Source organism: Parasteatoda tepidariorum, chromosome 7 (assembly GCF_982258835.1).
Source record: "Parasteatoda tepidariorum strain Cologne lab strain chromosome 7, Ptep-v5.0, whole genome shotgun sequence".
In the NCBI taxonomy this organism is placed as follows: Eukaryota; Metazoa; Arthropoda; class Arachnida; order Araneae; family Theridiidae; genus Parasteatoda; species Parasteatoda tepidariorum.
In genome coordinates, this window is record NC_141761.1 from 90,602,419 (window position 1) to 90,859,896 (window position 257,478).

Below are 257,478 nucleotides of genomic sequence, written 5' to 3' on the forward strand. Positions count from 1 at the left end.
TTTCGTTTGCGTATGAACAAGTCAAGCCTTATAAAATGAAATTAATGGAAAAAAATTATCCACGATTGAGCATTTTTGAAACAAACATATTTCGACTGGTATATTTAGTGAATAATTAATTTAAAAGTGCTGCCTTTTATAATGAGGCAAAAATTCAGAATTGAATATGTTTCTACGATTATTTAATTTTTCTCCCTCAATTCAATTGGGCGTTTTAATTTTCAACTGTAAACGAGTCTTAAAAACTCTATTCTTGCACAGATAATTAATAAATTAATTATTTAAAAGAAACAGTATTGAGTATTGAAAAAACTATACCCTTTTTGCATGTAAAAAAATATAAATACAAATTATATACTCATTATATATTAGATTAAATTTTGAATATATATATATTAAATATATATGTTAAATTATGATTTAAAAATTTCATAGAAATTTCCCTGAAAAATATTTAGGCTGCAAGAATATCCAAAAATCGAATTGTCATAAAACAAGACCTTCTTTTTAAATAATACATTGAAGAAAGGCAGTTGTGCATTTTAAACTCATCTTTTGATTCAAAGCACAGATAATCCTAACAAAGTAGCCCGGGCCCAGCATAGTGGATAGAGCATGCTCTTCGTGTCTTCAGCATCCATGGTTCGACTCCCAAGTGTGGAGGTAGGGCCTTTCTGTATTTGTGTTATTTCATTGTGTTATAAATGTATGTATATATATGTGTATAGGTTAGTGACGTTTTCGTAAAAACCGCATCGTCCGCTTCCGCAAATCGTATATGAGCGTTATCGCGCGTTAAAAAAAATGGTGTGTGTGTTGTGGGTAGCAATGAGAAGTTACCCACACATGCGCATCCATTTTTTAAAACTTTTTGGAAAAATAGAGCATTTATTTTAATAAACAATTTTAAGGGAATAAAAACTTTGAAAAAATGATTCAATGAAATGATGAAATTTTTTTTAAATGTGGGAATAAAAAAAAGTCGAGAAATTTATTTTTTCCAATTACTTTATTCACTTTATAGGGTAATTCATAACCATTCATTTTTTCAGTGTGCCTGCTTTTACAAATCAAGACAAGATAAAAGTTTCAAAGTTTGTTTGCTAAAAAAGAAATGTGAAAACTGGTTACAAAAAAAATGAAGAGTAACTTACTTATTGCTATAAAAGCAAAAATGATTTTTCCAGAAAAGTGCCCTTCTTTTATAAAAACGCGCATAAGTTTTTTTCTTCTTTCTTTCTTTTTTTTCTTCCTTTTACATGTTTTTTACATAAAAACTAAGTTTTTAAATGTATGGTTAGCTTTTTTCACAATTACGAGGTTTACAATTAAACCATGATTTTCTATGATATTTCTGGATCAATTTCTTTTTGTTTATAATTTAAATGATATATTATAATTTTATAATTTTATATTATAATTTTGTTTATTTATTTTTTATTTGAACTTATTTTACTAATTGTTTTGCATTTTTATTTATTATATTAATTTTGCAGAGCACTTTTATTAAAGATGAGATCATCTAGTGGGAGCAGAATATCAGGCTATAGTTCAAGACATTTTTGATAAAGCATGTTCTAAGCTGTGGTTTGAAAATCTGTAATATCTACTATGTTACAAGGGGATATGATGAGTTGTTTATCATATTCTATACCAGTGGATCTTAACCTTTTTAAGCCGCGACCCAAATTTGAGAAATATGTTCATGTCTCGACCCAAAAAAAAGTCAAAATTAGGCTGAGTAAGCCACAATGACTTCTTCTAGGAGGTGTTGGTATTACTTATTATTTGGCGTATTACTAACTTCTTTGGTTCAACTCAGCGCGACCCAAGAAATATACTTCGCGACCCAATTTTGGGTCGCGACCCATAGGTTAAGAACCGCTGTTCTATACAATGTCTGGAACTAACAGAAGAAACATAAAATGATTAACAACATCGCTCATTGCTTACGCATTCAATACAATACCAAGTGACAAAATAGAAAATAAATATTTAATACTTTTAAGTAGTAGGATTATAATTACTTTCTATTTGTTTGCAGCACGTAGATATATGATTAAATTTGTTTTCTTTAATGAGAAAGAACATAAGTGTTTAAGTAATCACAATGATGCAGGGTTAATCAGGATAATCACCCGGTAGTTACGTGATGGCTATTACACGGTATTTCCTATACTGATGTTTTTCTCCCAAAGATTTATTAACAGAAACTAAATGAGTTAGTAGACGTAAAGTTTGTGCTTCATTAAAAAATAATTTATTGATTAAAGAAAAGGGAGTATTATTCTTTGATATATACAGAGAGAAAATAACAATCGGGTAATGTTCCTGTTCTGGTAAGGTAATGACACTTTTAGTAGAAAAAACTAATTAATAATTCTGGTCAATAAAACAAAAATATGCAGTATTTAAAAATTTTATTCGGTAATTTTTCCACTCATATGGTTCACTTTTTTCGAAAATTCTGCAATTCAAATTACAACATATTTAGAGAAAGTTCAAGACTAAGAAGTAAATTTAACTAAATTAATGTATTTTATACCATGCTTTAATGCATCATGATAAATCATCTAATTTTACCACATTTACCAAATGTTATTACATATTTTAAAACTATATTTTATTATTTATTTTAGTCGACTCATAATCAAAGAGCTTTGCTTAAAAACTACCGAGCCAGAAACACTATAAATTTTACCATATTCTGGGAATTTTGACTCAACTTTTTTTCTCAGTGTAGAATGATGAGATATTTCTGTGGTTTATACAATTAAAAAATGTTTTTAATATAGAATGCTTAGGTGTTACGTACGATGCCTAGGTAAAGCATTTTCGTATAATAATTTCTTTTTTTTAACTTTTCTTAAGGTCCCCAGGTATTTTGTACAATGGTACACTCAAACAAATAATTGGAAAATTTATAGGAAAAAAAGCATATTTTTGACAGAAAAAGACTGTTTAAAGATAAATACAGATTTTTTTTTCTGTTTTTAATCGCTTCCCGTAGCGCTGCAAAAAATACCCGTTTCCCAACAGGCTTTCCCTGTATATTTGATGGTTTAAAGATGATTTACACGAAACAGTTTTAGTTGTTTTTCACTCTAATCATAAGCGGATTAAGATTGTCAGTTCAAATTCCAGATTTTGCGATGCAGTTTCACTTATCCTGAGATTACTTTCTAAATTATTTCACAATTATTTTCTATATTTAATCTTACTTTGCAACAATTATTTTATTATTTTGAACATCGTATAGATAAAATTGCGATTCGACTTTATTGTTTAATTAATACACCTCCTGATTATTTGTCTTTAAATAATATTTTTTTAAAAATTTACTTAGCCAGAGATTTTTATACAGGAGGGCTTCTGTTTTAAATGCTTTAACACATAAATTGATTTAATAATTAAAACTTCTAAAGCAGTTTATGATTTTTCGTCATAACCAAACACTAGTACTACCGGGCTCAAGGTGTAGAGTGCTTGCCTCCCAATTTGAGTGACCCCAGTTTGAATCCTGGCGTCGACTATCGATACAAATTTTGCTCTCGGTTCGCACCAATCATAATGCCGATATAGTTATTTAATAGAGTTTTTTTAAACTGAGGAATTTGTTAAAATAACAGAACTCGTTTGTTAAGATAGCAGTACTTATCTGCTTAAAAAACAGTCATCTGTTTTTAAATGTCGTTTTATTTTGGAACGGTAAACGGTTTTATGCAACTTGACTGTTTTTTTCCTTTTCTGAAAATTTAACAGATTGTATTGCAGAGTAGTGTTTCATATATTGCACGCAACACTTAAATTGAATTGAAACTGTAAACTATGAATAATATTTCTATATTATTAAAATATCGTATAAAATTTCAATAATTTTCTTTGGAATACGAATTGCATACTTTATAAAATAAGGCCTTTTTATAGAATCTAGATCTTCCATCATACAACTAGCCTTTTAAATTATTATCAAATATAATATAAAAGACATTTATACCTGAAGAATTATATAAAGTACAATACACTTGATATGAAAGCGTTTACGTTTTCAAGTATTAGAAATACAGTCATTTATTAAGTAGATTTGTTAGCAAATTTCAAACTCACGCTTTTCATTTGGTATCGGTTCCCAGTCGGAATTATAAGATATGGTATAACTTACGATTGAAGTTAAGGGACGATCGAAGTCAGAACTCTCTCTATTTGGAATTATGTGTGTGTTGTATAATAATTCAAACAGGAAGCTAAAGAGATTCCACGACTGGATGATTAATCACGTTTATTTGAAATAACTTATTCACGATTGTAATAATAAAACTCTTTTCCAACTGAGTCTGTATTTCTTAAAAGGTAAAATTCATTCAGCATGTCTCCAAATGCAACCAATACTATGTGCTTATTAACAATCAAACTATGTCTTTATTAACAATCAATACTATGTATTTATTAGCAATGAAAACTATGTCTTTATTAACAATCAATACTATGCATTGATTACTAAACGATCAATACTAAGTATTTATTAACAATCAATACTATGTATTTATTAGCAATGAAAACTATGTCTTTATTAACAATCAATACTATGCATTGATTACTAAACGATCAATACTATGTATTTATTAACAATCAATACTATGTATTTATTAGCAATGAAAACTATGTCTTTATTAACAATCAATAATATGTATTTATTAAAAATCAATACTATGTATTGATAACTAAGTAATCATTACTATGTATTGATAACTTAGAATTGTTGAATGATCTGTATTCACCGTCCTTAATATTCCAGATTGCTGTGTAAGGATGATTTTAGCGTTAGCAACAACCTTTATCACAAAGCCTAACAAGGTTTATAAATGATTAGCAAATAAACCATGCAAGCTTGATAAAATGTTAAATTTAACTTACCTATAACGATTACACTCGTTATGAGGTTTACATTAAGCTTGCATAAATAACCCTTTTCTATCCAGATTAAATCTGCCTTTACAAAACAAGGCTAGAAAAACTTCACAATATCGCGTAGAAAGCTTTTTCAAACCGAGGATAAATTCACCTACTCAAGGTTTATTTTATATTTTATGACCATCACTGAAACTAAGTTTATTTAACGGTTTTGCGCACAACTTTAAAAGTATAGGGTCATTTTTTGTTTCAACACAAACAAAATATTGCATTTGAAAGCCAGGACAAAGCTAGAGTTGAAAACACATTTAGTAAAAAAATACAAAACCATGCGCCATGCTCCAATGTATCATAATAAAATTACCAAACTTTACTACTTTTATCAAATTTTAACACATACTATAAAGCCGTGTTTTATCGTCATTTTACAAACACCATTCCTAAAGCGCTTTGGTAAAAATTCCGGAGTGTTTTGGTGTTTACATAAACCAAAAACACGGAAAATTTTAAATTCTGGTTGTTTTGACCTTATTTTTTCCCTTCCGTTAACAGTTAATTATTTTTCAAATCCTATTTATTGTCCATTTCGCTACGATGAACTAGTTAATAAAGTGTTCTTACATAAAAATATAATAATTATATATTTACAAACTTTATTTTCTGGAAATTGCGCAATCTGCCAGACGATTGAAATTTATATGATACAATTACATTTAATCTTTGTTATTTTAGAATCATTGTGTTATTTTTATTATTATTTTTCTTTAACTTTATTTATAAAACGTCTTTAAATATCCGACTCAATTTTAAATTTCCGAATACCATGCGTGTTCAACTGCATAGCCTTGTAATTTTGAACTCAATTCAGAAGACAAGGGATCTCCTGGATCTAGTATTTGGAGAAATCTTGCCTTCGTGAAGGACTTTTTAATGGAACCAATCCGCATTTACGTTACATTTAGAGGAAAACCACGAAAACCTCCCACAATTACCCTGACAGCAAGCGAACTCTAACCAATGATACGTTAATAATTTTTCAAATCCAATTACTGTCCGTTTCGCTACGATTAACTAGTTAATTAAGTGTTCTTACATAAAATTATAATAATTATATATTTACAAACAAAGTGCTCTTTTTTTTAGAAAAAAATATCGTCCTTTAAAGAAAAAACAAGTCACAAACAGGAAGGAGAGGATCTCGTTAGAAAATTGTTGTATATTGCGTTTCAACAAAATATATAATTTAAAAATTCTCCTATCAGATTTACCGCTCGCTTTGAACTTTTCATCTATATGAACATAAAAACCTCTGGAACGGAAGATTTCACAAGCTTGTGAATCTTTTTCTCTACACGTAAAAATAGCTCACATAAAATGCAGTTTTGAATTTTTCTTGGAAAATATATCGTTTTTCCTCATGGTTGAGTTCTCTTTCTCTCTTATCTTTAAAACACTCCTTTCTGAATCCTTTTCTTTCTTATTCGCTGCTTTTGTCTCTGCACAATGGAATGAATGTAGCATTAAACCTTCCTCCTTGAAATAATGTTAGTAATAAGTATCCTTTTACACAAAGAAGGTAGTTATTATCGGTTATTGTTGCTCGTTGATTAATGCTAACTGAAGAGTTAAGCGAAAGAAGACACTAAGTAACACATCAGCTTTAGAAATTTTGACAGTTACTTTTAAATCACCCACCTGTCCACCTTAGAAACATCGTTGTTAACAGAATTTGAAGAGAAAAATAATGGTGCATATTTATTTCAGATCAAAATATGTTTATTTAAGCATAAGATTTAACGTAGTATGTCACCTTTCTCGAAAAGGAAACTTAAAAACATATGATTTTCAAGTTTTTGATTTTTAAAGAAAATTGAATATCAGTAAATTTAAAATTCAGTTCAAATATTTCCATTGATTGCTGAAACCCATTCAACACTGCTCCTCCTCAACTGACATTAACTTGTGGGAATCATTTCATATAATGAAAAATTCTAATAATTCAGATTATGATCTGTTTACCATTCGTTTCTAATATTTGGAACTCTATTTAATTCAATTTCTGCATCATGCGTACTTAGAGGTCTCCTCCTATTCCCCTCATCCCCATACATCTGTCATTTCCCTTCCTTAGATTATCTTGTTAAAGCTTCTTCTTCTTCCTCTATTGGTTAAATTTTTTTTCCTTGTTTCGACTTGTTTGTCTCGAGTATTCTTCGGCCATTCTGTGTTTCGAGACTGAGGAAGAGTCTTGTTTATAGAACCAAAGTTATAGTATGTCTACTTTTGTGACATTATGTTAGCGTTTTTAATCTTTATTAATTAGTTTGAGTTTCAATTCCCACTTTTATATCTTATTTCGTCTCGTACTACGTGATAACAAAATTTAATTACGATGTTCGTTTATTTTTATGCATTGCTAACAGTGTATACAACAACACATAATTTTGATAATTTCATATTATAATCACGGAACGAAATATACAATAAAATAAGCCACTCCCCACAGAAAATATTTTTAAAATTACTTTTTGCTTTAGTATTTGCATTTTTATATATCTAATTTAATTCACTATAGCTTGATATAATATCTCAAGAAATACCACGGAATTTTATATTTAATAAACATCTCCAATGGAACAAAAAATATATTTTCACTAATCAAAATACATTTTTTCGGGTTAAATTTAACCTGCAAAAACAGAAAATGCTGAGCTAATGACAAAACAAAAATTTAAGGAATCTTTAATATTTTCGTTTCAGGTATTAATTAGGTGATATTTATAAAAACAACTATTCACGCATTATAATAAATACTAGTTTCTCTTAGAATTTGTCCCTATTAAAATCTGGTGTTTATAGAAAATCAAGGTATAATTCAATAAATAGTAGAAGTTGATATAATTTATTTACCTAACTTTTTTTAAAATCTTTATGCAAGAATTTATACAAGAGATTTTAAACTTAGAAAAAGAAAAAAATATACAAAATTCTCATTTTGTGGAAGAAAACTTTGGAAAGGTGTTAAGTGTATGCCTTTGATTAAATTTTTAAACGTCAAACATCATAAGATTTTTTTGGATAAACTTTGGCAGATTTTTTTGTTATAATTGATGCGTTTCACATTTTACGCAATATTACTGAATTAGAACGATTAGATGCTTTATCTTTCTAAATTTAGATGTCTACTTTTGACACACTTTTTTAATTTAAAAATTTAAACAAAAATGCACTCTTATTTGCAACATTAGGGTCATGCTTTTAAGGTTTGTATCGAAAGTAAAATAAACTTATATATATATATATATATATATATATATATATATATATATATATATATATATATATATATATATATATATATATATATATATATATATATATATATATATATATATATATATATATATATATATATATATATATATATATATATATATATATATATATATATATATATATATATATATATATACATATATATATATATATATATATATATATATATATATATATATATATATATACTGTAAAAAAATAAGCGTTTTTGTCGGAATTTTCCAATATATTTAACAGTTTAATGCTGTACTGTGGACAAAACAGGTTTCTTCAGTTTTTCATCTTAATTACAAACAGGTTAAAACTGTCAGTTGAAATTCTAGTTTCTGTATTGCAGTTTTACGTCCCTTAATATAACTTTACCTTTTCATCAATTATTTTGCGATTATTTCATAAACTTGCTTTTACTTTTTAGCAGTTACTTTATGGTTTAAACAGCGTGCAAGTGAAGCAACGATTCGACTTTATTGTTAAATTTATACAATATTGAAGCGAAATTATACAGTCGGACTTCTATTTTACGAACTTCCATTTTGCGAATTTCTCTATTTTGCGATTTTTTTTGAGGAACCAAGAACATTTTAGAAATTTCTTCGCAAAATAACTTCCAAATAGCAAAGTGAATTTTCCATTTAACGAACTTTTCTTTGAGATCCACTTTCCCGATTTCCCAAAATATTTCAGAACATTTTAAACTTGTTAACGCATTTTATGGGGGAAATGACCTTGAATTGATTTTCGAAGCCACTTAACTTTAAAAGAAAGCAGTGAAATCTTTTTCCCTTTTTGTTTGCATTTCAAGGGAAAAACTCAGTTAAAACTAACGAATTTTATCAGTAGTAATTAAACTTATGACTTTTATAATAAATGCAGCTATAATTTTAAACATAAATTTAGCTTTTTAAGTGGAAAATGTATGCAGCATGATAATGTAACACTGGATAATGTTTTGCTCTATTCTGGCTTTCCATGCAGATTCTTTTGTGGCTAAGATAGATAAAATAAATACTTGATTTTAGTTTACAAGATAAAGGTGTATCAATTGTTTTTTTAATTATATCTAGTGTTTATGAATTTAAAACCTGTTTTGTGTTGTTGAAGTATTTCAAAAGGTGATTTCCCTTTAACGAATTTTCCACACAACGAACTTATTATCGAGATTTAGCGACTTCGTTAAATAGAGGTCCGACTGTATATATATATATATATATATATATATATATATATATATATATATATATATATATATATATATATATATATATATATATATATATATATATATATATATATATATATATGCAAAATTGAACCATCACGATTTCTTCCTAATGAAGCACTTGAGCCACAAAGGCAGATCGTATGCTTTCCAATGAAATCACCTTGGTTGACTGATTGATACAAATTCTGCGATATAAAATATTCACATCTGGTACTATTACAGATTTACTTCATCACTTTCACAGAGAAAACCTGTTCCCATATGATAAAAGTATGTTGAGACTACAAATTTATTTTTGTTAAAAAAAACTTGCTTTGTTAAGGTAAACTTGCTTTGTAAAGCTTGATGGCAGATTTTCTTCATAATTTCTTTGGAAAAGACTTGTTTTTGCACGTTAAAAGTCAGTTGAGGCCAAGGATTTACTTCGTTAATTTTATGATTTTTAAAAAATGGCTTTTCGTAAATTTCATCGTTTAAATCAATCCAGCTGTCTGTTATAAACATAAATTTTACGGGATTTTTTTACAGTGCGTAAAAAATATGTCTTATTTTTGCTATTGTGATTGACGAATAAAGCTATAAAAGCTTTAATTGAAAAATAAATAAAACAAATATAATATAGTTTTGAAAAGTTTGCAAAAAACCTCGTCGAAAGGTTACCTTTACATTTAAAATGAAACTGTTTTCTAGTAAATTATGTTGAGTTAAGAAATAAGTTTTATTTCGCAATTTATGCTTTTTATTTATGATAGATACTGATAAATACAGCGAGATATATATTAGATTACTTGATCCATAAGCATAATTGAATGCAAGTGATCCATCAAAAAACTATCAGGAAAGGAGATTTTTTTTCCTTTAAAAAAAAGCATAAATAGAACTTCTTCAGCAGTGAAAGAAGAAAAATGCAAGCAATTCACATATTTTTCGATGAAAAAATATAAAAGAAAAGTGGAATGCGATAAGGCTTTTAAAATATAGTTTCACTTTCAAACTATTTTCTTGAAAATTTTTCATCCAATCTTAATGCGATTGAGAAAAATCAAAAACCTCTTACTTTGATTTCTAAAACTGATTGTGACTATAAAATGGAAATATTTACTTCAAATTTTTCCCATAATAAAAAAAAGTAACATATGATCTTATAAGTCATGGTAAATTAAGAACGAGTTTTGAGGCTGTTTTTCAAACTCTCTTTTAAGCATTCATTTGGTAATTTTTCCGTTTATAAAATAATGACTTACCGGAAATTCCAGTTTTCAAAATTCTAGATCGTATTAACACACATTTAGTAAAAAAATATCAAACTTAAAAACCAAATAAATGATTTTTATGCCATAGCTTAAGATATCCTGATAAAATTACCCAATTTTTCCAAATTTTTTCACATATTATAAAACGATATATATATATTTTTTTAACTTTACCAAAATCATTATCAAAGTGCTTCGGTAATAATTACCGAATTTTTCGGTGTTTCCCTAGAATCAGAAACACGGTTGGTCAATATTAGCTTATCTTCAGCCAGCGCCCTCTACGCTGATTTTGAAAATGGAGCAAAGCAAAACATCAATATAAAGAAAAGCCACTGTTTTGTGAAATTGAAAAGCGTTTGTATTTTAATTTTTTTTATCTTCAAAAGTTATGTTTTTCTTACGCTTCATTATCTAGGCTTATAAAAAAATTTGTGCAAAATAAAGAATTATTCAATTTTTTTGATAATTTTCATATAGGTGAAAAAATATCGCCAAATTGGCCAAATTCGTTAACGCAAGATGTTATGTATAGTTTAAAAACACAGCTTTACATCAAGTAGTGTAAGACACTTAAGTTTAGACTTTATTTTTAAGGAAGTTAAATGTAGGGAAGAAAATTTTCTCCAATAGCCGTAAATTATACTAATAAAAGTACAGCGTCAATTGGACTACTGCGAAATATAAAATATAGCTATAAACACTTATTTTTTATCCCTTGAACTCCTGATTTATCTCCTTTATTCTTCTTCTAATGATATTATTTTATTGTAAAATGATATTTCAAAATTATAAAATCAAATCTATGCGACAGTTTTTAAATGTTGTACATTAAATTAAAATATAAATTTTGTGATGGTTTGTGCCTTTTTGATGTGCTTTAGTCTAAATTAAAATATTTTCTAAGACAAATCTCCTAATTTAGATTATTTATATTCTTAAATTAAAAGTATTTTTCCTATGATCCCTGAATATAATCTCTTTAATACAACGACATAAGGGATAAATGTAGCCCAAATTATTTTTTTAAAATACATGTTACCTGCTTAAATTGTACTAAATTAACATTATTGTATTTGCAAACCAATTGTATTTTTAAATAAAAAATGTTTTTCAGAGCTATAATTAGAGTAACATTTATCTATAACATATTTACATATACATGTATAATATATTTTTCATATATTGCTTCTGAAAGAGCATTTTTAAAAGTGTTAAAAACGTTATAATAATACTAATACATATTTAACCATTATTGATAGAGATACTAATAATTTTTTTACTTCGTTTCTTTTAAATTATAGAAATATATCTAGTATTCATGTTTACAATCGTAATAGTTAGTAATAAGATATTTTTAGTTAGTTTATGACTTGGTTTCTAAAAACTGTAGGTGTTCATTTTTCATTGTTTATTTCTTCTTAAACGTCAAAACTTTCCACAAAAACACAGAATATTTGGGTTTTAAAATGTACAATTATTTTTGCTTCATTTAAGAACATTTTGTCAACATATTAATCATAACAAAATTGACAACTAGATGGATTTGCAAAATAATCATCATAATTTAAAAAAAAACGTCTAGCATTAAAAACACAGAATGTGTGACTGAATAAGAAGAATTAAACGAGAAGTATAATTTATCTAGTTAAAGATGCTTATAACAAATCAAATGGAAAATCATTCTTATCTTTCTTTTTTAATTTTTTTTTCAATTTTCAAAACTTTTACTATAATTGTTAAGATTTATATCTACCAACACGTAATCTCTATCTCTCCTGTTTTTTTCTCTTTGCTACATTTGATTGACATATACTCGAGTGCCAGTTTGTAATGAAAAAAGATATGAAGATTTCGCGAAGAAAACATACATTTTCTACAGCAATGGATAAATAGTCAATATATAAAGCAAAGAAGCAGAAAGAATACACTTGAATTTGCAATAGCTTTCGAACAAATAGGAATTTCTGAATTAATTACAATGCAATTTTTATAAGGAGTATATATTTCGTACTCTTATAATATATTTTAATTTCCATATCTTTTAATTTCTCATTTAAACTATAATACAAATTTAATAAGCTGACATTATAATATCTATATTATATAAAACGCTAATACGTATGTATGTATGTATGTATGTATGTATCAATAAAACCGATGATATTTCTTTTCTCGCGCTGGCAACAGTTTTCATTTTTAATTGATTGGATTCGGCGCGCAAGAGCACGTAGTGGGGCGATTCCACGAAAAGTGGTCCTGAGTGACTAAATTTTCAAAATTATCGTAAAATCAAAAATGACACAATTTTGGAATCTAGAAGATGTACATTTTTTAATAGTTAAGATAGTTTTTTGAATTACAAAAAATATTTATGTGAATTCTAACAAAAGGTGGAACACTATGAATTTTAATAGGAGTTCTCTTCTTTGTTATGTTATATTCCAATGGAGTTCTTAAAATATTAAAGAGCAATAAAATAGTTTTTAGTAATAAATATAACTATTTTACTCTTTTATCATTGTTTAATGTATTTTTTTAATTTGACCTAAATTTTTTTGCTTGTTTGAAAGTCGATTAATCAAGATAGTCTAATTTCCCAGTAACACACGTAACATAATTTTGCATTTTTTTCTGTAAAAACTTTAGTAAGAAAGAAAATTTAAAAATTTTTTGTTTTATAAATTAAGAAGGCAAGATATGCAACGGAAAAAATTCTTGAATTAAAACTGCCAATAGTTAAAATTTTATAATTAATTTTATTCAAGGTAACACACGTAACGAAAAGTTACGCGCGTTACTGTTACGTGTGTTAGAGGTACTTATACACTTTATTTATTTTCAATAAAAGATTTAAATAATGTTCGGACATTTTTTATAACCGCCGCACAACTTCAATGCCACAAATACGGAATTGTAAGATTGTGGTTTTTTGTAAAATCAGGTCGGTATAAGCATTAATAAAAAAACAGCATAATAAGACGATAATTTTGAAACTTTTGGAAATTGTTTTCCCAAACTTCTATTTGTTATACGTTTATGTTTAAGTAGAATATTTCGACTGCATTTGCTAGATTATTATGAAATGGATAAGCTTAAAATAGTGTCCTTATCTGGATTTAAAAGAATGAGAAGATGAAGAAAAAAAGAAAAGAGCATAAGATTCTGCACTTCAAAGGAAAGAAAATAAGGAAATAATGAAAGTTAGACTTGAACTTTCAAAACAGATTGATAATGATGTAAAAGATTCACCACTAAGTATTTCAGATGAACCTAATTATTAAATGGATTTTCTTCAAAAGTTAGATTGTTTATACTATGCTTGAATTGAAACAAGAGCTGGTTCTCTGGATTAATACGGGGAAAAACGGGCAATAAAACGAAAGAACTATCCAACAATGTTTCTAAGAGAGGCTTATACTGATTTTTGTCAGTTGCATCCTAAACATTGTTTAATTTTCCATATTTAGTGCTTTATGACTAAAAACAAATATCATGAAATTTTTATTCTTTAATTGGAAGGCTAAAATTAAGTTTATGACAATACATGGTGATGGTAGAAGTATTTATGTATATAAAGTAAAAGAAATTTTGGATCTAATTGTTGGAAGGGGGCTTCTGATACTTACAAAAATTTCTCATTGCTTGTTATAGGTTTCTAACCATCATTTATTGTAGTTTGGTAACGATGAGAAAAAGATGATAATAGCTCACAATAAAAAATATATAATGGCAAATGTGCAAGAAGAATGTTTTGAAATAACTCTTGAAAATTGGACTAACTTTCAATAATACGTAAGAGTTAAAAGAATCCGAGGTGATACTTTCCAAACAAACATATCTAGCATTAAAACCAGGGAAATTCAAGTTGACTTTGCAGAGACATATTCTTTTGAATATCAAAACGAATTTCAATCAGCATTATGCTATCCAGCCACAGTTCCGTTATTCACAGCAGCTGTTGTCTTAGACGATACTCTCCTAAAGAGTTTAAAATAGAGTCCTTTACAATATTTTCCTAAGGCAAACTCAAAGGTGAAACAATGTCTACACTTTTATTTTAAGACTGTTTAAAAACGATTCTACTTCAGAAGATGAGCTAACAGAAACCTTCTATAGTATTAAGTCAAGTTAAGAATTTAAAAATAAATATATGGTTGAATTATTTCATATTTTGTCAATCAAAATATAAAAAAAAGAAATTAATTTGGAAATATTTTACGATATCACATGCAGAAATTCCTTCTATGGGATAGGTGTGTAGTACAAAATCTTGAAAGCGAAGCAAAAAGCAAAGTTATTTCTATCATTGTGTTGTTATACAAAAAAATTTATTTGCTATTCAGTGTTGTTTGCAAAGCTAACCAATCAACTCATGCCTAATACAACAGTATTATATATTAGCCAAAAGGAAATAAAGATATTAATTGAAAAGATCAATACATGGCAACGGTAATACAAAGCATAAAATCTATGCATAAGTATCGTTAAATACTTGAATAAGATGCATAGATGCACATTGTGGCACACAAATAGTCAGTAGGTCAATTTCTGTTCCCTCCTGATCAGAAGTGCGCCTATAATTGAAATTAAAACGACATATGCTCTATCTCGGGAACATTATTGACACAAATGCACATGCTTGTAAACTTAAAATGCAATATTTGCATAAAATAATTGGAAAATATGCATATTTTTGTTTCCAAACAGAAATGATTTTGAAGGAATAGATGTGCCTAAGATTTGCTATGTTTTACTCTCTAAACCAGTATAAAGAAGGGCTACAACCATCTTTCCAGACCATTAACTATTTTATTTGCTAAAATAAATTGTTTTTCTTCCGCTAAATTAAAATAAATAAATGTTTTAGTGCAACATTTATGACTTCTAAGTTGAAATATTCACAGAGGGTAACACACGTAACGTTCAGTTAACACACGTAACGCACCAATTTCACCAAAATAAAGAAGTTTTTACTGTTGCAAGAAATTTTTAAAAATCACTAAACACAGCTTCGATATTGTATCTCTCTATAAAAGAAAATATCTTAATTTTTTGCCTTTATACTTCACAGAATTAAATGAATATATTCAAAGTTTCAAATATCTAGCATTATAAAGGGTAACACACGTAACAAAATTTCAGAATTTTTTTTTTCAACATCAAATTAATTTGCGCAGTTTAATCTTCGTTTTGTAAACTTACAACACATATAGATTTAACAACAAATTAAGAAAAACGTAAAAAATATCTTACAAGTTTATTATAATAAGTGTTAAAGTTGAAATATGTCGTGTAAAAGTAACACACGTAACGAAAGAATCGCCCAGTGAGCAACCAGATAACAATAACCAGAGTGAGCATTATCAGGTTGTTCAATTCAGATTCATGCACTAAAAACATGACAATATTTAATTTAAACTCAATTAGGAATTAATTAAATAATTAAAGTGAGAATGCTTTAAAAGGCCGCTGTTGAATTGATATTTTTCTACTGGGAGCTACCTTAACGTCTAAAAAACGTTTAAGTGTTTGTATTGAATCCATTGAATTTTTTTATATTTCGCGTTTATTTATGCATTGAATTTTCACGCTTTAAAATGCAGAATTTTAGTGAAGCAATATTTGATAATTTATTTTGCTAATATGCTTCTTATTTAGCTAATGTTTTGATTTTTTTCACCATGTACAATCTAAATAGCTAATATACTTTTTTAAAAGCCAATAAGAACATTGGTAGAATTCTTCTACATAAGTACAATGCTATATCTTTGATGATAAAATACTATGTCTTTGATGATAATATATTATGTCTTTGTGCTAGAACATTGTGTTCATTGGCGAGCGAGCGCAGCGAGCCATGGTTCACGGCGTGAACCACATAGGATTGCGTAGCAATTCTCGGGGGTTGGCGAGCGTTAGCGAAAAGGGGGCGGAGCCTCCTAGTTAAATTATAATATCAGTTTACTAAATTTTAAGTTTCATTTCAACGGTCAGTTGATCAACGAACTCGAAACTTGGTTCTCAAACAAAAAAATATATCTCAGAACGTCAATTCGTCAGCTTTCTTGCTGCATTTTTGAGATCTGTAGAGCATATTTAACAGATTATGCCATCGTAATTCGTTTACGTTTTTCTACACACCTCAGAAGTTTCAGTTTTCTAAATTTTATAGTTCTTGAGCAGCGAAGCAAAAAATGTAACGTTAAGCTAAATACCAATACAGCAGTGTTGTCTGTGGTTCTTACGATTTTTTTTTAATGTAGAGAGAAATTAAAATCGAAAGTTGTTGTTGTTGCCGTCGGCCAATAAAACAGAGGAGGTGCGATTGTTCTTGTTTTTCAGTGGCACCATCTATCGCCAAGAATTCGACTTCTGCCACATCCATACGTCACACCCGTTTATTGGGCTTATCCCTTTCATTTATCCATTCATTCATACACAAATCGTAATTTTGACCTAACCCAGAGAACGATCCATCTCCAATTCAGTAACCCCAGCTGTATTGATTTGTTATGGGACCATGGAGGACTTCATGACTCGACAGATTTATCGTGCACCAGTCACCATTTACTACACGGGGAGTCTTCGGCTGGCTGGATTCGAACTCTCACACCTCCCTGCCAACCAGGCAACCGAAAGTAGTATACTTGCATTTTAAAGGCAAGAATAACTTTATGTAACGATTTGTTAAAGAATGGAATATACTTTTTTATTACTTATAACGATACGAAAAAAATGATATCTCTAACCATTTGGTAGCATATCCTTCCCCCACTCTATAACTCTCTCGTTATACGCTTAAAATTCTAATTCAATTTTCATATTTATTTTATTGAATTAATTATGTGCTAAAAATAAACATTAATTTTTAACAGAATAAATCACATCATTATTTAATTTATAATCTTGACTCATTTATTCGTATCTGTATAAAACAATGCATAAAAATAAATTTACTCAGTAATTTACTAGATTAGCAAAATTTGTTACGAACAATATCAAGCCAGTCTCGTAATTTTGCTGGTCTCGTAAAAATTAGACTTCAATTAGCATTCTTTTATAAATTTGGAGTTCGAATAAAACAACGAGTTTATTCATCGAAAATCACATCTGATTACACATACAATGAAAAAATATCGGATCAAATTACGGTAAAAAGTATCGCCACTCAGAGTGCCGATAATTTGTACTTGAACATGTTGTGGAACTGAAAATCTGAAATACCATAATTTTTATAATAATTACCGTTAAAGCACTGAATCATTCTAACTAAATGAATATTACTGTAAAAATTACGGTTTAATATTTTCCGGTAAAAATAGATTTCATGGCGAAATGGATATTACTTTTGAAGCTCTCAAAATACCAGTACTTTGTGCAGTAACTTTATCTGAAGTTGCTTGCAGTGTAGTGTATATATATATATATATATTTTGAAATGATTACTTATTGAAAAGTAAGGGCATATCTTTTTTTAACCGTAGCTATGCAATGTATAGCAGTGAAATACTATATTTCTAATCGTATCAAATATTACGTTTTGTGGTAAAATGTTTTTTTTTTTAAATGCATGAGCAGAATTGACAAGCAAAAGCAAGATGAATATTATTTTGTTTGATTTTTATCCTGAAGTTCATAGACAGTGCACCAGAAAGAAAAACAAGAAAGAAAAAACAAGAAAAAAAACGGACCACTACCAATAACTTTTCATTAAATGATCGGATCTTCACGTTCCAAGATTCTATCTTAATGGTTCGAGTGGATGACCTCAAATATGCTAATTAATAAGAACTGACGATATTTTAGGTTACGAAATCTGACACAAAAACGTGCATTTTTTACACCTAAATATAGGGGGTTATACACGTATTTGATTAGTGCTGACATCTAGTTTAAAATAAACTATCTGCAATTACTTTAGAAATATCCCGGTACTGCCATCTGGTGTGTAAAATGAGAAATAAAATGTTTTCCGGGCAAAATAAATGAATTAGGTTCTTCTTATCGGCGCGTTACTACTGAACATTCCAGCCCGCGAGCATCACGGGAGTGAGAAATAGAGGGCGAAACCTCACCCCGTCATTTTCACGGGAGCGAGAAGGAAGGGGTTGCATCAATACGCATCAACCACTCCAACCATTACGATTGCGTCTTGGAACGAGAAGATCCGTTGTTTTAGATCAAAAATTATTCTGTTTGGTCCGTTTTTTTTCTTCCTTCGACGCATTGTACAGTAAATTTTTTAAACCTCGACTTACCCTGATTTGCAAAGGATTCTTTGTAAAATTTCGATTCCTCACGTATAAATTTTTTTTTAAAGAAAAAGCTTGAGTTTTAAAAAAACGATCTTTTCAATTTAAGAGTAGAAACAAAGCTACTGTTTTATGAAAAATCATAATACGGAAAATAAGCAAATCATACGACACTTTTTTCAGAAAAATCTTTAAACAATTCCCCGAGGATCTCCTTACATAAGCACTTGTGTCCTCCTTATATAATTAGTTCTGAAAGTTTCTTAGAATGTGAGAACTGAATTACAATTAAATTTGTAATATTTCAGGAAGTTCAAAGAAATGTTAAACAGGTTGGCGGAAAATATTGTTTGATTGTCTTAATTCTCCGCACCAATCCCCACAAAGTGATTTATTATCTGTATTTCAACCCTCACATAATTTTATTGAAAAACTAATCCAATTATAGCAATATTTCCAGATTATTAATCTTTATGAAACATCTATTAAAAGTAGACAGATAGGTTTTTAATGGAAACATTATTTTTTACGATGGCAAATATAGCTAATAATAGCTAAATCATTGCGTTTTATTATCTTAATCGAGCTAGAAATAAATTAATCGATCGAGATTATTACGTTATAGTAAATCTATTGTTATTTAGTACACCAAATTCAAATTATAATATCATACATTATATATGTTAAGCTTAAAAATGGTTAAAAAAGCTGTTTTAAACTAAGGTAATAAATTTCTTACCTGTAGGGAAAGAAATTGGTTTAATGACATATTGCGTTTCACTTTTCTTTCAGACGGATTATTTTAGGATACTATAATGAAACTAAAATTATCCTATCTCAGAAGCTTATTTTTAGGCAGCTGTTGAGCATATTTGGCAAGACAGGCGTTACTTTTATTTTCTTATATTTAAACCAATTTAATGTGAAATGAAAAAGTCAAGGATCAACTATAAATATCTAGCTTATATAATGCAGATAGATTGCTTTGATGCATTTATTATTTCTGTAAATTTTATAAATAAAATAGGATAAGCATGTGATAAAGGAATAGGTAAATAGATAAAAATAACTTTCTTATTATTTTAAAGGATTGAAATTTTGGCAATCGACTGCCTGTGACTATAAATAGTTATAGCAAGTTTTGTTTTCAAATTTATTTGCTGCAGACTAATGAAGAAAAAAAACGTCTTCGTACATCATTGTAAAACTCTTAATTGTGCATAAGTTATTTGAATAAGCCTTATCGAAAATTCAAGTAACAAAAGATTAACAACGTTCTATGATATTTAAAGCGTAAAAAGAATATACATGATTCAATATAATTAGCAATCACTTACTTTTAAACTAATTTAAGATCATTCTGCATGGAGAACGAAATTCTGAACTCTGCATGGTAAGAAAATTTCTGGTAAAGAACCCTAATTCTAGTAATAAAAATTGAAATTAACGTATTTAAACCATTCATCTGTTAATTTTTCTGTTCATGTAGTAACAATTTACCAGAAATTCTACTTTAAAAAATATAGTCCTTATTATCACACTTTTTGTCAAAAATACAAGAAATTAAAAATTTAATCAAATAAGTGGTTTTATGTCATGATATGACGTTTCATTTATTAAATTACTAAATTTTATTCATGTCCAAATTTTATCACACATTATAAAACTATATTTTACTGTTTTATCAAGATAATTAAAATACTACTGAATAAAATTCCAAGCTTTTTGGTGTTCCGATATAAAGCCAGATAAGCGGTAAATTTTACCATATTCTGATCGCTTTGTCCATACTTTATTTTAAGAGAGGAATAATAATAACCTGAATATTCCATTATGCAAACAGTGCTCTGTTTTTCTCCGAAAAATTGTTGAAGGACTTAGAGCTTAAGATATGAGTTGAGTATATTAGCTTATTACTTGCATAGAGGAACAAATAAAAAAATTTACAAAAAAGTTTGAAACCAGAACTTATAAACCAAAGCAAAAGGGCCAAATAATTAGGAGATAACTCAAATAAGGAAAATAAAATGTCGTGAATAATATCAAAAAACAAGTAGACAATATGTTGCGATAAAAATATTTGGTTTCGAACAAATTGCACACTATTTCTTGTCAACTTATATAATTATTTAAAAGTTTGTTTTAAGATGACACTGCTTTGCTACGGTCGTAAATTTATCCGAACAAATCAACGAAATAGAATATATTTAAGAAATTAAGTATATTTTATCAAACAAAAGAAATTATATTTGTTTCGAAAAGTATATAATAGCATGGTGGCGAAGCACAAATCAATTTTCTGCATTTAAAGTGAGATGCTAATACCCCAATTAGCATGCGCGTGTTTCGAAATGAGGATAAATTTTTGTCTTTATTTCTTTTCCAGTTAAAGCGTTTGAGAAACATTGCTATTTTTGGCATCGCAGGGCACGCAGCTTCAAATTAAGTCAAAGAAAAGCAGTTTATTTGACATCTTCTAATAGGGTTTTCCCTTATCTTAATTGGAAAAATGCACGGGAATTTAATCAGAGAATTTACTTGTATGCTGAAATAGAATTGATTTAAAATAATAGAAAACTCCAACTTTTCAACCTTAGTAGGAACCTATCATTCATTTTAGCTTTTTTCCCTTAAAATTCAAAACTTAAAAAGTTATTTTGTTTTCAAAATTCGTTATTAGCAGCCACATTTGGCGGACAGCTTGGCTATATTTCAAAATTATCTTGTATAATATATTAACTTTAATGGTAACCAAGTCAAGAGCTCAACTGTATTTAAATATTCTAATTCTTCCAATCATGAGCCTTGATGGCCCAGGGGTTAGAGCATTCGCTTTCCTAAGAGGTGAACCGGGTTCGAATTACAGCGATGGCTGGTCGATACGAAATCCGCATCCGACTAGCACCAACCACAGTGCTGATGGATCGCGGGTTATAGTTCCCTCACCGTCAGGCTAACCATGGGAGGTACTCGTGGTCTTCCTCTCCATGTAATACTAATGCGGGTTAGTTCCATCAAAAAAGTCCGAAGGAAAATTCCCCCCAATACTTGATCCAAGACTGCGTAGTTGAAAATTAGTAATCGTAAACCCAAAAATTGGGTTCGCTGTACAACGACAAATTTAAAATAATAAGAAATTTTTTTTTCCAAACTTCACACTTTTATTAGTTTTGAACAGTTATATTAACCAAATTTTTTTTTCTAGTTGCAGCGAGCATGTAAGTAGATTGATTTCATTATTTATAATTTATTTTCACGAATTAAATTTTCAGAAAAATTTTATTTGTTAATAATATTCCAAATATGATTTGCAAAAATTGAAATCAACATGATAATAATATTAAAAAGTTTGCAATTGAAAAAAATAAGCTAAAGATACAGTTTTAATAATGACCGTATTTTTTTATTTCAATTATATAACCGAGATTGCGAAATTGAGAAAGAAAAAAAAAGATAAAGTTGAAAATTTTAATAAAGATCATATTCTCTATATATTTACTTTTCATGCAATTAATATAGTTGCTCTTAATTTTATGAACAGACCTATTGACCTATAAACATACAATTGAACCTATAAAGAGCTTTAACAGTTGAAGGCATTTAAAAAATTATATTTATGATAAGAAAAGTGCATTATCCTCAGAAACCATTCTGTTCTAAAAATAGAAATAGATATTTCTTCGATTTTAATGGAATGATCAAAACTAAATAGGCACATTTTTGCTTCGGATAATATTTTTGTCGCATAAGTATAATGGAACTAAAATAATATTTTATTAAATATGTATTTTAATTAATATTAAAGAAAATGTATTAGTCTAAGTTTTTAATCCTTATCTTTTATTCATGTGCTGGAGACACTTATCATTTTCGACTTTTTTTTCCAAAATATGATGAAGAAGATATCTAAAGTTTCTGTGAACTTGGGGAAAGCGTGCTTTAAATCTCATTTTCTGGAATAAATGTATATGCATATTTTTCTCCTAAAGAGCTTACCTTAAATGCAAAAAGAAAAGCCATATTAAATTAGTTTAATGGTTTAAATCACCATGACACGGTAAAAAATAGCGATTTCTTTTAAATCTTGTATATTGACATTATTTTTAAATCAATAAAACATTCTGTCACTCTTTTTTTTAAATTTGCTATTTATGTTTCCTTTATTTTTTTAATTCATCTTTATGTTTATCTAATCGTTATTAACTCACTAAATTAAAAAATCTTAAGGGCCACCAGCACTTCCTGAAAATTTATCTCTCGTGCAATTTTTATTTTAAAATCTTGCGCTTGATTTTATGTTAAAAGTAATAAAAAAATGATAATAAATTAGAAAAACAAGAGAAAATTTCAAGATATGTAGTTGTTGTTATTCATGCCATTTACCAATAGCAGTGAGCCTGCTAAGGGAATCAAGAAACTTTTTCCTGCGTTTCCTGTATTTAAGTGGCACCATCTATGGCCAAGAATACGACATCAGCCACATACACGTCATAGCCCTTTTTACAGTGAGGGTCTAATTATACTCCATTCATTCATTCACAGATCGTAATTTCGACGTTAACCAGAGAGCAAAGTCTCCAATTCAGTAATCCCAAAGGTTTATATGGGAACTTGGATGACTTTGTGACCCAGAGTGGATTAACGTACACTAATCACCATTTAATACACGAGGACTCTCCGGCAGTCAGGATTCGAACTCAAGTTTTCACGAACGTGAGTCTACCAAGCAGGTTATCCCGTCCTTTGTTTCCAGATATAAATATATAAATCCGATCTAGAATATATATATATATATATATATTAAAAAGTTATTTTTATTTTAGGATAATTGTTCTTTATTTCGAAATATCACTACGTAAAGGAATGTGTCCTGAAGAGAACCATTACATTTATATATATATATATATATATATATATATATATATATATATATATATATATATATATATATATATATATATATATATATATATATATATATATATATATATATATATATATATATATATAATTCAAAACAAAAAATATATTTTTTTATTGAAGAAAAAACACTTTTAAGAAGATTAAGGGGGGGGGGAGGAGAATCGTTTATGTCTATTAAAGCTGATTCTGAGAAATAACGAATTCGCACACAGATAAGAACTGTTTTTCAACAGAATGGCCTATCCTTAACTGAAGCCCAACTTTCGGAGAGGCGGGATTACCGATTTTCCATTGATTTGCCAAAATTAAGTTATTCTCAAAAGGTTGAAAATAGCAATCCAATCGTCATTTTTGTAAGAAATGGATTAAAACCGTTCTTCCCTTTGATACTCAATGATGAATGAGAAGTAACTACGGGGGTCGGTGAGCGAAACGAACTGAGGGTGGAGCTACCAAGTTATTATAAAATTTTGTTGAATAGCTTAGGCTACATCGTTTCGAATTTTATTTTACATAATTAATTTATTAAATGTTAGAATCTTTATTTTTTTTTCTTTTAAATTCTACTCCGAATAAATTTTAACTTCTGGGTCAAGAAGCGGAACAAACTCATCATTATATGTGGCATTAGAAACAACAGCATATGTTTTGATTTTTAAGTTTATATATTTATTTTTTGTTTTCGTCAGCAAAATATTCTGCAAACTACACGTGTTAACATTTTAAAAATCGCTCATATTTCACATGAGAGTACAATAATGGCGATTTTTCTCTCTGTCCAGTGTCATGTTTTAAGTTTCATGTCTTTCCCTAACTTTTAGACATTTTTAAAATGTTGATCCTGAAGGATAATACTGGAAATTTTTTTCAAATGGATCAAGGGTATTTTCAAGTCACTGATTTTAAATCCCTTGCTACAGTTTTTTTTAACTGCATTTTTAGTCTATTTTTTGTCAAAATGTGCAAGATTAGAAAAGTTATGTACGACTAGGGGTCGCGCAAATGTTGTTATGAACTTCTAGGGGAGTTAGGTCAAAATTGAAATTTCATAGGAGCTCATACTAATATGTGTCATAAAGGGACGCTTCTTTATTATGAACTGCTTCTTCGCGTGCTTCTGAACAGATCATAATAGGAGAAGCTCCCCAAACGCATACGAAGGTATTTCTGAGCATATGTTCCCATGCAATTTCAATCCTGATAATGTGCCTCCCTAGAAGTTTGTCGCAACAATTAAGCGACTCTGTTATATATAACGCTTTTGAACTTGTACATTTCGACAAAAAATAGACTAAAAATGCTCCCTTAAAAAAATCCGTAGCTTTAAGGGAAAAACTAATTTCAGATTGAAAGTCCCTACACTCGAATTAGGCAAGATCAAGTACTTGTATAGATGCAACGAAAAACTTGTTTCTTAGTGTAATTACTATTGAAAGAAACTAAAACTGAGGAAAAAACAAGGTAAAGAAAAAAAAAGTTTCTTAATCTGGAATAGATATATTTATATATATATATATATATATATGTTTTAACATTCTACATTATTCCGATATCTTTTTATTGAACATTGAACACTTGTCAATACTCCAATAGAGACGTAGTCAAACGTAAAAAAGTAGAAATGGCTAGTTTTTGCAAACTTTTCTGGGATTCAATCTAAAATTAATGAGGTCTGAGAGTTTATTTCAATATCGGAATAGCTCTGAAGTTTTCTGTATACCTTTACAACTGATATTTGAGTCTTCCAGCAACATTTTGTTTTAAAATCAAATACTTGAAACTGTGGGGCGTAAACAATAGTTTCCAACCATCTAATTATATTATATTTTTGGGAAATAAATATATTGGGCATTTCTTAGGTTTGAAAATATATCTATGTCAAAAAATATTTGTATTTTTGCTTGTAATATCACAGTTCTAAATATAAACATATAAAATTAGTTTTTTTCCTTCTTATTAATTAAAACAGTTTGAAAATTAAAATTTCAAACTACTGCTGTTGAATAACTCAATTGCTCATTAAAAAAATTACCGAGTTTCTGGCTCTATATAGAAACACCAAAAAGCTCAATAATTTTTACCGCGAAGCGCTTTGGTAGTAATTTTGCAAAAATTAACAACTAATAAAATTTGTAAATGTAATAAAATGTAATAAAATGTAGTAAAATGTAATAAAATTTGGTAATTTTATTATGATGCCTTAGAGTATGGCACAAAACCATATATTTGTTTAATTTACTTTTTAGTTTTGCATTTCTCACTAAATCTGTGGTAATAAAAACTATAACTTTGAAAACCTGAATTTTCTTAAAATAATAGGGATATAAGGTTTGTACATAGAAATCTTGTAAAGTAGTTCACTCTTTTAAACTAAGATCTTGAAATAAAAAAAAATTAGCTTGGAACTATTTTATTAAAGTCTGATCTGAATAAAATAATCCTGCTTTAAATATCTTTATTGTATTTATGAGTATACGACGATTTATGAGTATAAAAATACGACATTCAACGTGAAGTTGAAAGAGTACAATTGTAAATAAATTACAAAACCCTATTTTGGATTTTCCAACTATAAACATATCATAAGTGATGTTTGTCAGCTTATATAAATATAATATATAAATATATATATATATATATATATATATATATATATATATATATATATATATATATATATATATATATATATATATATATATATATATATATATATATATATATATATATATATATATATATATATATATATATATATATATATATATATATATATATATATATATATATTATTTTGTCGGGAGGTGTGGTTGATGGAAGGGCCATGTGGTGAAGATCATTCGCCATCTGCTTGTGCTAGATGTTGTATATCTCCATTCAAATGAAAAACACAGATTTTTGTAGACGAATGCATTTATTCAACATTTTTGAGAGACATGTTCATTTCAGTAAGCGGCTCATCAATTCACACGAGCCTAACTGCACCACGTGCATGCTGGATACTCCCTGTGTGCTCCAGGGAGTAGATAGTAATTTAATTTAAGTCATTTGAATAATAATTGTTTTCTTGCTGAATTTACCTGATGCATCAAATAATTAGGAGATAAGGAAAAACTTATTATGGTAAATATCAATGATTAAACTCTAGAGCACACAGGGGGATAAAAAACAAAAATTATCCTGCTGCTTAAGAAAGCAACCAACTATTCGAGATCCACGGGGAATACTGGTCTATCTCCAAAAGATAGCGTCCCCTCCTTAGCGGTTGCAAGAATCTCTAAAGACGAGCTATGAGTCGAGCCCTAGAGATCCTGCAAAGGCAATGAAGAGGGCGCTCCTGTTGGAGACAGCCCAGTAGGAAAAGTAAACATTGTGGTGATCCCATGATCACACCACAAATTCCCCCTTTGAATGGGAAAAATTAATAGCCACCCCTTTAATGAAAAAAAATAAGTTTAAATTACCCCATTAAAATGTAAAAGTTAAATCCAAAAAACTTAAGCTACCGTTAACATAAAATGTGAATCATAAAGATAAAAAAAAATCATACATACATATCATGTTCAACATAAAAAATCTTGAGTAAACACATGCATTAAATAAAATGTTGAGCTACATAAGTGTCCTCAGTAAAAGACAATTCGACTGGTGCCCTGAAAACAGAGTTCAATTGTCCCGATGGCCAATTATAAAATAATTGCTTTTTTTTTCCTGAAATTGAAACCATAATTGTTGAGGTGGGATGACAAGGTGAGGTTAAACCTTTGATGAAAAGTAAAATGGCATTTACAAGTATGAGTAAATATCACATATAATAACAACCTTGACACATTAAATGCACTTTTCACTATAAAAGCATTCGCTGCACTTGGAATAACATCAAAAACTCTCATTATAAGTAATTCAATCATATTAAAGCAAATAGGAATTACCTTTAAAAACTCTCATTGGAAGTCATTCAAATATATTTCTGTCACATTATGGAATAACTTTAAAAACCTAGGAAAAATGTTAATTCCACAAAAGAAAATATTTTTTTTTTTTTTTTTTGAATGTTAATTTCGATAAAGAAATCCTAAGACGCATGACAAGAAAGTCAACTATAAAATGCTTAAGCATTAGTAATTATGACCACCATTATTAAATGTTTGTAATTATGTAGCTAAAATAAATGAGAAAAAACTTGGATAAATAAATATGACCAAAAAGGTGAATACGTGTGAGTATTCAGTGTGATAATCAAAATTCAATCGTGATGTTCAATACTCTCTTAAAAGAACCTAAAATTTTAATTTGTTTGTAAAATACAAACATTTTTCTTCATAATTGTAAAAATTACCAATTCTAAGAGAAATATCACTCGTAAAATAAGAATAACCGTATTAATTATGTACACGTACAACATTTTCATTCCTTATAAAACAAGTATAATCATTTCAATAAATGATCAACAAATCATATTAAATAAATTTAATAAATCATGGTACACATATCATTAACATATCATATGCAGTAAAAGTAAAATATGCAATTATATCAACATTTAATAGTTTTGATACATTTGTCATTTGAAAAACTTTGTAAAAATACTCAATTGTTAAATTGAGAAAAATCGACTCAGTGGAATAAATCAGTATCCAGTAATTGTAAACAAAGTAATTTACATTTTTTTTTTGAAAGTTAGAGTTAAAGTTAAATTTAATCCCTTATTAAATACAGTTAAATGAAATAGTTATATAATGTTAATTGAGTTTAATTAAGTCCAGAGTTTGATAATGTCCACACAGCCACGCCCAAGAAAGTATTGCTGTCACCCATAATAATAATTTTTTTTTTTTTGATTACATATAAACATATCATTTTCAAAATAAAATATTGTTATGTAAAGAACAGTTGCGCACCTGTTCACCATTGCCAGCAATAGAAACTAACAATATTTCACAAGAAAATAATCCTTAATTACTTATTTATTTACTTACTCAGTTACTTAACCAAAATATGGAATCTCATGTATGACAGCAATATCTATTAAAATTATATTTATCTTATCGTGCTCGAAGGTTATATCCATGAAATGGATTATCAATTGGTGGGCTCGTAGAATAATTAAGATCTAAATGAGAAAGTCGGCGGGGTGCAAGTCTTAACCTGTCACTATGTATTACAAAACCTTTATGGGAAAGTGTGTCTAAAGGTCTAATTTTAAAATTTACATCACTTTGCTTGTTTACTATAACATAAGGACCCAAAAATTTTGGTTTAAAAGTATCATTTGATCTCATGTACACAATATCGTTTGCATTAAAGTTTCGAAGTTTAGCCTTTTGCATTTGTTTTTGATTTTGTAAGATCTGCTGTTCTTTAAGTTTATTAAATGCAATATCATAAGTTATCCTTAAATCTGATATGAAATTTTGAATAAAGGAAGCCTTGTCAAGTTGTTGTGGCTCTATATTTGGATCAAAAGTATCAAACATAGTGGGAGGGCATCTACCAAAATGTAAATATACAGGTTCAAAACTAGTGCTGGGATGAACAGCATTATTGTACAAATTTTGATGCATAAGTAATGAATTCTTAAACGATACACCTGCTTCGTGCAAGGTCAAAATAGAGGATTTAATGGCACGATTCAAAGATTCAGTGGCACCATTAGCTTGTGGGTGTTTAGAAGAAGTATGGGTCAAAAATATACCTAAAGTTTTATTGATGCAATGAAATACCTCTGAATTAAACTGAGTGCCTAAATCTGTCAAAATCATGGCTGGTCTACCATGTATCGAGATATATTCAATTAGATGTTGTGATACAGTTTCGGTAGTTAAATTTCTTAAAGGGTATAAAGTCAAAAATTTGGAAAAATGATCCAAAACGGTTAATGCATAACCACAATTTTTAATGGGGCCTACTATATCAATTGAAATAAATTCTCCTGGGACTTTAGGGATGGGAACATTTTGTAAAGGTGCTTTGGGAATGTTGTAGGATTTGTTGCGTATGCATGAGTCACAAGATAAAACAAAGTTTCTTGTATCATTATACATATTTTTCCAAAAGAAATTTTTTTGAACAATTTCATATGTTTTCTTTAACCCAAAATGTGAGATATAACTAATATTTAATACCTTATTCTGTAATGATTTTGGAACAACAATTAACTTAACTAATCTTTTTTTGTTTGTAATAAACATTAATAGTTTAGTATCAGGATCAACAATAAAATTTTTAACTTTATGTGCATTAATTAAAGAAGGTGACTCAAGCAGATCAATAATTTCATTTATATTTGGATCTTTCCTTTGCTCTTCATAAAAGGTGTTGTTAGATATTTCATTTTGAGGGTCTTGTTTTTGAATAATATTTACAGCTTCCAATTCTATATCTTGGTCAACAAAAGGAAGTATTAGCTCATTATCTTGGGACTGTAAAGCAGGAGCACAATTACTAGGATTTTCTCTTCGAGAAAAGTAATCAGAAAGAAAATTAATTTTTCCAGGAATATATTTCATTTCAAAGGAATATTCGGACAGTTCTAGTAGCCAACGAGTAATTAAATTTGCAGGTGAAGTAATTTTCTTATAATGGAGTAGGGGCTTGGAGTCTGTTTAAATTGTAAATTTTCGGTTGTAAAGATAATCCTTAAAAGATGTTACAGATTTATAAATGGCATAGAGTTCTAATTTAATGGCCGGATAATTTTGTTCAGCCTTAGAAAGTGCTCTACTATAATATGAGATGGGATGAAGGACACCATCAAATTCTTGTAAAAGAACACCTGAAATTGCCTGTTTACTGACATCAGTGTTCAAGAGGAAAGGTTTATCCCATTGAGGGAAATTGACAAAAGGTTCGGAAAAAAATATTTGCTGAAGAGATTCAAAAGCATCTTTATGTTCTTTCGTCCATACAAATTTTGATTTACTAGCACTGAGTTTACATAAAATATCAGTTATCTCTGCATATTTGGGAATTAGGTGGCGGTAGAAGCCGCAGACTCCTAAAAATGATTTAACTTGGTCATGATTTTTAGGTGGTTCAAATTTCATTATTTTTGCAATGTTAGTGGAAATAGGTTTAACAGTTTTATGGGAAATATTAAATCCTAAATAATTAGTATCAGTTTTAAGGAATTCAGATTTACCAGGGGATAAAGTTAAGTTATACTTAATAAAAATATCTAACACTGCTTGAATTTTTTCCAACATATCTTCAAATGAATTAGCTCCAATAATTATATCATCCTGATACGAAAATATGCCAGTGATTCCTATATTCTTTAATTCATCTATGATAGTGTCTATCATAGCTTGAAATATACTGGCAGCTGTTTTTAAGCCATAAACCAGTCTTTTGCTACCAAAAGTTCCGAAAGGTGTGGTAAATGTGAGAATATCTTTAAGATCCTCTGAAATTTTTGATATGCATGGGGCATGTCCATGGTAGAGAAAAATTGAAATTGTGATACATCATTAATTATAGTATTAATGCGGGGTAAGGGGTAAGTTGCCGAATCTATTATAGTATTTATTAAACGCAGGTCAAGGGCTAGTCTAAATTTAGTAGGTGCATTAGGGTCTTTAGGATTAGGTCTTTTCTTAACTACAATTAAAGGGCAAGACCAAGAAGAAATATTTCGTTCTATTATGCCTGCTTCTACTAATTCCATTAAGTCTGTTCTTACTTGATCTTGTATGGCATAGGGAATTGTAAATGGTTGGCACTTCATAGGATTTTTTTGTTTAAACTTAATTTGAGGTTTGATAATATCTGAGTGCCCTAAAGTTTTAAGGGATTTTGAAAAAGCAGCATATCTTGAAGTAAACAATTGCAATAATTTTTCTTGCCTATCAGATGGTAAATGGGCAAGGTCAAAATCTTCTTTAGTTAATTCAATTTTCCTCAAATCCAAAATCTCTTGTGTAGCAGATATCAAATTACAAAATTCCATATCTTCTTCTAAATTATGAATAATTTCCTGAGAAGAATTCTCTTCAAATTCAGGATTAAAGAAAATATTGCCTAAGTTAGTGTCTTTGTTTATATGAATAGTTTGTTCGCCAATATTTTTAACAACAGTAATAAATTTAGATTTGTCACAATTATGTAAAGAGGGAAAAATTTCAATATTTGGATTTTTAAAGGTGGGTTCAAACAAGAAGGTTTTGTCTTTATCATTAAAATTTTTAATTTTTAAAGTTATTTGAGCTGATTGTTTTGGTTCAATTACTAATTTTCTATTTACAATTGCCTTAGAGTCAACAATTGAATTACAAAGTGTTTCACATTTTTCAGTTAATTTAACTTTAAAATTTTGAAAAACAGCAACATTATCATGGGGGAAAATTTTAATATCATGTTTGGAAATGAAGTCATAGCCCAGTATAGCATCGAAATTGCCATGTGCAAATTCAGAAATATAAAAAGGGTTTTTAAAATGTTGTTTATCAATTTTAAACGAAATTTCAGAGCAAAACAAAAATTTTAACTCTGAATTTACAGTTCTAATTTGAACATTGCTCGAAAGAAGTCTAGTTTTGTTATAGTTCTTTAATGCTGAGTATACATCCTTAGCCATGAGTGAAACACTTGAACCGGAATCCAATAAAAATTTAAAATATTGATTGCCAAACTTAATATCTATTATGGGTAAATTCTTACTGGTATAAACATTATTGATATAAATTAATTTAGATTCTACATTAAAACTATTGAAATAATCTCTAACTGTATCAAATTGTTCAGAATTCATCTTAGAATTTAAGTATTGATTAAGTTTTTGCTTGGGTGAACTTGTACGTGGGAGTGAGGACATTATGTCACCCTTTAATGGCCTCGTCTTAAGTTTAAATGACTCTTGTAGGTAGATTTTGGCATAGTTTGTTCAGAATTATATCTTGTTTGACTGTTAAATTGCCTTGCATTATACCTTTGTGAATTAGGATTTTGAAATCTATCATATCTATTGGGATAATTGTAATGAGGGAAACGAGGGGTCACATATCGTGGACCCTGAAACCTAGGATAATTAGTGGGACGAACAGTTGCCAAATATAGTCGACAGTGGGCCATAATGTGACCTCTTTTATTACAAAAATGACAAATTATTGGCTGCTGTGGTTTTTGATGGGTGTTATCTAAATAGTTTAAACTTTCCTGTCTGGGCATATTTGAAGCCTCTCTTGATGGTGTTATAGATAATTTAAACTCTTCACAATTGGCCAATGTATGTGGCTTTGAGCAATATTGGCAAGAGATTTCCTGTACTTTTAATGTTAGGGTTTGTATTTGGCTTTCCAGCCTCTTTAAAGTATCATTATCTGATTTATTTGCAATAGAATGTGAATTTAGTACCTGAACGGTGGCTTTCGCCATAGCTAACTTATTGGCTTTAATCACTAGAGATTCAAAATCACACGAGTCCTCTAAAATTAATGACTCCTTCAACTCATTGGGCAGGCCATTGATCAGCTGGAGGGCTTTGATCTGGTTTAGGGCTTTGTTATCATTTACTGAAGTAAATGTTTTTGCAACCAGGGACTCGATTCTATGTGCGAAACTTCGAATCGATTCACCTGGCAGCAAAAACATACTATTGAGTGATATCAGATTACTGGTAGGGTTCACGTCATTTTGGAAAAAATCCTTGAGCAACTTACACGTTGTCTCAAAATTAGCATTTACAAATTTGGGATTATTGGCTACGAAATCCTGAGCAACCCCTTGCAATTTCCCTTTCAAAAAAAGTAAGGCAACCTCCTCCGACCAGCCGAACAATGCTTTCATCTGGCAAATCTGCTCCAGAAACCAAGCAATGGATTCATCACCAGAAAAGGATTGAATATTTAGGTTAAAATTTTTAGCGTCGGCCATTGCTTGAGCTCTAGTGCGCATTAAAAATGAAATACAATTAGAAAATACAGTTATATAATTAGGTTTTGCCAAATGAAAATGCCTTAAAACAAAATAGTTACTTATATAAAATTTATAATGAGGCACATTGAATAAGGAATAAATTTTAAAAATATAAAAATTGAATACAACATATTAATTTGTTTAAAATTAATGAACTGTTTACTATATTAATTTAATTCTTATGAGACCAATTAAATAACAATACTCAAATATTATATTTAAACTTAAATGGTTGAGAAATTTTTTTTTTGTAATCAATAAAATGCAGTAAATATTAAATGCAAAAAATATATATAAATATATAAGATATAACGGTGAGCTTGACACATATAAACAAAACACCTCCGGATATCAACAAGTAAAAATTTTCAAAAACATTATATCGTTTTCTTGACTTTTTATACTCACAGGTGGAATTTTCCAAAAGCACAACGTCAATTAGCACACGCGGAGCACAACACTCACAGGTGGAATTTTCCAAAAGCACAACGTCAATTAGCACACGCGGAGCACAACACTACTAAAAATGCGGAACATATTTCTACGATCTTCATCCTTGGTTCCTTTTTCATCATAAAATTTGGAACCCCTTTCTGCATTTCGAATGGAAGACGATCTCACTAGACGATTTCACTAGAAGGCGCGCACAGAAATTTTTTTTTCCCGGTATTTCTCTAGATAAGCATCCATAACCATCAGCTGTTCTAGGATCCTGGTCATGCGGCTCCATATATTTTGTCGGGAGGTGTGGTTGATGGAAGGGCCATGTGGTGAAGATCATTCGCCATCTGCTTGTGCTAGATGTTGTATATCTCCATTCAAATGAAAAACACAGATTTTTGTAGACGAAGGCATTTATTCAACATTTTTGAGAGACATGTTCATTTCAGTAAGCGGCTCATCAATTCACACGAGCCTAACTGCACCACGTGCATGCTGGATCCTCCCTGTGTGCTCCAGGGAGTAGATAGTAATTTAATTTAAGTCATTTGAATAATAATTGTTTTCTTGCTGAATTTACCTGATGCATCAAATAATTAGGAGATAAGGAAAAACTTATTATGGTAAAAATCAATGATTAAACTCTAGAGCACACAGGGGGATAAAAAACAAAAATTATCCTGCTGCTTAAGAAAGCAACCAACTATTCGAGATCCACGGGGAATACTGGTCTATCTCCAAAAGATAGCGTCCCCTCCTTAGCGGTTGCAAGAATCTCTAAAGACGAGCTATGAGTCGAGCCCTAGAGATCCTGCAAAGGCAATGAAGAGGGCGCTCCTGTTGGAGACAGCCCAGTAGGAAAAGTAAACATTGTGGTGATCCCATGATCACACCACATATATATATATATACCTATTATTATTGGTGCTAACGATAATTAATTTTTGTAATAGGCAGTGCTGACATCACGGCAATCGGTGTAGCTTTAATAGGTGCCAAATATACTCTTATGTAGGTAGAAAGTATTTTATGAGAAAATTAGGAGCCAATTACAGCCGAACCAATATTATTTATTTTTATCATAGATGTTTTAATGCTACTCGAAGATTTATTTCAGGAGAAAGGAAGCTTGACTGTGCGAGTTGTCTCGAATCACAGCATTAAGCCAGATGTTATTGATGTTCGACTGCATTTAATCCTTATTTTGTGGAAAGAACTACTAAATACGCGTTTTGCTTAATCTTATAACGTAAAGCCACTGAGAAAAGCAGCAAATAATAATAAATAAATACATTGGAATTATTTAAGCTTTATTTTTTGTGTCAGTATTTGTCTTGAAGTTTTCTGCATGATTTTATATTCAATCAGTCAGTACTGAACAGCACTAATCGTGCTGTTCAGTACTGACTGATTAATGCTTATATTCCCCCCCCCCTCGTACGAAGAGTGGGTATTCAGCCAGTTTAGAATAATTAGAAACGGTTGATATACTTTATAATTTTACAACCGTCGTTACACAGCCGACCCAATTTTGAGTTTATGACTACTAGTGTTCGACTACGTAGCCTTGTAGTTTTGAACCCAAACCAGCAAACAGTAAGAAAACTTCTGGATCAAGTATGGGGAGAAATTTGCCTTCGTGGAAGACTTTTTGATTGAACTAACCCTCATTTGCGTTATATGGAGAGGAAAACCACGAAAACCTTTCACAGATAACCCGATGGCAAGGGGATTCTAACCCATGATCCGTTTGCCACTGAGGATATTTTATACCAGTAATGTGGTCGTTGCAAGCAGGGTGCAGAATTCGTAACCTCTAGCCATCGCTGGGATTCGAACCCGGTTCACCTCATTGGAAGGCGAATGCTCTATCCTATGAGCCACCACGGCCCCGGTTGATATATTTTCTTGATTTAACACAGCTCGAGATTATAAAGAGAAAAGCTCAAAATTGGCGAAGCAGATGCAATCAAATTTATTATGCGTGTCCGCCAAATCGAAACACAGCTTATCTTTTCATATTAATTTATTTTGCTTTTAAATACAGTGAACAACACTTTTCTTTAAAAGCAGTTTCTTGTAAGCTTAAACGTGCTTACTTATTTGATTTTCGGAAGCGTGACATGGGCATGGGTGATAATTAATGAGCATTTTATTCACCATAAAAGACTCTAAAAAAATCTGCTTTCTTCTTTAAAAAAAAGATCAAAAAGATGTGCATAGAAATATGTAAGAAAGCTTTCATAATTGATTTTCTCAGATATTGAAATAAAAAGATCTCTTAAATAATGATGCTAGTAAATGATGAAGAAAATGATGCTCTATGAGCTTCACATGTTCTGTTACTAAATTATTAAATTCTGTTTTGAGTGGAACTATTCTTCTTTTATCATTTCTTTAATGTTTTATCACTGAAAATACTTTTAGTTCCAAAAATGTATTTCATTAATTCACGAGTTACTTATAAAATAGCCATTTCTGTTAAAGCAATTAGTTTCTATTTAAACAGCGTTTTTATAGAAATTTATTCACGCAAAGCACTTTCGTAGTTGCATATGTTAATTTAAAATTAGCGATATAAATAATTAATGAATTACAGTACAATTTATTTTAATATTCTTATTCGAATTAATTATGTAAATTTTAATGTGTTGTTGGTTCTCTGTAATATGTACTAACATACCCATATTATCAGAGCATTATATCAATTTAAAAGTAGCGATACAGTCGAACCTCGCTAACTCGAACCTCGATTTCACGAATTTTTCGATATCTCGAAGGAAAAAAAAATTCCCTTCAAATTTCCTATACACTCAATGCTTAAAAAAACTTGATTTCACGAATTTTTTTTTTCTAATCCCTCAATAACCTGAATTTTTTTCTCCATAAATAGTGTAGATTTCTTTTCTAAAATTAAAAAAATATTCCAAAAAAAATTAAAGAATGGCTGACAAGGCATGGAATGATGTATCTTCCACAACTATAATGAATGCCTTCAAGAAGTCTGGATTCATTAAAGATCACAAAAGTAGTCAAACAATCAATATCGTTAATTCTGCTGTAAACTACACCGAAAATAATTGGAACAGATTGACCGGACTCATGAAGCTTGATGACATGGAATTTCATGACTTTGTAAACGTAGATGATGCAGTAACAGTGTGTGGTCAGTGGGATGACAATGATATCATTGCTCAAACGAAAGCTTCTTGTGAACTATCAGAAAAAGAGGATGAGGAAATCGAAGATTTACCGCCCAATGTTACTAACAAACAAGTACTTTCTGCAGTGGACACTGTAAGGAGATTTATTGAGAGGCAGTCGAATGTGTCAGAGGACACATTTAAAGCTATAGTCCACTTAGGAAGTGTTATAGACAAACTTTCTTACACTCTAAAGCAAACAACAATTGAATCTTTTTTTAAATGAAAGTGTAAAAAGTGTTCTTAGAATAAATATGGAATAGTAAATAAGGTATGCAAAGAGCATTTTTCTTTATTCTACCATCGATAACATGCGATTTTCGATAATTCGAATTTTCGATATCTCAAATTTTTTCTCCTCTCCCTTCAAGTTTAAGCTATCGAGGTTTGACTGTATTAATAATAAATGATTTAGAGTACGATTTACTTTAATTTTTCATTTAAATTAATCATGTAAATTTTAATATGTTGTTAGTACTGTGCAATATGCACTAATATAAACCAGTCTGCTCAAAATTAATTATAATCTTCGATTTAAAACCTAAATTTGAACTAAAAACTTAGAAGTGAGGAACATAAAAATATTTATGGCGTGATTAATTATAATAATATTCTAGATTTATAATATTTATCGAAAATATTTTTCACTAAATTGCATATAATTTCTTTTTGTTTCTATATTAACATCACTTTTCTCCAGATGATTTAATTAGATAACATAACTATCATAGAGTTTACTTAAAAGTTACTAAACATAAGAAAGTTAAATAAATTTTGACAAAAAAAAAAATCAAATGAATAAGGCAGCACTAGCATCAATATCATTTCTATCGCAAAATGGAACCATCCTGATTTAATTTATTTTGTTATACATTTATTCTTATGTATTTCTTTCAAAGCAATCTTTAGAAACTTCTGGGTAAACAACCGATAACTAAATAAAAATCCTTTATATGGTAACTTGAATGATTATTTTTGTTGACGTCTTGCCAACAATCGATGAAAAATATTTCACTGTTTAACTATATTAATATTTTATTAGATTATCTTTACTTTTTCGTCTTTTTATTCAGTATGCTATTCTTAAAGTAAAAGAAGTTGCATAAATGCGGAAAAACTCAAATTTTTGTAGAATACCAATATTGCATACGAACATTTTGCTACGTTAATAAAAACATAAATTGGATTATAATTAATAATTCCCAACCTTATTTTTAAACAATTAAAGAGAAAAACACTATAATTATTGAAATTTAATATAATAGGACTCACTTATATCGAACTCTTATTTAAAGGAATTTTATATTTAAGGAGAAAATTTTGTGCTTAGGAACTCTTATAGTGAAATATTTATTCCTTTGCGGATTTAGCGTGGATAATAATTTTTTAAGGATGAAAAATTAGCAGAAATAATGTAATGTTATGTAAACAATGTAATTTGTTCATTTTGCTATGAACACATGTACAAATATAAGGCGGAGCACATACGATGATTTTGCTCCTTATATGTAGGTAGGTACTTCATTTACGTCGCACTAGAGCTATTCAATGGGCTATTGGTAATAGTCTGGGAAACATCCCTGAGGATGATCTGAAGACATGCCACGGCAATTTTGATCCTCTGCAAAGGGGATGGCTCCCCTGCTTCAGATGAACTGCCCAAAGTCGAGCGCTTTACAGTAGAACAATTTAACGAGGATAACGCGCACCCTCGGTCCCTACGCAGGCTGATCAAAGTGGTCACCCACTCGCTTACTGACCACAGCCAGTGATGCTTGACTTCGGTGTTCTACTGGGAACCGTGTCTTAAAATCGGTCTACTGCGGAATCTCCTTATACGTAGACAAATAAAGTTAAAATATTAAAGCTATTGAAATTTAATTCAATTGGACGCACGTATAACGATCCTTTGATATAACGAATGTTCAGACTTAAGAAAAATGGATTTTTTTTGTTGGTTGGTACTAAATGTTAGAAATTCTTTTAGTGAGTAAATTTTCGAATTTTTCTCAAATTTAAGGAAGAGAAAATTTTCAGAAGCGTTATTAGAAATATCATGAAGCAATTTCAAAACAAAAAACCGACAGAACAATAATCATTCGTTTAACATAATTAAAGGTCTTTCGGTACTTATAAAATGTGTCACTTATAATTTAAAACCTGCTATACAATTATGATTCTCCCATTGTAGAGAATGTTTTGGCAATATGAAGGTACTGAAAGTGCAAGAAAAAGCGAAAGAATATCATGACAAAAAATGCCTTTTTTTATGTTTGAACTTTGAACTTATGTTGAAACTTTCTACTGATTTTAAATTCTAATTCTAATTTATTGAAAATCTGGTCTTATATGAGAATCTTTCAATTTCCAAGCCCCTCGTGACATATTGATTCCATTGTTTTATTACTCTCAAGCCCTTGAGAAACGTAATGGTTTCGTAAAAAAAAGTTCAATTTTAAAATTTTTTTTATGGAAATTTGTGTTAGTTTTTCTTCAAAGTTTTAATTAAATATTGTTTCTTATGTGTATTTATTGTATGCAATGTGAAATTCACTGGTTACAACAAAATGCCAGAGTTGTTTAATTTTGAATTTACAATAAATTATAATAAATATCGCAGATAGAAAGATTTGCGGAGGTGGTGTAAATGACAACAAAAGCTAGAGAATGAGATTTAACTTTGAACTGTACAAGATTTATAAGCAACCTGATGTTATTAGATACATAAAAATAAAAATAATGAATTGGATGACCCACTAGATTCGACTGAGTGATGACAATGCAATAAAAAAGATAATGCCTTTTAGACCCACTGGAACAAGAAATCTAGGAAGGCTGCATAGGTGGAATCTGATTTTCTTGCAATTAATGAGAGAATTAGAGATCAAAGAAAAATTAGAAGTCGTTATGGGGAAATTTTGAGAGCAAGGCATTGGCCCACATTGGGCTATCTGGAAAACTATGATGATGATAATAAATTATGATAAAACAAGAAAAATATATGCTAGAATAAAATTAATTATTAAAAAAAATCCTAGAAATAGTAGCCTTTTTATTTTCTGAAATAACAGTTTAGAAATCTTTTTTTAAAAACAAAAAGATTTTGCTATATTCTCAGAAATACATGCATGAATTTTCTTTATGTAAGTGAACCTAAGTTAAATACAGAAAAATAATTTTATGATCTTCCAAAATAAAAAAATTAAATTCATTCTAAAATAATGTCTTAAATTACGTATCAGGAAATATATTGTAGGCAACCGATTGGTCTAATAAAAACCCTCTTGATTATGACTTTCATAAAATATTGTCTTATATTGCTTATAAATAGACATTTTTTCTTTTCAAAAACTTACTATAATTTATTTTTACAACTATTTTCTGCAGTAGACATATATTTTAAACTAGGACATTTACTTATTTTGATATTTAATAAGTATGAAAACTATATGTACATCGATTTATTAGTAAATAGTTTCGAAAATAACTATTGAAGTTAAAGGAACTAAAAGTAAAAAAAGTCTATTGAGTTTATTTTTCTGCACTACTTTCTTGGAAAGTCTTACATGAAATAGTTTGGAAGTACTTTTTCTTCAGAAAAGCTCTTTCCCATCTGTGATCAACTGAGACGAAGAGAACTGCAGCAGCTGCACGTGTAGCGTCCTAAACAAAATTCCTCGAAAAGCAAAAATGTATTCCATAATTGGCACATAAGCTCCGTTTTTGGCTTAAATTGAGATTTTTTGAAGTATTTAAAACTAATTTCATGCAAGATACTTCACTGGAAAAAGTTTTACTTCTTTTTTTCAAAACTAGGAACTTAATGTTTTATGCATACTTTCATTCAATATTATTTTTTTTCTCTTTTCCAACTTCCAAATAATTAGTTTAAATATTAATTAAACATTAATATTTTAAAATATTTTTTAGATAATATGATAGTTATTAAATTTAATATTTTCATAAATCTTTAAGAATACGATGGTAATTTTTATTTCTTATGCCATTTATAAACTTTTTTTGTACTTATTTCTTTTAAATAATTTTTATTAAAGACATTTTAAGAAGGAAATATATATTAATATATTAATATTTATGTAATATACCATTGATGAATTCCAATGTATTTAATAAATAATGACTTTCAAAATAAGTAAGCAATATAATTTTTTTTCTTCGTCCAAATAATAAGTTTATGTATTAATTAAACATTAAAAATTTAAATTATTTTTTATATAATATATTAGTTATTAATTTTAATATTTTTTATAAATCTTAACTTTGAAAATAAGTAGGTAATTTTTATTTTTTATGGCATTTTAAATTTTTTTAGTACTTTTTTCTTTAATTAAATTTTATTAAAAACTTTTTTAAGCAGGACATATATATATTAATATATCTAAAAAAAAGTCAAATATAGTTATTTATATAACATTTGTGACTCTTAAATGAAACTAAACTTTATAAAGATAAATTTTATAAAGATAAACAAACAACGTGAAATAAAGTTATCAAAAGTTCTCAATAAGGATTATCTATAATAAATTCACTCAGGTTGTTTTCTCTATGTTTACATTTTCTGTAATAACCCTGAAATTAAGACGCAGTGGCTCAGGATATTGAATACTTCGCTGTTTCTTAGTGAGAAGATAAATTTTTGAATTTCAGTTATAACTGTTGGATTCGAACTTTTCTCCCACCTCGCACCACCCACTGTGCTGACGTTATTTATCCTCTGTGGTAGATGAGTCATGGGTTAGAATCCCTGTGCGGTTGGGATAACAGATGAAAGTTTTCGTGATTTTTATCACCGTTTGACAAAAATGCTGTTTCCTTTCATCAAGAAGTCCTCCAAGAAAGCTAGACCAGTCGTTTACGAAGGTCCATCGCTTGATCCAGGAGTTTTCTTGTCTTCTTAGTTGGTTGCACATCAACAAGGCTATGGATTTGAACATCGATAGTCGTATGCTAAAAATTGGGTCGACCGTTCAACAAAGGTTGTAAAATAGAATAAAATAAATCTGGATTTTTCGAGAGATCGGATTTTTTTGAAGTGAAACTTCTAATGCGACTTCCAACAAGGTTGCGTTAAACGTTTAACGCAACGATAAACAAAACAAAACCTTAATAACAAGAAAAAGTCGTTTGCTTGCCTAGAAACCAGCTAGAGTTGCAGTTATTACATCAGCAGACGATTTAAAACAATTATTCAAACTAACTGTTTATTGATGACGGAACATCTTTATTGCCACTATACACTGCAGGTTCACAAGCTCTGGCAGGCGTTACTGGTGAAGAAATTGATTATTGGGAGCGGCCTGTGATCCTTGCAGGAGATTTTAATGTGAATTTCTCGTTACCTGAAGCTGAAACATTATTAACCTTCCTTAAAGACAAATTTGGATTGGAAATGATAAATGGTAGGAATGATCCAACAGGGGGAACTACCATTGATGCAGTTTTTGCAAGAAATATTGAAAAAATAGAACTCAAACATTTCGTATCTTACTTTAGTTATCATAATCCCATTGTAGATGTTATAGATTTGGATATTTCTCCACTCGAAAATGATAATTAGAAGATGCGATCAATTGTGAATTGTAAGCAATGTTAATAAAGTTTGTCTTAAAGAAACAATATGATTTCACTAAAAATCATTTTCTACCCCTTCCTATTTTCATTTCCACATTACGAAGTTTCCCTTCTTTCGCGCGGAGGGACTCCACGCACTATTTTTTTTTTTATATCACCTGCTTTTGGCTAAATACCAGCCCTATTACACTGCGAAAAAAGCATGGTCAAAATCACCAGAAAATGACAAAATTTACAGCATTGATAGCTCTATGAGAACAACACAAAGCACGGTATTTTTTGTCGAAGTGCTTTGATAATAACCTTGATAAAATTAGCAATAAAATAAGATTTTAAAATATGTGATAAAATTTGATACTACAGGGCATGGTATAAAAACCATTCATTCGTTTAAATTTACTTTTCAGTTTTGTTGTTTTTACTAAATGTTAGATAATTAAAACGATAATTTTGAAAACCTGAATTTCTGGGAAACCGTTTCCATATGAATGAAAACATTACTATATGAATGGTATAAATACCGTATATTTTGGTTTTTATTACCAGAATTATGAGTTTTTTTCCCTTGAAATTTCATTACCATACAGAAGAGTTTACCATATTTTTTTCTCCGTATATATCAATAATGAGTAGAGATTTAAGTGTTTGACGAAGAACCAGTATCGTAACCAATCTGAGAAGTTACTCCTCTAGGAAACATGGAATATTATCTATCAGACATAAGACGTTAGTTCGTGATGGAAAATCGATGACATTCACGTATACCATAGTGTCAATTTACACAAATATGAGGAACAGGAAATGGTTAGAACGCACGATATGGTTCAAATTATTATTGTTAGTAATTGAACAGATTCATGATTGCTTTCAAACTTGGTTGGATATAATTAATGCAACTTTAAAGCATATTTAAAAGTAAACTTGATGCTTATAATTTTAAATACTTTAGTACTAAAAGTACGTGTTGTTCATTTGTGTTAGCAATGTAAATTTATTATTGATACTAGGGAGCTTCGATCACAAATACCCACGGTTGCTACGCAATCATTTTTGTTTGTTTTAGTAGATTGTTACATTCAAAATTAAAACAAAAATATTCGATCAAATTATACCAAAATTTTGTAGAGCTAATTCCATAGATTTAGTTTCCGATTCTATTGAGTAAAATTTAAACATAATAGATTTAAGAGTTCGTGTTCATTGCATGCATTCCTGTCCAAACATGTTTGGAGAGTATAGAACAGTTATTTTCTATTTTCGAATACAAATTAGGCTTGCTAAATTAAATACGGCTTACTTGAATTTGTGCAGGAAATGCTCGAAAAGCACTTAGTCATCTTAGCATTGCATTAACATAGTTTTTGACTCAGAAGAATTTATTCAATAACGAGAAGGCTTCGCTTTTGCTTGCACCGCTCTCTTACCCCCGTGGTTGCGTCCTAAATCTTATTTATATTTGTTTGTTTTTCTTTGACATAAAAACTAATTCTATTTTTAAGATATACATTTTTATAATTTATTGTAATTAACTATGTTAATTGTAACAACTAATTTTAATATTAATCATATTACTAATTAAATTATTAGCTAGTTTTACATATAACACATTTTTTTCCAATGCATACATTGGGAATGACATTTTGTCAATACAGTCACATTTGAAGGGCATATTAGTTGGCCACTCTTTCAGGGTATTAGGTGAGCCAACATTGCTTCCACAGTAAGGACAGATAGTATAGAGATTATAGAGAACATCCATGTTTTTTCCGGTATTCGAGTCCAGAACCTTTCTGATTCTAGGCTACTTCCCCGACCCCTACACAGATCAGCCGTCATATATAAGACATATATTATTAAAATTTTTGGTTATAGATTATGTTAATTGTAATAAATTTATTTAAATTTTGATAATTGTAACTGAATGAATCCGGATGAAGTACCCGGATTTGAAAAAAATCAAACGTACTTGAAAAATATTTTTTTTTCTTCCAATCAAATTTTAACTCCGTAATTGCATTTCGGCGAGCAGTAGATTGGTTAATTTGACATTTTCTTTTACTGCAAGTTTAACAGTTGATAATTTTCGAATAAATAATCTTTTTTTTTTTTTTATTCCACCGAACTCTTTGTACATTCAAATTTTAAAATTTCCAAGTTTTGTATTTTTTACTCAGGGAATCTACAATATGTAACGTTAAGCAAGAAAAGAGAAATAAATCACAAAATAAAGTACTTGAAATTGCAATCTAAATTACGTATTTCGTTTAATCTTTTAGAGCTCTCTGATTTCTGTTGATTTCTTGGAAATCATTTTGGTTTCGTTTTCTTCAAATATTGAAACCAATTACTTTAATATAAATACTTAAAATATTCTCTAGTCTGATCAAGCAAAGTCAAACGAATTCCCTTCCCTAAAGATTTCATTGCAATTTTATTGGGATCCATTATTTGATTACAAATGATCTTCGTCGATATTAAATGATATCTATAAGCAATGTTGCTCAGTCTTCGCAATAAATTTGGTATTATTTAACCAAGACGAGTTGGCGATTGGAGGAAACGGAAGAGTTCAATTTTTCAAAGGTTGGGAAACGGAAGTAAAATGCTAGCGCTTTTCTTTTGGAGAAAAGTTTCAAATGTGCAAATTATTCCGCTTCTTTGGTGTTCACAACGACAGAAAACTTTTTAAGTTAGATTTTTTATTGATTTCTTTTCTTTCAATATATAAATTTTTTTTTTACATATACATTTTTTTCTTGACATATAAACTACACAAGATCTTTCAAACCAGGGAAAACATTACGTTTTTGAGAACGAAACGTAAGCCATTAGTGTACTACTGTTTTTCAATTAAAAAAAAGCCGATGTGTTATTAAATTTTAAATGATTTTTTTACAAATATATTTTGTATTATTACTTATAATTTGCATATACATATACACCGAAGAGCCATTACATTATGACCACCCGGCTAATAGCATGTAGGACCACCTTCAGCCTTCAAAACTGCTAGAAACCGACGTGGAATTGATTCCACAAGGTGCTGATAGGTAGTTTGAGGTGTCTAGTACCAAGCGCTCACCAACTGGTCCTGCAATTCCCTCACATTGCGAGGGGGTAACGTGGCAGCACGAATTTAGTTTTCCAAGTGGGACCACAAATGCTACATTGGATTAAGGTCAGGTGAATTTGGGGGCCAAGACATGACTTGAAAGTCACTGGAATGTTCCTCGAACCAATCCATGACGATTCGACCCTTATAACACGGTGCATTATCCTGTTGGTAAGCACCATCCCCCGCAGGAAAAACTGCTGTCATGAATGGGTGAACCTGGTCTGCAACTATGTTCAAGTAGCTTACAGACGTCAGGGATTGTTCTATGAGGATTATGGGTCCTAATGTGCGCCATGAAAGCATTGTTCCTGTGCAAGAAACCATGAAAATCTGGGCGAGCCCATTGTTATAGATGGAAGGTGGTCATAATGTAATGGCTCCTCGGTGTATATGTAGTATTTCCGATAATTGTTAACAGATATTATGAAATTGATTTGACTAGTGACGCTAGTCCATATAAAAATTAATTTTGAGATAAAAAGCAATCGATGATCATGCATATCTGCATCCATATACAGGTGATTGTGTTAGGCCAGCTCAATATATATTTTAGTCTCAATATATGTTTAGGCCAATATATATTGTAATCACATAATAAGAATCGCAAATTAATATTTTAGTAAGAAGGAAACAAATAGGTCTTTGATATCTGTTAAATCTCTTGAGAGAAAGCAAGATTAAAAACATCAAAACCAGTTTGATTGCCTGATAAAACGTGGAGGTGTTTTAAGAGTGATTTATCTGCTAATAATGATCCAATCAAACAAGATTCGAGGTTTTCTGTTCCTCTTTCAGCTTTAGTAATTCCTCGAATTAAATGTCGTTTTTATTTCTTCTTTCTTAAATATCAATCTATGTCCCCTGTCTTACTTCATTTGACAAGGATTCTAAAAATATATGTTACAGTTCTCACATAGTTTTACTGATCGTTCGCTTTAATAATTCTACAGATTTTATTCTTAAAAATTTCTATAATTCATCAAATGCAATTTTTCTTAGTCGATTATAAATTTAGTCGATTATTCGCCTTAATAGGTAGCATGTGTGCTTACACTGCAAAGAAGGTAGTTTAGAAGGTAGTGGAAGAAAGACTGTCTCGTTCTGTATCATCTTACGGAGGAAAAATTACGTTCGCAACTATAAAAAATAATTCAAAAAATAAGAATTTTATAAATTTTTGCTCTTTAAAACATGATTTTTCACTAAAAATAGCAATAAAATTTCCATCCACCACATGAAAAAAAACTGTGGGTTTTTTTAACAATGAAGAGAGTGTACCTTACATAATAAAAAAAAGTTTTGAAAACAATTTCTGTTTTTTCAATTATTTTCCCGCCGTTTTAAGATTAATTTTTTATGTACTATATATTACATTTGTTTTCAAAAATTTACTATGGAAAGTTATTTTTTATTAAAAATAAATTTAATAATATATATATATATATACACTGAAGAGCCAAAAAAACTGGTATACCTGGCTAATATCGTGTAAGGCCCCCGCGAGCACGCAGAAGTGCCGCAACACGTCGTGGCATGGATTCGATCAATGTGTGAAGTAGTGCTGGAGATAATTGACACCATGAATCCTGCAGGGCTGTCCATAAACCAGTGGGAGTAAGAGGGGTGGGGAAACCTCTGCGGCACTCCTCTGAATTTAGACACTTCCACTGGCCACCGAAATCCCCGGACATGAACATTATTGAACATATTTGGTACGCCTTGCAACGTGATGTTCAGAAGATATCCCGACCCCTCTAAACTCCCACTGGTTTATGGACAGCCCTGCAGGATTCATGGTGTCAATTATCTCCAGCACTACTTCACACATTGATCGAATCCATGCCACGACGTGTTGCGGCACTTCTGCGTGCTCGCGGGGGCCTTACACGATATTAGCCAGGTATACCAGTTTTTTTGGCTCTTCAGTGTATATACATACATATATATATATATATATATATATATATATATATATATATATATATAATATATATATATATATATATATATATATATATATATATATATATATATATATATATAAATATATATATATATATATATATATATATATATATATATATATATATATATATATATATATATATATATATATATATATATATATATATGTATGTAAACTTACTAAAAATAATAACTATTTAAATTGGAATATTAAAAATAGCATTCAGGTTTTAAATACACTAAAAACTTTAAAAAATGTAGATTCAATTCACTGACTTCGAAAACCTCTATACCTCCCTTCCAACTAATAAAATTCATGATGACCTTCTTCAAATTCATAGCATGTTTAATCTCAGTGATATTATTAATGAAGATAACTGGAACTTTCTAGTACATATTAACCTTAACAACAATTATATTCTTTTCAATGACCACCTTTTTCAACAAATTAATGGTATTCCCATGGGAAATAATTTCAGTACTAACATCTGCAATATTTTTCTTTTTCTACAAGAATATAGATTTGTAAAATCACATGTTAATCTTCCAATTGATTCTCTCTTTCTCAGATTCATTGATGATCTATTAGTTATTAATTTTAATGATTTCGATATTCTAGCAAAACATATTTATCCAAATGAATTAATTCTTAATAAAACAAATAATAGTAATTCTTCAGCAAATTTTTTAGATTTGACTCTTAATATTAATACAGATAAAAATATTACATTTAAACTTTTTGACAAAAGAAATGAATTTAAATTTCCAGTTAAAAAATGCATAGATTTCAACTCTAACTTAGCCAATAAGGTTTTTTCTAATATTATTGCCAATCAAATTCATAGATTTTACAGGAATAATTCTAACTATAACGAGTTTTTATTAGATACTGATATATATAAAAACGATTTAATTAATAGCCATTTTCCTAGTTCATTTCTTAATTTCTATTTTAAAAAAATCTTAAAAAACTTGGTACATTAATTTTTAATTTTTATTTAATTTTTCTGTTTTAAGAATAAGCTCTGATTTTTTCAAGGTAGGAACTGACTATGATAAACTATTCCTAAAGCCACTGGACGGAATAGTTTGGATGTATGACATTTTATACTGGATTAGTTAAATATTTTTTAGTTACTTTTTAATATTTGTAGCCTCTTAAAATTAATTTAATTTTAATTGTCCAGTATAATAAACAGTTTATTTATTTATTTATTTAATTATTTTTTATTTTTGTATAAGTGGAATGGGCTCTGGTTCGTAAAGAACCACCCCAAATGAATGCAGGTGATACGTGTATACTTTAAAATTATGTAAGGTTGTATGAATGAAGAATAAAACCTATAAACGGTTTTCTATTCCTGTATGCAGGCTCTGATTTTTAAATAAGTCACCCTATGAAAGATGGATATGTGTATTCTGTAAAATTATGTTAGAATTTATGAATGAAGGATAAGTCTATAAACGGCTTTCTATCCTGACAGACTGACTTTTAAATTAATTTCCCTATAAATGATTATTTTTTTTAAGACTGCTAATTTATTCAATCCGTTAAACATTTTTATTATTATTTCAATTTTATTACCTTTTTACTAATTGTTTCTCATAGATGGCAGCACTACTATTTTACCTAAACATTTTTTTCTTCTTCGATCAAATGTTTTTTTTTTAATTTTATTATATTCGATTCAAGCTATAAGCAATATTTTACATCTTCGCGATTTTTGTTAACTGTTTTATTATTGTACTTTTAAACCTAAACCGCGTTTTAATTCACGCCGGTAAGTTTGATTTCCTTTTACATTTTTCTTTTATTTCATGATTTTTTACAACATAAGGTTTTTTGCGATATCGACACATATAAAGAATAATTTTTATCTTAGGATAATTATTCTTTATTCAGAAATATCGCATTATTTATGGCAATTAGATGTGTCTTGACAACGACTATTTGCTTTCACCATTCCTGTTTCTCTACCTTTTAGTTTTTTATTTTTATTTTATTCATGTTTTTCATGTTAATTTGTGTGTATATATATATATATATATATATATATATATATATATATATATATATATATATATATATATATATATATATATATATATATATATATATATATTGTTTGTCTTTATTTTTTTCACAAAAATGTCTTCGCAAAAAGTATTCTTTTAGTAAAAAAAATAGTAATATTTTAATGCTGGTTTCGCATAAACAATGTAATTTAGCTGTATGCTGTTTAAACAAATTTAATTTTTTAAAATATTAACTTATAGGCTTCTCTGCCAAAAATAGACATTTCTATAAAAATCGACTCCTATTACGTTATAAAATCTTTGTTTCAAATTAATGAAAGGGCGCAACAAGCTTTAAAAAATCAAACAACCTGCCTAATGGTATTATTTATTATTAGACTATTCATCAAATTTAAAAGATACGAAAAACGAAAAAGAAATCATGCGGCTGCATCATAAAATCATGCCAGCGTACATTATTTCAATTTCGATCATACTTATCTAGAATCGAGTTACGTCCCTTATAATTATCCACTTTTCTCTTCCAATATCGCATAATTTAGTTAGTTTTTTGTTAAAGAAATATTTGGTTTTCCATCATCTATAATATATTCATGTTTAAGGCAATAGCAGCCTAAGAATTATACAACTTTGACACTAACATCCTTTTTAATATTTCTTGTTTTGAAATGCTTGGTTTTTTCTAAAATTTCTGTACCTAAAGTTTGAGAATTACAACAAGAGCTAAAAAAATTGTCCAAAAAAGGTCTTAAAAGACGAAGAAAATGGTAACCATTATCGAACTCGGCGAAATTTCTCTTTAACTCCGTGCTTTGACTAGGTGTATGATGTTATTCATTTGCAGTTATATTTTTATTATTGTTTTAGTTCTGTTGTTAATACCTAGTAAATATTTTTACTGTTTTTTAAAAAAAATTATAAGCTAATATAATTGGATGCTTGCCGCTCGAGAAGAAGAAAAGCACTAAATTCAGCAGGTTGTGTATACATAAAAAGGCGTGTTAAAGTGACAGCTATTAGGCTCAGTTTATCATCATACTGAATCAATTTTTGGGATCGAATTTTATTGGGTACCAGCAAGCGACATCATGAGTGGGTTTCAAACCAAGTTGGCTGTTCAAAAATGCCATGATTTAAACAGCCAGTAAGATTCGATGCCAACACGTGATGTCATTTGCGGGTACACATAAACAGTATTTGTTTAAGAAGTATTTTTTGTGTCTATGGTCTCAGTATTTAACACCATTAGAGGTTTAATGTTCTTCCCATATGAGAGATATGAAATTACTTACAAGATACTCAAGTTTTATAACAGTTAGTCCAGTTCTTTAAATATTAAATAATTTTCTTCTTAGCTCATTTCTAAAGCTTTCTACAATCAATATCTTCTTAGAAAACAAATATTTTTTCTAAAAGCAGATGCTTTATCAAAAGCAAAGCACTTAATTCAAGTAATATGAAAAATTATAATTTGAACTATCACAATTTATAACAATAAATTTAATTCTAATGTTTTTTTAAAGAAGTTAAACTAATAAATAAATTTTTAAAAGTAGGGTAAATGAATTTTATAATTGTGTGCAAAAGTATTTAAATTAGCTTAAAAAGTTCCCGAGATATGGTGAAATACTCAAATAGTAAAATTAACATTAATTGGTCCAAACTTTGGACTGATATCCTGACTAAACTATTAGGACTATATTTCCCGTATTGCGGCTAACTTCCTATATTTTAAAGGTTAAAAATTCGAACCCGTTAAAAAAAAGTATTTTTATTAAGAGAAAGTTCATTTTTGTGTCTAATTTCATAACTTAAAACATCGTCTGCACTAATTTATTAGTATAATTGAAGTCACCCTTCCAAATGTTTAAGAGTAAGTTCTAAAACGTGAAGATCCAATTATTAGATCAAAAGTTATTTAGGGTGGTCTGTTTCTTATTTTGAGCACTGAACATAAATAATAAAAGATGGAGGATAAACATTGTGAAATATTGCTTTATATCGAGTATTGAAAATGTTGAGATAGAACCTAGTTCTAATCCAAAATAAGCTATTTTTACTTACTTCTTTATTTAAATTAGAGAAATTTGAAAATATCCTTGTTTTTAAATTTGCCTTGTTTGAATTCCTGAATTGTTATGCTGGTTAAGTATCTCAATGCTTACCAACTAGAGTGAAAGTTCATTATAGTGACTATTCATAACTAACTGCCGAAGGAATGGGATACTCTCGTTTCGAGAAGAAGACAGCTGATACACAGCCACCTGACCTATAGCTTCAGTGACAACTGGTTGCTTATAAACAAGATGGCATGTTAACATTACAACTGTTAGGTATGTTTTATTGTCGGCTTTTATTTGTTAATAGCGGGAAACCAATAGCTTATTTCTTTTGTTTTTTTCGGTATTTATTACATATTTCATTGATTTACAAGAGCTCATTAGTTGCGAGATTACCTCACGATACTGTAATCAATTACGAAATCGCATATTTGACGAACTAGGCTTACTCGAAGTAGAATGGAAAGAACGATTGCTAACAAAAACGAATGTCACGTTTCAACTGCCAATAAGAATCGATAAAACAGCGAGAGATCGATGCAATTAAGAAAGGATCAATACGGTAGAGTGCAAAAGCGTTTGATATCATTTATAACACTGAATATTGACAAAGCTGCCAAAATATGCTGGTTGAAAAGCGAAGTATCCATTTAAAGTGGTTAAAAATACCAGAAAAACTTTCCTTTCGTAAGGAAGAAGACAACTTGACTGGTGGTCGCCTACGCAATTTATTTTACAAAAAGGTTAAGACTGACAAAAAAAAAAAGAAAATTATGTTTGTTTTCCCCTTTTCTGCATTGATACTAAGAATATAAAAAAAGTCTTCCAGTTTGCCCGATATCGTATTATATTACTCAATGAATTTGCTGGATCTTGAATCCAAGGTCAAGAAAACTAAGATGGGCACAGTAGGCCTTGGCCCTCCATGGGCTGTCGTGCCACTGAGTTTAGATTACTCAATTAAACATAATCTATTTCTTCTCTAAAAATGTCATGACAGCGAAGGGCTAATAATTTTTAACTCCCTATAGAAACATAAATTTTGTATTTGTAATATTAAACTATTTAAAGTGAAATGGAAAAGTGATATGTCATAAGGCAGAAATTGGCCCAATAGACCTTACTCACTGCATCGACTGTATGACCAAAATAATAGTTTCGCAAGAAATCTACTTATTAGTTCAATATTCCAACAATGGGTTTAGTTTTTACGAATCTAAAGAAAAAAGAGTCATAAGAAAAAAGAGAAAACCATAAGAAAAAAAGAGTCAATTATTCAGACACCATTAATAAAACCTTAATTCAATTCGACGTACTTATTCAACCGAAATCATTTAATTATAATGGTTAACAACAATAACATCAAAACGAATCTAATACCAATACTAATTTGTCAGCAGTGTCTCTTTATTTTAGTAACTAAAGCTTCCCTAGAAGTAAACAATAACATTAATATCCATTAGGGACTCAAAACTCTCACAATAAATGTCATTATTAATATCCATGTCAAACTATTCTTTCGTAGCCTATTGCGTAATAGAATCCCTTGGCGAGGAAATCGGATTCTACTTGGCGCTCCAGCTGTTCTTCGTCGAAATAAACATCGGCCGATAACTCACACAACATTATACGTCTTGAACTTGTCGTGACGCTTTGAAATTTTCTTCCTCCACGCAGAGCTCGGCAGGGAAGCCAACATAGCTTTTCCCTCCGCGTAATGCATTTTTTTGCCAGTTTACGCCATCTGTTTTTTCGCGATTGATGTTTTTGTAGTTGTTATTTGATTTCTGATTCGGTAGTTTTAAGTAAAAAAATAGTGGCGGAGAACTGGCCTTTCTTTCGCCGGGGCCGGAGAAGGTCCCGACCGGTGCCCGTCCATGGATTTGGGTAGCCACCATTCAAGATACCATGCTCCCACCAACAATCTGGAAGAGCTGTGTCGGAAAACAAAGTTTTCTAAAAAAGAAATTCAACTTATGTATCGTAGCTTTAAGCAGGTAAGTTGTGCACACAAGAAATAAAAACACTAACGAAAAAGTAACTTAGCGTTCACGTTTGAATTTTGGGGATTTATTCTATTATTAACTACCACTTAGGTTTATTGAAAAAAATAAAATTGCATCAATTTTTAATAAAGATTTTATAATAATATTGAATAATAATTATGTGCCATGATTGAAATGAATATCTTATTTTTCCTTATAATATTAAGTTGTATACCTAATCATAATAAAAACACAAGAAATAATAAGGGTAATCTTAATAAGGATTTTACATAATAAATATGGCATGATTAAAATAATTGTCTTATTTTTCCTAACAATGTTAATTTGTATACATAATCATGATAGACGCATAACAAAAAATTACGCTAAAAGTAATTTTACGTTTACCTTTAAGGGGATATATTCTATTGTTGCTATCACTTAGGTATAATAAATAAATGAAATGGCATCAATTCTTAATAAGGATTTTATATTATAAATATGTCATGATTGAAATGAATGTCTTGTTTTTCTTAATAATGTTAATTTGGACCTCTAATTAAGATAAACACACAAGAAAAAATTAATCTGATGAAAAAGTAGCAATACAATCGCGTTTTAATTTAAATTATAAATTCTTTAGTTAACTACCACTTGAGTTTCATAAATAACATGGCATAAAACCTTAATATGGTTTTTTACATTATAAATATGCCATAATTGAAATAAATGTCTTGTTTTTCGTAATAATGTTAATTTGTATACTTATTCATGATAAAAACACAAGAAATAATAAAGATAATTTCAATAATGATTTTACATTATAAATATGGCATGATTAAAATAAATGTCTTATTTTTCTTAATAATGTTGATTTAATAATATTAATTTAAATTAATTTAATAGCATTAATTATCAATTTAATAATCATGATAGACACACAAGAAAAAATTACATTAATGAAAAAGTAGTTTTACGTTCACGTTTCAGTTATTCTATTGTTGACTGCCACTTTAGTTTAATAAACTAATAAAATAGCCTCAATTCATAATAAGGATTTTATGTTTTGAATATGCCATGATTGAAATAAATGTCTTATTTTTCCTAATAATGTTAATTTGTAATTCTTATTTTTTCTAATAATGTTAATAAATGTCTTATTTTTCCTAATAATGTTAATTTGTTTTTTCTAATAATGTTAATAAGTTTCTTATTTTTCCTAATAATGTTAATCATGATGAACATAGAAAAAATTACGCTAATGAAAAAGTAGTTATAAATGCACGTTCAAGTTAAGAAAAATACTCTGCTTTTACCTACCACTCAGGCTCCAAAAATAAATAAATAAATAAAAAAAGAATCAAATCTTAATAAGGATTTTTATATTATAAGTATGCCATGGTTAAAACACAAGTCTTATTTTTCTTAATAAAGTTAATTTGCATACATAATCATGATAAATACCCAAGAAAAAAATTGCCCAAACGAAAAAATGTAACACAGACGCGTTTCATTTAAAAATAATATATTCCCTTGTCACTTAGATTTAACAAATAAATAAATAAAATGACATCAAATCCTACTATGCATTTTTATAAGTATAAATATTTTTTTTTCAAAATTAATGAAATTCGTAATAAGAATTTTGCGTAAAACTGTTTTCCGTAAAAATGATTCATTCTTTTGCAAAACAAATGAACGTTAATCAATAAGTATTTATGAGAAATAAAGGATACGATTTTTTATGTTAAGTTTAGAGTAATTTTTTACAATATAATAGCTTGCTAAATTTTAACAGAAAGAAAGTTTAGATTAAGATAAAATAAAAATTTTATGCTTAATATCGTTATCCAAGCATATATTTTTCAACACCTGTTTTTGAATTAGAAAATTTATAAATTAAAATTACAATTTATTTTATTTAGTCACGGGTAAGTGAAAGGTATGGTATCATAAGCGTTGTTGTACAGTGTGTAAAAAATAAACGGGCCACCCTGAATATCTTTTGATCTAATGATCAGATCTTCACATTCTAAAAATCAGTCTTAATATTTTGACGGGGGGACTTCAACTTCGATAATTATTTACTGCAGACGATATTTTAAGTTACGAAATCAGACACAAAAATGTTCTTTCTTAGAACAAAAATACCTTTGTTCGACGCATTTGGATCCCCCAAAATATAGGGCGGAACCGCAAACTGAAAAATATTATCTCAATAGTTTAGTCGAAAAAGCAGTCCAAAGTTTGGATCCCTTAATTTTAACTTTTTGTTTATTTCGCCATATCTTGATCGAATTAAATTTAAGCTAATTAAAGAAAGTTTTGCACGTTATTATACAATTCGTTTAGCCAAAGGTAATTCCGTGCAAAACATAAACTTTAGTAAATATTTATTATTTTATGAAAGAATAGCCTAAAAAATTTTGAATTGTAAGATATACAATTTTTACATCATTTTTAAATACGTAATTTAACATGGTAAAATACACAATTTTAGCATAATCGATCAAATTGTTCCTGAGAATTTAAATTTTGAAAATACAACTTTCTCAACCAGAGTTATAAAAATACTATTTTTTTAAAAAAATGCAACCAGTAACGGTGGTATTATAACTCACAGCTTTCATGAAGATGCTTTCAACTCTTCGATAGTTTTAAGTACTCATATTTATGTTATCATAATATGATTTAATGCACTTTAAAAGTTTACAGTGCGGTGCGTCACACAAATAAGTGGTGAGTATATCCTTTTAACATAGAACTGTTTAAAAAAATTGTATGCCTTAAAAAAAGTAATTGATTGAAAAATTCTGCAATAAAATAAAACCTATAAGAAACTTTCTGAAAACTTTTATGTTGAGAGACTTCAAAAACACAAGTTCTTTTTCTGATGGCTTCCCACAAATGACAATAGCTATGATCACGCTGCGTTATTAGATTAAACAAAACGTTTGCTAGTAGTTAAGCACATCAAAGTGAAAATTAATTTTATTCAGTGTTGCACGGCGACCAACTCACGATAGTCCAAATTTAAAGCAATCCAGAAACTTTTTCCGATATTTATCCCATTTGACTGTAATTAACCAATGAACACAGTACTGAACTAAACTCTGTTGCACAACAGCCCATAGAGGGCCTACTGTGCCGATTTCAGTGTTCTTGACCTTGGGCTCTGGGATGCAAGAGCAATTTTACTTCGTTGGGTGATCAGCCGAAAGCGGAACCCACCAATATTTAGTCCTCAATAATGTTGGGTAGTACTAATTTTATCGACTCACTAAAAGGATTGAAAAGTTGAACCAAAAAAGTTTAAATGAAAGATTGAACCAACCCTCTCTTGCCCGAGGATCGAACCCAGGACCTGTGCCACGAGAGCGCGAAGCGTTACCACTCAGGCACCGGGCGTTATGACCACAGTATATATACGAGTATTAAGTACTAATATTAGTAGATTAGGTACTTATTAAAACAGCAAAAAATTACATTAATACTAGTAGTAATTATTAACAAAATTAATAGGACAGTTAATAATTTCTCTTTCTCATAACTACCGTTGATTATGAGATAAAATAATTAATTTTCAGAAAATAAGCTTCAAAAAATAAGTTTCAAAATCGTAACTATAAGCAAAATAAACATTTGGTTTCGGTTAACTTCGCAGAAATACAAAATTGTTAACGTAGTCCCCACATGCCACCCGCGCTGGTCACTGAGCTTATCTGACCGGACGAATAAAAAAATAATTACGGAATTAGGAACGTAGAATAATTTCCTTTGTTTAGTAAATAGAGCTTTGAGGTAGCAAATATTTTATGCCTTTTAAATATTTTTGGAATAGAATTGTCTACACTTACTGATAAAAAGCTATGATTTTTTTCCCCCATAGCGTTAATCAACAAATTTTTTTCTTCTTTAATATTACTCTAATGAATTTTTGACTACCGTAAAGCGTAGTTGGTAGACTATTTCTGTTACGAAAAACTAAATTGCAATAATTCATCTAAATCGTAAGTTAAAACTCACTCTAATACGCAAATTAGTGAAAACGAAAAACTCCTTCTAAGTAAGCGCATCTATGTAAAAAAAACTCACTCTCATACTTAACTTAATTATAAGGAAAAACTCACTCCCATACAATGAGAAAAAAAGTATGATAAAACTACCAGAATATGGTAAATTTTACCGTGTTTCTGGCTCTATAGGAACACCAATAAGCTCGGTAGTTTTCCCCGAGGTGATTTATCATCACTTTTGGTGAAATTGAAACTTAAATATAATACTACAACGTCATTTGGTAGAAAATATGGTAAAGTTTAGTGGTTTTATAATATCTTAGAGATAAGGAATAAAAACCCTTTCAGTTAAATTTTCTATTTTGTTTTGTATTTTTGATAAATGTGTTGTAATAAAAACTATAGTATTTAAAAGTCAGAAATTCAGATAAACCGCAACCATAGAAACGGAAAAATTTCCAAATAAAAAGTTTAAATACCATGTATTTTTGTTTTATTACTAAAATTATTATTTCTCTGCTGTAAATATCATTACCAAACAAGTACGGTAATATTACCTGATTTTTTTTCCTCCTAGTGCTCAAATTAATTGTAACACAGCATAATAGGCTTCCAAAATGGCTAAAATAATAGTCTATTATTTGGCTAAAATTATAGCCTGCTCATGAAGATTTAGAAAATTTTAAATCTCAAAAATAATAATTTATGTATATTTGAAGCAACTTAAAAAATAATTTTAAAACTAAGAATGAAGCATAAAATATAATTACAATTTAAATATCAGTATGAATAGATTTATGATGATAACTACGGTTCGAAGATAATTGTGAATACGTTGCGAAAAAATGAGAAAGTAATTGTAAAAGCTATTCAATAATTTAAAGAGATATATAATTGAATTTTTAAAGCGAAAAGATTTAGGTTTTATATATCAAGTAAAATCAAATATTAAAGATGTATATGAAAATAGATGAAAGTAAAGTCTCTTTAAATGGTTAAAAAAATATGTTAGAATAAAAAGTTACAATATTTTAAAATGTCAGCTTAAATTACGGTTCCATTTTCTAACCATACGTTATAATTTGTTGTATTTAATAAATTTAAACATGTAACAATGTAATATTGTGAATTATGTAGAGAATAAGGCAATATCATTATAAATGTTTATCATTTTATACAACAAATGTTTAAAGCAATTTAACCATAAATATTTTAAAACCAGCTTGTTAATTTAATTTAAAAAATCTGTTAGTATTTTTCTAAATTAATACAGTAAGAAATATGTTAGAATATAATGCTACAATATTTAAAAATTTTGGCTTAAGCATATTATAGTAGCGTGTAGAAAATGTAATAGGATTACATTTTCTATCCATAAGTTATTACAATTTTGTAGTATTTCATAACTTCAAATACGCGTTGATAGCAAAGAAATATTGTGAATTATGTGGAGAATAAGACAATATCATTATAAATGTTTAACATTTTAATTAAGTTTAAAAAAATTTAACCTTAAATATTTTAAAAACCAGCTTGTTAATTGAATTTTGCTACAAAAACTACAACTGGTTAGAATTTTTATTCTGAAACGTGTTAAAATAACCAGTAGCAGTCTGTCCATCCAAACCGTAAAGTTTACGGTAACAAACATTTCTTCCCTTTGCGGGTTTGAAACAGTTTACAATTAGTAAGGCTGAAAAACCATGAACACAAAACCTACGCAATTTTTAACCATTTACAGCTAGAATGGTTTCAAGACAAAAAAAATTAACTGGGCAAGGGTGATAGTTTAGCAGTTATATGGTGCTACTATCAATGCGTGAATGAGAATACCGTATTCGAACGGCACAGGGTCCCAATTGGAAAGTGAAGGACGCTGGAAACTCTTAACGTGTTGAAGAGATTTGATGAAATATTGTGGTGTCAAAGCTGGGACACGCGCCCCTGGTCTGTTGATCATAAGATTGACAGATTAGCCCTCTCGGCTATAAAATGCACCCAGCTGATAGGAAGTAAGTGGCTTTATTAGGTGGGTCTAGATGGTAGGATAAAATTCCAGTTGTCTAACCGTATTAGATGAAAGCAATTAATAAACGGTTTTTCTCACAGTTAACAGTTCGAATACTATATAATTATTTGACTGCTTTGATATCGTAAAAATAACAACTAAATAAATAGTTATTTAACCATTTTTTAAAGAAATTTCGAACAGTGTATTATGGCAAGTTTCATTACATTTTGTAACTTCTAGAATAGGATCAATATTCTTGAATTTTTGTTCAGCGTGATTAAAGAATCACTTTTCGTTTCAATTTTTATGCCAAAATAAGCGACCTCAAATAGCTCTATTATTATCGCAACCCTGACATTTTTTCGACAAAGGGGAATTCTTGGAAATATCACACGATATGTCTTCGTTTTTTTAATCGCTTAATATCTCCTTACCCGTCATAAATTTTCCTTAATTCGCCAATTTCTTTTTTTTTTTCGTTTGATTTTCCTCGCCAATTGGAATTGAAGAATGGTTCGCATTCTATGTTGCACGTATTTGGCCTAAAAAGATTTCCACCTTTCCTATGATGAAAAACGAATCATCATTCACGAACTTGAGGGAATCATAAATTAAGTCATTATCCATTTTTAACTCTGTTATACTTCAAAAGTGCATAAGAGAAAGAATTATTTCTGGTTATCATATTATTTTTAAAAATAGTTCTTCAATACGATAGTTTTAATGATAAGTTAATGATAGCTTTAGGGATATAATGATAGTTTCAGATAAGCTTAATGAACACTCGAAAAGGATGAAATATACTAAGAAAAAGAGTATGCTAAGAAAAACTAAGAGAACACAGCAAAATTAACGGTGTTTCGGGCTCAGAGAAAGTCTCAAGAAGATAATTTTAACATTATACCTTATAGAATTGTAGAAAAATAAATTATTCTGTAAATTTACTTATCAGTTTTACATTGTTTTCTATATATACATGGTAAAAAGGCCCTGTAAACCGTAAACCGGTAATGCAATGAATAAGTTTTTTGAATCCAGTAATAGCCAGTACTTGATAGTCATCAGTTAATCGGTACTTTAACTGTTATATATTTGAATATCTTGACTAATATCAGAGAATAATATTAAGAGATAATAAATTAAGTATCTATATATATTTCTCTTACACGGCGACAAAAAAAGCCTCATTACAACTCCCCGAATGGCAACGCTAGAAAATTGACCAATGATTGCCGCTAAAAATGTCACATGCCAAATCTAGCTGAGGTGGCTCAACATATGCGCTTTTAAAAACGGAAACGGAAATAACCAGAGAGAGCATTCTCACCAAATGTGATCTCTTCCGAATTTCACCCTATCAGCTGAGGCAATCTCATACTATTAAGCTAGGCAGAAGTGAGTAGTCCTTGTCGATAGATCTCTATTTTAGTATTTTGTCGAAAGCACTTTTTTTTCACGAATTGCGAATATTACGAATTTATTTGACGATTTTTGATTTATATCACGAATTTATTTGTTTTTTGACAGCCTTATAGTGATAGCTCCAAGTCCAGAAATTTATAATTGTGTGTTTAAGGAAGTTCTTAATCTTTAATAGTAATTATTTTTTTTGTTATTAACAAAGCCCTTAATCTTTCTCAGTCTTTGTTCGTATTCAGTATTTATTGCAAATTAATGTTTAGTTTCTGCAAGTTTTTCTTTTGTATGTCAAAGTTCTAAGACTTATACTTATGTTTTTAACAAAGTTGTGAATCGTTCACGGTTATTATTTTTTAAAAACATAATATTTTGTTTATGCAGGTTTTTCCATTGCAATTCACTTATTCCATTTTTTAATAGACAATTATAGCCAAAATTTTAACCTTTTTAAAGAGATATCAGTTTCAGAAATTTTATTTTAAGACTTTATACTATGGCACATTTTTTAATAGGTTTAACCAATTACATCTCATTTATTTGAATTCGAATTTATTTTAATGACTTAGCATTTACTAAAAAGATGTAATTTTTTTAAAAAAAAAAGTTGTTATATGGATTCGAATGATTGTTTTGAATTCTTAGAATTTTGTGCATTTGCAATGTACCTAAGTCAGTAGAGAGCGAAGCGAGCTTGGTTGAGAAGACCAGTTGATATAAGATTGCGTAGCAATTTTCGGGGGTTGGCGAGCAGGGGGCGCAGCCCACTAGTTATAGATAAACTCCTGTGCATCATTTTTTCAGTTTTTTGAAAGACATTCTGATTTTCATAAACTCATTAAAAATTATGTAAATAAAATAGTTGTTTTATTTTCATGCTTTGATAAAAAAAAATTTAATTTTTCGTATTTATAGTTTACACACAAGAATTTAAAAACATTTACCAATAATTAAAATTTCAAATGATTCAATGGAACAAAAGCAGAAAAGTTTAAACACTTACTTTGATAGAAGTTTTCGACTGTATTAAACAATAAAGTTACAGTTAAAATTAATACCTTATTGAGGTTGCAACAAATGTGAGAGATTCTGTGCTTAAAATTACCCGCGTGGTTAAACGTTGTACAGAATTTTCCTAGCCTTTTCATTGTAAAAAATTTCAGATCAAATTAGGGTAAAAAATATTGGCAGTTAGAGTGCAGCACCAAAAAGCTCGGTCGTTTTTACCACAGAGCTTTGTCGATAATTTTGATTAAAATTTTCACTTAAATATAGTGTTCTAATATGTGATAAAATTTGATCATTTTTTTCTTGATATCTGAGACCATAGCATAAAAACAATTGATTTTGTTACATTCAGTTCAGTTTTGTACTTTTTACTAAATGTGCGGTAATAAGAACTATAATTTTGAGAACCAGAATTTCTGGTAAACCTTAACCATATGAATGAAACATTACCAAATGAATAGCTTAATTACCATATTTTTTTGACCAAAATTGTAGTGATTTGTTTTTGTTTTTTCCCTCTGGTAAAATTAGCATACTGTATGGTAATGACATTTCTGGTAGAGAAATGTCATTACCATACAGTATGCCAATTTCACCAGATTTTTTTTCTCTGTGTAAAAATTACTGTTCATCAAATCCTTTGTTCCTTAAAATTTCAATGTAAAAATGGATTTTATGGTAAAAAGTATTGATATCCTGAGAGCCGTTGTTTTTTTTAACTGGTTACTACCTATATTAGCAGAAAAATTACCAAATGTATAATTTAAATACCATATATTGCTGTTTTATTTACCAGAATTATAGTTTTTTTTACTAGAAATGTCATTACCATACAGTACTCTAATTTTACCAGAACTTTTTTCTATGCGTAAAAATACGCTAAATCAAATTCTTTCTTCGGTGAAATTTTACTGTAAAAATAGATTTTACTGTAAAAAAAATAATGGCACCCTGATTACCAATATTTTTTCCGTAATTTTATCCTAAAGGTTTTACAATTAAGTTTAAAGATAAACACGTTTAAATTTCAGTAAGGTAATTCTGTATAGATTCAGTATATGTTTATTAATACATGTACTGAACATCTCCAACGTGCGCAAAGCGTGTATTTAAATATCAAATGTTTATTTTTATTTTTAAATTTCAGAATTCGCATATTCAGAAGCAAAACATTCGAACAATACGGTGAACAAGATCATTTGATTAACTCGGAAAAAACCACCTTAAAGCTTTTTTATTATTAATGGTAAAATTAAGCTTTTAACACATCTGTTGCCAAGTGAAGAAGAAGATGGTGGTTTATTTGATTAAATCGTATATGGAAGTTGGAAGTAAATTAAAAAGAGCTTTTACTAGTCATCCATAGCAACGGTTACCGTGGCAAAGGAGTACTAAAATGTAGGTCAGCCATTAGGCGAGGTATATGATAACATTTCAAGGTGTTAAGGACAAAGCGAAAATTGTTTATTTATTTATGTTTAGTGAGGAAAAAACTAAAGCTTCAGACAAGTGGGATGAAATATGAAAAGCACAATGAAATATGAAAAGCACAATGCATTTTATACCATACGCATAAATACTTTAATCCATTTACGGCATATTATCATTATTTCCATTATAAATGTAGACACTTTTCCTCACATTTTTGTATAATGGCAATTTTAATTAATGATGGCATGCATTATTTTCTACATGTTAATACTAAAAAGAAGTGATATTTAAAAGTAGAATTTGAGGTCCTAAGTAAGGTTTGGAGGTTAAAAATGACGAAGATTTCCTTCAAATATAGATATGGCAACGAGAAGTAACTTGGACAAAATTAAAGCCCAAATTACTTTATCACAATATATTATGAACTCATTCTTGAAAATGATATGGTTACTTGCACTGTAAAAAAATCAGTTAAACTTAAGGAAAAAAAAATTGACAGCAAGCATGCCAGTATAAGACCGTTTATGTCACAGAAGAATACTGTTATTTAAATACAGATGCCTGTTCTCTAAGATGACAAGTACTGTTATTTTTACAAACAAATTTTGCTATTTTAATAAGGAAAAAAACTCTATAAAGTGCCAGAATTGGAGATGCAAGCCGTGAGCAGCATTCGTACGACCAATAAACGCTGGGACTCAAACTTAAGTTAAGGTGGGCGATCATTTCTCAGAGCTGCAGCAGATCCATACTGTCTCAGCATATAGACATATCCTAAATTTTTTTTATTTGTTAGTCTTACTCATTGAAATAATATTTAAGTGCAAAAATGTTTAAAACTATAGTGCCCCCCCCCCCCCATAGAAAAATTTTTGTTATCTTAACTTGCTAAAATATTACATCGAATAAAATATAATAATCAGGCAGAGTATCAATTTGTCAATAAAGTCGAATCATCGTTTTATTTTTATGACATTAAAAATTTTAAAATAATTACTGAAAAATAAGAACATACAAGAAAAATAATCGTGAAATGATTTTTAAAAAAAGGCAGAGTTAGCGCACGGTAATAAATACTGCATGACAAAAAATAGAATGTGAACTGATGCTTTTAATCCGTTTATGATTAGGATGAAAAACAGAGAAAAGCCGTTTTGCCAATAAAACAGTTTTATACCGTCAAATATACAGAGGAAGTCTGTAAAAAGAAGGGGAATTTTTTACGATGTGACCATAAAAGTTCTTTCTAAACTTAAAAAATGCACCTTTCAACACGATTCTGCTCCCCCACACAGTAAAAAGTTCCGGTAAGAGTTCCGATACTTTTTATCGGAGCAAGTTACGGAACAAAAAATCGGATTTACACTCTGTAACAAAAAAATCGACACACCAAAAAGGAGTTATCTGACTGAAACGAAAATTGGTGGATACGAAGACAATGTACTGAATAGTAAATGATTAAAATTTCAGAACAATTGAATGATTTATTGCAGAGTTACAGTAACAAGTTCAATAAGGTGTTGACCCGCCTCTAGCCTGGATACAAGCTGCCACACGGCGTGGTTTAGACCGATAAAGTTCCCGGATGGTGTCTTGCGGTATTTCCTGCCAAATTCGATCCAATTGTCGAACGAGGTCATCAACATTCAGTGCCAGATGCAATCGCCTTCCCATCATATCCCAGACATGCTCGATGGGAGAGAGATCTGGTGATCTGCAGGCCAAGGAAGAGTTTGACAAGCTTGCAGACAGTTCATAGCAACACGTGCCGTACGTGGTCTGGCATTGTAGTGTTGAAAAACCAGCCCAGGGCGCTGCAAAAGAAACGGTAGCAAAACAGGTCTTAGGATGTCGTCGACGTACCGCTGTGCAGTAAGTGTACCTCTAATGACGACCAAAGGGGTCCGGCTGTCAAAGGAAATGGCACCCCAGACCATAATGTCTTGTTGAGGGCCGGTGTGGCGTGCAATAATGAAGGCAGGATCCCCCCTCTGCCCTGTGCGTCTCCAAACACGTCTTCGATGATCGTCAGGACACAGTTGGAAGCGGGATTCGTCGCTAAAGATTATACGTCCCTAGTCGGCATCATTCCAGCCTGATCGAGCGTCGATTTTGCACTTCTTAGTGCGTTCTTGGTGTGTCGATTTTTTTTGTTATAGAGTGTGTAATGAAATTAGGGTATAATATTTTACAGTAAAAATGAATTTAACAGTAAAAAGGAATTTTACGGATGATGCACCTGAACTGCCGGTACTTTTTACTGAAATTTTTTTCAGAGCACACGTACCTAAATACACTCAATAATCGGAGTAAAAACATTTTTTCGTCTTTTTTACTAAAAAATAAGGGTCCCCTTATAAATAAAATGAACATCTTGCAGACTAGGGTTTATGCTAAAGCTCATAAGACTGACGAATGCTAAGTCAAAATCTAAATTGGGCAAAATATCAGTCAGATGGTTGTTTTGACGAGCTACTTAATTTTTGGTTTTTAATCTTTATATTACTTTTGTGTTGTATAATTCTAAGTACTCTATCAATTTTTTGTAAAGCAACATGTTACGTTTTTACTTTGATCTTGCTAATCACCAAATTTCTTTTGTTATCTTAAACGACTTTTTTTTTTTAAAAAATACACTACTGCATTGCATAAAAATCCAAGTAATCTCCAAACAAAATTTATAATTTTTTCTCCAGTATCTACATAGTACTCAAGTGTTTCAGTTAATCAAAATTCAATAACATAAGTAATTGCTATTTTTAAATTTTTTTCGAAGTTATGGAATTTAAAAAAGAGTCTGAAAGTTTTTTTTCTGTTTTGTTACTTTCATTTGTTTTATTATAGTATCTTTCCACACGGTGTAAGACTGGACATTATTAGAATTATTTTTCATTCTCAGTGATATTTTTTTCCACTTTTAATTGGTTTTCTGCTAAATTTGTACCTGATTTGGTTGTTAGTTTTTGAAGTTATACTTCTTATGCGACTTCCAACAAGGTTGCGTTAAGCGTTTAGCGCTACATTTTTATTGGCCGGGAAATCACGTGGTAGGATCCAGTTTTCCCTCATTCATTTCCATGTTGTTTTGGTTCTCACTAGCATAAAAATAATAAAAGTCATAAAAGTATTCGCGATCGCAACGCTCGAGTACGCCGTCTAGCGGGAGCCTGTAAATATCAGACATTAATTTATCACGTTTTCATTTAGTTCCATCAAAGTCATTGACTGAATCAGACGCCATTTTTTAGCAGCAAATAAGAAACAAAATTTCCCAAAGGAAATGGCCGAAGAACTTGAAAAAAATCTCCAGAATATTAGTAAATCTTTCAGGAACAGAACACGCCAAACATTTGAAGAAAAATTCCAAATAATTTTTAATTTCTATTATCAACAAACTTGCAACTGATGACTTCCGATTTCGGATACTGTTACAGATGTGTGTATTAAGGTAAAATGCATTTCTTCTGTCTTCAATTCATTACGAATTAAAGTGAAATCAACATTGCTTTCGTCATTCCAGTGAATAAATATGAATTCAGAACATACAGAATTGTAATAGTTATAGCATATTCTTCTTCGTTATAGAATAGTATATATTTCTGTATCCATATAATTCGGAAAACAACAATAAAAAATTATCCAAGTTACTTGAAATAGTGCCATTTGTGCTGATTCTTAATTAATTTAAATCGTTTTCTTGGTAAGTATTTTTTAGTTTTGAAAGAATAAGTTCAACTAGAATTCAGCTATTCTGTTGTTAGCTACATATTCAAATTCATATCAATTATAAAATTTTGCTGTGTAGTATGTTATCTAAAAGTAATGAAGGGATAAACTATGTATCTATTATTTGAGAATAAAGTTTTCAAACAAGGAACTTATCATTTTGGAATTCTCCGGGAATTATAAATCAGGTAAGTGCAATGATTTTTGCAATAAAAAATTTGCTTGTAAATATTTTTTTTTCATTTGATGATGGTTCTCTACAGAATGGTTTTTTACGTCTGATTAAGAACTATAAGAATAATAAAAAAAGAAACAATATGAAAGTTTTTATTTCAATGTAAAGAATTCTTAAAATCGTTTTTTTTATCCTAAGAATTCTTTATTTTCCGTTTTTTAGTTTATAATTTTTTGATAAAAATTGTTCTCAAAATACTTTTTTTGAAAAATTAAATGGTATAACATTATGTGTTTATGTATACTTCTTGTATATTCCAATGTTTGAAGTAATATGATTCAGAAAAGTATGGAATAAAAATTCGGAACTTACATATTAACGCCACCGCCGCTACAGTTTTGGCGGTTTTTAATTGCCGCCAATCTGCACTTAAAATTTTTGCGACAATTCATAAAATAAAACACTTTATTTAAAATAAAAATAGTCAATCGGATTTCGGTGGAAAATGAGCCGATATAGAGTTTAGCATAGATTCAAAACAATCATATCGCCATATGAACTCTGATAAATAAGATTCCAAATGAAATAATATTTCCAAAACGTACGTTTACCAAGATAAAGTTTCATGTTGTGGGAATTGGTACATTTTCGTTTTTTCGGTAAAATATTTCCCTCCTGAAAAAATAAAATTGCATCTCGTTTTGTTTTTGGCAAATCCCAAAGACGAATTTTCGTAGCACTAAAAATGGCGACAAAAAAGAATTGTTTTTTTTTTGTTTTTGTTTCGTCAGCATTCTTTATTTTACGTTTCTTAGTTTCTAAATAATGATTTTTATTGAAACTTGAAATTTTTTGATAAAATTTGTTGTCAAAAAACTTTGTTTACAAAATTAAATTTCATAAAATTATGAGGCTTATGTATACTTTTTTGTTCATTTTAATTTTTGAAGTAATATGATTCTTAAAACTATAGAATGTAAAGTTTAAATAGGCCTTTCATGTTATATCATTAAATTTAGTAAAACTATTTCTCGGGCATTAGGTTTTATCTCTTATAAAAATATACACATTTTTTTCTGTTAATGTACAAATATTTCTCCGATGTGTTTTGGATATTCCTTCTCTAATAAAAAGAGATACCATTTTGTTTTCGTTTGCATAAGAAAGAATATCAAGCATTTTTCTTTTTTAAATTTAATTAGCCACAATAAAAAAGGAACGTTGCAATGCTACGTGCTAAATTAACGACGTCTCTAGAGTAACTGAATGACGGTTCATATAGAAATCGCAGGTAAGCGTCTCATACAACAACGCCCCCTATAGTTCGTTGCGATCGCGAATTGTTTTTCTATAAATATTTTTTTAGTTTGTTTTGATACACATAATAACACACATTTGATAACAATAACATTAACCTTAATGTTTAGTTACAAAAATATGCAAAATATATGTTTAATATGCTTTATTATCTCATGAAAGACTTATTTCAAATATTTGACTAAAATATTAGGCCAGGAGACAGAAGATACAAATGACAGAGTCAAAATGAGGCGATCGTCGTAATATTTATAGTAGAATAAATTTATGGCTTTTAAAAAGTGTCATTTTCTTTTCTTTCATAACCGTCGTTGAACAGCTTACCCAATTGTTTGTTATTACAACTACTAATATTTAACTCCGTAGCCTTGTAATTTTGAACCCAATCCAGAAGACAAGGGGTTTGCGTAACTTGGAGAGGAAAACTTCTCACTGTTAGCCTGAGAGTAAGGGGACGCTAACCGATGATGCATCTACCACTAACGATATTATACGTCCGTGGTCAATGCAAGGAGGATGCGGAATTAGTATCGATCAGCCATCGCTGGGATTCGAACCCGGTTCTCCTCATTGGAAGGCGAACGCTCTGTCTCCTGAGCCATCACGGCTCTAAAAAGTGTCATTGAAAGGATTAACCAGTTTGTTTGTTCAATTTTTTTTAAAAAAAAAGAAAACTTGCTAGAAAAATAAATTTCGTCATACTTTTTAGAGAATGGCTCGTAATTAACTCTTTCACGAAATTTTCTTGCACTATTTTATGATTACTTAAAAAAGCGTTATAAAACGTTCTTTAAATACTTTTTTTAACAATTGAAAATTTAATATTAATGTAAATGCTTAACAGATGTATATTACATTAATTTTACATACCTTTAGATAAAACTCAGAACTATCGCCTTGCGTATTTGTTGTATTTATAGAACTTAGCTAAATTAAACATCAACAATGTCTAGTTGTATTCAGAAGCACGTACAGATTTTAATAGTTAACGCATATTATGATTGTTCAGTTAGAACAGACTGCAGAAAAGCTAAGCTACTTTAGACATCATAAGTGCCTATGCAGGAGATACAATAGTCCTTAACTTCATTGAATATATTATGACATAATAGATTCGTATTTCATTTCTAAATAATTCGGACATCAACTAGACGATTTTTTATGAAAAAGTAAATTTTTTTATTGGTATATATTGTTGTTAATGAAAAATATTTCTTTTAAAATAGATATTTTGTAACTATTTTATGTTTCTCCCAACAGAGTAATCGAGTAAATTGAGGCTGCAATTATACTCAACTGAATCTGTTTTAAATCATGCATTATGCAACGTTTTCAAATGTATTAACCAAAATAAATTTTTATGAAAATGCAGATCAAACATTCACACTGAATCACTTTTGCGCACTGAATTAGTTTTGATCCAATAAGCAAATTTTCTAGTATTAAGATGTAATCTTAATGATCCCTGTACAGTGCAGAAAATATAAATGGAATAATATAATAACTTTTGATATAAGGATTGGATTATGTGTATTTATATTGTATCTTAAGGGCCTAAGATAGTAATCTTGACTATAATATTCTTTAGAGCAGGCGATGTTTAAAATTGCGAATTTAGACTCAAGAATTCGATTTCCCTGAATATAAATTCCTTTTTTTCCAAAGAATTTCTATTTTCGATCATCAAAATATGGGTCGAGGTAGATAATAAGAGAAATGTAGTAATAAGAGAAATATGGTCAGACAGTAGTAAATTAGACAGGTCAATAAATTTAAAATCTAAACTTTAGACTTTACTTTAGACAGGCTTAATGTAGACAGACTTTACTTTAGAAAACTTTAGACAGGTCAGTAAATTTAAAAATTTTTTTTGTGCACATTTTGTCATATCTCAGGAACTAGTGAGGATAATTTAAAGTTGTTGAACATAATTCAAAACTCGTTTGATCAAAGATAATTCAGAGTGAAAAAAAATTATAAATGTTTATGTCCTTATTTAAAAATAGATGAGCAATTAGAAAATTGTGAGACACACAAATATTCACATAACTTTAACTGACGAAATTCAAAATATAAACCGAATGTATCGAAAAGTTCTTCAGAATATAATTATGTTTTTTTTTGAAATTTCAAATTAGGAAATAAATTTTTTTTGTTCAGAATTTTAAAAAAAATAATGAATAGCATTTTTAAGAGACAAAAGAGAGCATATAGAAATGAACCATGACGTTCAAAATGCACTTGTGAGAAATTAACATTTCATTAATAATTAAAATGAGCATTTTCAATGCTAATGACTTTTCCTTTAAAATTTGATCTCCACTAAGATCAAATACGTTATAAATACAAAATACAAAATACCCGATAAAAAAGTTCCCGGATCTATGCATTTTATTTGAGCCTTCTCCGACATTTTATCCATAATAACCTATTAAATCTTTATAGGTAAATAGTTTTTTTTAAGTAACGCTTATTTTAGAGTAAAGTTAGTATACCCTTGTATTTTATGCATAACTATCCAAGATTACTTAAACCGCTCAACCCAAGAGCATTTATTTTTAGAGATTGTTAAATTTTTGTAAAACTTATGTCAACAGCTATACTCTGTGTTAACAACGACAACAGCACTATCGGCTCAGGTACTGAAGCATTAACAACGATTACTGTGTCTGGAGAGAATGTTTACATGCATGAAAATTTTTTAAAAACATTTATGCTAAAGACGAAGAAAATATGTTGGCCTAAGCTACAAACAATATAGGGTAACCATAGCTAGCAATAGGATATGCAAAAACTCACTAATGAGTTCATAAATATAGAAAAAAATCAAATTAAAAAATAATCAATTATGTAAAACAAATATAAAGGTACTATTTAACCACGACAAGTTAGCGGATGGCTGGAAAACTTAGCGGATAAATTTACTTTTTCATAGGTTGAAACGGTAAAGTGGTTATTAAATAACATGTTTATAACCCACTTTCTCTCTATTCTCCGTTTCTTTTTCGCTTCGAACTTTTTTTACCTCAACTTTTTTTCAGAATTGCTAAAATAATCTTCACCGGTGTGCTTGACTCTAACTTTGCACATGCCAACTGGGTCCCGCAGTGGACTGATCGTTAAGACACGGTTCCCAGCAGATCACCGAAGTCAAGCATCACTGGCTACGGTCAGTGTGCGGGTGGGTGACCACTTGGATCAGTCTGCGTAGGGACCGAGTGTGTGCGGTATTGGTCCTCGTTAAACTGTGCTACCGTAAAGTGCTCGACTTCGCGCGCAGGTCGTCGGGCTACCAAAGCGGGGGTGCCATCCCTTCCGCAGCGGATCAAAATTGTGATGGCATGTCTTCGGATCATCCTCCGGGATGTTTCCCAGACCGTCGCCAATAGCCCATTGTGCAGCTCTAGTGCGACGTAAAGTAACAACAACAACAACAACATGCCAACTGGTATAGGGAGACATATATCGTTTGAGATTATATTTAAAACTTTTCACAGGGAGATTAACTTAAATATACGTCTTTATTGGTTAAAGTTATGAAACGCATAAATTTGCCCCTTTAAGCCGCATGCTCTTAACTTGATCACGTAGGAAACAAAAACAAATTTTGTGGAAGACCATTCAAGAAACAACAATGACTTAAAAAGTAAAAATGAAAATATAATTAAAAAGTAAACCATCGAAATGGCATTTTAGTGCAACGTAAAACTAAGAGTTCAATAATTTAAGGTATGAAAAGCAAAAACTTATGAGGAAACTATCTTAAGTAAAAGGGTTATAAACTTAATTTTAAAACGTGCGGATTATTTTATTTTATAACTGTCGTTGAACAGCCGACCCAATTTTTTTGGGTTTACGAGTACTAATGTTCAACTCCGTAGCCTTGTCATTTTGAACCCAATCCAGAAGACAAGGGAACTCCTGGATCAAGCATTGGGAGAAATTTGCCTCCGTGGAAGTCTTTTTGACGGAACTATTTCGCATTTGCGTTACATGGAGTGGAAAAGCACGAAAATATCCCATTGTCAGCCCCAACATCTAGGGGACTGTAACCCATGATCCGCCCACCACTGAGTATATTTTACTTCAGCACTATGGTCAGTGCAAGCCGGATGCGGATTTCGAATCGCCCAGTCATCGCTGGGATTCGAACCCGGTTCACTTCATTGAAAGGCGAACGTTCTATCCTCTGAGCCATCACTGCTCTGTGCAGAGTATTAATACATGTGAATCAAACCACTACTTAAACAGACACATAATGGCATGAAAGATAATAAACTTAAAATATTGTTGCCAAAATAAGCACCCTAAATTCACTTGGCAACGGTTTAAATAACTCAGTTTCCAATGCAGCAACCAAATATATGAATTTCATTATATTGCTAGCATAGCATTGGATATACTCTTATCGGTCTGTTGTTGACATTCTTGAATTCCTCTTTAATATTCTGAAAACAATGCTGGAAGAAGTATGTGCATTATACCACACCAGTTGATATCTGTTCCGTGAGCTGAATATTACTTAACAAAATTTTTTACAATTCAGTGATGTCAATTTCTTTACGAAAAGCAAAAATAAAAAGAGGGTAGCAAGAAAAAATATTTCTCAATCTATTATCTATTGATCTCTATCTATTAGTCACCGAAGTTCTTTACTTTCTATGTGATCTACATATTTATATATATTTTTTTTACGTGGTACCAAAAACGCGAGTATTTTTCCACCCAAATTGGGAACACTGTAATTATTTATGATAATTTATTTTGTTAGGTTGTCTAGTGTCAAACTAGTTATATGTGAGATATTTGTTTCGATTCATTTCGTTAAGTTGTCTTAGGTGATAGTTTAAGTAATCTTGAATAGTTAGTTATATGTTAAGTATTTATTTAGATATTTTTGTGTTTTTATAGAAATAAAAATATCAGAGCAAAGTAATTATTTAGATTTATTTTTGATCATTTCTGAAATGGCTGTAGAAATTATGAATATAAATGGTGCTGGGTGTCGTATGCTGTCCTGCCAATTATTAGTGATAGAGCTTGCTTTTTTCGAGCAATAGTATATAGATATTGCGCAATATTGAACTCATTCCTCGAGAGGTGCACTAGGTCAGGGCTAAAGAGAATAGAAGGGCTGGTTCACTCCTTTGAAGTAGCTCTCGCCGCGCCAATCCTCCCATTTTCTCTAGTGACGTCATTTTGGCGCAAAGCTCGCACTTTTACTTCAAGAACGGAGCTTTCGGCCTTACTAGCTCTAACTAATATTGGAGCATTTCTTTTGGCGACAAATTCTAAGATATTTGTTATTTTCTATAATGACTTTCCTCAGTTTTTGCAGCGAATTTACAAAAATATAAAACTATTATCGAAATGCCAGTTTGCGCGATTGCAACTTGAAGAAATTTTGATAGAAAAACAAAAGGAAAAAATATAATTTTCCTCGTGTTCCCTAAAGTAAATGAACAACTACGTAAAGAATGGATTCCGAAATGACACAGTTTATATAAAACAGCAATACGTTTATTCTGTCGTTAAGAACTTTTATAAAAATTCATTATCTAAATAGAAACCGCCTCGTTACTTCAAAAAGAAAGGCAGGTGAAAAAAAATGGATAAAGTCAAAGAAAATTAAAATGTAAATAAAAAGTATAAATAAAATATATAGTATAGAGTTGGAATTCTCCTAATTTCATAACATATTTTTAAATGTAGTTATTCTTAATATTTATGATTTTTTTTTAAAAATTATACTCTCTTAAATTTAAATATCCATAAATTATACCATCGTAAATTTAAATATCTATAAACAATTGTAAAATTTCTAATGTCATTATGAACCTAAATTATTATTTTGTTTCAGTAATTATCGTTTAAGGTTGATGTTTCCTAATGATAAGGTATGAACAAATTGCTATTAACGGCATATTTTAAAATCGGGGATTCTAAATTTAACTCAACTTATTGTTATAAAAGAATATGTAAATAAAAAAGTGCCGATATATACTTTCATTTTTCTTAATAATTAAAGTTAAAACTAAAATAAAGTATTTATAGTATCATTTTCGCCAACTAGTAAAATATTTTTATAAGTTTAAAATGGTATTTTTTTAATATACTGGCCAAGAAAGTTTTTTAAAACTATGTTTATGAATGGAAATAATGTGTTAATTACGTAAAGTTTGAAAGCTAATAACCAGAAAAAGTCTAACTTATTTTTACAAAGAGAAAGATGCAAAGTTATCATAATATCTTTGCGTGCGATCTTCCGAGATCTGTGGACACAGTGACGTCATGAGGAGGGAAATCGTAGCTTCAGTTCTAAGAGCGGAGTGAACTAGCCCTTCTATTCTCTTTAGCCCTGGCACTAGGTGGTGCAATACATAATGAAGCACTGGGAGAAATTTTCTATCGTTATTTCACGATATAGACTGAAATTATTCTAATACTTCTGCTGCCAACGATGCAGAAATGTCCCAAACTCCATACTTATGGTGGTTTTGGGGGGATTTAATGGCCATCGGGCAGATTTTATATCATCACTAAAATTCAATATATAGAGAACATCGACAATATCACGTACATCTCTAGAAAATAATTGGAATTGAAATTTAAGTACTTCTGAGTGATCTACAGCTGTTATACAATAAATAATGAAGTCTTTATTTTCAAGTCTAAAGATGAAAATAGGTAAGACATTCTCGAAACCGAAATGCAAGTTTCGATGGTAATATTAAATTTCTAACAAGGAAAGTACATAAATTACCACTCGCCAATTTGGCTGAATTTTCTTCTAGTTAAAGAGTAGCCGAATTTAGTTCACACCGGAGACGAAGAGCATTGTTATCTGTAAAAGCAAAAAGTATAACTGAGTACTTTATAAAATTTTTCTCTTTAATTGAAACTTTAATGATCGCGTTTTGAATTCAACATTTAAGAGATTAAATTATAAAATGAGAATAAACACGCCCTTGGTTTAGGTGATAAATGCATAAGTTTCAATTTAACAAGTATTTTTAAATGAATAATTTATTATCTGATTTAGAAATATTAAACTTTAGAATATTAGAAATATTAAACTTTAGAATATTAGAAATATTAAACTTTAACAAGTATCTACCCTTAGCTATTAAATTTTTTTTATGGAAAATAATCATAAGTTATTTCTCATTTCGAGGTAACATACATTAACACCCTAAAAACTTTTAAGTTTCTCATAAATTTCGCATTAATCTATGAACAAAACTATAATCAAAATAAACTCCTTTACTAATAGCGATTAGTTAATTTTAATATCAGCTATTAACTATTTTAATGCTGTTATAATTTATTTAGAAAGAAAATCTTTTCAAAGTGATAGGCATTTATTGGATCAATATATCTCTTATACTTCTTGCTGTCTTAGTATTTGATATTTCATGACTCATAAAAAGAGAATAATGTTGAACCACGAAGCGGGCCAACTGTTTCACAACATTGCATAAATATTTGCTACGAACATTAAAACGGATCATTTCTTCCATGGTTCGCAAGGTGGCGCTAACGTAGGATCTTAACTAATGTTGCGAGTCGCTTCGAACAACTTATGTCAATAAAGACGCTCTGTCCTTCTAATATATTACCTTCCCTTAAGAGAACTTGCCTAAATGTGCAAAGGTAGAGCCATGATAAAACCAAAAAGTATAAAAAAAAAGACAACTCTAAGGCCCTGGTTTGTTTGTACCGGAAATTTGCTTCAATAAAATCATAGGCGAGAATCAAAGTCATTATCTTTAAATAACAGCAATTTTTCTTAATTTTAGTGTTTCTTAGCTTTTAATTACATGAAGGAAAGTAGAAAGATGAAATCATTTTTTACGACACTGCAGTTTCACTTTTATCAAAAAAGCTAAGAACATGCTGCTTTTTTTTTCCTTTTTTGCAAAAAGGTGAACTCTTTCTTTTCTTTCTTCTCTCTTTTCTTTTTATCCTTTTCATCTTTATTGTGCTGGATGTATATAAAGTTAAAAGTATCGAGAAAACATGAAAAATAATATAATATAGATTGATGAAAGGAGAAATAAAAAGAGAAATTATTTTTAAAATATTAAAAAAAACGGAAAACTAAATAATAAAACAATATAATCTCCTCATCAGCTCACACGATTATATCCGCAAAAAGGAGTGCTCTCTCTTTTTTTCTCTCCTTTCTTTTTATCTTTCTTGTCTTTCTTGTACTATATATATATATATATTTATATATATATATATATATATGTATACAGACGTGGTACAAATAGTTAAATTAAAAGTATATAAAAGAGTTTAAAAAAATTATTACTTATAATTTTATGTGAGATTAATATTTTTATTCTAATGAATAGTATTTCGGTAGTTAATATTGTACATGTTAAATATCTCTCATTTATGTTTCGTTGTTTATAGCTTAACATAGTTTTTTACTTCGGAAACGATCTTTCAGCGTCTTTACTATTTGTAAACGCTGACAACCCCCGAATAGCCTCTTTAACGTTTTGGATTCTATCTTTAATTTCCAAAACTAGATAAATTTTCCTCATTCAACTTCTTATTATTTGACAGTTGCTTTTTACATATTTAATTCTTTGATTCGTTTCTTTCTCAAATGTTGGGATACGATTTAAAATAATATTTTGTCATTGATCTTCTCAAAAATATTTTATTTATGCGACATGAATTTTGAACTTCAGAATATTTATTGCTGTTAAAATACAAGTAATAAATTGAAAACCAGCACATATCAAATTTTTAATAATTTTCACGCGAATTGCAAAGTTTCGATAAAATAAGTGATTAGGGAGAAAAAAATGATAAATCGCGAAGATTATTGCGAAATTACACGCAGCGACAAACTTGCAACTTTACATATTGTTAATCTTTCATTCGATTGTGTTAATCTTGTAAACGTATGATTAACTTAATCTAATATTGCAAACTCACCAAAAGCGGTAAGAAGTAACAATAAAATTTTTTTTTTCAATTTCTAAAGGCATCGGTTATCTTTTAGTTTTGCGCATGATTGCTGAGTTTTAATTAATTTCACTGAGGAACAAATTTTTGTTGCATTTATACAAATACTTGACCCTGCCTAATTCGGGTATGAGGATTTCAAATTTGAACGTAGTTTTGCTTCTACAGCTACAAATATTTTTCAAATGACATTTTTAGTTTATTTTAATCAAAATGTACAGGTTTAATAAAGTTATATATTATTAGGAGGTCACATAAATGTTGAGACAACTTTCTAGAGAAGAAAGACTTATCAGGATTAAAATAGTATAGGAGCTCATGCTCAGAAATGACGTCGCACGTGGCTGGGAGCGTCTTTTTTTTTTTTTTTTTTGTTAGGACTTATTTTGCGGCACACCAAAAAGCAATTTATAATTCGGAAGAGCCCCTTGCTGCTTGCGACGACATTTCAATTTTAATGCTGATAATGTGTGCTAACCCTCCTGAAGTTTGTCGCAACATTTACGTAAGCCCTTTAAAAAAACTGTAGCTTGAAGAGAGAAATTGATTGCAGGTTTTAAATCAGCGATACCAAAGATTTCTTAAAAAATCTCATGCAGCAGAAAACAAAAAATGTTCGTTACTTTTAGTTACATTTTTGAGCAACAAATATTCTGATTTAGAAATCATTTTTTATTCTCACATTTTTTTTAAAAAAATAAAAAAAACTGCAAATTGCAGAATGTATAAAAATATTTCTATTGGAAAGCGGAACTTTTGTCTTCCGTAACATAATTTTTAAAAAGATTAAAAAATTTCAATGGAAAATTTTATTGCAGAATATTAATTTGTTATGCCAATTTTTAATACTTTAAAATAACGTTAGTAAATTAGTATTAAAGAGTGTAAACTGGGATTAGGTATCTTCAAAATATTAAAAATTTAAGAAACATTTTCATGTCTATAGCAGTTGAAAAATTATTAAATCAAAATTCCTTTTTAAAAATTCCTTTTTAAAAAATCATTATAATCTTATAAATTATTCTTACAAACTATTTACTATTTTAAAAAATTGAAAATTTTCGATTAAAAATAAAGTTAAACTAATTTATTGTGTATTTAAAATAATACATTTTATGACTTTTAAAATGCGCGCAATTTTTTTTATTACCAGAAAATTATTAGTAATTTATTTGAATTTTTTTTTGACATTTTTTTAAAACTTTAATAACATTTTATTCCTTTTTTTTTAAAACTGCAGATTTAAAATTCAAAAAATTTGTCACGAATGCTTCCTTTTTATACATTTTTTTAACTATTTTTTCTCGTACATTTTACACCAAATTTTAAATGAAAAAGTACACTAAGAAAAAACATTAAATAATTTTATTGTCATAACGCCATATAAATCTTCGGGAGACATGAAAAATGATATTTTTGTTTTCGGTTGCTTGAAAAAGCGTATAAAAGCAAAGCTTTACAATTTTTTTCCACTTTCGCGTCTATCTAATGCTTACGATATCTGAAAGCAAAGGAATAAGTCATTTCCTTGCCTCAAGCTACGTATCTTTTCGGTATTTCGTTACCATGACAACATCCATTGTTCTTAGAGAGCAGGTTAAAAATCGACAATGAAATTTCTGTTCCAAAAATATTTTATCTTGAGATTTTTCTGTCTTTTAATCTTGACAATTTTTTATAGTTTCTAAGCAACAGGTTCCTTTATTCTTTCGCAAAAGGAAGTTTTTTGCTTAAATCCTTTTGACGATTTAATTCCTTTTGATCCATCTTTAGCTTAAAAAAGGGAAAACTGATTTTATGTCATTTGGGAAAAAAATAAAAATTGCAGTTTGCTTAATTCTAATTTAATTATTAAATCTCGAAGTCATTTAAAAATATATGGAATCTTAAAACAAGTTATATAAATTAACTAAGAATTATTTAAAATTTAATTCTAAGTAAAAACTGATATTGTTATTATTTTTTATAGTTTAATAATTTTTAATTTTTCACGGGATACTAATTGCATAGAGGTTTAAATAGTTTAATACTTTTTCAATACAAATCATAAGGCCACATATTTTTTTAGAAAGAGGAAAAATTATTTTTCTTTTAAAATATATTTAGAGTATTTCGCAATCTGCGTTTTTATAATCCTCATCAAAAATTAAAAAAAAGACTAACATAACGGCGTCGTAAATGAATATATAATAGTGAGGATGAAAAACAAAAACTGAATGAAATCTGACGAATGACAATGCAAGAGTATGAATGGCATAAAGAACAAAACAGGTTTGATTGCCGACGAAAACATATAGGAAGTGAAAGACGATTAGCATAGGGAGAAAAAAGTCCAAGTAAAAGTGCCGTACTATATGTTAATGACACTTATGGTAAAAAAAAAATTAATAATGATAATTCTGGATAATAAAACCAAAATATACGGTATTAAAAACCATTCATTTCGTAATTTTTTAATTCATATGGCAACGGTTTACCGGAAATTATGGTTTAAAAATTATAGTTATTACACAATTAGTAAAATATTTAATTATATAAAATATTTAAAACTGTAAGTTAAGCAACAGTAAGTAACTAAATAAATTGTTTTTATGACATGCTTTAGGTATAATGATAAAATTACCGAATTTTACCACAGTTACCAAATTTTAACACAGATTATAAAATCTTATTTTATTGTTTGTTTTACTAAAATCCTCATCACATCGCTTAGATAAAAGTTACCGAGCTTTTTAGTATTCCCATAGGGCCAGAAACACGGTAAATTTAACCATATTTTAAATAGTTTTAACCATACTTTGATTTCTTAGGGCAGAACACTGCCAAGTTAAAATGTTTTTAATATTTATTGCACCCACCTTCCAATGATGTCTTCCAGATTTTAAAAGCGTTTTTGTTTTTTTCTCGGTTAAATATTAATTTGCGAGCCTGAATGCGTTTCCTTTTTTCTTTTTTGTTTTTAACTTGCAGAATTTTACATACATAATAGGTAGGTAGATATTTTATTTACGTCGCACAATGAGCTGTTGGCGACGGTTTCGCTTTTACGGAAATGGATACAGTTCGAATTGCATAGTTACCAAAATGGAAACAGCTCGAATTGCATATTTACCAAAATGGAAACAGCTCAATTAGGACTGCACAATGGGCTATTGGCGACGGTCTGGGAAACATCCCGAGGATGATCCGAAGACATGCCATCACAATTTTAATCCTCTGCAGAGGGGATGGCTCTTCCGCTTTGGTAGCCCGATGACCTGCATGCAAAGTCGAGTACTTTACGGTAGAACAGTTTAACAAGGACCGATACCGCGCAATCTCGACACATTGCGTAGGCTAATCAAAAAGCCGCTTACTGACCGCAGTCAGTCTTCTTTGTTCGACTGGGAATCGTCTCTTTACTATCAGTACACTGCGGGACTCATTTATAATAACTTAAAATACGTATTAAGGGCAATCTTTATTTTAAAGAGAATCTTCATTTCATTAAGGCAAGCAACATGTTAAAAGGTTAAACTTTTGCTGCTCTCACAAAACTGAAAATGCATTTTTTTTAGACTCTGTTCTTGCTTTAATACTTTGTCCATGTAATACCATGCTATACTTTGCCCATGTTTTCGATCATACACCTGTTTCATATTTTAATTGAGATAGAAGTGTGATGAATTAACACCTAACAGATGGTAGATAAAGGCCGAGTTCAAACTAAGGAATTTTTCATGGGATGACTTTCTATTTAAACTGCTGTGCAGGAAAGTGAAAAATAGATGTTTGACGAATACAAAATACTTACGTCTTTACTCAGCAATTCACCGGTTTTGATGCGCCCTTATGAATTTTGCCGTTTTTTTTTTTTTTTCAATTTCTCAATATATGTCAGGATTTATTATAAGCGCAGCAAGCAATTCCTAACGCTTTCTTAATTACATAGCGGGGAGGCGGCAGGACAGGGACAAACGAAAAGAATAACACTGGCTCGAAAATGCATCAACCAATGGTTGACTATGTGCGATGGTGATTATGTTCACTGTAAAAATTTCCGGATCAAATTAAGGTAAAATTAACCGGCATCTTGATTGCATCATCTGTAAAATTAATTTTACCGCAAAATCCATTCTTAGCATAAAATTTTATACTGTGTGTATTACAGTAATAATTAATTCACTACAATGATTCAGGGAATTTGCAATAAATATTACTGTAAAAATTACAGTATATAAAACTTTTGTTTCCTAAAATTTTACTGTAAAAAATGGAATTTGCAGTAAAAAGTGCCGACTGGGTGCCTTTACATTTTACAGTAATTTGATCCGGAATATTTTTTATGTAGAAACATTAACAAACGTTTAACCTTAAAAGCGATGTGACATTAGTGTTTCATAAAAAGAATTAACCTTACTTTTTGGGGTTGCCTTCGTATTTACATAATAAACGTTTCAGTTGATTAAAAAAATATAAAATTAGTTTCTATATTTTTCAAAAAGCATAAAATATTCTTAAATTTTCACATTTAAAAAACCGATTTCCTAAATAACATATTAAAAAATAATTGATAAGCAATTATTTCAGATTTATTCAAAATCACTTATACTTTTTTCTAATTTAAATAATTATAAATGTTACACAAAATAATAGTTTTGCAATATTTTTTTTCTCCTTTTTTGATTTGAGATTCTTATTCTCATTATTGATTTTTAGTGTGGCTAGTGATTATAAAAACTATTTTTACCTTGCATACTATCTCTAAGTTATATTATTTACTCGGTTAAAACTGTCTACTCTATTTGTTTGATCAAGATAATAAATATCAATAAATATACATTTAATAAAATATTTAAAATTGTAAATTTATTCTAATAAATTTAAATTTTTTAGGAGTGTCCAAGTGGTTATGTCGAAGAAGATACGTTCCGGTTTATATTTTCACATTTTTTCCCATATGGAAGTAAGTTAAATAATTTTCATGATTAATTCATTTTCTTCCAAAACATTGTTTTATATTAATAGATTTTTTAAGTATTTCTTTAGTTCTGCTTTAATTATCTGTATGGTTTCCATATGTACAAGCACAATATGCAGATTTTGAAAGCCACCGCGATCACTCGCGTGGCTGAAACATAAATATAAATCATCATGAACATAATTATTGGTTACATCGATAGCAATAAAATTCGATTAAACCAAGATTTTTAAACTTGAGATAAAACGAACTGAAAGATAAAAAATAAAGACGTAACACGTTAATGATAAGGATTTTTTTCTAAATGACGTACGTCATGGATTACGACACGCGAGTAACGACATAATGAGTTTTAATGGAGTGTCAGGAATTTGTGGTAAGAGGAAAATCTGCTCAAGTTTAAGCGATCCTATCTTAGCATCAAGTAAAGAGCTTTCTTTATGCTAATTATTACAATTATTATTAGAACACTGGAATTTTATGTAAAAAAAATCATAATGTATTTGCTTATTTTTTTATTTTACATTTTATTTGTCGTTGAACAGCTAACCCAATTTAGGGTTTACGACTACCAATGTTCAACTCAGTAGACTTGTAATTTTGAACCCAATCCATAAAGCAAGCGGTCTCCTCGATTAAGCATTGGGAAAAATTTGCCCTAGTGGCGGACTTTTTGATGAAACTAATCCTCATTTGCGTTACATGGAGAAGAAAACCATGAAAATCTCCCACGGTTAACTCTAACCCATAATCCGTCTACCACTGAGGATATTTTACATCAGCACTGTGGTCGGTGCGAGACGGGTGCAGAATTCGAATCGACCAGCCATCGCTGGTATTCAATCCCGGTTCACATCATTAGAAAGCGAACGCTCAATCCTCTAAGTCACCCTGGATCTAGTTTTATTTATTGTTTATATCTAAGTCTTTCTCATACTATATTTAATAGAACATAAATTTCTTAAATTTTAAGTGACCAAGCCGAAAGTTATTTTCTGACCTTTTCAAGAGAACCTTTTATTAAACATGAAGTTCATATTATAAAAGATCCGCAAAGAAAAAATTATGATAAGTTGGAATAATTCGTCTTGCTAATATCAACGCTGCTAAAATTTAGTTAGCAAAAAAAAAATCAGGGCATGTAAAATGAAACTTTAAAATTCAGTAGCAACTTCTGCTAAGTTTACACAAATAAACAAGGAAAAAAAAATTTTGTTGACCAAAGTAACGAAGTATACAATATTGCTATTCATGTTTTCATGATAAAATGTTACAAACTATCTACTTTTGAAAGATCACGCCAGAAAATTGAGATTTCCCCTTATGTGTACAGTTTAACAATCTGTTGTGGAAATTCTAAAAGGCTCAGTATGGCACAATTTTCCCATTAAATCTTTGAAAAATTTTTAACCGAATAAAATTTGAAAATTGGATTCCATTACATACTGATCTCTTCTCGCCAAACATACGTCGCCAAAACAGATTCGCTGCACTTTTCTCTCCAAGATGTCAACAGACGTGAATTCTGTTTTGAATGCCTCGAATGTGGAACGACTGACTCATTTAACTGTCACCTAGTTAAAATCAGACTTGCGTTAAAGAAATCTTTCGCCCAATGCAAATAAAAATGACTTAATATCGAGTATAGTTAATGATAATATAAAAAGAACAGATGATGGAACTTTAGATGAACTTTTAACTCTTCGCATGCAATCGCCAAATAATGACAACAAAACACAATATTCCGAAGAAAATTGCTTCGATAACTCAGAATTATTGACTAAAATTGAATTACTTCAGAAACAAGTGGAATTTTTAAGCAGTCAGCATATTCGTCAACTCGCCCCTTCACCTCCTCTCTCGCAAACTGATTCCGCAAATTCCATTTCAATATTTAAAGGAGATGCTATTGATAATGCTTCTGAATGGATAAAAGAACAAGCGACTAGGGACAGGATGATTCCATAATACAAACGGACTTAGAAAATTTAGAAAGGGGAAAATGAGCTCGATATCGGGAAAACGTTGGTGGTGAGAGCTTTAGCTTAGTAAAATATCGCCTTATTTTAGCGCCAACATTGGAAGTCAAGCTTTGGCCGGATTTTCTGAAACAAAAACAAAAAAAACTTAACTATAGTTATAGTTAATTATAATTATGATGACCCTATAGGGTCATCAAAAAAGAAAGAATTGATTATTAGGCTTTGCAGAGAAGACAGTCAGATTTGATTTTTTTTTATCTTCAAAGAACGTTTTTTATGCAGAGAGGTACCTACCTCAGTACTGTTGACAATTATCGGTCGCTGTTCCAGCAATTCTGTACATGTTGGAGGAGCGTGAGGGGGGGGATCATGAAAAGAGTTCCGTGTATAAACCGGGCAGTGACACTTGACCTTAAAAAAACATCAGTGTAGGGTATGCCGGGCAAATATATACCGAGCAATGGCACTTGACCTTAAAAAAACATCAGTGTTGGGTATACCGGGCAAATGTATACCGGGCAGTGGCACTTAACTAGACCTTGTATATATTTCAGACATTTATCAAAAGTCTAGTCAACTAGACCTAGTATATGTGCCACTGCCCGGTATACCCTACACTGATGTTTTTTTAAGGTCATGTGTCATTGCCCGGTATACATTTGCCCGGTATACGCTACACTGATGTTTTGTTAAGGTCAAGTGCCATTGCCAGGTATACGCTACTCTGATGTTTTTTTAAGGTCAAGTGCCACTGCCCGGTATATATTTGCCCGGTATACCCTACACTGATGTTTTTTTAAGGTTCAGTGCCATTGTCCGGTATGTATTTGCCCGGTATACCCTACACTGATGCTTTTTAAGGTCAAGTACCATTGCCCGGTATAATTCTCACATTTCATACTTTGCCTGAAAACATCCAGTATTCTATACAATGCCGGCAACATACATATATAAAGATTTAACTAACTTTAAAGTAAAAAAAAAATTAAAAACAAAAGCAAAACAGATAACAATAATAAAAGCAATGACATAACGAAAAAATTCAACAAATAACATATTTTATACGTGTTCGAAAATGACAGCAAACGTCGCAAAAAATAAACATAAAAACAAATGCGAACGGTGACGGTAAACCTTTGAAATTTAACCAATACGCCAAGGAAGCGAACAAAAAAATCCCCAATATTCTCAGTGTAATTTCCCACTTTCCCTATTTTCACTCTTCCGACGAAACTCTAAGTATTTAACATTATGGAATCATCCTTCCCCTAGTCGCTTGTGATAAAAGAAGTAGATAGAATTGCGACACTAGCTAATTGGTCAGATGATCTTAAGTTAACTAATGCTATTTCTCGCCTCGCGGGATCTGCAAAAAATTGGCAAATGGCACGAGGTAGAAATTATTATGACTGGACTGAATGGAAAACTGCCCTCGCTGCCAGATTTAAAGGGCGTATTACAATGCAAGAATTTTTAGCTCATCAGAGCGCTCGTAAATTAAAAATTAATGAAAGTTCAGTTGATTATATTTAGGCTAAGGATGCTCTTCTTGAAAAAGCTCCGTTTACTATACCACAAGCTGATCGCATTTCTATGATAATTGGTGATATTACAGAAGAAAAATGGCAGATTGCATTAGCTACTTAGAATTCCATTACTGTCGAAGAATTAATTGACAGAGCTGAGATCAAGTCTATGGATCAAAGAAAGAAACTTTTGAAAGTTGTTCACTTACAACATCTTCGTCCATATCACATGCGAGATACGCCAGTCACCCAGGAAGAAGAGAGCTCGGAAGAAGAGGAAGAATCAGTTTCCGAATTACATCCAGTAGAAAACATCGAGGATTCTAAAAATTACCCGAACATCATATCGAGCCGCTACGATCTGCGACGCAATCGACGCCCGCCTGAAAGACTTATTATTTTATTTTATAACCGTCGTTGAACAGCCGACCCAATTTCATGGGTTTACGACTACTAACGTTCAACTCCGTAGCCTTGTAATTTTGAACCAATCCAGAAGACAAGGAAACTCCTGGATCAGTACCCCCAGAGGTATTGATTTGTTGTGGGAACATGGAGGACTTTGAGACTCGACAGATTTAACGTGCATCAGTCACCATTTACTACACGGGGAGTCTTCGGCCGGTGAGGATCGAACCCACGACCTCCTGGATATGGGTCCAGCGCCCTACCGACCAGGCTATCCCGGCCCTGAAAGACTTATTAGACAAAATCTGTCCTAGAACCTTAATGTTTACGCTTCAATGTAAATATCTACATTTAGCATTGAGCGGGGCCGAATGTAAGGTTCGCATAAGTTTAATTTTATTACAGCAGAGAATAGTTTAACTTTCATATAAAAAGGTGGCAGCATTCAGATATGTAAATAGAACGCTTCGCAAAAACATATATTTCGCTGTTATTATTTTTCATTAAATGCTTTTATAAAATATCTCTTCGCTTATTTACTGTATTGCATATTAATTAAATTCCTTGTCATTCAACTTTATCTTATACATATATATGATGGGTTTTTATTCAGACAATTTTTTACATATACTTCCTATTTGTATTCATTTTTAGCGTATTAGACTACAGTGTTAACCATTTGATAGACGAACGTAAACAAGTGCAAACCGGTCTCAGTAGCGTGAAAACTATAAAGCTGTTGAGTATCACCTAATAATTAATATTTTACGTAGAATCTTACAGTGCGTTTAAAAATTGGTCAGGGACTGTATACAAAATTACTTTAAAATTTCCATTTCCTTGTCCATGAATCTGCTCTTTGATCAATAAACAATTGTTTTTCTAGTATTTTGCTCTTACGTTACTGCTAAATTAGTGTGAATATTAATAGTTTTTCCTGTTTCTCCCAGCGTTAGTTATAATTCTCCCCTTTTTTAATTTGCAGGAACTTATTCGTTTATTTTTTTCACTTACGTTTAATAAGATGGCTTTATGTAATATGAAAAATATATACATAATATGAAATGTGTATTCTTGATTTCTAAATATGCCCTTAAGAAATTCATGTTGATTAAAATGTAATACAGAAAATTATTCCATACTTCAGTTGTTTTCTAGAAATTGTATTCTAATTAATGTTAGTCTAAAATATCCATTTTGTCATAAAAATAATGAAAATTCAACAAGAACTTGATAACCAAACATACATTATAGATGCGGAACGTTTCGTAATTAATTATAAACGAAGTTCGGTTATACAGTTTTGAAATTAAAGAAATTAATTTTCTCTAACGTGTTATTATCTATTAAATGATTATTTACATTTTTAACTGAAGAATGAACTAATAATTTGTAAATGAAGTTTCTAAAGTTTTGATGCTCAGAACTTTTATGATAAATGTACTTTTCGTGATATATTCAAATTTCATTCACGAGAAAGCTATCATTAGATATGTAATTAGCTATTCCTAAGCAGTGAAATAATTCTGAAAGCGAATGATTTTGGAGATGTCATTTTACTGCCATAGATAGATAATTAATTAATATGGATGATTCTCCCATTATCAAATTTAAGTTAGTTAAGAAATGCAAACTTTCATGAAGAAAGTTTAATTTAACTTATTGCATAAGTATTATTCAATAATTTAAATAGCAAACGTTCACATTGTAACTATTAATAGTTAATAATGTCATTTTAGTGCCACAGACAGATAATTAATAATATGAAAGATACTCCCATTGTGAAATTGAAGTTTGTTAAAAAATGCAAACTTTCATGAAGAAAGTTTTATTTAACTTATTGAATAACAAGTGTTATTTAATAATTTAAATAGTAAATGTTCATATTGTACCTATTAATAGTTAATAATGTCATTTTAATGCCATAGTTAGATAATTAATTATATGAAAGATACTCCCATTGTGAAATTGAAGTTTGTTAAAAAATGTAAACTTTCACGAGGAAAGTTTTATTTAACTTATTGAATAGCAAGTGTTAATCAATAATTTAAATAGTAAATGTTCATATTGTACCTATTAATAGTTAATAATGTCATTTTAATGCCATAGTTAGATAATTAATGGTATGGAAGATACTCCTTTTTTAAAATTGAATTTAGTTAAGAAATTACTGTATTATTAATAATTAATAATTGATAATTGATAATGTCATTTTAGTGCTATAGATAAAAAATTAATGATATGAAAGATACTCCAATTATGAAATTGAAATTAAGAAACGTAAACTTTCATGAAGAAAATTTAATTTAGCATATTTAATAACAAGTGTTATTTAATAATTTAAATAGTAAACGTTCACATTGTAACTATTAATAGTTAATAATGTCTTTTAAATGCCATAGGTAGGTAATTAATAATATGGAAGATACTCCTATTATTAAACTTAAGTTAGTTAAGAAATGTAAACTTTCATGTAGAGAGTTTAATTTAACTTATTGAATAAGTATTATTTAATAATTTAAATAGTAAACGTTCACATTGTAACTATATTGTATTGTAATGTCATTTTAAGGCCATAAATAGATAATTAATGATGTTGTAAAATTGAAGTTAGTTAAGAAATGCAAACTTTCATCAAAAAAGTTTCAATTTATTGAATAACAAGTGCTATTTAATAATTTAAATAGTAAACGTTCACATTGTAACTATTATTAGCTAATAATGTCATTTAAATGCCACAGAAAAATAATTAATAATATGGAGAATTCTCTCAATGTAAATTTTAGAGTTAGTTACGAAATGTAAACTTTCATGAAGGAAGTTTAATTCAACTTATTGAATAACAAGTTTTATTTAATAATTTAAATAGTAAATGTTCTAATTGTAGCTATTAAAAGTTAATAACCGATGAACTGATGTTTATAATTAGAGGTTATTATATATATTATTTTAATTTGATTGGTTAGCTTAATAGACATGTTTCGTATTTATCAGAAAGTTGGTGCCAGACGAAAAATCCTTTTTCCAAATTTTATTACCAAGTTTTAAAGTATAAAAAAGATAATTATAATTAAAATTTGTTAAGCAAGATCAGGAAGCCTTTATCATTTGAAATTATTACTACTTATTACTACCATTATCGGTAGTAATAAGACAAAACGATTCTATTAGAAGAAGAAAATTCTGTAAAATTATTTTACTGTGCAGTAATGATACTTCGAATTAAAAAAAACAACTTAATTCTTGCATTAAGAACCAAAACATATAGTTTTTCAAACTATTCACTTGGCAATTTTTCTGTTCATATGGTATCGGCTTAGTGGAAATTCAGAAACAAATACATAACTCAAACGCGAATATAACGCTATAGATGGTTTTTATGCCATACTCTACGGCAAAGAATATACATGTCATCCCTGTCTATATTCTTTGCTCTTCAGTATCAAGTTAAAATTACCAAATTTAATTAAATTTGCCAAATTTTAATAGATATTATAAAACTTTATTTTATTGCTCATTTTATCCGAATCTTTACCAGAGAGCTTTGGAAAAAATTACTGTGATTTTAGGTGTTCCCATGGAGCCAAAAAACAGGGTAAATTATACTCTTATTATAGCAGTTTTAATCATGCTTTTCTTTTTCTTCGTGCAAAAATTAAAAGCTGCTTTCAGGAGTTCTTTTCTACAAATTGGAAAACCAATTTCTAATTATTTCTGGTCCTATTTTTAATAATTAAATAAAAAATATATTCGTTTTCGGGATCTTCAAAAATTGTTTGGTGTTTACCTATTTATTTTTCTTTTAATTTTCAAAATACGTTTCATTATTTATTTTCCTCTACATACAAAATTTTTTAATACCCCTTAATTTTATTGCTAAAACTATCTAAAAATTGTTTAATTTTTTATTCATGCCTTTATGCACACTACGTTTTACTATTAAAATAACATATAAATCTTATTTAATTAATATTTAATTTCCTTATTCATTTTTAGATTCAAGCCTTCATGCAGATCGCGTTCTACTATTAAAATAATTTATAAATCTTATTTATTTAACACTTAAATTTTTAATTTACAGATTCAAGCTCTTACGCACATAACGTTTTACTGTTAAAATAATTTATAAATCTTATTTAATTCATACTTAATTATTTTAATCATTTTTAGATTCAAGCCTTTATGCACACTACGTCTTCAGAACTTTTGATCCGAACAAAAATGGTGCCATTACTTTCAAGGTAAGATCAATGTTTTATTGGTGTTTAAAAATTCATTGAAACTACTGATAACTCAAGAAATCCATTTTGACGTAAAAACCTGTTTCTACCGTAAATTATTATACTGTAATTTTTACAGTATTATTGATTTGATTAGAGTGATACAGTGATGTTACGGAAAGTATTACTACAAAAGTTATGGTATATTAGAATTTTTTTCCGTACCATATTTCAGTAAATATAAATTTCAAGGTGAAAAGTACCGGCACACTGAATGCCGATACTTTTTACCGTAATTTGATCCGAAAATTTTACAGTGCACCTATTATTTTGTAATTACAGTGTCGTTAAACCTTTTATTTTTCAATAGAATGTCAGTTATATTTTTATTTATATTAATTTATATTTATTGAAATTTATTCATATTATTTAATATTATTTTATATTTATTTTCTATTATTTTATTTTTTTCCCACTATTTTATATTTTGTTTTTATTATTTTATACTTTATTTCTTATTGTTTAATATTTTACTTTTTATTATTTTATATTTTATTTCCTATTATTTAATATTTTATTTTTATCATTTTATATTTTATTTTATTTTTTAATTTAATTATAATGCCAATTGTATTGTTTACAGTGCATATTTTTATAAGTTAGACTATAATAAAAATATTTTACATATAGTTAATTCAAATATGGAGATTTTTAAACATTTCTGAGGAACTGGATTAGTTTTTTTGACAACACACATTTAATGGCGATAAAATTCTCTACATTAAATGTTTGTATGCAAAAATATTCCATAAAAATTTCTTATCAAATTCATATTGAAATAACATAAATAATTCAACTTTTCAAAATGCAGCACGCCATTTATTTCTAATAATTTACACACTTTTGAGAAATTTTATTTCACTAACTAAGAAATATTTTCGTAGAAATTTGTTCTAATGGTCAGACGAACAAAATGGAAAGTACATGATGCAGCAAACAATAAACACGAAAGAACTATAATTTTTCATGGGGAAGATTTTCTTGAAAGAAAGAGCAAATTCAGCAAGTCTAGTCTTGCATGATAAAATCGTCTGAAGAGTTAGCTGATTCAGCAGGTGACAACTTAACTCTCGTCGAATAAGTTGATCAATACTCGTCTCAATAAAATTATAAATTTTGTTTATTTATTTTTTCAAATGTTACATTTTAATTGTAAGCATAAATTTATTGATGAAATAAAAGAGCATACAATTATTAATGCAAAAAACAGTAAATTTTTTTAAACAACATTTCAGAAACCGAATCGTTTTTGTACACTGAGATGAAAAGTTTTGTAAAAACTATCTGAATATGATAAACTTAACCGTATTTCTGGTTTTATGGGAACACCAAAAAACTCGATAATTTTACACCTAAGCGCTTTGATGATTATTTTGAACCATATATTCGGACCATAAGAACCATATATATGCGGTTTAAGAACCATATAAGCGGTTAAATTAACTCTATAATTTTGTATTTTTTACTAAATGCGTGGTAATAAGAACTATAGTTTTGAAAGCCAGAATTTCACGAAAACCGTTGCCATATTACGGAAAGGAAAAATTAACAAATAATGGGCTAAATACGTATATTTTGGTATTATTAACCAGAATTAGGGGTTTATTTAATTATTTCTTTTTAAACCAGAAATATCATTATTATGAAACACGATAATTTTTCCAGATTTATTCGTGCATAAACACATTTTATGATTAAAATAATTTTAAAAAATCTATCTTTATAACAGAAATACAGGATTTTTCTGAATGTATTGCAAATATTTCAAAATTTTATATAAATATAGATTAAAACTATCCAAATATAGTTCTACATCAAGAGGAGAAAGTTTTTTCATTCTAAAATGAAACATTTCTAAATAAACCTTCTTTTTTTCACGTAATCAGTATTAAATATACAGCTTGCTTTTTTTAAAAAAAGAAACAATGATTTTGATTTTTAAAAAATTGAAGAAAATTTACAGTTAAATTTCTTTACATCTAATTTATTCTAGGGTGGGTGTTCATTAGATAAAATGTTGTCCTGTTATTTGCGACTGCTTACCTGTTTTCGAATTTTCCTGATTTTTAATATACTGATTTACCAATTAGGAGCTGTTTTTTTCTATAAATCATTTAGAGACTTAAGTGTACTTGGAAAAAGAAATGTAACTGAATCAGCCCCATTTAAACATGCCCAAAAATGCATGAATCATCACCAAAGTTATGTTTTGCTCTGTGAGCCATTTTGTTGCTAATATGAATTTTAAAATTAATAAAACAATAACATAATCTCAAGATCTAATGTTAAAAAGAAGATCTAATAGTACGATCTAATGCTATAAGCAATAAAAATGTTTTGAGCATAGTTAATATAAAATCCAAGCTATTTTTCCTACCCTTATCTCGCACCCATTTCTGTTTTAAAAAGCTGACATTAATAAACTCAAAAGTATAATGAGTGCATAAGTGTAATGACCTGTCTGGGGCTATAAAAATTTAATATAATCTTCAATAAATAAATATAAATTAAAATATTTCTCACAAATTTGTAACTCTTAGTTCTTCCAAAACTATTAATATTTACTCGAAAGCTAAGTATTTTATAGAAAAGTAAAGCCTTAGTAACTTCCGCTGTACATTGTTTGAGTCGAAACCCATGAACCAAATCTTTAAATGGGAGAAAACCTAGAAAAGGTTATTGATTAGCAATACAATAGATTTTCAATGTCTCACTGAACTTGGCAACCACTACAACTGCAGAGTCGTGAAACTATTGGCGTGTGAATCTTCAAGGCAGTCACGCTCTGATTAAAAAAGTATTTTAGGTGCACCCCACACATCCTGTATTTCATTTCAATACCCGTTTTGTCAGTTTTAGTCCGTAAAAATTAGTCATTATAAATTATTGTATCATTTAAACATAACGATTTTTAAGTAGAGTCTTTTAAGGAATATATTAAATTTAGTAGCTATTGTATTACACTAAAAATAATACATTATAAATTAAATATATTTTTCCCAATACAACTCATAAGAGACGTAATAGCTCTGAGAATAGAGCGCTCCGTTCCAATGAGGTGACCCGGGTTCAAATTTTTAGTCAGATATACTATGTATACCGGGTTCTGATTTTTAGTCAGATGTACTATCTACGGATTATCAATTCACAGATATACAATATACAGATTAGACAATCTACAGAGATATACTATTAGACTCTACCGATATGTACTACTAGAATCTACAGTCAGATTTACAGTATTTCTAGGTATCACAATAAACATTAGCTTGTCTTCAAGCTAAGACAAATTTTTATGATTTTTTTTTTGTTTTTTGGTTCCAATCTTTGATTCAAACGAGAAAAAAATCAATTTTAGGTTGAATCATACATCATTGCAACATGTGGCTCACAATATTTACGCCAATTTTTCTCAAAGAATATCTACCACAAACACACCTTTCGTTTTACTCTTTTGCAACATAAATTTGTTTTCTGCCAAATCACGTTCTATTTTTTGAGGCGTAATTTACGCGCAGACTTTGAAATTTTTTTGCCGGGATAGCCTGGTCGGTAGGGCGCTGGGCCCATGTCCGAGAGTTCGTGGGTTCGAAAGCTGCCGGCCGAAGACTCCCCGTGTAGCAAAGTGACTGATGCACGTTAAATTTGTCGAGTCGCAAAAGTCCTCCATGTTCCCATAACATATCAATGCCTCTGGTGCCAATGTTAATAAAATGAAATCCAGAAAAGCAAAATGCGCACTGTTATAATTTAAGCGCTAAAATTATTGCAAAATGACCGGCATTATGTCTGTCCATCCAATAACTAAAAAGTTTACAGTAAAGAACATTTTTAATCTTTACGGTTTTGAAACCGTTTACAGCTAGTATGGTTATAAAACCATGAATACTAAACAATACGGCATGGTTTCAAAACCATAAGAGAAGAAATTTAACTGGACATTGAAGCTAAAGTTTGGAAATGGGCATTGGTGAGTGCAGGACACTGGAAACTCTTTGTGGAAGGGAATGGAAGAAAATTGTAATTTCAACACTGGTACTCGAAACCCAGTTCTGTCGATCACGAGACCGATAGATTAGCCCTCTCTGCTATGATACGTCCGTAGTTGCAAGAAACTAAGCTTCTTCATTAGGTGGATTTATTTGGTGAGATAAGATTCTGGTTGTTTAACCGTATTCGGTGAAAGCAGTTAAAAAACGGTTTTACTCTCTTATCCATCTTATAAGACCATCTTATTTATGCTTATCTGACTACTTTGTTTGAATATGGTGAAATAAAAATCGAATAAATTGTTGTTTAACCTTTTCTTCCGAGAAATTTCTGACCACGTGGGCAAAGAATAAATGGAATGTTCATTAAACACAAATGACAAGAAATGTTGAATTCTTGTTGTTTGTTAATTACAAATTAGGCACGTTTAGCAAGATTATCGAATAGAAGAATGAATGTGGGAGAACATTTTTGATCTCTTGTTCAATTTTAGCCTTTAGTTCGACATTAGATGTCTGGAAATCAGCGTACCAGGCATTTTTAAAATATCTCCATAGAAAATAGTCCGAAGGTGACGAGTTCAAACTTTGGGGAGATCCGTTGGAAATCAGGCAATATGAGCAGATAAATATTCCACAAGCAATTGCTCTTCTTTCGATGGCATTATTTCCTCGTTTTTCGGAGGATAGGTTTTATTTTGAGCATAATGCAGCATTATTACGGTTTCTTGACTTTAACTATTAAGCAAAATTAAAGGCTTAAAACTAAAATTTCTGTCATTTTTCCGTATGTTAAATAAATTGTATAATAATTTCTAACTGCACAACTTTTTGCAATATAGGTATTTAGGAAGATATTATATTAGATTTAGTAAGAAGCTAATAAATAAGATGTAAGTAAGCTATAGTTATTTTTACAGTAAATTTATGTGACATTATGATAGGTCAATGAATGCAGTAAAACAATGAATGCAAAATAAATGCTTAAAATTCTAATGCAATATTAAGAATTCAATTTTCAGACAACTGCAAAATTATCTCCTTGCAAAAAAAATTTTATAATTTATTTTACAAAAAAATTTAAACAAACATTTAAAAACCAAGTGGGTGACTAAACGATAATCAAACAAAATTAGGTTTAAATTTTATCCCTATAGAATCGAATAATAAAGTTGAACAACCTGGAACTCCTAAAGTTAGATAGATGATTTCTACTCTGAGAAAAATTTCTGGTAAAATTACCGCATTTTAGGTAAAAACATTTCCAGTAAAAAGAAAACTCAATTCCAGTAATAAAATGAAATTATACTGTATTTTAACAACGCATTTGATAATTTCTCCTCTCATATTGTAACGGTTTACCGGAAATTCTGGTTTTCGAAATTATAGTTCTTCTAAACCACACACGTAGTAAAAAATACAAAACTAAAAAGTAAAGTTAACCAAATAAATGGTTTCTATCCTATGCTGTAAGGTATCATGAAAAAGTATCGAAGTTTTAACACATTTTCTAAATTTTGTCACTTATTTTAAAACAATATTTTATTGTTTAATTTTTTTAAAATCGTTACTAAAGCTCTTCAATGAAAATTACCGTGCTCTTTGGTCTTCCCATCGAGGCAGAAGCACAGTAAATTAGGCCAAATACGAGTACTTTTTATCAAACTTTTTTTTCTTCAGCGTAGTGGAGCCAAATCTGTGTTAATGCAATAAAAATTGTGGGGTTCCATGAATGGAATAAATTTTGTTTTTGATGTTGTAATCTGTTTATCAACAAAAAAATTAATCTTTCAATCATTGTTAAACATTCGTGAGGTGGGAGTTGAGCTGAGCGAGCAGAAGATGGGGCCGTTTAGTTAAATATATTAATGCATATTAACCCAGTAACACGTAATCGTAATATTAGTTTGTAATATCAAAACTATTATTATTTCTTCAAAAAACTAATTGTTCAAACTGATTTGAAACTTGAAACAAGATTTATTAAAAAATAAATAACTAAATGCATGTAAGTATAAAATTGAAAACTAAACGCTTTATAATTCGAAGTCAATTAAAATGTGAAAACAAATGCTTTTACGTGCATAAAAGAAATTTAAAAAGCAGTTTTGTGACCATGAGTGACATTCTAAATTCTACTGAAACGTTTGATACTATTTCTGTTTTTATCGATTTGCTGTAGTGTTTTATTACATAGCTTAATAATTCCCCTCCTGAATTAATATTTAATGATTGAGACGAAAATAACTTTCACTTTGACACCATGTTAACGTGGTAATGATATATTTAATCGTTATTGATGACAAAAAAAAAAATACTCTACTTTGTAGAAAAATAAAAGTGAGGCAGGTGGATATTTCTGAATGCATTTCTATGGAAATGATAAACATCAGTTATAGGATTCCTTATCATTGTTTAAGTTAAATAACACTATGTCTTAAAAATATCGACAGTAAGTTTTAAATTTGAACACAGCTCGAATTACGCGTTTTAAGAAAATGGACATGGTTTGAAATGAGTGTTCACGAAAATGGAAGTAGCTTGAAATATGTGTTTACGAAAACGGACACAGTTCGAAATGCGTGTTTACGCAAAGGAAGGCAGATCAAAATGCGTGCTTACGAAAATGGACGTAGCTCGAAATACGTATTTAAGGAAATTGACGCATCTCAAAATACGTGTTTACAATAATGGACACAGCTAAAAATGCGTGCTTATGAAAATGGAAGTAGCTCGAATTGTATGTTTACGAAAATGGAAGTAGCTCGAAACGTGTATTTACGAAAACGGGCACAGCTCGAAATGCATGTTTAGGAAAATGGACGCAGATCAAAATGCGTGTTTACTAAAATGGAAACAGCTCGAAATGATTGTTTACGAAACAGGAAGTAGCTCGAAAATTGTGTTTATGAAAACGGACACAGCACGAAATGTGTGTTTATGAAAACGAGTACAACTCGAAATGCAGGTTTACGAAAATGGAAATGACATAAGATTTCGTTTTTCAAATCCGTCACCAATGGCGTTCCTTCACCAATAGCAAATCCGTTTTCAAGATCGTCACCAATAGCCCATTGTTCAGTCCTAATTGAGCTGTTTCCATTTTGGTAAATACGCAATTCGAGCTGTATCCACTTCCGTAAAAACGAAACTTCTGCTGTTTCCTTTTTCGTAAAGGCATATTTTGAGCTGAGTTCATTTGCTTAAAAAATAATAACTCGCACCTATCTTTTAAACGGTAGAAGTAAAGCATCAACTCTCAGAAAGGCTGCACAGCTATTTTGAAAACAACACTAAAATTCATTGAAAAAAAGAAAAAAAAAATCACAAATTATACATCACTCTACGAAGAACAAAACATAACTAAATTCAGAAGCATCCCCTTCTCCCAAGTTCTATACAACAGGAAGTGACACAGCAGATCGGAAAACATTGTCCTTCTATTTGTTTACACTTTTGACCTATAAACTATATATAGCTATATTTTCCAAACATACGGCCACTTTAAACTTGCTGAACCCATTTTCCTAAACACGCTTTTCGAGCTGCGTCTATAGTTAAAATTTTACCGACAATATATATACATTCTTATATCTTACAGAAAATATTTGTTTAAAACATAGTAAGAAACTGTGTGACTAATGTGAAAATCACAAGTACAGTATATTATATGCCTTTTTTATATAATATTATATATGAATTAGCATATCGTTAAATATGTTTTGGTCTAAATAAACTTTACCCAGATTGCTGATTTCGGCGTAGCGATGAATGCTTCCAATAGCTGGCTAACTTCAAACACCCTAATTAAGTTAATCATCATGCATTTATTACTTTTTTCTAATTTTTAATATGGAGAGGTGGTGGCTCAGGGGATAGAGCTCTCCCCTTCCAATGAGGTAAACCAGCTTCGACTCGATTCAAATTCCGCACCCGACTTGCACCGACCACAGTGCTGGAGTAAAATATCCTCGGTGGTGGACGGATCATGGGTTAGAGTTCCTTTGCTGTCTGGCTAACCATGGGATATTTTCATGGTTTCCCGGATTAGTTACACCAAAAAGTCCTCCACGAAGGCAAATTTCTCCCAATCCTTGATCCAGGAGTTCCTTTGTCTTCTGGATTGGGTTCAAAATTACAAGACTAAGGAGTTGAATATTAGCAGCCGTAAACCTAAAAAATTGGGTTTACGACTCTTAAGAGTCGTAATATACAATTGTATATTTTTATCTTGTTCAAGGACGGTTATAATATATATATATAGTGTGTGTGTGTGTAAATAAATAAATACAAGAAAACACAAAGAAAGTTAAGAAAAACAATAAGTTTCATTTATTGCGCTTAAGCTGCAAGTAAACAGCACTCATTAGATAAGTTCAAAATGAAGAAAAAAACAAAGAAAAATTATAGACATATGAAAAAAAGGGGGTGGGAAATAATAAGCAATAAATAACAAACAACAGTTTATTAAGAAAAAATGTTTTGCGGATATAATCGTGTGGGCTGAAGAAAAGATTATATCTTTTTTTTCCGGTTTTTTAATTATCATTTCATTTTTTTTGTATATATATATATATATATATATATATATATATATATATATATATATATATATATATATATATATATATATATATATATATATATATATATATATATATATATATATATATATATATATATATATATATATATATATATATATATATATATAGTTCAAAATGAAGAATAAAACAAAGAAAAATTATAGACATACGAAAGAAAAGGGGGGTGGGAAATAATAAGTAAAAAATAACAAACAACAGTTTATTAAAAAAAAAAAAAAAATGAAATGTTAATTAAAGAACCGGAAAAAAAGCCGGGAAAAGAAAGATATAATCTTTTCTTCAGCCCACACTATTATATCCGCAAAACAGATACTTATTGTTTTTCTTAACTTTCTTAGTGTTTTCTTGTATTTATTTATTATATATATATATATATATATATATATATATATATATATATATATATATATATATATATATATATATATATATATATATATATATATATATATATATATATATATATATATATATATATATATATATATATATATATATATATATATATATATATATATATATATATATATATATATATATATATATATATATATATATATATATATATATATATATATATATATATATATATATATATATATATATATATATATATATATATATATATATATATATATATATATATATACTTTTATGATTATTTTATTTGTATTCGATAACATCAAGCTCGTTATAAAATTTAAAAACCTTTTTCTCATTGCTCATTGTTTTTTATGTTATTGGAAGTTACAAGCAATGTTTCTTTAATTTTTCAGGATTTCATTACGTGCCTGTCTATAATGTGCAGAGGAACACTGCAAGAGAAGCTGGAATGGGCTTTTAAATTGTACGATATCAACGGAGATGGTAGAATTACTAAAAAAGAACTGACGGACATCGTGTGTTCAGTTTATGCTCTTATGGGACGAAAGTCTTATTCACACGTTGAAGACAAAGCCTTACGAGAACATGTCAATAAAACATTCGAGGTTCGTACTTTTATTTGTTCTCCAAAGAATAAAAGAAAACACTGGTTTTCTTTCCTTAAATAAAGTTATTTGTAAATTTTATTTTTAAATAGAGTAAAAATCAGAAGTGGTGTAAATATTTTACCGGTGCAAAAATGTTTTAATTTCTTTGATTCTTTAATCATTAAGATTAAATATTTGCACCAAATAAAATATTTTTCTCAAATTTTAAGATAACGTAATTCAAATTCAATTATTTTTTTAGCAATTAAATTATAGTTATTTCTCAAAGAATTTCTCTGACTCATGTATGCAAACATATCAAGCCTATAAACTGCGTTGAAAAGTATGATCGAAAAACTACCAGAATATTGTAACATTACTTGCTCTATGAGATCACTTAATAACTCCATAAATTTTATCGAAGCACTTTGGTTACGAGTTTGGTAAAATTAATAATAAAATATAATTTTATAATGTGTGAAAAAACTTGGTAAATGCAGTAAAATTTGGTAATACATAGAGTTTTGCTTAAGAACCAATTAATCGCTTAAATTTACTGTTCAGTTATGCATTTTTTTGTTAAATCTGTATAAAAACTACAATTTTGAAAACCAGAATTAACGGTAACCGTTAACATAAGAACGGAATGGTTAAGAACCGTACGAAAGTACCAAATGATTAGTTTAAATACCGTATATTTAGCTTTTTAATACCAGAATTATGTTGGGTTTTTTTCAGCTGAAGTGTCACTATTATGCAATATATAAATTTTATCAGAATTTTTTACCAGAGGCTGAATGCTCAAAAATATTCCCTGGTTTTACTACACCTTTTCAGTTAAGTTTTTGCATATTAATAATAAATCAAAGAAATTTTTATTTAAAAAAATATTTAGCTTTTTTTTGTGTTTATATTCTCTTATCTTTAACTTAAAATTGCAGGGAACAAAATTAAAAAAATATGAATCGTCTTTATGGTCTCATTGTAAGTTTATCACAAGGGTAAATATTATTTGCTCAAGTAGCGTAACAGTCTATTAAATCCATCTGCAACATTTTAATTTTAAAGTTATTTAACGTAAGACGTTAGAAGGTAAAAAATAAAGAACTATGTAATGTAGAATGAGCAATCATTCAATCACGGACAAAACTCTACGTATCATATATCTCATTTTGACGCATGGAATGGCACCTGAATGGCATGAATAGCATAAATGACTTTGATTAAGATCATCATTGTATAAATATATACTGAGTTACATTAATGGAAGGACACACTTTGAGTTTTCTTATATATTTGTTTTAAAATTTCTCATCAAATACTTAAACTATTATTTTATAACTTTAGCGATGCTTAGTACATGCGATATTTCATACTTCGCAACAAGTTTTAAAGCTTTCAGAGGTTTAGGAGACCGATAAAAAAATACGAAGAAACAAAAGATCTATGTAATGTATATTTGATGAATGCAATAGCACCCTTTGACTTATATGACTCTGATTAAGATTATCATTGTATAAATATACACTACGTTACAATAATGGAAGGAGATAGTTTGAGTGTTTTATATATTTTCTAAAATTTCTCATCAAATACTTAAACTATTATTTTATAACTTTAGCGATGCTTAGTACATGCGATATTTCATTCTTCGCAACAAGTTTTAAAGCTTTCAGAGGTTTAGGAGACCGATGAAAAAATACGAAGAAACAAAAGATCTATGTAATGTATATTTGATGAATGCAATAGCACCCTTTGACTTATATGACTCTGATTAAGATTATCATTGTATAAATATACACTACGTTACAATAATGGAAGGAGATAGTTTGAGTGTTTTATATATTTTCTAAAATTTCTCATCAAATACTTAAACTATTATTTTATAACTTTAGCGATGCTTAGTACATGCGATATTTCATTCTTCGCAACAAGTTTTAAAGCTTTCAGAGGTTTAGGAGACCGATGAAAAAATACGAAGAAACAAAAGATCTATGTAATGTATATTTGATGAATGCAATAGCACCCTTTGACTTATATGACTCTGATTAAGATTATCATTGTATAAATATACACTACGTTACAATAATGGAAGGAGATAGTTTGAGTGTTTTATATATTTTTTAAAATTTCTCATCAAATACTTAAACTATTATTTTATAACTTTAGCGATGCTTAGTACTTGCGATATTTCATACTTCGCAACAAGTTTTAAAGCTTTCAGAGGTTTAGGAGACCGATAAAAAAATACGAAAAAACAAGTATTTTTGAGCACCCTATGCCTAAAAATCAAGTAATAAACTTGTAATTATATTGATTACTTTAGTTGTTATTTTTTTTAAAACTGCACAAAATTAAAATTTCGTAAACCTAGTGTAAATGTTTATGGAAATATAATCATTAAAAAAAAATATATATATGCTATGCGTTGATTTTTTCCCCGCTATAACTTTATAAATAGTCAATGGAATCAAGCAAGATTTTTAATACCCTAAAGAATTAGAAACTTTCAAACTAGTGCTCCTAAAAGGATCATTCATAAAACAACGAATTAAACGGAAAGGAAATTAATTAATTAACATTTCTTTTGCAAAGTACAATATGTTTATTTTTGACGAAGCTCCTATCTTTGAATTCAATTTATTTTCTACATGAATATGAATTATTTCAAATGAGAATGATAATTAATAAAAATATTTCATTTTCAATTATTAATATTTTCATTCTTCGGTATCTTTATAAAGATATTAACATTGAAACGAATACAATAGGGCGTTAGTTACAATAGTTTATTTTCTCGTTCATAACTACCATTATTTTATTAATAATAATTCTAGGTTGTAGTTATCTAAAACTGAAATATTTAGTTGCAGCGTAACTTGAAAGTGTTTGATTGCGTGACTCTTGAATATGTAATTACAATATCATTTTGAATTAGTAATTATATAGTAAGTGGCTAAAGCAATTATAATATATAATATATATTATTATAATAGAAACTAAGCAAAAATGCTATTTTGCACTCGTTTATTAATTATATTACCGTTCACACCTAACGTATAAGGAAAAAAATTATAAGTATTCATTATAAGAGGAAAGTAACTTATAATTTCAATAATTAAATATTTGGAAACTATTACGATAACAATTTGATGATTAAAATATGATATTAGAATGAGAAAAGTTATTATTAGGATACAATCAAAAGTAATAATGATAAATTTAGAATAAATGTATACAAAACTTCTTGAAATAAAATTAGTTTGTCAATCAAACATACACGCAGCACAGATAGACTATTAATATGAATTCAAACAAAATCGAAGTTAATAGAAGTTAAATAATGTAAAATTATTTTATACAATAGACAGATTCACGTAAACCTCATGAGAATTTAAATATCTTTATTATACAACTAAATATATACACGCATTTTAATGATAATTTATATTAGCAGTTTGTGAAATCAAGCCGACAAAAAAATACAAAATAATCGATTACAATCAATATTTTTCAGCTAACAGTAAGGAAAATTGGTACTTACATAGCAGTGGCCAGTTTGTCAATTAAATCTGGCAAAAAGCACTCGTATTTCAGTAGTTATTTTGGTCGCCAAATTGTCAATATCTTGAATCTGCACAATTGTTCGTCTTTGAGCCGTGGTGGCTCAGGGGATAGAGCGTGCGCTTTCCAATGAGGTGAACCGGGTTCAAATCCCAGCAATGGCTGGTCGATACAAATGTCACACCAGGTCCTCACCTACCACAGTGTTGACGTAAAATATCATAAATGGTAGACATATTATGGGTTAGAGTCCCCTTGGGCTTATCGTGGGAGGTTTTCGCGGTTTCAATCTCCATGTAACGCAAATGCGGGTTGATTCCATGATAAAATTCTCCACAAAGGCAAATTTCACCCAATACTTGATCCAGGAGATCTCTTATGTCTTCTGGATTAGATTCAAATTTACAAGGCTACGGAGTTGAGCATTGGTAGTCGTAAACTCAAAAGTGGGTCGACTGCTCAACGACGGTTATATGTGTATGTAAAAATTATTCGCCTTTTAACTTCTAATAATGATCCAAAAGCATTTTTTATGTGCGTAAAACATGCCCTAACATCATTTTACGCAAGAGTTCATGTTTGTTGTTTATTGAGTAATATTTAGGAAAAACGTCTTATGAAGAAGTGTTGAAATTTAAATAATACAAAAACAACTCGTCTAAGAAAAAATAGGAATATTATTTATTTTTTTAACCGTACGTTGTTAATTTTTGCAGGCTTAATGCTTGTTAATTTTTACTTTTCAAAGATTTGTAGCAAGCAATTATTTAGATTAAAAAAATATTTCTTTCGGCGAATTCATGACGTATAGAAGAAAAATTCAGAGTGTCTAATTTTGGTTAAATTTTTTCACGACAGATGGCTATGTGGACAGTAAATGTATAAATCAAAAGAACATAATTAAAAATTAGACTACAACGTGTCAACTTTATTGCGATCGAGTTACAGTTCATCAAAGATATTCTAATGTGATTATCGTTCTTTAAAGGACTTTGAACATTTGCAATGTGATTTTCAATTTTTTTTTCTCTGATTTATACATTTACTTTTCCCAGCTTCTCACATATAAATTCACTACAAAAATTGTTCTTTTAACCCTAACAGTTTTCTTATTTTTTAAGTTGAAGTGAAAACTTAAGTTCGGTAATTTACCAAGCTTTTTGGTGTTCCGATAATGCTTGGTGCTTTGGTAATGATTTTTTTTCAAAATAAACAAAGAAATATGGTTTTGAAATAGGTGATAAAACTTCTTAAATGTGGTAAAATTTGGTATTTTTATCATGATACCTTAGAGTATGACATTATTTGGTGAAATTTATTTTTCAGTTCTGTATTTATTTACTAAAAGAGTGATATTAAAACTATAATTTTGATAACCAAGATTTTGGGTAAATTGTTACCATATAAACCAAAAAATTATCAAATGAATAGTTAAAATAAGAAAAAAAATGAATAAATATTTTTTACTCAAAATGTCATCAGAATGTATCCGTATGCATTTTGATGATTTTGTCAAAAAAAATTAGAAATTGTTTAATAGTTTCATTTTTGTGTTTAGTAACGAAACTTTTGTTATAATAATTTTAGCGATTTTTCAAAATTATTTCAATTATAATTTTGATGCTAAATTACAGCAATTAGTTCTAGATTTGACTATTAATAGGATAAGATTTTCACTTATTTATTCTAAATAAGACTCATTTAAAATTTTCTAACTTTCAATGATAATTACATAGGTAAATATATTTTTTCTAAATACGTTTGAATTTTTTTTTAAAAAAAGAAACATTATATTCATTTTCCAACAAATTAATTAAAACCATCTGTGAAGCATAATGCGTTCCTTAAGCGTAACTTTTAATTCCATTAAGATAAACAACGTATTGCAAAGACTAAAATGTGCAAACTGCTTGATGACAAAAAGTCTGAGTAACTTCGAAACAACTTTTGTATTAATGATCATATTTTCATACGCTTAATTTATTCGTCATGGCTTAAGAGAATGCAACATAATTAGTTACACCACTATACACGCTTTTAATGTATTACGGGTCTTTGTTTCATCAAACATGTGTATTCTAAGCCTGAAAAAATGTATAAAAGCATTTCTTGTTGTTTTTATGAACTAGATGATTCGGTTTTACTATAAACAACTACGTTTATGATCTAAATTTAATGTCTAATGTCTACTAATTTAACGCTCTGGAACTAATAGCTTAAGTTAAGAGCAATATTTTTATTTAATTTAACTATGTAATCATTAGCAAACAATTTTCTTCAAAATGAGTTACTATTTTTAGAAATAATTCCACTAATATTAATTACATAATTATCTATTATTAGGTTTGTTTTTCGGTCGATCTATTATTAGTGGTCTGTCTCAGACGCAAAGTTATAAAATGGGAATCTTTATACGGTGAAAAAAATTCTGGTGAAATTACCTTACAGTATGGTAGTGACATTTCCAATAAGAAAAATAAATAACATTTCTTAGATTAAAGACCAAAATATATGGTACTTAAGCCATTTATTTTGTAAACTTTTCGTTGATATGGTTACGGATTACTGGAAATTCTTGCTTTCAAAGTTGTAGTTCTTATAACCTCAAATTTATTAAAGAAATATAAAACTGAGAAATAAATGTTTCAGAATAAATGGTCTGTATGTCATGCTCAATGGTACCGTTATAAAAGCTTTATCGGGTTGTATCATATATTATAAAATAATATTTTATTGTTAATTTTATCAAAATCATTAATAAAGTGCATCTGTGTTAAAATTACCAATCTTTTTGATGTTCCCAAAGAGGCAGAAACACTGTAAATTTTACTATATTCTGGTAGTTCTGACCCTATTTTTTTAACTCCACGAACCAAGTGGTCCATCTATGTCCAATGCATTTTCCTTCGATAACTTTAGTAGAAAATAGTGACATCCTTTGTATTGCTAATATCTTTCTTGGATACAGTTTTTTGCAAAGCCGAAGAGGAGTATGGCATATTTTATGAGTATAGCATATTTTCTGTTGATTCTTCATTTGATCTAGCTGTTTAATTAATTTTAACAACTGGCGATCGTGATGTGACGTCAGAACTGACGTCATATAAAATAAACAGCTAGGCTTAGTCAGTTCTATTAGTAAGTTGCTATCTAGTCATAAATTTTCTTATTGATTACAATTCTGCAAATCTGTACGCAAGATGAGATTCGGCGTACTCGCTTTGTTGACTGTTTGAAATACTTGTTTCATCCGTTTTGATATTAAATTATTCGCTTAGATTACTATATTTATTCGATATTTTAATATCTTCTGGGGCAATTGACCGTTAAAAAAATTGATGAAGGGCATACAGGGTAGTGGCACTGAACCTTAGAAAAACATTAATGTAGGGCATATCAAGCAAATGCATATCTGGTAGTTGTACTTAACTAGACCTAGTATATGGTTCGGATATTTACCAAAGAGACTATGCGATTGCACTATTTTTTACTGTTTCGTAAGACATGGTTCAATTAATTAAAATTTAGCTCAATTTCTTTAATCCAGATTTAATTCAATTGTAAAAATATAATGAAAATTAATCAAAATTTGCAGAAATATAAGGGGGAAAATCTGCCCGGATGGAAAATTTTGATGAGTCCCTTATGACAATATTTTCCCTAATTGTTTTTTAAATGGTCCGTAATTTTGATTTTATACCGAATATTTATTTCGTGGATCAAGAGTTTAAATCTACAATAAATATTACATATCAAAACAACTTTGAACAATGCGTGACTCAAATCAAATTTATGCGCATTTGTAAAAAAAAAATGCTTCATAAGAAAAATAAAAGAATCCCTAAAGTATTGTTTGAATACTAATGTTGACAAATTGATAAATTTTAGTTTCAAAGATTTAAATATTTTTTCTTCTTTATAATTAAAAATAATTATTTCGCATGCTAACAACTTTAATCTAAATTGAACATTAAACAACAGAACCATTTTAAACAGTAAAATGTTAAAACGTTGCAGTATTATCAAAACAATAATTTTTTTCGATCAATCCAATTTTTACTGGAGCTGTTCAGACTCTATGTATCCTGTGTAAATATTTCGCAACTGAGGAAAGATTCAATCTATCAATTATTTTCAAAGGTTATCCCAAAGATGAGGGAAAACAAACTGTGTTGAGAATAAGGAAAACAAAGAAAGTAAGTCAAAGGGAACTTCGAATACAAAATCTCGATCTCGAGACTTGTTCCCATTTTCAATTTCAAAAGCATACATTTAAAAAAAACACCCTTGGGAAAGCTTTCATTCTAAAACTCTTTTGTTATTTTATCACAAGCATGATGATTACAAACAAATAATGAAATATTTTAAATTGAAATAGATATAATAAGAAATATGTTGCGGTATCAGTTGAGTGTTTGAAAATACTTCTCTTTTCAGTTATATTTATAACAAATTCTATCAACATATTGCATTGATAAAGAAATTATGATAAAGAAATTATGATAAAAATGACAGAAATATGGTGAAGTTTATTAAATTTCTGGCTGCATGGGAACACCAAAAAGCTCGGTAAAATGAACAATTAAACACAGTTTCTAATGTTTGATAAAAATATTAATGGTAAAATTTGTTAATTTTATCATGATACCTCAGAGCATAGCAAAAAAACCATTTTTTTGGTTAAATTTATTTTCAGTTAATTTTTTATCAGCTCTGTGGTTTCAGAATTTCCGTTAAACCGTTACAATATGAACGAAAAAATCACCAAATGAATGTTTTATACATCACATATTTTGGTTTATATGCCACATATTTTAGTTTATGTACCACGTATTTTGGTTTTCATAACCAGAATTACAGTTTTCTTAACCAGAAATACCCCTACCATACAGTACGATAATTTTAACTGAGTTATTTTCCTCCGTTTATTTGATTTCATTATGTAGCCTGAAATTGAATTTAGTATCACATAAATTTGTATTGTAAATCATTGTATTTTTTCTAAAATAAACCACACATCATCTTATTTTAAATTTTAGAACCATTTTTTACATTTATTTATCATATTTTTTAATTTATGAAATTGATTAAAAATTGTTTTTTAAACAATATTACTTATTTATTTCAAACCAAATGATTCAACTGAAGAATTTTAAGGATTTTATCTTGTAATTTCAATTGTTTGCTTAAGGAGTAGAATATTGTTCATAATTACGTAGTTAGCGTACTTTTTTTCCTCTGCTATCGTTGCACCTTTATAACTTGCTAAATTCATTTTTATACGGAGTGAAAAATTGTTGAATGTTTTCAGAAAGAATGTTTTCAATGTCCGAAACATGTTTTCTTGCGTGATTGGAATTTTAGGATCGTAATCAATTGGACGCAATATATAATCTATTATTATCAATTCAGTAGTATCTGAATTTTTCAGCAAAAAGAATAGACATTCTAAAACGAAAAAAGTGATTTCGTTATTCTCACGTAACAGGAAAAATAACCAAAGCCCTTCACCTAAAGCATTTTTTTGTAAAATGCTTGGATGCAGTCAAACCTAATTTAGAAACAATTTTTTAAATTTTGTTTCATGATTCTAAGTGATCACATAATTCAATTCTGATGAGTAAAAAAGCACAAAACCTAAATTATTTTTCTCTTTATAATTATAAGAAAAATTATCAGCTTGTATATTTTTACAGCATAATTTTACAAGTACAATAGAAAAACGGATCACCATAATAACTTTTTTTAATAATAATTATCGGATTTTGTCGCGTACTGGAATATAATTTTAACGGGAGTCGGTAGGGCATATACCAATAATGCTAAAACTGACCCTTTTCCGATGTACCTTTTCTCAGCATCTAAACAAGATATTTGTAGTGTATCTACCACTTCAAAATTAGAATTGCAATTCTCTAGTATATAAGACATGTTAACTCGATTCTCTGACCCAGTTCGACTCAAGCCTCTGCAGAGTGCTGTTGTGTTGAAACTAGCTCTGTGCTCACCATGTCTTATCAACGTTTTTCCCGAGGTGGGAAACGGCGGACCGAAAGGCCCGTGCAGCAACCCGAACCTAGTGAAAGATTTGCGATGCTGGAAACTGACGAAGAACGATTGGAGTTCTGCTCTACATTTGCTAATCAGTGCCTCACTAAAGATACCATTGATAGACAAATTGAGATCATTAATGGCATATTGAAACGGCAAATGGAAAAGGGAGATAAGCCATCTTTAATGCTCGAATTTAAAGTGAAAGCTCTCAACATCAGAAGAAATGAACTATTCCCTGAGGAGTCAGATAAGGAAATCATGCCTATGGAAACAGTCACGCTGAACCAACCAGATAAGCCGAAGGAAGCCTCAGAGATAGTTACTTCTTCCGAAACGAACTCTTCAGTACCGGAAAACAACTCGGAACTTAGTGAAGAGGCCTCGGCCTCAGAAACTGAGCCCCAGACTCATAACCAGATAGAACAGCCAGTCAAGAGGAGGAAAAGGAAGAAGAAGAAGCAAACTCATGGAACCACTACAAAGACTACTAACAACCCTTCTACTCCTGAATCCCTCCCAGTGCCTGAGCCTACTACTGACACTACTTTGGAACCCAAGGAAGAACAACCATCCAAGTCTGCAAAGATTCTCATCCGAGGGCTTCCAGTCGACTTCAAAATGGAGGATATTTCTCTAGAAATAGAGAAATCAGGCATCACTTCACATAGAATTATCCAGTTCAAGAAGAGGGTGGGTGGAGCCTATAGGCTCCTCCCCCTTTTACTCGTCATCACTCCACTGGCCAATCAGCAGAAAGCTCACTCCATCCAGAGTATCATGCAGATTCCCATCTCTACCGAGAAATTTCGTGGCAGCCACCGGTCCATACAGTGCTTTAAATGCCAAAGATACGGACATACTCAGCGCTCCTGTGCCAATCAGCCGAGATGCATGAAATGTGCAGACTTCCACTACTCATACCAATGTGAAAAAGACAGAAATTCTCCCGCCAAATGCTGTAACTGCGACGGGAACCACACCTCCAACTTCACTGGGTGCGAGGCCCGCCCCAGTGGAAAAAGCCAACAGTCCAAGGACACACCTACATCCACAGCTCAACGCCTGGTCTCACTTGTAAAAGAACTGCAGGAGCTTCTCAAGAACCATGAAGTCACAAGCCTACTTCAATCTCTACTGAATGGGGTCTCTCCATCACAATGATGATTCTCACGCCTCAACTCATGCCCATCTCCACTGATGTAGCCTCATCTTACTAATATCATCTCATCCTCATTCCAACCACAAGGAATTACCTCATCGACATCATCACAGATGAAGGGGTAAAGGGCCGTTCCGGCCTCAGGCACCCCAAACCACCTCCTAGATTAGAGATTAGACTCGATTCTATGATGGGGTACCTTTTCATAGATTAAGGCTGACAATGTCGATAACGACTCTCCCCACATTGGTGACCTTTGGACGTGATGTGAACCCGCCTACCTCGACAGAAGCTCCCACTTCGATTTGAACACGCCTACTTCGATGGATTGTCCACATTGAACAGCTGACTTGTTATTTGTGACGGCGACATTATCCACAAAATCGCTCTGTTGCTACTCCATCTCGGTCACACACAACGCATAACATATACACTCGACTGCTAAAGACAATATAGGAGCGACCACGACCGTGAATTTAATACAGCTCTCATGATCAGCACTCAAAAACTACAGATCTCCCGGCTTCTCACAAAACAGCAATGAATCAATTAGTGGTATCCGTTCATCGAATTCTATCACAGATATTATTCTGGTGGGGGAGTACTGTAGTGTATTTACCACTACAAAATTAGAATTACAATTCTCTAGTATGTTAGACATGTTAACTTGATTCTATGATGGGGTTGATATGGTCAAATTCTATTCTCCCCACAATATTGCATCAGTGTTTTTCGTAGAATATTTGCATATACATGTTTACACTGTGATAACTGTTAATACATATCTTTGGAAGAAATTTTTAAAAAAACGTATTAATTGAAAACTCTTAATTTTTTAAAATGTTTCATGAGCAAAAATCTTTCATAACTCAAACGATATTTAGTTAACGCTAAGAAATCATCACATCGTACAGCTCATATAATCACAAATATCCCCAAAAAATTTCAAAGCGATATCATAAGTAGTTCCTTGGAAAAGATGCATCGACAAAGGTCAGTTTAAGCGTTATTGATATACGCCCTACAGACTTTCCCTTAATGGTTTGAATAAATCATCCTTAACTTGCAAATTAAATTTTGGGCAGACGATTAATTTTTTCAGAAATAAGGCGCTGCCAGTAACGAAACTATTGCATTCGTAACATTTTTGTAGTTTGTAGTGAAGTGCGCTACCTTTAAAAAGAAGCAATGTAGTGTACAAGAAAAAAAAGTAGCTTGTAGAGTTTCTTGACAGCTACTTTTAGCGTTACTTTAGTAACGTTGCTTCACGAATCTGATTGGTACAAATAAACTCGAATCAGTCAGTGGTCACAATAAAAATGTAACTGTGGCCAAGCAATAATAAAAATTATAAATGAGGCCCCAGCGCAAGAAGTTTTTTCCCCTTAATCTAATAATCATTTATATAAAACTAATATTTAAACAAGCATTAGTTTTAAATAAATATATTTGTAACTTTGTCCATACTTTCAGATACAAATGTACAGTGCCCAAAATATCAAAAAATGGACCACTCTGAGTAACTCTTGATCTAAAGGTCGGATCTTCACTTTTTAGGATGCAATGGTAATGGTTCGAGAGGGTGACTTCAAATATGCTAATTGATTAATCCAGACGATATTTTAAACTATGAAATCAGACACAAATACGTACTTTCTCTGAATAAGCATACCTTTTTCTTTCGATGGATACCAATTTTTGCCCCCTGAATTATAGGGGGTAGCCACAATTTGAGAAATATAGTTCCTATAATTTCATCAGAAGAATGGTTCAAAGTTTTTACACCTAAATGATAAGTTTATTATTTGTGTATTTTGCCGTCTCTCGAGAATTTTTTTAAGCAAATTGAAAATTTTTTGTACACAATTATAAAATTCGTTTATCCAAAAATAATACCACCAAAAACAGCATTCAGTAAGTATTTATTATGTTATTTAATAATAGTTGGAAAATGTTTGGATTGTAAGGTGTATAATTTTCCGCATCATTTTAAGCTATGCCTCTTTACATGACAAAAGGCAAAATTTAAGCGAAATCGGTAGAATTGTTCCTGAAAAATCAAATTTTAAATATCCTATATTTGTCATGAAATACGTGTATCAGGGAAAGAGAGCATGTTTCCTCAGAAATTTTCGATGCGCTTTATTTCTTAGAGGAAATAAGAGAGTATTAAATACTTAAAAAAAATCGAAAATATTTGATAATTTCCTAATACTTCTGAAGCTAAATATTTGCTGCCGAGATATTGCCTTTACTTCGTACGCTCTTAGTGTGAATAAATATAAAAACCATATTGCTGTTTCCTTGGTAGCTGAAACCCTCCAGCACGTCAGTTGGCTCTGCAGATTATCATGGAATCTGCAGATTGTTTTTCGTCTCAGATTATTAGAAAAATTGCTGAAACTCCTTTTCAAAACATTCTAATGAAAACTATAAATTAAAATCTCAGGTAACCGGCACGTCAGTGGGCTCTGCAGACTGTTTCTCTTCTCAGATTATTAAAAAAGTGGAGAAAATTTGCTGAAACTCCTTTTCAAAGCATTCTAATCAAAATTATAAAGCTGAGTTACAAGAACATCGCAAAGGATCAAATCAAATTATATATTTGACTGAATTTGTATATTTCCCATATAATTTCGTTTTTTTTAAGCGAAAATTATCTTCTTTTTTTTAATCTATTTCTTCTTAAATATACAAATTAAATTAAAAGCCAGTTAAGTTTCTTCGATGCGAGTCGTTCGATTTCATTGTAAGAACTTTTAAATCATAAACTTTTACTTCTATGTGGGTGAGATGATTTAGAAGAAAGAGAATATTCTCAGTTATAAATTCTCATTAACTGGAACGTAAAAGATAAAAAGTTGAAGAACAATAAACTATATAACTTTTATCTTTTATTTATAATATGCTGTATTATAGCATTATATAACATAGTTTAAAGCTCCCGTGGCAACCTAACAAAATCAACTGTTGACTAGTTAGTTGTTAATAGTAAGACTAATGATAATAAGTTATACAAGTTAATAATGTGGTAAATCATGTTTTTCCAAGCATTAAAAGGAACAGATTACCAACTAAAACTTAAGGAATAAATTTAATTTGAACATTATTAAAATCACAAATAAATACAGCTAAAACTGAATGACATTAAAGTTATCGGAGTGCACGACTATCAACTAGTACACGAGGAACTAGTGCACGAGGAAAAATGGGAGTAGTCTGGTTGCTGGCGGAAAACTGGTTTTTAAATGCGTCACTCCAAGTTGAAGTGCAAGTGCCCTTTCGCATTAGGTAAGATGAAAATGTAGGAGCAGGGCATCGCCGCAGTACTCCCCCCCAAGTGTCCAGGAGACCGACATCAATAGCAACGAGTGTTGAAATGCACCCGGCGGCCGGAACGAGTCGTGATCCCCGGTCGAGCCAATTCTGGAGCCGGATGCTGGGTAGCTCTAGGTTCGCTCTGCTCCGGGGTTGGAGCAGTAGTCTGCAACTCCTCATCATCCAGGAATGCAGGTTTTAGGCGGTCGATGCCAATTACGGCTTGCCGACCCTTCATTTCAATGGTGAAGGTTTTTCCGCTACGCTTCAAAACCTTGAATGGACCGTCGTAAGGATGTTGCAATGCTTTCTTTACACCATCGACTCGTATGAAAACATGAGAGCATTTTGATAAAGATGGGTGTACAAAGATGGACTGTTTAGAGTGTGAAGACGTTGGTTTTGGCTTCAAAGTCTGCATTGTCTCACGCATCCTCATCAGAAATTCATGAGGCTGCACGTCAGTAGTGGAGGCCTCGAAGAATTCTCCAGGAAGGCGGCGAGGGGCACCGTAGACCAGTTCTGCACTCGTGCAGTTTAAGTCTGCTTTTAAAGCAGATCTCAACCCAAGAAGAACTAGGGGTAGAGAGTCGGTCCATTTGGTTTTATGACATCGGAGGGCCTGCTTGAGTGGACGATGGAAGTTCTCGATGAGGCCGTTGCAGGATGGGTGATATGGAGTTGTTCGTGTCATATTGGTCCCCAAAAGTTTGTTCAATGTGGAGAACAGGTGGCTCTGAAATTGTCTTCCCTGGTCGGTGGTGATGATCTTTGGGACACCAAACCTTGAAACCCAGAAGGAGACAAAAGCTCGTGCAGTGGTCTCCGCTGACATATCAGGAACAGGGATGGCCTCTGGCCATCTTGTGAAGCGGCCAATGCACGTCAACAAGTATTCGTAGCCATCGGACGGTGGGAAAGGGCCAACCAGGTCCAAGTGCACATGTTCAAACCGTTGTGAAGGTAGGTTGAAGGATTGTAGAGGACTGTGGGTGTGCCTTGTTATTTTGGACTGCTGGCACAATAAACAATTTCGAGTCCATTCCGCAATGTCCTTGGCCATAGAAGGCCACACAAATCTAGTTTGAAGAAGTTTTTTGGAGGCTCGTATGCCTGGATGAGCTAAATTGTGTAGAGATTGAAACACAGTCTTTCGAAGCTGTTGTGGCACATATGGGCGTATTAACTTGTGGTTCACATCGCAATATAGTTTCACTATTGGCGAAATAGACCATGATTGTAGCTGGAGCGAATGGTGCTCTTTTTGAAGCAAATCAGATAATTCTTTATCTGCTTTTTGGGCTTCAGATATGACAGTAAAGTCCACTGATGGAGTCTGTACTGATTGCAGGCGAGATAGAGCATCAGCGACTACATTATCGGAGCCAGAAATATGTTTGATGTTGGTGCAAAATTGTGAAATATAATCCAGTTGCCGGAGTTGTCTTGGTGAACAGGATTCTGAGTTTTTAATAAAAGCAAATGTTAATGGGCGATGATTTGTATAAATCACAAAATCCTGCCCCTCTAAATGATGTCTGAAATGTTTTACCGCTGAATAAATTGCGAGGAGTTCCCGGTCGTATGTGCTATATTTTGCCTCTGCTGCGCTCAGTTTTCTCGAAAAAAATGCTGACGGTTTTAAGTTTTTCTCCACTGTGCAATTTAAAGCTGCCCCGATAGCGATATCGGAGGCATCGACCATAAGTGAAAGTGGCTGATTGGGTATAGGGTAAGTGAGTGTTGCTGCGTTGGCCAATTCACTTTTGCATCTCTCAAATGAGGCAATTAGCGAGTCAGTCCAGGGCACCGGACGCTTGTCGTTCTTTTTTACGTCCCGGAGCAAATTGTTTAAAGGCGATTGGGTTGTTGCAGCGTGTGGGAGAAATATACTGTAAAAATTTAGCATAGCCAGAGAACGACGAAGTTGTGAAAGAGTTTCAGGTTTGGGGAAATCGTTAATCGCCGTAACCTTTTCAGGGAGGGGCTTAACACCATCTGGTGTAATTAAACAACCTAAGAATTTCACGGCGGTTTTTCCTAAGATACACTTGTTTGGATTGATTTTCAGACCATACTGCTCGAGGCGGCACGGACCTGATTCAAATGGGTTACATGCTCAACCTCATTAACGGAAGCTATGAGTAAGTCGTCGAAGCACAAATCTAAGTCGGACGCAGAAATCTAAGTCGGACATTGCCTCATTGATGTATCTTTGAAATGTTTGCCCCGCATTACGTAAGCCAAAAGGCATGTATACAAATTCAAACAACCCAAATGGCGTTGTTATTGCGGTTTTGGGAATATGAGGCGGGTGAACCGGGAGCTGGTGGTAAGCTTTGGCTAGGTCAATGGTAGAAAATACGTTTTTACCATGCAATAATTGGGTACAATCATGTATATGAGGGATTGGATAGCGGTCGGGGACTGTGGCGGAATTTAGCCGACGATAGTCTCCACATGGCCGCCATTCGCCATTAGCTTTTTTGACCATGTGAAGGGGACTCGCCCAGGGACTTTTCGAAGGACGAATAATGCCTGAGGACATGAGGTGTTCGAATTCCTGGCGAGCGGCACGCAAAGTGTCTGGGGCCAAACGTCTTGGCTTGGAAAAAACTGGGGGTCCGGTAGTTTCTATATGGTGAAAAGTATTTGCGGTAGTGTGATTGTTAAAAGTTTCCGCGGTCGAAAAAAGTTTCGGATAGTTTTTAAGAATTTGCTGGTACTGACAACTATTCAATGTTACCGAAATATTAGAGTCCTCTGGGTGAACATTGGGGATAATCGCGGCGCACGAAAGTTGTGTTTTTGCATCAACGAGTAAATTGAAATGCCTCAAAAAACCTACACCGATGATTGGTTGCCTCACGTCGGCAATGACAAAAGACCACGTGAAACTGCGGCGCAAATTAAGGTCTAAGGTAAGACTTTTCGTGCCGAATGTTTTGATAACTGTACCGTTAGCAGCATAAAGAACTAAGTCCTGGGAAGCTTCTCTATTTGTAGTATGACTTTTTGGTAAAACGGAAATGTCCGCTCCGGTATCGATTAATAAATTAAGATTTGTTTTTCGATCGGCCAGGAGAATGCGTTGAAGTTGGCGGTCGCTTTTGTGGCCGGCAGGCGATCGCCAATCTAGTTTCCCGATGATTGAAAGGAGCAGGGTTGTACGCATTTTCTTGCGTTTCTGCCGAAATTTGTATGATAAAAACAATAACCCTGTTGAGGTTCCTTGTACCGACGAAGACGGTCACGTGATTGGCTTCGGTTTCTAAATTGTCTGTGTTCACGGTTGTCACTTGCGTTCGTGTTTCCTAGTACCATGGTGGTTAAATCACGTACTTGTTTTGATAATTGCGCTATTTGCGTTTCCAATTGCGAAGTTTTTGAAGCTTCGTCAGACACTTCATGAATTGAGGGTGGGGCTACAAATTCGTGTATCTTGTCGGCCACGATAGACAATTTGCCTAGATCATCATTAAGCGCAGCTAGGATAGACTGAGAGTTGCTTGGAAGCCTGCCGAGCCATAAAGATTTTAATAAAGGCTCGCCTACAGACGTGCCAGCCAAAGCGCGCATTTGCGCGAGCAACTGAGAGGGACGCTGGTCGCCTAGCTCCAGCCCTTGCAGTAGAGTTCGAATTCGAGAGGATTCGCTTTCTGAATGAGAGTCGATTAGGCGGTTTTTTAATTGCTCATAAGGCCTATCAGTTGGAGGGTTAAGAAGGAGATCGCTGACTGAAATTAATACGTCAGCGTCGAGAGCTGCGACCACGTGGTTAAATTTTGTTGTTTCACATGTTATTTTTGCCAAAGTAAATTGAGCTTCAAGTCTAATGAACCATAATGTCGGGTTCGATTTCCAAAACGGAGGTGGTTTGACCGCCACATGGGCTATCTGCGTGTTAGTGGCCTCGGATCCGTCTAAAGGCATACTTAGTACAAATGAGTAAAATAATTAATCACAAAGAGAATTATACGAGTAAAATACGAAAAATAATTAGATAAAAATTTAATAGAATAGTATGATAAAAATACAAGTGCAACAGCATGGGGTATGCGAGTGCACGTTATAGATACGATACGATAATTTAAACAACGGAAATAATTTAGTAAGCTAACTTTATGAAACTAATACGAATGCAGCAGAAGCAAAATACTGGCGACATATAACTTAGGGAATATCATAAATAAATCTGAGTAACAGCGTGGGATAATACAAAATAACTTACTTGTAAATTGAAATAAAGGCAACGGCGACAACTCGATACATCACATTAAAATTAATTAAATCCAAGTTAACATGATGTTATCTAGAGAAAAGTCCATTGTGTTGGAGTATATTGCAGGAAATCATGCACGAAACGGAAGCAAACGTGGAAATAAATGCACAAACGGGCAGCTGCACAAGATGGCGTGGCATGAAGAACGATTTGGCCACGTTGATGATTTGAGAAAAAGTGATGATGCTTTACACTGCCGACTTCTCACGTTAAATGTACGTGGATTGAGCTGAAGAGCATGTTCAAAAGCACGTGGATGGGTCACCAGTGTGGTAAATCATGTTTTTCCAAGCATTAAAAGGAACAGATTACCAACTAAAACTTAAGGAATAAATTTAATTTGAACATTATTAAAATCACAAATAAATACAGCTAAAACTGAATGACATTAAAGTTATCGGAGTGCACGACTATCAACTAGTACACGAGGAACTAGTGCACGAGGAAAAATGGGAGTAGTCTGGTTGCTGGCGGAAAACTGGTTTTTAAATGCGTCACTCCAAGTTGAAGTGCAAGTGCCCTTTCGCATTAGGTAAGATGAAAATGTAGGAGCAGGGCATCGCCGCAATAATAAGACTAATGATAATAATTTATACAAGTTAATAATAAGACTAATTTAATAAAATATACTGAGTGATTTATGCAAATGAAACATTCAAAATAAGAATATTTATCGAATCTCAGATAAATTTTTTTGAATTTGCAAAAATACTGTAACTCAAGATCAAATCCTTCGTAGAGGTTTTATCTTTATTCCTCCATTTGTTTTAGTGCTCAATTTATCTAATTTAATAAAACTGTTTAGAGTTTACATATCAATTAGAGTTCATATTAATTGGGGTTGAATTAAAGAAGTTCAAAAATTTTAATTTAATTTTATTATAATTAAATTATAAGAATTAGAGAAGCTCACTGAACTCTTGATGCAGGAGTCTCCTTGACTTCTGGGTTAGTTTCAAAATTACAAGGTTACGGAGTTAAACATCTTTAAACTCTCTAACTCATATAATTTAATTATATTATAATTAAACTCTCTCTTCTTAACGCGGGGCCCCGAATTCTACTTCTTATAATTTATTTAGTCTCTTATAATTTAATTACTCAAACCAACTTTCGTAGAGGACTTTTCGATTTAACTAAGCCGCATTTGCGTTACATGGAGAGGAAAACCACGGAAACCTCCCACGGTTAGCCTGACAGACTTATTGGGGTAACCTGATTGGGCGACATATTCCCTGTGACACAATTCTTTGGGCTATTGTGAGTTTAATGACGTCAGGTTCCTTGAAAGCTTGGTAAAAGTCGAGATTTAAGCATTTGTGCGTAATGCAATCAATTTACGTTCCGCTAAGAACAGCTCGTAGTTTCCGCCACTTAAAGACTCGAGAATGTTGTCATCGTTTTGAGTCCTTCTCAACGTTTCTGATGAGTAAACACGTACAAGTTTAACCAGACATTTATAAATTATTTATTTAGTTCTTCTCTTTCGGTTAAGTTTTTGGTAGTACTTTAGTAATAGTACCTTATTTACGTCGCACAAGAGCTGCACAATGAGCAATTGGCAAAGATGTTTGATTTTAAATACTTCCTTAATGGTATATTGTTTCCAACTTCATATGATCCAAAGTTTTTGATCAATTTTGACGCTATTAGGTCTGGATCAAAGGCCTTGTTATTTAAAAAAAATTATCTCTTCTACAACCTCAATTAATAAGGAATGTAATAGAATCCTGGTTTAATGCTGAATGCGATACGCTCTTCAGTTTGCAAGCCCTCACCGCTCATTCCATATTTAAAGAATTTTAGTTTTGTCCCTCTGAAAAGAAACATTACAGAAATAAATATTTTGTCAGTATTCATGCAGATGTTAAAGTGAGCATTTCCTGAAAATGCATAAAAAAATGAGTTATTACTCTTTGTTTTGCATTACATTTCGAGTAAATTTGACTTTTTTCCACATACACACATTTTTTGTGCTTTTGTCTTTTATAAATTTGAATTCTAGCCTCAAAAAATGCTGCTCATTCTAACATGCATATTGTGATATTAAATAAATGAAACTTCTTAAGAATTCAGTTAAGTAGAAACTATTTTCCTTTATATAGTTATAAGAAATGCAAAAACAGAAATTCTATATAAAATAAACTAAATTAGTGTTTCTTTTTATCTTCTTGTGAAACACAAAATTTCAGTTCAATTTTTAACGCGGAAAACGAGAACAAAAAGACTCTAACTAACTCTTTCAAAGAATTGATATTTTTTAACTTGAGATAAATTCTAGGGTTTAATTTTATTTGGATTGAAAAATTACGAAATAAACTTAAAAAATTTGTAATTATTTCATGTTTTAAAAATTTGTTTTTAACTGGATGAGTAAAGTTTATTATTTTTAAGGATAACTAGATTTTTCCTAAATATCTTTTTAAAATACATTAAATTATTACTATAAAAAATTGAAAATTAGCAACTGTCCTTTAAAACTATTATAAAATTTTAAGCATAGTTTCTTTCAAAGCACTGCTATGCCCTATGTTTATGATAAAAAATTTTATTTCCTATTTTCAAATAAACTTAACGCCTGTACACAATTCTCACTATTTAACCATGAATAATACGTACAGAGTGCCTAAAAAAACGGACCACCCTAGATAATTTTTGATCTAATGATCGGATTTTCACGTTTTATGGTTTGAAGAGATGACTTCAAATATGCCAATTAATTAGTGAAAACGATATTTTAGGTTACGAAATCAGTCACAAAAACGAATTTTATCAGAATAAACATATCTTTTTTTCAACGGATTCAGATTTCTGAACCCCAAAATATAGGGGGTTGCCACAATGTGGTAAATATGGTCCCAATAGGGTGGTCAGGAGAGAGTTCCAAATTTTGGACCCCTTCATTTTAATTTTACTTTTTACGTATTTCGCGATATCTCGAGAACGTTTTAAGCAAATTGTAAAAATTTTTGTACAGAATTATAAATTTCGTTTATCCAAAAAATAAATTTTAGTAAACATTTATTATTATTTTATTTCAGTATAGTCGAAAAAATTTCGAATTGTAGGTTATACAATTTTTCTCCTCATATTTAAGTATGTAAATTTACATAGCAAAATATAAAATTTAAGCGAAATCAGTTGAATATTTCCTGATAAATCAAATTTTAAATGTACAACTTTTTTAAAATTAGATTTTTCAGGAACTATTCAACTGAATTCGTTCAAATTTTGTATTTTTTCTCATTAAATTACATACTTTAAAATGATGTAAACAATTTTGTACCCTATAATTCAAATTGTCTTGCTATTATTAAATAAAATCATAAAAAATCATAAATATTTCCTGAAATATATTTTGTGCGTAGAAATTTTTTTTAAATAAACGAATTTCATAATTGTGTGCAAAAATTTTTCAACAAGTTTACTATCTCTCCGAATTCAATTTTGATCCTTGCTTTCTTATAATAATCTCATATAATATTTGTCACATCTCTATGGCAAATTAAAAATTTCAGCAAGAAAAATATTAGTTGACTTATCTCAATTGAACTAAAAAAGTTTTAATAAAATTGAACAATAGCTTTCAATAGAAACTTTGTTTTTTGCAATTTGCGCTTATATTTTTATTTATTTTCGCACTTTCATTTTGCATGTGCATTTTTATCTGTACTTTTTGCTGGTTACTTTAACAGTTCGCAACTTTATTAGTGTTGTTTACTTCTTACTTTTCAAAAAATTTACTTTCAACTTCAAAATAATTACCTTAAAATTGAGTAATTGTATTTTTAAAAAGTTAAATTCACATACAAGCACACATTTATGATCTTTATTTTGGTATAAATTTATTTTATATTATGCATTTTATTTTTCACACTTTCATTCTATTTATGCTTTTGAAATAAACATTATTGGAAAGTAATTCATTTTGAACCGTAATGGAAGTCTAAGTTCAAGTTCAGTTTAAAGTCTGAAATTTCGTCAATATGCAAAAAATTGTAAATTTCTTTGAAAGGACCATAATTTTTTTTCCTTTTTCAGAAAATGGATATAAACAAAGATGGTGTTGTGACAATAGATGAATTTATGGAGATTTGTTCAAAAGTAAGATCTCATACCATTTCTTATGCCCATATTAACAGGTTAAAATTTATTGAGTTTTATGGGGGAAAAAAGCTTAATAGCTTATGTTCCGTTGGCGAGATTACGTCAAAACTTAACCGTTTAATGCCTAGTCTGTAAGATTTTTCAAGGTTGAACTTCAATCGTCTGTATACAGGCTGGTTCATTACCTAAATTTTATTTGTTGCAACTAGCAACATCTCAAATCTACTGATTCACCAGCATAACTAATCATTTACGTTACGTAACGCATTAAATTTCGACGATTAATTCCGGCAAGTGACGTCATCGTAGCTGATGATTAAGAAGCCAATAAGGTTTGACATGCTACGTCGCTTACAGGTAATCAATTAAATATGATTTAAATCACATGATTAGGCAAAATCACTTCACTTCCTCTCGATTTGCAAGTAACTCAATTATAAGCGTGTTCTAGTTGCCTTTTCAACAAAGAATAATTAAATTCATAAATAGGTATTTAGCTTAACTAATATTTTAACGCTGCGAAAAACATTGTTTTTACTGAATGTTTGGGAAAATTGCTTCTGAAAAAATGAAGGGTTATTTATTTTGTGCGTCTGATGTGCTAGGCCATATTAAGATTAGATATTAAGCATCTTTAACAAATTTGTAAAAGCAAACTGAATTTTGATATCATAAGCAACTGTATCGTACCTTTAAAATGATTCAATATATTACAATAAATAGTTTTAAATACATCATTGCTTGTTTCGAATTCCCCTAATGCTTGACATTTTTTCATTGATTATGTAATTATAATTAAAAATTTGAGAAACGCAAGTCGTAATCATTAATATCTCTTACTTATGAAAATATTTATAGTTTAGATTTCAAAGCTAAATTAAAAGACACTAACAATATTTATATTTAGTGTATTTTATATTTTAAAACAAATATCTCATTTCATAAACAGGCTTATTCAAATGTATGAATGACAAGGCTTAGCAGGCAGTTTTTACTATTTTTTACATAGCAGTTTTTACTATTTTTTACCCACAATAAAAAACATTGCTTTTGGAACAGTCTATCAGAGTATTAAAAGACAGCAAACACATGTAACAGTTAAGTTAATCTTGTTAATCATCTAGTTAATCTTTGTTATTCTTTAGCATACGGAGTTTTATTAGTGTTCATTTTTAGCCGAAAATGAAGAAATCAGCATTTTTTTGGCTTACATTGATCATCAAATCGGCCTAATTATTAATTAAAAATAATTTCAAACAATCTAAACTGTCCTTTATAATGTCATTTCAACACTTCAGGAACTTACGCAGTATTTTGTTTTATGCTTCTGTTTCATTCCCTGACCATTAATGACAAGCGAATTTTCGTTCTTCTTATTTGTTAGATAATTTTTATCACAAAAACATTTAAGTTCATTTTATATTTCATCCAATTTTAAAATACATTAAATTATTTATTAACCCAAACCCGGTAATTAAACCCAAATAGTGAACACAAACTCTTATTTTTGACACATGCATACGAATTTAAAAACATTTTCATCAATCAGATGGTTCAAGCTTTCATTTTCTTGAACAAATATTATTGTATTTCATGTATATATGATATAAGTTTTCATCTATGAAATCAGTGTCTAAATGGTGAGGAATTTTTTGACTATTATTCTTATAATTTACTTAAATTATTTTTGTTTGAAAAAGTCATTTTTCAGCAAAATGGAACAATATTCAAGAAATTAGACGAGAATGTGCATACACTAAACTGTATATTAATTAGTTTAAAATTTGATAAATACGTAAGTCAGAAAATTAATCTAACAATGACTGCAATATTAGAAGCTTAATAGCCATGTTTTAGTCCACTGTTCTTGCTAGTGTTAACACAGTGAACTGGAATAAATTTTAAAAAAATTTACTCATATGCTTTAATTAAAATCGGTTCAAATTTAAATCAGTATTAGTGCCGAGAATCAAAATACTAGGCAAATTAGCTGCAAACGTTATACTTAGGACGCCATGTCTATTTTGGCGTGTTTAACCATCACCTTTTTTAGTAAACTTTTCACGCTAGTGTTAACATAGTGAACTGGAATAAATGAATTAAAAAAATTTTACACCTAAGTTTAAATTGGTTCAAATTAAAATCAGTATCAGTACCTTGAGCCAAAATACTAGGCAAATTAGCTTTAAATTTATCCCTTTGATGCAAAATATTTATTAAAAATATTTTTCATACTTTTTTTGTTATTTTTTTATTCATTTAGATCAAACTAAGTGAAAAATGTAATATTTAGCATTTTAATAATTGATGGTTATGAAACACCACTTTTTGCTTCAAGGTTAAAATTTTTCAAACACGATCCGTTTCAAAACAATAATTTTTCAAATTTTCACTCATTTATATCTAAGAGAAGCAGTTATTTATTATTGAAAATTTTTTAATTTGAAAAACCAATTATTGATAAATTTTTTAATTAAATGAAAGGAAAACTTTTCAAACTACTTATTTTAGACTGAGCATTTTAGTAAAAATTATTGTAATATAACAGAAATTTTTTTAATAACTATTAGACTGTTTTTTTTAAAAATTAAAGATTACCGAAATTTATTTTTACTTATAATTAGAGCGTCAGAAAAAAATATATTAAAGGATGTGCAAAATAGTTAACCAAGTGCTAAATGGACCAATTTTCCGTTCAATCTGTATAATATAATCCATTTTAAGCAAATTTAAGTGATACGATAGTCCTTAAGTTTAAATCGGTTATAACTGAAGTTTTAAAGGTTAAGTTTGTTACAAACTTATCAACTCTATAACTGGTTCTTCATTTTATATTAAAATACAATTGAAGATTGTTTGACTTTTTCAGGATGAAACGATAGCACGATCCTTGTCGTTATTCGATACTGTAATCTGATGCTGCATCGTTTACGGAGAAGTACCTAAGAATAAGTATGAGCTTTAGATGAATTGTTTATAGTGTGCTCTTTTTGATGCAATGACTTAGTCGACAACGCTTTATGGATACTTTATGGAGAAAAAAATATCTATCATTAACTTATTACTGTAAATACATTCCAATGAATAGTCATCATTTTAAAGGAACTGTGATTTGCTTAGAGGAAAAAAGAGAGTATTTTTTCATAAGTAATATTCTAGCAAAGAAAGCATATCTAAATGCATATGTTCAAGGGTAAAATGTAAATACATATTGTAAAAGGAAATTTTTGTAACTTCTCATTGTATAGTTTATGCTAAAATTGCGTAATTGTGATTGTTAAAGCACAGGGTTTACTTATTTTAATATTTATTATTAAACTGTAGAGTGAGCCATAATTAAGTTAACGATTTAAACATCAAATAAAGTTTGGATCAATATTGATAAATTTACAATTTATGCCTTCTGCTGGTAGACTTATAATAATTTTTTTTTAATACGTAAAAATATATCTTTTATTTTTATTCCTTCCATGTGATGATTCACTGTTGCATTCAAAGCTTTAGTTCCTATGTCAGCAAGAGATTGCATACAGGAAAAAAATACATAAATAGACAGAGGCATGTAAATGTATCTTACAGATTATATAAGAAAAATAATCTATGCTTATATCTTCCTTATGTGGTATAATAAACACGGGTATTTCTCAATTAAAATTGGCAACACTATAGTTATTATTTATTTTATTAGGTTGTTTTAAGTAATTATCTAAGTAGTGTCTAAAAAATTAGTTATACTTCAAGTATTTATTTAGATTCATTTTGCATTTTTATTGAAATGAAATCTTAGTAATTATTTGGATTTATTTTTGATCCTTTCTTAAATGACTGTGGAAGCATACGTGGCACCAAAACCGCGGTTATTTCTCTATCTAAATTGGCAACACTATAGTCATTGATAACAATTTGTTCTGTAATTTCTGTCCTAAGTGATAATTTATGTGTTAAATAATTAGTTATACGTTAGGTATTTAATTAGACTTGTTTTTCACCTAGTGCTAAGTAATATTCTAAGCATTGTTGAATAGTTAGTTAAACGTTAAATATTTATTTCAATAATTTTGTATTTTAATAGAAATAAAAAATTTGTTAGGAAGCAATTTAAGATTTATTTTTCTTCCATTATAAAATGGTTTTAAGCATAAACAGTGCTATGGTGCCGCATATTATCTAATCAATTCTTAGTGACGAATAAATTTTTCAACCAATAGCATATATATTATACTATATTATATACTAAGTTATGACTCGAGAGGTGCGTGCGGAAGTAGTACAGCACAGTCCTACTTCATTTTGTACTACACAGTAGTACAGCACAGAATGGCACATTGTGATGAGTTTTCGGTCTTATCTCATGATAGAAGTTTAAATAATTTAACTGTTACGTTTTTGCGCCGTTTCGTACCTTTTCATTTGATCAATCCTTGTAATATTTGTTTTCCGCCCTATAATCGTTCACTTAATTATGGTTCCTTCTACATAGAATTATTTGTTGATAGTGCTTTTATATGTGAGCTTAACTAATAATTTTCATGGCTATACAAATTTCTTATCTGTTATCTACATGGAGACTTTTTTAATTACATTCATAATAATTAAAAGTATAACGAAAGTCATTCTACAGAAATTCTACAGAATTTTCCTTCAGAAATAATATTACATACTTCGAAAGAATAAGTGTATTTATTTAAATTACATACATACATACATATATATATATATATATATATATATATATATATATATATATATATATATATATATATATATATATATATATATATATATATATATATATATATATATATATATATATATATATATATATATATATATATATATATATATATATATATATATATATATATATATAGATATATAGATATATATATATATATATATATATATATATATATATATATATATATATATATATATATATATATATATATATATATATATATATATATATATATATATATATATATATATATATATATATATATATATATATATATATATATATATAGATATTGAATCTTTATAAAAATTAAAATAAAAAAGCATACACATTGGTGGTCACAATTTTAATATTTAAAACAGAAAAGAATATTAATATGCTATTGAAATCTGACAAGCTGTAGTAGAGGAAGGTGAATGTAACAAACAGCAGAACAGGTTTAATTAGAGATTGGAACTTCATAGAGTTTCGAATAATCATCTTTAAAATCCTTTCTGTTTCCAACCGCAATCAAATCTGTCTTGTTGTTCAATAAATTCGGTTTTTTGTTCTGAGACTTTTTGAATATCAATAACGTTTTTGCTTTTGTTCTCGATTTATCTTTGATTTGTGGCTCCCAAGGTGTATACTTTTTGTTTTAATTTTTTAAAAATGTTCAAAAAATTATTTCCTAAATATGTTCTTTACGAGAAAAAATACGTAAATGGACAGAAATAATAGATACAGAATACAGACAGAAATAATAAATATATAAATAGACACACTGTACTTTCATAACAAAAAACAATTAAACATATTTTTTCGATTATTGCTAATTTTAATTGACTATAGATGCAAGGGAATTCTTCGATATCTAAGTATTAAAAATTTGCTTAAAAATATTATTAAATATTGTTACAAAGAAAGAAAATTTGTTACAATTAAATAAAAATATTGTTGAATTTGATTGATAATATGCCAGTTTAAATCAAAAGTTAAATTTGGGCTAAAAAATACCCAAAATTTTTTATGAGTATATTATTGTTATTTTTGCCTTAACTTTTTGCCTCTAGTGAAGTTATAAGTTTTTAAGACATACTTTACGAACACAATTTTATTAAAGTACTTAGGAATTTCTCATTCACACCCATCCTTTCAGTATCAAGCTTATCGCAGTGTCATCCACTTCTGTCTATGACATTAAAATGTATTTTGTAAAATATAATTTTCTGTGTAGATAATGTATGTACTGTGAAAAAAAGTGTACTTTTATATATTTGTGCTGATTTGTTCACTTCGAAAACTGTAAAATTTAGATGCTGTTAAATTAATTTTAGGAGCAAGAGGATATAAAAATGTATTATTGTTGAAGAAAAATATATTTTACATCATAGGTAAATAATTTTATACAGAAATACTGAAACAGTTTCCTAAATAGGATGGAAGAGTATCGCTTTCTTCAAAACATATAAAAAATAGTTTTTATTACTTTCAAAAGTAATGTGGAACTTTAAATATTTAATCAACGTAAGCTTTTTTGGAGAATTATCTAGGAAAAGAAGCATTTAGTTTTAAAACCAGTCATATTTGACGGTAAAAACTTTGCGAATAAAGCATATTTTACAATTTGGTAAACATTTTCGTGGTTTTGTTTTCCTTTTTTTAGACACTTTTGTCGTCAATAAAAAATTTTCGGATGCATTTTGCTTTTTTTAAATTTGTTAATTTAGTTTTAAAAAAATTAAAACTGCCTAACTGTCAATAATTTATATCGCTAAAATGATAACAGATGGACATGTCAGTAGAAATATTTTCTAATGAAAAGTTTTTTTGATACTCTTCTATTTCGAATGTCCGATTAAATATCGACAAACTATTAATGAAGTTAGCTACACCTAATTGGTTTTGATAATACAATGTTAAAATTTTGAATCAAATTACGGTGAAAGTGTCGGTATATTTTACCGTAAAATGAGTTTTTGTTGTAAAATTTTTTGTAAAATTTTACACAAAAACGAATCTGATTTACCGTAATTTTTATTTTAGTATTTACTATAAAATCTCTGAATTATTGTAATTATATAAACTACTGAAAGGGAATTGCAGTATAAAATTTTAAAGTAAAAATGAATTTCAAGATAAAATTGATTTTGCGGATGGCGCAACCAAGGTACCAGTACTTCTTAACATAAATTAATCCGAAATTTTCTACAGTGTAGATACAGCTGTGGTGATAGGTAACTGGTATGAAGGTAATGCAGTAATAGTTTTCTAACGGGTCCCGATACAACATGGATTGTTTTTTTAAAAAAAATCAGAAAGTTCATTGTTATCGTTTAAATATTTTTGAGTATGTAAAATTTTATGAAATTAAATTACTAAAATAATTTCGGATTAAAATAAGTTTGAAATTTTTTTCCTCCAAATAAATTAAACAATTGAGAAGATATTTTTTTTAATTTTAAACTGATGAAGGGGTCAAAATTATGGACAAGGGACAGTGAAAAAATTTTAAAGGAATGCTAGTTTAAGTTATAAAAATATTATAAAAATATTAAAAATATTTAAAGTTATAAAAATATTAAAAGAAAACTAGTTAAGCTAGGTTGAGAGGAATTAGCAATTATATGCCTCAAGCATTCTGAATAAGATATTCGCATTTTTTCTAAATCCGGAGCTTAACTTTAATAACGTTAATTAAATGTTTTTATAAAGATTTAAGAGAGCATTCAAAGTACGTACTAAGTTTATTAAAATAATAGGTATTTTCGCATATTTAAGAATATAAAATTTCGCCATAGTCTACGTTAATACGCCAAAAATATGCAACGAATTTATTTATAGCTTAGAGTACCTAGAAAAAGTTTCAGAAATCTACGTGATATAGAATAACATTTTAACTTCCGAAACTCTGAGCATTTTAAAGATGAAAAAAAAAACTGTTAATGTGATAATTAGTTTATAAAATATTATTGATCTTTCATAATTTCTAGAAAATGGCGCTTAAAAATAATTATTTGATAAAAAATCATATTGGTATAGAAACATTTATAACTATATATATATATATATATATATATATATATATATATATATATATATATATATATATATATACGTTATTTATTATTTAACTGCATAGTTTTACTACCCGATAGAAATTAAAGAGCTAATTGCCTTTGTTTCACTGACTAAAATATTGATAATTTAATATCAATATTTTAATAAATCCAGCTGACATCTGCAACTGAAACAGTGAGGAGATTTACAATTTTTTGCTTACATTAGGTGTAATTTGTAAAGAAAAAAATACAAATAGGTTATTGAATTTTTTTTAAGAATTTATGTATACATAAATATTACTTTTTATTACTCTTATGAGCGTTAAATGTACAAGTTTGGCACACCAAAAAATATAAGCCATAGATAAGAAATCTGAGTTTATTCATACTATAAGTTTCACACATGGGAGATAAGTCAGGGAGATACGTTAATTTGTTAAACACAAAACGAAATCCAATAACGAGTTTTTAAAAAAAAAAGTTAAAAGAACTTAATTTGTAGTTTAAGTTTAAAGATGTATTTTTACAAGGAATTTAAATCATAGGTCAAAAATAAATGCTTGACAAAAATTTTATTAATTGTAACTTCAAATAACGTAGGTAAACATTAAAAAAATAATATAATTCCAGGTTTCCAAACATGTTACAAATTGATATTTTTATAATTTATAAAGTTCGTTTATAATAAAGATTATAATAGATAAAGATACAATACAAACAATTCAGTTTCATTCAATTTTGAAAACTGGAGATGATTGCATCTGATACATTTATCACTTGTAAAAAAAAGGATAAAAGTATTTTCCAATAAAAAAAGAGTAAGTGTACATAAATAAAATTCGCCGTTGAATGTGCATAATTGTTGTTGTATGAAAAGTTCAAATTATGACTATTTTAAGTGTCAATGTTTTTAATATTTGTTTTGAACTATTAGCCAATAAATATAATGGAGTTGAAATACTACATTGTGAAATAAATGTATTAGCATTATGTTTTGAAGTAATTTTTAATTACATACTAAAATTTAAGTAATGCATAATCAAATATGTTAAATAGTTAAATTTAATTTCTAAGTTCTTGTTCTCATAATGTCATTAATGTTGGTTCTCATGTTAATAAGTTTAATTACTTTATCTTTGACCTATGCTGCTTTTATTTCAAAAATTCTTCAGTATGGAAGAAGAGTGTTATATTTCAAACCATATGTACCTGAGAAAAATATAATTATTTTCATCATTAAAAACTGGAATATTTTATTCAATGTAAGTAATTGAAACCTCCATGGTCAAAACTACCAGAATATGGTAAAGTTGACCCTTTTTGCCACTTATGATACATCAAGAATCTCGGTAATTTTTACCAAAGATCTTTAGTAATGATTTTAGTAAATTTAGTTATGGTTTTATAATCTGAGATAAAATTTGTTAATTTTACGGCAAGTTAAATTTAATTTTATCGGTTAAATTTACTTTTCAGTTTTACATTTCTTACTAAATATGTAGTAATAAGAATTATAATTCTGGAAAACCAGAATTTCCGATAAATTGTTACCACATGAGCAAAAATATTACCATATATTTTGGATTATATTACCAGAATTGTTGCGTTTTGACAAGAAATTTCATTACCATATTCGGTAATTTTACCAGAATTGTTTTCCCGATGGAGTAAGATAAAAACTATGCTGCGTTGGTGAAAATTTGAAGTTTTGATTTGCTTCTAAAAAAATTCAATCTTAGAGAACTTGTTTGGTTCTCTACTTGTTGAACAAGTTTTCTTTTAAAATGTTTGTATTTGAAAATAAAAACCATATAAAACTTACATTTAAACAAGCCAAAAGTAGATAAGTACCAAAACGACATTCTCTTTATGATAATATGCCAAGCAGTATGCATGATTGTACTATGGACCAATCTCCTGATTGTACCTTGGATCATCCCTGCAACAGGACCAGCTAGAACAAATACAATTTCCTGTACCATTTATTACAAGTAAATATTTTTTTTCATTAGTGAAGTTATTCATTTTTAAAATATTTCACTAAAATGAATATGTTTTTGAATAATTTAGTTTGTTTTAATATATTCACGCTACTCGAAAGCTAAACTTTAACTGTTTGAATAATCCAAATTCAATTAATTAATAAATTGAGAAGAAAATAACTCAAAATGAGTAATATTCTGGGAGATATATCCCATGGTCTAAGGTACAACACATGGTACAAGTTGCAAAACCTATTTCTTTTCTGAAAGGTGTTCGATAAGAATTCGTTCACAAAAAACTATATTAATCGACAAACGTATTATGCATTATTTATTTATTTCTACTTAACCATTTATTTATTTCTACTTGAAAAAATAAAAAGTTAAAACTTTCCCAAGTTACAAAATACAACACTCTTCTCTGATATCAAAAATTTTAAATAAAAATGAATGTATTGTTGTGAAACATTTTTCCTCTGAATGGTATAAATGATCCCAATATTTGTGAAGCAAAATTTTTGACGTAATTAAAGCTACATGTTACAAAATTTGAAACTAATTCAGAGCACGTAAGCACCATTTTAATTTGTGAGAATTGCAAATAAGAAAGTTATTGTGATACCCAACAAAGTTTATGTATTTTAATGTTACGCAAAGAGCTTTGAATATTTGATATAATGTTATAGGTGTTTATAAAGCTTCTGTAGCGATCATCTAAATTTTGTTCAATTGTTGCTGAGACTCCCGCATCATTGAGTAAAGTGAGAAAATGTTTTGAAAGAATCTTAGAATTTTTGCCAAACGAGTAATGGAAGTTTCTATTATTACTATATTTAAGACATTTAAAAATGAAGAAAAATTACAGGCAAGAAATCAATATCTATTTCGACGGATTAATAGAGACGTTCCTGTTGTATGAAATTTATTGTTACTATAAATATTCGTTCTATCAATCCAACGTTTCGTTAATCATATTGACGTCTTATTGGCTATAGTTTATCAACCAAAAGATAAACTTGTGCAGTCAATTAACTTTTTTTCATAAAAATTATATGAAAAATGTGAAAAAAACATATTTATAGTGAAAGCCTATTTATTTTAAATGACACGGGAATCAAAAACAATATTCAAGTTAAAGACACCTTCTATAGCCACCACTACTCTCCGATAACCAATTTTTACAGGATTTTTTCTAAAATATTTCGTCAAACAAAATTTTTGAAAAGTTAAAGTTTAAATGTCTTATACTCAAGGCAAAGCTATAATTTTAAACTATGTGTACCATCTTGCCATAAAGATTTAGCTGGGATTTAGAAGGCAAAAACAGCATAAATGTTTTAAAAGTTATTAATGTTTCTTTTTTAAATCTCCCATTTGGGTGAAATTTTTCCTCTAAAATGAAAATCATTAAGATAAATTAATAGTTAACTTTTTTCAGGTAATGTAGCATTGAAGTAAATTATTTTTTAAAAGATTAAAAAATTAGATCGCAATCGTTTCCTTCCCCACAAAATTTTGTCTTTTCTTTACTTTAACATTCTGCACCATTTTCAGAACAAGCATAGAGGGAACAGGTAAAAATAGGTTAAAATTCACGTAACAGTTTTAAATAACTGTTACAAACTCATAATACGATGTTAAAAACTTCTGGGGAAAATGGTTAAATAACAATTTGTTTAAATGTTATTTTACATTATTCAAACATATCAGTCAAATAACTATGAATAAGATGGTATTCAAACTGTTAACTGTGAGATAAACCGTTTATAGTCTGCTTTCACCTAATATGGTTAAGCAACCAGAATTTTATCACGTTAGCCAGGCCCACCTAATGAAACCACTTAGTTCTTTGCAGATGGGTACATATTATAACTGAGAGAGCTAATCGCTTAATCTCATCGCCGACGGAGTGGAGGTTCGAGCCCCAGCGTTTACAGAGCAATACTCTCTCCATCCCCTTCAACGTATGTAGAGTTTTCAGTATCCTTCACTACCAAATTGGAGATTCTGGGCTATTAGAATACGATACTCTCATTCGCATATAGATGGCAGCACCAAGAAGCTGCTATATCATCTCCAATGTCCAGTCAAATTTCTTTTTTTATGGTTTTGAAGCCATGTTAGTTGTAAATGGTTAAAAAATATCGTATAATTTTTGTATTCATAGTTTCTTAATCATACTAGTTGTAAACAGTTTCAAAACCTTAAAGTTAAAAAATGTTCTTTATCGTAAACTTTACGGTCAATTGAATAGACACACTGTTGCCGGTAGAAAGAAACTTCTAGCAATGTAATTACATGAACATCATATTATTCTTAAGCGAGCTTCATTTTGCGTGGTGGAGGAAAAATTACAATTTTAAATACTCTTCATTTTTAAAACTGACTTAAATTCTCTGAAAAAAGTATTTATATATTACTTACTTAATTTCATCCCGATTTGCGAGTAAAGCTTTCTTGGCAAAGCTTTGAAAACTGAAAGACTGATTCACTGATTATTTAAAACCTTTTAGATTTGAAACGTCTCAAAGAATTTTGATTGATAATGAAAATACTTTGTTTTTGCCTTCATATTATCATATTTTTAAGTGAAAATAAAGGAACAAAACTGAACACTTCAATGATGCGGGCAAAGTAATTTGAATATCAAGAAAGTATCATATAATTACTCCATATTGTTATCCAAAGAAATATAATTTATACACTTGTATTCAATGTTAAAAATTATCCCATTTATATTGTATGTAAAATGTGGAAATAAAGTTTTGTGTTTGATAATTTCTTTATTTATAACTGTACATTATATTTCCCCAAATCACATTTAAAATACTGCATTTAATTATTGAAAACAGAATATGTATTAGATAAAATTTTACCAACAATTTCTTTTTGAACTTTAAATTTTACTTTTTTAAATTAAGAAATATTTTTTTTAAGAAAATATTTTTTGCTACATAGAAGAAAAAATATGGTCAAAACAGCCAAAATATGGTTAAATTTACCATGTTTCTGGCTCTATGGAAGCACTAAAATAGCTCACGAATTTGTACCACAGCTCTTTAATAATGATTTTGCTTAAATTAACCATAAAATAAATATCATTACCATACAATACGGTAATTTAGTAGATCATTTTTCTTCGTGTATAATCAAAATGGTGAAACTTTTAACTGGCAGAAATCAAAATATTAATTTCATCATAAAATAATTATCATTGTGCAAAATTTAAAACTTTAATGTTTGTAGTTAAATATTTTTAACGTAGTAAACTGTTATGAAAAATACAGAAAAGAAAAATCTGAATTCAATAAATACACTGGTTATCATAAATTAAGGAAAAATCACAAAAATAGCGATAACTCTTTCAAAAGTAAGCCAAACCGTGCAAAATTTGCATATGTTGTCCACTAAGAGTAGCTGAGTAAAATTGCAATATGCAAATTAGTGGCGCTGCACTCGGCTTACGTCATCTGCCTGGAGCATAAAAGTCCAAGTTTGAGAGAAAGCACACAAATTTTACTGTGATTGCGACATTGAAAATCTGAGATAGCCAATTCGTAATAATGACCTCTAGGCATCATTTGCCTGAAGAACTACGATGGAGAGCCATCGGGAGACTAGAGGCAGGGCAGAGTCAATCAGAAGTGGCCAGATGGCTAAATGTGAGTCCATCTGTGGTTCATAGACTTTGGAGGCAATTTCAAACCACAGATTCGGCATCTAGGAGGTTCAGTCAAGGACGGCCAACTGTTACGACCAGTGCCGATGACCGATATTTGACATTAAGTGCACGCAGGAATAGAACCGCTACTCCGACACATCTTAGATCCTCTCTTGCTGCAGCCACCGGAAGGTTGGTGTCAACGTCAACTGTGCGCAGAAGGCTCCACGAAGGTGGTCTGTATGCGAGACGACCAGCCATTTGCGTGCCGCTCACATCACGCCATAGGAGAGACCGTTTGCAGTGGGCCCGACAACATGTCCACTGGACGTCAGATCAATGGAGGCCTGTTCTCTTTACGGATGAGTCCAGGTTTAGTCTAGAAAGTGACAGTAGACGTTATTTGATATGGAGAGAACCTGGGACCCGTTATCATCCATCAAACATCCGTGAAAGAGATGCATACGGAAGAGGCAGTGTCTGTGTTTGGGGAGGCATATCCTTAGGAGGGCGCACATACCTCCATGTCTTTCCAAGGGGAACCGTGAATGCTCAGGTTTATCGAGACAACATCCTTGATGCTTATGTGAGCCCATATGCCGGGGCAATTGGTGATTGCTTCCTGTTACAGGACGATAATGCAAGACCACACAGAGCTCGCATTGTTGATGATTATCTTCAACAGGAAACAATTACTCGCATGGAGTGGCCAGCTCGATCCCCGGACTTGAATCCTATCGAGCACGTTTGGGATGCTCTAGGGAGGCGTGTATCTGCCATCAATCCGCCCCCTCAGACCCTTGCCACGCTTGCAACTGCTTTACAAGAGCAATGGCTCTCACTTCCTATTGAACTGATAGACCGCATAATTGAAAGCATCACACATCGCTGTTTGTGCTGTATTGCTTCTAGAGGCAATCATATTCCATATTAAAGGTACTTTTTCTATTGCAAACCGATACTTCCAATTTGTTTATTTTATACATGTGCTAATTTCTATACTACTATTAATGTCTGATAATTTCTTTTTATGTTGTTTAATACCTTACTATGTGTTGTATATTGTGGGTAAGTTTCATAAAATTCCATGTGTAATTTCTTGAGTTATCGCGATTTTTGTGAATTTTCCTTAATTTATGATAACCAGTGTATATTCAATACAATCAATCTTTCATTATGTACTACAAGAGATATCAGAAACTTTTATAAACTTTTTATGTAAATAACAACATTAAAAGCTGCATTGTTAATATGTATTTTTACAATATAATTAACTTTGCATACAATAATAACACATAATTAAAAAAAAGTCCCTTACACTGCAAATTTTGAAAAAATTTTTTTTAATTTTTTTAAGAACTTGATCACATAAAAGATATGAAACACAAATAACTTCAATGAAATTAAAAAAAATATATTATGTAATGAAATTAAAAAATATTTTACATTAATCAGAAATAAGTTTAAAATTTTGGTAAAATGCCATAAAAATTCATGTATTTCATAAAATTTGCATTTCAAACTTTAAATAATGTAGGACGTTACAAGTATAGCAAGTTAAAATAATGTAACATGCATAACAAGTTAAATAATGTAACATGCATATACACCGAAGAGCCATTATATTATGACCATCCTGCTAATAACATGTAGGACCACCTTCAGCCCTCAAAACTGCTAGCACCCGCAGTGGCATTGATTCCACAAGGTGCTGATAGGTATTCTGAGGTATCTGGTACCAAGTGCTCACCAACTGGTCCTGCAATTCCCTCGCATTGTGAGGGGGTAGCGTGGCAGCGCGAATTCGGTTTTTCAAGTAGGACCACAAATGCTCTATTGGATTAAGATCAGGTGAATTTGGGGGCCCAGACATGACTTGAAAGTCACTGGAATATTTCTCGACGATTCGACTCTTATGACATGGTGCATTATCCTGTTGATAAACACCATCCACAGCAGGAAAAACTGTTGCCATGAATGGGTGAACCCGGTCTGCAACTATGTTTAAGTAGCTTACAGACGTCAGGGATTGTTCTATGAGGATTATGGGTCCTAATGTGTCCCATGAAAACACTGTTCCTGGGCGAGAAACCATGAAAATCTGAGCGAGCCCATTGTTATAGATGGAGGGTGGTCATAATGTAATGGCTCTTCGGTGTGTGTACGTGACACAAAAACAACTAAGCTTCCAACAATCATAAAATAAAATTTTAGTTTTTAGATGTTAAGAATGAGTGACAATTTAAATAAAATTTTACGCATCATATAATTTATATGAATGAAGCAGAATGTTTATATGTATGTGTGTATATGTATGTACTTTATACAAACCTGCAGTTCTAAACCAATACATAGGTAGACATAGGTATAAATACATAGGTAGACACGGCAAACTTGTCTCCTTTACAACTTCTCTTTTCAACTTCCCAAAGAAAGAGTTTCTCAAAGGTATGACAAATATTTTATAATATGAGTGATTTGCTAGCTTACAGCTCTAATCAATCAAAAATTAATTTAATTACACGCTCTTATGAAATATTCATCTTAAGTTTCCTATGTTCAGTTATCATAAGTGAAATCAACATTAATAATTTTGAAAAAAAAATGGGAATAGGTTTCTTATTTTGATACTTGGGCTTTTAAAGCGTGTTTCTATAAACTTAATGACTGAAAAGTCAACAAGAACTAATGAAATAAAAACTCAAGTTATGTATTAAGCCAGTTTTTTCCAAAGTGCGGTATGCATACCCCCAGGGGTACGGGAACAGTTTAGCGGGGCTACACATTCTTATGCAAAATAACATGGAACAAAAGAAAATTTCAAAACGTTTTATTTCAAAACAAAGCTGGCCATGAAAATTTACGATAACGTATTTTTTTATTGACTATTTTTTACAGAATTAACAGTTAATATAATTATTAGTGTCAAGCCAGTTGTGATTCTTAACTTTTGTGCAATTTTTTATAGTAAAAAATACATTCATTTTTTTATTAGTGGTACACTGCGTTACGAAACATTTAGAAAGGGTACACTAAAGTTATAAGTTTGGGAAATACTGTATTAAGCCATGGAAAAATTATGATAAATTCTGATTATCATATTTTAACTAATACTGTACGCAAATCTTTCTTTTGGTGAGTAGAGCTTTTTATCTAAAATGGTTAATGTAATAGTTTAGTTTAACTAAAGTAAGAACTCCCCTAGCTATTCTTATGGACACGTGGCGGAGACTATATGGTAGCGAGGTATATCTATTTCAAGGTAGGGGTGTCGGGTCACTGTTTAGGGCAGTCTTTGGGTAGAGTCGGCGAGAGAACGGGAATCTTTTTCAACGGTCCATTGTGCCATCTCTAGAGTGAAAAGAAGCTACCCTCCCTTAAATGTGCTGTTATTGCTTTCATATCAGCAGACGGCCTCGGAGTTTGTGGAGTGGGGAGTTCTTATCGTAAACAAACTATATGAAGCTATGCCAGAATACAAAACAAATAATAAAAAAATGGCTGTGTATTAGATGACATGAATGTGTAGTAAGGTAATATTAGAGTAATTTTCTGTTTCGGAGAGTGCTAAAAAACGTTATTGCCACAGTACAGGGAGCATATACTGGCACAATAGGTTCACTATAACACGTTACTTGAAATGGCAATAATATTTAGTACCAAGTTTAATCAAGCTGACTGGCGTCAATAGAGTTGGGGGATTTTTTTTACTATCTTCAAAATAAGTACCGATAATAGTTCGTTCGCCAAAAAAAATTGCAAAATTATTAGTGCTATTACTAATTATTTTGGAGAGAGCCGTGGTGGCTCAAAGTATAAAGCGCTCGCCTTCCAATGCGGAAAAACGGGTTCGAATCCAAGCTATGGCTGGTCGATACAATTCCACGTCAGGCTCGCACAGATCACAGTGCTGACGTAAAATATCCTCAGTGGTAGAAGGATCATTGGTTAGAGATTCATAGCAGTCAGGCTAACGTGGGAGGTTTTCGTATTTTTACTCTCCATGTAGCGCAAATGCGAATTTGTTCCATCAAAAAAGTCCTCCGGGAAGGCAAATTTCCCCCAATACTTAATCCAGGAGTTCCTTTGTCTTCTGGATTGGGTTCAAAATTACAAGGCTACGGAGGTGAACATGAAGAGTCGTAAACCCAAAATTGGGTAGGCTGTTCGACGGTGTTTATAAAATAAAAATTATTTTCGAGAATTGCAATTCATTAATTTCAGTGATAAAAACGAAATGAATGAATAAAAATGTATTAAGAAGCAAATTTTATGGAGGGAAAAGAAAATTATTCTTGCATGAGAACTGTAAAAAATCGCTATATTATTAATGACGCTAATGATGCTTAATTAATTTTAGTAATAGGTACTACAGGTATTATAATAATGGATGTTTTTACTAGGTATTAAATATATACAAATATTGGTACCACGATACCTACTATAGTTACTGCGAAAATATGTTTTTATGTTGATCATGGTAAGTTTGTTTATTGTTCATCATGGTAATTTTTGAACATCAGGAATTGATCTCGAACAATAACATTATACCCGAATGATAAATATAATTAATTTTTATTTCAATAGGATAAACTTTTCTATAACCATATTTTTTCAAAATCTGATAATATAAATCAACTAGGAAGGGCAAAAATATAATAAGAAATAAAAAGAACTAAAATTGCTTATAAGAAATAAAAAAAAAATTCTTATTCGTTGAAGTTTTTCTTCTCTACCTTGTACAGCAATTTTTTTAAAAAAAATATATTTCAATAGAAATGTTGTGATTCATATCTGGTTACACGTAATCTCTCTCAAACTTTTTTTCTTGGTTCACAACAACTCGTGCGCAAGCTTTTAAAATAAACAATCTCGACAGAGATAAATAAGTTTTCTTGCATAAATAGCCAATATTAGAGTTAAAAAAAAACTGATAAATAGCCAATATTTGGAGTAAAGAAAGCTGAGAAAAATTAACGAAAAAAGCTGTTAAATTTGCAATAACTTTCGAATAAATAGGAAATTTCGATAATACTTAGTGGTAGATGGCTCAGAGATAGAGCTTTCAACTTCCAGTCAGGTGAACCAGATTCGAATCCCAGCGATGACTGGTCAATATGAATTCCGCATCCGGCTTGCACAGACCACAGTTCTGACGTAAAATATCCTCAGTGGTAGACGGATGATGGGTTAGAGTCCCCTTGCCGTCAGACTAACTGTGGGAGGTTTTCACGGTTTCCCTCTCCATGTAATGCAAGTGCTGATTCAAAAGTCCTTCATGAAGGCAAGTTTCTCTCTAGCTCAGGAGTTCTCTTGTAGTATGGATTAGGTTAAAATTACATTAGCAGAAAAAACATTAGCAGTCGTAAAACTCAAAAAATTGGATCGACTGTTCAACGACGGTTATAAAATAAAATAAAGTACTTAGTGTTAAGATCGCAAATAAAAAAAAAGGCCCTTTAGCCTGTCAAATTTCAACTTCCTAGTTTCAAATTTAGCGGGCTACAGATCGTCCAAACGTGCTATTTTAACATAGTATTTAACAGTTACAATTTCTTGAACTAATTATCGAATGCTAATTTTCTTTAATCCATCGCACTCCCTCTTTGTTTTTCCACACCCCTTCGTAATATTAAAGTCATGCGTTTTATAGTTTTCGCGCAGCAAAAGAAAATGTAACGATAAGTTGAACAAAAAAAAAAAAAACAGCTTACATTCATAGAGAGAGAGAACAGATAACGATTGATGATGATGATGATTAATATTAAACAAACTACCTATTTCAGCAAACAAACTGAATGTATTTTTACTGATCAATCACGTTAATGATCAATCACGTATCGGAAACTGACCGATCAATCACGTTAATGATCGGTCAGTTTCCTATAATTTTTCTAACCAAAATATAATTTTATGACACCTAATCTGCACTATCTTTTACGCAAGTATTTAAAAATACTTATTGCTATGAACAACATATGATATATTTCAAGCAAAATTCTGATAACTTCATATAAAATTACATAATTAGTGCTATTAGGACATATATAAATACACTGAAAAAAAAAGTATGGTCAAAACTACCAAAATACGGTACAATTTACCATATTTTTGGCTCTATGGAAACATCGAAAAGTACGATAATTTTTTCCAAAACGATTTGGTAATGATTTTAGTAAAATTAACAGTTAAATATGATTTTATGATATGTGACAAAATTTAGCAAGTGTGGTAAAATTGGGTAATTTTATCACGATATCTTAGTGCTTGGCATAAAAGCCATTTTTCGATTAAATTTACTTTTCAGTTTTGTGCTTCTTACTAAATGTGTGGTAATACGAACTATAATTTTGGAAACCAGAATTTTCAGTAAATTTTTGTCATATGAAAGGGAAAATTACCAAATAAATAGGTTTAAAAACCCAATGTTTTGTCTTTTATTTCGTTTATTTTCCAGAATTAATGATTTTTTTTTTTTACCAGAAGTGTCAATACCATACAGTACGGTGATTTTACTAGAATTTTTTTCTCTGTGTAAGATCTTCTTAACCCCTTAACGATCGGTTAATTTTCAAGAAAACGCTCATAAAAGTGCTAATTTTTTCACATATCACAAATACACGTATTTGATTAGTGCTGACATCTAGTTTAAAATAAACTAACCATCTACAATTACCTTAAAAATATCCTGGCACTGCCATCTAGTGTGTAAAATGAGAAATAAAATGTTTTCCGGGCAAAAGAAAAGATTTAGATATATTCTTATTGGCGCTTTACTACTGAACACTCCAGCCCGGAAATATCACGGGATCGAGAAATAGAGGGCGAAAACTCACCCCGTCATTTTCACGGAAGCGAGGTGAAAGGGGTTAAATTCCCTTTTTTCATTAAAAGAATATCTCATTTACGCGTAAATATTTTGTAAAGAAACATTTAAAAAAAATTCCAGATTTCTTTATTTAAAATATTCAAGTTAGAAATGTTTGAATCTGAATAGTATTTAGCAACATTAGAATAATTTTCACTATGCCCATACTTTATCAACTGCATGTATTTTTTCAAGTGGAAAGTGCCATTAAAACTCTGTTATTAATAGGTAAAAAAACGGAAGTTAGGAGTCATACTGTTTTCGTGTCATTCACGCATTTCTTATTTAATTATCATTACTGTGCATTTTTTATGAATAGAAAAACTAATAATTTTATGAAAAGGGAAATCAGTAATGGACTATGAAGGTTTTGAAGCAATTTTAGCACCCTTAATGAATATTTCGAATATTTTGAAATATGAGTCATTTAAGAAAGTAATTTGAAAAACTTATATCATATTTTATAAATATTTTCTCATAACAGAAATCAAAAGCCTACAAACAGAAATCAAAAGTTTTGATATTGAGTGCAATATTAGCAATTAAAATCAAACCAAAAGGGAAATATTTTATTTTATTACCTGTCTGTCTTGCATGTTTTTAAAATGTCACTGTATACGTAGAAATTAACCTTCCTCAGAGGATACTAAAAGTGAAAAAATAAAATTAGATAAAACAACTAGAAAATCTGAGCAATTACGAAAATATTTATATTATTTTACATTTAAAAAAACTGATTCTTATTTTATTTTTCAAACTATGTGACATTTATAGTAGCAAATAAAAGAAATTCTATAATATGTATGAAATTAAAGCATTTTATGAAACTTTAATGCATAGAAATTCATTTTTTCGCCATCATGCTTTTTAAAGTCTTTAGAATGAGTGGAAGCATACAATTAAGAAAGTGATTGCCTCGAATTATATCATTTTATTGAGACTTTGAAAACTTTTTTTCTTAAATTATACATTTTAATATTTATTATATATTATCTAACTATTTAAATTTGATTAAAAAAATTATTTGGTTCCCTGTATATTTGTCAAAAATGTTTGTTTGAATGTGATCTTAGCAACGTTCAGTGCTGGAAAAAATAAACGAAACATACTGAAAAACTTTTGATCTGATGATCGGATTAACAGATACTTTAAATCAGTCTTAAAGATTTGTGGGTGCAAACACAAATATTCTAATTAGTTAATGCAGACAATATTTTAAGTTATGAAATTAGACACAAAAACACACTTTCTATGAATTAACACAACTTATTTTCAACCGTTTAATTTCTGATCACCAAAATATAAGGGGCAGCTCCAATGAAGGAATGGGGTCCTAATAGCTTGGTTAGAAAAGCGGTTGAAAGTTTAGACTTTGGCACCCTAATGCTAATTTTACTTTTTTTTTTGTATTTCGCCAATTCCTCGAGAATTTTTTAAGCAACTTAAAAAACATTCCATGCAATTATAAAATTAGTTTATCCAAAAATAATTCCATAAAAAAAGTACTTTTTAATAATTATTTATTACTTTTTATTATTTTATTAAACAACGGCCGAAAAAATGTTAAAATCCAAGGTATATTATTTTTTTATATCTTATTAAAAAGAGTAATTTTAAATAACAGAACATAAATTTCCAGTTAAATCTGTCGAAAAATTCCAGAGAAATCAAATTTTTAAAATGTCATAAATTTAAAATTCGAATTTCTCAAGCACTATTTACCAATTTCATTCAAATTTTGTATTTTGCCATTTAAAATTACGTACAAATCATGTAAATAATTATACACTTTGAAATTAAAAATCTTTTCGACCATTGTTAAATAAAATAAAAATTATTAAATCATTACTAAAAATTATTTTTGTGTGTATTTTTACGGGATAAACATATTTAATAATTTTTATTTCACAATAAAGGGTTCTGGATATATGACGAAGTACGCAAAAAGTAGATTAGACATTTAGGGGCCTAAACTTTCGATCGATCTCCTGATCATATAAGAACATATTTCCAGAATTGTGGTTACCCGCTACATTTTGGAGGTCAGAAATCGGAATCCATCGGGAAAAAATTCTTTTTATTTGAAGTAAAAACGTTTTAGGGTCTGATTTCCTAACTTAAAATATCGTTCGTACTAATTAATTAGCATCTTTAAGGTTACATCCTCAAGTAATGATGATTGAGTACTAGAACGTAAAAACCCGATCAAAAGTCATTCACGGTGGTCTGTTCTTTTACGCTAACTGTACTTCATAACGTGTTAGTGCGGCAGCCACTAAATAAAACTTTCTAAGTCTCCCTGTACTGGACTGTACAACTAATGTGGTTAGAGTATCTTACTTTGAACACAGCGGTCCTTGGTTCGAGCCCTGCCGCCAGCGAATGAACGTCTTTCTCACACATTTCTCCCTCCACATGCAATTTACTCAAAAATGACTATACGCTGTTCTAATTTTAAATATATGGTGTTTTCAAATTCAGATTAAGTTTTTTGGGGGCTTTTTTACACATTTTTTGCTTAATTTAGATAACCACTTTTTTAGAGTGTATTTGAGTCTGATTTCATTACTTAAAATATTATCTGCACTAGTTGATTGACATGATTAAGATATTCTCTCAAACAATTAAATACTTGGCAGTCTGATCACAAGTAGCATCTACTAGATCAAAATCACGCAGAACAAAATCTATCAAGATGCACCATTATTTGTACCACGCGTGGTTAATAATCTATATATAATCTCACATATACAGAGCTTTTAGCATACAATTAAGAGCGGTTATTCTAAACTATGCAGAGTAATTATACTGTAAGTAAACATTGAAACAGATATTTTGCATTTTTTGAGGAATATTTACAACTATCTAATTTTTCTCGACCTACATTTAGATATCTATCTCTTTAGACAGATATCCTACAACTGATCTACTTTATTTTAAGTAAAGAATTTCCGTTTCATTCAAAACACTGCATTTATCTAACTGACGTCAGGTTTCATCGAAGTGAAAGTATGTCACGAGATTGCGCGAGGAAAAATATAAAGAGAGAAAGGAACAATATTTTCTTCTCTCTTCTGACTTTTCGGGAAAACTTCAGGAAGTGAGAAGATTTTCCCTCTCTCGGGAAACTCAGGAGACTTTTGCTCCACTTTCACCAAACTAATCTCATTAATGTTGCTTCTGGGTGTTTTACAGCAATCACATATTATCCCACCCCGCTTTGGATAAGAGGAAACTTTTGGATTAATTACCGCATTTCTAAATGCATTCAGAGCAAAAAAGTACATAATATTATAATTTTTAATTTTTCACATGTTTGACTGCTCATAATCTTTATTTTTATATATATATATATATATATAATAAATAAATACAAGAAAACACGAAGAAAGTTAAGAAAAACAATAAGTTTCATTTATTGCGCTTAAGCTGCAAGTAAACAGAACTCATTAGATAAGTTCAAAATGAAGAATAAAACAAAGAAAAATTATAGACATATGGAAAAAAAAGGGGGGGGGGAATAATAAGTAAAAAAATAACAAACACACACATATATATATATATATATATATATATATATATATATATATATATATATATATATATATATATATATATATATATATATATATATATATATTTTTATATATATATATATATATATATATATATATATATATATATATATATATATATATATATATATATATATATATATATATATATATATATATTTTTATATATATATATATATATATATATATATATATATATATATATATATATATATATATATATATATATATATATATATATATATATATATATATATATATATATATATATATATATATATATATATATATATATATATATATATATATATATATATTTTTATATATATATATATATATATATATATATATATATATATATATATATATATATATATATATATATATATATATATATATATATATATATATATATATATATATATATATATATATTTTTATATATATATATATATATATATATATATATATATATATATATATATATATATATATATATATATATATATATATATATATTTTTATATATATATATATATATATATATATATATATATATATATATATATATATATATATATATATATATATATATATATATTTTTATATTTATATATATATATATATATATATATATATATATATATATATATATATATATATATATATATATATATATATATATATATATATATATATATATATATATATATATATATATATATATATATATATATAAAGGGGGGGGGAGAAAAATAATTATGAAAAAAATAACAAACAACTGGGGAAGAAAGAAAAAAAGGATAAATTTTTTTTTAAAAATCCGGAAAATAAAAGATATAATCTTTTCATCAGCCCACACTATTATATCCGCGAAAAAGAGTGCTTTCTGATACTGTATCAATATAGCCAAAGCATTCATGCGATTTTTCATACTTAGAAAATAAGATTTGAAGCTTTCAGATTTTTGGAAGACCAACAATAAATTAAGAAAGAAAACAAGTATTTTTGAACACCCTATGCAAGTAAATTGACATATAACCGGGTTAGAACAGCTCATTAACATAATTCATTAATCGAGTATATGACTTCCCAAAATTCAAAACTGGAAAAAACAACTCTAAAACGGAAAAATAAAGATTTTATTCTAAAGGAAATCAATGAAATAAATTAATGCTAAATTAAATTTAAAAAATATTTATACATAAAAAAATTAAATTTCCTAGATTAATATAATTATTGCCAAGAGCAAATCCGATTCCGGGGACTTACAACACTTGCATCATTATGAAAGATTTTTTTAACGCACTTCATCTTAATAATCTATTTACCAATTCCTATAATTTAATTAATAGTAGAACTCAAACGCAATAGGGATTACTAGATTGACTGAAAAACTCAATTAAACAAGTTTTTACTGTAAACTTATTTCTTACGTTTGCGTCTTTCAAATCAATAGATATAGCACGAGCGGAGTCGTGATGGAGCGATTTCATCTTCATTTCTGGCGTCTTCCTTTGATAAAATTTATCCCATTAAAATCTCATGAGAATAGATTCGTGTTTGTTTATGTATAAGATTAATGTTCGAATCACATTTTTTCGACAATTCCACTCTTTGTTTTGGCGATCATTCCAGTGGAAGTTTGTCTTTGCTTGTTTGCCCCTTTTGCTTCCAGAAAAAGATTTCTGTTATCAAGAGAAGAAGTCAATCGGTTCCATGATTTATGCACGTGCCTTATATAAACTACTGTTTTTGTTCTGGAGATGTTTGGTGAAAAGTGGAAAAAAATTGTATTTACGTCAGCTAAATTTGTCAGACTTTCTGTGGAAAATAATATTTTTTTAACTAGTAATTTCTTAATCTAGATATTCAAAACTGAAAGCAAAAAGTAATTTTGATTGGAGACACTTAACTAAATGTGGAAACAATAACGTTATAAAGCAGCTAAGTTTCAATTCTGTTGGCATTTACATCATATGTACAAATTTTAATTAACTAACACTATAATTTCAATTAATAAACACTATGATAACACTAAATGTGGAAACAATAACGTTATGAAGCAGTTAAGTTTCAATTCTGTTGGCACTTACATCATATGTACAACTTGTAATTAACTAACACTATAATTTTAAATAATAAGCACTATGATAACACTAAATGTGGAAGCAAGAACATTATGAAGCAGCTAAGTTTCAATTCTGTTGGCATTTGCATTATATGTACAACTTTTAATTAACTAACACTACAATTTTAATTAATAAACTCTATGATAACATTTTTCATTGAATCGAATGACATTCCTTAATGATATTATCTCAATGCATTTCTGGAATAAACTGCGTAAGGTACATGATTTGAACAATCATATATTTCAAGCGTGAAACAAAATAGCATTCTGTGACAAAAATATTTCATGAAAGCAATAACAACAAATGTTTAATTACTTAAAAATTCGTTTAAGGATGGATAATATTAAAGTACTTCATTTAGAATAATAGGTGGTTCCGTACGTTGCTATTATTACAAAACACTGAGCTAATTTTTCTATAAAATCTTTCACAATCTCACACTATCATTAAGTATCCTTTTTTAATTTAATTATATTCTAAAATAAACTTAACTCAATGGCTCAACTAATTCCAATTTTCTTGACCTTGGGTTCTGAGATGCAACAGACTATCCGATTGGGTGGACAGCCGAAAGTGACACCCTAATGTTTAGACAAGACAAGCATGCTTGATACTCATTTTATGGACCCATTGAAGGAATAAAAGATTGAGTCAACCTTTCCAGGTAGAGCCGTGGTGGCTCAGGGGATAGTCTCCTTCCGAAGAGGTGAACGGGGTCGAATGCCAGCGAGGGCCGGTCGATACGAATTCCGCATACAGCTTGCGCCAACCACAGTGCATACGTAAAATATCCTCAGTAAAATATCCATAAGTTAAAGTCCCCTTGCCGTCAGACCAACCATGTGAGGTTTTCGTGGTTTTCCTCCCCATGTAACGCAAATGCGGATAGTTGCCAACAAAAAGTGCTCCACGAACGCAAATTTCTCCCAATACTTGATCCAGGAGTGCCCTTTTATTTAGGTTCAAAATTACAAGGTTACGGAGTTGAACATTAGCTGTCGTAAATCCAAAAAATTGGGTCCGCTGTTCCGCGATGGTTATAAAAAAAATAATAAACGAAAAAAACCCGTATCTGGCGAACGAGAACGCTCAGTTCTTCTCTGCTACTCAGACTTCAAGCTTCTTTAGTCGTATGCAACTAAACAGCTATTCTCATTCTGTTCTGCACAACCGAAAAAAATATTTTGGTGCGAAATTGACTCTGTTCACACCATAAATGTCCAAAATAGGCTCTTTTGGTTAGCACGAATTTAGTTAGCACGCTTTTTTTTAAGAAATTTAAAGAAAACATTTGTAATAATTTATGTTAATTCAGTTCAATGAAGAAAATTAAAATTTTACTCTGAAATTATTGCTGCGAATTAAATTGAAACTTAATGGTTGTTAGAGCTTAAAGTTTAGATATGTATTTTGCATTCAGCTTTTGAGAACACCGCAAAGGAAAGACGTGTTCTGAACTAAAAATTGTAAATATTTGATAAATTTATAAAGTATTCAGCTTGGAAAAGCATATTGGCAAATTGCGTTCGTGATTTCTCGCACATTCGAAGAAAAAGAAATCTTAAGCGCAGTTTTCTTTGTCTGTACAGAAAAATCTCGTTTCTCGAGAATATTAGCACATGAGTATTTCTTAAGGAAATCTTAGCGTGTGGCTCGCAGAAGTTATGAAATTCCATACGACATGTGCTTTGATTTTATAAGAATAAAGAAACTTAATAAGTTAACGCAAAAATAGTCTTCTGTATTAACTAACTTTATTTATGCTTTTTAAAAGAATTAAGTTACTCAGAAAATCGGGGATCTCAAAGTCCTATTTAAGTAAGAGGCATGAAAATGTTCAAAATACAACTATTTATTAATAAGGTTTTTGGCCAGAAAGATTGAAATAAAATCAAGAAAATTAGTTGGTGAAACTGAAATGCAGTCCAATAGCTTCATTTTTGTACAATAATTTTTGAAAAACTTCTCAGTTTCATCCAGCATAGGAAATTACTTTCGTAGTTTTTTGCTACCTTTGCTGTGATTGAGTTCAAAGATTTTCTTGCGGTATTTTGAAGCTACTTTTATTCTTACTGATACCGAAGTAAAATAATTTTCTCTAAATGTCAAATAATTCATTCATGTAACTACGCTAAAAATAAAATTTATGGTCAGAAATACCAGAATATGCTAAAACTTGCCGTGTTGCTGCGTCTATGGTAACACCAATAGAGCTCAGTAATATTTATCGAAAAGCTTTGGTTATGAGTTTGAAATAATTAGTGACAAAAATATGGTTTATAATATGTGATAAAGTTTTGTGAATGAAGTAAAATTTAGTAATTTCTACATGATACCGTAGAGCATGGCGCAAAAACCATTTATTCGGATGAATTTACTTTTTTAATTTTGTATTTTATTTTATTAAATGATTGGTTGTAAGAACTATAATTTCGAAAACCGGACTTTTCAGCTAACAGTTACCTTAGGAACGGTAAAATTACCAAATGCATAGTTTAAATATCGTATAATTTGGTTTTAATAACCAGAAACGTAATTATATATATATATATATATATATATATATATATATATATATATATATATATATATATATATATATATATATATATATATATATATATATATATATATATATATATATATATATATATGTAATAAACTAATGTAATAAAATTTTATATAAAATCATTGAATTAATCGTATATTTTGGTGGATATATTTATTAAACATTTTTTTGTTAATTTTTATGATTTTCCCTTGTGTAAATCCATTTCAGGTAAATCCATTGCCAAAATTATTTCTTTGTTAATTTGTATAATTTTTCCATGTGCAAATCCATTTCGGGCAAATCCGTGGTTAGAATTATTTACTAAAAATTCCTTTACTAAATAATTTTCTTTGTAAATCTATACAGTTTTTCCATGTGCAAATCCATTACGGGCAAATCCGTGGATAAAATTGTTTTTTAAAAATTTCTTTATTAATTTATACAATTTTCCATGTGCAAATCCATTTCGGGCAAATCCGTGGCTAAAATTATCTACTTAGGTTTTTTCTTTGTTAATTTTTCCATGTGCAAATCCATTTCGGGCAAATCCGTGTCAAAATTATCTATTGAAAGAATTTTTTCTTTGATAATTTAAATAATTTTTCTATGTACTAATCCATTTCGTGCAAATCCGCGGCTAAAATTATCTGCAAAACAGGCAATTTATGTTTCTCTTTTCTATTTTATACTTTTTCTTAAATAAACATCTATCTTCTAAAACTATTTATGATCAATTTTTAAAATTATCCAGTATAATAGTACCTTGCGCACATCCATTTCGGGCCCATCCTTGGTAACTAACAAATCAAAACTCAGAATAACAAATCACTTCAACAGTGCAGTAAGAACGACACTTTAAAACCCTCTTGTTACACTCGATTTGCGCTTTTGTTTTCATCTTTTGTTTTCACATTTTGTAATCTGGCAATCTTTCTGTGAAAACATTTTTAAATCATTCTTGAAAAATATTCGTCCATGTAAGTTGAACTGATTTTGCTGCTCGCTTTATAGTCTTCCCTTTTTAATGTTTTTTCTTTTTATTTTATTTTATTATCTGTTTTTTCATGTTATTTTTACTTATTTGTACTTTTTGTGATCTATTTCATTTGTTGTTATTTTTAAAAAAATTTTTTGAGTGCTCCTCACACTATTGTATTAATTTATTTAGCTTTGGCTTTATTGATACAATATCAGAAAGCACTCTGTTTTGCGGATATAATCGTGTGGGCTGAAGAAAAGATTATATCCTTTTTTCCGGTTTTTTTTCCGGTTTTTTAATTAACATTTCATGATTTTTTTTTTTTTTTTTTTTTTTTTTTAATAAACTGTTGTTTGTTATTTTTTACTTATTATTTCCCCCCCTTTTTCATTTGTCTTTTATTTTCTTTGTTTATTCTTCGTTGAACTTATATATATATATATATATATATATATATATATAATATATAATATATATATAATATATATATATATATATATATATATATATATATATATATATATATATATATATATATATATATATATATATATATATATATATATATATATATATATATATATATATATATATATATATATATATATATATATATATATATATATATATATATAACGGGATACTTCGCCTAGGGACCAGACTATTGCAGCTGTCTTGCGGAGGACGACAGAAACTTGTTATTTTTCTGTTATTATATCATTTTCAGTGCATTCCGTCTCGAGATCACTAGTTGATAGAAATTTTTACGTCTCAGAACTTTTTACTCCATTTTCTTTGCCATTTTCTACATTTATGTGTGTTGTTTTTCACATTGTACTGCCTAGATATATGGGATTACAATTCCAGTGAGTATTGTATTTGATGAAGCATTTATTTACGAATATTCTCATGTCTAGTCAATCTAATTTTTCTTTAACGTTTAAGCAGCAACCATGTTTGTTTTGAAAAGTGTCTGAGTTTGACAAAACGGGATACTTATGAGTTGGATAAAACGGGATAGAGTTTTTTTATGTTCCGTTTTATCCACTTATTTATTTGTTGGCTTAAAACTTCTACTATATTATTATTACTATATTGAAAGAAAGGTAAAAAAGGCTCGTACAAATATTGACCCCTGAATTGGCAGCAGTGAAAAAGTTGGACAGACATAAGACAGTATTCAATGCTGAACAAGAAAAAACGCATGAGCATGTATTGGCTCTAGAAGAGATTATTTGATATAACTCTAACGGATATACGAATGGTAGCATTTAAATTAGCTGAGAGAAACAATATTAAGCATAATTTTATCACAGGGAAAAAATGACTGGAAAGTGTTGGTTGTAATCATTTCTTGGCAGACATAACGAACTTAGCCTCCGAAATCCAGAACCCACGAGTATGTCCCGAGCAAAAGGGTTTAATCGCACTGCAGTTAAGCAGTTTTTGAATTCTCTATTACGTAAACATAAGATTGCTCCAAATGATATTTATAATGTTGATGAAACAGAAATTCTAACAGTGCCAAACAAGCCTTCAAACTTTCATGGCTCCACTGAGCACGCATTATGAACAAGAAGTTAGAAAGTGGCTGTTCAACTATCCAGGTAGGTGCGTTACAATTTACGAGGTTACAAAACTGTTCAACGCAGCCTACTCAAGGGCAGCCGTTGCAGAAACTATCATTAAAGGGTTTTGCAAAACTGGTGTAAGTCCTTACAATCATGATGTCTTCCCAGATCACCTGTTTGCATTGTCTGTCACCACTGATCTAACAGCAAAGAACCTCCAGGCGTTGGACACCTCACTGATGTGAGCTGACTGATGTGTGCAGTTTTAGGATTATTACTCTCTTGTTATAGACCTAAGCTACCCTTTTCCTTCCTTCCAAAGTATGTTCTACCTGTACCTCAAATAAAGGGACAGCTCCCAAAAAAAAAGGCTGAGAAGAGAAAGAAGAAAACTGAAGTAATAACAGCATTTCCATATAAAAGTGAATTATATTTAGAAGAAAAAGTAAGGATGCTAAAACTACAAGAATGAATCAAGAGAATTGAGGAAAGCACTGCTAAGAAATCCCTCTTAAGGGCACAAGACACATCTCGACAGTGAAAATTATGGAATAAGAGTTCATGTTTGAAAACTCATAAAATCTTTAAGAATATATGTAGCATCATAATTTTTGTGTACTTAATTACAAAACCACAGTCTATATAAAAATGTGAAAAACAATAAAATAACATAAATGCAATTTTTAGAAATTTTGCTTTACAGTTTTCTATCAGTCAATTATGTTTTTTCAGTTAGAAAATTAAACATTGTAAACCCTATCCCGTTTTGTCCAACCCAGGTATGCTAAAACGGGATATGTAAGAGTTTGGAAAATGATTTTTTTTCTATTTCACAGTCACTAAAATTAGTTTTAAATATGTTTTTTCTGTGCTTCAATAAGTGATGTAGCTTTAAAAAAAAGCAATGTGTGGTTCTCTTTAACAGATTTTCTGCAGTAAATAAAAACAATAATGGTATCCCGTTTTGTCCAACTTTCCCCTATATATATATATATATATATATATATATATATATATATATATATATATATATATATATATATATATATATATATATATATATATATATATATATATATATATATATATATATATATAAGAGAGAGAGAGTGCAAAAAAATGGAAAGATATATTGATAGATTTTCAGTTTTTTTGTTTTTTATTCTTTCGCAAAGCACTATCATGCTGAAAAGTTTGAAACTTTAAACATTAGAAAGAAAATTGAAAATTGAAATCTAAAATATCGAAAATAACTTTATAATCATCAATCCAGCTCATTTTCTTTGCACCTTTTCGACTATAGAAATTTATTCAGTTAAAATATTTTACTCCATTTGAATCAAAATATTTAGAATCAACATTCTGATTCAGAAAAGACTAAGACACATCAATGAAATGTTCTCTTAAGATTTATTTTTAAGATTAAAACAACAACAACAACAAAAAAACAGATAAATTATAAATCCCATTTCTGTATTTTTGAGCCTCACAAAAGACTGAAATCCTTAAAAGTAAATATTTTTAATCCTTGAAGATAAATATTTGTTTCTTTTTTTTCTTGTTTTGTCTTTTTTTTGTTTAAGCTTCGTGAGGGTAGAAATAAGTGGTGGCCTGAAAATAAATAAATATAAGCTTTTATCCCATTTTAAGGGTATGCAAATGGAAAAAAAATAAATTCTAATTCAAAATTTAAATAAGTGTTTAAATTATATATTTTACGAAAAAAACTTTTCGAACCTTCACTTGGAGGAAACGTGCTTTATTTGATACATGGCTATGTGATAATGATCCCTTATGAAACTTTAGTACAGCACGTTATTAATAATATTAAGAATATTGTTCGAGACTACTTCCTCCCTTTACTGTGTTTATTTAGTCTCATTCTTTTTTTATATAAATCTATGTTTAAAAATATGTCCACTTTAAGCGTTGGTTTCTTAAAGCAAAGGTTGAAGTATTGATCTTGCACAGAGAAGATAGTGCAGCCAAAAGTTTAACTATCTTGACATAATTTTTCAGGGAGAATTTTTCATCCTGATAAAAAAATGATATCTCTAATTTTTACGATTAATTCATATTAATTTACATAATACATTGATAAAAATAGTATTACAAAAAATATCAAAATATGGTAAAATATACTGTGTTTCTGACTCTACTGGAGCACTCGGTAATTTTTTACCGAAGCGTTTTGTTAAAGATTTTGGTAAAATTGACAATAAAATATGATTTTATGATAAGTGATAAAATTTGTTAAATGTGGTAAAATTTGGTAATTTAATCAGATACCTTAGAGCAAGGAAAGCCATTTATTCGGATAAATTTACTTTACAGTTTTGCATTTTTTAATAAATGTGTGGTAAAAAGAACAATAGTTTTGAAAACCAGAATTTCCGGTAAACCATTACCATATGAACAAAAAAATTACTAATTGAATGGTTTAAATAGCATATATTTTGATTTCATTGAGCAGAATTCTGTCTTTTTTTTCTTCGGATATGTCATTACCACACAGTATGGTAAGTTTTTTCTCCGTGTACATTTTAATTAGATTTTTAAAGTTAAGAATGGAATTTAGAGCAAACCCTATATATACATTAAGGTATTTTTAAAAGTATTCTGTGTTTTTTGGCAACAAAAGCAGAAAAGTAAAAGGTGGATAGATAGATATTCAGTTTCTTCAGTTTTTTCCTCTTTTTTTATTTTTTAAAACAAAAACTGGTAAAAAATGCAAAATTTTGACATTAAAAGGAAAACTAAGCATAAATATCAAAAATGACTTTGTAATCGTTAATCTAGCTCATTTTTATTGCATTATAACAATTTACTCACTTAAAATATTTTATTCTATTTTAATCAAAACATTTATAATAAACCTTCTAATTCAGAGTAGAACAAAAGCACATTAGTAGAATATTCTCTTTAAATTTATTTTTAAGATTAAAACTAAAAAATAGATTAGTAACATATCCTATTTCTTTATTTTAGAGCCTCACAGAAGATTGAAATCCTCAAAAGTAAATATTTTTTTAAAACTCAAAGATAAATATTTGTTCGAGATCACTGAAGTTTTCTTCTATTTTTTGTTCAACTTTATGAGGGTAGAAATAAATGGTGGCCCCAAAACAAATAAATATAAGCTTTGATCTCCTTTTAAGGGTATGTAAACAGACAAAAATTAGTTTTTATTTTAAATCTTAAAGCAAGTGGCTTTAAATTATCTATTTCAAGAAATAAATTTTTCTAACCTTCAACTGAAAGAAACGTGCTTCATATTTGAGAAAATGGCTATATAGTTAGTTTTTGTATGTTTTTGAACTTACGTTTTGCAACTTAATATCGACTGATACACCACCTGACAGTTTTTTCCCGTTAAATTTAACAGATTTTTTTTACTGTGTATACGGAATGGGAATAAAACTCAAGCACGGAAAATTCCCTTACTAAAACTTAACAGGTGGGAAACAAGAGTATAAAATTTGAAAATTAGGGCTATCACGGAATCGTATTATTGAATAAAATCTAGCTGTTCGCAATTCACGATATAATTAACAGTTGCCTGATCAAATTACTGAAGAACTTGTAATTGTCAAGTGTCTCTAAATCCGTGTTCACCTTTTGAGAATAGAAGTGAAATCTAATCATTTAACTACAACTTGCAATTGCGTAATTATTATAATTGGATTCAATCGAACTTTCTACATTCATAGTACTAAAATAAAATGTTCTTTTTCATGTTTTAAGTCCACTTCAACAAATATTATTATAACATTTTTTAACAGTTTATTTTTATTAGTATTTTTATTTTGTAATTACTTAATGTTGTCTATAAAAAATAGCAATCTTAATGAATCTTGTAAAGAAAAAGGCTTAGTTATTTCAGTTCATTTAAGTTAGTTAATTTTTTTCCTCATCATTTGTATACAAAATTAATGCTTGATTCACAAAGGGAAAATCAATATTTTTTACTCAACGCTGCATTTTTTTAATAATTTTGTTTTAAAAAATACAATCAATACTGTACAAATTACTTGAAAAACAACATAATGAATTTCATTATAATTTGGCTACTAACTGACTGAAGAAAAGAAAAAAACAATCTCTTTTGACTTTCCATTTTTAAGAGTATTTTTCTAATTTAATTTTCAAACTATTTTTACCACTTGACTGTATGCTACCACTGTACTATTTTACTGTACTGTATCTGCGACAAGTAAAAGTACATTAAAAACTATTCTGAATTTTAAGTTATATATAGAGCTAAACTTATCTTAGGGTGGGTTTACGGAGAGAGCCGACGTTAAGGTCTTGGAATCTTGTGTCCTCAGCGCAAGCGCAGAATGTAATTTTTCAAATGTATAACTGAGAGCGCTTGCGCAGAGGACTCAATAAGCAGAAACATCAATAACGACGCTAAATTGCAGAGAGTAAAATGCTTTGGACAAAATTCAACCACAGCATAACAAGCAACTATAAATAATTTTTAATTACATTTTTCATAAGTTTATGACTTATTTCACTCTTGGTTTTGCAGTTTAAAACTCAGATTCTGAAATTAATTTAAATGAGAAACACTTTCGTGAGTACAAGAATCGGTTGCCAAGAAAGCCCTTAAGTTAAATATTTTAAAAGAAATATGCTACAGAGAAAAAGAGAATTATCCATAGAGCATCACGTAAGAGCTATGTGAAGGAAATTGTAGAAATTGCATGAATTACATGTTTAAAATAAACAAAGATGCATAAATTAGATGCAAAGACTAAATTTTGCAATAATTGTAATTTATCTGGAAGTATTTTCTTTTTTTTTTTTTTGGAAAAATCTATTTTATTTTTCCATTTTTATGATTACAAGTGGTGGGATCCAACCCTACTTGCTAACGCCCGCCATCTCCCAAAGATTGCTATGCAATCATATATGACTAATTATAAGACTAATTTTCTACGCTAAACGTACAAAAAATACAGTGTACAAGTAAATACATTTTAAAATATTTGGGGGTTACGATTTTTTTGGAGGGGGATCGAACTCCAATTATAGTTGAATCCAGTTATAGAATTTCCAATTATAGTTGCGCATAATTTAAAGTTACAGTTCTATGTGGGTGTAAAGTTTATGTGAGTGCAATTCAAGTGTAATGTAGCGTTTTCATTGTAATAGAATTCATGATCAAATGTGTTAAGTGATTTTAGATAAATAGGAAGGTGGATCTAAAAAAATCGAATTGTCTTAAATCATTTTAGTGGTACAATGGAAATGTGTCGAATACAATCATTAAGAAGAAGAAACCTTTTTTACCCTACCGCTATAAATACTTTTCGATTTACCTTAACGCTTCATTCTACCAAACATTTTTTTTTCTTCTAAAATTTATCATGTAATAGTTTATAATTAAAAAAACTTACCCCCTGTTTTGCCTTAGATAATATTTGTATAGTATATATATGAACTTACAAGACTAATAAATAAAAAATAATTGCAAATTGATTTTTAAAAAATTGACTTATGCCATAATTAGATTCTTTTGGTTTATTTTCGTTTATTTTACTTTTTTTTCACAATTATTCTATTAACTGTAGTTTTTTTATAAGTTAAATAAGAAATTGGTGTTATAAAAAAAATCATTTTTTCGCCACAATGATTTTCCGAAATTATTGCAGACTGTTCCTTAAATTCATTAATACGATTAAAATTGCCTTGTTAATATATGACATGCCATGTCATTATTTTACTTCAATATATAGAAAAAATATCTATTTCTAATAACACAGTAACTATATTTTTCTACCAAATACTCACATTTTATTCAGAAAAAATATCTATTTCTAATAACACAGTAACTATATTTTTCTACCAAATACTCACATTTTATTCAGAAATAATTTTTTTCTTTGTAAAAATATTTTTTAACCCCTTATATTATTAAATTATCCAACGCTCTTACGCTTGTTAGAATTTTCATTATAAAATTATGGTATAATAACCAGCAGCAGTACTGTTTTGAAACCATTTTCAACTAGCATGGTTTTAAAACCGTAAGAAAGAGATTTACTGGATATTCAAGATAGTTTAGCAGCTTCATGGTGCTGCCATCTATGTGTGAAAGAGACTATCGTATTCTAATAGCCCAGATCCATAAATTGAGTAGTACAGGACACTGGAAACTCATAATATGTTGAAGAGAATGGTGGAAATATTGTGGTGTCAACGCTAGGACACGAACCCCAGTTTTGTCGGTCATGAGACTAACAGATTAACCCTATCGGCTATAATATGTACCCATTTGCTAAGAAGTGTCTTCATTTGGTGGGTGTAGGTGGCCTGATAAAATTCTGGTTGTTTAGCCGTATTAGGCGAAAGAAGTAATAAACGGTTTTTCTCACAGTTAAGGATTTGAATTCTATCTCATCGATAGTTATTTGAGTGCTCTGTTTGAGTATGGTATAAAAAATTTAATTATTTAAATTTTTTTCCTATAAATTTCTTTAGGCTATTTAAATTTTTATTTTCATTGCAGAAATATCGAGAAAAAAAATCTTATCTTTAAAATATCAACGATCTTGGTTATTAATATTTAATTTTTTATGTTTTTTTTTAACTCATCACTTTTCGAAGCTCTGGGAATTTATATAAATAGCTTCATCCGCCAAAAAAAAGAAGAAAAGAAAAATTACATTATTGTCTAGTCCTGTACCTGTCAAGATATTTCACTCTGAAAATTATTTTCTCATAGCTGAACAATTTACTTTATTGAATTTAAATTTCAAGCATTTTCTGAAATAAAATTGACACAAAAAATGAAATATGTTTTTATGCATATTTCCTGCTTGCAATTTTTATTGATTCTTCAAAATATATCTTGACAAAACCTTTGAAAGCGATTTAAATTGAAATATTTTTCTTTCAGATATTAAATTGTTTCCTAAAAACGAAACACACCATTTTCAAATATTTTTTAATTAAAAGCTTAAAACTCAAGTGCAATTTAACTTAAGAAAAAAGCTAAACAAAAATTTCTGGAATGAATATTTTCACTAATAAAAATTCTTGCTGCAATAGTATATTTAAGGCATTTATAAGAGACCTCGGTGTTGCCAACTTTAATAAAGGAAAACTTGCCTTTTTGGGGCTGGTGAGACAAATATAAATGTAGAGATAACTTCGATTGAACGCCTTGAAGGAATGCTAAAGAGTTTACACTTTATTCTCTCTGAACCTTAAAGTACGCGTATGGTTATTTCCGTCGAGGATTTGGCCGACGCATTTTAACTATATATTTACATGCAATACATTTACCCAGTTTCAAAAACATCTGCTGGTGTGCACCTAAATCTTGCTTTTTTTCTTCATACACAGGGACAGCGCAAAGCCTTGGGGAAACCGGTTAACATTATGACCAATAAAGCTAGCCTTCTTCCCATTTTTATATTCTTTGCTCAGACCTCCAAAAACTTGATATTTTCTTTTTAAATAACTGCCCCAGGAAAAATTTCTAAATCTTTTGACCTGTCAAAATGAGAAACAAATCCATATTTGAAAAAGCAAGCCTAACCACAAAAGAAAATGAAATCAATTAGAGAAGATGGAAATGGTTAAGGCATGTGCCTGTCAAGAGATAAAAATAGCGCATCTTTCTCATTCTAGGGTACCTGTTGGAAGGAGAAAGATAGGAGGACTGGGAATAACTTACCAAAGAAAAATGAGGAAGGAATTTAAAAGAGAAAAATTTAAAGAATTAGAGGAAGTCAAATTCCAAGCCAAAGACGGGAGGGCATGTAGAAATAAGCAGGATGCCTAATGCACTGAACGGTGTAAAGAACCTAAGAAAGAAAGTAGGCTACCTTCCTCTAAAAGAGTCGACTGTTTCTATCTGGGTCATGTTAAAATAATCAAATTTGGAACGTTTATCTCAGAATATCTTATTCTTGTAATTAAGTTCACTTAGCCAGCATATCTTAAAAAGTTTATTTTTACAAATCTTCTACTCTTTTTGAATACTTTAACATAAAAGCATAAACTGCTTTATTTATTTATTTAAAAAAAAAGAAAAGAAAGAAAGAAAGATCAACTTCAAAGCGAAAATAAAATAAATGACCGAGAAAAAAAAATCTTATGGTCAATGTGCACCATAATAACAGGACAGGAAAAAAAACAAAGGAAAAGTTTTGAAAATCAGTGAAGTGCATCACGAGAAAGTGAGCTTTGATCCAAAAAAGTAACTATTCACTCAATGGCATATAAAGTTTTGAAACAATGTGTGAAATTTAAGGACCTGATGCATGAACAGCACAGTGGGGGCCAAACGGACTGACCAGAATTGAGAACAGTTTTAAGGGGGTTCGGTACCTCCTATGTTGACAATGTTAAAATGGCATATTTCGATGTACCTTTTTAAAAAAAGTATCGTAGTTAGAGTTTTGAAATTTTTTGTGTGTATGTAATAGATATTCTAGATTATACTGAAGTCAACTTTTTTTAATTTAGTGAATTAAAAGAAATTTAAAAAAAATAAATTACACAGCATATCAGAAAAATTTAAAAGCTTCACATTTTCATCCGAAAATTTTGAATTAAAAAAAAATATTAAGTTTCTCTTAAAAAACTGCTCACTTCAGCACAAACTACAGTACTAAAGGAACTTTTTAAATCAAATATCAAAGTGTTGTGATCAATAGTTTTCAAGAAAAGGTACATCGAAGCAAAAAAAACATAGTTTTGAGTTATTTGCATTTAAAGCGTAAATATTAGACTACCAACAATATTTAAAATTTAAATTCAAAAATCAAATTGTTTCTAAGTTATAAATCTTGTACTGCTTACATTTCAAACAAATTACTCTTAAATGTTTCTTTTATTTGATTGAAAAATAGGTTTTTATACTATACTCTCCTCACTTTTCGAGCGAATAAAAAGCCCTTAAAATGATCAAACTGAATGCGATAATTATAAAATTGTATAATTCATAAATCACCCGTAAATTTTATTCATGAAAATTGAATATTCAAGTCTTTCGCAAGATGTTTTGTTTAAATTTAAATGAGTTAAAAGTATTTTTGTTAAAAAAAATAACTATATTACAAAAAAAAATCTAAGAAAATGCATATTTCAAGATAAACATTCTAAACACAGAAATAATTAATAAAGAACTGTAAGTAAGAATTTACTTCAAAATTAGAAATATTATGTAAAGAACATTTAAACAAAAAATCAAAATGATGTAACTAGAAATTAGGGAGAAAAAAAATCCGGTCCAAGGTAAATTCGAATAATGTAAACGAAATTCCTAATCTATGCCGGTAATGACAGCTTCAAAACAATCCTGGTCCATAAGTAATGTTTTTTTTGCATTTCAGTACTTTATTTTCTTCTCTTTTACGTAAGTAAACGAAAACGTAATGAAGAATAAAAAAAATTTAAAAATAATGACCTAATAACAGTATAATAAAAGAACAAAACAAAAATAGACTTAACAAATCAAACTAATGTAAATCTCAGTTTTATATTCAAAATTCTCGAAAATCGCATGGAAATAAAGAACAAACAAATAATCCAGTTAAAGTTACAATCAACTAAAGATATTGTAAAGTTGAAATTATAAAAATTTTTTTAATGACTTGGTAATAGCACATGCAAAAAATAATGGACATTATAATGTTTACGAAATCGTCTGTCAAAAGTGGGCGTGGCATGGGTGTTTTCGGTTTGTTTACATTTTTTAAATTAAGTTTAAGTGCACTTCTACGTGGATTTCAAACAAAAGCAATATATCGTTAGAAAGCTAATAGTTTCTAGTTTAATTATTGATCAAAATCTCAAATTCGATTTTTTGAAGGTTTTTAGGTACTGAACCCCCTTAAAGGAAATTTAATTTGCTCCATACCGATTATGTTCAGCTGCCTAAATATGTGTACCTTTTTATTTCTAAAAGTATTAAACATGGATATTCGCCTACAAGTGATGCAACATTGACCACTTGAGTTTTACCTCAATACTGCGTTTATAGTGATATATTATATTTTATATGGCAATATAAATAACGATATTTTATATGAATGTAAGAAAAAAGAGAGAATACAAATATATTTAAAGCATTGACACAAATGAACTTGATTTGAAATAGCACAATGAACTAAACTAATCTTTTGACTGAGCGCTATGTGATGTGATGTGATAAACGTTATGTAATGTGATATTCAGTTGATTCATGTTTTTGTTGTTATATTAAACTGACGAATTTCGTACAGGAAGTATAATTTCGATTCCTTATATATCTATATATTTATGTATTTATACTTACATATTATGTATTTTTATTTATTATTATTTATGTATTTATTTTTATATTTAAGTTTGTACAATCTTCATCATCTCTGATGAAACTTACTCGGGTAATATGCCCATTTATTAATCCTTACTTTTATTTCTCGGCTACAAGGACCAGAAGGTATACCACCTCAACGATCCTCACCTTATGATGAAGGGGTAAAGAACCACTTCGGCCTCAGGCACCCCCGCCAACCGAAACGACATATACTGCGATATTTGGAATTTCGTTCACTAATTTATTATAATTATGAGAGCTTTAATGCACAATTTTTAAAATTCTGCTGAAATTTAATAATAGCTAGTTTCGTCTTATATTGTATCATTTTATTAAAATATGAATGTTTTAAATTTCTTTTTGAAAGATACGTAAACAAATTTCGCAGTATGCCTTTTTAAGAATTTTTTAAAAAGGTTGTTTTGCTTACGCAAGCTCCATAACGAAGAGATAATTTGAAAACGCAATTAAATAATAATTTTATTAGTTGTTGCTTATAAAAGTAAGTTAAAGAAAAATGAAATTAATTTTCACTTTTAAAAAAATTTATTAATTGTGAAATTCCAATAAACATTAATTTATGTTAGTTAATATTATTTTTATTATCAACTTATATTTTGCGAAAACAATTAATGAACGGTTTTTCTCAGAGTTAACAATTTGAACACCATCTTACTTATGATTATTTGCTTGTTTTTTTTTAAATATTGTAAAATAATAATCAAATAAATTGAAAACTTTCTAACACTGAACAATTAACAAGCAAACTAACTATTCGTAGAGGAAAACGAATGTTAAAATTTGAAATTAAATTAATATATATGAAATAATATGTTTTCCAGTAGGCTCGAAGAGAGTAGATAGGCAGGCATATGAATATTAACCAAGAACCAATCACGTACCTGATAACAAAAGTTGCTGAAACCAGAAAGTGACGTCATGAAAGCGAAGAATATCATAATAACTAGAAACGGGGGTTTCAGCAAAATAGTACAACTGAAATTTGTCGCCAAATCAAGGCACCCCTCCAATTCTACACCTTAGTAAAACACTAAGCAATTTTGCACGAACTACTTTATGTTAAGAAATTATTTACGACACAAATGGAAAAAAAATTGTAACTCCAAACACAGGTGCGTTTTTTTTTAATCTTTGGACAGAAATATGTTAAACATGGATGAGCATTGCTTTTCAGTATTGAGTTAGATTAAATTGAAGTAATCTTGGAGTAAGTTGACGTTTAATAAAGCAAAATAATAAAATTTACATTTCATTGAAAATGCTCAAATCAAAAGACGAAAAGCATTTGATGAATAATACAAAAGAAAACTATTTTGCTATAATTCTTGCATTAAATTCAAGAAATTTAAACCTAATTGATTTAATTACACATTTTCATATTTCTTACAAAGTTATTGAAGAGAAAATAAAAATTTTCTTCAATAACACTCACTATCTTTATCATTTGGTATAATAAATCATATTTCGGAGAAATCAAATAAATCTCAGTGACAAGGAATTGTCATAACAAAAGCAAAAACAGAAATCCATTATGCTACCTGCTGTTATGGTGGCTTTAGATAGCAATACTGGCGCCCCGTTGTCGTATAGCAAAAAATTGCGTCTTATTCTTTGCATTCATTTATATTATTTGGCTATGACATCACCTAATTTACAAAAAGATTATCCAACACATGTTTAGAAAAAGTTCCTTGTTTTCTGTTTTTAATTATCATTAGAATAATTCAATAATTAATATCATTCAAATATAACAGGGACGTACTTAAGTCATAATAAAATGACTTAAGTACGCTTTTTGTTCTCAATTAAGAAAGCATGGGAACTTAAAAATATGTAAATATTAAAAATATGAGAAATATAAAGAAATATAAAGAAAAAAGAATCATCGTTGAACAGCCGACCCAATTTAAGGTTTACGACTACCAATGTTCAACTCCGTAGCCTTGTAATTTTAAACACGATCCAGAAGACAAGAGAACTCCTGGATCAAGTATTGGGAGAAATTTGCTTTCGTGGAGGACTTTTTGACGGAACCAACCCGCATTTGCGTTACATGGATTTGAAAACTGCGAAAACATCCCACGTTAGCCTGACTGCAATGAAAATCTAACCAATGATCCTTCTACCACTGAGGATATTTACGTCAGAACTGTGGTCAGTGCTAGCTGGTTGAGGAATTCGAATCAACCAGCCATAGTTGGGATCGAACCCAAGTCACATGGGCATTGTGAGGCCAGCACTCTATCTCCTGAGCCACCACGGCTCAGAAAAAAGTATTATCAAAAGTACCAGAATATGGTAAAATATACTAATTTTCTGGCTCTATAGAAACACCAAAAAACTCGGTAATTTTTAATGAAACGCTTTGGGCAATGATTTTGGTAAAATTAACAATAAAATAAGGTTGTATAGTGGGGGATAAAATTTAGAAAATGTGGTAAAATTTGTTACTTTTTTCATGATACCTTAGAACAGGGATGGGCAAACTTTTTTGGTCGAGGGCAAAAAATTGAAAAAAAGGGTTTGGTGGGCTAAGTAAAAACTTATAAAATAAAAAAAAACGATATACAAGTTTTAATTTAAATATTTAATGCGATGAATGAAACCACGATTTCATTTTTAAAAGTTCCTTATACTGAGGTTCCAAGTGAGATGTACTTATTTTAAGGAACGAGGCTAAATGTTCGTCTGTTAGTCTACTTCTGAAATAAGTTTTTTCTGAGATTCATAGTTGAAAACACTTATTCACCTGTATAAGATGAAGCAAACAGACTGATTTTTTGGGCATGAAATATTAAATTTGGGAAACTAGCTTCTAGTAATGATTTGTAAAACTCAAACTTTGGCATATTTAGAAACAACAGCTTCAGATGGCTCCAATCTACAACTATTCAAAAAAGAACTTCTGTTTTCAACATTTTAGCAATTGAAGCTGTCTATTTCCATCAATTTATGTTTTGCAGAAAAAAATAGAGAAAGTAAAAAAAGTCGCCAATACTTTGTTAAAAAAAAGAACGAAAATAGCTTTAAACAAAGTAGACAAGAAAATGGATGTATATTGTTTACATTCGACACGGATCAGCAAGTTAAAATTCTATCCGTGGGCCAGATAAAATCCTCCGGTAGGCCAAAATTGGTCCACGGACCGTAGTTTGCCCCTCTCCACCTTAGCACAGACCCATTTATTCGGATAAATTCACTTTTCAATTTTGTGTTTTTTACTAAATACATGATAAGAACTATAATTTTGAAAAACAGAGTTTCAGGTAAGCCTTTACCATATGAATAGAAAAATTGCTAAATGAATAGTCTAAATACCATATGGTTTTTATCCTTCAGAATTAGGGTGTTTTTTTTACCAGAAATGTCATTACCATGCATCACGGTATTTTTTTCTCCGTGTGGGTTTAAATTTTTATTTCATTATACAAAGCACTCTTTTATTTTATCGTTCCACATCCTTTACCAAATACATTTCAAGTCTTCTGCATCTATTCGTGGACAAATGCATTAATTCATTCTTGTTCTTTTATATACGTATTTCAAATCCGCAAAATCCGTTAACATATACCTTTTTAATCTGTATATTCACATACTTATACACTGTTAGATGTTCCATTCTAAAATTACGGTCAAATAAGCAGCAGCAGACTGTCCATCGAACTAACCTCAAAGTTTACAATCAAGAATGTTTTGTTTTACGGTAATGGGCATTGGAGAGTGCAGGACACTGGAAACTCTTCATGTGTAGAAGGGATCAGAAAAAATTTGTTTTGTCAACGCTGGGATTCGAACCCCAGTTCTATCTGAGCCCTCTCGGCTATAATATGCACAAAATAGCAAAGAACTCAGTTGCTTCAATTGGGGGACTCAGTTGTTGTTATAAAATTCTGATTATGTAACCGTATTAGGCGATAGCACTTAACAAAAGTTTTTCTCACAGTTAACATTTTGAATGTTCATTTTACTGTTTTGCTTTAATATCGTAAAATAGCAATTATATAAATTGTTATTTACCATTCTTCTCAAGAAATTCCCAACCGTGTATGTTCGTTGAAATGATTAGATATTTAAATAATAACGCAGATAAACTTAAAGTTAAATAGTCATTTGCTGAGCTCGAACTCTTGTCAAAAGTTTTTCTTAACTTTTTGCTAATCAGCGTTCAATTCATAATCAGCGTAACTAACGACTACAAAAAAATTTCTTTCACAGAAAAACAATATTCATTAACAAAAATAATCGTATGCTATTATCTGTCTAAATTATACCTTAACAAAGCAAGTATAAAGGGTATTGTACTTAATTGCATTAATTTTGAAACATAAAACTACAGAAAAGTCAAGTAGTATATTTCAAAAAGAAAAATAATCATCTAAAAATTGAGTGCAATTAAACTGAGATCAAATCTCAATTAAAAAGTAACGTACGCTAATTATTTATTCAGAAAATATTTATCCTTTAAAATGAAATATATTATGTTTGAAAATAACTAAGGAAGAATGAAAAAAAAAAAAGAAAATGCATCAATTACAATTTAAATTGTATGTCTCAAGGCAGACTTTTTAAATTCCGTTGTTGCATCTTTATTTTAACTGTTAAAAATTAATTGTCTATTAACGGAATATTCAATTATTTTTCTATCGCTAATTACTCTTTAGGGATATAAGTGGCTTCGGAGAATGTCTATTGAATTAATTTTTTACTGCATTAGAATGTATTATGTGTGAATTTATTGTATTAAATAAGTTACAGAGAGAAGAAAACGCCAAATATTGCCTATACCCTGACACTAAATTTAAATCTTTGAAAAAATTAAAACACAACGCTTTTAAAGTTCGGTTTCTCAGGAACTATTCGACCGATTTTAAAATTTGCCATGCAAAATTACATTCTTTAAAATGATGCAAAATTACATTCTTTAAAATGATGCAAAAAATCGTATACTTTACAATTCAAAATTTCATTATACAGAATTTTAAAAAAATAATAAATATTTATTAAAAGTTTTTTCTTGCATTAGAATTATCATTGGATAAGCAAATTTTGTAATTGTGTGCAAAAATTTTTAAATTCGATTAAAAAGTTTTCGAGAAATGGCGATATGCGTTGAAAAAAAAATTAAAGTTTCCAAACTGTTCATCGCTCTCCTGTTAAAACTATTGGACCATTTTTTCCAGATTGCTGCTACCCCCTACATTTTGGGGATCAGAAATCCAAGTCTACGGTTTTAGGCATTTTCATTTGCACTTCTCACCCCCATATAATGATGGATTTATCTATTATATCCTATGTATATAAGATATAACATCTTATTATATCTTATTACATCTTATCATATCTATTATAGCTTATGTATATATCTTATGTATGTTACATAAGGTATAATTTTTACTTAGAAATTTAACTCTACTCTTTCAAAAAATCAGTTTAACATTGAATCATAATATTAGTACTTCGGACCAAAATGTCAAACTAAACTATTTTTTAGTTCCAGCTGAATCATAATACACTGTTAGAATTTTCATTACAAGATTACGGTCAAATAGCCAGCAGCAGTCTGCCCATCCTATTAACCGGAAAGTTTATGGTAAAGAACATTTTTTACTATTACGGTTGTGAAACCGTTAACAACTAATAACGTTAGAAAACCATGTATATAAAACTATACGGTTTTTTAACTATTTACACCAAGCATGTCTTCATAATTAGTAAAACGAAGTTTAACTGGACATTCGAGATTGTTCAGCAGCTTTATGGTGCTGACCTGTATGCGTGATTAGGAGTATTCTAATAGCTCAGGTTTACAAATTGGGGAGTTCAGGGCATTGGAAACTCTTGATGTGTTGAAAGGAATGGAGGAAATACTGTGGTGTCAAAGCTGGGTCTCGAACCCCCGTTCCGCTGTAATGAAATTGACATATTAGTTCTCCCGGCTACAATATGTACCCATCTGCAAAGAAATTAGTGGATTCATTTGGTGAGCCTAGTTGGTGCGGTAAAATTATGTTTTTTTTAACCGTATTAGGTGAAAGCAATTAATTAACGGTTTTCGCACAGTAAACAGTTTGAAACCTTTTTATTTATGATTATTTGACTTGTTTTGTTTGAATATGATAAAATAAAAATTAAATAAATTGTTATTTAATCTCTAATTTCCGAGAAATTTCTAACAGTGTATCTTACAAGCAGATTAAGCAGGCATTAGTTTGTAGTAAAGAGATTCAATGGGACAGCATACTGATTACAGAAATTTTGCATGATGATATAAATGAACGCATTTTTGCGTTTCATACAATGCAGAATCTACTAATGAAAATCCCAAAAGTTAATATACATTTCCTTATTAGGAAATGTTTTTTTTTTTATAATTTGCTTTTTAAAAAAATTTTACACACTATAATGAATATAGCATGATATAAAATTGCAACCAAATAATATTTAAAGTCCAACAAAAGGAATCCAGAGAAACTATATATATAATCTTTTATAATCATAGTTTAAGCAAGTATTAATCAATCTCTATAAGACTATAATATCTTCTGATAAGAGTAGTGAAACGTATTTATTTTTACCTACAGCCTTTTGTGTTTGTATGTTTGCACTTTAATGAAAAAAAGTATCGGAAATAATGATGAATGACTTAAGTACACGAAGATAAATAATAATTTTCGCCCTTCTTACAACATATTTTCTTTCTTACATGTTAGGTAGCAGCTATATCGAAATAATGATATATGTCATTGTTTTCGTAGCAAGAAATGGCAATATAACATCTCACCATCTTTATTAAACCTTTACGTCAATGTCACGTTTAAGTAAGTCAAATTACAATTCCAAAAAAAAAATATATTTTTAGTAGTTTATATAAATAACACAAACATTCAATTTAAACCAATCTTTGTAATAAAAAAAAATAAATATACGGTATTTATATTGTGTATGAAAACAATGCTTAAACATATAATCTTAATTTGAGTTATTGATACCTACCTGCACGGAGAAAAAATTCTGTTGCAATTACCATACTGCATGGTATTAACATTTTTTTAAAAAAATTATATTTTTAATTAATAAAACCAAAATATTCGATATTTAAATCACTCATTTTGTAAATATTTCATTCATATGGTGACGGTGTATCGTAAATTCTGATTTTCATAATAGTTCTTATTAACACACATTTATTAAAAAATAGAAGATTGGAAAGTAAATTTAACCGAAAAAATGGTTTTATGCTATGCTCTAAGGTATCATGATAAAATTACCGAAATCAACAACATTTTCCAAAATTTATCACATTTTACAAAACTATATTTTGTTCCTAATTTTACTAAAATAATTATTAAAGAGCCTCGGTAAAATTTACCGTACTTTTTAGTGTTTCCACTGAACCAGAAACATGGTCAATTTTACTACACTTTTTTTCTCGGTGTAGAATTTACCTAGTTAATCATTGTTAATTTTCAAGCAAAGTTGCAAGATTTGGTATTTAAAATCTATAACAGGAAAATGGTTAAGATTTAGAAATAAACAATTCGTTTTATGAAATTTATGTGAAAAGACAATAAGTTTTTCTTTCGACTAATACAATTTGTAAACCACAAATATTTCATTAGTTGTACTTTTAAACTTAGCTGTTTTCCTGTAATAATTTTTTGAAAACTGACAGCCTAATTTAGGACTCATTGTATGTTAACCTTTACAGGACGGGCGGATCATATATCCATTCTCAGGGTGGTGACAATTAGAGTAACAAATGAAACTGATAACCAAACTATATCTTCAGTTTATTTGTAGGCGGGGTAATAATGGTTTCTTTTTTATTCATCATTACTTAAATCAGGGGTCGCCAAACTTTTTTGATCATCGACCCCCATATAATTCTTCGAAATCTCCATCGACCCCCGCAAAAGTAATTTTCTGTTAATTAAAATAAAACAATATTAGATACTGTGTTTGTACATTTACTTTATGATTTTAAACATTTATTAAATTAATAGTACATTGTGTAACAATAGTTTCATGAAAAATATATTAATATTGAAATTTAAATACCTTATTATTAAATAATAAGTAGTTATGCATAAGTAGATATAATAAGTAAAGTAACTAAAGATTTACTGCTTCTTCATCAATGAGATGGGTGTGCCTGGTGTTTTTTTGCAAGGTTCGCTATATTGGGTTCAAAATTGGTCAATTTTAATTTTCGTCAAAATTGGTCAATTTTGTAATTTTTGTAAAAAAATACAAAGTGTGCTATAGTTTTGTCGCGGGCTGTACTAATCCATATTATTAATGCTTACCTTTTTTTGTGCATTGATAATTAAAATTGATTTCTAAACCAAACGAATGGTTTTATCGAAACAATAACTAATTATCCAAAACTGTAAACGTTTTAATAATGACACTGCAAATATTCAACACAGTTTGCAAAGATAGCTGAAACTGCGTATGATATCTGCATTTGTAACGTCAATGCTCGTCACACGTGACATTTGGACAATAACGTATCGTAACTTAAGCGCTGCACATATGCATATGACTTATAAACTGCGCTGAGTTCGTGCCACTGCGCGGTGGTACGTAAATACTTGTTTCACCCCAATAAATATACGTTTATTAATTTATGTTTTATAAAGAAACTGATATTGAGTCAATTATAAAAAAAATGAAATTTCACATACTTAATTAGGTATGTGTGATTTGCGTATTGAGAACTGTTTTTTTTTTCAACCCACAATTGACCCTTCCGATTCGGATCGACCCCCATTCGCCCCCCTGTCTCAGATCGACCCCCGCTTTGGTTAAATAGACCCCTGGGGGTCTATATGGACCACTTTGGCGACCTCTGACTTAAATCAAAATAAAGCTTATGTCGTTGCACTTTGAACTATGATTGATAATATAGATTAGAATTAAAGTGAGAGCAAAAACAAGACTTACAAATAAGCCATTAGAATTTCAAACTATCAAAACTACAGCTTTTTATTTTTTCACATCTTGATTTTGAATCTGTACGACTGCATTTAAGCGATACCTTCTGGAACAGGAGTTTCCAACTGGCGGCCCGGGGGTCGCATCCGGTCAGCGTAGCCTTTTTTTGTGGCCCACAAACTAAAATATATTAGTTGTCACTTTTTTGCGAACAATTTTTGTAAACAATCTGTATTGGTTTAAAATACTTTTCTCGTTAATAAAAACCTAATTTCTTCGTTTCTGTGAACTTTAACATACCAACGGTGCAAAGAAATTTATTTTTCAGGTTTTGCATCTAAGAAAATATTTATTCAAAACAAAAATAATCGTGTATGTTGCTCTTTTTTATTTCATTTTTTTCGTATTTTGTGAATATAATTTAGCATGTGCGTATCAGAAATTTTCTCGAAGAAATTCTCCGATTTAACTTTTACAAACCACTCATTTTGTACGAAAATATTTAAACACACATTTGTAAATTTAAAATGTAAATATCTATTCTCTGGTGGTTGCAGCAGACAAACCTCAATTTTCTCATTGAACATTTTGTGTGCTACTATGTAAGTTTTAATACAATTAGATATCTGTTGCACATTAATTGTTTAATACATAGGTACTCACTTGAAAGTTATTGTAGCCCGAACTTTTATTATTTATTTAATATTTTTAAAAATATTATTAATAACAATTAAATATTTTCAAAACTCTACTTCTTATTTTAATTTGTAATTCAATACTTTTGTTTTGTACAACTTGATAAAACTCTGACAGTAATATTTAATGTTCCTTCAAACATAAAATAGTCCTACAAAAAATTTTGATAAAGTTGCGGCCGCCATTCGATTTGTGTTTTTAATTGTGGCCCCCGGCCGCATATAAGTTGGAAACCCCTGTTCTAGAAGAAAGAAGACCTCACCACGGATCAATTTAGTAGTCCGACATAACGAACAAAAACTGCGCAGTAGATGATAAGTAAGAAAGATTTCACTACGAACGGGCTACTAAACTGGGCAGGTGGTGGTTAATGCGAAAGATGTCTTTACTAAATACTAAAGGAATACTAAAGGATCAAATTTCTTGTTTATGCTAATCCGTGCTGAGACCTTCTCCTTTCTATGAGGTACTGATTCATGATAAGCCTGTCTCAAAGAGGCTATGTAAGAACATGAACATGTATTTAAACATGTTTCATTTTAGTGTTATAAAACTACATTCTCGAAAGCTTTGTAACTTTCCTTCAGAATTCCTCATGCACCGACCACAGTGCTGACGTGAAATAACCTCAGTGGTAGGATGGATCATGGGTTAGAGTCCCCTTGCCGTCAGGCTAACCGTGGAATGTTCTCATGGTTTTCCTCTCCATGTAACGCAAATGCGAGTTAGTTCCATCAAAAAGTCCTCCACGACGGCAATTTTCTCCCAATACTTGATTCAGGAGTTCCCTTGTCTTCTAGATTGGGTTCAAAATTGCACGGCTGCGGAGTTGAACATTAGTAGTCGTAAACTCAATATATTGGGACGACTGTTACACGACGGAGATGACGGTCGACGGTTACACCACCGGTGATAGAACTCAGTCCTACCCAACGACGACATAGTATCTTTACCACTGCGTCAATACAATCCTGTAAAGCACTTATTTGCCTCAGTGGCTTTCAAGACTAGTAGTTCAATAGTCCAAAAAATTAAAGAGCTGTTTTGAAATTAAAGAGTTGAAAGAGGTGTTCTGCACTGTGATGACTGGGCCTTCCCCTGACCAGAAATCATTTAAGATGAATCCACACTGATAAAAAATAGTTAGTAAAAGCTTCTCGAATATAATGCATTTTACCGTGTTTGTGGTTCAATAGGAACACAAAAAAGTTCCGTAATTTTTACTTTAAGCTCTTTGATAATGACTTTAAATACAATAAAGTATGAAATATGGTTTCACAATACGTGATAAAATTTAGTAAATGATGGTAAAATTTGGTAATTTTAGCAAGTCATTTTAGAGCTCGGCATTAAAAAAATCTATTCGTTAAATTTGCTTTACAGTATTATTTTTTTTTCAAATGTGTGGTAATAAGAACTAAAATTTCGAAAACTAAAATTTGCGATAAACCGTTACTGTATAAAAGGAAAAATTACCAAATGAAAAGTTTAAATATTATCTTTATAATAAACCACTGTTTTGGTTTTATAAACCAGAATAATTTTTTTTACCAGAAATGTCATTACCATCTGGTACTATAAAGAACCATTTTTATTTCATTCATAATAATTTCGATGCTTATATGCATGTTAAACATAACATTAAAAGATGTTGAATTATTCTCCCACGTAATTGAACGAACTTGATTTTAGGATGAGTTTCTTAAAACGTTCAGCTTTAGAAAGCTTTAGATTATTTAAATTAATTTGTAACCTTCCCATTCTTATAATAAAATCGTACTAAATTACTGTTCATTCTATGATATCTCTCCACTCATCATGTTAGCGTTTTATCGTACACAAAATTTCTTTTGCTCACATAGACTTGCGCTGACGCATGCGCACTTCACTGAGATTGCCACAAACTAACGCATGATGGATGTGCGTTATGATGCGTAAGACCGTGAATCTTCCAATTAAATGGTTGGCATCCGTATTACTTGTCCTAAAAATTACTGACTACCAATTTGAAAATGGAAGGAGATAGAAATGTACGGTTTGCTTAGTACACTTTAGTTAAGAAGTTTCATAATTATTAGGAGAGTATGTAAACACATTACGCTGATTTCTAGAAACACTATTTTCTGTGTATGTTTGATCATGACAACCGAATTATTGCAAGAGCTTCTATCGTTAGACAACGCTACGCTGTTGTTACAAAGAGAAATTATTTTGAAAACATTAACATTTTTACATGTGTTCTCTATGGACAAACTTTTTAACTTTTATAGAAACTCCTTGGAAAAAACTGTTTTTTTTTCTAAATTGACCACACAAAAAAAAATAAACTTATATAACTAATTACTTCTATTTTCGTTTTCGGATTTTTGACATCATTAGTAACATTTGGGGTGACTGATCCTAATTATACTAGTTTTAGCATTACTAGTTTTATTTTTAAAAAAACATTTGTTAATAATATAATCATGTAATAAAACCTTTGAGTTAAATAAAATATATTGAATAATAAAATTGTTAGAAAACGATTAAGGTGATAAAGTTGTATTCTGTCATTCATATTGAAATTTAAAAAAAGAAAGAACTTTCCAAGGTTATAGTTAATTTTTAAACTTATTATAAATATTTCATTTTGGGACTCATCCATCATATATTAATTTTAAATTTTACTTTTAAATTACAAAAAAATTAAACTTTACTATTAGTGAACAACCACGAAATGAATAAACACAGAATTTTGAATTTATTTCAATACTAAAAGCAGCGTTTAAATTTTCCAAATACTGAATTTACACGATGATATTTATTCCACAATTTTCATTACCAATATAGTGCTTATAACACTCAATAATAATTTCGAATCATTAAAGAAAATTAACACGATGATTTCTTTTTAACGAGATAATTAATTATATTTTATTTAATTACATTAATTTATTTTCATTCTGTTGTTTAGACATTTGCATTTCACTAACTGAAACCAACCAACTGAATTTGCTTGACATTATTTTAATCTCTAGTCTGTACTAGTTTGTAAAAATTAGTACTTATGCGTCGTAAGACGTAAAAGATTTAGCTTCAAGTAATGATTTTAAATTAAGTAAATTTAGAGTATTCAGCTCAATAGGGTATGAAAAGATTTATCACAATCTGCTTAATCGGCTTACAGTAATGATCATGTTTACAGGATAACTTGTAAAAGGATTAACTATCGGTAGCATCTAACTGAAATTTATTTCGTTTACTTGTTTCTAAGATACTTTTAAATTATTAGTCGTTGTAATAAGTAAATATGAAATTTTTAGTAGTTTGTAAACGAAAACTTGTTTCTGTTGGAAGAAAGTTTTGAGATAATTTGTTTCTACTTCCAACCATGTATTTAATTTCTATTTCTCCATACAACATGAAAAGATAATGGTCTATGACCATTTCTTATTGTTTACGCTGTATTCTTATTGGACAGAAAAATCATGTGGTGGAATCCTTAAATAAAAGAGAAGAATGTCGGAATGTCCTTGAACGTCGTCACCATAAAATAAAAATAATTAAAAATGGCAATAACAAGTGCAGCACTTTTGCAAAAGTCAATTATTGGCTAAAGGGCCATAGAGGTTAATCAGTATTGCGAACCGGACACCTTTAATTAACGATTAGTTAGATCGATCTGAAGACGGTTACTTTCATGTCGAGACGTTATGGCTGAGGGAATAGAGCACTTGCATTTCAATGAGGTCAATCCGGGTTCGAATTCCAGCGATAGCTGGCTGATACGATTTTTTGTTCGTACCAACTAAGTGCTGACATTAAATATCCTCAGTGGTAGACAGATCATGAATTACAGTTCACTTGCCTCAGGCTAACCATGGGAGATTTTCGCAAATGCTGATTAGCTCCGTCAAAAAGTTCTTTCACGAAGCTATATTTCTACAATACTTGATCCAGGAGTTCCCTTGCCTTCTTAATCGGGTTCGAAATTACAAGTCTGCAGAGTTCTTTACATTGGTAGTCGTAAACTCAAAATTCGGATGTTGTTAAACAAACAACGGTGATAAAATGGTAAATAACCTTGAAATCAGGGATAGAGCTCCCGCCCCCCAATCAATAGCTTACTAACTCCTTGGCATTACAGTCCATGTTGGACTATGGCCTCACTAACAATTTTCCTCCAAAGTCGCCTGTCTCTAGCTCTTTGTTTCCAGTTTTGGACTTTTCCACCTCGTCAAACCATCTTTTGACCGGCCTTCCTCTTTTCCTTTGGCCCTAGTCCTGCCCCTTGAATATCTTCCTAGTGCCTCTGTTTTCCTCCATTCTCTCAAGGTGTCATAGCCATTGAATTCTCTTTGCTTTCACATAATTGATTATATCTTTTTCTTTAAATAGTCTTTCAATTTCAAAATTATATTGCCTTCTCCACAGATCACTCTCTTTGACAGGTCCAAAAATAGTTCTAAGAATTTTTCTTTCCCGGGTAATCAGCATTTTTTCTTGTTTTTGGGTTGGAGTCCACGTCTCTGATCCATAGATAACGGTTGGTCTGATTATAGTTTTATAAACCTGAATCTTTGTTTTTCTCGTTATTACTTTTGATGTTAGCAATCTTTTAAGTGCAAAATAACTGCGATTTCCAACATTTAGTCTTTGCTTAATCTCTGGCATAATATCATTGTTTTCAGTGACAACTGAACCCAAGTACTTAAATTCCCTAACTCTCTCAAATTTTGTCGTTTCATTGATTTGTAGTTCTGTGTCTATATCCGTTCCCCTACAATCCATTTTCATACATTTGGTCGTATCACTATTTATTTCTAAACCAAAAAGACTAGCTTCTTTAATTAAGTCTTTAAAAAGGTCAACAAGTGCATTTTTACTTCTTGCAATCAATCGTACATCATCGGCGAAAGCATGGACTTGTTTCGTTCTGTTAAAAATAGTACCTCCTCTATTTGATGCCGTGTTACGCATCACTTTTTCAAGGCATACATTAAACAAAAAGGTCGATAGAATGTCACCCTGTCTTAATCCAGTCACAATATCAAATTCCCTGGACATTTTATTTTGTACCTTTACTTTCGCTTTAGTGGATGAAGTTGTCACAATCAATAGCTAGTCGATGCGAATTTCGCATCCGTAGTGTTGACGTAAAATATCCTCTGTTGTAGACGGATCATGTGTTAGAGTCCCCTTACCGTTAGGCTAACCGCTGGAAGTTTTTGTGCTTTTCCTCACTGCGTTATTCAAATGCGGGATTCCATCTACTTAGTCCTACATGAAATGAAGTTTCTTCCAATATCCGATCCAGAAGTTCCTTTGTCTTCTGAGCCTTGCTCATAATTACAAGGCTATGAATTTGTCTGCATTGACAGTCGTAAACTCAATATTGGGTCGGTTGTTATTCGATGGCGATGACGGTCGAAGGTTACACCACCGGTGATAGAACTCTGTCCTACCTAACGACGACATAGTATCTTTACCACTGTTCCAATACAATCCTGAAAAACAGTTATTTGCCACTCATTTAACAGATTTTTTTTTACTTTGTTTTACTTGAATTACAGAGAAGTTTTATTATACATTTGAAGCCAATCTCAACTTTCTTAACAACTACGCTTTTCTTTTTTTTCCTTTTTTTTGTATTTTTATTAAAAAGGGGAAAAAATCAATCCTGACATTATTTGCAAGTTGCAATATTATTCAAATTCAATGGATTAAAACTAAAAGTGGTTTTTCTTTATTATGTAAAAAATGAATTCTATACCATTAGCTAATTTTTCCCTACATTTAAACCAAAGCTGATTTTACTGAATAATGCTGACTTCAATTGCGAGATGCGTGAATGTTGTTCCAAAAATTAATTTTATCAAAAATATAGCTAAGAAATTTTCTAGGAATGTCACAGTTAAAAATAAATGTTATAATGCGAATAAACACAAACAATAGAATGTCTGAGCAATAAAAATAAAATTGGGTTAAGCATTATATTTCATGACATGGGTAAAAATAGTTACAATCAATAAATATTCAATAAATCGTAATAATTACATATATTTATGTAATTATTACGCAAAATCTATGCTATATTTACTTTACATTATCTTTTGTGCAGCTAAAATAACTTTAATCAAATTTCATTCCATTTTTTTACTATATGTGACTGACAACTATAAGAAAATAACATACTTTTTTGCGAGTAAGAGTTGGAGAACGTAGTTACGACACATAAAGTTTGTTTTACATCGAATCACTTTATTTATAGTCGGATAATTAAATTAGGTTCCAAAAATATCTACAATGCATTATCCATCGAAAAAGTTAATTAAAACCCACGAATAATTTCAAATACTTCGCGCTTGATTAAATAGCTAATTAGACAACAATGTTGAAAGGAGAGACGTCTGCCAATGCTCACGCAAATGTGAAAAACAAAGCTTAAGAAACAGTAGAAATTACTTTTATAAATCTTTCCTGTCAAGTCAAACGCCTAACAAGAGGAGGTTTTTTTGGAACAATCGAATTCCGATAATCAATATCTGAGAAGTTTATTTCTAACTTTTTATTTATAAAATAAAAACGTTAATAGCTATAATTGATTTAAGGAAAATTGCAGGAGCATGACAATATTGACTTATTGCACGTTCTTATAAACAAAACTTCGTAGAACTAATAGGGTCTTTGACCTGCTCGCTTCGCTCACCAGCTACAGTTATTGCTGTAAGTTTTATTTCTTAAAAATAAACAGATCGTTATATCACAATCAAATATTTTTCAGTTAATCGATGCCAATTCTTTTGGAACTTTTTGCTTAGCCAAACATAAGGAGATTAAAATATTTTTTTTTATTTCATTTAAATTTTTTTTATATTTATTTATATTTGTGTGTTTAAAAAGAGAAATAAAAGTTGGTGGAGGTCTACATTTTTTGGCGACTTTTTGCTTGAGTTCGGAAAAACGAAAAGTGTAATTTTTTTATAAGCACAAATTTATTTTCTAAACCCTTTGGATAAATTCTAAACCTAATAATTTTTTTCCACTGCATTTTAAAAAATTTATTTTTTTAATTCGTATTAAATGTCTGATTACTATAAAAATTCGTTTAAAGTATTTTTTAGAGATTATTATTATTAGATATTAGAATTAAAGAGATTATTTAGTAGTAGTGTGAAAAGTTAATTACTAATGACTAATAATGTTCAATAGTTTTTTATTCATGACTTTAATTTTATACCTTGATTTGCATACTCCACAAAAAAACTTATTATAAAAATGACTGTTTGAAAATTGTAAAACAATTATTAACTTCACAGAACATTTCAAATACGTTTATCATTAACCGTTGAATAATAAGGATTGCTTTTCAATTAATTTAAACTAACATAACAAAGATTAAATTATATATTAAAATTATATTAGATATATTAAGAGAAAACAATGTTAAATAAGTACTTTACAGGTAAAAAATTCGCTGTTGCTAACCAAAGAAATCCGGATTTTGTTTAATAAAAGGAACCGTACTATGTGATTTTTTTGGCCAATAAGAAAATGCCCCCTCTAATGCGAAACGGTTTTAGTCAATTATTATTTTATTTAATTTTCTTTTTATTTATTTATTTTTTGTTAGATAGAAATAAAAGTGTAGAAAAGCAATATAACGAATACTTATTTAAAGAGTAAAACTGGAACTTGCAAGTCACGTCACACGTGGGTCAGCCAACGAGGATCGACATACATGCGTGATGTCGCTTACAGTTATCCTATTAAATCTGATCGAAAAATTGATTTAGCATGATAATAAACCCTAGTCTTAAAGCTGTCACATTAACACGTCTTGCAGAACTTTTCAATTCTACACAACCATGTGATTAGTCGCAAATACCCAATCGGAGTATTTGAAATGTACTTGCTCATGCGTTTTAATCGTTTTTGTTATAATTATTTATTATTTGTATGATTACATTTCCGTGTGGCAACAGTTTTTTTTGTTGTCGTTTGTTTTTATAGAACGGCGAAATGTATCGCAGTATGTAATGTGTAATTTCTTTGCTTAATATATTATTTATTTAACCAAGTTGAATCGTTTGTGAATCATTCCACTAAATCATAAATAACAGGTTATGGGCTCCAGCAAGCTATTTATGCGAAGTTAAATAATGAAATAATTGAGTTTGGCGATAGTTAAGCGGAAGTGTTAGTGCTAAGTTAATTCATATTCCGAAAGTCAGCAATTGCAGTTAGTTTAAGTAATGGATCAAGGAAAAATCCAAGTGAAACCATTAAGTGGTAAAAGTGATTGGGCAATCTGGAAATACAGAATTAAGTTTGTTTTGAATTATCATGCAGATGCTCTGGAAGTTGTTGAAGGAAAGATATACAAGCCAGAACTGCCTGAGCCAACAGCTTCTGAAACTATCAAAAAGAAATATAAGGATGATCTCAGAGATTTTAATAAGGCAAATAACTGTGCAATGGTGGTGTTAACCAACTCAATGACAGAAGACACATTACAAAAGGTAATGAGATTTAATAGCGCAAGAGAAGTTTGGCTGGAACTTCAGAAAATTTTTGAAGATTCTTCTGACAACCAGCTCTATAACATTTGTCTTAAATTCTTTAAATTTAGTTGGTCGGATGATGATATGTCAGCTCATTTATCAAAGCTCAAAAATTTATGGAATGATTTGAATAGTGGTCTTCAGAGTAAAAATGAAAACCGGCTACCAGAAATGTTGCTAATTTGCAAAATTTTGGACACTCTTCCTCTGAATTATCGCCATTTCAAGTCAAGTTGGTTACTATTAAGTGATGAAAAGCGAACATTAGATGAATTAACAACGCAACTATGCACACATGAAAGAGAATTAAAGAAAGATCCAAGAGTTACAGAAATTAAGGATCAAGAAGCTCTAGCAGCCAGCTCAAATCTAAAGTACAAGTCATTTTCGGGCAAGAAAAGCAGCAGTAAGTGCAATTATTGTCATCAAAGAGGGCATTGGGTAAAATCATGCAAGAAATGGATAGCAGATGGAAGACCTCCCAAACCAAGCCATCCGAATATCAGTAAAGGTAATAATAACAATGCTGTAAACATGACACTTTTGGCTGTAGATGATGAAGTATTTTCTGCTGAAACAAGTATTGAAGACTGGTTCATTGATAATGGAGCTTCAAGACATGTAACAAATAACAAGTGCTGTTTTATTGATTTTCAAAACTTTGAAATTCCTCATAGTATTACAGTAGCAAATGGAAAAAGTTTACCAGCCATTGGTGAAGGAAGCATTAAAATAATGACAACTGTGAATGGGAAGAATCAAGTCAAAAACTTAGAAAATGTTTGGTATGTACCAGAAATTAGCAAAAACTTATTTTCTGTTCTTGCAACTCAAGATAGAAATCAGAACAGTGTATTTGAATCTACATTCAAAAATTGTTATTTAAAGATTAATGGTGAAATAGTACTACATGGTATACGAAATATTGGAGGTGGTCTCTTCAAGGCAGTCATGAAAAGTTTAGTTCCAGAAACCCAAGTTGATGTGAACATGACTGTAAGTAATGATTCAATTCTTCAACTTTATCATGAAAGATATGGCCATCAAGATAAACAACATATAAAATCAATTATTGAAAGAGAATTAAATGTCAAAGTCAAGGCTGATACAAAACTATGTGAAGCTTGTGTCTATGGCAAAGCTCATCGTTTAAAATTCGGCAGGAGGAAGAAACCTACAAAAGCAGGAGAATTGATCTCAACAGACATATGTGGTCCATTTGATGAATCATTCCGAAAATTTAGATACTTTGCTGTCTTCAAGGATGACTTTACTAAATTTAGGTACGGTTTCTTCTTGAAGCAAAAGTCAGAAATAAAAGATATTCTTGAAGATTTTATAGTACATGCTAAAAATCTAGGCCATGACATTAAAGAAATAATCAGTGATAATGGAGGGGAATTTGATAGTGAAGCAGTCAGGAAAATTTTGAAGAAATATGGGATAACTCAAAGATTATCTGCTCCATATACACCTCAACAAAATGGCAGTGCCGAACGAGAGAACCGGACCATTGTTGAGATGGCTAGAACTTTAAAATATTCAAATGAAGATGTAAAATTTCCAGCATCTTTATGGGGAGAGTTCATAAAGGCTTCAATTTACATATTGAACAGAACAGGAAAATCATCAGTACCTAATACAAGTCCTTATGAATTGTGGATGAACAAGAAACCAAGAATAAAACATATGCGCATCATAGGATCCGTCTGCTATGCTCACATCCCAGCTCAAAAGAGAAGAAAAATGGACAGGAAGGCAACAAAGGGCTACCTTGTTGGATATGATGGAGACGAGAGGTACCGCATCTATATCAAAGAAAAGAAGATAGTTATTTGTTCTAGAGATGTTGTATTTGAAGAAAAACCCTCCATGACAGAACATATAATAACATTGCCTCCTGAACAAGTTGAAGATATACCTGAACATGAAGAGAAGAAATTCGTAGATGAAAATCCACAAGATAAGGTAGAAAAGACAGAGCAGACAGGAAATAGATCTAGAAGACAAATTACAGCTCCTAAATGGACTAAAGATTATGTTATGGAAGGTTCTGAAATGTTTGAAGAAACTTCTCCAGAAATAAACAGAGTGACAAGTAAAGAAGAATCCAGTTGACAATTAAAGAATGTGTCCAAGAAAGCTCTTTAAAGTGATCCAGAAACCTTGGAAGAAGCTTTAACTAGTCCAGATGCAGAAGAATGGAAGCAAGCTATGAAAGAAGAGCTAGAAAACTTAAAAAGAAATGAAACATGGGACATAGTACCTAAGCCAAAGGGAAGAAAAATAGTAAAATGCAAATGGGTCTTCAAAAGAAAATTTGATAAAGATGGACAAGTGGAAAGATACAAAGCAAGACTAGTTGCTCGTGGATATACCCAAGTAGAAGGAATAGACTATAAAGAAACCTTTTGTCCAGTAATAAAATCAAAGTCTATTAGGACATTATTGGCATTTTCAGTTGAGCAAGATTGGCAAGTCCACCAACTAGACGTTACAGCTGCCTACTTAAATGGAAAATTGGATGAGACAATTTTCATGGAGCAGCCGCAGCTAAATCTAAATGAAAGATCATACGAAGAAGTTTGTTTGCTGAAGAAAAGTTTGTATGGTCTCCACCAGTCTGGTAGAGAGTGGAACCTATGTCTAGATGGTTTCTTGAAATCAGTCGACTTAACAAGATCAAGAGCAGATCCATGTGTTTACTTCAATAAGGAAATAGAATTGATAGTTGGGGTTTATGTGGACGATTTAATTATTGTATCTAGTAGAAATTCTACAATTCAAAAGTTTAAAGAAGACATAAAATCTGTTTTTGAAGTTAAGGACTTGGGTGAAATACACCATCTACTATCTATCAGAATAACCAGAAATGAAGATGGTTCCATGACTCTAGACCAAAATACTTATAGTAAAGAACTACTAGAGACAACTGGCATGTTAAATGCCAAGGGAGCTTCTACACCATTAGACCCAGGCACAAAATATAGACAGGCAACCGAAGACAATATGGTGAGTGCAGAAGGAGCTTTAAAATATAGGCAGGTTATTGGAGGCCTCTTGTACTTGGCAGGGGGAACAAGACCTGATTTAGCTTTTGCCACAACATATATGAGCCAATTCAATAGCTGCCCAAGTAAAGAACATTGGGCTGGTGTGCAGCATATATTGCGTTACCTGAAGCAGACGAAAGATTTGAAACTGACTTTCCAAAAGACTGGAAAGAACTTAGAGGTATTTTGTGATTCAGACTGGGCTAATGATAAGATTGACAGACGTTCATTCAGTGGCTATGTGGTATTGCTCGCAGGTGGAGCTGTTTCATGGAGCAGCAAGAAACAGAGGACAACTGCTCTGTCAACTGTTGAAGCCGAATATTTCTCAATGTGCCATGCTGCAAAGGAGGTATTGTGGTTCCAAAAATTCTTGCAAGAAATAGTGAATGAACAGTTCCTAAGCTTTCCACAGAATGTACATGTTGACAATCAGGGTGCTATTTCTTTAGCCAAGAACCATGTAACTTCTGAGCGAAATAAGCACATAGAGCTTAGACATTTTTTTCTTCGTGAAAAGGTTGAGGAAAAACTATTGGCGTTTATTTATGTACCTTCTGGGTCAAATGTTGCAGACATGTTCACCAAAAGTGTGCAAAGAAAGTCTTTCCACAACCAAAAACTTAGTATAGGACTAAGGGAAATCTAATCAAGGGGGGGTGTTATAATTATTTATTATTTGTATGATTACATTTCCGTGTGGCAACAGTTTTTTTTGTTGTCGTTTGTTTTTATAGAACGGCGAAATGTATCGCAGTATGTAATGTGTAATTTCTTTGCTTAATATATTATTTATTTAACCAAGTTGAATCGTTTGTGAATCATTCCACTAAATCATAAATAACAGTTTTTATGTTATAATTATATTTTTTGATCATCATTTGAGAAAATTAAAAAACTCATTATAATAGTTAAAACTATTATATAAATATTTTGTAAAATAAATATGAAAGATATAGCACCTCAAAGTACTTTTTGAAGTGATACTTCTTATGCGACTTCCAACAAGGTTGCGTTAAACGTTTAACGCTACATTTTTATTGGCCGGGAAATCACGTGGTAGGATCCAGTTTTCCCTCATTCATTTCCATATTGTTTTGGTTCTCACTAGCATAAAAATAATAAAACTCATAAAAGTATTGTTTTTCTACAAATATTTTAGTTTGATTAGATACACAAATAATTTTATAGGGTAGTATTTTTTATTTTCAAACTTAGTGGATAACAATTGTAAAAAAATGAGTGAAAACAACCCCACGAACAATGCGACGGATTTAAGGTTATGTCAAGGTACCTCTCTTGTGAATATCAATTGATTGTTAGGTTTTCTCTTTTCTAATTGCAATTTATATTTCCCCAAATGCAGCCATGAGGGATATTAAATTATTTATTGCAAAATCTCTATTGCCACTATCCACTGCAGGTTCACAAGCTCTGGCAGACGTTACTGATGAAGAAATTGATTATTGTGAGCGGCCTGTGATCCTTGCAGGAGATTTTAATGTGAATTTCTCGTTACCTGCAGCTGAAACATTATTAACCTTCCTTAAAGACAAATTTGGATTGGAAATGATAAATGGTAGGAATGATCCAACAGGGGGAACTACCATTGATGCAGTTTTTGCAAGAAATATTGAAAAAATAGAACTCAAACATTTCGTATCTTACCTTAGTTATCATAATCCCATTGTAAATGTTATAGATTTGGATATTTCTCTGTGGCGACAGCCACCTATCGTTAAATACTTTCACTGCGCTGAAACCGTCTACCAGTTTTCACGTTCAATCATCATCTTGCCACGCGCTTGTTTTTTTATAAAAAACATTATCGTTCTTTTTCTTGCCATATTTTTACAGATCTGTTATATTTAATAATAACACTTGTTAAGTTTGTTTGTTATTTGAATTCGTGATTATTGATAAGTTAATTCACCTTCTGATCTATACTTACCACGAGCTACACGAATTTACACTGTTGACCCGGACAGAGAATTTATACTGGTGACAACGAACTGTGAATTATGCCGAACACAAATGAAAGTGAAACTGGCACTACTGAATTGGCTCGAGTTGCCGTTAAATGTCCACAATTTTGGAAAGATAATCCTATCATCTGGTTTTCTTAAGTCGAATCGCAATTCATTACGAGTGGAATAGCACAAGACAATACAAAGTACCATATTGTCGTTGCATCAATTGAAACTGAAATCTTGGCACAAGTAAGTGATATAATTACTTCACCTCCAGTTAATAATGTGTATAAAACATTAAAAAGTAGACTAATTGAAGTATTTAGGGATTCGGAAGAGACACGACTTAAAAAACTCCTTCAAGATATCGATTTAGGCGATAAACGCCCATCTGCATTGCTTCGCCAAATGCATGATTTAGCTGGCGATAGCGTGGATGACAAATTTTTGAAATCGTTATGGCTGCAAAGACTGCCTACACAGATGCAAGCTATACTTAGTACTTCTTCTGACGAGTTAAATAAACTAGCAATGATGGCCGATAAAATTGCCGATGTGTCAAATTCAAATGAAATTCACTCTGCTACGGTAAAATCGACACTGCAGTCTGAAAACGAAATTTTTGGTTTATCTGACACTATAATTACCATGCAAACTCAAATTAATGAACTGAGTAAAAAACTAGATAAAGCATTGAGATTTCGTAGTCGTAACCAAAACAGGGATGAATACAAACGTCGTGATCGCTCTAACAGCAAAACACGGATGTGTTGGGATCACTTTCGATTTAGAGACAGGGCAAACAAATGCATTCCTCCTTGTAGTTTTAAGCCGGAAAACTAGGATGCCAGACGTCGTTGGTGGCAGGCGTTTATGGCAGAAAAAATAAATGCCGCTTAATCACTTGTGAGAAGACATTAGGTCTTAAATTTCCTGTAGATACAGGTGCAGATATATCCGTCCTACCACCATCTGTTGCAGAACGTAAAAAACAAGAGTCAATTTTAAATTTAGTAGCTGCTGATGGATCCAAAATTCCTGTTTATGGAAAACGTTCCTTAACTGTTGACATAGGTTTACGTCGTCTTTTCAAATGAACTTTTACGGTAGCTGATGTTTCCAGACCTATTTTGGGTGCAGATTTTTTGTCAAATTCCGATATACTTGTCGATTTAAAGCGAAAATGTTTGATTGACAGATTAACATCAGTTTCAACTTGAGGTAAAATAAGTGCAGACAGTTTACTTAGTATAACTACTTTAAAGTCTTCTTTTGAACTTGATAACCTCATCAAAAAATACAATACCGTATTTGATGATATTGAATATACGCCAAACCAAACCAAACTCACGATATCACTCATGTTATTGAGACTAAAGGACCTCCTGTGGCAGCTAAGGCTAGACGATTATCTGCTGACAAGCTAGAAGCAGCTAAAGCTGAATTTTCTGTTTTGGTCCAGAAGGGGATTTGCAGCCCTTCTAATAGTTGTTGGAGTAGTCCTCTACATTTAGTTAAAAAATCAGATAGATCTTGGAGACCTTGTGGGGATTTTCGGGCATTAAATGCAAAGACAGTGTCGGATAATTATCCCATACGTCACATACATGACTTTTCCTTGAATTTGTATGGAAAAACTGTCCTTTCCACTTTGGATTTAAAAAGAGCATTCCATCAAGTACCAATGCATAAAGACGATATAAAGAAAACTGCTATCATAACACCCTTCGGTTTATTTGAATTTAACTACATGACCTTTGGGTTAAGAAATGTCGCCCAGACCATGCAGAGACTCCTTGATCACATCCTTCAGGGTTTGTTTTGTATACATTGATGACATACTCATCGCTTCTTCCTCTATTGAGGAGCATTTGTTGCATCTAGATGAAGTACTCCGTAGGTTGCAGGCACATAATTTAAAGGTAAATTTATCTAAGTGCGTGTTTGCTACTCACAAAGTTAAATTTTTGGGTCACTTCATTGACCAAAAAGGTATAACTCCACTTCCTTAAAAAATTCAAATAATTGAGAATTTTCCCAAACCTTCAACTGTTAATGAACTTCGTAGATTCCTTGGCATTATTAACTTTTACAGACCATTTCTTCCTCGAGCTGCTGAAAAACAATTTGTTTTAAATGGAATGTTGGGTGTCACAAAGAAAAATGACAAGACTCGTTTAGTATGGTCAGAAGAGTCAGAAAATGCTTTTACTCAGTGCAAAGAAGAGCTAAAAAATGTAACTTTTCTTGCCCATCCTGATTCTAAAGCAACACTTGCACTTATGTGTGATGCTTCTGATAAGGCCATTGGAGCATCTATTCAGCAAGTAACCAGTGACAATAGTTGGGAGCCTCTTGGTTTTTTCTCTCGTAAACTTAGCGTGACAGAGCAAAAGTACAGCACATATGATCGAGAACTTTTAGCCATTTTTGCAGCTATTAAATATTTCCGTTACATATTAGAAAGAGTAAACTTCATTGTTTTCACTGATCATAAAGCTTTAACTCATGCCTTGAATCAAAAATATGACAAACTCTCACCTCGACAAATTAACCATCTGAATTTCATTGCTCAATTTACAAGTTACATTCGACATATTAACGGATCTCAAGATCCTGTTGCAGATGCCTTTTCAAGAATCAACAGCATTAAGTTCCCTCAATCATTGAACTTCGATGAAATCGCTCATTCTCAAAAAAATGATCCCGAATTGCAACAAATTTTATCTGATACTAGTTCTAGCATTAAACTTCAACAACTTCCAATACCCAACAGTGAAAATTTCATATTCTGTGATACGTCAACTAAATTCATTCGTCCATTTATTCCTGAAAAATTTCGTACCCAAGTATTTGACGCCGTGCATAACCTTGCTCATCCTGGTGTTAAAACTACTGTGAAGCTAATTACTGATCGTTTTATTTGGCCAAACATGAAAAGAGAAATCGCAAAACAAGCCAAATCATGCATAGCATGTCAAAAAGCAAAGATTTCTCGCCATGTTCACTCGCCGCTGCAAGAATGTATTGTTCCAAGCAAAAGATTTAGCCATATAAACATTGATTTAGTTGGACCTATGCCTTCTTCACAAGGGTTTTCATATTGTCTCACATGTATCGATAGGTACACGAGATGGACTGAGGCAATACCGTTGACAAATATACAAGCCGAGACAGTTGCTCAAGCTCTTTACACTCATTGGTTTGCTAGATATGGGATTCCTGAAGGTATAACAACTGATCGAGGATCTCAGTTCAGAAGTGAACTATTTCGTACTTTAGCAAAAAACTTTGGTATACGTCTTTCGTATACAACGTCATATCATCCTCAAGTGAACGGAATGATAGAAAGGTGGTATAGGGTTCTTAAGCAGTCCATTATGTGTCATACCTCAATCCACTGGACTTTTGCTTTACCTGCGGTGTTACTTGGATTGCGTTCTGTGTATAGAGAGGATTTGGGATGTTCTCCAGCTGAGTTGGCTTATGGAGAGAATCTGCGTCTTCCAGGACAATTTTTTATCACTTCGGAAATAGAGAAGGTCGATAATATGTTTTTGCAAAAATTGAATCGTCACCTACAAGATCTTAAGCCAGTCCCGACCTCTTCTCACGACAAAAGACATGTTTTTGTTTTCAAAGACCTGGTTGCTTGCACACATGTTTTCTTATGAGTTAATGCAGTAAAACCAACTCTTCATACACCTTACACTGGACCCTATGAAGTTTACAGTCGTAACGACAAAACTTTCACTATCAGAATAAAAGGTAAAAACTGTGTAATGTCAATTGATAGAGTAAAACCAGCTCATTTACTCTCAGATAGTTCTGATTTAGCAGAACCGCCAGATATTCCTTCCAAATTGGTACATAATAGTCCTGTTTTACCACCAACTGAAAATGATCGAATTCCTATAGCTATAAAAAAGACTCGTTTTGGACGAGTGGTACACTTCCCAAAAAAGTTAACTGAGGAATTTGAACTTTAATTATTTTTTTAACACCTCTTTAATAATGTTTACATCTCCACTCAAAAATGATAATTAAAAGATGCAATCAATTGTGAATTGTAAGCATTGTTAATAAAGTTTGTCTTAAAGAAACAATATGATTTCACTAAAAATCAATTTCTACCCCTTCCTATTTTCATTTCCACATTACGAAGTTTCACTTCTTACGCGCGGAGGGACTTCACGCATCATTTTTTTTTAGTTTGTTTTGATACGCATATAATTTAATAGAGTAGTATTTTTTATTTTCAAATTTAGTAGATAACAATTGTAAAAAATGAGTGAAAACAATCCCACGGACAATGCGACGGATTTAAGGTTGTGTCAAGGTACATCTCTTGTGAATATCAATTGATTGTTGGGTTTTCTCTTCTGAAATTACATTATGACGCATTCACATACATTATTAATACAAATACATTTTCCCGGGCGAGACGATGAGGCAACCACAAGCACTTCCACTGGTTCAAGAGGTCTACGAGGGAAAAATGCACAATATTACCGTGATAACAGAGCACGGAAGCGAGCGGAGCAGGAAAAAGAGTCGTTGAATAGAACTAGTGATCCTTCTACGACTGCTGATTCTTCTACAGTTAACGTCACAGATTGCGAAGTTTAACTTTTTCCGCGCGGAGGGACTCCACGCACTATTTTTTTTTATATTATCTTTTTGTGCTAATAAACATAAAAATAGTTACAATGAATTTTAAATAAACTTTCGTTTCTGTGTGAGACAAAATTTAATTGTAATACAGTCATTTAGTAAATAATGAAAGAATTGAATTGTAACTATACTAAATTATGAATACCAAAAAGTATTTTACTTAGTTAAAATTGCTCCCATTCGCATATTTTTAACTTTCTACTTCACAATCATGTCCATGATTCAATCATTCGTAATTATCCCTGAATTTCTTTGATAAACTAACTTTATAAATAATTCTTTGAAAAAGTTGCAAAAGCGATGAAAAATTATCGTACTATTAAAACTATATTAAACAATTTTAAAAGTAACCAGATGTAAGAGGAACTCATTGACAAACCAAATAAAATGAGTAATTTAAAAAAAACTTTGTGTGAAACACTTAAACAGAAAAAAACGAACGATTGTCACAGATTTTCACTATTTAAATATTAAAAGGTTTTCGCTGCATTTAATATTTTTAACACAATTTATTTTTAAAAATAAATTTAACTGAATAAATGTTTTTATTTGCCATGCTTTAAACTTTCAAGATGAAATCACCAAATTTTACTACGTTTATCAAATTTTATCACAAATTGTAAAACCATATTTTATGTATACATCCATTAATATTTTTTTCAGGTTCAATTAAAAAGATGTGGTTCACATTGCTAGCAGCAAAATTACTTGGACCCTCAGAATTTTCCAATTTACCCGATATTTTACAGCCACTTTACGACCAATATCGCCCCTACATAGAATTGTCAGATATACCCTATATTTTATATCCATCATTTAGCCAATATCGGTACCATGTTGACCAATGTAGGCCCTATATAGGCCATTATAGGACCAATATTAAAAATTCTAGGCATCCCAATATTGATCAATAGGTGCATGTTCTTGTAGAAACCATATTGAGTAAATTTTGAACCCAACTGGGGCCAAGGCAAAATTACTGTTATATAATTTATGCATATAATTTACACAAATGTGTATTGCTAGTCCTTAAGAGAAGGTTATTAATATGTAGGATTTTAATTTATATCGAAGCTTGCTTGATGAGTTTTCAGTTATATTGATTGAATATTTTTGGTTCCAATATTTCAAATAGTCCAAATATTTTTTTAAAAATACGAATAGGATTTTTTTTTATTGTATGTTATCAAATTTTCGGTCGTATAGTTCCGAATTAACAAAATTTTCTCTCAGAAGAAAGGAAACGTATGAGAATCTATTTTTTTAGGTTATAATGAAATAAATGGAATATTAATTTGAATTAAAAAACATTCCAAAATATTATTAAAGTAATTTTAATCAATATTATTTATATCTATTGACATCTATTTAAATACTATTTGTATTTTTTATCTTTATATTTTTCAGTTCAAGTATAACTTGATTAATACTTTTAACATCGCTAACAGTAATTTTTACTTCTGAACAGCGCTAAAAGAAGAACATTTTATATATATACATGTGTGTATTTCCTCGAAAACTTACATTGAAAAAAAAAATAATAATTTTTTTCCTTCGAATTAGTTTTGAAAAATTATGGTCCTTTTTCTTTCAAAAAGAATACTTTTAAAAGCATTTATTTTTTTTCTCTTAATTGATAGTTTTATTCTTAAAATAGCTTTGCAACGCTCAAAGAATAAATTAATTAAACCTTAGGGAAAACGAAAAAAATTCCTTAGAATTAGAAAATATATATATTAGCTTGTAAATGCTCCCTGGAGTGTTTTAGAAATGAAGTTTAGAATATCTAATTTCTCTTCTGTTAGTGACAAATAAATTATACTTTCACTTTATTTTAATGAAATAAGAATCACATTGATATTATATTTAAATAAGAGTTGTGGTTTTCTTTCTAAAGTATTGATGAAAATAAAATAGAAAATATTGTTAATTACATTAAAATATAAGTTTCTTAAGATAAACATTTTATTTTTTGCATTATAACTTGTAGTAATTTGCATCAAATTTTTACAGCCAACAAAAATTATATCTGAAAAATAAGTTTATTCTAGAAAAAAAGTTGGAATTACCCATACTGAATGTCAGGTGCTTTCATAAATGTACAGTGCGCGAAAAAACGAACCACCCTGAATAACTTTTGATCTAATGTTTGGATTTTCACGTTCTAGGACTCAATCTTAATGGCTGGAGAGGGTGATTTCAACGATGCAAAAAAAAAGTAGAGACGACATTTTAAGTTTGGAAATAAGACACAAAAGGGCTTTTTTAAATTTTCGACAGATTCGGATTTCTGAACCCCAAAATATAGGGGGGCAACCGCAATCTGAGATATATGGTCAAAATAGTTTGTTCAGGAGAGCTCCTCCAAAGTTTGGACCCCTTGATGTTAATTTGACATTTTGCGTATTCCCCTATATCTCAAGAACCTTTTAAGCGAATTGAGAAAATTTTTCACACAAATATAAATAATGAACGCAAAAAATTTAATACCCTACAATTTAAAAGTTTTTCGACCTTTCTTAAACAAAATTTTAAAAAAATAATAAATATTTACAGTGAGTTATTTTTTGCACGGAATTATCTAGATAAACAAATTTTATAATTGTGTGTAAAAAAAATTTTATTCTCTTAAAAAGTTCTCGAGATATAGGGAAAAATGAAAAAAATAAAATTAATAACTTTATATATAACTAAAGCAAAATTGAATATATATATATGTATGTACATGGATGATGCTCAGAAATGAATTTCAAAATGAAGATAAAGCAAAGGAAAATTATAGACATATGAAAAAAAGGGGGGGAATAATAATTAAAAAAATAACAAACAACTGATTAAAAAAAAAAGGATGAAATTTTTTCAAAGGAACCGGAAAAAAAAAGATATAATCTTTTTATCAGCCCACACGATTATATCCGCAAAAAAGAGTGCTTTCTGATATTGTATCAATATAAGCCAAAGCAAAATATATTAATACAATAGTGTGAGTATATATATATATATATATATATATATATATATATATATATATATATATATATATATATATATATATATATATATATATATATATATATATATATATATATATATATATATATATACGTTTCCATTTACTTTATCCTATCAGTTTATGTATCCCGCTTCCATCAGTTTCCACTGACTTATTCAGTGTTTCACAATAACTCAGCAAAATAAAGGCACTTACTTTTTAATTTGTCACTATAAATATTAAATAGTATTTCTTAACTCTTCCAGCTTTACTTTAAAAAAAATCGAAAAATATTAAGCATCAGAATCGAACATAAATATATTAATATTTATGCTTGAATCTGATGCTTAAAATTAGTTTACTATAAAAAAAAACGTGTATTCGCTGTATTTATTTTCAAAATTTTGCTGCAAAACTTCTTTACAAATTCAAGTGGACAAAATATTAAGCATTGATTATTGCGAAACAATATATTTTTAATATGTAGTTTTATTTTTATCATTATGAAAATGCAGCGTTCGCATACCCTAGAAGCAGAATATATTAAAATATTCAAAATTGTAAATTTGAAATTTATGCGAAGCTTCGCAAGTATTTTGAGCATTATAATAAGGCAGCAATACAAGTTTTATTGCGTTTTTCATATTTTGTGCAAAAATATTTATAGACTTATTTCACTAATTATACTAATGAGATGCTTTCTTCAATTTGGTTCAAACTTTGATGGAATGTTTCGGAAGGGTTGCAAATAAAGCAGATAAATACTATTTTGATGAAAATTTAAATTTCCATCAAGTAGAAAAACTAAATGTGCATATAGCAAAATTTGACGTTATAAATATTAAATAAGCATTGAATATTAAAAAAATCATTGAAGTAGTTTAATGTAGTAGTTTAATTTACACTGAAAACAAAAACAAAGAAAAGAATGTTCAATATTATCAGAAAACTTTGCAATTTACCGAATTTCTGCACAATGAGGACACCAAAATGCTACGTAATTTTTACCGAAGAGCCTTTGTTATGATTTTAGTAAAATTAGCAACTAAACAAGATTTAATAACATGGAGATAAAATTCGGTAATTTAATCATATTTCGCGTAAAAACCATACGCTTAATACGCGTAGAAACCAAGCACGGCGTAAAAACCATTTATTCAGTTAAATTTATTTTAGCATCAAAATTCCCGATAAACCATTATCATATGAATGGAAAATCACCAAATGAGAAGTTGAAATACTACACATTTTGGTTTTATTAGCCAGAATTACGATTTTTTTTTAACTATTTTAACTATTTAATTTTTTTTTAAATATTAGTAGCGTGAGAAATTAATACATCCACCACTGAATATGGAGTTATATTTCATTATAATTACTGTTCATATTTCCTAAGAAGATTCAAGACTAAACGAACTTTATTGTAACTGTTTGCATTACAAGTCGTGCAGACTTTTCGTGCAGAGGTTTTTCAAATTTAAAATAAGGAAATTTCTCAATTCCTGTTCCAGAGGGTGCTAGTTACTCTATAAAAGCAAACGATGTTAGTTTACACATCAGATGTCTTGGAAAAAAAACTCTGCAATTTTTTATTACTAAATAACAGTTGAAATCAGTAGTAATAAGATTATTTGTCTTGAAATAAAATTTTGAATTGTACACTGAGAAAACAAATAAGGTAAAAACTACCAAAAATTCCATGGGAACAACAGAAGCCAGTGTGATTTTTACCAAAATATTTTGGTAATGGTTTGGGTAAGATAAACAATAAACATATATACATATTATTATTTGAGAAATTAAATCGAAAATTTGGTTATTTTGGTACTGCTTTATTTTGAGATTTCTTAATCTGTCTCTATGATTGATTGCACAAACTGCTTTAAATATTTTGAAATTGTATAACATTACTAATATTTGTCAATAATCGCAAAGAAGTTTTCAACGGATGGAAAATTATTGTGCATATTGAAGGAAGGAAAATTATTGTGCATTGGAATATTGAAGGAAAAATATTGAGCATTGGAAATAATTTCTTTTCTTAAAACCATACTTATAAGATTGGGAGAGTGTTAACACAGTATTTCTAAACATACACAATAAAAACTACGGTAAAAAGTACCGGCATATAGAGTATCGGTTCTGTTTACCATTAAATTTATTTTTACCGGAACATGGTACGCATCAAAAAACCTGATATACCGTTATTTTTACAATGATAATTACCGTAAAATCACAGAATCACTCAAATTAATTCAATGTTACTTAAAAATTTACCGTTTAATATTTCACTATAAAAGTGGATTTTATTTTAGAATGGATTTTATGGATGATGCACCCAAAGTGTCGGTACTTTAAACAAACCGCAGTTTGATCCCGAAATTTTTTACAGTGTATTTGCATACTGAATATTGGGAAAAATTTCATTCTAAATGTATATAGCTCGTCAAAATATCTCTATTATAAACATTTGTATATTTTATCTAAACATATTTTATAAAAAAAAGGAATTAAACTGTATGCAAATTTTCCTGCTGCACATATTTCCTAAATTATTTTTTTGTTTGTTTAATTAACCAATTTAGGGCTGGTAGGACGAGAAAGAAGCGTTACTCCAGGACCGCATATGAAATGTAATTTTAGAGTACAGAATTGAGATCACGCCCGATTGATCTTCAACCATTAGAGTCTGAAAGGCTTGTTTCCTATATGATACTGTCTATAAGAATTGAAGGCCATGATAGCGCTGAACTCACATTCATGAGACGGGAGTTCGAATCCAACCGGCTGAAGACTCCCCTTATAGTAAATGGTGACTGGTGCAAGTTAAATATGTTGGGTCATGAAGTCCACCATGTTCCCATAGCATATTATACCTCTGGGGATATTGAATTGGAGACTGATCGTTCTCTGGTTCAGGTCAAAATTACGATCTGTGGATGTATGAATGGATCCGTCCTACAAAAGGGTGTGACGTATGAGTGTGGCAAAAGTCGAATTCTTACCATAGATGACGTCACTGAAAAACAAGAACAATCACATCCCTTGCCTAAAATGGTTCACGACAACAACAATAAAAGCAATAAAAAAGTAATATGTCATTGCTGTCTTAAGGAGTTAAAATATTTGGTTTTAAATCGAAATATTGATAGAGAATTCATACTGTTTGTACTTAATTATCAAAAGTTTTAAATTATAATCACTAACTGTCTTACGATCGAAAATAATATTACGGTCGTTGCCCTCAAATCACCATCCAAAACTTTCCTTCCCAATGTAGGTGAGAGCAGGATCGAGAAATGACAAAAGAACTCAGCATCGTTTATTTACTTTGAATGGTGTATTGAATGGCATACATGTCAAGAACCGTAATCACGGTAAATGCCGTGTCATGACATTAAGAGTTCTGGAATTCCATTAGAGGTCTAATAGAGCTATTCGGAAAGAGCACGGCGCTTTTAATTCTTATTGATTCTAATCAATGCAATCTCAGGAATATTGCTGAGGAATCTTTTTAGTATGACAGCGAGTATGAAAACTTTCTTCTTTACTACAAAATTACGAGAAGCATTAAAAAAATTGTGTAAAACATTTTTTAATACTTGTTTTATTTTATTTACTCCTTTTATTGAAATGAAAAATGAGAATATTGAAAAAAGACTAATTTTATTTTATTTTATTACAGTCATTGAACAGCAGACCCGATTTTTAGGTTTACGACTACTAATGTTACACTACAACTACGACTACAACTTCATAGCCTTGTAATTTTGAACCCAATCCAGAAGACAAGAGAACTCCTGGATCAAGTATTGGGAGAAATTTGCCGTCGTGGAGAACTTTTTGATGGAACTAACCCGCACTTGCTTGACATGGAGAGGAAGACCGCGAGAACGTCCCACGGTTAGCTTAACGGCAAAAGGACTCTAACCCATGATCCGTCCTACCACTGAGGATTGGTGGGTTCGTATTAACCAACCATTTCTGGGATTCAAACTCGGTTCACCTCATTGGAAGGAGAACGTTCTCTCCCCTGAGCTAACGCGGCTCAAAAAAATAAATATAAAGAAAAATTAAAGATGAGAATATAGCAAATAAATCGCTTTGTGGTGATGCATGTGCTCTCGAGGCTGCCGTGAATATTTTAACCAAAATTGCTTTAAACATAAAATTAATAAAATTTTATTAAATTCTTATCCATAGATTTACAAGATCAATTATTTAATAAAATGCGTGAACCAGTGTAGTGATTTATTTGTGAGGAGGCACATCTAGAAGTCAGGAAATTTGCTTTACGGTTCTGATTTAGCTTAAAAAATCAAAAATCCGTTTAATCAGTGCATTAAGAAAATGGTGAATTATTGAATCATTGAATTATTAAATTAATGAAATAGTAAATCAGTAAATCAATGTATCATTGGTTTAAAAAAATTGAATATTAAGAATTGATTTATTAATGAAGAGCTTAAGAGAATCATAAAATCCGTTTAATCGCTGCATTTTAGAATCGGTGAATTATTGAATCAGTGAATTAGAAAATCAGCGAAAGAGTGAATTAGTAATTCAATGAGTCGTTGATTTAAAGAAATGGCAAATGAGCGTATCATATTGTAAATTAGTAAAAAGGTTCAAAAAACTGTAATTTGTGGGCAGGCACGCCTCGAAACTCGCTGACAATATTTAAGAGCTAAACGATAGGCAACATTTTAATTCCTGAATTAGAAACATTTATCTTTTCGATTGTTTGGGCGAAGAAATTATCAGATGCATCAAAAACCGTAATTAAAAAAAACATTTTGATTCAGTTTACGATACTCTTTGTGGGACTTCATTTTTTAACAACAAAATTATTCAATAATTAACAACTGAACCAAATTTTCCAATACCTTTAATTGTTAAATCTATCTGATTTCATTTCACCACCTTATTGATGAAAATTTTAACTTTCTAGCCATAAATATAGATTATCATTTTTAAGCATCGTGCTCATTAATATTATTAATGAGTACATCAGGGTTTGAAAAATACATGGTCCGACATGCTTGGGCATTTAAATATTCTATCAATCAACCGTAAAATACAAATTTACCGTCCCATGAGTTTCGACAAAAAAGTCACCAAGATGTTGGATGTGTGTTTATGTTTATACATAACGCTGTTCTAAGTATTTAAATGAACTTTATGACAAATGTGTGTTAATAACAGATACATTTATAATTCTTAATAACAGATGTCTGTTAATATGTGTTAATTACAGATACATTTGTATGATTAGTAACAGATATATGTTAATAACAGATGTATTCATATGTTTTCATTAATATGCCATTGGAAAAAATGTTGGAGCACGTATTATGCAGATTAACGTGCTCGACAGAGCATGCAAAAATCAGGCTCGTAAAAATTTTTGAAGATTTCACACCCTGACACTCGTAATTTTGCAGAGATTCCTCCCAATTAGCGAATTCTTTCCAATTTAAGAATCATTTCCAATTAGCAAATTCAGCATGTTATTCTTTCCTATCAAATAATCAAGAAGTTAATGTAAGGTTTCGTTCTTGTTAAAATTATTACATAGTATTATTGTAACTAATCTATCTTCCGTCTGAAATTTATTGATTTTTTGTAAAGCGATGCTTTAAAAAATAAAAAATAAATCTATAGTTTAATTTTAGTTCGCTATTATTATTTTGCTTTTGAATTCAGAAAAATTATTTAAAAGCATAATATACTTTAAGTGCAAATATTTATCTAACGTAGAGTCTGTATTACATTCTTCGCCTATTTATCGTTGAATTTGTGTACTTAAACCATTTTAAGAAAAACCACTTTAAGAAATACTTGTTTGTTTTACATTTTCTCCCTCTTTAAAATTAAACAAAACGTAGTTATGAGTGGAAGTAAATATTGAAAATAAAGATGTAAAAAAGTGTAAGAAAAGATAAAAATAATGGCAAGTTTGTTTAAAGACTTCTTTAATTTTTCAAAATGTAAAAATACGTGTTTTAAGCTAACTTTACTCATATAAACAGATTTTACTTTTCAAAAGTGTTATAAAAGCATGTTTAAAATAAAAACCACTACAGAAATTAGTAATAATTGATCAAATAATTTTTTTCTAGAATAGTATCCAAGTTCCTAATTTACAAAGCCCTAGATATTTCTATAAAATAAAGAAAATTTATCGAATTTGAAGATCAAACATTCTTTTAAAATTTAGAAATCTTAAAAAATATAATTAAAAGAAAATTTATTTTTCTCTAAGTTTAAACAAACAAAATTTGCTACAGAAATGGAAAACAATTCTAATTATTTCACTCTTTGTTTAAAGAATATCATAATCTCATAAAATAAAATTATTGAAGATTTAAAAAAAAATGTTTTCTGAATTGCTTTACATGTCATAAACTGTAAAAAAAAGGTTCTTGAATATATGGAGCAGTTACTGTGCATGACCTAGATAAAATATCACTTTATTTAATAATATGATTTTTTTCTTTCTAAGTGCATATAATATAAATAAAAGGGCGAAAATTAAGGAATTGTTGTTCATATACTGTACATATATATGGCCCAACATGTAATCTTATTGTTAACCGATACAATATCTTATCTTAGTATTAAGGAAATTCTAAAGTTAGAAAAAGAACAATTTTTGAGATGATGATTCTAAAAATAACACTATTTTGGAATTTTTTCACAATTTTCTATTTTTAATATTTGCTGTTTAACACAAAATAAGGAGTATCAAGCATTTCCCTGATATCACTATACTTTTTTGAACCATGCTCAAGTTGAGAAATAATATTAAAAATTTTTTCAGGCAAATTTTTTCAACATTAACCTTTTTAAAAGGGCAAGTTTCTTAAAATTAGCGGACGAGAATAAGTTTGAACGTCCAAATAAAATTGTATGTCGATAATTTTTTGATCATTTTAAAAATAAAGCAATTTGTTGTATCTTTTGCTGTGCACACATATGCATTTATTTTTCATTACTCAAATAAATACGAAACGATAAAAAAAGACAATCAGTAATTTATCTACATTTTTCAAGAAAATAGTATGCTTAGTAAATAGTCTGCTGGTTTGCATCGAATAATTTTAAACAGCAAAACGTTTTTAATTTCTCTACAAGATTTAATTCTCAGCTAGCAAGCAATAATTTTAAGTTTTCTTTTAATAAAAACTTGACAATAATTTAAAGTGGAATTTTGCTCTAAAAGAAGACCTAAATTAAAATACTAAAAAATTTATCAGTATATTAATGAATAAATAATGTACTTGGTAGAATAGATAATAAGATTTTGAGAAATGTTAGCATTTAATTAAATAGTTGATAAAATAGTTTTGCCAAACACGCGCGGACAAATAATTAAAAAATTTATTTTAAGATTAAGACTATGTATAAGATTCTGAGAAATTTTAAAATGCTTAAAAATGGGAACTACGTATTCGTAGCAATAATTATAAAATAATGAAGAAATTGATAAATATATTATTCTAAATCTATGTATACGTATGTATATTTTTAAAATTGCATCAATTATGGAAAAAACAAACTGTAAAATAAAATTTTAAAAAAGCTGATATATAATCACATTTTATCAGAAACAAGTTTTCAAAACTCGACATTCGTTGAATAAAATGTTTTTTATTAAGTAAATGTTTTATTCAAATTTCTCCATTAAACTACGAAGAAATTTTTAGACGACTAAAAAAGAAATATCGTGTTTTATAATTTAAAGAAAAGGGATTAGCAATTGGTTATTAGCGAAAAAAATATGAATAAATTTTACGCTACGCACGTGAAGTTCCTCGTAAGTTAACCATATTTAAATATTAATCGCCCTATTTAAATATTTCTTCCTCATCACCAAATTATTTTTATTAATTAATTAATTTTTATTGTTTTCGGCTTCTAAATAAAAAACAGTTGAAACATAAGACTTTTCAATAGAAAAATATGTAAATTAATATAGCATAAAAAAATTTATACCCCATTATTCAAAGTTGTTCATCCACAATTAAATTAAACAATAAAAATATATCATAACTAATTATTAAAAATTATGTTTTGTATAAAATTATCTTTAGATTATCGAGTTTTATGAGTGGGTGCAATTTTTTTTTGTCTTCCTTTATTAGTTTTAAAAATCTGACTAAATACGCAAAAAAGTGAAATTAACATTAAAGGGTGTGAACTTCGGATCACTCTCCTGACTGACGAGATCATATTTCTCAGATTACTTGCTATATTTTGAAGGTTAGGAATCTAAATATGTAAAAAAAATGCTTATTCAGAGAAAGTACTGTTACTTAGTGGTCTGCAGGGTATCAAAAATTTTAGGAAGGTTAATTAATTAAATCAATTTACACTAACAGAAGAAGGCACATGTAATATTGTAGTGGAAGTCCATCGAGGAGAGGCGCCGCAATATCCCATCAAAAACGAAAAAGAACATAAAAAATCATACCTTCATCTCAGTCCACTGGAGAAAAGGAGACATCAAACAATTTGGCTTAGCTGCAATAATTTTAAAAAAGACACAAGGAAAAGTCCAGAGTTCAGATTTTTGTAGTTTATTAATGTGGATCACTTCTCTTCAAGAAAATCGTTGGGGGAGCAGAATCACAAGCATGTCCAGTTAGGGGTCACAAGGCATATATTTTAACAATGGCAGATAAGATTTCTGGGGATCATCTTTTCATCTCTAGTAGTAGCGTCAGTGGCGGCTGGCAGTGGTAGCAGTCGACAAATAAACATGTCGCTTCTGGAAAAGCGATCCAAAAAATTTAAGATGGTGATTGATTTTCGTTCTTGTCGAAAAACTGCATCCTTGAGGAGTCGGCGGGCAGGTACTACGCCATTAAGAAAGGATTAAAGTTCCGTGCCTCAAACAGAGAGAAAAACGGAGCAAACTAAACGCTCACTACGCGAGCGAGGTGACGGAGAAAATCAGAGTATCGAACCACCACTTAGTTCATGGCGAGGGAAAAACAAACAATCACAGCCCGCAAAAAGGCATCCACAGGTGGGTCGGAGAAATGACCGCCATGTCATTAAACAAACAAAAAAAAACTCCGTCTCTCAAAGAGAGGAGGGGGTGAAAATTAAAAATCCCTGTTAAAGGATCGTAGATTTTGAAGGGATCAAATATCGAATGCTACCCGCTCCCAAAAATGGGCGGTATTTATATATTTGGCCAGAAGTGGAAGTTAAACTCCCTAAAAAATGACACTAAAATTGCTTAAGGAGAGAACTGAAGTGAGTTGACTAACCCCTTAAATTTTAGCATAATTAAACATTAACGGCGACCGTACAGTAACTAAAAACATGTGTTGACATCAAAGGCCGCCGAAGGTCAAAGGCGTGAAGGTCGGCAGACAGTGAGGCGTCACAGTAGAGGGTTCAGGGGTGTCGGCCTAATTTCTAGGTCACAATCCCAACAGAAAAATTAAGATTTGGTGACTCAATGTCACATTTATACCCACAGCCCGCGAAAAAAATTTTGAAGAATTTTTTTTTTTTTTTTTTAAATTAAAAATTAGCAGAAAGGCCAAAAGTATTCGCAACCGAAAAGCATTAAAATTAACAATTTAACAACCTGCCATTGCAGTCCACCACATCAGCCTTAACAGACATTCAGATGTTACATAACATTAGATCTCAAAACATTTTTTGACAGTAAATTTGCCTCAAGTAGAAATGCTGTGCCCCAACATAGTTACAATAGTAATCACAACACAAAAACAGACAGTAACAGCTGTACATAGCTGATCTTGAATATTACAAAGTAAACAATCTTAATTGTTTGCTAAACAGTGAAAAACAATGTTAATTGTTCGCTAAAAATTGAAAACATAATGTTAATTGTTTTGAAAAAACAACAACAAAAACAATCTTAATTGTTTACAAAAACAACAACAACAAAAACAATCTTAATTGTTTGCTAAAAAAACTTTTGACCTACCCGATAGTCAAAACAAAGTTCACTCGACCTTAAAAAAATTCTCTCCATAGAAAATAAAATTACAGAGATAAAATGTGACTCAATGAGTATATAAGGAACTCACTCAATAAATGTGAAAAAAATTTGAGGTAATTTATTAACTTAAATGGTTCCTTATAAAAAGGAATAAAAAAAAATTTGATTTTGTTTGCTGAATTATGCTTATTAAAAAAAAATTGAGAATTGCAAACAAATGAAAACAAATCAGGCTAACATTGTAGACTAATGGTATTCCGAGTTTAAACGAATGAAAAAAAATTTGTACAACAAAGTTTTGTACAATTCAATTATTGAAAAAATTTAAAACCAATCAAATACGACTGATAATTTAGTATTCCGAGTTAAAACGACAAAAAAATTTAGTATACAACCTATAAATTACGCATGGGTTCAGAAATCAAAGTCATTAGTGAGATCAATTAGTGCACAAAAAAATTAACAAGTTAAAACTTCGAGAGATTTAAAATTAAAAAACTTAAATTAATAGAAACGCCTAGGCAAAAACATTGAACTTAACACCTGCAAAAACTAAGTTAGAAATTACACCTTAAAAAAATCACAGAAGTTTTTCTCACTAAAAAAACTGATCACATAAGTATGTTGAAACCATAGGCATCATGGCCTAAACACAACTATGTATAACAAACACACACCAAAAACAAAATTTATCTATAGACAAAATTTATAAACAATGATCAAAAACGCTGCTTACCAATACTGATAAACAATGATTACTTAAAATGTCCATAAACAATACCTATAAACGATGCTAAAAAATGAAAAATTCATAAATTCACATATTATGAACAAATATAAAAATGCTTGATGAACATAAAAATAAAAAAAATTGATGAACATAAGAATAAAACAGTTTGATGAGCATAAAAATAACAAAAAGTGCTTGCAAGCAGACATAAACAAAATTAAAATCATCAACACTACAGATACAAGAAAAATTTTGTATCTAAAACACAGAGCTGTAGCTGTTTACTACATTCTGAGAATCCAAAAGTTATGCAAATGAAAACTTTATTCATTACATAAGAAAAGAAAAAAAATATACTGTACAGGAGTAAGGATCAAAAAAATGAAAAAATTGGCATTCGAAATTTGTATCATCCTCAAAGTTAAATTACGTGTTTACTAATGTTAAAAAATGTCTAAAACATGACCTAACAATCATTAGAAAAAAGTAAAAGTTAGACAAGAACCAACCCAAAGAAACAGGCACCTAAAATGGTATAAACTTAAAAGTCACTGTAAGGAGAACCCCCCTCATCATCCACCAGTTGTAAAAACACAAATTGAAAACCTCATAAGAACAATTAATTTACACACAGTAAGTTACAACAATTATATATGAAAAAATTACTGAAACAATTATGCAAAACAACCTATTGGCATTGCATCACAACTGGCATGGGACACAATCGTTCCATGGACATGCAACGGCCAGCGTCACATACGAACGTATCACCATAACACTTATCATACGTATACCAATAAAAATTTTAAATGTTAAATTTATAACCAAAAATTATTTGTTTCTCAAATTATAAGGACAAGTCTTAGGAAAAGTGATACTTGTATCAGTTACATTATCCGAGGTATCAACGGGTTGAAACAACAAGTTTTGTCTCCTATGAGGACACAGACGTAATCTATCAATATGTACAGTTTGTTTAGGTGCATTGGGGTTATCTAAAATTTGAATCACATAATCGACATCATTAAAGTTTGAAACAATGGTAAAAGGACCGTCAAATTTGGATTTAAAAACATTAGTGTGCTTTAAATAAACAATATCACCTATATCAAGTGATCTTAACTTGGCTTTTGTAATTTCTCTAGAATTTTGTTTAACTTGAGCCCTTTCTGAATTACTATAAGCATTATCATATGCAATATTTAGTTGATTTAATGTATCTAACAAATAATGGGATTTATCTAAATGTACAGGTTCTATGCTAGACTCAAAACAATCAAAAATTAATGCCAAATTACGGCCAAAATGTAACATATTAGGGGTAAATTTTGTTGCAGAGTGAATTGTGCCATTATAAATATTTTGATGAATTACTAAACTGGTTGCAAATGATACACCCTTCTCATGCAAAGTCAAAACAGAAGATTTTATTGCTTGATTAATTCGTTCACTCATTCCATTACTTTGGGGATGAGCTGCACTACTATGTGCCAATTTAATTCCTAACTTTTTATTTATTAACTCAAACACTTCAGCCTTGAACTGAGTACCAAGATCGGTTAAAAGATATAGCATTCTACCATAATGTGAAATGTAATTAATTAAGTGTTTAGAAACTGTTTCTGAAGTTAAATTTTGTAGTTGATTTAAGATTAAGTGACGAGAAAAGTGATCAATAAATGTTAGAATGTAACCACAATTTTTAATAGGCCCAACAATGTCCATTGAGACAAATTGACCAGGTCTTTGCGGTAACCACATAGATTTTAAAGGAGCCGGCTTGCTCGAAGATAGTTTATGTTTAATACATAATTCACAGGATTTGACATAATTAAGAGTATCAGCATAACATCCTTTCCAAAAGTATCTGTTAGAGACTAAGGGCATTCGTTTTTTTTTTCATCTACTCATAGTTCACGCCGCTTTTGGTGTGTTTGTTTTTTTCTTCGTTCTTGTGAAGAATGGAATTTATTTTGAGATGGCGTCAGGGCCGACGCCATGTGGTGGAGATTCTCCTCGCAGTGAAGCTATAATCCTTTTCAATGGATTCCGAAATGCCCGGCAGAAATTTAGCGACATCATGCTCACAAAGGAGAATTCCTCAAGAACATCGCACTGCCCTACATCCCTTCCCAATTCCTTTTTTATTAGAGAATTGCTGCCTCCTAAGTAAATCCTACAATTCCTTCGATCTTGCTGTCCTTTATTTGAGATGATCAACGATAGTGCTTGGCTTACCGCTCCAGATATCCAGACCCCCTGTTGTTAGTGTGCTATGATCTGTTATGCAACAAGATGCTCAGCCGTTAAAAAATGTTGTGACATGTGTTCTTTTCGAGAATCTGCATCAAATAAAAGTGAATGATAGTGCTTCTCAATAAGACTCATTTCTTTTAACTGGTGGACTGAACTTTTCTTTTGTAGGTAAAAGCTAACTTCTGCGGATACAGCAAGAGGTATGTGTATTGTAAAACGTATTCTTCTGTATTGAAAGCTTATCATCGCTTCATTATGTTCCTTTTTATTATAATTTTTTTACATGCGCTATTGTGGCTCCCTTTGTTACCCATTTTTACATAGTAATCACGTGCCATAATTTTTAAGTTTATCCTTTTTTTTGTTTTTTTATCCTTTCTTCAAAATGTTTGTTTAAGATTTAGTTTTTTTCTTTCTTTTAAATTTTTTTTAGCCAGCAGTTACCGGTACAAGTACATTTTGTGTTCGATTTCGCAACTTAATTAACAGTTAACACTTAATAATTAGCATTTTTGAGGTCACCCAAGGAACCATAAAACATATTAATCATTAGCTGAATTAAGTAGCAAAATGGTGCATTTTTAAGCCTAGTAGTTAACTAAATAAAAAAATAAAATGATGTAATATTTAAGCCTAATAGTTAACTAAATTAGTAGCAAAATGATGTTTTAAGTAATAAGCGAATGTTTCTACACTTTTGATTTTTCATGTCAGTTTGAAAGAGCAATAACAATAGATAGAGCAATAATTCTATATTGCAATAATTTCACAATTTAACAGCTGCGTCGCATCTCGGCTGGCTCAGTGATAACATCGGTGTGATAACATCTCAGTGATAACATCTCAGTGATAATATTCGGAGAGATATAACACCACAGTTTAAACTGTGTATCAATATTTGAACCAGTAGTCAGGTTGAAAGTCTAAAAATTTTAATACATTTTGAAATAATTTTTAATCTATAAAAATAGTGCAAATTGAGTTTTCAATTTGCTTCACTAAACCATCATCAAGTCAAAAATAATATTTAAGCATGCAATAAAATAAACAATAAATTTTTTAGATAATAAATTTATAAAAAAACGAGTAAATTTGATGTTATAAGCAGAAACATTTACTGAAAATTCCTTTTTCTGAATTAACTGAAAATAACGTATCTTATTTTGATAGGGCTTAATGATATTCTTTCAACTTTAATTAATAATTCGTAATATTATCCACGCTTTTTTATTCTGTGTAAATGAAAAAAATACTAATTGAGGGTTTTGTATATTCATCATCTTGCATTCCGTATAAACATGAAGTGTGTTTACGGAATAACTTTTCGTAATTTCCTTACAGAGAAAGACTATCTAAAAATAGAATTTCTAGAAAACTACTTTTGTCGAGTAAAAAATTTCATTTAGATTAGGTTGTTTTGTAAAAGTTATTTAATAAGATTTAATTTAAACAAAAATGTCTCTTTAAAGGAATGTAATTAAAAAATGTTTTAAGAATGCTTAATTAAAACGAATATTGATTAATAATTGATGTCGTATAATTTATTTATGAATTCACATAATTTTAAACTGTTAAAGATTTATCGGAGAAAATGGTTAAATAACAATTTCTTTAATTGTTATTTTCCTATATTCAAACAAAACAATCAAATAAACCGTAAATAAGATGGTCATCAAACTTTTAATTGTGAGAAAAACCGTTTATTAACTGCTTTCACCTTATTGGGTAAAACAGCCAGAAGCTTATCGCACCAATTAGGTCCACCTAATGAAACCTTTTATTTCTGTTAATCTTTCAATTAATCTGTCTGTTAGTAAATCTAATCAGTTAGTTAATCTCATGACAAACGTGGGAGGGGTTCGAGTCAGCGTTGATACCAGGATATTTCTCCAGTCCCTTCTACCTATTTGTGACTCTGGAATATTAGAATACGATAATCTTATTCACGCTGTAAAGTCTAAAAATATTAAAAAGATAATTGGTTTGCAAAAGCATAAATTAAATAAATAAACACATAAAGAGATAAATTAAAAAAAAAAAAAAACAGACGATAAAATTAGAACACCAAAAGAAAGTTGTTGATTATTTTTAAGATTAGTTTTTATTGTGGAATTTGAGTTTTCCGTATATCCCGTTACGGGGTTTTCTAGTTGTTTATGATCTTTTCACTATCCCGTTACGGGTACTGTATATTTGTTACTGTTTGTGTTGTTTGTTAATAAAAGTTTTTTATAATAAAAAAACTGAACAGTTCTTGATATAGCTTATGATACGTTACAGCTATATTTAATTGGTGGCAGCGGTGGGATTGACTTACCATTTGATTTAAAGGAATTGTGCTTCAAATATTATTCCTTATGGCTTTCTTGGGACGAGCAAAGAAGTGTGATTTGGTAGAATTATGTAAGGAATTGGGTGAAACTATTATTGAAAATGTTACAGTATGTGAGTTGATAAATCTAATAAAAAAATCTGAAAATTACGAAGTGAATCTAGTTAAAGAAATATTAGAAGCAATTAAAGAAAATCGTATCGAAAAAGAAGAAAAAGAAGAAAGAAAACGCCAAGAAGAAAGAAAACGCCAAGAAGAAAAAGAAGAAAGAAAACGCCAAGAAGAAGAGGAAGAAAAACTACGCCAAGAACGGCAAAAACAAGAAGAACGCCAATTTGAACTCGAGAAATTAAGGCTTAGTGCCCAATTAAGTGGCCCTTCAAGTCAAAATATTGGTACAACTCTGCGGAATATGTTGGATATTCATAAGTTAATGCAGAATTTTGATCCTAAGGAAGATGAAATCAGTCTTTATTTGGTAATTTTTGAGCGTCAAGCAAAAAGAGCAGAAATACCAAAAGAAGAGTGGGTTACTCATTTATTATCTTTTCTTTCACCGGACATAACAAAATTAATAGCAAGAGAATCTGAAGAACAAACGTACAACTATGATCACGTTAAGGAAATTTTAATGAAGAGGTTTAAGCTAAGTCCAGAAAAATTTAGGATCAAATTTATTCAACACCAAAAGAAGTTCGATAATAGTTGGAAAGATTTCGTTTTTGAATTAAGGAACTATTTAAACGAATGGGTTCAAGGATTGGAAGTAAAAGATTTTGAAACCTTGCTGGATCTAATGGTTACTGATCAAACTAAACGAAGAGTTCCCAATGAAGTGCGTGATCATTTTATAGACACTTGGTCAAAAATAACTTCATCTACAAAGCTGGCAGAAATACTTGACGAGTACGAGAATGTACGTGGAAGTCGAAAACGAATTGACTTGCAGGTAAATTCTGAAAATCGGAGATTCAATTGGCGAGAAGAAAATGCCACACGGAAAAATTCACAGGAAGCTACTTCAAAGAATAGCCGAAATGAAGAAAATAAAAGAAAATATGAGTACAAGCAAGCAAATTATGATCAATTTGATAGACGTACGCCTTTAAAATGTTACGAATGTGGATCTACTAATCACTTACGACCTCAGTGCCCGAAGCTTAAGTGACAAAAGCCACCCGCTCAAGTTAATCGAATCGGAGTAGGACACGAAGAAGACAAATTACTAACTCCGTACACTCTTATGGCGAAAGTAAATGGAGTTAGGATGCCAGTTCTTCGAGATTCAGGTGCAACTATTAATATCATATGCAGAAAATATGTGACTCCAGATATGTTTACTGGCGAAACTGTGTGGGTACAACAACCATTAGATGAAGGCCCAACTTCTTTACCATTAGCAAAAGTTTCGTTATCTGGTCAGTTTGGCAACATTGTAACCAAAGCTGCTGTGGTTAGAAGTGAGTTGGATAAAGGTCGATATCTCCTTGGGAATAGAACAGCGGCTAGATTGCCAAATCTGCAAATGACGCCAATGAAAATTTCAGAGTTAAACGCAGTTAGTACCAGATCGCAAGCTCGTTTAAAAGCAGAAAATGAAGAATATGAGCAACAAAATTCGAACGATACCGAAAACTCTTCCGAACAAGATAATAAAAATCAAGAAATTATTTTAGATGAAAAAGATGACGAGCCAGTTTTAGAAACGGATGCCGTCAGTTCAGAAATGGAAGAGATATTACCAACTCTAAATGCCAACTCTGATGAACTTTCTTTAATACAGGTAGATCACGATGAATTCGTTAAAGCTCAACAGGAAAGTGCCGAGTTAAAATCAGTTTTTAAAACTGTGGAAGAAGTTATTCAGAATCAAAACAGTAAACATCGCTATCTGGTTGAAAGAAAACTTCTTTTTAAATGCCAAGAAGGACGATTAGGAGAAGAAAAAAAACTTTTAGTTATACCTGTGAAATTTAGGAGTCGAATTTTAAAGTTATGTCATGAAAGTACTTCCGGACACCTTGGCGTAACCAAATCCAAAGATAGATTGGCGCGATATTATTTTTGGCCAAAATGCTATAAAGAGATGGAAGAATTCGTACGAACCTGCAATAGTTGTCAAAAAGCGGGGAAACCAAATGATAAAAAAAGGCTCCTTTAAAAATTGTACCGGTCATACAGGAAATATTCTCAAAACTAAACGTTGATGCAGTTGGTCCTCTTCCCACCACCGCAAGTGGAAAAAGATACTTGATTACAGCCATTTGTATGTCGTCAAAATACCCAGAAGCAATCCCAGTGAATGAGATCTGTGTCGGTGACTGATGCCCTACTTAATATTTTTTGTAGAACTGGTTTCCCACGAAAAGTCCAATGCGATCAAGGAACTTCTTTTATGAGCATGCTAACAACTGAGTTTTTTGATCGATTTGGCATAAAGGTTCGGCATAGTTCCGTTCATCACCCACAGTCGAATCCCGTAGAAAGATTTCATAGAACTATCAAGCGGATCTTACGGGTACTTTGTTTGGAGTCTAGTTCTGACTGGGAGAAGTTTTTACCATTTGCCCTTTTGGCTTTGAGAACTATAACACATGAAAGTACAGGATTTTCGCCAGCAGAGTTAGTACACGGAAAAAATTTGCGTACTCCTGAAACTTTGTTGTATGAACAGTGGACCAAAAGAGAAATAGACGAATCCCCTGCGAAGGAATACGTTTTTCACCTAATAAACCGTTTAAAAAGATGCCAAGAAATTGCAGTTAACAAGATGGAAGATGCAGCGTTAAAAAGGAAATCGTATTACGATAAAAATAGTATTAGGAGAGAGTTTAGTGCCGGAGATTTGGTTCTTGTTTTGGCTACATCTAGAGCTAATAAATTGTCTGCTCAATGGATTGGTCCGGGGAAGATAGAAAGCAAAATGTCTGAAACTAATTATTTAGTGAATATTCCAGGAAAAAGAGAGAGTTCCCAGATTTATCACGTAAATATGCTTAAACCATATTATAAACGGCCTGCAATAATTAATTTTCTATCCTGTGCAGAAAACGATTCTTCATCTTTAGAACAAGATATTGACTTTCCACAAGTGTATATTTCACCAGATGAATTTGATGTATCTGAAATGATTAAAGACAGTCACCTAGATAATCGCCTTAACGGACATGACCAATTGAGGAATATTTTAAGAAGATATTCGAAAAGTTTTTCAAATAACCCAGGAAAAACTAACTTATGTGAGCAAGACATTCAACTTAGTTCAAATAAGCCAATTATTTCCAAGCCTTACCGAACTTCACCCAGACAAACCGAAATTTTAAAAACTGAAGTACAGAAAATGTTGGACTTAATTATTGATTTAGGTGAGAGTGATTATACTTCTCCTATGATCCTAGTAGAAGCACCAAATAAAGATCCAAGGCCCTGCATTGATTACCGTCGTCTCAACGAAATAACGGTAACACAATATTTCCCACTTCCGAACATAGAAGACCGAGTTGAAGAGGTAGCCAAGGCAAAATTTGTCAGTCTTTTAGATTTCGCCAAGGGATATTGGCAAATTAAGCTTAGTCCAAACGCTCAAAGATTAGCTACTTTTGTTACCAGTTTCGGAACTTATAGGCCATTACGACTCCCATTTGGGTTGAAGAATGCCCTTTATTTTTTTAGCAAATTAATGGCACGACTACTAAAGGGTTTAGAAGAATTTGCAGTGCCATACCTTGATGATATAGCAATTTTCTCAGATACCTGGGATCTTCATTTAGAACATCTTAATTGTGTATTGCAGCGTATCAAAGAAGCAGAACTTACAATGAAACCTTCAAAATGCCGTTTTGCGCAAGATCATGTTCTTTATCTAGGACATATTGTCGGACAAGGCTATAGAAAACCCTCTGATATAAAAACACGAGCAGTTGCCGAATTTCCTGTACCTAAGACCAAAACTGAGATCAGAGCATTTTTGGGACTAGCGGGCTATTACAGTCGATATATACCAATGTTCTCTGTTCTGGTTGCACCATTAACAGACACTTTAAAAGGCAAAACAAAAAAGGGAGAAATTACCTGGACGATTGAATGCGAAGAAGCCTTTAAGAAACTAAAAGAAAAATTAACGAGCCAACCTATACTCTTCTCTCCCAACTATGAAAAGGAATTTATCTTGCAAACAGATGCTTCGGAAATTGGTATGGGTGTGGTATTAACACAACTAGATAATGAAGGCCATGAACACCCCATAATATATCTGAGTAAAAAGTTTAATGAGTTCGAAAAAAAATATTGTACTACGGAAAAAGAATGCGCCAGTATAATTTTTGCCATCAAAAAATTACGACACTATTTAGATGGGCAAAAGTTTACTATTCAGACTTATCATCACCCGCTAACCTGGCTTAAAACAAATGCTAGTTCAAATGCCAGACTTATGCGTTGGGCTTTAGCATTACAACCGTTTAATTTTAAAATTGTGCATAGAGCTGGTACTAAGAACAAGAATGCAGATTGTCTCAGTAGAGTATCTTTAAGTTCTTGATTTGAATTAGACAAAAGTTAATTGATGGGGAGGAATATGTAAATAATGTTTGTTTTTCTTATTGATATTGATACAGATTAGTCTTATTTCCTTATTCATATGTATGATTTATTTATTTTAAAAAACTAACTCGTAAAGAAAGTAGTTGCTATTAAAGTTTGAATTAAAGCTCTAATTAAAGTGAAAATATAAAATAAAAATGTATTGAAGTTTTTGAAATTGAACCAGTTAAGTTTAATTTAAGAAAGTGTTTAAAAATGATTATATTGAAAATGAAACATAGGTGTTGAGCGAATTTGTTTGTAGAGAAAAGTGCTAGTGTTCTTAAATATGTTATTTTTTTATGCATATAAATATTAACAAGATTGAGTAGAATCTAATTATGTGAAGTTTAAAAATGTTAAGTATATTGTTTGGATAAAAAAAATAGTCATACCAAGATAAAAAAAAAAATAAGCACTTTGAAAAAAAATCTGGTTAGCTTCAGTTTTTAGATATTGTTGTATATATGTAAATAGTTATGTTAATGTGTATTTATTTTGTGTGAAGTTAAATTATAATATTTATTTACATTCTAATTTTATTTCGAATATTTTACTTTGATATCAAAATTGAGTTACAAGTGAATTGTCTATTAATGTTTACTGCAAGAGTCTAAAAATAATTTAGAAAATTTAAGTTTTAAAGTTAATTATTGTACATCACTTCTAATGTAAAAATTGTATCTTGCATTTAATTTGACAATTAGAAAATTTAAATTTAAAAGTTAAATGTTTTGATTATAACATAGTGCATTGGTTTCAACCTAAAGTTTTAGAGGACACAAAAAAGTTCATAATAAACTTTTCCCTTGTTTTCTATGGAAAAGTTCTTCCAAGGGGAGAGGAGTTGTAAAGTCTAAAAATATTAAAAAGATAATTGGTTTGCAAAAGCATAAATTAAATAAATAAACACATAAAGAGATAAATTTAAAAAAAAAAACAGACGATAAAATTAGAACACCAAAAGAAAGTTGTTGATTATTTTTAAGATTAGTTTTTATTGTGGAATTTGAGTTTTCCGTATATCCCGTTACGGGGTTTTCTAGTTTATGATCTTTTCACTATCCCGTTACGGGTACTGTAAATTGCAGCAAACAAATAAATTTCACGGACGCCTTTTTAATGTTATTCAAATGAACTACTAGTTCTACAGATGAATAAACAAATACAAACTAAAACTTAACAAACATTTATTAATTCTAAAGCAATCTCAATTTAGTGATATTTTCAAAACCTAACTAATTCGAACACTAAATAATCAACAGAAAACATTTCAAGAAGGTTGCCAACATAAAAACCAAAGTTAAAGAATAAAAATTAAATGAAAGCAGCAGCAGCAGTCAGAGTCACGTGACACCAACTATAAAAACATATTACAATCTCTAACATACTCCCACCTTGCAAAGTTAGGCTTATTGAACTTTGCAACCGAAAGTTGGAACTTTAAACTAACTGGAGCTAAAAATAAAAAGAATGCTCACAAGCCCAACCGAACAGGAACTTTGATGATTCTTCCCGACTTAGTTTTAGGAAAATAATTCACCTCTAAAGCTTCATTGTTTTCTACAAAATCGTCAGTCCTTCTAGCAGCTTTTAAAACCTCAATATCTGTTTTGGAAGACACTTCTAATGGGTAAAGCCTTTGAAATGGACGGATCCTTTCACCCTTACTGGTCCTCAGTCTTGCAACTCTAGGAATACCATCTTTACCAGGAAAAATTTCTAAAATAACTCCAAGTGGCCAATCGATACGACGGACATTGTCATGTCCTATTAACACAACATCACCAACGTCCAAAACGTTATTTCTTCTTACCCCTTTGTGGACTAAAAGAGCAAGGTATTCATTTCGAAATCTTTGTCTGAGGTTTTCACGTAGCTTCTGTAAATACTTTATTCGTTTTATGAGGCAAGATCGGTCTACATTATCTAGATCTGGTGTTTCGCTGTTACCGCCACCGTGAATAAACATTTCGGGTGTCAACGGTACTAATTCATTTGGATTATCTGGTATGTAAGTGAGTGGCCTTGAATTTATTACTGACTCACAGTCACACAATATCGTGTAGAGTTCCTCGTAATCGATGGTAGATTTCCCTAGAACTCGACGTAGCAGTTCTTTAAGCATTCTGACCATTCGCTCCTACCACCCACCCCACCATGCTGCGGTAGGTGGAATAAATTTCCAAGTGATTCTCTGAGCGGTTGAGTGTGCTGCTATCTTGTCCCAATCTAATGCTTTCAATGCTCTGTTGGCTCCCACAAAGTTTGTGCCGTTGTCGGAATAATGGATTGAAATCCGGCCTCGTCTGGCAATGAATCGTCTGAGGGCTTGGTTATCTGTGGTGAGTGATTGTACCAGTTCAAAATGGACCGCTCGGTAAACGGCGCACGTAAATAAAACGATCCAAGCTTTTCCTTTTGACTTCAAGTAGAGAGGACCAGCATAATCTACACCACTTACCTCGAAGACTTTTGTCAAGGTAACTCTTTCTCTAGGCAGCGGAGCGAAGGGAACTTCAACTGGTTTAGATTTGAAACGCTTGCATGTCACGCATTTAGAAATGACTTCTTTTACTAACTTTTTAGCCTTAAGGGGGTTCGGTACCTTCTATGTTGACAATGTTAAAATGGCATATTTCGATGTACCTTTTTAAAAAAAGTATCGTAGTTAGAGCTTTGAAATTTTTTTTGTGTATGTAATAGATATTCTAGATTATACTGAAGTAAACTTTTTTAAATTTAGTAAATTGAAAGAAATTTTAAAAAAATAAATTACACAGCATGTCAGAAAATTTTAAAAGCTTCACATTTTCATCCGAAAATTTTGAATTAAAAAAAAATATTAAGTTTCTCTAAAAAAACTGCTCACTTCAGCACAAACTACAGTACTAAAGGAACTTTTTAAATCAAAAATCAAAGTGTTGTGATCAATAGTTTTCAAGAAAAGGTACATCGAAGCGAAAAAAATATAATTTTTAGTTATTTGCATTTAAAGCGTAAATATTAGACTACCAACGATATTTGAAATTTAAATTCAAAAATCATATTGTTTCTAGGTTATAAATCTCGTACTGTTTACATTTCAAATAAATTACTCTTAAATGTTTCTTTTATTTGACTGAAAAATAGGTTTTTATACTATACTCTCCTCACTTTTCGAGCGAATAAAAAGCCCTTAAAATGATCAAACTGAATGCGATAATTATAAAATTGTATAATTCCTAAATCACCCATAAATTTTATTCATGAAAATTGAATATTCAAGTCTTTACCAAGATGTTTTGCTTAAATTTAAATGAGTTAAAAGTATTTTTGTTAAAAAAAATAACAATATTACAAAAAAAATCTAAGAAAATTCATATTTCAAGATAAACATTCTAGACACAGAAATAATTAACAAAGAACTGTAAATAAGAATTTACTTCAAAATTAGAAATATTATGTAAAGAACATTTAAACAAAAGATCAAAATGATGTAACTAGAAATTAGGGAGAAAAAAAAATCTTGTCCAAGGTAAATTCGAATAATGTAAGCGAAATTCCTAATCTATGCCGGTAATGACAGCTTCAAAACAATCCTGTTCCATAAGCAATGTTTTTTTTGCATTTCAGTACTTTATTTTCTTCTCTTTTACGTAAGTAAACAAAAACGTAATGAAGAATAAAAAAAAACGTAAAAATAATGACCTAATAACAGTATAATAAAAGAACAAAACAAAAATAGACTTAACAAATCAAACTAATGTAAATCTCAGTTTTATATTCAAAATTCTCGAAAATTGCATTGCTGGATTTTCTCGAAAATCCAGTTAAAGTTACAATCAACTAAAGATATTGTAAAGTTGAAATTATAAATGATTTTTTAATGGCTTGGTAATAGCACATGCAGATAATAATGGACATTATAATGTTTACGAAATCGTCTGTCAAAAGTGTGTGTTTTCGGTTTGTTTACATTTTTTAAATTCAGTTTAAGTGCACTTCTACGTGGATTTCAAACAAAAGCAATATATCGTTAGAAAGCTAATAGTTTCTTGTTTAATTATTGATCAAAATCTCAAATTCGATTTTTTGAAGGTTTTTAGGTACTGAACCCCCTTAAGAATCCAAAACTTCTCCCTAAGTCTGGCAAGTACGATAGAAGAACCAGTATGCATTGATTTCTCATGCTCTTCTCGTATTAACTTCATAGCAAAAGTATTACCAGGTAAAAGAATGGGAAATTTGAAATCTTCAGTTTCATCACTATTTACAAGTTTGGTTCTTATTCGCAGTAATCCCTTTTCATCTCTAAATGTTTGCATTTTGTTAAGAAACTTCTCATCTTGAAACACTTTTAATTGCATGGATTTGAGCACTTGAGTTTCTGCTTCTTTGAATTCTTCGTAGCTCAAGTTACCTTTTAATTTATTTTCATGTGATGTGTTATGTATGAAACGAAGAATCCATGACACCACTCTGATGTTTCTACTGTAAGAGGAAAAATGATCGCTCCATATTTCTGTAACTTCAATATTTACAATTGAAGATACGATCGTTCTTCTTTTTTTTTCTAATCACTTCTTCTTCATTGACATCTTCCTCTGAGTCGTTAGTTGGCCATTCACGGGATGGAAGGTACAACCAACAGGGACCCTCCCACCATTTTGACTGGCACAATTGCTTAGCTGAACAACCTCTACTTGGCCGATCCGCGGGATTCAAGGATCCAGGTACATGTCTCCATGCATGAACTGGTGTCAGTTTCCTAATTTCTTGAACACGGTTCTGTACGAATACACCCCACGTTTCTTCTCTTTTCAACCAAGCTAACACTGTGGTGGAGTCTGTCCAAAAATACACATTGTGGGTTTTAAACTCTTTTCGTACCTCAGTGGATAGACGAGCAGATATTGTGGCACCAAGAAGTTCTAATCTTGCAATTGTTGTCTCTTTTTTCCCACAAGGGGCAATTCTTGTTTTGCTTTGTACCAGCTGTACATAAACATTATTCATATAACAAACTCGCAGAAAGACCACTGCCGAATAGGCATACTTGCTGGCATCACAAAAAAAGTGAAGTGAAATATTTTCAACTCCCTTATCGCAGTGCAACCATCTTGCCACCCTCACATTCTTCAAATATTCAAGCTCATTTAACCATTTTAGAAATTCTTCGCTCGTTTTTATATCCACTTCAGCGTCCCAACCAATTTTAGACTTCCACAAATTTTGTAACAAAAGTTTTAGACGCATCATCACTGAACTGGTTATCCCTATGGGATCAAAAACTTTGTGTGAAGCTGATAAAATATTTCGCTTTGTGATGATCACTTCATTCTTTGTTTCATTAACATCAGGAATATTTATGGAAAGAGTATCTTTTTGTCTGTCCCATATCATTCCTAGAATGTTTGTTGACCTTACAGTGGATTCAGCGGGATTAGTGAACTCCCACCCTCTTAAATCAAATTTTCTTTCAGCCATAATTTCTGTGGCAACTTCAATAAACTGTTCTAACTCTTGCTCAGTTTCAACACTAACTAAACAATTATCCACATAAAAACTGAGTAGCAGTTGGCGGATAATGCCTTCAGGATATCTTCCATTTCCTTGTGTGGCTTCATCTAGTTTGTTTTCTAAAGGCTTGGTTTCTTAGGACAGGACGCCGTCAGCTGGAAATCAGCGCTAACCTCTGATTGGTCCATTTGTGAGTTTGATAGTATGCGTCATCGAACGCTCATCTTGAACTACAATTGCCGTCCAACTCAACTGCAGTTGGATTACAACGTGACGTTAACCACAGAAGCAATGGCGGACAACATCCAACAGCACATTGAAATCAGCCAAGATTTTGATTTCGTCATTAAACATAGCTTCTTCATTAAACATAGCACTCTTCATTTAACTCAGCTATAATGTGTTTTTTCTTGGACAAAGTCCTTATTTGTTCTCTAAAACACTAGTCGACAATAACAAAATAAATACAAATTCAAAATAAATATTTGTTTACGTTATTAACGCATGCGCAATGAGAGATAATGTCTGCGTAGGACCGACTGCTCACGCTGAGCTAACAAAAAAGTATTTTTTGGCGTCAGCTCTACGTCAAATTTCCGCTGACGCCCAGATAAGGCGCTAGTTCTAAGAAACCAGGCCTTGAGCTAACAAACCAGTATTTTGTTGGCGTCAGCGGGACGTTGACGTCCCGCTGACGCTGAGATAAGGCGCTTGTCCTAAGAAACCAGACCTTAAGTGGTATCGTATGGTTGACGCGAGCAAAAATGGACTACAAGAAACACCAAAGACAACTCTTCGATGACGGTAATGTTTGAGCTCACCTTGTTCGTCGTGCCATAGAAATCGTAGAAAATCTCTATCTGGCTTATGGAGACCTATTTGCAAAAAAGCTTTGCGTATATCTGCTGTTATGCCAAACTTATGGAGGCGAAACCTTGTCATTATGGAAGGAATTAATTCGATCAAATTTAGGCCCTTTTCAACACAGTCATTAAGACTGGGATGTCCCTTTTGTTTAGACGAAGCATTAAACACCGGCCTAATCTTTGTCGTACTGTTCTCCTTCACTACGTGACGATGCGGCATATAGTGACAAGTCAATTTCAGTTCTTCTACAGGAACCTGTTCGATGATGCCTTCTCGCTCCCATTCTTTGAAAACATTTCTATATTCCTCATACAAATTTTCTGCTTCAAGCTTCCGAGTTGTTACTTGCAATCCTTTTAGTGCTAAATTAAAATTGTCGGGCAAAGGCAAATGTACGTCAAGCCAAGGTAGACTAACAAGGAAAGGTTGATCTTCAACTTTAACAGTCTTTAAGAAATGATCTACTGAAGTGTTATAAAGTTCTTCTTTACTCTCCTGTTCTGATGGATCCTGTATTCCTATGGTATCCAATGTCCACATATCTGATATATCCATTTCTTTCACTAAAAGAGAAGTTACCAACATAGAATTGCATAAAGAGGTATCGCTTTCAGGCACTTTTCCCGACAAAGTCCATCCAAGTAAAGTTTCCATGGCGACAAGTCCACAAGCTAATACTTTACGCTGACCTGTCATAAGCTTCCCTATCACGTCAGCTCCAAGAAGTACTTGTACAGGTTGCAATTCATTACCAATATCTGATAAAGTTATCTTCATTTCCTGAAGCTCCTTGATCCACGGACCTGAAGTTACAGGTGTAATGTTATCACATATAGAAGACTGATCCAAAGCTTCCATGTTACAAGTTATGCTGTTTTTAGGATTTCTTAATCGGATTCTATAACATGTATGTTCATACTTATCAGAGTTAATACCACCAAATAAAGAATGTATAAGTGTTTCTTTTCTTACCGGAGTATATCTCATTTGTTCCACGAGACTTTTCAAAATATACGTTTTTTGGGATCCGGAATCCAATACAGCTCTCACTAGAATTTCCTTGTTATCTGAAACCAGTTTGATTTTTAATGTCTGAAGAAACACTTTGGGACCATAAGTAATGTTAGACATGTTAATCTCAGAACTTTCACATTTCTCACCACTTTCTCCTGATTCTTTACCTCGGGTATCTAGCTTCTCACACATAAGTGGCACATGTCTCTTACCGCATACAATACATTTGATAAACATTTTGCACTTACGTACTGGATGACCAGGATTCAAACACGCAAAACAACACTGGTTTTTTCTTACAATATCTTGTCTCTCGGCTAAACTCATCCTTTGAGTGGTGAAACAGTCTGAGCTGGAGTGCTTTCCAGAACAAAAAACACATAATTTCTTTACCTCTTTTGAAGCCGCAGTAAGTAAATTGGAAGCTGTAGGCACTCTACCTGAAATCAAAGGCTTTCCTTTTTTCCTAAAAGTTTGGCGATTTTCACTTGAGCCCAAACCAAACCCAGCCATGGCTAAATTTATTCTTTCCTCTCCTTCAGTTTCGGCTTTCAGGAAATTCATCAAATTGTTCAGTCGTTCTTTAGCATCAGTTGAAGCTGCGTAAGAAGGACTTCTGTTCCATGCTTTCAGGAACTCTTCTTGAAAACAAGATTCAACCATTGGATAAAGTATTGAAGCACATTTATCAGTTGTTACTCCTAGTGTCTCTAATGCTCTAAGGTACGATTCAAGTTTATCATAGAGAGAAGTCATTAAAATTTTCTCATTTTTCTGAACCGAAATTATTAATCTTAATAGTTCGCGAACATAAACTTCTACCAAAAGTTCATCTCTTCCAAACCGAGCTTTTAGACTATCAATTACCTTGGCGTAGTTAGCTCCGGTTGGCGGAAAGCTCTCTACAACTTCTCGCGCTCTAGATCCGCTTACAGTAGCTTGAATAAGGTACTGAAATTTATTTTCGGGAGCAATATCTACATCTTGATGAATCTGTTGGAATTGGCTCCAAAAAGGTAACCATTCCTTGATATCTCCACTGAATTGTCGAAACTCTAATTTGGGTAAATTAAATTTCCTCCTAGCACTAGTAATCATAGAATTTTCGGACTCACCTGCTATTGCCACTGGCGGGTTTACTTGAATTCGCGCCAACTCCAGTTCATGTAATCTTATTCTTTCCCGTTCTTCATATTCTAATTGTTTTTGATCCGCCTCCGCCAATTCTTTATGCTTCCGGTCACTAACAGTTGTTACCAAAATATCTTCAACAAACTGTGGATCTTCGGAATACTGCTTACTTTTCAAAATTGCTTCTTTTAGTTCCGATATCGTGACCTTTTGAGGTAATGTTGCACCAATTTCTTCAGCGACGAACAACAAATCTTCTTTTTTAAATCCTTTTGCTGCTTGAAACATTGTTTCGAATCGGAAAAAATGTCCTGTCGCGGACGCCAGAAAATGTAAATTGCAGCAAACAAATAAATTTCACGGACGCCTTTTTAATGTTATTCAAATGTACTACTAGTTCTACAGATGAATAAACAAATACAAACTAAAACTTAACAAACATTTATTAATTCTAAAGCAATCTCAATTTAGTGATATTTTCAAAACTAACTAATTCGAACACTAAATAATCAACAGAAAACATTTCAAGAAGGTTGCCAACATAAAAACCAAAGTTAAAGAATAAAAATTAAATGAAAGCAGCAGCAGCAGTCAGAGTCACGTGACACCAACTATAAAAACATATTACAATCTCTAACAGGTACTGTATATTCGTTACTGTTTGTGTTGTTTGTTAATAAAAGTTTTTTATAATAAAAAAACTGAACAGTTCTTGATATAGCTTATGATACGTTACAACGCATAGACGGCAGCATAATAAACTCATTATCATTTCTTTTCTATGGTTTTGAAATCATGCTAGTTGTAAATGGTTAAAAACCGCACAGCTTTGTATACATGGTTTCTTAACCATAAAATCGGAAAAGATTTTAAAACCGTAAAGGTAAAAATTGTTCTTTACCGTTAACTTCATGGTTAATTGGTTGGAAAAACTGCTACTCAAATTGCTTTTTTGTCATACCGTAAATGAGAAAGAAGTATAACTTGATAATTTTAGTGTTATATTCCATTGCAAAAAAATATCAGATAAAGAAATCTAGATAAAATTTCCCAGAAAACTAAATTTAATAAAAAAAACTTAAATTTTAATTACATTAAGACACAAATATTTTATTGAATTTGTACAAATACTTGATCTCGCCTAATTCGGATGTGGGAATTTCAAATCTGAGATAATTACTTCAAAATCTGTAGATCTTCTTTTTAAAATCTATCTTTTATTTAAATATCTCTTTTTTTCTTTTTTTTAACGTTTTTGTCAAAAAGTAGTGCTCCAAAAAATTTTTCAAAAAACAACCCCAAAAAAAAAAGATTTTTATGCCATGCTCGAAGGCATCATGATAAAATGACCTTACCAAATTTCAGCACATTTACCAAAATTTTTTACTCATTATAATACCATATTTCATTGTCAATTTTACCAAAATCATTACCAAAGCACTTCAGAAAAAATCATCAAAATTATTGGTGTTCTCATAGAGTCAGTAAAAGGGAAAAAATTTTCTATAATCTGGTAGTTTTGACCACACTTTTCTTCTCAATGCAGAAATACTTTTTTTACAGAAATTCAGTTTTATCTCATTGATTTTATAAACTCCATACTTATAGCGTGACATAGTTGTTAAAAAATCCAAAATTGTGTTTTTAATCGAATGTTAAAATTGAATTGAATTAAAATTTACTAAATATTACACATTTTGCAAACAAAATTCAAGAATACATATAAAATTTCAAATTAATTGTATATAATAACTGCAAGAGAATTTCAGTTTTTTAATTAACTAATTTTAAAAAATACGATGATAATAATTATTTTTTTTTCTTTAATATAATGGAAATTTTAAATATATAGATATATATTTGTTCTTTGTTTCATATTATTACAAAGTTTAATTTTTCATAAACTTTTCAAAGAGTTTAGAACAAATTTTCTTCAACAGGCATTTGATCTGTTAAACGAACATAACGCTTGATTTAATTTTCCATCCTTACCCTATATTTTTCAAGAAGAATAAAATCTCGCAGCTGTCACAAAGAAAAACACTCGAAATCAAAAAGCGTAAACTGCGAATTTAGGAATTCTTAGAAACTGAAGGTATGAGATTTCAATCCAATACAGAAAAATCTTTCATAAAAGATCTGTTTTAGAATGTTTCTGCTTCTAACTTTTCATGTAAAAATAGATCAAATAAACTTCTATTGAATATAAATTAAACTTCTAAGAATTTTTGTAAACTTATACAAATAGTTCTTTTTAAAATTTGTGGAGAGAAACTTATTTTGATGCAATTCCTTTACGTCCTGCAGTAAAGAAAGAAGCTTAATTGCCCAAACGATTGCTCGTAATAGAGTAACCATTTTTTGTTATTTATCTTTTGGCTAATATCATTTTTCTTGTGATGCTATTATCTCCTATTTTGTCAACGACGTTTATAAAGGAATGAAAAGTAAATCACAGACTCTCTAGAATTGATATCCATTTAATTTTATGTATTAACTTAACTAATTTAATGTATTAACTCAAAATTTCATCCGATCGCCCTCTTCATCAACGTCGCCGCCATTTTTATTTACATTTCTAAACGTCATCACATAGAATTGAAACGTCATAAAAAGCAAACGATCTGATTGGTCCAAGAGTTAGTTGTTTTTATTTATAGGCAATTTTTTTCTCAGCGGAGAGAAACATTTGCTGATATTTCGGGCAACTGTGAATTCTATATCTCACGAGGATTTCCGAACAATTTATGGAGAAACTGGAAGATGCGATTACGATTGCGGTTGATTGCCGGTTTTGTTGCGGTAAATTTCACCGTGTGATATACCCATGAGAAATTATTCACATAAAGCTATTTATTTATTTTTCAATATCCAAGCAATAAAGTTAACAATCAAAAAATTTATTGATAGAATGAAAAGACAATTTTTGAACTTTAACTATAAGGAAGCCATTAATATGCCCATTACATAGGTAGATTGAGGAAAACTGTAAAATCACCCTAGTTACTATGCAGATCAGTTAAGTAATGTGCATTTTAACGGTTTTTCAAAATTTTCGGGAACAAATATATCTGTGCCTATGAAAGACCGATGACTGTGAAAACTGAAATTGAAATTAGAGAATGTCAACAATTTAAATTGTATCTCGTATTTTTAGAAAGCAGCCTTTCAAATATTCTGTCTTTATATAAAATATAAAGTATTTTTGTGATGAATTTGCTATTTTTATTACTATTGTGAGTTTTAAACGCATTACATGTTAACATTAACATGTTAACATTTAAGTCACATTTAAGTTAAATTTAATTAAACACTAACCAGCGCTTTGCATTCCCTTAATACTGCATTGTTTGGGGTAATAAAATTAAGAATTAGTAATTGGATTTGAGGACTTTCAGCTAGATGGAAAAATCTCATCAAAATTGAGATTTTTTTTTTTTTTTGGTTCTCAAATTTAAATAATTCTGATAATTCTTTACGATAGTCTTGTCGTAAAGAATCTATTCATGGCATCGTAAAGAAAGAAGTATAGATACACTGTAAAAAGGTTCATAAAATTGAGCAAAAATGTGTCAAACTGACTCAAAAACGAATAGTATTAGGATTTAAAAATCCCATGTATTGAAAACTGGAGCAGCGTATATTCATTTTTGAGCAAAAAGCTTTGTCTCTAAAGTATTGTGGGGAGAGAAATGTAAGACAAATATTCGTTGGCTGCTGGCAATATAAGGATCAAGGACCTCCAGGTTCATAATGGAATGCTCTAACCACCATATTGGTTATTGCATTCTGTTATAAACCTGGAGGTTAGTGATATTTCGTATTTATTCGATTTAGCATGAAAATGCGTTGAAGACAATATCTCATTTGTCAAAATTTCAAAAACTGATATAACCCTCATGTATAAAATTTTAATGATTATTATCTTTTTCAAATATTGTTATTAAACCATTGTATAGCTGATCTATCACTCTATAATTAATGGTGAAGCTAATGACGTTGCTTTATTAAAATTATGTTATGAAAGATTTAGTTTTAATAAGAAATAAAATTTTGTATTATTCAGATATTTACCTTACTATTTGTTATTTCGCTATATTTACTTTTTAAATTTAAACCATTTCTTAAAATCTCAAAGTACCAAAAAATATAAAAATAACTTTCACATTGCCAAATTATTATAGAAAGTTAGTTTCTAGAAATAACACTTGACATAAAATAGGAAACAGTATATTCCGTAATTTTGCACTACTGCTATCAACACTACTTTCCGTTCCCTTGAAAACAATATTTCTTTTGTCCAAATAGAAACTCATATAACTCAGAAAAATAAAATTTTGCTGATTATTTTTATCGTTAGCAAATACTGTTATTAAACCTTAATATCGCATACCTATCCCTTTATAAATAAAGGTGAAACTAATAACTTTATTAAAATTATGTTATGAAAGATTTAGTTTTAATAAGAAATAAAATTTTGTATTATTCAGATATTTACTTTACTATTTGTTATTTCGCTATATTTACTTTTTAAATTTAAACCATTTCTTAAAATCTCAAAGTACCAAAAAATATAAAAATAACTTTCACATTGCCAAATTATTATAGAAAGTTAGTTTCTAGAAATAACACTTGACATAAAATAGGAAACAGTATATTCCGTACACTTGCACTACTGCTATCAACACTACTTTCCGTTCCCTTGAAAACAATATTTCCTTTGTCCAAATAGAAACTCATATAACTCAGAAAAATAAAATTTTGCTGATTATTTTTATCGTTAGCAAATACTGTTATTAAACCTTAATATCGCATACCTATCCCTTTATAAATAAAGGTGAAACTAATAACTTTATTAAAATTATGTTATGCAAGATTTAGTTTTAATAAGAAATAAACTTTTGTATTATTCAGATATTTACCTTACTATTTGTTATTTCGCTATATTTACTTTTTAAATTTAAACCATTTCTTAAAATCTCAAAGTACCAAAAAATATAAAAATAACTTTCACATTGCCAAATTATTATAGAAAGTTAGTTTCTAGAAATAACACTTGACATAAAATAGGAAACAGTATATTCCGTACACTTGCACTACTGCTATCAACACTACTTTCCGTTCCCTTGAAAACAATATTTCCTTTGTCCAAATAGAAACTCATATAACTCAGAAAAATAAAATTTTGCTGATTATTTTTATCGTTAGCAAATACTGTTATTAAACCTTAATATCGCATACCTATCCCTTTATAAATAAAGGTGAAACTAATAACTTTATTAAAATTATGTTATGCAAGATTTAGTTTTAATAAGAAATAAACTTTTGTATTATTCAGATATTTACCTTACTATTTGTTATTTCGCTATATTTACTTTTTAAATTTAAACCATTTCTTAAAATCTCAAAGTACCAAAAAATATAAAAATAACTTTCACATTGCCAAATTATTATAGAAAGTTAGTTTCTAGAAATAACACTTGACATAAAATAGGAAACAGTATATTCCGTACACTTGCACTACTGCTATCAACACTACTTTCCGTTCCCTTGAAAACAATATTTCCTTTGTCCAAATAGAAACTCATATAACTCAGAAAAATAAAATTTTGCTGATTATTTTTATCGTTAGCAAATACTGTTATTAAACCTTAATATCGCATACCTATCCCTTTATAAATAAAGGTGAAACTAATAACTTTATTAAAATTATGTTATGAAAGATTTAGTTTTAATAAGAAATAAACTTTTGCATTATTCAGATACTTTACTATTTTCTATTTTGCTATATTTACTACTTAAATTTAAACTATTTTAAAGTCTCAAAGCACCTAAAAATATAAAATTAACTTTTATATTACCAAATTATTACAGAAACTTAGTTTCCAGAAATAATACGTGCCATAAAACAGCAAACACTATATTCCGTACACTCGTCTCGCCAAAAGTTTCTTATTTTATTTTGGACAGCTTATGAGGAAACACTCCGGATTATCTTATAAAACCTGTCTCAAAACTTGAAAGTAAAAGAAAAATACCTCAAATTTAATGTGTGAAACTCTTTCTATCCCGAAATCGACCGATGGAATTGTGGTTTTATGAGTTTTTTAGAGTCTCGTAAACGACTCCAAGCACGTGTTATGGCTCCTTTCCTGTTCTCATTTCCTCTTATATTTGCAACCGAAGAATGAAGTACATTCTGAAACAAAATATAAAAAATACATTTTCTATAAAATTCACAATATTTGTAGAAAATGCCACCTATGGGGACAAGAATGCAAGTTTATCATAAAATATATTCAAATTTCATTTAACAACTGTCTCTTAATACTGTGTGTTACGTATTTTTATTTATTAATAATTATATGTTTATTTCGTAAATAATCATTTCAGAGTTTAAACGTATTTAGCTTTTAAAATTCTTCTCTTTAAAATGCGTCTTACCTTTTTCCACATAAAGTAATAAAATTAATAAAAGAAAAATACTTCGACAATATTTTATTTCTAAAATAAATGCTTGCTTATTTAGTAAAATTTTTTTGAAAAAAGCATTCCCGTAACAGTCCCTTGCTGTCAGAGGTAATCAATTTAACACCTCCGCAATTTCAAGACCAACAGCATGATTGTTGTAATATGGCCAGCACTACACTGTAAAAAAATTTTGAAATCATGTTCGACATAACAGGTTTAATAATGTTGCATTTCAAATCATTGTTGTTGATGTTGTCGTCGAAAGCCATTAGGGCCAGAGGTGCGATTGTTCTTGTTTTCCAGTGGCCAAGAATTTGACTTATGCCACATCCATACGTCACTCCCGTTTGTACGGCGGACTCATTCATACATCTATTCATTCATCCACACGTAGTAATTTTGACCTGAACCAGAGAACGATTAATCTCCAATTCGGTACCCCCAGAGGTATAATTTGTTATGGGAACATGCAGAGCTTTGTGACCCGACATATTTAACGTGCACTAGAGTCCCCATTTACTATACAGGGAGTCTTCGGCCGGCTGGGTTCGAATTCCCGTTCCCACGAACGTGAGTTCAGCGCTCTACCTACCAGGCTATTCCGGCCTTTCAAATCATTAAAGTTCAGATATAAATTATTTTATGTAAATAAGTTTTACTAGTGTATCGAATATTTATACTTCAAATCCACTGTTAAGATAAATTCTTTATTAATGCTGATTAATCGAAATAATTGTTATAATTATTTACAAACTGTGATAATATGTACTATTATCATTATTTAATTTAAAATTGAATCAAAAGTACAGTTTAAATGGAACTCAATACAATGCACGAAAATAATCGAGGGAATGAAAGTAGACATTTATATTATTCAACATAAAATCAGAAATATGATGAATCACTGGTTATGGAATAATTTTATTAATTTTATATATTTTATTAATTTTATAAATTTTATTAATTTTATTTGCAATATCATTTTTAATAAAACAGTAAATTTTTTTTTAAATTTTAGAGACCTTTTATAAAAGGAAAAATTATTTTTAAACATCCACCTATTGCAGAAAATTGAATACTTCATTCAGAAATAAGAATTAGGAATATAAAATAGCCCCTGCGCTGATAAATTGCTTAAATACGACTTCTTAAAAATAAATAACTTCCTCGAATGTGATGATTCAATGAGTTATGAGTTTTAGTAGTACAAATTGAAAAAAATTGATTTTTTTTTTTAAATCTTTTCCTACAAAGCACGCACCTTACAGCAAACGTTGTATTTTATTTTGATTTAGTTAGCATATAAAGGATGACTTATTAATTCTTTTTCATATTTCGTAGAAATATTACTATGCCAAAGTTGTTTCCTTAAAGATATTCAATAAAGGCATGCAAAAAAATTTAATCTCCATATAAGAGGGATGTTTATGTAGGCTTAATGTGAACCCTATTGCGCGTGAACTAGCCTGGTTCGAGCTTGCAAGTTTTATTTGTTATTCGCTTATAAGACATGTTGGACTTTGTGATAAGGGTTACGGCTAGCATTAAAATTAGCCTTACACTTCTGCGTCTGGCTAATATACAGGGTGATTCTAAAAAGATGGGCAAAATTTTAGGAAGTGATAGTACACACCCAAGCAAACAATTTTTATCAAAGCATGCATGATCGGAAACAAAACGCAAAACCGCTAGAGGGCGTCAAAGTTTATGTTCTTATATGAGGCAAAAACACACAAAGAACGATGAAGTTAAGTTATAAAAGCAAATTTAATGGCATGTGATTATAATAAGTGTTTAAAATAGTGGCCGGCAGCGGCTATGCTGCTATGCACGCAGCACAACGGCGAAGAAAAGATAGGGCATATCACAAACTTTCCCTGCAGCGACCGCAAGCTAGGCGACAAGTAACGCAGCGCAGTAACTCGCAACAGAAATGGAGCTTTCACGTTTGCATCAAACAACTTTCCAAATGCGCCAGCACCTTTGCGTTTTGTTTTCGACCATGCATTCTTTGATAGAAATTGTTTGCTTGGGTGTGTACTATCACTTCCTAAAATTTTGCCCATCTTTTTATCAGCATTGAGCAGTGTAAATATCAAAAGTATTTCGTGCGAAACTATTTCATGCATCATTGCAAATATCAAAAGCACACTATTAGAATTTTCATTCTAAAATGTTCCTTATTGACTGCTGTCGGTTATATTACCATAGTAAAATAACCGACAGCAGTCTGTCCATCCGATTAACTGTAAAGTATACGATAAAAAACTTTTTTACCTTTACGGTTTTGAAACCAATTACAACTAGTTTGGATAAAAAAAACATGACTGCATAACTATACTGTTTTTTTAACAATTTACATCTAGCATGGTTTCAAAACCATAAAAAAGAAATTTAACTGGATATTGGAGTTCGCTAGATAATGGGCATTGAAGAATGCAGGACACAAATTGGGGTATGCAAGACACTAGAAACACTTCCTGTGTTGAAGGAAATGGAAGAAATATCGTGGTGTCAACGCTGGCACTCGAACCTCAGTTCTGTCGGTCATGAGATTGACAGATTCTCCCTATGTACACACTGGCAAAGAACTAAGTGCCTTTATTAGGTGAGTCTAGTTGGAGCTATAAAATTCTGGTTCTTTAACCGTATTAGATGAAAGCACTTTGTAAACGGTTTTTCTCACAGTTAGCAGTTTGAAAATCATCTTGTTTATGATTATTTGACTGGTTTGTTTGAATATGGTAAAATAACAATTAAATAAATTGTTATTTTACCATTTTTTCTGAGAAATTTCTAACAGTGTATAAGTGTTGGTGGGTAAAGCCAATTATAATATTTCTTTAAAAAATGCATCATTAGTAATTTATTTTTTGAAATAACGATTTAATATTTTTAAACAATATTTACTTTATATCAATAGCAAATATAGTCATTCGAGTACAATGATAAAATACTAACATACATCAAAATGGATCGGAAATTGCTTGTTGTTTCCTTTAAAAAAAAAACAGGCGATGTGTTTCAAACATTTTTCCTTTTTTTAAACAACTTAAACAAATCACTCGGTTTTCTATTTTGACATTTTCTATAGCCCACATCATTTTTAAAAGGCATGAATATTTTACACTCGATAGGCACTGACCGGAATATTTTATGTTATCGCTTAAAGGTAAGAAAAAATCTAAGCAAAAAATATCCGAAAACTATAGACAGGTTTTTCTTTTAAAAAATAATACTTACCATGAAAATATTTATTAGGTTAAAGTTGAAAAAAAGAAGTTTTTTTAGCGATGCTTCAAGTAAAATATTAAAGTGTATTTTATTTTTAGCGTAACTCATAAATAGAAACATCGAAAAACATATTTTGGTTGGTTGGCTGGTGTCGTGTCACGGACAGAAAATAATTTTAAGTGTGATCAAAGGTCCTGTATACAACATCTGCAATTTGAAGGCAATTTTCTTCATATAAGTCCGCCCACGGATTGTCACTTATTTGTTGCAATTGCCCCTGTATAGCGGACAGTTGAAAAGAAGTATGGGGGTTAGTTCTATGTCTGGGCAATTTTTGCAGAGGCAGTAAGTCCTTGTTCCGTCACCATGAATCTTCATCCCCCTAATGTGTCCTGTTCGGAGTCTTGTTAGTGCGTTGAGGAGAGAAAAACATATTTTAAACTATATAATTAACGTTTACTTTTTAATTACTAATATTGCAGTATAGAATATGTAAAAAGACTCCCGGTGACTGAGTGGCAATGCTTCGCGTTGTCGTACCACTGGTTCTTGGTTCTATCCTCGGGCCGGGCAAGGTTGACTCAGCCTTTCATTCCTTCAGTGGGTCGATAAAATGAGTACCAAGCATGCTTGGGAACTACACACTGGGGGTTCCGTGTTGGGCTGACCACCCAACAGGAAACCTTTGGGCTCTTGCACCTTAGAATCCAAAGGTCAAGAAAACAGAGATGGGTACAGTAGATCTTGGCTCTCTGAGGGCTGTCGCGACACTGAGTTAAGTTTATATGTATAAAGATTAAAAATCAAATTATGGATGCGGAATAATCCGTTTTTTTACATTTGGCGTGTCACAAACTGATTTTACATGTCAACACTTAACATTTCTGACACTTGCCGTGTCAAAGAGCAATTTAGAAATCTTTTTAAATTACATAATTTTGGCTTATAAAAAAAATGTTTTACTTGTCGCATCATAATATTTTTATCTTTTTAAGGTCGAGTTAAAATAAATCTCTCGAAAGATATGAAGAAAAAAAAAGGCATTATTGATTAATCCAGCATTCAGAGGAGTATTTTCACTGTCATTACTAGAACACTATAAATGTGCAACAGCACTTAGTAAAATGATGGTGGTCCATTCAAGTAGCAGCTGTAACGAGAAATCATCAATATATTTACCCTTTGCACACTAAAAGTAATGAATAGGTTTCATTAACTTCTGAAAGAATGGGGATTGTCCTTAATCGTGTTATTCCCCAGACTCACTTAAGTATTATTATTTTTAATCAAATAAGAGTCATTATTCTATAATATTTCATGAGCTATTACAATTAGCAGTGTATACTAAAACTGCAGTCCTATTAGTTTCTTTTTTAAATAAAAACATATCATTAAATAAGCAAATTATTCTATTAAAAAAACTGATAAATACAGTAATTAATGGTATTGTCAACAGCATTGCACGATTTAAATCAATTGATTTAGACAAATCATCAGGTTCGAAATATTTTTATATAATATTGTTTATAAATATTTTCTGTATGTTTTAATTTTTAAGCCAGATTTTATTGATAATGAAGGTTTTTTTAAATAAAAAAAAAGTGTATTATTATTATTTACTATTAACCTAGTAAATTATTTACTATTAACCTGGTCAAAACAGACTTATATACATAAAAAGAGTAACTAAAAGTGGATAAGAGTGGTGTGAAACTTTTAACCCTCGGGTGGTTTGGCAGAAGGGCAAAATTGGGAGAATGTTTCATTCTAACACACCATTTCCTTATCTAATAACATGGAAAAACCAGTTTTGTTATGCAGAGAAAACTGCAGGTTAAAATACGGCTTTTTACGTGCAGAACGGTCTGTGGGTTAAACTATAATTTTCAATTAGCTGCATTCAAAATAATTTTTTGGTAACAAAGAGATCTCAATTGTACCCATTTAAATTTGTGTTTATTTAAATACAAGCGCTTTTAAAACTTATTGAATATGTAGTTAGTGTAAATCAATGATGAAGAAAGACTTGTTCTACCCAGACAAAATAATTTTTTTTTTCATTAATGTATTCTAATCTAAATTGATGTATTCTTCATTCAAACTACCTCTCTGTCTTTACATTGTTAAGATGTTTTAGCTTGAACGAAAAAAACTCTGATTTAATTTATTCAATGATTAGTTTTGCAATAATTTAATAATAATTTCAAGCACTTTAGTTAGAATTAATTATTTCAGCTATTTATTGTTTTTAAATATTATTAAGTATAATTGTATCTGATATTTTGGACTGTAAATGTAAAAGATATAAAAAACAATTTGATTTAAATCAAATAAATCCGATTTAAATCAAATAAATCCGATTTAAATCAAATAAATCCCATTTAAGAAAAATGCTTTTTGCTTAGCTTGAATGTCAAACAATTATTTTAAGTTTATGTTTTTCTTAGCTTTTAAATATATTTTATCTTTTTTGGCTTGAATCAAGATTAAAATTTATGATAATCAAGGATAAATCTGATAAAACAGTTTTCTACTTATTTTGCCTCCACAAACAGATAAGTTTTAAAAGCAAAGCAATTCAAACAACACTACCGATATTATTTGCTATTCTTGCTATGGCGATAGATTTAAAGAAACAAAATAATATACTAAAGTAAATAATTGGGTATAATATGAAAAAAACACAACTACTTCGATTTAGTAGGAACAACATATGACGCAATGCTAAACGAATGGAATTTAGTTGTTGTTTATTTAGTTATTGTTATTAGTAGTTGCTGTTTATTTAGTTGTATTTAGTTTCAATAACTTTTCTTTATAATGCAATAAAATCTGGCGAGCAGCTATTTAAACGATCGAACATTTCGTTTGTTTATTTGTGGCTTGAAGTTAGGCTCGCAGAAAATGCCGTTCATGGGTTAAATTTAGTAGGAACAACACAATCTGTGACGTAGGCTATATTATACCCAATTGAGTACTTGCAAATCGAGAAGAAGTATGCATGTTTAGGCCTAATCACATGGTTGCACTTAACGGATTAATATTATTGTTTCATATACGGGTAATATTATAGTATACTGGTTAACATTATGATTTATTATTACTATGAATCAATTTTCGGATCAGATTTAATTGTATACCCGTAAACGATGTCACAAGTGTGTGACGAACCTGTTGGCTTCTGAATCGAGACATAAACAGAAGCGATGATTCACCCTTGATGGCGTCTCTTGCAAATACTTTATTAATATTTTTGCGGAGAAAAATAAGAAAACAGAATTTAAAACCTTTTGCATGGAAAAGAGGAAACATTTTTTCGGATTGATGAAATGGATGGTTTTTATATCATTTTCGTTGTAGTAAAAACGTTTCGAAGAATGAGTTTTACAACCGTAAGAATCATTGGAGACAACAGATTTTAGAAGCTCACTTTGGCAGGAAAAAGTTTAGATCTTATGATAGCCAAGAGCATTTAAATTGGGTACCACATCACATCATGAATGAATATCATCAAAAAGTTGACATTTCTAATTTAGAAAAGTTTTATGAAATGCATTATTTGTTTCACAGATATGTGATTTCTTCATACGAGAAATTTTTATGAAATTATATTTTATTTAGTTTTAATTAATATTTTTAATTTATATTCCTCTTTTTATTATTTTCCATTCAGTTTTTTAAAACGCTCTGTTAACCATTGATAAAATAGTTCCAGATTTTACACGTCCACCCACTTTTCGACAAGATCAACTTCAAGCTCCATTATCACAAATAAAGAGTTTAAAAAATAAATAATCAGACATAAAAAATCAGGCTAACATAAACATTAATAAAAAAGCAGACTATAATTTTTAAAATTAATTAATTTGATAAACTGAGTTAATTGTTTTTCCGAATAGTGGCTTTCTTTTTATTCTCACCAGCGTGTATTTTAAAAGTTTTTGCATAATATTAATTTTAAGAAAATTTATATTCTTTTTGCAACTTATTTGTTGATAATCACTGTCTTAGCGGAGATTTTAACATAAATATGAATCCTAAAAGAGGAAGAAAAAAATTGTTACATCTTAAGAAACGTATATTGACTGAAAATGAAAACCAATCCAGCCTATTGGACGACTAGACAAATATTAATTGTTGTAGTTTTAACAACCCATGACTTGAAATATTGTGGCGTCTATCCAGAGAGGAAAAAACGTTTGATCAAACGGTAACCAACGATCATAATATTGAGATCCAATTTTATTATTTTATCTTTCCTTTTCAGATATATTCACTTCTCAATCTTGATCTTCTAGTAACAACTCGGAGCACTTTTATATAAAAAATACAAATTTTCAACGTCTCAGATATTGTAGTGAAGGAATAATAAGCAACATGCACTTACATGCATTAAACAATTTTATTATTATATGGAATTTAGGTAGGAAAAAAACGCACTCTAAATGAAAAGGTACTCTAAACTCCAAAGCTTCTTATGAAATATTGCTGATAGTAATTAATATTGTTAATAATAATGTTGTAATATTATTAATATATCCTGATTTATGTTAAATTTCGTAAAATATCTATATCAAATAGAATAAATAGTGTTCTGAACCTTCGCTAATAGCAAAAAACACTGAAGGTAAACTAAGTTTAGATAGTTCTACTAAAAACTTAACAAAACATATTGTCAAAAAATTAAAAACATCTTTTTTTTAAAATTTAAAGTTTTATATTTAAAAAAACATTTCGCAGATGAGTTATGAAAATTTTTTTTATTCTTATTAAATATACGACAGCACCTAAAAATCAATTAAGAACATTTTAAGAACAATTTAAATTATTTCCAAATACTATTTTTTCGTCAAATAAATTATACTCAACTATCTAATTTTAATAGCAAATAAAGTACTTTATTATATATTTCGCAATTTAATATCGAAACACAATGAAGATTTATAGAGAAACTCCATCCACTAAAAATGACAAATAGTTAGGTAATTATCGCCACAAAAAAGAATTCAATGTCAAAATTTTAAAAATGTTTTGCAGACAGTATACAATCCATCACCGTCTTAAAACTTGATCTCCAGCAAAGAACATTAAAACTTTCAAAATCTTTCTCTTAAAAGGGGTTTTGAAATTCTGTTTCTTTTTATCAAGAAGAAACTGTAAGATCTATTTGCTAGAAGTAATGTGAAAGGTTTATTGGATGATAAAAGCTATTGGTTAAAATAGAGATGAATGTTTCTAAAGAGTATTCTCAAGGGTTTCTTTTTTCCTATAAAAGCAGATAGTATTTAATAATATAAATCTCTATGTTTTGACAAAGTCATTTCAATAGTAACCATTATTTGTAATCAGTCGTTATTAGATTTAGGAGATTAAAAGAAATCACTCTAATATTGAATAACAACAGTAATATGTTACAAATAATTTTAAAAAATAAAGATTTAATGATTTATTCGGTATTTATACCATGTAGTTTATCAGTTTCATGTATACTTATTTTACCTTTGAAAACATAATGCTTTCTGAATACATTATTATTTCCAAGCTAATATTGCACGTTAACAGTATATAACAAATAATTTTAATTAACCTAAGTTTTTTAATTAATTAATTTTTTTTAATTAATTAAAGTTTACACTTAGAAAAAATGGAAGGTCAGAACTACCGGGATATGGGAAATTTTTCTTTTTTTTAGATCTATGGGAACACCAAAAGTCTTGGTATTTTTTTCCAAAGCATTTTGGTAATGATTTTGGCAAAAGTAAGAATGTAATGTGGCTTTATAATACGGGATAGCTTTATAATACGTGATGGCTTTATAATACATGACACCTTAGAGTATGGAATAAGAACTATTTATTCGGTTAAATTTAGTTTTCAGTTTTATATTTTTACTAAACGCATGGAAATAAGAACTATAATTTTAAAAACTAGAATTTTCGGTAAATCTTTATCATGTGAACGAAGCAATTACCTGATGAATGGCTTAAATACCATATATATTTTGGTTTTATTAGCCGGAATTATGATTTTTTAAACCAGAAATTACATTACCATACAGTACGTTAATTTTACCAGCATTCTTTTCCGTGTTTAATAACTAATTTTTACAAAATAAGTTTTTACATATTATTTGGATTTTTACTTATAATTTATAGATTCCGTGCATATTTATTATAGTAACATTACTTTAATAGTAATGTATAACTAGTAATTTTATAATAGAGTTTTTGTATATTTTTCGGACATCTAGAACATAATTTATCCGTTTCATAGTATTTATTTTATGTTTATAATATTACGCCTCTTAGGTACACTGTCAAAATTTCTCGATCAATTTATGGTAAAATGTACCAGCATTCAGGATTCTGGTACTTTTTACTTTAATATCCATTTTCACCGGAACATGTTAAGGAACAAAAAACCTGATAAACTGAAATTTATTAAATAATAACTACCGTCATATCAGTGAATCACTCTAATTAAATAAACATTGCCTAAAAATTATGGTGTAATATTTTACGGTAAAATGGATTTTATGAGTGACCGTAATTTTATACCGTAATTTGATCCGGAATTTTTTACAATGTAATATAGAATAGAACTATGCAGTTTCACTATTTCAGTTAGCTTATCTGTAATACAATATAGTGCAATTTTTAATGAATAATGTATTGCAAACAACTTTAGCAATTTGCAACTTTAGCAGGTTTTGTACGTACTTTATACAAACAACTTATCCTTATTTCCTGACAAACGCACTTTATCCATTTTTTACATAATTGTAAACATAATTCGTATTTATCATAATCAACAACTAAATATAGATATCTAAAACCAACATAAAGGATACGTATCTTAAAAGTCTTAAAAAGTGGTTTTTTAAGTCTTAAATGCCTCGTTATCAAGTTTTCTTATAGCAGATGAACTTTGTGTAAAAATCTACGTAGGTTAATAATCTACATTAATTATAAAAGCAGTTGCAACTATGTTTATGCTAATGCAAATAAGTTTATAAACTTTAGAATGATATTCTTAATTTGATTTCAATATTTTTAAAAAATTGAAACAAAGGAACTTAGGTTAAGTAGATAAATAATAAAAGTGTTTGCTGCTTTTCCACAATTTGTTAAAACTAATGAATTTCTATTTCATGTGTTTGAAATGTGTCTACTTAAAACAATTTTATTTAATTATCATAACTGCATTGATAATATAAATGCTGCCCTTTCTCTTTTTCAATAAAATTTTATTCACTATTGGCACTCTGTTAGGATATATATATAAATATCACCAACAAAAAATTTAAAAAATTACTTATTTCTAAACACACCCAGAACCAAAGTTCGCAATCGATTTTTTTTATAACGAGTTTTCTTATTGCCTCCCAATAGTATTTTCTTATTCACTTTGTGTAAAATTCCATTAAGGTTAATAATCTACATTAATTATAAAAGCTGTGTTTATGCTTGTGCAAATAAATTTATAAATTTTAGAATGACATTCCTAATTTGATTTTAATATTTTAATAAAAGATTGAAACAAGAGAACTTTGTAAATAGGTTAGTAAGCATTGGTACATATGGTACAAGTTAATGTGGTACTAATACAAGCATAATTAGTAATATAGTCAATTCTATAATTAGGAAAATTCCGATGATGCTAAGTAAGTTTATTATAGTTTTTTTAATCCTAATAATTACACTGTAAATAATTTTTGGAACAAATTACTGTATAAAGTACCGGCTCTCAGGTTGCGGGTACTTTTTAACGTAAAATTCATTTCTACCGAAACATGTTACGCACAAAATATCTGATATACAGCAATTTTTACAGTAGCAATTAGAGTAACATCACTGAATCACTCTAATTAAATATATATTACTGTAAAAAATAAGGAGTAATATTTAACGTCTGATACGCCTGAAGTGCCGGTACCTAATTCCGTAATTTGATCTGGAATTTCTTACAGTGTAATGCTTTATGCATATCCTTACTGCTGCTTCCGTATCATTAATGCTTCGTTAATATTTTCGTTAATACGAGTATAATATGGGTTGACCAGAAAAAAGCATCCCAAAAGTAAAATAAAACATCGGAGGGAAATTTAAGTTAAAAAATTTCTGAAATTACAGTATGCGAAAAGCGAATTATGTTCCTAGTATTGTTTATTCCCTAAAGTTTGAAAAATTTATTTACAGATCTTTATTGGAGCACTTTTTCTGGTCACCCTGTATAATCATTTGCCAATAAAACTCCATTTCTATTTTATTACTAATATGCATTAATTAAGTTTTATGCATATTTTAGCGCATTTTTATTGTCATAAAAGGCGTATTTTTGCAAATCTTATGTAAAACACGAACTTTTATTAATATTATATTTGTATCCAAATAACTACGATCAATAAAGCAAAACACATTAATGTATTAAAACTGATTTATTTCTCAATTATTCCAAAATTCAAAAATAATGCCTTGATTATATTTAATGAATTGTATTGAATAAATAAAAGATGCAATACAACTGTGTAAAATAAAGATATATTTCAATGATATCATTTTCACCAATATTTGTCGCAAATATTATCGGCAATTTTGGAAAAAGCTTTCGAATATGATAATAACTTCAATTTAGGAATCATCTTATTAATAACATTGAAATTTGAATCAGCATAAAACCACCAAACAAAAATATCTCTGCTTTATGAATTTTATCAAGTAAAATAAAATAAAAAAAAATTTTTTTTCACTTAAGTCCCTTTTACATTTTTCTTGCATTTTGCGTTTTATAAGGTATACATTAAAAGCCATTAACCAACATTCTAAGCTTGTCAGCAATATAATTACTAAAAACACTCGTTATATACCCTTACATTTAAACACAGAATTAATGACAAGCTACAGAAAGGTAACGGCAACGTTTTCATGCATAATAAAACTTGAATTAAAAGGCTGTTTCTGTCATGTGTTTTAGTTTCGCCTAGAAACATTTCGTTATCAATTAAAACCTTTATTATTTATAAGAGAAGGAAACCTTTATGGAACATTGATTTAAGGTTGCTGAAGGTAAGTCTAACTGCACTGAGAATAAAAGTATACTAGTATATCAGAATATGATTAAATTTACCATATTTCGGTATCTATGGGAAAGCAAAAAATTATTTTGTTAAAATTAGCAGTAAAATATGTCTTTATAATATGTATTAAAATCTGGTAAATGTGATAAAATTTGATAATTTTATCATAAATTTGATAAATCACCTTAGCAAAATTATCAAAATTTGATAATTTTACCTTAGAGCATGGAATAAAAACCGTTTATTCGAGCATCAATATTTAGGTGAAATAGATTTGAAATCCAAAGCATCCAACATAACATTTTTTGCAAGACTAAATAAAAAAGGAAATATTTTGGTCAAATCTAAATTTTTAAAAGTAGATGTGACAGAGGAAAGGTGTTTGAATATTTTACAGCACTTTTGATGTCATTGAAATCAATTTCAAAATAGCTGTCATCAAATTACGTAAAGGACTGTATTAGAAATCAATTCCTGTATTCAAAATTTATATAACATCTTAACTTATGTTGTCACTTAAGTTCATATTACACCACTTTAACCTTCGAACGGCTTTAGACACCGCTGAAAAGTGGTGTCTGCATACAACAAAGAAACTTTTGCCTTCTAAAATCGAACAGTTTCGAGCGCCAAATTGTAAAATTTTAAGAAGGTACCGTTTCTGTATCGAGTACGGTACGAAGTTGAGTGAAAAACAGCTACAAAGTTTATTTTATTTTATAACCAGAGTTGAAAACCTGACACAATTCTGAGTCTACAACTATCAATGTTAAACTCCGTAGCCTTGTAATTTTGAACCTAATTCAGAAGACAAGGGAACTCCTGGATCAAGCATTGGGATCCTCCGAGGCGTCTTTTGGCCTCCGAGGAGAACTTTTTGATGAAACTAATCCGCATTTGTGTTACAAGAAGAAGAAAACCGCGATAACCTCCCATGGTTACCCCGATGGCAAGGGGATTTTAAACCATGATCCATCTACGACTAAGATTTGCGTTAATATTATTTAATAAAATTACAATAAGTATAAATATACACTATATTTAAAAAAAATATTGAATATACTCCATTTTATGAAAGATGATCCATATAGAAAAATGTTATTTTAATAATATTTCGGAAAAACGAAAGAATGGCAACAGCAAAACGCAAAACCTTAGAAACAAAACAACTTAAACTATTTTAAAATCCCTTTTTTAAAAAAATAAAACGAGGATTTGAATGATATCAATTTCCGATACCTGGAAACCAATAGATTTTTTTAAGAGAAAACCTTCACCTATATTCGATTGGTTCTATTTTTATATTTCTATTACTTTTTGAACATTTTGCTGACTGGCATCTGCTTGTTATTCTATATATCGCGATTTGAAGATTTTAAAGTGCTGAAATGATTGTTCATGCAGAACAAGTATTTTTCTGGAAAAAAAGTTTTCTGTTTTTCTTTTATTTCTTAATGTCTTTTCCCGGATTTCGTCAGTGTTATTGATCAAAAAATGCATGCCCTTAGCATATGAAAGTTTTTTAAAGATTTTATAGAGTGTTAATACAAATAAATATTGAAAGAATTTTAACTCAGAATATTTCAAAAAGTGTTTTTCATTCTGCACGGAAAAGTACTAGTCTAGTGAAATTATCGCGCTGTATGGTAATGTCATTTTTGATAGAAAAAACCAAATTTTATTTAATAAAACCAAAGTATACGTTATTTAAACCACTCATTTAGTAATTTTTCCCTTCAAATGGTTACGACTAACCGGAAATTTTAATTTTTGAAATTATATTTCTTACTATTACTCACTTAGGTGAAAATACAAAACTGAAAAGTAAATTTTACTGAATAAATGATTTTTTTACCATGCTCCAAGGTATCATGATAAATATATTAAAAAAATATAATTAATTAGTTGTTAATTTTACTAAAATCATTAACAAAGAGCTTTAATAAAAATTACCAAGATATTTGAGTTTCCATAGAGCCAAAAACATGGTTAAATTTTGCCATGTTCTGTTGGTTTTGTTTAATTGTTCAATATTTAATAAGTTATGTATTCAATATTTTATATTTTTAGCATGATTTGAATGCAAAAGCTACTTACCAATTCGTATAGGTCTTAATAGAACATTTTTTTAATATTTAAAGTTTTAGTAATATTTTTAAAAGTATCAAGAATCAAATAACAAAATCAAATGCTTAAAAACATGTAAATGTCTTAAATACCGTTTTGCACTTAATTGTTATATGCTGATGTCAAATTAAATGTTAGGAAAATTAATCATAAATTGTGATCATAAATTTTAGTTATAATCATAATTAATCACATCACAGTTATGATTATAAAAATTGTATTATTTTTAGAAATATATATATATATATATATATATATATATATATATATATATATATATATATATATATATATATATATATATATATATATATATATATATATATATATATATATATATATATATATATATATATATATATATATATATATATATATATATATATATATATATATATATATATATATATATATATATATATATATATATATATATATATATATATATATATATATATTATATAGATAGATAGATAGATAGATCTTGGTGCGACAAAAAAAATTAGCGCACCAAGAAGCAGTCATCAAAATGAAACGAAATTTTACATATGTAATGACTACTTTGATATAAGTAAATGATCAGAAACTCAGAGAAAAACGGTAATCTTTTTATAATATATATATAATAACAGGGCTACATCCTTGTTATCATTGTTGTATTCAGCTTGAGTAATTCAGTCGTAAGCCATAATACGTTCTAAAAAGGTTTATTTAAAAGTAGGCTGGTGGTTATAACAGTTACCATCCCCACTCCACAAGAGAAGGGGTGCGGACAAAACTTCGGATGGTTCCGTCAGATCTTTTATGGAACACGTTATTCAGCAAGAGACATGCGAAAACCATCGGTCTTGCATTAAATACAAACAGAGAATGATGTAAACAGGCTTCAGGTCGTACATACCTTGTAACTCTACTCATTATGGAAAATCATTTAATGCTTCCTAATATAGAAGTGAAAGAGGGACAAGATTCTAAAAATAACTACTCATTTGAAATATAAATCTAATTATAATTCAATGGTATGTTTTAATAATAGAATTTCTACACCTCGTATAATAGAATAATAGAATTTCTACACCCAAAATAGAATTTCTACACCTCGAATGCATAAATTAAAAACGAATGTATAAATTGTCGAAATGTATAAATTTATGTCGAGATGTATAAATTTATAAAAATTTAAATCTGATCTTATAAATTTAAATTCATGTCGAAATGTATAAATTTAAAAACGTTACATATAACAGGTTGTCGCGTAAATATTACAAAAACTTCTTTGAGAGTTAGGGCACAGTATTAGGATTAAAATTGCATAGGAACCTATTCCCGGAAATTTCGTCATACGAAGCTAGGGGCGTTTTCCTATTATGACCTTCTCAGAACAACACGAAACAGTTCACAATAGGGAAACCCCTCAGCGACGTATAAGGACATTTTCAGGCATGGGTTCCTATGCAGTTTTAATACTGATGACACGTTCTAACTCCCCTAGAAGCATATCGTAACATTTACGTGACCCCTGTTATATATGACATTTTTAAACTTGTACATTTCAACAAAAACTAGACTAAAAATGACATTTAAAAGAAAATAAAAAAAAATTAGTTTAGAGAGAGAAACTGATTAAAGATTTGAAATCAGAGCCGTGAAAATATTTAAGATCAATTGAAAAATCTCATGCAACAAAAAAAATTGTTCACTAGTGTTATTTATAAATTTCATGTTTAAAAAAAGGTATATTGAACAATGTCCTTTTTAATCTCCTTAAGTTGAAATATTTTTTTTCGTGCAACAAATCGAAAAATAATAATAAAAAATATAAGTCTCACAACTCTTTTTAATATTAAAATTGAACGGTAAAACTCATGAATATTTATTTCATGCTATATTTAATCAACTCTGATATTATTTAAAGGAGAAACACCGTTCTGAGTGTCTCAAAACATTATTACATTAGCATTGACTGCACTTTTCAGTTTCTCAGCCTGATATTTTTCAGAATATTATTTGACAATAACTCCCTCTGGTGATTCGTTGACACTCAGGGAACCGGTTTTCGAATAGCAATAATAACATAAAATAAACCGTCTACTTTTCAATTTCCTTCTTCAAAAATTTTATAAGCAACACATTTTAAGATAAACTTAATATCAAGTGGACATAATATCTTAAAAATTAACTATACCAACTTAATTTTTATAGGTTTACATCCAATATTTTATTTCCTACTTTTTCGTGTAAGACCATAGAAAATTTGCTGTTGCTGTTGTTTTTTTAATTATTTTATAAAAATGCAAACTGCCTTTTTTATTTCTATCTTTAACGGCATTTCTTTTCTTTTTTTTTTTAAAAAAAATTGATTTTATGAGTGATGAAATTTAAAACCATTTTTGAAATTGGAATTCAAACTGTATTTTCTTTTTAAAATTTGAATTTAACTGACTAAATTTTAGAACTCTAGTCAGCTGGAAAGTACACTCTGAAAATTTTTTGGATTAAATTGCGGTAAAAAGTAAACATCCGCAAAATTCATTTTACGGTAAAATTCCATTTATACCGTAATTTTCTAATAGTATTCATTTAATCATTGTGCTTCTGGATATTACTGTATATCAGATTTTTTATTCCATAAAATTTTGCTATAAAAATGGACTTTACACTAAAAAATACTGGTACCTTGAGTGCCAGTACTTTTTGCCGTAACTTGATCTGGATTTTTTTACAGTACAGCCGGAATTTTGATTGAAGATATTTGGTGGTTAAAAGGCTGATAAATTGTTCTAGTAGCTGTCAGAAAACGATTATACTATAAATTGTTTTTAAACCTGGTGAAGCAGAATAAAAAATAACTTCTCTAGCTAGTCGAAAAATTGTCAAAACTTTGATATGTAGATTCTTAAAAGGCATAAAAATTAACTAATAAAAACGAAGTAAAAATAAAATTCTTACTTAACGACTTAAATCTACAAAACAATCTCCAAATAAAAAAAATACATTCTTTCCTAAGAAATACGATACCTTAAAGTATCGATACTATTTTAGTACTTCTGATAGAGCATTAAACATTGAGAAAACCTTGTGAATTATTGAAAACTAGCACTATACAATCTTCTAGAAAAAATAAAGATAGAATTCTTCGCAACTCTAATAAAAAATGATTACTGCATAAAAGTTTCTATAATGGATTTTGAATTACTTGCTTTGATTTTATCTAGATACTGCCTTTCCAAACTGTGTTTATATTATTTTTGAAATAAAAATTTAATGCTCCTCTTACAGCACGAGAAAAACACTATCCCCTTATATCAATGACCATAAATAAATGGTATTATTTTATTGATTACATTTTAGATGTGATTACATGTTAGAGGTTGATTAAAATTTTAAAATTAGGAATATAGTACGTTATGATGCAAAAGAATATTTAAATTAAGCAATACTCTCTCATATAAGATAATGATGAACAAACTGAGGATAATGATTGGGAGGAAGTTAAAAGTGGTTTTTGTTCAACAAAAAAAAATTTTGTGAGAATTCGCATTTTTTTTAATTAACTGGATAACTGTTTCCTTGAAATGCCTAAAAATATTAATTTTTATGACTAATAAAATGTTCATTTTATTAAATCTTGTGAAGGTCTGCCTATTAAACAATACAAGTAATAAATATTTTAATAAAAGTTATAATATTATCCTATACGAGATATGAACTTTTCTAGTTCAAGATGGAATAAATTTATAACCTTTATAAGTTTTTTTTATTCTGAAAACCTTATTCACGTTCTTCTAACAATTAAACCTATTAAACAATACAAATAATCAATATTTTAATAAAAATATAATATTATCCTATACAAGCTATGAATTTTTCTAGTTTAAAATCCAATAAAATTATAACCTATATAAGTTTTATATTCTGAAAACCTTATTCACTGCCTTCCAGAATACCTTAACTATTTAAAAACAAAGTAAAGACTCTTACCATAAAATTTTAAAGACTGTTCCCAAAGAAAAGAAAATCTGGTGCATTCTAGATTTTGGGAATTATTGCATATTATTCTTTATATGTTTTTATTTAGAGATGTAAAATAATGTTGTTAAACAAATAGATACAAGTTATTTACATTTTATAACAAAATATTTCTTAAAGTTAAGTTTTGAGATTCCCTTTTACTTAACAATTACTTTTAATTTTTAAAAAAAACACTACCACGAGAGAAAATAAATTATTCTGGTTTAATACCTTTCCAAAATAAAATGTTTATTCAAATTTTTTTTTCAATTGTGAGGTGCCTTTCCTTATTAGCTCAACATAATTTAAATTATATATTGCATTCTGATGAAAATTTAGAGCACTGCGAGTCTTTTTATGAACCCAAAGTCATTCATTGAAAGAAATTATAAATTATAAATTGAATAAAATATTTTAAATAGTTATTAACCTTTTTAAAAAAGAAAATTAGATATAAAATTCAAACCTTCCAGTTAAAAACTGAAACCCAGACCTCTCTGTTAGTAAGCGAACTGTCTGTCTGTTACACAACGCTTGCACATCAGATTGGAAAGTTTTTGTTAGTTTAAATATAAATGTACTGAAGTACCCCATAGGCTTTACCCTAGTGACTGATACGGTGGTTAATTTGAACCTTTTTCCAGGTTTTCAACCTTGCTCTTTAAGACTAACTTTTTTTTAATAGGAATTTTTGAGATTCTTACTTCTCTTGTGAGCATCCATCGTTATAAATTGCAATATATCATAATACTATGTTATTTTCTTTGTTACTACTATGTTATTTTCTTGAACTCCTACAAGTACCATGACTTCTATCATTTTCATGAGCCGCAGTGGACTGATCGTTAAGCCACGGAATAATATTAATATATCCTGTATAATCCCACGGTCCTATATAATATTAATATAAAAAGAGAAATATAACGTAGTGTTTATTTTAAAAAAGATAATATTGGCTTTCTAGCTGCTTTATTGATTAAATTTAGAAAAATTTTTGCTCTTACAGAAATATGAGGATTTGAGACAACCCATTCAGAGTTGCTTTATAAATAAAAGAATGCCGGCTGCTTCCTCACAGAAAAGGGCACTTTGAGCTTTGAAAGGGCATAAAACTTAGCAGCATAAAATTTATTAAAATGTTTAATATGATGTAATAATAGTCAATTTTTAAATTACTCTCCCGTACTATTTTATGTGTATATCTCAAAAAGTAATTCTCACTCATTATCAAAATGTGAGAAAAATTTGCAGTAAAAATTAAAGGCGTGCTAAAAGCTGATCTCTGTGCATTTTATTTTCAAAAAATGTATTATGAAAAAAGTAAAACTCACTTTTTAAAATATCACTCCCCCCCCCCGAAAAAAAAACTTAAAAGAATTTAACCAGTTGAGAATAATCTTAAGAAATTTTATAATTGTAATAGAATTCAAAATTAAGCTTTTTACAGGTGTGTAAATATTATTTAAACAGTGAATTATTTTTTTTATATGGAGCATGAATCAAAAGGTAGTTTTTTTAAGGGATGGGGGATTCTTTTTTCAAAAAAGGAGAATAGGGCGTTTCATAGGGACCAAAGGGCACGCAGGGCGAACTGCCCGTCAAAAAACACTTAGGGAAAACTCGGCCTATCTTCTTCAGATGTTCGTAATAAGAAACTAAAATCTTTGCACTATTTGCAAGATGGTAAATATTTATTTAATCCCACCTACACAAATAAATGATGCATAAAATTTATCTCCATAAATCGTAATAGTAGTCGTAAAAATCGTACAAAATCGTTAGGGCCACCGAAGCTGTTTTGAGTGTTCAATCAAACGTATTTTTTTACGGACAAAAACAGTAAGACTTTTTATAACCGTCATTTAAAAACTGACCAAATTTTGGGTTTACCACAACTAATATTCAACTCCACAGCCTTGTTATTTTGAACCCGATCCAGAAGACAAGGGAACTCCTGTATCGAGTATGGGGAGAAATTTGCCTTCGTGGAGGACTTTTTGATGGAACTAACCCGCATTTGCGTTACGTGGAGAGGAAGACCACGAAAACCTCCCACGGTTAGCCTGACGGCAAGGGGATTCTAAACCGTGATCCATCCTACTACTGAGGGAATTTCACGTCAGCACTGCAGTCGGTGCAAGACGGATGCGGAATTCCTATCGACTGAGAAAACAACAAGTCTTGAGAACTTGAAATTACGAAGGTGTCTAGTAGTGTAAACATTCGTCAGGAAGTGTGTTTCGTATGTATGTTTGAAAATTTATAATCGCAAAGTGTGTGGTCGTAATATATAGTGTCTTTCAAAATGTTTGCCTTCAAAACGTTTTGGCGGTCCCAAACAATCAGATAAAATGTGCATTTACTTCTTTTTAGACAGTATTATTTAGATAGAATGATTAATTTTAATTTTTTCAGCTTCTATAATTTGTCCAGTGCTGTATTCATAATTCTGAAAAATTACAAGCAAAATAACTGCGTTAGAATAAAAAGTTGAACGATCAATAATTTGTTTCAGTGTATTTAATTGTTAAACTTTGTTGAAAAAATACCATACAGGCCGCACGGATGCAACTGGACTTGAAATTTTTCATTATGAAAGGGCCACATTTGTTTATGAACTTAGCACGCAGTTTTATTTTTTATTATTTTAATTTGTTCTAAAGTTATTGCTGTTTTTAAATGATTTATCATACATTTTTCTTTGTTGCTCAAAATCTATTAGACTGAAAAACTTGAAATTGCGAAGGTGTGAAGAAACATGAACAAGGAGTTCGATGGAGAAAAAAAAATTTATAATACAATTATTAGCTGGAGAATTATTAACTGTTAAACTTATAGTGAATGAAAGCCATGTTGTTAGATCTTTAGTCCACTGAAATGTAACTACAGAGTTAAAATTTGACGTGCTGATATAGGAGCATTTTGTATCATAATTATAAGAAGAATTTTGCTTCGAAATTCGTATTTGTTAGAAAACTATTGCAAATTTAAGTGCTGCATCGTGATTTTTTTTTCTTACTTTAAACAGGGTATCTGCTACATTTTAGATTTTCAAATTCATGACTTTCCATGACCAGTTCCAAAAATTTTTCATAACTTAATGAAATTACTATTTTCTCCGACAAAAACACAACAATAAATTTAAGAAAGCATTATAATAACATTAATTGAAATGATAGGAATAACCAAAGCCGTTGTACTTTGCATCTTTATATTTATAGATTTTAAGTTTAAAAGACAGATTAAAGAAAGAGTTGAGGCAATAAATTAGCTGAAAAAATTCAAAAGCAAGTAATTTTTTTTCTGTTGAATTATATTCTTAAGAGATTTTTCTTGCTCATCGCAAAGGAAAGAAATTCTTCTGATTTTTCTATTCTCATTTCGGAATATTAAAAAAAAATTCGCCAATGACTGGCTTGCTTCAGCTACAATTTGAAATTGATAAAATAAAAAGTAAAAAAATAATAACAAAAATTCCGAAATTACAGAAGTTTAAGAGATAACTCGCTCTAAAAATGATGTTTTTTCTTCCATTTTTTGAGAGAACACCATAATTTCTAAAGATAATAATAAAAACATTTTATATTTCAAAACTATATATGACTATGAATGGGGATTTTGTTACAGATTCATATATTAGGAACACCATGAAATTGGGGGGAGGGTAAATCCCATTTTAAAAATTAGATTTTTCCCATCCCTAAACCCATGACTTTCCGTGACTTTTTTGAAAAAATAGTTAAAATCATGACATTTCATGACAAATTTTGTTCAATACCGAAATTCATGACCTTCCATGATTTCTCATGACTTTCCAGATGCGCAGATACCCTGTTTAAATATTGATTCTATATCCATTGTTGCAGAAAATGTATTTTTCCTTCATGAGATCTTTATTTCTTCATTCTATAAGCTCACATTTGAGTAGTCAATAAAAAGTAGCAAAAAAGGAGAGAGAGAATGAAATTACATGTTTGTTACATATTTGAATTGTTATACTTTTCTTCAACGAGTAAAAGTACTTCTCTTTTATTTCTTCTTATTGAATGTCACAATATGTATTCCTTAAAATAATTTTTTTCAAAGATAGGTGCTTACTTTTCAAATCTAAGCAATCATCTAGGTACACATTGTTCAACACATTGTTAAACAAATTGTTCTAGCATAAAGCTACAATTGCTGCATATTTTAAAACCGAAATGTTCTGTATTTTTGGGGAAAATAATGATGTTCAAAATAACCACCTAGTAATTATAAAAAAGATTACCAGCAGAGCGTTTTAATCAAATCTGTTCTTTCATGATAATTAAATTATTAAATAAACAAAAAGTTATCGAATTGCTTCTGAATAAACTCAAAACTTCTTTTCACCTAAATGAGCATTATTTTTAAAAGGATAAGAATTTTTTTTAAGATAAAGAGTTTCGACTTAGTTCCGAAATTAAAACTTTTCCCAGAGGAAAAACTTCTTTTACATTTCTGTGAAGAAGCAATCTTAAATAAATAAAAGAATCTGAATGCGTTACTTTTAAATTTCATAATGCTTGAATCGCTAAATAATGAATATTCAGTAAATCAGAATTGATAAGCTGCTTTTAACTTTTATATATATATATATATATTAGAGCCATTGCTTTGGAATATATTTGTAATTCTTTACTGCGCTTTGAATTTCCACTTTCAATAAATATGAAGATGAAATAAACAGAAGAATAAAAATAGATTTAAATTAAATGCCATATTCATTTTAAAGCATCGTAAGTTTAAATTTTACTTGACACTAATTTGACAAGCGATTTTAATTTACGCATACTTCAGAACTTTTATTTAAATATAGATTTTTAATTATGTTAAACAGATTCCTTTATAATAAGGACGAGTTATTGCCTTATTTTTAAATGAATAAATTTAATGTTTTGAAAATTAACTGCCAGATACTTTATTAATTAAAAGTAAATATTTTGTCAACTCGAATTAACAATTATTTGAAATTGGTTTTCTTTAGTGCACACAGATCAGTGATTCGAAGACTACTGAAAAATTTGTAATTACTGCAAAGAATGTAAAATTTTATTAAATTACGAAACGAGCGCAAAATAATTATTATGTCGTTTCTCTAGAAATATTTCTGATTTTAATTTGCGCCGAAATCAAAAGTAATTTCCTTAAATTATTTGAGTTATTTGTTTTCTTAAAAGTTTAAATTTTATATACTGCATGTAAAAAAACACGTTACATCTTGAATAATTTTTGGCTTAAGGCGACAGTAAATCTTAAAGATGAACTTTTTATTTTTAATATTGTATTATATGTATAGATATTAAAAGTATATCTTTTTGACAAGCGATACTAATTCAGACTGGGCGAAGTTTTATATAAATTACTCAAAATAGTTGTAAAAAATATTCTAAAATGAAAAAAATTAGAAATAATTATTCAATATATCTAATCCATCTAATTATTTAGTTGAATATTAATTAATATGTGTGTTAATGACACGTAATAAAATAATCCCTTTCACAATTTATTTCAATAAAATACTTCAATTTAATTAATTTTTTGGTCTTATATGAGATCAAGCACTAAAAAATTCTGGTTTACACAGAGAAAAAATTGTGGTAAAATTAACGTACTGTACAGAAATGACATTTTTGTTTAAAAAAAACCAATTCTGGCTAATAAAACCGAAATATAAGGTATTTAGAACATTCATTTCGTTATTTTTCCGTACATATGGTAACAGTTTACTGAAAGTTCTAATTTTCCAAATTATAGTTCTTATTTCCACACATTTAGTATAAAATACAAAACCAAAAGTAAATTTAACAGAAAAAATGGTTTTATGCCATACTCTAAAGCAGTGTTTCCCAAAGTGTGGTGCGCGTTCCCCCAGGGGTACGGGAACAGTTTAGCGGGGATACGCGTCCTTATGCGAAATATCTTGTAACAAACGAAAATTTCAAATAATTTTATTTAAAAACAAAGCTGGCCATGAAAATTTACGATTACGTATTTTTATATTGGCTATTTTTTGCAGAGTTAGCAGTCAATAATTAGTGGTGTCAACACTCAGTTGTGATTTTTAACTTTTGTGCAATTTTTTTATAGTAGAAAATTAATTTATTTATTTTTATTAGTGGTACACAGCGTTACGAAAAATTTAGGAGGGTTACACAAAAGTCATAAGTTTGAAAAAAACTGCTGTAAGGTATCATGATAAAATTAAAGATTTGTCCCACATTATTAAATCATATTTCATTGTTAATTTAACCAAAATCATTACGATAGCTATTTGGTAAAAATTACCGAGATTTTTGGTGTTCCCATAGGGTTCCAAAAACACGATAAATTTTACCAAATACCAATAATTTTGACCATACTTCTTTCTCAGTGTTTAATTTTGCTATGCTGCAATAATCAAAATTTATAGATTAAAATGCGATTGAAACAAAAGGTCACTTTGTGTCATCTTGTTTTATACGATTTTTGAAAATTCAAATTAAAATATTTTTTGACCATTTATTTTTTTTTAAATCGTCATTAAATATTCGCACTAAATCTACCAGTATCCAGTTTTTTTAGAAACTGATATTATTGTTTTAAAATTTCTTTCTTTACTTTCGAATATTTGCTGCATTTTTAATGAAATGAAGTTTGGTACATTTTTGGCTCATTTTGTGTATTTTTGGCTCATACAGCTAGAAATTTGTTATTTCGACTCCAACATTAATAATATAAAAATCATTTTAAAGATCCACTGTACTTTTAAGGATAAAAAAGCACCGTGCTGAAATTCTCGAAAATCAGAATTTTCTTTTGGGCAAGCCATTTAAGCTCAAAAAAGTGTGTCAAAAATATTTTATTTTAAATTTGATCTTTTAGAAGATTGAAAAAGTACCGCGTACCTTAAAGATCATGCAAATCTTCAAACTTCTATCACGTTTTCAGCTTTGTCTCATCTCAGAAATTAATCGTCTGATACCATTTTATTTTAATTGATTTCCGTTAAATGTATTGAACACTGTTAAAGCCAGGATAGCCTGGTTGGCAGGGTGCTAGATTCGCGTTCGTGAGAACGGTAGTTCGAATCCAGCCAGCCGAAGACACCCTGTGTAGTAAATGGTGACTGGTGCACTTCAAATCTGTCTGGTCACAAAGTCCTCCATGTTCCCATAACAAATTAACATCTCTGGGGGTTACTGATCCAGGAGTTGTCTTGTCTTCTTGATTGGGATTAAAATTACAAGGATACGGAGTTTGACATTGGTAGTCGTAAACGCAGAATTGAGTCGGCTGTTCAACGACAGTTATAAAATAAAATAAAATCTTTCGAATCACAAAGTCCTCCATGTTTCCATAACAAATTATATATCTGGGGGTACTGAACTGGAGATTCATCGTTCTCTAGTTCAGGTCAAAATTACGATCTGTGAATGAATGATTATAATGTGAATGAATGACTGATGTATGAATGAATCCGCCTTTTAAATGGGTGTGGCAGAAGTCGAATTTTCGGACATAGATGGAGCCACTTGAAAACAAGAACAATCTCACCCCTTGCCTTAATGGACTACGACAACAACAACACTATTAAAAAGTAATGTATCGCAGAGCCAAAAATGGTAGCAGCTAATTTAAAAATATGTGGTGTAGTGATATTCCATAGATAACTCTTGGATCTAGATATATACTATACTAAAAATGCTCCGTTGCACTACTTTATACAGTGTTCACTCTAAGCGTTTTTAGAAGGGTGGCCCACCTCGTCTGCCCATTGATCAATATAAATGCGCCCTCCTTGCCCTTTCTATAAAAATCAGACACCAAACTTTAAAAACGTTGTCGTTTTATTTTACTTTTTCAGGAAAAGATTGCTTTTTCAGCCACCTGTTTTAATGAAAATTCCACTTATGATTTAGTTAGTTATTGATAATTATTTAACTATAATTTTTCATTTCATTCCCTCATTTTCACATAATACTGCTTACGTTGTCTTCTTAGATAGTTAAAATTCGCATGACATTAAACCCCAGTGATATTCACATCTTTTGTTAGTGGGGTACATTAATGAATTTTCTAGAGATTTTAAATTTTACCAGTTTTTTTTAAGTAATTCCTTTATTCAAAATTGCACCTTTATTTATTTTTTGAAGAAACTTGATACTCATGAGATTGTCTTTTAGCTTGCCTTTATATATTTTTCAAAACCTGCCAATTTTTCTATTATTTTGATAATGCGTGAGAATTATTTTACGAAATATAGACGTAGAATAGCGTAAGAGGGTAATTTGTAAATAATATTATAGTAAATACATAATATTATACAAATTGATAATTTTAAACGGTGG

The 257,478-nt window shown here is 29.9% G+C and overlaps 5 protein-coding genes and 1 long non-coding RNA gene across 6 annotated transcripts; 3 read left to right on the forward strand and 3 right to left on the reverse strand.

The window, feature by feature from the left end:
- The first annotated feature begins 53,827 nt into the window (after positions 1 to 53,827).
- Positions 53,828 to 126,721, forward strand: LOC107456807 (Kv channel-interacting protein 4-like). Its single transcript, XM_043045254.3, has 6 exons — positions 53,828 to 54,222; positions 83,171 to 83,240; positions 91,342 to 91,412; positions 100,824 to 101,036; positions 123,437 to 123,499; positions 126,372 to 126,721. Exons 1-6 carry the CDS (start codon positions 54,103 to 54,105, stop codon positions 126,417 to 126,419), a joined length of 585 nt encoding a protein of 194 aa, XP_042901188.1. The 5' UTR covers positions 53,828 to 54,102; the 3' UTR covers positions 126,420 to 126,721.
- A 6,173-nt stretch (positions 126,722 to 132,894) lies between these two features.
- LOC139425994 (uncharacterized) lies at positions 132,895 to 205,031 on the reverse strand. Its single transcript, XR_015435609.1, has 3 exons — positions 204,287 to 205,031; positions 144,374 to 144,438; positions 132,895 to 133,235 (listed from the first exon to the last, which is right to left on the reverse strand). It is a non-coding gene; the product is annotated as an uncharacterized LOC139425994 (long non-coding RNA).
- Positions 205,032 to 211,141: 6,110 nt separating this feature from the next.
- On the forward strand, positions 211,142 to 212,284 carry LOC147807309 (uncharacterized). Its single transcript, XM_087168683.1, has one exon. The coding sequence runs from the start codon at positions 211,142 to 211,144 to the stop codon at positions 212,282 to 212,284; it is 1,143 nt and encodes a 380-aa protein (XP_087024809.1).
- A 75-nt stretch (positions 212,285 to 212,359) lies between these two features.
- On the forward strand, positions 212,360 to 213,277 carry LOC147807310 (uncharacterized). The gene has a single exon (XM_087168876.1). It carries the CDS (start codon positions 212,360 to 212,362, stop codon positions 213,275 to 213,277), a length of 918 nt encoding a protein of 305 aa, XP_087025002.1.
- A 3,897-nt stretch (positions 213,278 to 217,174) lies between these two features.
- On the reverse strand, positions 217,175 to 217,825 carry LOC147807311 (uncharacterized). Its single transcript, XM_087168877.1, has one exon. It carries the CDS (start codon positions 217,823 to 217,825, stop codon positions 217,175 to 217,177), a length of 651 nt encoding a protein of 216 aa, XP_087025003.1.
- A 15-nt stretch (positions 217,826 to 217,840) lies between these two features.
- On the reverse strand, positions 217,841 to 224,499 carry LOC147807312 (uncharacterized). Its single transcript, XM_087168878.1, has 4 exons — positions 222,021 to 224,499; positions 220,221 to 221,222; positions 219,837 to 220,099; positions 217,841 to 218,308 (listed from the first exon to the last, which is right to left on the reverse strand). The coding sequence occupies exons 1-4, from the start codon at positions 224,497 to 224,499 to the stop codon at positions 217,841 to 217,843; spliced, it is 4,212 nt and encodes a 1,403-aa protein (XP_087025004.1).
- Between the last annotated feature and the right edge of the window lie 32,979 nt (positions 224,500 to 257,478).

Coding starts and splice junctions, on each gene's coding strand:
- LOC107456807 (XM_043045254.3), top strand. CDS start 54,103: ATGGATTTGGGTAGCCACCATTCAAGATACCATGCTCCCACCAACAAT. Junction 54,223..83,170: donor TGTATCGTAGCTTTAAGCAG/GTAAGTTGTGCA, acceptor TAAATTTTTTAG/GAGTGTCCAAGTGGTTATGT. Junction 123,500..126,371: donor TTATGGAGATTTGTTCAAAA/GTAAGATCTCAT, acceptor TGACTTTTTCAG/GATGAAACGATAGCACGATC.
- LOC147807309 (XM_087168683.1), top strand. CDS start 211,142: ATGGCTTTCTTGGGACGAGCAAAGAAGTGTGATTTGGTAGAATTATGT.
- LOC147807310 (XM_087168876.1), top strand. CDS start 212,360: ATGGCGAAAGTAAATGGAGTTAGGATGCCAGTTCTTCGAGATTCAGGT.
- LOC147807311 (XM_087168877.1), bottom strand. CDS start 217,825: ATGCTTAAAGAACTGCTACGTCGAGTTCTAGGGAAATCTACCATCGAT.
- LOC147807312 (XM_087168878.1), bottom strand. CDS start 224,499: ATGTTTCAAGCAGCAAAAGGATTTAAAAAAGAAGATTTGTTGTTCGTC. Junction 221,223..222,020: donor TCTATGGCACGACGAACAAG/GTGAGCTCAAAC, acceptor ATAATTGTTTAG/TTAGTGTTGAAACTGAGCAA. Junction 218,309..219,836: donor TGCATACTGGTTCTTCTATC/GTACTTGCCAGA, acceptor TTGTCAACATAG/AAGGTACCGAACCCCCTTAA.